This window comes from Pistacia vera, unplaced genomic scaffold (assembly GCF_008641045.1).
Source record: "Pistacia vera cultivar Batoury unplaced genomic scaffold, PisVer_v2 Contig34, whole genome shotgun sequence".
Lineage (NCBI taxonomy): Eukaryota > Viridiplantae > Streptophyta > Magnoliopsida > Sapindales > Anacardiaceae > Pistacia > Pistacia vera.
Genome location: NW_022196157.1, coordinates 52,343 through 278,660, shown reverse-complemented (window position 1 = coordinate 278,660; position 226,318 = coordinate 52,343). Strand labels below are relative to the sequence as shown.

The 226,318-nt window shown below is 35.1% G+C and overlaps 18 protein-coding genes and 6 pseudogenes across 24 annotated transcripts; 9 read left to right on the top strand and 15 right to left on the bottom strand.

Annotated features, from left to right (window-relative positions):
• Window positions 1-3,145: 3,145 nt before the first annotated feature.
• LOC116138257 (mitogen-activated protein kinase kinase kinase 5-like) lies at window positions 3,146-4,761 on the bottom strand. The gene is given in 7 exon segments (XM_031423969.1): window positions 3,146-3,312; window positions 3,611-3,678; window positions 3,680-3,765; window positions 3,858-3,924; window positions 4,387-4,470; window positions 4,569-4,648; window positions 4,717-4,761. Coding segments are annotated over 7 exon segments (531 nt in total). The 3' UTR covers window positions 3,146-3,211.
• Window positions 4,762-19,242: 14,481 nt separating this feature from the next.
• LOC116138238 lies at window positions 19,243-27,758 on the top strand. Of its 2 annotated transcripts, none has more exons than XM_031423958.1 (4): window positions 19,243-19,545; window positions 19,987-20,844; window positions 21,486-22,664; window positions 24,537-27,758. In XM_031423958.1, the coding sequence occupies exons 2-4, from the start codon at window positions 20,043-20,045 to the stop codon at window positions 27,509-27,511; spliced, it is 4,956 nt and encodes a 1,651-aa protein (XP_031279818.1). In that variant the 5' UTR covers window positions 19,243-19,545; window positions 19,987-20,042; the 3' UTR covers window positions 27,512-27,758. The 2 variants fall into 2 exon arrangements, with proteins under 2 accessions (XP_031279818.1, XP_031279817.1); XM_031423957.1 differs by having other exon boundaries at window positions 24,531-27,758.
• Window positions 27,759-28,179: 421 nt separating this feature from the next.
• On the bottom strand, window positions 28,180-35,248 carry LOC116138313 (RNA pseudouridine synthase 5). The gene is given in 14 exon segments (XM_031424033.1): window positions 28,180-28,695; window positions 29,036-29,129; window positions 29,392-29,470; window positions 30,087-30,156; window positions 31,474-31,541; window positions 31,781-31,856; window positions 32,052-32,133; window positions 33,095-33,182; window positions 33,709-33,874; window positions 34,216-34,306; window positions 34,416-34,462; window positions 34,613-34,640; window positions 34,924-34,981; window positions 35,089-35,248. Coding segments are annotated over 14 exon segments (1,143 nt in total). The 5' UTR covers window positions 35,210-35,248; the 3' UTR covers window positions 28,180-28,620.
• A 19,436-nt stretch (window positions 35,249-54,684) lies between these two features.
• LOC116138256 lies at window positions 54,685-56,340 on the top strand (annotated as a pseudogene).
• A 1,449-nt stretch (window positions 56,341-57,789) lies between these two features.
• Window positions 57,790-58,407, bottom strand: LOC116138255 (oleosin 1-like). Its single transcript, XM_031423967.1, has one exon. The coding sequence runs from the start codon at window positions 58,273-58,275 to the stop codon at window positions 57,790-57,792; it is 486 nt and encodes a 161-aa protein (XP_031279827.1). The 5' UTR covers window positions 58,276-58,407.
• Window positions 58,408-68,334: 9,927 nt separating this feature from the next.
• On the bottom strand, window positions 68,335-70,642 carry LOC116138254. Its single transcript, XM_031423966.1, has 6 exons — window positions 70,463-70,642; window positions 69,944-70,073; window positions 69,018-69,145; window positions 68,848-68,916; window positions 68,568-68,714; window positions 68,335-68,391 (listed from the first exon to the last, which is right to left on the bottom strand). Exons 1-6 carry the CDS (start codon window positions 70,640-70,642, stop codon window positions 68,335-68,337), a joined length of 711 nt encoding a protein of 236 aa, XP_031279826.1.
• A 929-nt stretch (window positions 70,643-71,571) lies between these two features.
• LOC116138253 lies at window positions 71,572-84,229 on the bottom strand (annotated as a pseudogene).
• A 1,407-nt stretch (window positions 84,230-85,636) lies between these two features.
• Window positions 85,637-89,678, bottom strand: LOC116138292 (alpha-taxilin-like; the record flags this gene model as incomplete). Its single annotated transcript, XM_031424007.1, has 10 exons — window positions 85,637-86,097; window positions 86,604-86,699; window positions 86,807-86,863; window positions 87,395-87,577; window positions 87,675-87,741; window positions 87,852-87,916; window positions 88,404-88,481; window positions 88,661-88,728; window positions 89,243-89,351; window positions 89,574-89,678. Coding segments are annotated over 10 exons (963 nt in total), but the record flags the coding sequence as incomplete, so codon positions are not given.
• Window positions 89,679-90,115: 437 nt separating this feature from the next.
• On the bottom strand, window positions 90,116-91,538 carry LOC116138291. Its single transcript, XM_031424006.1, has 2 exons — window positions 91,514-91,538; window positions 90,116-90,812 (listed from the first exon to the last, which is right to left on the bottom strand). Exon 2 carries the CDS (start codon window positions 90,805-90,807, stop codon window positions 90,238-90,240), a length of 570 nt encoding a protein of 189 aa, XP_031279866.1. The 5' UTR covers window positions 90,808-90,812; window positions 91,514-91,538; the 3' UTR covers window positions 90,116-90,237.
• Window positions 91,539-102,921: 11,383 nt separating this feature from the next.
• On the bottom strand, window positions 102,922-113,687 carry LOC116138290 (E3 SUMO-protein ligase SIZ1-like). 2 transcript variants are annotated; one of them, XM_031424005.1, is made up of 17 exons: window positions 113,587-113,687; window positions 113,417-113,464; window positions 112,645-112,725; window positions 111,668-111,738; window positions 111,297-111,459; window positions 110,954-111,084; window positions 110,205-110,273; window positions 109,206-109,293; window positions 109,021-109,096; window positions 108,047-108,120; window positions 107,760-107,867; window positions 107,219-107,380; window positions 106,870-106,974; window positions 106,707-106,787; window positions 105,438-106,611; window positions 104,363-104,735; window positions 103,004-103,395 (listed from the first exon to the last, which is right to left on the bottom strand). In XM_031424005.1, the coding sequence occupies exons 2-16, from the start codon at window positions 113,435-113,437 to the stop codon at window positions 104,617-104,619; spliced, it is 2,523 nt and encodes an 840-aa protein (XP_031279865.1). In that variant the 5' UTR covers window positions 113,438-113,464; window positions 113,587-113,687; the 3' UTR covers window positions 103,004-103,395; window positions 104,363-104,616. The 2 variants fall into 2 exon arrangements, with proteins under 2 accessions (XP_031279864.1, XP_031279865.1); XM_031424004.1 differs by lacking the exons at window positions 111,297-111,459; window positions 111,668-111,738; window positions 112,645-112,725; window positions 113,417-113,464; window positions 113,587-113,687 and having other exon boundaries at window positions 102,922-103,395; window positions 107,760-107,787; window positions 108,012-108,120; window positions 110,954-111,121.
• A 1,506-nt stretch (window positions 113,688-115,193) lies between these two features.
• Window positions 115,194-118,900, bottom strand: LOC116138276 (transcription factor GTE1). Of its 2 annotated transcripts, XM_031423981.1 has the most exons (9): window positions 118,780-118,900; window positions 118,517-118,642; window positions 118,170-118,388; window positions 117,785-117,862; window positions 117,371-117,586; window positions 117,105-117,203; window positions 116,873-116,931; window positions 115,773-115,923; window positions 115,194-115,680 (listed from the first exon to the last, which is right to left on the bottom strand). In XM_031423981.1, the coding sequence occupies exons 2-9, from the start codon at window positions 118,640-118,642 to the stop codon at window positions 115,465-115,467; spliced, it is 1,164 nt and encodes a 387-aa protein (XP_031279841.1). In that variant the 5' UTR covers window positions 118,780-118,900; the 3' UTR covers window positions 115,194-115,464. The 2 variants fall into 2 exon arrangements, with proteins under 2 accessions (XP_031279841.1, XP_031279840.1); XM_031423980.1 differs by having other exon boundaries at window positions 118,517-118,878.
• A 7,676-nt stretch (window positions 118,901-126,576) lies between these two features.
• On the bottom strand, window positions 126,577-127,954 carry LOC116138228 (annotated as a pseudogene).
• Window positions 127,955-133,819: 5,865 nt separating this feature from the next.
• LOC116138251 lies at window positions 133,820-134,415 on the top strand (annotated as a pseudogene).
• A 962-nt stretch (window positions 134,416-135,377) lies between these two features.
• LOC116138229 lies at window positions 135,378-136,751 on the bottom strand (annotated as a pseudogene).
• Window positions 136,752-142,353: 5,602 nt separating this feature from the next.
• Window positions 142,354-143,461, top strand: LOC116138250. Its single transcript, XM_031423965.1, has 2 exons — window positions 142,354-142,408; window positions 142,605-143,461. Exons 1-2 carry the CDS (start codon window positions 142,354-142,356, stop codon window positions 143,255-143,257), a joined length of 708 nt encoding a protein of 235 aa, XP_031279825.1. The 3' UTR covers window positions 143,258-143,461.
• A 520-nt stretch (window positions 143,462-143,981) lies between these two features.
• On the bottom strand, window positions 143,982-146,668 carry LOC116138226 (elongation factor 1-alpha-like). The gene is made up of 3 exons (XM_031423947.1): window positions 146,547-146,668; window positions 145,338-145,819; window positions 143,982-145,241 (listed from the first exon to the last, which is right to left on the bottom strand). The coding sequence occupies exons 2-3, from the start codon at window positions 145,797-145,799 to the stop codon at window positions 144,360-144,362; spliced, it is 1,344 nt and encodes a 447-aa protein (XP_031279807.1). The 5' UTR covers window positions 145,800-145,819; window positions 146,547-146,668; the 3' UTR covers window positions 143,982-144,359.
• A 5,472-nt stretch (window positions 146,669-152,140) lies between these two features.
• Window positions 152,141-157,407, bottom strand: LOC116138224 (nucleolar complex protein 2 homolog). 3 transcript variants are annotated; one of them, XM_031423941.1, is made up of 14 exons: window positions 157,272-157,407; window positions 157,045-157,171; window positions 156,746-156,806; window positions 156,423-156,531; window positions 156,302-156,341; window positions 156,091-156,185; window positions 155,803-155,871; window positions 154,936-155,466; window positions 154,330-154,632; window positions 153,839-154,162; window positions 153,410-153,616; window positions 152,871-152,960; window positions 152,693-152,790; window positions 152,141-152,611 (listed from the first exon to the last, which is right to left on the bottom strand). In XM_031423941.1, exons 2-14 carry the CDS (start codon window positions 157,151-157,153, stop codon window positions 152,524-152,526), a joined length of 2,124 nt encoding a protein of 707 aa, XP_031279801.1. In that variant the 5' UTR covers window positions 157,154-157,171; window positions 157,272-157,407; the 3' UTR covers window positions 152,141-152,523. The 3 variants fall into 3 exon arrangements, with proteins under 3 accessions (XP_031279801.1, XP_031279804.1, XP_031279802.1); XM_031423944.1 differs by having other exon boundaries at window positions 152,141-152,582; XM_031423942.1 differs by having other exon boundaries at window positions 156,746-156,803.
• A 14,216-nt stretch (window positions 157,408-171,623) lies between these two features.
• Window positions 171,624-175,990, top strand: LOC116138227 (cyclin-L1-1). The gene is made up of 9 exons (XM_031423948.1): window positions 171,624-171,734; window positions 171,901-172,066; window positions 172,187-172,268; window positions 172,557-172,697; window positions 172,908-173,077; window positions 174,331-174,604; window positions 174,707-175,127; window positions 175,399-175,437; window positions 175,551-175,990. Exons 2-9 carry the CDS (start codon window positions 171,915-171,917, stop codon window positions 175,610-175,612), a joined length of 1,341 nt encoding a protein of 446 aa, XP_031279808.1. The 5' UTR covers window positions 171,624-171,734; window positions 171,901-171,914; the 3' UTR covers window positions 175,613-175,990.
• Window positions 175,991-179,951: 3,961 nt separating this feature from the next.
• LOC116138249 (protein IQ-DOMAIN 14-like) lies at window positions 179,952-181,476 on the top strand. Its single transcript, XM_031423964.1, has 3 exons — window positions 179,952-180,328; window positions 180,970-181,059; window positions 181,156-181,476. Exons 2-3 carry the CDS (start codon window positions 180,985-180,987, stop codon window positions 181,474-181,476), a joined length of 396 nt encoding a protein of 131 aa, XP_031279824.1. The 5' UTR covers window positions 179,952-180,328; window positions 180,970-180,984.
• Window positions 181,477-182,076: 600 nt separating this feature from the next.
• On the top strand, window positions 182,077-186,106 carry LOC116138225 (protein IQ-DOMAIN 1-like). Of its 2 annotated transcripts, none has more exons than XM_031423945.1 (6): window positions 182,077-182,409; window positions 183,051-183,140; window positions 183,237-183,590; window positions 184,053-184,280; window positions 184,425-184,547; window positions 185,010-186,106. In XM_031423945.1, the coding sequence occupies exons 2-6, from the start codon at window positions 183,066-183,068 to the stop codon at window positions 185,718-185,720; spliced, it is 1,491 nt and encodes a 496-aa protein (XP_031279805.1). In that variant the 5' UTR covers window positions 182,077-182,409; window positions 183,051-183,065; the 3' UTR covers window positions 185,721-186,106. The 2 variants fall into 2 exon arrangements, with proteins under 2 accessions (XP_031279805.1, XP_031279806.1); XM_031423946.1 differs by lacking the exon at window positions 182,077-182,409 and adding an exon at window positions 182,762-182,879.
• A 1,164-nt stretch (window positions 186,107-187,270) lies between these two features.
• LOC116138231 (mitochondrial import inner membrane translocase subunit TIM14-1) lies at window positions 187,271-189,107 on the top strand. The gene is made up of 3 exons (XM_031423949.1): window positions 187,271-187,389; window positions 188,295-188,473; window positions 188,691-189,107. The coding sequence occupies exons 1-3, from the start codon at window positions 187,387-187,389 to the stop codon at window positions 188,845-188,847; spliced, it is 339 nt and encodes a 112-aa protein (XP_031279809.1). The 5' UTR covers window positions 187,271-187,386; the 3' UTR covers window positions 188,848-189,107.
• Window positions 189,108-194,723: 5,616 nt separating this feature from the next.
• LOC116138223 (mitochondrial substrate carrier family protein C-like) lies at window positions 194,724-200,553 on the top strand. The gene is made up of 7 exons (XM_031423940.1): window positions 194,724-196,423; window positions 196,752-197,169; window positions 197,540-197,684; window positions 198,374-198,489; window positions 198,585-198,663; window positions 199,144-199,377; window positions 199,850-200,553. Exons 1-7 carry the CDS (start codon window positions 195,220-195,222, stop codon window positions 200,198-200,200), a joined length of 2,547 nt encoding a protein of 848 aa, XP_031279800.1. The 5' UTR covers window positions 194,724-195,219; the 3' UTR covers window positions 200,201-200,553.
• A 7,889-nt stretch (window positions 200,554-208,442) lies between these two features.
• On the bottom strand, window positions 208,443-210,653 carry LOC116138236 (ATP synthase subunit d, mitochondrial). Its single transcript, XM_031423955.1, has 5 exons — window positions 210,416-210,653; window positions 209,575-209,656; window positions 209,043-209,107; window positions 208,860-208,946; window positions 208,443-208,778 (listed from the first exon to the last, which is right to left on the bottom strand). Exons 1-5 carry the CDS (start codon window positions 210,584-210,586, stop codon window positions 208,677-208,679), a joined length of 507 nt encoding a protein of 168 aa, XP_031279815.1. The 5' UTR covers window positions 210,587-210,653; the 3' UTR covers window positions 208,443-208,676.
• A 10,141-nt stretch (window positions 210,654-220,794) lies between these two features.
• On the bottom strand, window positions 220,795-222,004 carry LOC116138248 (annotated as a pseudogene).
• Window positions 222,005-226,318: the final 4,314 nt, after the last annotated feature.

Here is a 226,318-nt window from a genome sequence, read left to right as displayed (position 1 = left end):
GCTGAAGGCTGCTCTAACAATTTGACTTTGTAATATATGATGATTTTAGTTAAATTTCTGTATGTTGATTCCCTATTTGATTTGTTCATATTTTTGCTGCTTGGTTAAATTTGTGCCTTCTAATAGGAGTTATAGCTCCGGAGGAAAAATATCTCCACGTCGCTGCCCTGAAATGTATTTGGAGTAATGTAATGTCTTGTTTTTGAGTGTTTACTCCTTAATCAGGCTGTAGTTAGTATCTGAACAACATTGTAGTAGTCTGTAGATTTTCTTAAATTGCCTTTTTTTGAGAAAAAAAAAAAATTGATGTTGATGTTTTGAGAGAAATGGGAAGAGGTGATGTGAAGTGAAGTGAAGTGAGGTGGGAGAAGTTTTAGATTCTATTTGGATAGTTAAATGAGCAGAGAAGAGGAGAGTAAAAGAAGATAAATAAATATTGGTAATTGAGACACAAATTCGTAACCTTTGATGTACATATTACACACATCTGTGCTGATTGTTTTCTCTTCTTTAGAGGACAAGCATTGTGTACCATTGCTGCTGTCCTTGGAGGAAAGAGTTTGGCATCTCAGATATCAGAGAAAATAGTAATCTTGGACAATTTTTGCTGCTTGGTTATTGCTATTATGGTTTATCCATGCTATCTATTTTATTGAGCAATTGTAACGGTTTAACTATCTTGGTGCAGGTTGCACCCTCAGGTGGAGTCCTTTATTGTTTCCGGACTCCAATCATTCCTTTCATCAGTGGAGTCATAAAATCACATTATTAATGGTTACTCTACATATATAGCATGTCCTAGAATTGAAGTTTTTGTTTTTGGCCTATCTGGGTTTTATATATATATAAATAGTAATATGTCCTAGAGCATGTTATTTTCTCGAAAAAGTAAGTCAGTGGATTAGAGGAAAATATCTCGACTCAAATTTCAAACAAAATATTTCCGAATTGATTGACTGATCTTGCAGGCACTAAATATGTGCCACATGCACCATTCTATAATGAATATTTCAACATTTTTGTTTCATACAATATGTCAATAATTAATGATTGTCATCCAACTCCGATGGATTACAATAAATCAAAGGCTAAGAATTTGTCTCAAATTTGTGTTAAAAATGAAAGAGTTGGGCAGTGGATTATTTTTGTTCTAAAATGGGATTTTGTGCTGTAGAGGGAAAAAAATGGTGAATATCTACATACATGTGCGGTTTGTCTTGCTGCTATCTATAGGCCTAGTGAAGAGAGGCAGTTTCCAAGGATAGTGTCAGTAGTGAAGTTACTTTTAGTGCCTATCAGAATTGATGAAGCGAATGTGAAACAAGACTGGATTTATGTGGATAACCTCGTACTCGCACTGGTATTGGCGAGGATGGCACTTTTGGATGACATTCCTGGGAAAACTTTCCTTTTACTAAATATATCTACAAGTATAGAACAGCCACTTGCATGTGTGTTATTAATAATTTTCAAAATATATTTCTCTAGCAAGATACTAACATTATGAGAAGGAAAAAGCATTCGGCTTTCATCGCCTCCATATTCTGGTATATGCAAAAGTGTAAGGTGTAGGGCAGACTGTATAGTAGTAGCTTGTAATTTGGAAGCATTCAAATTTAATACTGAGCTTATAGTATTGACTATGTATTTGTATTTTAAGTTTATATGAAGATGAAAGATTTTTTTGACTTCCATTTGCTATTGAAATGGTGGAATCGTATCCCAATTTGTATGTTATTGATACATTGCAAATCTTACTTTTTATGCTATTGAATTTTTGGAATCTTCTCCCAGTCTGTATTCTTGTTTTCAATACCATTTTCATCCAAACATAATTGCCTTTCTGGGTTTAAATTATAGTATCTTGAATCCTACATATGATCCTGGTTTAAATTATGCAATTGAATCAAAATAATCCTTTTATAACCCTAATTTCAAAATCTACTTGTGTAAACTTGATTTGGAAAGTTGGGGCAAGACATACCTTGTTATCACCTATATAAAGACTTAAGTTGTGTATTCAATTATTCAACTTGTTAAAAGTATAATCAGGATTATGGGTATTGATTTTTGTATTACTTAAAGTACAAACCTCATCAATCAACCTATAAAAAACTGTTTTAATGCTTATTTTATCTCCCATTTTTTTATTTAATTATACAACAATGACATTATTTGACATAGATATCCAACAAATCAAGTAGTTCTCAAGAATGAATTTCGTTTGGACATAATAATGCGTAAATATCTACAAGTCCTTCCTTTGACACCAAATTTTTCTTCCTGGTTACATTGTACAACAAACACTTAATACAAAACCTACTAAAAGCTGCGTTGGACTTTTTTTATCATTTGAGTTACGGACAAAAGGATGCTCAAGTAGCATCATAGCTGATGGCCGCTCTGCAGGATTTCTTCGAAAGTAGCGTTGGAGAAAATCCTTTCCCTCTGAAGATAACGTTTCTGGTATAGGCATGGGTTTTATGCAAGACCTTGAACATAGCTTGAGGCTGACAAGACAAATAGAAGATGAGACAATTAAAGTGATTGGCAGAGAAAAGATCATATGCAAACCCTTAAAGAAAATATAAGGACAAGAAATAAGCATTCTTTCTCTTTGATTTTGTAAGTAAATCACCATACTAGAAATCAAGCTATAAGCCCATTAAGTAACATGCAAAAGAAAATCATTAACAAGCAGAATATGCTATCAGGAAAGCAAGATACGGAAAAATGTTTAAAATCCTTAAAGCAGAATCTCCCATGTCATTTAAAAGTTTGTAACTAATTAAATATGGGTTCATTTTGAGCAATTAACTATAGAACTCAGTACTTAGAGTGAAAAATTGTAAAAGAGTTGATGACATGAAAAAATGAGTCTAAATTCTTCGATGAAAAGAGAATCCGGATTGCAGAAAGAAAGGAGAAGCAATCAACAGCAGTTGCACCTGCTTATTCACAGGTATTCAGAGATCCAGTGACCTTATGCATGCTAATGAATTTATGTTACAATGCATAATTCAATCTTTCTAGAAAAGATCTCGAAATAATAGTGCAGAGAATCAAATATACATAAATAAACATTAACTACAATTAATTTACTAATACAAACATTAGCCTTTGAATACGATCTATGAAAAGATAATGTTAGAGAAGCATACTCTCAAATTACAATAGATCAAACAAAACTAATATTCATTACTACATAGTGTTAAAGAATCTCAAACCTCACATGTTTTGCCATCCCAAAGTCTGCAAGCTTTACAACGCCAGATGCATCAACAAGCAAATTTGTGCCTTTAATATCCCGATAAATCATAATAATGTAGATAAGTATACTCATAGACCAAAGCAATAAGTTTATAACAAACAAATGTGCCACTTCTCCAACAAAATCCAAATTCAACAAGCAAGTATGTAAAAACAGTAAAGACAGTAAAGTAAGCAGTCATATAATTCTTCCAAAACATCATTGATAATTTTACTGTCGCCTTTTTACAAGATTAAGAATATATATGGACTTTAGCAATCTGCAAAGTGCAGTCATAAACTATTAACAAAGAAGTTAACTCTAATGCTCTGCTCCCGGTCGAGCACAATTGTTACCTGTGGATTGTCTTTGTGCCATGCAGGTAAGCCAGCCCAGAGAGAATATGTCGGGTGAAATTGTGAACTATCTATTATAGCTCCAAAATGGTCACAATAATATTTATTAATATATCTGGGATGAACATACTCCAGATATATGTGAAAATGATCATAAACCTACAGTGGCAACAATGTTTTCTGAACGAATTATATCTGCACTAATACAAACACAGTCAAATCTAGCGTATTCTATAGGAAGAACCACACACCACTTCACTTCCATAATACTGTACTATATTTGGATGCTTTAAGTGTTGGAGAATTCTAATTTCCTGCAACAATTACCACAAATAGGAATGGTTAGTTTCCAAGCAAAATGGACAAAAAAAAAAAAAAAAATACGTCCAACTAATCTGACTGAAGTATAGTGCCTTATGTATCCACAATGGACACAGTTGAAGTGGTGATGAACAAGAATTGGAACTTCTAAACAGCAATTCAGATTGGTATCATCTCTAGGGATTTATCAAACGGAGTGGTAGATTTGTACTGGTCTTAGGTGTTGAGCCAAAATGAGGAAAAGGGTGACTGAGTTTATGCATGCCGCTTATTTTACTGTGAACACCATGTTCAGGCTTGATTTCAATTGACAATCAACTATTGTGGCCAGAATTCATGTAAGACAAATACAAATTCCAATACCATGTTCTTGGAATAGAATACTATTGGCAACAAATATTCTAGGATACGACAAATAATTCAAATCTGCATATTCCTCAGTAAGTGATTTAAAGAGCCTCCAACTGCTTTATACATTCAGCAGACTTAGGGTCATCAGGGATGATATCAACCTCCTTCATTGTACAAAAAGCTCCAGTTTCCCTGGCAGCCCATAAAATAGAAAGAAAGATAAAGATTAGTGTTCACTTAAAGAAAGTCAAGAACCAACTAGAAGAATAAACTTCTGCATACTTGCACACCTGTTGGTTGCAATATAAACACTTCTAAAAGTACCACGTCCAATAAGTTTTCCTTTTTGCCTGCCTCTAACACTCTTCGTCTATAAGGGAGTGATGCAAGGTAATCTCTGGTTCTCCAAGTTTGATGACTTGGAGCGGGTCGACTGACACTCGTCGTGGTGGTGGTGCGGAGGAACAGCCGATGCACGGCCATTTAAGGTCGAGATCGATAGGGGCACGGCTGAGATTGGCAGTGGTGGTGGAAGGCTTAAGTGAAACCTGTTTGGGATGGTGGACGGCGGGGACTTGGACGGACTATGATTGAGCCATTGAGGGATGTGGTGGCTAGGGTTTACAATATTGAAAGGAAATTCGGGGAGAATTTTTGGGTCTGTATTTTTTGGATTTTGAAATTGATGGTGGGTTTGTTTTAGGGAAGTTTTGTTTCAAATTTTAGAATTTGCAAAAAAAATTAAAAGAAAAATTGGGGGGAAATGACTTGGCAGATCGATGATGTGGCAGTAAGGTGTCACTGCATGTGGGCTGCCATGGTGTGAGAAAATGGTGAAAAGCTAATATTACTTAATATTAATAAAGATAACCATTACAACTTTTATTCAATCGGTAGTTTTAAAATCAATCTCGAAAGATGATTAATTGAAATGGGTATAAACTGGTTTAAACACTCCTAATCATAAAAAAAAAAAAAATTAAATAATGACACGTAAAAAATAATTATTAATATTAGTAATTGGCTGTGAAAGATTAATAACATTATATTTTTTATTTAAAATAATTTAGTAAATATTACCATTTAAATTTTAAAACAATTCAACGACTTCATATAAAAGTGGGATTAATAACATATAAATACATTATTAATACGTTGTGTTAAAGCAAATCACGTGAAACTCAATAGCAGATTTAATATCTTAAAGACGTACAGTACCAACAATACTTATTTTGAGAAATGTTTAAGGCCATGTTTGACTTATTATTTTTATCCCTATTTCCAATCCTATTCTATTATTTGGCACATTATTCCAGAAATATTACCCTATTTTTTTTAATTACTTTTAGACCCCCACGTCCAATAAGTTTTCCTTTTTGCCTGCCTCTAACACTCTTCGTCTATAAGGGAGTGATGAAAGGTAATCTCTGGTTCTCCAAGTTCGATGACTTGGAGCGGGTCGACTGACACTCGTTGTGGTGGTGGTGCAGAGGAATAGCCGATGCACGGCCATTTAAGGTCGAGATTGATAGGGGCACGACTGAGATTGGCAGTGGTGGTGGAAGGCTTAAGTGAAACCTGTTTGGGATGGTGGACGGCGAGGACTTGGACGGACTATGATTGAGCCATTGAGGGATGTGGTGGCTAGGGTTTACAATATTGAAAGGAAATTCGGGGAGAATCTTTGGGTCTGTATTTTTTGGATTTTGAAATTGATGGTGGGTTTGTTTTAGGGAAGTTTTGTTTCAAATTTTAGAATTTGCAAAAAAAATTAAAAGAAAAATTGGGGGGAAATGACTTGGCAGATCGATGATGTGGCAGTAAGGTGTCACTGCATGTGGGCTGCCATGGTGTGAGAAAATGGTGAAAAGCTAATATTACTTAATATTAATAAAGATAACCATTACAACTTTTATTCAATCGGTAGTTTTAAAATCAATCTCGAAAGATGATTAATTGAAATGGGTATAAACTGGTTTAAACACTTCTAATCATAAAAAAAAAAAAAAATTAAATAATAATAATACGTACAAAATAATTATTAATATTAGTAATTGCTTGTGAATGATTAATAACATTATATTTTTTATTTAAAATAATTTAGTAAATATTACCATTTAAATTTTAAAACAATTCAACGACTTCATATAAAAGTGAGATTAATAACATATAAATACATTATTAATACATTATGTTAAAGCAAATCACGTGAAACTCAGTAGCAGATTTGATATCTTAAAGACGTACAGTACCAACAATACTTATTTTGAGAAATGTTTAAGGCCATGTTTGGCTTATTATTTTTATCCCTATTTCCAATCATATTCTCCAAATAATGTTTGGCACATTATTCCAGAAATATTACCTTTTTTTTTTAATTACTTTTAGACCCCATAAGGTTATTAATTTCATCAAATACACTCTGAAAAAAAAGTTTAAAAATTATCAAAAACACCCCCGCGACCCATACTTGCCAGATTTCGGCAACCACCGTCGGTGGTAGCCGAAATCTGTACAGCGGCCTACCTGCCGACCATAAATGGCCGAAAGTTCACCGATCTGGCCGGAAAAGGCCAGATCTGGCCGTGAACGACGGCCAAAGAAATGGTCATCGTTGACCGAAAACGACGGCCATATCTTTGGCCGTCGTTTTGGCCTTTTTCGACAGTTGATGGCCACAGCAGGTCGTAGATCTGGCCTTTTCCAGTCAGATCTGTGGTGGATCTGGTCGGAAAAGGCCATAACGACGCGTTACGACATAGATCGCGATTTTCCGGCCAGATTCTGGCAGTGGTGGCCGGAATCTGTCACTGCAGGTGGTGGGGGTATTTTTGTCATTTTACATATTGGGGTATTTATTAAATTAGCAAACTTAGGAGTTTTTTTATAAATTTTTAAATTTTACCTCGTAATACTCCCATATTCAATTATCCAATACTATCCCCAAAATTCTATCCAAAATAATAAACCAAACGCACCCTAAATATTTCAATAGAGTAATACTACACTTACAAATAAATTTTATAAATATCTCCATACAAAGTGATGTAGTAAAAAATGAATGGAAAAATGAATTTAATGAGTTTGACTTTTTATTTTATTTTTTATTCATTTTTTATTACCTCACTCTGTATGAAAATCTTTGTAAGTATAGTATTATTGATTTCAATATCACCATGGTTGCTCCCTTTTTGTCTTCATGAGAGGAGAGCTGTTTCACTATTTTGACGGTGATTAATCAATACTTAGCCAGAATGGCCCACATTAATAGTTGAGTCCAGTTCACATTTCACAAATGACTCTCTATTTCTTTAGAGTGACTTGTTGGGCCATCAACAAGGCCCACATTAAAGTAAGACAAAGACTCATAATTTTTTAACCTCACTCTTTTTTTTTTCTTTCAAAATAAAGGTTTAAACAGTAATGAAGAAAAGGTCACTGATAATATTTTTATGAGTAATATTACACTAACTGAATGAATCTCATAAATTTTATCTCATAAATCTAATGTAATAATTGATAATTGGTTTTTGATGAATCGATTTAGACGAATTTTTTTATCAAAAACTAATTATTAACTATCATGTTAGATTTGTAAGAGAAATTTTGTAAAATCCGTCAATTATATCCTTATTGTATTTTTATTCAAGCATAGTTTTATAGATTAATCTTCTATTTAATAATATGTAGTGTCTATTACTCCCTTCGTTTCGAAATAAAAGTCGTTTTAAGTTATTATACGTTTTTTAATAAATTAATTTTTTCATGTAAATTTTTTTTCTCTTTACTCCTCCCTCTGAAAGTGCGTGGGAAATAAAACGAAGAAAGAGAAAGAGAAAGAGAGAGAGAGAGAGAGAGAGAGAGAGAGGAGATGAGGGGTGAGGGAAATGGGAAAGAGAGAGAGGAGACAGGGGCATACTTCGAGAAAGAGAGAGAATGTTGCATTTGGCCAGACGACATTTATTTTGGAAAAAATTTATAAAGCTAAAACAACTTTTAATTCCAAACAGAGGGAGTATTATTCTTCTCTTGACTATAATAAATTTACAAATTTTCTCCACAAGTATTTGAAATAACAATTTATCGTTTATAATTATTGTTCCATTAATGTTTCCATCATCTAACAAGTACAAAGGAAACGAAGGTTCAATGCCGAGGCTGGGGGCCTTGAGAAGTGGGACAAATTGAGGGTTACCCTCAGCAACTAGCAGGCAAAAATACAACCATAACTAAGGCCCTACCATGTTGTGATTTCAGAAAGTTAAAGCATGAAAATGATAGCCTTTGTCCATCTATTCCATCACCATCAATCTTGCCAGATGTTTTTTTAAGAGAGTTTTTAATTAATTTAAAAAATATATACAACATTTTTCAATAATAGCATATACGATTTGATAATAAAATATCTCACCAAAATAAATAAAATAAAGATAAAAATTGACTCACAACCAAATCTTACAAACTTTCTCTTACAATCCGATATAGCAACTCGTAATTGGTCAATTCACAAATAAGCATGAGAGACCCATAACAAGGAGATGAGACCCATTTACGAGTTGACCAATTACGAGTTATCACGTCGGAGTTATGAGATTGGGTTGTAAGTGTAGTATAAAATAATACTGAAAAGAGTGATTCAAAAGAAATAAGAACTGTACATCTCCCAAATTCTTTAACCGAACCATTCAAGACTTTTGACTTAGGAAAATGATAGAGTTACCGAAAGTTATATACTGAATTTGTGCACCGAATGACGTGATAAAATCCTGACCATTGATTAATATTAACTTATAATGAATCAATAATCAGGATTTTATTACGTTATTCGATGTATAAATTCGGTATACACCCTTCAATAACGCTAGCATTACTCTTTGACTTAAAAGAACTGCAGAAATTTTAGATATTGGTGGTTGGATTGTGACGCCAAGACCCAATAAATAATGCTGAGAAAAAAGTATAGTTGACTCAGTATCAGAATCACAGATGTAAAATAGCCTACCACTTATGCCACTTTGGGCTACAATGATTCGACTACTGGGCTTGTTTCGTGTATTGGGCTTCACACGTGCAATTAAATTCACCTAGCCCATATTATCGTTGAAAGTTTGTTGAGACTCTCTGAAAGAGGGAGAATAGTTTTTAATTTATTCTAAAAAGGCTCATTTGCTGTTAGGGTTCCAGCCGAATGCTGATATGACACGGAAAAGTGATTTCAAGGATTTGATTTTTTTATTTTTATTTTTTTGTATATTAATGTTGGATGGATCATCTTTTCCAACGGTCAGCATAATAAATACGTGTATATATATATTTTTAGTTGGTATTCCTACCATGATCATAATTATAAGCTACAAAACAATTATGCATCAAGAGAAATAAACATGCAAAAGCTTGAAGTAAAAAATTAAAGTCATATAATACAACTGAAAATTAACTATTTCTGAATGGTCGAGTGGTTTGATAGGGTATATTGCTTAAAAGGTTTTGAGTTCGAATCCTTCTTTGGCTGCTAATAGGAGTAGTCTAAGGTGCATTTGGTTTATTATTTTGGATAGGATTTTGAGAATAATATTGGTTAGTTGGATAGGGAGTATTACAAGGTAAAATTTAAAAATTTATGAAAAAGCCCCTAGGTTTGCTAATTTAATTAAACACCCTAATGTATAAAATGACAAAAACACCTCCACCACCTGCAGTGCCAGATTCCGGCCACCACCGCTGGAATCTAGCCGAAAAATCGCGTTACGACACAGACCGGTTGGATCTGTGTCGTAACGCGCCATTATGGCCTTTTTCGGCCAGATCCACCACTGATCTGGCCGAAAAAAGCCAGATCCACGGCCTGCCGTGGCCACGACGGCCGAAAAAGGCCAAAACGACGGCCATCTTTGGCCATCGTTAAGGCCAGATCGGTGAACTTCTGGCCATTTATGGTTGGTAGATAGGCCGTTGTACAAATTCCGGCTACCACCGATGGTGGTTGTTGGAATCTGGCAAGCATGGGTCGCGGGGGTGTTTTTGCAAATTTTTAAACTTTTTTTCAGGGGGTATTTAATGAAATTAATAACCTTATGGGGTCTAAAAGTAATTAAAAAAATAGGATAATATTTCTGGAATAATATGTCAAACATTATTTGGAGTATAGGATTGAGAATATGGGTAAAAATAATAAGCCAAACATGCCCCTAGCCACTGAACCTCTTACCCAACCGATCAAGGGCGAATCCAGCCAACCTCAAATTTTCTTTTTTAAATATTAATATGTATAATTTATATATTTTGGCCCACTCTAACAAAAATATTAATGGACAAAAATATTAATTTATAATTAATTTTTATTTTGATCCACCTTAATAGACATTTTTAGATCTGCTACTGCAACCGATAGTACAATTTTTCTTTGTTTAATGAAACCATGATAAGAATTTTGTAGACATAGAAAATGTGGTTGAAATTGACTATTTTGTTAATAGAAGAATTTAGGTAAACGGGCATGATCACGCACTCGAATCAATTGAATACCAACCCACCAACGAGACAAATTACATGATGGTGAAGCAAGTCATAAGTTCCAACACTATATCATTTTGCAAGTCCTTTATACTAAAATTCTTCCACGTTTGACATCTGTTTCTTTCATCATATTTCATGTTATTTTTTTTTTTTTTCCAATTTCATACCCTAAAAAACCCTAAAACTTACGTTAAATACAGTTTATTTCATTTATCTTTTATAAGATCATTTAATTTGAAACGTATCTATTATTATGAAAAATACAAATACTCTCAATGGTTTAAAAAAAAAAAAAACTCTTATTAAAGTATAAAAACTCCTTTTTAAAGTGAGGTGATACAAATTTCAAGAACAAATATTATAAAGGAGATTTGGTGATATGGGTATGAATAGATTCAATTTGTATTGAAATTAATATTATAAAAATTAAAAATTAATTTGTATTTTCAATCAAACAAACTAATAATTTAGTGACCCTATCAAATCATCATGGCTAAATTGGATTTAAAAATACGTAGTTGACTGTAGGTAGTAGTTATCGATCGACGGCTGAAAGCATGGAACCATATATATTATAATGGTGTGCCGCTTCATTAAGCAACAAATCAATTCACATATGTAATAATAATAATAATAATATATTATCTTATTATCGAACTTCTCTTTATATAAAGTTAAAGTAATTAACTTTGATTTCTTCATCATCGATAGCAGAGAAAACCACAATTGTGTTATTTTTACTTTTTACGTTTTCATTCATAAAAAAATCAAATAACCCTTTTATTTTGTCAAAAATTAAGGAAATTATAAAAGATAACAAAGTAGTTGTGGCAAACCATCATTGAATGACATGATGGTAAAAGAGCAAATGAGAATCTCGAATTCTCTCGAAGGTAAAAGAGCAGGAGACCACTAGATTCTTATCTGATCAATAATTTCAGGGCCTTAAGAGACTAGTTGAGGTGTGCCGTATGCGTGAGGTTGGCCCGGACACTATTGATCATAAAAAAATAAAAAGTACAGCAAAACCTATCTATAGTCATAATAATGGGACTAACTAATTTTATTACTATGAGGAGGTTATAACTTAATAGAGGTATAGTTAAAAAAAATTATTATTTCATGATTCATGTTTTAGTAGTACAATATTATGATTTCAATTCATATTTTAATAATATTAAAGTTTCAATTCAGCGTTTCAATTGCTTACTTTTGAAATGGATAGAAGATCGTGTTTTAAAACCAACAAAGATAACTGTCCTTAATAGAATTGTAAATCCAATTGCTGCATGACAATTGATGTAAAACCACAAACAATTGTCAATTGTTTAAAGCATTATAAAACTAGGACCCTCGATGTCGATGAATTACAAGTTACAAATGAAGTGAATGAAGAGAATCGAAGAGTCATTGTAGAATTAAGTAATCAAATTCGACAACTTCATTACACTAATCAAATGAATATTAATATTTTCCTTAATTATCCAAATAAGTAACAAGTCATGTATGTTTTAACAAAAGAAGAAACTATTTCTACAATTAAACAATAAGAAAAGAAAATAATTATGAGAATGATAGTACGAAAATACAAAAAAATTTATGTCAAGAAGCAGAAGCTATAAATGTTTTGGTTTTAACAATAAAATGTTCATGCTAGCGAATAATGTACCCGCAAGTTAAAAGATGTGATAACAACTCTAAAGCATAAATTATTGTCCCAAACAACTTCAGATAAATATTTTATTTTATCTTAAACCTTTAATGTAATATACCATATATTTTTTTTGTAATATACAGATAATTATTACTATTTGGAGACAACTTTCCTTAAGACAATAATTAGAAAAATTATAATTTATTACAATGTGAAATTTATTCTTATTTATAACTATCCCAAATTGAGAATATAATTTTTTATGACTATATAGAGTTTATTTTTATATAGAGGATTACTATATAAAGGTTTTACTGTAGTTATAGTTTTATTCAATTTGGAAGCTATTTTTATCTTTATTTTTTGCCAAATTTATAGAAGGCTTGAACAACTTTAAAAGGGGATTCACCAATGCTCTTTTTTTTTTTTTTATATATATATATATAGAATTTAGGAGTGTTTTGACAGATTTAGAAGGAGATCTATTAATAATCTAAACCTCTCTAATAAATTTTAAAATACACCCAAATACAACGTATTTTTCATATAAAAAAACTTTAAAATTTGCTTTTACATAATAAATTTTTGGAAGAATTTTCTGGAAACAAAATTTGTTTCTACCATTGGGAATATTTTCATTAAATTTGTTTTTTCGCTTATTTAACACGGTTCTTCTAGGTTTCCATAAGGAATCATTTAATTGTCATGATTATCATCTTTAATCATTCCCAAGAATGTTAATTTCAAATCAATTACTCTAATTCCAAAATAATTCTCCACATTAACGGATTAACCAAATATTTAATGCTTTCACTATTGCTGATATTATTTGTGGGAGTATCTCTAATAGTATTCTTTATTTTGAAGAGCATTTTTTATATAAATAAAAAGTATCTTTATTAATTTTTAAATATAATGAACATAATTATTATTTAAATCCAATAGACTCTTTAAATTTAATGAAGATGCTATTTATTTTTAAAAAAGAGACTTAATGGGAAAGAGAATTAATAAATAAAATACATAGAAACTTGTAGTTTATTAATTGAAATTAGGATATAGAGTGAAATTTGACTCTCTAAATATAGAGAGCCAAATTCACTCTCTAATTTATATTTTAAAGATAAAAAATATGTTAGACTCTTGTTTTTATGGATAAACTCTTTATAATAAAGAGTTTGGATCATATAAAGAGTCATTTAGAGATGCTCTAATGATGTTTTTTTTATTAATTTTTAAATATAAAGAATAAAGTTTTAATTCAAATCTCATGCATTCTTTAAATTTAATAAAAATACTCCTTATTTTCAAAAAAGATATTTAATAAGAAAGAAAATTAATAAATAAAATATATATAAACTTATAATTTATTAATTAAAATTAGAATTAATAATGAAATTTGACTCTCTAGTCTCTAGATGCGGAGAGTCAAACTCTTTAATTTATATTTAAAAAATAAAGAGTCAGTTAGAGTCTTGTTTTTATGGATTAATTCTTTATAATAAAGAATTTGAATTATATAAAGAGTCAGGAGATGTTGTTACTACTTACAACTTGTTTTATGTTCCATTAAATAAAAAAGAGTAAACCACTTTTTCCTACCAAAATAATGGTTTAATAAACTTTCTCACTCACAGACTTTTAAAATATGATTTTATTACCCAAATTTATATTATATTTTTGATTTTAACATAGTTGTGACCCCTTACCATAATCATTCTCTTCTCCCATCATCACTCACCAAAACCCTTTAAGCCTTACTCCTGTTGACTCCGTCAATTGCCGATAATCTAACGATTAGAGTTTGTATAATTGTCCCTCTCAAGTCAAATTTCTATTAATCCCAACTACTAAAATTTAACCTTTCACCACCTAGAGACTCATCGGCCTCTTCTTTACATAAGCTCTAACAGTCTTGACTGACTTTGCTATCTGCTATCTTTGGGTGGAAAAATTTCATTAAACCATTATTTGGGTGGGAAAAATTCATAATTGTCTTTGGGCCAACATCACAAATATAGAAAAAAATATGGCCCAAAACAGGAATATTTAAATAATTAGGAGGATAAGGTTAAAATAAGAATAGAAAATAAATAAAATCAGGATGGAAAGGAAACTCCTAGAAGGAATCGCAGCTGCCGACGGATAGAGAAGATGCCGCGATAGATTCGCCACGTAAGCCCTAAATTGTATATCACGCGTTGGTTGATGCGTGACCTGAGTTATTGCCAAATTAAGTGACTGAACTAAAGTAAGTGCTCTGGCACGTGTGATTACGGTTACGCCTCAAACCAACAAGTACGCCAAGGCCCAAGCGAGAGATTGTTCATGTGCGCGGCACGTGCCGTAGCTTACGTGGACCACCTTGTCGTTTTCTGGTTTGACTCCATCTCGGAGCGGGCTGAACTGAACAAAAAAAATATCGAAAGGCGGGCAAATATTTTCCCCTAAAAACCATCATTATTGCTCTAATTTACAAACAAGTCCTTCGTATTAATTTAAAAAATAATCTTTTTATTTTTCAATTTTCTCTATTTTTAAGCCTAAGTATCTTATTCTTTACTTGTGACAAAAATCTCTCTTCATATATTTGAAAAGTTTGATTCCATTTTTTTTTTTTGGAAAAGAAATATGAAGTTAACCTAAGTTTTGGATTCCTTTATGTCTTTCTAGTGCTTGATTTACTTCTAATTAATTTTTACTAAAATTGTTAAAATTATAAATTCCACGAAATTGCCAACTTTTGTTTTATTTATAAATAGGAAATTTTGCTTTAAACCTTTTAATTACTATATTTAGATCTGCTGAGATTTTGCTTGCCTCACATGAATCAATTTTTAAGTAAAAGTCTAATTGTGGTCCTCAGTCCCCTTTTTTTTTATTTTTTTATTTTTTTAATAATCGGTAGTGTCCAAGTCAGTTTACGCATATCTCAATTAATTCTTTGGACTCTGAAACTATTGACCGGATAAAAGCTCCATTGGTTATCCTTATTAGTAATCGAAGAGGGATTTGAATTCAAGACCTCTTGAGTAATACACCCAAGAGTCTTTATTGAATCACTCGGCTATTCATAGATAATTGGTCTTTAGTCCTCATAATTGCTTATCGTAATTATTATAAATAACATAAATAAAATATAGTTAATTTTTAAGAATTTTGATATTAGAAAATGTTCTTATAAAATTGAATTTGCAATTTGTTAATTCAAATGGCATGATGTATAAAATAGGTTTTCTAAATGTCAGAATTCAATAATAGGGAAACTGGGCAACCGGGCATTAAAAAAATGTGCATAAGCATGATATAGAAAAGAAAAATCGCATCCTTACAAAGACCTATACAAAGAGAACTACAAAGTGACATCATTCAGAAAAAAAAACAAAGAAAAAACGAAAAAAGAAAAAAAGAAAAAGAAAAAAATCATGAAAACCAAGGATAAGGATTATCTTTATATATCCTTTTTATATGTATCTTTATAAAACTAGTATTACTCTATGGAAAATGTCATTGGTGGATAAACTACAAACGATACTCTCGCTTAGAAAAAACAATGAAGTTACGCAATCTTCTAGATTTCCTGTGTGCACATGGGACAATGGTTTTTCTGTTATTATTAATATATGCAAAGTTGCGTTTTAATCATATTAATCCCATTGACCATATTCTTTATAATAATGTTTCATATATTTAACCACCCCTGAACGATAGAGCGATTGAACTAAAAACTTTCTGTATATTATTTAACAAGTTTAGAGTTTGAGTCATCTATAACCATTGGAGGATTTACCCAACCCTTAAATTTAAGACTTATCTCAGTTTTTAATAAGGATAACCATTGGAGAATTTATCCAACTGTTAACTTTAGTTATAATGTAATAGTGTTTATTTTGACATTTATTTTAAAAATGATCGAGATCTTGTAATAAGCTCTTTTTTATAAACACTTCTGAAATTTAAGTTTATTGGGTTTATAGCGTTGAAATTTTAAAATACTCGCATATTGTATTTATAAATTTGATTTTTTTTTTTTTTATAGTGTCTTAATTTATCTTTTTACTATATATAAATATATATATATTTTAATTTATTAGTGACTAAACAACTAACAAGATTTTCGTAAAACCTTCACTTCCATAATTTTTACGTGTATCTTTATACTTTCTCAAAACGTTTATAAATACGGTTTATTAGTCTTTTTTTCTTTTTATAAAAATTCATATTATATGTATAATAAAATAAATTCCTTGTTATGACATTTAAATTCCAAGCTCGTTATTTAAAAGCATGTAGTTTTATAAAGACTAGACCTAGTAATAAATGGTCCATGTTGATGCAAGGTGTTATGCTTGAAAAACCAAGGGCGATGTGGACTCTCGTCAGCAAGAGCCAATTAGGATTCAGGAAAGTTTTATGCCATCCAGACGTTGCCAGGTCATACAATGATGGAAGAGATATGGTTCTTGTCAGTGCAGCAGGTGAATGCTAGGCTTACGAATGGCTAGGGATCGCTCACCTGCCCCAACCCTACGCAATTTGAATATATTTCTCGTTCAGATAACTAATGGGATGCAAGGAAGGACTTGCATGACACCTACCCACTTGTAGACGTGTAATCATTACCTCGAATTTTTCCACTATAAATAAAGGACTCTTCTATAATTTACGAGATTGACTTATCTTAGTCTAAAAAAAGCATACACATTCTTTCTCTGTATTCTCTCTATGTTATAACTTAGCTCGCCACACACGACTTGACTGTATCCATCTATTAATGCAACCACAGTAGGCATAAGATTCGCTTTTGAGCATCCGAACCACTTTAAAAACTGTTTCTCATTTATTCTCTCATTGCATATTTTCATATTATGTGTACTCTCTAAGTCCGTTTAGCACTTTGCACGTGTGAGTCGTTGGTGTCAAAATTAAGCAGTAACACAAGGCTTCACAATCTCAAATGGATAAGGTTGGATTGTTCAAATTTATTTTTTCTTTCCCTATAAATGGAAAGCCTAGATAATATTACAAGATGTAAACTCAAAATTAAATAATCCTAAATTATCAACTTAATTCACATAAAAAATTTGCATTTATAAAATTTATCTTAATTTTTAGAGTTAACGACTTTTTCCTACCTAAATAATGACTTAATGGTCATTTCTCACCAACAAACTTTTAAAATATCATTTTATTACCTAAATAATGGCAGAACCACGCTCATTGATCGATTCCGGCAACATTGCTGTCCCATACCACCACCATTATCTTCCTTGATTCTCATTCACCAAAACTCCTTTAACGTTGCTCCTACCGACCCCACCAATTGTAAAAAATCGAGTGATTAGAGTTTGTATAACCGTCTCTCCAAAGTCAAATTTTAACCAATCACGACTACCAAAATCCAATTTGCCACCACAAAAAAGTCACTGACCTCTTCTCTTTAAAAGCCCTAACGGCTTGGATTGAGCTTGCTCTCCTTTCGCTGTTGAATTTTTGAATAGTAAACAGAATATAAATTTGTATAGTAAGATGACAGTTTAAAATTTGTGGGTAAAAAAATATTATTAAATCATTATTTGGGTGGAAAAAAAAAGTCAGCTAACTCTAATTTTTACCCTAAATACATATGGTAGGTCAGTTACTTGCTCACAAAGAAAAAATATATTTAAAGTTTGAATTTAAATGGTTGATTGCCATTTGCATTAACTGTAATTTTAAAAATTAAATTAAAATATTTAACTACTGTCAATTTTTAACGTCTCTTAATTCAAGTCTGAGATTGCGGCTTTGAAACCATTTTTATTGTTATCAATTTCTTGTTACAAAATCTCATTAATTATTTGGTAATAATTAATAAATTTTTAAAATTCATATGCAAAACAGGCAGTGCCATCTCAGACTAACACGTAATAAGGGTCATTCTATAATTTCAAGGCTAAACCCGTCAGAAAAAAAGCGGATGTGACTAGCCTGTAATTAATCACTTAATCCAAGGGCATTCTCGAAATAACAATAACAAGGACACGATGGGGGCCAAAATTTAAAAAAATAATAAAAAAAGTTAAATAAAAAAGGAGACAAATAAATAAAAAATCAAGTATTTTAATCGCGGACGCGAGATAACATTCAAATATGGTTTTATAGCTTCCTCTCTCAATCTCTCCCTCTTTTCTTTTTCTTCTCTCTCTGTGAAGGCGCTCTTTGTCCCCTATCGGCTAACGTTTTCACTTTCTTTTCTTCCAAACAACAGAAGGCAGAGAAAATTCGCGAGAAAATCCGCCTCTCCATAACTACAAGACACAGAGGTGTGCGTTAAAACCCTAGAAAACTATCTTCATCCGACGTGGCGGATCCGATTCTCAAACCCTAGACATCAGCCGCTTTATCACGGCTTCGTTTGAAATCAGGTTCTTGCTATCACTTTTCGCCGGTTCTCAGTCTCTCGGAACCGTAGGTATTCCCCGGTTCAGGGCTTACATTTCGTGAGCTGTTTCTATCGGTTCTCTTTCGATCTTGAGAATATCAGGTTTGTTCTATCTGTTTTGACAATTCTTTTTCGTGTTCTTTTCAATTATGCTGCACAAAACCTAGAGTATGTGTGGTTCGGTTCGGTGCCCACAGTTCGTTCTTGGCTGCTGCCCTATCAAGTTTTTGGTCGATCTGGCCATTAATCAGCTTTTGAAAACCCTAGATTAGTAGGTGCGGTCGTTTATGATACGGTGCTTTTTGGCTGGAATATAGTTGTGGAGGGTTTTTATTGGTGTGTTTGGACTTGCATAGCGTGATTTAGACGCTTTTTATTGTTGTTATTGTAGCGTTTGGTTACGCGAGTAGCGGGGAATTGGTGTTTCCTGCCGATGCGATTGGGTGGAATTGTAATTTCATGCCGCCAGAACCACTGCCTTAGGATCGGAAAGACTTCTTCAAGGAGAGGAAGCACCATAACAATAATAACCACCACGACAGGACGGCGTCTGACTCTTTGCTAGGAGGTGGCGGCGGCGGCCCCCTGACCAGATGGAGAGATTACTCCTCGCCCTCTTCTCACAGCCGCGAGCTCCCCCGGTGGGGATCTGTCGACTATCGCAGACCTCCAGGTAACGTCAGTTCTTAATAGCTTTTTTTCGTCAATTATGAGTGTTAATTTGCTCTGGAGTAGCCGTAGATCATTCACTTTTCATTCATATTTTATTTTATAGAGAGACATCGAAACTAGACTTTGCTTGAAACTAAGTAGTCATGATTTGTTTGACATGTGGCTTCGGATCTGATTCGTTGTGTTTTAAGATGTGCTTATTTTGGATTCTCGTTAGATCTGGGTTTTCTTTTCTGTCTTTTTTTTCCCCCTTTTTCTTTTTGTCTTTTGGGTTGTTGGGGAATTTTTATCTTGGTCAGAGATCTCTTTGGGGTAGATTTATTGTTTCTTAACTTGTTTTTCTTTTTTTCTTTCTTCTTTTTTTCCCTGGTTTGGGTGAATATATACTTTGCTTGTCTAAATTTGTTGTGGTTTTCCCTTTTTGTTTAAATATTTTATGAAGGTCATGGTAAGCAGGGAGGTTGGTACTCGTTTGCTGAAGAATCTTGTCATGGTTATATGCCGTCTCGAACTGGTGACAAGATGCTGGAAGATGAGAGCACCCGCTTGTCTGTTTCGCGTGGTGATGGGAAATATGTCCGGAATAGTAGGGAAAATAAAGTTTCTTTTAATCAGAAAGACTGGAAAGGGCATTCATGGGAAACGAGCAATGGGTCATCCAACATTCCTGGGAGGCTACAAGACCTGAGTAATGATCAGAGGTCAATCGATGATATGCTAACGTATCCATCTCATCCTCAATCTGACTTTGTAAACACATGGGATCACCTTCAGTTGAAAGATCAACATGATAATAAAATGGGTGGTGTCAATGGGTTGGGCACAGGCCAAAGATGTGAGAGACAGAATTCACTGGATTGGAAAACACTTAAGTGGACTCGTTCTGGAAGTTTGTCTTCCCGGGGTTCAGGGTTCAGCCATTCAAGCAGTTCAAAGAGCCTGGGTGGCGTAGATTCCAATGAAGGGAAGGCAGATTTACAGCCAAAAAATGCAACTCCAGTCCAGTCTCCATCAGGGGATGCAGCAACCTATGTGACTTCTGCTATGCCATCTGAGGAGACTACTTCTAGGAAGAAGCCTCGTCTCGGATGGGGTGAGGGATTGGCAAAGTATGAGAAAAAAAAAGTTGAAGGTCCTGATGTGAGTGAGAACAAAGATGGAGCTGTTGTTTTGACTAGTAATGTAGAACCTGCTCATTCTCTCTCTTCAAACTTGGCCGAAAAAAGCCCCAGAGTTATGGGTTTGTCAGATTGTGCATCACCTGCAACTCCATCCTCTGTTGCTTGCAGTTCTTCGTCAGGTTTGTTGTTTCTTACATTGCTTTTCATTAAAATTAAGTTGGTTCAATATTAGGTTTTGACCAAACCAAAACTTGAATATGCTGTTTGTTTTATTCTCATATTTTGGTTTGTGAATGTAATTTGTACAACAAACCTAAATCAATCTCTAATATGTCCTTTCACTCCAAGCTGATGGTAGAGGGCTCGGTAAGGATGTTGATACGTAAGTTATAAGGATTATATAAAAAATGATCGATCCCCTTAATTGACCTGTGTTACTTATTTCATGGTAAGTGTCAAGTACTTGGATATGATGGCTAAAAACATGTAAATTTTTTGCCTCCCCCATTCTTTTCCATGCAATGTGAGCATATGATTTGTGATTTGTTTGCTTTACATTTTCCATTCCCATCACTCGTGTTGGCTATCTTTTAGCCCTCCACTTGTTTGGATTGAATGAAGCCATCTTCTTAAATTTTGGCATATCTTTAGTTTTTAATTAGTTTTCATTTAGTACGTGTCTTGAAGATTTTTATCCCATTGTTACGTAGACACAACAGACTCAACCACCAACCCTGCTCCCCCTGTTTATCATTTTCCAATGTTTACGATTGCATGTCTGAACAAACGATTTTGAATTCTATGTGGGCAATCGTTGCAGGTGTAGAGGAGAAAGCATTTAGCAAGGCAGCGAATGTTGATAATGATAACAGTAATTTATGTGGCTCACCTAGTATTGGGTCTCAGAATCATCTTGAGGGATTTTTATTTAATTTAGAGAAGTTGGATAGCAGTTCAATATCTAATTTAGGCTCTTCTCTTATGGAATTTCTCCATCCTGATGATCCAAGTACTTTAGATTCTAGTTTTGTTCGATCTACTGCAATGAATAAGTTGCTTATATTGAAAGGCGATATTTTGAAGACCCTGGAGGTGACCGAATCCGAAATTGATTCACTGGAAACTGAACTTAAGTCATTGAAATCTGAATTGGGAAGTAGTTGTCCTTGTCCTGCAACATCCAGTTCTTTGTCAGTAGAGGGCAACACAGATAATTTAAAGGAACAGGGGACTGCCTCCAATTTAATTGCCCGACCTGCTCCTTTGCAAATTGATTCTTGTGGTGAAGGTTTGTTGGATAAGATGCCTGATTGTAGTCATGTCTTGGAAGAAGCTCATGCTAATGTTAAAGATGAGGATGTAGATAGTCCTGGAACTGCTACTTCTAAATTTGTTGAACCGTTGACTGAGGTGAAGGAAGAGTCTCCATCCGACATGGTTAAAAATGGTGAATGTCCTGGAAATTTGGATGCTATTCAGTCAGAAAACGTTGAACCTAAATGCACACCGCCTGGCTCCTGTAAGGAAGAGGTGACTGGTGCCTCTGCTGGCAGGAATGACATTGCGGTTGCAGAGAGTGATTGTGGTGCACTTGTTTCTGGTGATTGGAGTCTATATGCTGATGGAGAAAATTTGTGTGATATAATTTTGGGTTGCAATAAAGAATATGCTAATAGGGCTTCTGAAGTATTTAATAAGCTATTGCCAAGAGATCACTGTAATGTTCATGTTTGGGGTGTTGCCAATGTCTTGCGTTGTCAGGACAACTCCTCAGTCAAAGAAAAGTTTGTAAAGAGGAAGCAATTTTTAAGATTTAAGGAGAGAGTATTGACTCTTAAGTTTAAAGCCTTTCAACATCTTTGGAAGGAAGATATGCGCTTACTTTCAATAAGGAAATATCGTGTGAAGTCTCAGAAGAAATGTGAATTAAGCTTGAGGACAATACATAGTGGATATCAGAAGCACCGGTCTTCTATTCGCTCTCGATTTTCTTCTCCTGGTAAGAAAACTCTCAATTTCTTTATATGCTTCGATTGTTTTTGCTGTTTAGTCTTATAAATATTGAATATAATTAAGTGTCAATTTTTATTAGATGATAATGACTTTATGTAGGACAGTGGAATAGTTCTGATAAGATTTATCTAGTTGATGAATTACTGTTGTAAACTTCTTACATTTGGGAAATGTTATGGTTTATGTTGGTGTTACTGCAAATTGGAAAGAATATGAGATATATTTTATGCATTACATCTGTAATTTCTCTCTCTCTCCCTCTCTATTTATTTATTTATTTTTACATTTGAACATTGATAGTTATTTTTTATCATTAACTCTAGATTATAATTGAAAGAGAGATATATAAGGTGATCAAGTGGTGATTTTGCTTTGTTGTTAGTTCTATATTCCTTTTGTTGTTTCCATGGTAGCTAAATAGTAAATAACTAAATATGATTAGTCTAATAATTATGCACTAGACTCTAGTTTTGATGGTTTAGGATTTTGGTTTTATGTTAATAGCGGTTTACATTTAAGGGTTTCCATGTAAGCTTGTGTTTTTATTTTTATTTTATGTCTCTGTGATCTGTTGGTGTAAAATTTTTATTGGTGAATGCCTGACGACAAGCATGATAAAGTGAAAGAAGGGTATAAGCAAATTTGTTTCCTAATCTGATGCATTTATAGAATTCCTCTTGCTTGTTTTACTATCTGTTTATATTAGTTGCAAGACCTGGCATCTGAATGTCCTATTGACCTGTATTCTGACAGTGTGAGGACTTGAAGTGGATGGAATATAGGGGAAAGTATGGAAGGCTACAATATTGTTGCCATAGAGTTATGCTTACTGAATAGCATATAGAGCATTTTTATTTTTCTTTCCTTGTATTGATGATTTTGTCTGTCTGTCTGTCTCTCCCTGTTTTTATTTTTTTTTTATTTTTTTTAATTTAAAGTTTGGATGATTCATGACTCTGCAATGTGTTTAGTAAAGTAGCTGAAAAGTTTGCTGTATTACATGTGAAGCAAGCATCTGTGGGTGCAAATGTTAATAAAAATAGTGTCACGAGAATGGTCTGTAAGGTCCTGTAGTCAACCTCCAGGACAGTTGGTGGACTGGCTTTTCTGTGCTGTTTTATTTGAGTTGCTATGTGCTTCTATAGGAATGGTCTTTTTGGTGTTTAATTAGTGAAGTGGTTCTATTCAGTAGCAGGATGTAAAATAATTTGAATGAACTGCTGCTGCACAGTCTTAATAAAGGAGGATTAGCAGCATTTGCTAGGAGTCATGGTAGTGTAATACATGAAGAGCAAGATGGAAGTGTCCCAAGATTTCATGACAGGGTGTCAATTCTTTTTTTTTTTCCTCAGATGCATTTATGTTTAATGCATATCATGTTACACAATTCTGTTTACAATTTCTAAGGTGACGGTGATTCATTTGTTGCTGTTTGGTTATTTTGACATCCATATCAAGTGGGGCAAGCTTCTGTTTATTAATGTGGTCGTGCTTTGGGTGTTCATATTAAGTTATCAGATTGTTTGCAATAGGAAATGATGATAAAACATGGAAATGGTCCATGTGATACATTCTCTGCTTAAGTACTTTATTCACTGGTATTTGTTGTATGTTCTATATTTTTTTCAGTGTTTCTTTTTCCTTTTGGGTTGTTTTTATTATTATTATTATTATTATTATTATAGTTTCACGGATATTTTTTTTCTAATTAATTTTTGATGGTAGATGAATTCTTTTTAAATGCTAATTTTGGTGTCGACCATGACTTTCATTTTTTCTTTTCCTTAGCAATCATTCATAAAAATTACTAGTACTGACCAAATTTTACTGTTCATTGTTTTTACTGTCTTAGCAACAGGAAATCTAAGCCTTGTTCCGACCACAGAGATAATTAATTTCACTAGCAAACTGCTTTCAGATTCCCAGATCAAGGTTTATAGGGATTCTTTGAAGATGCCAACATTGATATTGGACAAGAAGGAGAAGATGGTGTCAAGGTTTATCTCTAGTAATGGATTGGTTGAAGATCCGTGTGCTGTGGAGAAGGAAAGAGCTATGATCAATCCCTGGACTGTGGAAGAGAGGGAGATTTTCATGGATAAGTTAGCCACTGTCGGGAAAGATTTCAGGAAAATTGCTACATTTCTTGATTATAAGACGACTGCTGATTGTGTTGAGTTCTACTATAAAAACCACAAGTCTGATTGTTTTGAGAAAATAAAGAAAACGTCTGAACAAGTGAAGCCATGTGCTAATACTTACTTAATTCCATCAGGCAAAAAATGGGATCGACAGATGAATGCAGCATCCCTTGATATATTGGGTGAAGCTTCTGAGATGGCAGCTGCATTCCAAGCTGACAATGTTCGGCGGCTGTGTTCTGGTAGAATCTCTTTGGGAGGGTGCAGTGATTCAAAAATATCTTTGGGTGATGATGGCATGACAGAAAGGTCAAGCAGTTTTGATGTATATGGGAATGAGAGAGAAACAGCTGCTGCAGATGTTTTAGCAGGAATATGTGGTTCGCTGTCGTCTGAGGCAATGAGTTCTTGCATCACAAGTTCTGTTGATCCTGGGGAGGGCCAACGGGAGTGGAAGCACCAGAAAATGGATTGTGTTAGGAGATGGCATTCAACATCTGATGTTACTCAGAATGTTGATGATGACACTTGCTCAGATGAGAGTTGTGGGGAGATGGATCCTGCTGATTGGACAGATGAGGAGAAATCCATCTTTATACAGGCAGTGTCATCCTATGGTAAGGATTTTGTCATGATCTCACGATGCGTTAGAACGAGGTCCAGGGATCAATGCAAGGTGTTTTTTAGCAAGGCGCGTAAGTGCCTTGGACTGGATTTGATTCATACTGGACGTGGAACTGCGGGAACGTCTGTAAGTGATGATGCCAATGGTGGAGGGAGTGACACAGAAGATGCATGTGTCTTGGAGACTAGCTCGGTTATTTGCAGTGATAAGGTGGACTCTAAAATGGATGACTTGCCATCCTCTGGGGTCTACAAAAATCAGGACAAATCTGATATGGAAACCATGAACATGCAAACTGACCTGAATAAATCAGAGGATGACAATGGGGCGAGACTCCTTGATGATCAAGGTTCCAAGGATGTAGGTCCTTTGGTTTCTGATGAATCTAAGATAGTGCGTAATCTTGAGGTAGTTTCTGAATTGGAAAGAAAGAGAATAGATGATGTTGATAGCCAGTCCGAGTCACTGCAGGCCCATAAAATTCCAGTTGTATTGGTTAAGAAGGAAGGTGGGAAAGATAATATGACAGAACAAGCTGTTGGTGTGCCGGTGCCGGCTACGAGTAGAGAAGCCATGAATTCATGCCCGTCAGGTTTAAATATTTTAGTTGAGACTACTGAGGCTCCTGTTAAGGGATTTGAAAATGGTTTGGAGGGTCAAATTGAGCATTATAAAGTATGCAAAGCCGATAGAAATGGTGACACAGATACGATGCAAGGTTCAAATGCATTTGGGAATATTTTCGATCTGGCTGTAGATACAAGTTCTTGTTCTGTTCCTCGGAAGTCAGATAGTGGGGATAAGCTTCATGTAATGTCATTGCCACCAGAGAATTCTTTTGCTCCTGTAGCTTCTGTGTCACAAGATTCTGCTGCCAGTCAATGTGAAAAAACAGTCAAACAAAATAGGTTGTCTACCACACTTGACTTTCAGGGGAATAAAGATAAGAATGCTCATATTTCTGTTAGCAGTGAAGACTATCACCATAACCTGTTGGGGCATTCTGTACTGAACCATGTTGAACACCCCCAGATTCTCAAGGGGTATCCGTTGCAAATTCCTGCAAAGAAAGAGATGAATGGCGATATAAGTTGCAGACAACTTTCTGAAGCTCAAGGCAGTTCTAAGTCAGACAGGAGTAATGGGGTGCACTATATGGCTCAGGATTGTTACATTCAGAAGTGTAATAGTTCAATGTCTCATGCTTCAGTTCCCGAGCTTCCACTTCTGTCACCAAACTTAGACCAAAAGAATGATCCTCGAAGAACCCATTCACGTAGTTTGTCAGATACAGATAAACCATGCAAGAATGGTGATGTTAAGTTGTTTGGTAAGATACTTAGTCATCCCTCATCTTCCCAGAAGCCAAATTCTGGTAGTCATGAGACTGAAGAAAATGGGGTTCATCATCAGAAACAAAGCTGCAAGGTATCAAATTTGAAATTCACTGCTCCTCTCCCTGCAGAGATGTTGAAGTTTGATCGTAATAACTATCTAGGCCTTGAGAATGTTCCTGTGAGGAGTTATGGTTTTTGGGATGGGAACAGAATACAAACTGGTTTTCCATCTTTGCCTGATTCGGCCATCTTGCTGGCCAAGTATCCTGCAGCCTTTGGCAATTATCCTGCGTCCTCATCCAAAATGGAGCAGCAGGCTTTGCAGGTCAAGAGTAGTGAGCGCAATTTTAATGGTGTCGCAGTTCTTCCGCAAAGGGAAATTAATAGCAGTAATGGAGTGGACTATCAGGTGTATAGGAGTCGTGATAGTACTAAAGTACAGCCATTTACCGTAGATGTAAAGCAGAGGCAGGACTTGTTATTCTCCGAGATGCAAAGACGAAATGGGTTTGAAGCGTTGTCGAGTCTTCCACAGCCGGGGAGAGGGATGGTCGGAGTGAATGTTGTAGGAAGAGGAGGGATACTTGTAGGTGGACCATGCACTGGTGTTTCAGATCCAGTGGCAGCAATTAAAATGCACTATGCTAAAGCTGACCAGTATGGTGGGCAGAGTGGGAGCATTATTCGGGAAGAAGAATCTTGGAGAAGTAATGGGGACATAGGCAGGTAGTAGTTGTTCTTTGAGGGCTTGGGAAAGAAGCCCTTCGCAGCAAACGTCTTATCTTTGCTGCGCCCTGTATAATAGTTTTTGTATTGTTCAATGAAAAATGATAGGGCAGTTGACAGTTTCTCAGATCTCTTTCTTTTTTTGGGTAAAATATTTTAGGTGCTTGTAATATTGCAGCAGCTTTGTATTTGTTGTATTTGATGGAAATACAGAAATAATCTGTGAAAGTTGGAAGGAGGGGTTCTTAAAACACCTACCAGTTAGAAGACCATTAAACATCTATACCCGGTTTCTGTTCAGCACATTTTGCTAAACCTTAAAAGTTGCTACACCTTAAAAGCTAAAAGTTGCTCTCATAGTCCCTATAAATTTCAATTCCTTTAATCTCGATCTCAGTTTCTTTTTGTTTACCTTTCAATTTTTGAAATAATATCCGACAGGGAGATGTGGTTACGCAGGATTCAGTTGGGGCTTCTATTAACCACGGCCAATAATTGGGTCTTGATTGCTTTTGCTTGTAGAATAAAAAAATCATTTGTCTTTGTCGTTTATTGGCTTTTAGTCAAAGGCAGATACATTTAGAATCCCCAAAGACGTATTTTAAAATTCCGAATCTGCCTAACAATTTTGACAAAGTTTGGAAGTCGACCGAGCTGTCTACCACTAAAGCAGAAGTAAAATTTATCAGCCTACCTTATCTGGCATTTCACCAAATCTTCCTCAAAATTAGTCAAAACAACATACCATACAAAGTGGCTCATCATGCAGAGTACCTGTCCGGGTCTTTAAAATTAGTTGTATTGACACCTAAAAAATGTGGACTAACTGGGTTGTCCAACACTCCGACCAAAAACTGTAGTGGGGCCCAAAAATATATTGTTTTGTCATTTTAAAATTTATGTAGAAAATATGGGACCATGGGGATTACCATAAATATGGGATTCTTTTGGCACATGAATGGCTTGAACCTGTGTCTGCTTTTGAATGTGATCTGTGAGGAAGAACTATCTTCCCATCATTAAGAGAGACCGATCAAATTTGACCTCAATCCATCACTTCTGGCCTTATCCTTTAAAAGATAAGGGGTTGTGGTGACATCCCTAACTGATCTTCTAATGAATGGTAATTTTCTTTGCCTCTTCCTGTGTTTGGAGGATGGATGGAAGAGGTGCCATAACTTCTATTACCTGCATTTGGGAATCAAAGATAGTAAATTTGTTGCAATAGAAAATAAATAAAACTATAATCTCACGGCTTAGCAATTTTTATTTACATGGCAAATGTTACTCAACTTTGCAAATCATGAAATAATATACCAACAGAAGGTGATAGAACACGTTTTTTTGGATTTCGATGAACCATAATATCGATATTTCTCAGCATCATTGGGCATAAATAATTTTGTTCATACAAAGGCATATGCATTCATATATCAGAATGCTCCTAAGTAACAATTTGTAATTTCCACATGTTGAGTCTGATTGGTCAACTGGAACAAGTATTTTTGGATGGTTGTTATGCATTTACCTCATTTGTGGTCGGATGTGAGAGTGTGAGTTGATGTGCATGCAAATAGTAACCACAGTCTCCTGGAACAGGTGTTAGAGGCCTTGGATACCCTCTGCATGAAGAGCGAAAAAAATGCATCTTATAAAAGGAACTTGACTACTTAAATAAAAATTATGAGATCAACTGTTTTATCCCCCAATGAATCTTAGATTTTTGCTTTCAAAAACAGATGGGTCAAAAAGGTCCAAGAACCAACTCTATATATGCAGTGAATATACATCAAAATAATTGAAATTTGCTAGTAGTTCACGAATAACAATAAGATAAGAAAGTTTGGGAAGAAGAAATCATCCATGTAAGGAGTATTTATGTACCCATCTTGTGCAAAAGTTTCGTTAGCAAATTCAGAGTCAAAGGACTTTGGTTGGCCTCCAGCAACATAGAGAGGATCACCTGCTTAGAAGTAAAAATAACTTTCAGAGTCTGACATAAGACAAAACATAACATGAACACAGGATATAAAATTTTAACCTCCCAAGTGAGAAACTTTATGCATGGTTGAAGGAGATACCTAATCCTCAACTGTGATTACAACAAAAAGGAAAATCGACAGGAAAAAATAACTTGCAATATTATGATGATATGGCAGAAATTTGAAGCGATCCAGACAACTTTTAACCACTATAGTTGAACTTCTCAACATTTAAGAGTCTCCTCTATATAATTAATCTTGAAAATGGCATAAAAAAAATACATGTTTTACCTTTACCATATATGTGAGCTCCCTGTTATCACAAATTTTAACCTTTGGCTTTGCCCTGTTTACCTCTTTATCTCATTACAGTTCACCATCACCTTGTGCCTAGAATCATTTTAAATCTTTAATTCCATTTTCGTCCTTTTTCTTTAATGTCATCCAGGTGCATAAATCCTATAAAGTTTTTGAGTCTTCATTTAATGCTAAAATTGACATGAGAGTGTTATTGGAAGTGATGACATGATTCAAATACAAAATTGGAATGTCATCCAATAACCAGTACCATACAGATATCAAGACTTCAAATTTTACCCACTAAAGGATGCCCTACAAAAGCAAGATGAATGCGTATTTGGTGTGGCCGGCCAGACTGAATTGCAACCTGTTAAACACATTTACAGATCAGGACACTTGTATTTAGTTACAGGAAAATGCAAAGGACATCCTAAATTTCTTGATGAACAATTGAATGAGGACATTCTATTCATGACAAATATTAGGGGTGAAAAAAAAAGTCCGAAAACTGAACCGAACCGAGAAACCGGACCCAAAACGAACCAAAAATTAGGTTTTTCTAAAAGCCGGTTCGGTTTGGAAAAATTCATAAACCAATTATCTGGTTCAGTTTTCAGTTTATGGGTTTCTCCAAACTGGTTAACCAAAACCGGATTTTAAAACCAGTTTCCAATAAAAAAAACCCTAGGTATATGTAACACTTAACTTCTAACTCACCGCCACCCTCAACCTTTCTCAACTTTTAGTTAACACTCTCACATCCTAAACCTTTCTTTCTCATCAGCGAACGGCAAACAGTGACAACCACAGCATTAGTAACCACCACGAACGATGAACAGCGTTAGACCAAAAATCATGCTTTAAAAAATTTTAGATCCAAATGAATCTTCAATCTTTCATTCCCTCTCCTTACATTCTCTCTTGAAGCAATGAATTCATCAAACTCTTATGAATCACGCAGCTCTTCTCTCACTAAATTTCACAAAAACCAACCAAACCCACATCAAATTTCCAACAATATCACCCATCTCAAAGATCAGAACCAAAACTTTCACAATACACTGAAATTCTAGATCAGCAACCCCAACCAAAGAGATCTACCATACCCACCAAAACCAATCCCCAAATTCAAACAAAACCCGCAACAACAAATCAAAACACCAATAAAACAAAACACCCAAAAACCATTTCCAAGATCTGCAGCTAATCCCCAAATGGGCACTCAAATCTGACGCAAAAAAACGAAATTTACTTCTCTCCCTCTTTCTGTTTGTTTGTATTTGAAGTGGGTTTTGATTGTTTTTGGTTTTGTTTGAGTTATAGTGGGTTGGATTTGATTGATTAATTTGGTGGTTGAGTTGTTGCTGATTAAATTTATGCTTTGAAGGTTTTACTTTGTTAAATTGCCAGATGCTTTTTGTAAGGCTTGTCAGCTAAGAGGTGATTTACAAAACTGGTTTAAATCCGATTAACCGGTGAACCGAACCGAATATTAGGTTCGGTTCAAAACCGGTTTACTAATATAACCGGTTCGGTTTTGGTTCAGGTTTTGCCTAAACCGAAAAACCGGGTCGGTTAACCGGATTTTCCCACCCCTAACAAATATCATATAGCCTCCATAATATCTCCTAATACTTAGTAACATGAAGGTTGATGATATAACAAAATGAAGCAGAAGGGGTACCTGGACCAATGTTCGGTTTCCTTGCACATCTCTCTCAAGAACTTTAACTTTGCTCAGAGCTGGTTTCCCTGCTTAAGCGGAAAACAATAAGGGACAGAAAAAAAATGTAAATGATAAAGGAAGTCAAAAACAAAGCACAACTGTGAGGGTGAATGACACAGTAATACTTGGATGAATATGGTGACTAGTACAATATAACTCATGCTCAAAAACAGAAAAAAATGACTATGTTTATATTTCTAAATCTGCAGTCCAGCAACTAGATAGAAGTTATATTCATTGAACAAAATTCAATAAATTGATAAACCTGAAGGAGTAGCGACATACAGCCCTTTGGCCACACCAGGATATTGCATAATTCCGATTGGCTGCTTGATGATTATCTGTGATGCAGAAACAAGTTCTAATTTACATAAAAATATGTTCAAGTAACAATGTTATAGATACACAAAAAGAGTGGATATAGATGGTTTTCTAATTTAGTAGCCTGTACAAGGACAACTCTTAGCTAAGATACAAAATGTATTGGCAAAACATTATTGAGAAATTCCAAAAAAGATGTTGTGCCGTGTTGTTACCTCATCCTCCTCAACCATCCCACTTACTAGTGCCCGGTATATCTTTGAAATTTTCCTTGTACAGAGCTCCATGTTCATATCACTGCACACCAGAGGATTGTAGGTTTAATCAATGAATGATATAATGATTTAAAACAAAATGCATCCAGAGTTGTACTTATTCATGGCTACAATAGATTGAATCAGTATAGAACTTAAAAAAAATGCAACACAAATAATAATTCTCATGTCTAAATGAAAAGGAAGGCCCCAAAGACATAAAGGTTTTAGTTTTACTGGGGATTGTAAGGGCAGCATGTCATTCTGCTATTCTTTGTTTAGAATCTGTCAGTTAAGTGACCGTTGTTCTAAATGTGGTCCATATCAGGTTTATCGCCGTAGATGTTCTCCTCATTTTCCAACATTACTAGATAAGAACATGTGAATACGAAGCATTTTACTTAGGTTTTAAAAAAGAGAAAAAATGGTAATTGAGGGGTTCTTTGCGTAATGTAATATGTGCGACAGCTATTACTATTTACTACTGGTGAGCTCATCATGTTTTCAAAAAGAAAGAATAAACAAATAACGCTTGTAAAGGTAGTAAAGGCCTTTTGTCCAGGCAGTAGTCTGCATCTGTTTAATTGATTCCCAGGTCCAGCAATTCAGAAGCATGGAACAGGATAATAAGTTCCTCTAACTGAAAATCATTTTGAAAATGTAATTATGCACCAAATGATAGTACACTTCTGCTTCTCTTTTCAGGAGATATTAGCAGATTCAATTCTCACTTCTTTTCAATGATCTCTATTTCTAATTGACATGTTATGCATTGGGGACTAATTAAATATTTTTCTAAAAATTACTCTACTTGTAAGCCAAAAATATGAATTAGTTTTTGATGCTTAAATCACAACCATCAATTCTACAAAGTTATAGACAGATCGCCAGGTAGCTTTTTCACAGGCTCAAACACCGAGGATAAATGAAAAGTTCCAATTTTTCATGGTTTTTAGACATTCGATAAAAAATAAACTGCAAGTAGATGCAAGCTTTCCTGCTACCTGTTAGCACCAATAACAGATGTCCCATCGGCAAAATAAGCTGCAAGGCAAGTTTTTGCGAGCTTTGTTTTTGCACAAAGTAATATTCCTAAAACCAATAAGCAAACTAATCAGATCACTGAAAATACGGCAAGAATAATAATATTTGCCTAATTGCTGTACATAACCAACATAAAAATTAAAAAAGTAAAGTTGGGATGTTAGATGTCTAGGAATATCAAGTTTGATTTGTCAGATAGGGCAGAAATAAACTACCAACCATCATTAGTTATGGCAGTACACTGTTTACACTATAAATTTTGTTTACCAACACCAGATGACTATGCAATACCACCATGTCAAGAGACATATCTAAATTCAACTATGGGCATCTTCGAATAACAAATAAAAGCAACTTTTTTCGAATTTAAGTTCTTAGCTTCATCATTGTTCTCTTATCTTTCCCATATCAGTGTCAACCGGTGATAAGTACATGCACCTTGATCAATAATGTTCCTTCTGAGCTCTAGATTTGTTAATTGAAAAAAAAAAAAAAAGAAAAGAAAAACAGAGCATACAGAACCACCTTTATAGGGAAACATTATCTTGGTCATTTTGTTAGTCATTAAGCTAACCTGATGTGCCCCTTCCCAAACGATGTACGGGAACAAGGTGTGATTCTTGGTTTGACAGTGAAGACTTCTGTTTGCTTGCCTGCCATTGTAGCTGCTTTAAAACAGTTCTCTGTTGGAAAAGTCCTCCCGGCAGAACTTGCAGACCAGAAGGCTTATTTAAGGCAATCTGAAAACAAAATCATTCCGTCAGAACACATTAACCAGAAAATTATGAAGACAGAAATATATAAAAAGCATAATCTCCTAAAAGCCAAAAGGAAGACAGTCTGAAATACAGGATTAATAAAAGACAACTTAGACACATTGACCATAACAAAAGAAAAATTGACACCAATATATTCATACAATACAAAACTTCATTGGGGTACAAACAATGACACAGAGACATCAAATGAAGCAATTTAAACAAAGTATACACCAATTTGAGCATCTAATAGTCAAAACTCATGAAAACAAGTGATTGAATATACAGGCACATATAAAAAGAAATGTGCAATAGCAATTCACCATATCATTGTCTTCATATGAAACCTCCAGCAAGTATGGTGCATCAGGCTCTTTCCAAGGAAGCCTATGATATACTAGTTCTGAACCAGCACTGAAATTTTTGATTGATAAACAAACAACTTAAGAACTTCTCGTCTTTCATACTTAGTATACCAGACATTAAAATAACAAAATCTAAAAATAATCATCAAGCACGAAACCTGAGAATCATGTCAGGATCTTAAACAGCTTTACCATCAATTGTTATCTGGAGACCACCAAGCAAAACAATATAGTAAATCAATTCAACCACTACTAAAAGTTGATGAAAGGATATATTTGGGAGTGCTTCTGTAGAAAGCACTTAAAACACTCTCTAATATATATATATATATATATAATTGAAATTAAATTTTACCTGTTCATTTTGAATTCTCTGCAACCAACTGCTCGATTATTAGTAAAGCTTGTAATAAGTAAATAAATAAATTTGAAAAAAATAATCCAAGTAATGGCCTGCTTGGTTGCGAAGAAAACAGAACAAACACAGTTCGACTTCAAGTTAATGCCATATAGATGTCTGTGAATGCCAAAAGCTCATATCAACCAAAGTCATTTAAATAAACATCAATTTGTTACATTTTTTTTTTCTTTCAATAAATTTTCTTCAGTTTTCTCAGCAACCAAACAGAGGATAAATAATAAAACAATAACAATGAAGTGAATTACCCTTGCAAGGGAGCTGAGTTCTTGTGTTTGGTAGAGTAGAACTCGATCAGTGTCAATTCTGTGATTATAAACAAAAACCAAAAGCCGGAGTCAAATTTCAAAACAAGCAGAATTTTGAAAATAAAAAATAGGGAAAAAAATAATCAAAGGAAGTAAAGAAGAGACTGGAATCGGAGGGAGAAATGACGTCGCTGTAGAATAAACCGTCGTTGAGATCAGGCCACGGCAGGCCGAACGCCTTCTCGCGAGATTGAGTTGCTTCTTCTGTCTCTGAAGCGCGAGACATTGCTCGATAAACCGCGGAAAGTGGAAAAGCTGCTTTAAGTTTTGCTTAAAAAGAGAGCTGAGTTTTGATTGACGCGGTTTATTAAAAAGACATTTAGAGTTAAAATTTAATTAAAAGGCTATCTAGTTTGTAAATGTTAACTAAATAACCTTATTTTTTATTAAGTTTAATTAAATATAATTAGGGGATATAACAAATATTATATGTTGGGTGTAAATGGTATCAGAGCTTTGGAAGACGGGGGGTATGTGTTTATACCTGTTAACCTGTTGAAAGTTCTTGGTAGCATGAATAATGATTTGAATGATGAAGTCTGTATGAATAAGACTTGTTTTCATTTGGATCATGGACTCAAGGTAAAACCGGAAATCGGTTTGTTAAATACTGTCATAGATAAGTTAGAGCTTTTGACCCAGAAGCTTGAAAACTTAGATAGGAGAGTGAATTATACGGTGTATCGTATATTTACTCTAAACGAAGAATTAACCCATATCGAAAATCAGATTGAAAAGGTTAATTCTGTACTTCAAAAGGTTAAAACACTGGAACGTGTTCTAACTATTTTACTAAGCTGGTAAGATAGGAGATGTCTCTGGTTTTAAGTGACATCGAACAAGTGTGGCCTATTGAAGGATATACTGAACAAGAGGTTAAACAGGTTGTGCTAGACCTCTGTAACGGCAACCCAGATATTCGAGAAGAGTATTTGACTTGGCTAGGTGTTAAGCGGCTTTTGGATGTTATTCAAAAGGCTTTTAGTCAAGGGTGCACAAAGATTTTGTGTTTTATTTGCCGGATTTCCACCATTGAAGTCTCTGAGCTAGAACTTCGGAATAAGTGGTTAGAAAAAGCTGAGGCGGTAATTCCTTATTGGTACGGCGAATCTCAGTTGGATCCAGATCCCAAACCTTATAAAGAGTCGGACTTTGCAACTGAGTTGAGACCTGATTCAGATTGACCATGGGTGGTCAAGATGTTTTGGATCAGTTCGCGGCTAGTTTGCAGGAAAAATATCCCAGATTGCCTCCAGGATATGCACAGTTTGTAGCCAAGGAAACCCAAGGTGATTGGGAAAAGGCGGAAAAACTCTTTATGAAAGGTGTTAAGGAAGAAGACTTTGTTTCTAAGGTGGATGGAAAACGAAAGATTGATATTCCAGAAATTTCTACCTCAGATGCTGAGCGAATCAGCAGGTATTATGAGGAAGAAATGAAGAAACAAAGGAAAGGAGAAGAAACTGAAGGATCAAAACCAACTCCAGGTCCAGGTTCTAAAAAGGCGAAGCTTGATGAGCTAATCTCGAGACTCAGGGAATCTGAGTTTAAAGATGATCCCCTTGAAGGAATTCGTAATCCTTTAAATTCTTTCGAAGGATTCCTTAAGGAAATCTCCAAACCCGAATATAAACAAACTTATGCCACAAAGATAAGGTCAGAGTTTATACCTAGGGGAATACCTAGAATGGTGGAGATACCGTCTAGCGGAAGTTTCCTAAATATGGATTGTGTTACGAATGTAACGGATGCAATCGAAGCATGGGAAACTGTTAACTGGGTTCATATCCTAAACAAGAATTTTGGACTCAGTGATACTTACAAGTTTCTAAGATCTACACTGCAGGAAGCTTTTGGAGAAGTTTAGAAGCTGGTACGGGTCTATTAGATACTGTAAGGGACTTGAAGAATACAAAGTCTATTTTTGCACTCTTCAAGGATATGCTCTGTAGAGAATTTACTGGGATAACTATTACCAGTAGGAATCTCGCGGAGGTAGTTGCCTTAGAAGCTTTGACAAAGCTTAGGCTTTGTGACATGTGTCTGTTTGAAAATTTCGTTTGTGAATATAGACGTTATTTTTATCAGTTGCCTGGTGGAACACAGGAAGTCATGAAGAATACTTTCTTTGCTAAGCTTCCCCAAGGATGGGATAAGGCAGCAAACAAGGTGTTTAAGCTTCTACTTGAAAAGAATCAGGTTGTTGATTCTTTGGGAGGAAGAATAGAAGCTGTTAGACAACTTGTGAGGACAAGATGTTTGAACGCCAAGCTGAATAAGGAAGCTAAGAGGCTTGAGTTCAACGAATCTTGTTGTCAAAACTTTGATGGAGTGCCAGGGCAATATGGTTGTGAGTTGAGGAGTTCGACTAAACATTAAGGTTGGAAAAACCATATGAAACGAAAAGGATCACTCGGTAAAAGGCACTTTAAGCCAAAACGTTTTCGTAATATGGTAAAACGACCTGTTACTAATAAACAGAATCTTCCAGATCACGAAAGGTTTATTAGGCGCACAGGGAAAGGTAGACTTAACGCTAAGGAACACGGAGTGCGTAAGTTTTGTGCTATCTGCCCATCTGGCAAGAACGCAAAAGATTGTAATTGTTGCTGGATTTGTGGTGACAAAAATCATTTTGCAGACAAATGCCCTCATAAGGGTAAGAAAAAAGCAGCGTTAAGATTTTTGAAAATCAATGCGGATAGCCAAACTTCTGAATTTGAGCCAGTTTGGGGATACGAAATTAATTCAGATGATGAAGTTTATGAATTAGTTTCGGATTACTCTGACGATTTGGATGATTCTTCAGAGGATGACTCAACGGATATTTCTTTTGAGGAACAATCTTCAAATCTTCAACGCATAGGTATATTCATGCAAAAGTCTAGAAGTCTTAATGAATATCATAGGAACAGCGGAATTGGTAATGAGGATGATCTCATTCTAATTAGAAATGAAGATGCAAACCCTAACTCGGTAATTAGTTCATCATCTAATTACGAGGATCACTCGGGTAGCCCAGAGACGTAGGTAATTCCGCGGTTAACACCTAGAGAAGTTTTTGAAAAACGCTCTAAGTGGTTCTTCAAAACTGAAGGCTTGGAAGATGTTCACGAAAAGCCTGTTCGTGTAGCATTATCTCAGTCTCGAGAGGGTGAATTAATACTCTCAGATGATGAGTGGCTACAGAAGGTTAGAAACCTTGCCAAATGGGCAAATAGCAAGTATAACTATGTACAACTTGGTGCTGTACAAATTCATGTGCAGGGACTATTCCGTGGAGGACTGAATGTACCTGTTCAGGTTGCTTTATTGGACAGACGATAGCTTACATTTAGCAAAGCTTTAGTTGGCGGTTTTCACGCTAATTTAGCTTTAGGAGATGCCTATGGGACTGTTAAACCAGGATATATGGTTAGTCTTACGGATCCAAATCTTAAATGGATTATGGTTCTTCGAATTCATACTTCGGGATTAGAAGACTTGATGGCTTCTAGTGACAGAATAGCTATTCAGTATAGGTTGATTTATCGTTTGATAAATTCTGTTAATCCTATATGAATGAACTCTGGTGCAGATATAGAGGTTCATGGCCCGGGACAGGATTCTGTAATTCCAATTCGCCCTACGGTTGTCAACGCGAAGGCTCTTATGTGGCCGAAACGATGGGTTTTAGACTATTCACTGCAGCCCAGCATGGTGGAATTAAACCCAAATCGGGGAATTCAAATCCAAGAACTTGATAATGAGGTTGAGGTTACTCTCCCTGCGGCTAGAAACTCAGAGTCTCTAGAGCAGAATAAAGAGGTTCAACCCATTATATCAAGGAAAAATATACTGGAAACATATGATACTGCTAGTGATGCCGGAAGTAGCGGTAGCAGGAAAATAGTTGGGTATAAATCTGTGCAAATTCCCGTATATGAAGACGAAACTCCAAGCACAAAAATGATGATGAGTCATGAAATGCATTGTCATGCGATAGTTCAGGGAACTATTGATACATACATACGTGCAAAACTATGTTTTCTAGAATATGAAGAATATACTCTGGATGTTCTTGTAGACACAAGAGCAACCAAATGTATTGCAAGGAAGTAGTGCTTTCCACAGGAGCTTTGGAAATCATTGGAGAAACCAATCCTAAATACGGTTGCGGATGAAGGCCAAAGTATGATCACGGATGTGGTAAAGAACGTGGTTGTACTGTTAAACGAGAAAGAATTCGCTCTAAGGGAAGTTTTAATAGTGGATTACTTAGAGGTAGATTTTATTCTCGGAAATAGCTTTCTGCGAGGACAAGCAGAAGTTAGACCTTTTACTCAGGATAACGACCACATTATCCTCGGAGGACATAAAATCCTTATTCTTGTTAAGCCTGAAGTTTCAAAAATCAGAAACGGTTTTAGACCGGTGAGACTGAGGCAAGAAGTAGATCACATTGTTTTCCAGATTTTGGAAAAGGAAAGATGGTGGTTGAAAACTTCTAATGCAGAAAAAGTGGATGAGGCTTGTAATGTTTTCTTTCAAAGACTGTATCCTAGTCATCATATAAACCGGATCGCATGGGATATATCGCAGGAGGTTGACCCCTCTGGTGCATGTCCTGAGAGCATGGATAAATTCAAACATAAGGAGAACATCTTGAAAATTGAAAACAAGAGCCAAGAAAACTCTTTAAGGATTGAAGAACTTGTCAACTCTTTTAAAGAGGAACTTTTTCCATGCTTTGATGATCAACCATTAAATTTATGGGAAAGGAACGGTGTTTATGCTTCACTTGAATTAAAAAGGAAAGATGATAAGATTGTGACCAAACCTTTTCCTTATACTCCCGATACAGAGGAGGAATTCAGTAAGCAAATACTGGAATTGCTGGAAAAGCAATTGATACGCGCCAGTAAAAGTCCACACTCTTCGCCAGCATTCATGGTCATGAATAGAGCTGAGCAATTAAGAGGAAAAGCGCGGATGGTTATCAACTATAGGCAATTGAATGAGAAAACCATTGACGATGCCTATAAGATACCAAACAAATCGGCTTGTTTGAATAAAGCTAGATTTGGAAAAATCTTCTCCAAATTTGATCTAAAGTCAGGATTTCGGTAGATCAAGATGGCGAAGTCAAGTATTCATTTGACGACTTTCACCTGTTCGAAAGGATTGTTTGAATGGATGGTTTTACCTTTTGGACTTAAGCAAGCACCATCAATATTCTAGAGGAAAATGGATCAAGTTTTTGGAGACTTATCCAACTTTTGTATAGTCTATGTTGATGATGTTCTGGTTTTTAGTAAAACCAAGGAAGAACATGTAAATCATCTTAGACTGGTAAGCAAAAGGTTCCTTGATAATGGAATGATTCGATCTGAAAGAAAGATAGAATGGTTTAAGAACAAGGTGAAATTCTTAGGCGTAGAGATAGGTTAAGGAGGTATTCAACTCTAAAAACATATCTCAAAGAAGTTGCTGGATTTTCCAGACATGATGGAAGATAAGCATATGTTACAGCAATTTCTTGGATTACCCAATTACATGCGTGAGTATGTGCCCAATCTCGTTAATGTAATTAATGGCTTAACGCTTAAAGTTAGTGACAAAGTGCCTTGGATTTGGACACTTGAAGACACTAATTGTATTAAGCGGACAAAAGTCTTGACAAAGCAGTTAAAACCATTAAAACTCCCAGATGATGAGGATAAGCTTATTATTGAAAGTGATGCATCTCACTTGTATTGGGGAGGAGTGCTTAAGGCTAAAGGGACTGATAATATTGAACGGATTATTCGATATGCGTCAGGAAAATTCTCTCCTGCTGAAATAAACTATCCAGTTCATGAAAAGGAAGTTTTAGCAGCGATAGAATGTATGGACCGATTTCGATTATTTGTAATCAGTCAGGAATTTACTTTAAGGACAAATTCTAAATATTTAAAAACTTTTATAAAATTGTCTTTAAAGGATGACAAATCTAGATTAACCAGATGGCAAATTTGGTTTGCAGATTATAAAATCAAGTTTGAATATATTTCTGGTAAATCTAACTTTGTTGCGGACTTTTTGTCTAGACATTTCTTTGAAGATTTGCAGGAAAATGACAGACAAGAAGGAAACTGGAAGTCACTTCTCATGCTCCAAGTGTAAACAACGAGGACACTTGAGAAGGAATTGTCCTTTGAAGATCACTTCGACTTCGAAGGTTACTGTAAAAAGGAGAAAACTGCGGATAAGCAAGCGGCTTCTTCTTCTAAGCAGGTTACTGCGGTACAACAGGTTAAAGAAGGAAAGAGTCGAGATTATGACTCTGATACTTTAGAAAGAAGGAATCCACAATTTCAACGATTGAAGGTTGAAACTTCTACGAAGGAAAATACTTATGAAAAGGAAATTATTCCTAAGAAGGAAAAAACTCAGAAGAAAGCAATAGTTTGCTGGTCTTGTAAACAGGAAGGACATGAACGGGCTAATTGTCCACTGTCAAAGACAAAACATTCTGAGGCATCATCGTCAGGTGCTGTAAGTGTGGTGACTCCACACACTCCACAAAAAAAGTGGTTAATTGATGCAGATATTTGTGAGAGGTTTAGTTTTCCAGAAGGCTTAAGACTAACTTCAGCTAGTCAAACACTCTGGGAGAATCTAGAAACCCAAATTAGGATCGCAATGGCGATAGGACAAGGGGAAGTATAGCTGCAGAGGTGTTTAGAGAAGCTAGCAAGAAGGTTAGCATGGCTAGAAACTGATAAACTGTTCTATGAGGATGAAGAGTTCAAAGGAACTGACATACTCTATGCAGTAGGAATTCAAAAGCTTGAGGTAATGAGAAAATGTCATTTGTTTGACATGTTAAAGCTCAAACTCGAGAATTTGAATGATTTAGTAGTGAAATTGGGAAAAACCGACTTGACTAATTTAGTTCAAGGATTATCAGTTTATCCTAATGGCGCTATGGAATTGTTCGTTCCATGGAAAATCTTTAGAAAAGGTTTCTGTAGAGATCTTTTAACTAAAGGATGGATCGATACAATACAAATTGACGTACAGGAAGCAATGGTGGACCCGAATATGCCAGACGTGGTCAAGCAAACGCTCTGTGTATTAAATCGGAAGGTGGACACATTCACTTGCATGATTACTTCCTCATTGCAAGAGAACTATGATGTTCAGCCTGTACAGATATGAGAATTTCTTGTAGGAGAACCATGGTACCGAATTATGTTAAATAGTGAGGTAAAAATGGGTTCTTATACACTAGAAGAAATTCAGAAAAAAGAAGAGGAAGATTGGATCAGATAACACATTGCCAAAATGTTACTGGTGAAATCAAAACTGGAAGAACTCGTGAGAGTAAATGCTACTGTCCATATTCAGAATGGGATCATGGTGGTTATACCAGACAAGTATGTATTAATCCAGGACACTCTGTTTCAACACAATCAGACCCAGTTGAAAACATTATTAGAAGGGTTCGAATTAGCCCATCTACCAAATCAGGCCTTAATGGAAGGTACAATTGATCTTCTAAGGTTGGTCTTAGCCCATGACCAGGAAGCCCAAGAGGATGAATCTCTGAAAGAATTTCTTGATCTGATTGAAACAGATAATTTCAAAGATCAATAAATTCTAGGAGGATGGAAATTTGGACAACCGTAAACGTCCAACACGTATACGCATCGTGTATCAAATAGTGGAACAATACGTGGACATCCAGGATGTTGCTAGCCGAATTCAACGATCCATATTTAAAGAGGCATTAGATGTTGACTTTATAATAAATGTAAAATTTTAGTCGACTGTAATAAAATGTTTGTAAGGCACATGGGAGACATGTGCACCCCAGTGTCATTTTTATTAAAGTTTTATTAAGATTTTAGCTAAAGGTTGTATTTATTTTCTTTTACTTCTTCTTTTGCTAAGTCAAAGTCTTATTTAAGACTTGTTGTACAATTGTTTAAAGCTTTGTACGTTAGCTTAGACTTTTGTAACTTTTGTTTTGTTTCTTTTTTCCGGATTCAATTCTAATTGAAGTCCGGAGCTTCTCTATAAGAAGGAAGCATGTGTATATTTCGAAAAGAGGGAAAATTAATAATATTTTTAGTTTGTGAAAAATTCTCTCAATCTCTTGTCTACTTTTAATTTGTACACTCGAGACAAAGAAAAAGGTTTATTCAAGACGATTAATATCCAGGTATGAATTATTCTGTTAACTGAATTTATGTAATTTTCCTTCCAATTAAATAACTAGGTTGTTTAGTTATTAATTGTAATAATATTTGTTCGACTGGATTCTGGATATAACAAATATTATGTGTTGGGTGTAAATGGTATAATCTTTTAAAAATTATAATTTGTTCCTAAAGAGTCGAAATTCTTGCAAATAAACCCAAACACCTTCTTCTTCTTCCTCCTGCCACGTTAACGCATTCCTCCGCCATTAACATCTTCTCCAACACAGATCTTTCTCCTCCTCATCCTCCCGACATTTCGTCCAGGTATGTGTATCTCCCTTTCGATTTCATATTTCAATTTACAAAGATCTGGGTTATGATTTTGATTTAGCATGGATTGGGTTTGGGTTATGATTTTGATTTAGTTGTTTAGGTTGTTGGGCTATGTTTGATGTAATAGAAGTTGAAAGAAGTGAAATATGTTGAAAATTTGTTTTGGGTATGTGTTCTGGGTATGATGGATCGATTGTAGGTGGAGATGATTGAAAATGTGTTCTAGGTATGATGGATCACTTAAGTGATCTGGTGTATCGCTTAAGCGATCTGGTACGTCTGGTAATGCAGCAGATAATCGCTTAAGCTATCAGGTATGTGGCATAAGATCGCTTAAGCGATCTGCTAATTTGGTGCAGATCGCTGAAGCGATCAGTAAATGACATAAGATCGCTTAAGCAATACACCAGACCATATAAGCGACTATGCAGATTCTTTTTAAAATATTTGAACCCTTAGTACAACATTTAAGAATTTTTTTTTTCTTGCATTACAGGTAGTTGGCTATTATTACACATGGGACAAGTTGTTTGGGTGTTGAATATTTTGGTGAGTGGGTGGAGGAAGAAAGTAGTTGGAAGTGGATTGGGAAGAGCAAAGAAGTTATACCAATTGCTGTGAGCACAGAGGTTAGTTTTGATGAGTTGATTGATGAAATAATTAGAAGAGGTAATTTGAGTTGCTCGCGTAGTGATATAGTTGTGAAGTATGTTTTAAGCAGAGTTCCTGAACATTATAAGGTACCTCCTGCTATATTAAAGTCGGATGAAAGTGTGAAGTTATATATGATTGATGTGGCCGATAATGGTTCGAGGACGATTTTAAGGGTTTCTTTTGTAGAAAAACCGTTGGAAGTTGGTTCAAAGAGGAAGTAGGCGGAGATTTACTTGGTTTTAATTTGAACTACGAGGCCATTGATTTGTTAGTTGAAAAATCAAGAGTAGACGGTGAATTGGGTGGTGAGGAGGACACTGTGGAAGAGGTTGGTGATGGGGGGCAGAATGCAAATGTTGAGGAGGAGGACCTTGTAGATGTTCCCACAGATGTAGAGATTCCTTTAAATACAGATTATGCAGAAAGCGTAGATTGTGAGGAAGAGAACACTATGGTTGTTTATGCAAGTTTAGAGAGGGCAATTGGATGTAGTAGTGAATCAGCTCATGTTTTTATGGATGGATCAGAGTTGCACATAGGGTATTTATTTGACAACAAAAAGGAAGTGGTAAGGAAGCTAAAACTTGTTGCTGTGAGAGGTAATTTTGAGTTCATCACCAAAAAGTCAAATTCATTGGCTGTGACGGTTGCATGTCGTGACCGAAAGTGCAAGTGGCAGGTTTATTGTAGAAGGTTGGCAGAGTCGGAAAAATTTATTCTTAGCACATATACCGTGAGCACACATGTGATTTGGGACATATTTCAGGTGAGCATTGACAAACGTCCGCTGATGTTATTGGACAATTTGTCAAAAGTCGGTTCATTGAAGGGAAATGTCCATCTCCTAAAGACATTTAAAGACTTGTGCGCACAGAGTTGGGATGTGCTGTTAGTTACTGGAAATGCTGGAAAGGGAGACAACATGTACAAGATTTTGTGAGGGGCACGCCGAAGCACGAGTACGCAGTATTAGAAGCGTACCGTTATATGCTTGAGTTGACAAACCAAGGTAGCAAGAAAAATTTGAAGTGGGACAGGAATATGATGTTTAAATATTTTTTTGTTGCTTACGGTTCTGCTATAAGGGGTTTTGTAAACATGAGAAAGGTGTTGGCTGTTGATGGTTGCTTTCTGACGGGAAAGTATGGAGGTACATTGTTGGTGGCCACTGCACAGGACAACGAGAATCTCACATATTCTATTGCATGGTGTGTGGTTGACTCTGAGAATGACAAGTCGTAGACTTAGTTTTTCAGCAATTATGTATGATAATGCCTGACAGTGACGAGTTGTGCATAATATCCAATAAGCACAACTCTATAAAGAAAGGGATTGCCACTATTTACCGTCAAGCACATCACGGATTCTGTATGAGGCACCTTGGTAAGAATATAAAACAAAAGTTTAAGTGTGCTGGCCTCCTTCAGACATACTATATGGCAGCAAAAGCTTATCGGGTTGATGAGTTCGAGGAGCACTTGCAGCAAATCCGAATCAAGGATGATAGAGTTGCTAAGTATCTTGAGCATGATATTGGTTTCAAGCGATAAAGTAGAGCTTACTTTCCTGGAAGAAGGTTTGATGTCATGACCACGAATATAGCGGAGTCTATAAATTCGAAGTTGTTAATAGAAAGAGAGTTTCCAATAGTTGCACTTTTTGATGCAATCCAGAGGACATTGTCACGGTGGTTCCATGAGCGTCGTACGGAGTCAGATAATTTTACTACAACCCTTGTTCCTTCAGCTGAAAAATTATTGCAAGAACATATGGAACTGTCAAATGCACTATTTGCCTATCCTTTTAATGCTCAAGAGTTCACTGTGCACGGCTATGGTCTGGATGCCCTAGTTAACCTTGTTAGTAAAACTTGCAGCTGTAAAGTGCTTGACATTCAACGTTTACCTTGTCCTCATGCACTAGCAACACTGAAACACCAACAGAAGCTGGATTTTGGGTCAAGAATTTACATAAAACTTTGCTCCCCTCTCTATATGGCAGATCACTACATGTTAGCTTATTCAGAAACAATATATCCAGTGCCTTCAGAAGAGCAGTGGGTAGTGCCGCCAGAGTTGGCTGACATTATCATCCATCCGCCATTCAAGAAGACAGTAAAGGGGAGAAAAAGAGTTAAGCGTATTCTATCAGCCTTTGAGGTTCTCCGGAAGATGAATAAGTGCTCAATTTGCAAGCAACCTGGCCACAAGAAAAACAGTTGCCAGAAGTAATCACATGCAGATCCAGAAAATTAGGTTCGAAGAAGGATGAAATTTAGGGAGTTGCGAAGGCCAGGCATTGATGAGTTATTGTTTTCAATTATTGATGTTTTAAATTTTATTGTTACCTTTAATAAATCATTCTTTATATTTCTTGTTACAAGGCCTAAATATTTGTTGGTGATTTTAGTTTTATAATTAAGGTTGTCAAATGAGAAGAAAGTATGGAATAATATGTGTTGGTAATTTTAGTTTGCAAATTCAGGAGAAAAGCTGGAAAAGTTATACTGCCCATGATCGTCTAAGCGACTAAGTATATCGCTTAAGCGACAAAGGGTTTTTCAAACAGGATCGCTTAAACGATATCACGGATCGCTTAAGTGATCATGCACCTGGCAAATATTGATTCTGCCAATCACATGATCGTTAACGATCCACGATCGCTTAATCGACCAAGACAAAAAGACAAGAATCGCTTAAGCGATATCACGGATCGCTTAAGCGATTATGCACCTGGGCAGATTTGATTCTGCCAATCACATGATCGCTTAACGATCCACGATCGCTTAATCACCAAGTGAAAAAGAAAAGAATCGCTTAAGCGATATCTACGATCGTTTAAGCGACCCTGTTTAAACGAAGTCTTTTAGTACGATCGTTAATCGACCAACGAAAAATTTTAAATTTAACAAATACACCCCCACCTACCCACGGTCCAGACTTCGGCCACCACCACCAAATCCTACCGAGAAAGGGCGTTATGATGCACCGCGTCAATCAGGTGGTAGGGCGTCGATATGGCCTTTTTCGACCGGATCACGGCTAGATCTGGCCGTCCACAGACAGAAAAGTCCACATCTGCAAACGGCCAAATATATGGCCATCATTTTCGGTCAACGATGCCCAAGATTTGGCCGTCGTTGACCGTTAATGTCGGCCATTTCTTTGAAAGTCAATGACGACTAGATGTGCCTTTCTGGCCGATCCACAGTGGATCTGGTCGAAAATGTCACATCGATTACCGCATTTCTAGTCTTTATAGCCGTTAGTGGTAGCCGGAATCTAGGAAGTTGGGTGGGTGGGGATGTTTTTGTTAATTTTTAAACTTTTTTAGGTGGTATTAAATAATTAATTCACTTAATGGTCTAAATTAATTAAAAAAATACTAATATTCATAAATAATTAACAAAGAAATATTTTGGGAATAGGATTTGTAATATTTATAGATTCACCAAACGCACCATTTATGTTTTGAACAAAGAAGAACACATTTCTAAGATTCCATGGTTACCTTTGAAATATATAAGACTCATGGTCCACTGAACGAATCGTAAACCTCATATTTTAGCATGACGTAAACATTCTACACCTTATATGTTTCATACTGACATAAAAGACATATTTTAATATAAATAAATACGGTCATAGTCCACTGAACGAATCGTAAACCTTATATGTTTAGTATAGACATAAACATTTTACATCTTATATGTTTCATACTGACATAAAAAACTATATGTTTATATAAATAATAACGGCATAGTCCACTGAACGAATCGTAAACCCCATATGTTTAGCATAGACGTAAACATTCTATACCTTATATGTTTCATACTAACGTAAAAAATTATAGTTTAATATAATATAATACGGTCGTAGTCCACTGAACGAATCGTAAACCCTATATGTTTACATAGACGTAAACATTCTACCCTTATATATTTCATATTGACGTAAAAGAACTATATGTTTAATATAATATAATAACGGTCATAGTCTACTGAACGAATCGTAAACCCTATATGTTTAGCATAGCGTTAATCGCTTAATCGATGCTCTGAAATACAATAAATAATATCTAAATACATAGGATCACTTAAGCGATCTTCTGTTTACGCAGTCGGTTAAGAGATCTGTCTGTACGCTTAAGCGATTCTTTGCTTTTACTCTGGTCGATTATGTCCTCTGTATCGCTTAACGATTCTTTCCTTTACCCTGGTCGCTTAAGCGATCGGTAATCTCTTAAGCAATCTAGTCTGCGACAGATGCCCAGATCGAAAATCACTTAAGCATCCATTTGTATCGCTTAAGCGATTTTCGTAAAAGACTCTTGATCGCTTACGATTTGATCGCTTAAGTGATCTTGGCCAAGGCAGAATGAATTCTGCCCAAATCTATGATCGCTTAAGCGATTTTTGTAAAAGACTTTTGGTCGCTTAAGAGATCTTGTCCGAGGCACATGAATATCTGCCCAGATCTATGATCGCTTAAGCGATTCTTCCAAAAGAGTCTTTGTCGCTTAGCGATTCTTCCAAAAGAGTCTTTGTCGCTTAAGCGATTTGGGATCACTTAAGCGATATTTTCCGGGGCAGAATAACATTTGCCCAGATGGGTATCGCTTGCGATCTTATGTATCGCTTAAGTGATGCTTCGTAATAGACTCTTGGTCACTTAAGCGATTTGAGATCGCTTAAGTGATCATATCTAGAAAAGTCTGGGTCGTTTAAGAGATATATGTGATCAGTCAATCGTAATTGTTTGGTACCATGACATTCTTTAGTTAATTAATTTCAAATGACTGTGATTGGGAAACATTTGTACATCACTCTTTCCCTCCCAAATCCGAAAAGAATTTGTATTGCAAAATTAAGTAATTTATATCAATCTAATCTCACAAATCAAATATAAGAGACTCAATGTAACCTGTTTATCGAAACACAAAATAAAAAATGGCATGGGATGCGGCAAATATCGAAATATTTGGACAAGCTAACCTAGCCCCAACTGTGGTGAATCAATATCACACCAGTACATCACACATTGTGTATACACAAATGAAACAAAACGCTAAAAAACCTTATACCACTGGGTGAACAAATGATCACACCATACATATTAATTCAAACTACTAATGAGATATCTTATATGGACAAAAAACAACATCTCCTAAATGTCAGATCCAATTCTTTACAATGATTCTGCAGGCACAAGGCTTTTGGCTGCCGCAAGAAGAGTCACAACACAACGATCTGGACTTGAGAATTTCCTATACACTGCCTTTAATTTACTTTTTGATGCCAAAGAGTTTAATGTCACTAACACCTTTGCACAATCCCTTTATTGCAGATGCCTCCTCCTGCCAACCAGCCTTTGAGAAGTTTTCGAATTCTGTTTGCTAGCAACCTGTCTGAGATCATTGTTTGGTACCATGCTTTCCCAGCAGCCTTTATTGCAGATGCTTCATCTTGCCAACCAACCTTTGAGAAGTTTCCTCTCATTGTTTGCCAGGAACCTGCAACATTATCCGGCACACACCTGCAAACACGTCAAATTTTGTAAAAAAAAAAAAAAAAAAACACGTAAAAAAGTTACTGAGTGGGTAGGTGAGAAGTTCACTTAGTCCGTCTCTTTCGGTAAAGCTCCATATAAGTATGACACCTGCAGCATCAGCACCATAACCCAAGTATCAACATCAACATCGCATAAACTACAAAATTCAAAGTCCAACTTTCATACCTTTTGATTAGGTTCTGCTCACTCAAAATAGATCCATCTGCCCATGGAAGCAGTCGACAGCCCAGCCTTCCCGACAGTCTCTCATTGTTTCGTCATTCAAGCCGTCTATCGGCGTATTGGTCATGTCAAACTCAATAAATTTCAGGGCATATGCCCCACATTCAGCACTACAATAGGAAGAAGACATTAACATTAGAATAAACTTATAGAACAATTGTATTATGTAAGTTAGTTTTATACAAAATTTACCTTAACTCATTTATTGGGCCGATTGAGCGCTTAATTGGCCACTTTTCGGTTAGTACTTGATCACCCAAGCGCCCAAACATCCCGTTGTCACACAATAGCCGCGGGAACAACCTGGACAATGGCTCCAACTCGACCTCCAACTGCTTGTCTCAACAAATAGTTGGGTTGCAGTCAAAGATCTTCAATAACCCCTCCTCTAGATGCGCAACGACAGCTATCCAGTACATTAGTTTGACGAGGATGATGCAGTACACTCTTTTAACAAAGGCCCAACCGTGGCCATATTTGGGCCGATCTCCCTGTATATATTGCATAATCCTGTCATCAAAATGAAAATCATTAGGGATACAGTCCAACTGTTGTGGGGCCAATCTTTTTTGCTTCGGTCCTTTTGCTGCACCACTAGCAACGACATTTTTAATTAAAGTGCGATATACCAAAACAAGCATTTGGCCAAACGTCACATTGGTGATGGCACAGTCGGGATACAATGGATCACCATCAGTAGTCTGTTGTAGCCTCATCAGTGCCAATATCTCATCGATGTGCTGCATCAAATAAAAACAACAAGATAAGTATGGAAAACATAGGCAAAAATAAGGAAAATTAAGCGAAAATAACTCACCGAGTCCTCAAGCCACGTGCCCATCATCAACAACTTCTCAAACTATTTTCGGGGATAATCCCCTGTCTTATACTTTATATGGACATTACTTCCTGATCCATTGTAATAGGCATAGAAGAGTTTTTTCTTTTCCTCTATTGGCCTATACAAATTGACATTTGAGTCCATTTTCGCTTGCCCACTTCCTCCCCCTTCCTCCATTTTTACATCCTCGCTTCCTTCGCCTCCCACCTTGCCCTCCTCCATTATCACTGACCCACTTCCTCCACCAACCTCCTCAACCTCTTCCATTTCTGGTTCTTCCTCCATTTGTTTCTTAATTTTCTTCTTCTTTATCTGTGTCACTACCATGTAAGGCGATTTCACAAACTTGCTCTTTCGGCTCTCTCTTTTCAACCCAGTTTGCACTTCAACCGCCTTTAATTCTCCACCAACTTCCTCCTCCATTGTACCAATTTCCTCCTCCACTGTACCAACTTTCTCTGCTAGCTTATCCACGTTCTCCTCCACCCTTTTCATGCGCTCTTCCATCTTGTCAAACTTGTCATAAATGGCTGTTGTAAAACTCTCAAACATGCCGTTTATGAGGTCAACCACCTCATTCTCCCGACGTCGATGTCTTGACAAAGCGGTACTTGTTGTACCGGTTTGCTAAGGCATACGAACCTCTTCCTTCCTCTTCTCCTCTTCATCCTCGGGCCTCCCACCGATTGGAGCTTCATCATCCTCGGCATCAACCATGTTGTCAAGCAGTGGCCTGCAACTGCTGTCACATACGTGACCTTTTTTAGGTCCCGTATCAGGCGGTCTATCTGTTCATTCCTTTCATCCTCTAGTGCTTTGAAAGATGTGACATAGTCCCCTTCCGCTTCATCCCCAGTAGCGGTGAGAAAGGGACGGACGACTCCCTGCAATAAGAAACAAAATCAATCAGATTGAAGCGACATTTTAAAGCAACTGCATATTCAAAAGCTTAATCCTTTAATCTTACCCTAGCCGTTTCAATCTTAATGTCTATTTGGTCGTAGTCTCAATGGGTACACCTCTTGACATGCCACCGCAACATCCTAGGAAATTGCTATTGCACATCCAAACTATTGCTCCTCCCCCCAGCCTAAGCGAAGACAGGAATGGCCTCATACATTCAAGCCTACATTGTAAAAACACAGTCCATATCATAATTCAAACACATATATTATAAAAAATATAACAAAAAGCTATTAATATTTACCTGCATTGCCCATGGGAAGCCAAACAAATTGTACGTGTTTGGTTTATCCTTCCTGACCCATTGGGTCTGCTTTAATGCAATGTCTAGTTTTTTCAGGCTATTGATGGTTCGCTCAAATGATATCCGTCCCCACGGATAAGAATTAAAGAACTCCAAGTCACTTGCAAACAACAACCAATCATTCTCAACAGCTTTTGTTGAGTCACCAGCCAATAAGATCGAATGTAAAAACAATAGCAAGTACACTTTTATCTTCTCTCCATCATTAAACCGAACTATTTCTAGCTTCTCCTCTAAAACGTGTCCTGTAATAGACTTTGCCCCCTGCAAAACCTTCTTACGAAACCTTTTGGCTCCCGGACTCATCCATATTGCGTCTGCCTTATCTAGCACTTCCCTACATCCTAAGCCCGTCACCAAGGCATACTCCATCATCCCAAACCGTAGTGGCTTTCCGTCCACCATGAACCACATTTCTTTTTTTTTTTTATTGCATTTTATTGAGTGCAGCAACATGTAATGCACTCCCTACCCCCAAAATGCCTTTTTTCCAATTTGTTCCGATTCTTAAAAACTGACCGAAACAAGTGTGACAGAAATCTCTTGCACCATGCCTCATTCCAGCTAAAATGTCCCTTATTCTGTCAAAAACATCCCAACTCGACCTCACCATCACCCTTGTAGGGAAGTAGGGTACCTTCTCATTTATAAGCTCCAACTTGTAGTCTCGACAGTTTACGGTCTGCACAATCTGCACAATCGATATAAGCAAAATGTCAGCAACAAAAATGAACCAAAACAACTAATAAACAAAATATCAGCAACAAAAAATTACCACTGTAGTCGTTTAAGCGATTTCGGATCGCTTAAGAGATCTTGACTCTGCCTCGTGCAAGATCACTTAAGCGATCTGAAATCACTTAAGCGACCAAGAGTAAACTGAAAGAATCTCTTAAGCAATACAAAAGATCGCTTAAGCGATCTTATATCTGTGATTCTGCCTCGACAAGATCGCTTAAGCGATCTAAAATCACTTAAGCGACCAAGAGTAAACTGAATCAATCGCATCATCTGCCCAGATCTAAGATCGCTTAAGCGATCCTTTGTATCGCTTAAGCGATCATGAGTAAAAGAGATTAATCGCTTAAGCGATACAAATGATCGCTTAAGCAACGTTACAAGCAATATTCCTAAAACAAATACGTACCCTTTCTTCGCCGGCCTCCTCCTTGTCGCCTGAATCCTCGGACGACTCCTCCTGGCCTGAATTCTCGCTTGACTCTTCGTCTTCAGAACTGTTTGCCGATTCTTCTCTCTGTTGTTGTGCTGCCGTCGTCTCCTCTGCCTGTGGACCACCTTCACTGATCGGATGATCCACCGGAGCAGCCATTGAACTGCTTGCGCCATCGGAATCTAGGATTCGAAGTGGCATTGGGTTTTCCTCCTGATTGTGAGTGTCAGCCATGGTTTTGGATTGAATTTGGTGTCAAAGTTTGCAGTTTCGATCGAAAATATGGACTGTATCACCAGAAATCGCACATATTCCATTTAGGGTTCAAGAAATCGATCGAAAATCGCGACTGTATTCTATTTAGGGTTCAAGAAATTGATTTTAGGGTGCAAATTTGTAGGTTCGATCGGAAAAAATCGCAATGTCTCCCTTTGTTTCAAGAAATCGCTTTTTGCCCTAATGAATTTCGATTAAGCGAGGTGAATAGGTGGGGCTTGCTTTGATAAATTTCAAATTTTAAAAACTTTCATTATTTATGATTCAGCCCACATATGTTTTAATCTTTTAATTTTAACCCATTTTACGTGTTTAATTAATCCTAACTATGCCACGTCATCTTCTCTAAATTAAAAAAAAAATGAAAAATATTTTCAAGGCCATTTTCTTAAATCGAAACTTGGGATGGCCGGGCAGCTAAATTTTCTTGTTTTGATTTGGTCGAAGTTATAATTGGACTAGGATAGTATATATGTGAATTCAAATATACATAGGAGTGTGTAAATCTTATATCAAGGGAGGCTTAGAAGCATGGTTATACACCAAAGGGTTTGAGAAACATTTATAGAGGGAGTTGAGTGAAACTAGAGAAAATAGACTTTACAGAAATGTATTGTAGAACTGAGTTGAGAGAGTAAGACCAAAGGGTTTAGAATTTTGGTTACTGGGTTAGAATAAAAGCAACAGAACTTAGTATTTTTTCTTAGCGATTTATTGTGGTGGAGAATCTGGAGATAGAACTTTCACGTAGATTTAGTATGTATTTGTGTTCTTATTTTCTTTCTTTTATTGTCTCAATATCTACTTCTAGAGGTAACTACTGGACGTCCTGGTATTAGACATTTATACGCAAGGTGAAGCAGGAATCTATACATATCACCATATATAAGATTTCCTTTGTCTTAACGCGTGTTCATTCCAACTGAAGACAAACATATACGTGCCCACAAAGAAAAAGGTAATTCCACCAAATAAGAATTAGATCTGAACTCTAATTATGCTATTAAAATGATAAGTTTACTATTAGATGGATGATTTTAAAAATTAAATCTCATGGTTTAGATTAAACAGTCAGTAAAATTTATGGGGAAATCCTTCAAATGATTTTATTTAGTAAAACAAGACGTTATATATATATTGTGATCCTAATTAGAGAAAAGCTCATTGAAGACTCACAAGTCCGAGTGACTGTCTATATATATATATGGCATGTGATTTCGGCTTATCATATTATACTCCTCAACACCTCCGTTCATCTTTCTTTGGTAGCCTCGTCTTGGTCTTTCCAGAGAAGTTTGCTTGTCTGACCATTCATGGCTCTAAAGGAAGACAAACAAGTCATTCATCATCATGTGCTAATGGTGGCATTCGCAGCTCAAGGTCACATTAATCCATTGCTTAGATTTGGCAAACGCCTTGTCTCCAAAGGCCTCCATGTCACACTTGCCTGCACCGAAACCACCAAACAACGCATGCTAAAACAATTCACCACCACCACTGACGAGAACAACAACAACAACATCAGCAAAGGCACCGCAAGCCATTCTATTTCTGATATCCAACTTCTGTTTTTCTCTGATGGGTTCGACTTAGACTATGACCGCAAAGCCAATTTAGACCACTACTTTGAAACTCTAGAAAAAGTCGGACCCGTTAACCTCTCAAACCTTATCAAAGAACACTACTATAATAACCATAAGAAACTCTCTTGCATCATCATCAATCCGTTTGTTCCATGGGCGGCTGATGTTGCTGTTAAGCATAAAGTCCCTTGTGCCTTGCTCTGGATCCAACCATGTTCACTCTTTGCTATTTATTATCGTTTTTTAAATAAACTAAACTCTTTTCCCACCTTAGAGAACCCTGACTTAAGTGTTGAGTTACCCGGATTACCACTGTTGTCCACAGAAGATCTGCCTTCATTTGTTCTTCCTTCAAATCCGTTCGGTAGCCTCCTTAAAATATTCTCTGACTTGTTCCAAAACATGAAGAAGCACAACTGGGTATTAGCCAATTCATTCTTTGAGTTAGAGAAAGAAGTCATTGACTCCATGTCTGAGCTTTGTCCAATCCGACCCGTTGGTCCTCTGGTCCCCACTTCGCTACTCGGTGAAGATGAAAAATTCGATGTCGGTGTTGAACTCTGGACACCGGAAAATGCTTGCTTAGAATGGCTAAACAAACAGGCAGTTTCTTCAGTTATTTACGTATCATTCGGTAGCATCATCGTCTTTTCAGCAAAACAAATGGAGGTCATAGCAACAGCTCTAAAGAATAGTAACCATCCGTTCTTATGGGTTGCCAAGCAACCAGAAGTTCCAACAAACCTGACGGTGCAGGAGAATTACCAGATGGGTTCGTCGAAGAAACGAAAGACCAAGGCTTTATAGCATCTGTGGTGTCCCCAAACCAAAGTTTGTGGCCCATCCGGCTATTGCATGTTTCATAACTCATTGCGGGTGGAATTCTATGTCAGAGACAATAGTGCAGGCGTGCCAGTGATCGCATATCCTCAATGGACCGACCAGCCAACGAATGCAAAGCTTGCAACTGATGTTTTTAAGATTGGTCTAAGGATGAGGCCTAACAGTGACGGTATTGTTAGTACAGAGGAAGTGGGAAAATGTATTAAGGAAATCATTAGTGGACCCAAATCAGAAGAGTACAAGAAGAACTTAACGGAATTGAAGGTTGCAGCAAGGAAGGCAGTGGCCGTCGGGGGCTCGTCGGACATGAATATTCAGTGGTTGGTTGATGAGATTAGTAATGGAAATTCTTGTGAAAGTGAAGGTTTACTCAATGACAGACAGCGAGAGGAGAAAATAAGGTTAGGACTTAAGGGTCTATTAGTTTAGTTGTTTTGGTTCACGTAATGGGAAGAGCCCCATCATTGTGAAAATTCAACGCATGTATTATTGAAAAGTTAGAATAATTAAGAGAATGCAGCTATTATCTGAATTGTCTCTTGCTGTAGAATATTAAGAGAAGCAGCTATTCTCTGAATTGTCTCTTGCTGAGAAAATTGTGATCACAAATGAATGACAAGATGTCCATCTCTTATGGTGTAGACATATTGAATCGCCTAAAATAAAAATACAATAAAAGAAAAATGACTGTTGTAACTTGCAAGACCACACTTTGTAAGATTAATACGCGAAATGCCCATGTGTGGATAAAGAAAAGTCAGATTCATGTGAAGAGTTATGAATTATGCAAATGATGACATGACTGCACGCATAAAGCCATTGCGAGTTGTGACAGACCTGCAAATGTGGTAATAATTTACCAGGAGCTGCTCTTTTGCTTTTGTATCCCATCTGCATTGACTTCGTATCTAACCCACCAAGAAGCAAAATTCTCTGGTTTTTCTCAATCCAAGTAAGAAATCTCAGGCATAATCAGCTAGCCTTACGCTCTCATAAACGATTACATATTGCATTCGTTCAATTTCCATCTCTCTCAAATATTCAAGCTTATTATTTATTTCCATGTTCGGTTCAATTTTCATCTCTTCAAAATAATTTCAACCATGACAACTAACCCAAACACACTTCGAAGCAAAAAAAAAAAAAAAAAAAAAAAAAGAAATTATTTGAAGAGTTTAGGGAATTGAGAAAAATAGTTTTGTGATATATGGGGTGTAACAAATGAATAAATGTCCTATTTGGTAATTATTAGTTTGAAAATATATATTTTATAAAAAAATTATTTCTAGGGCTTAGAAAGAAAGTTGATGGGGCTTAAATAACCCCACTCCTTGATTAACTTTATTTAAGCTCAATCTCTGTAAATCCATTTATCTAATTTTTTTTTTTTTTTAAATTATAAATAGAACTCGGATTAAATTTACCGATAACTTCTAACCTTTAAAGTTGAATATCAATGATATTTTAGATTTTAATTTAATCAAATCTTAATTCTCATTATTACAAACCAGATTAATCTTAACTTTATTTTCATATTTGGGTTAAGGACGGACGTCCATCCTTAACCCAAATATGAAAATAAAATTAAAAAAACTTTGGGGACGGCCATCCACTTATATTTGGATGGTCCATCCTTAACCCAAATATGAAAATAAAATTAAAAAACTTTGGGACGGCCATCCACTTATATTTGGATGGGCGTCCGTACCCGTCCTTTATTTTTCATTTTAAGTAGTATTTACTTATCTTCAACATTTTGTTGTAGGAAAAGAAGCTCTCAGAAGACAACGTGAAGGACTTGTCAAGCGATTTGCAGGTAAGTTAGTGCTTGCTTTTGTGTACCATGTTGTTTAGGGCGCTTTGGACTTGGACTGAAGTCTAGGGCACTGCCCAAATGAAGTCTGAGCTAAGCACATAAAAAAATTCATTGACCTTGCATAATTTCTCTTTTATCAGATAACACCGTCCATACTCCTTGGCCCTTTCCTTCATATCCCTATCCTTGTCAGCTATCTTCATCCTAGCATAATCTAGCTGGTCAGCTCCCGGCGGGTGCTTTCCCATCACGTAACCGTATACCCACGATAACAACGTTATCGCAGTCACGCCACACCCGTCGGAGAACAAGAACCTAGCAGCAGCCAAGAAAGTCACTATCCCAGCAGGGACCAGAATTGGACTGAACAGGACTAGTACTGGAGTAGCCAAAATCAGAGTTATCACTGTCCCGGTTATGGTTAAACCTGCTAAGAATAACAGTGATGCACCTATTGTGGCTGCCGTCAAAAACTTCACCATCAGGTATAAGGTTGGTGCTCTGTCGTAGAACTCCTGGGTGCTCATGGACCTTGGACGATCAGACATGATGGACGATTGTAACTGTTGATGATCACGAAATGGGAAAGAAATATGAAAAAGATTGTGAGAGATGGAGCAAAGAGTAATGGTGATATAAGGAGGTGAGTGAGAGGAACGTGGCGGAAGAAGGAAATGTAATATTTTATCGTGATGTGCATTGTTAATGGACGGGGGTCCATTCATTATGGACGACCGTCCAAATGTAAGGGACGATTCATGGACGGGCATCTCCAAAGTTTTTTTTTTTNCCCCCCCCCCCCCCCCCCCCCCCCCCCCCCCCCAAAAAAAAAAAAATCAAAACTCCCAACATCGTTGACCGCAATTGCAGACCGATCGTCGCAGCCTTTCCCTTATGTTTTTGTGTTTTGTTGCACCTTTCCAACTAAATTCCGACACCTTGTCGAGGTGCAATCGAGTTGAAAAGTAAGGGGTTTTGGTGAAGAGAATAAGAGGATGCTAATGGTGGTGTTGGGGAGGTCCAATGGTGCAAGAATCAAGCCAGATTTTTGGCTTGGCCGGGATCTCCTCTGGGGTTTATTTAAGAGAAATTTGAGATTTAGGAGTTATTTTGAGAGAAAAGTAACGGTGTTAATTTAAGGGTGAGAATCTACAATTTATGAAATCATGGGTGTGGACTTGCAGATTTGCCAAACCTTGGGTGGGAAAATGTCGTTTACTCTTATTTTATTATTAAATTTAGAAAGAATGTAAAAAATGGGGGTTTACCTGTAATAATGAGACTAGCGGGTGCTCAGCCAAGCCTATGGGGCTGTAGGATAAATAACCCTATTATTACTTAATAAATATAGTAAAAAAGGAGAGATGAAAGAAATTGAATAGTTGGTTACATAAACGTCATGGATGATGTTCTAGAACTAGAATCATACCATTGTTTTTATCGTGAGATGATATTGACATTGATTTTTATTACTATCTTATCATATTTTCTTTTTTTGGGTATAAAAATGGAACCATCACAGGTCACATCGACTTGGGTGGGTCAGGACTCAGGGTGGAGGAGCCAAACATGACCATTAATGTCTCTCTCTGCGCGTGGCGTGGGCAGCCTGAGCCACAATTTTACTTGAAACAAAACAAAAAAGGTAGTACATAATTGATTCTAGAACCACATCCAAAAAATCTAACCAATAGAATATACTTGGCATATTAATTTTTATTATTATGAAATTTAAGAGATTGGATTAATTCTGCGATTTTTGAAGTATTTTTTTTTTTTCATATACTATGTTGTCATATATAATCTTAAATGTGTCATAGAGTTTGGGTTAGGTTATCCCTGAACCTAATCTTTACTCTTTAGAATGAGTGGGGTAATGTTATTGATAAGATTCTGTTCTCTATTACCTAATATGCCCTATAATTCATAATTGATGTGAGATTTTTAATTTTTAAGTTAAATCTCAACAATCTCCACTAAAATAATTAAAAGTGCTGCATATATTTATAAAAACAAGCATGGTGTTAAAACCATCATTGGATGGTCGAATAATCAACTAAGACTCTTGAGTATATTACTCAAGAAATTATGAATTTGATTCATCTCGACCCCTAATAATGGTGGCCATTAGAGATTTACCCGATCGTTAATTTTAGAGTTTGGTCAAGTTGACTCGGACACCCTCGACCAAAAAATAAGATAAAATAAAATAAAAAATAATGGTGCTGAACTAGGATTCATGATATAAAAGAAATTCCAAATGTCAACAGTTTTGCTTCAACCATATAGAGTAATACTACATTTACATCACCTACTACATCATTTTCATTACATCATCACCATTTTACTAATAATTATTTTATTATAATATTAAAAATTCAAAATAATTAAAAATAATTAAAAATTTGTGTGGATGTGGGATATGTCATATCATGGTGTAATGAAAATGGTGTAATGAATGGTGTAAATGTAGCATTACTCAACCATATATTGGAAAATTTGGACACAAAGATCTTGAACAAGAATATCCTCCATCCACGAGGGTTTGAAAATTAAAGCTAAGAAAATAGAAAGACTCATTAATTGTATCTCAAAATTTCTCTTTTGCATTTAAAAATATACCTGAATACTGTTTACAGAAAAATACATAAAAGAACATATTTTATGGACAAGAAAGTAGCTTGAGTCGATAACTTAACGAAGTAATTAAGCAAAGGCATACTAAGAACCTATTTAGGAGTTGATTCATCGCCGTGTTTCTTGTATTCGTCACAGTTGAGGCTTAATCCCCCTTGTTGTTGTAAACACAAAGTTCTTTGAGAATGTCTTTCAGAAATTGCTGCAAAGATAAAAGGTCAGAACAAAATCCTGAAAAAACAAAAATAAAGATTCATTTTAAATGGCTGGCATACCGCAAAGTTATTTGTTTATTTTTAGTTAAAATGACAGTAAATGGCATAAAAAACTCAAGCCAGCATCTAAAAGTTATGTATAATCAAACGATCAAAATACATACTTCAGGTTGATCTGTCTCTTGAATTAGTTGTCGTAAAGTCCAATTGGATTGCCTTTCAAAGAGCTTAAACATAATATCTTCCATCTCTCCACGGTCCCTTCTTGTTCTTTTCACTGCGGATGCTTTAGCCGGGGCTTTCTTTGAGAAATAATAAATATTTCTATAAAATTATCAAAAACCTTTAAAGGAACCTCTTAATAGAAAGATTTTTTAGGGGTGTTCGGTTCTGGGTATCCTACATTTTTTGAAAGAACTGGAACCGACGGTTCCTTGAAATTTGGAACCAAAACTAGAACCGATGGTTCCAGTTCCTAGGTACCCAGAACCGGAACCTATAACAACGGTTCCGGTTCTGGTTTTGGGTACCTTATAAAATTACATGACCCCCCCAAAATTTTTAAAATGGTAAAAAAACCTTTAAAAACTTACAAATACCCCCCCACCTGACACTTGTTAATAAAAATAAAATTACAAATTATAAATTTAAAATTACAAACTCTATTACTTTGTAAAGGTAGATTCTCAAAAGTCAAACTAACTTACTTTAAATGTTATGAAATACATATATAAATGCATTCACATTAGTTTTTTTACGAAAGTTTTTATTAACCCCCCTACTCTTTAATTTTATTTTATATTAATCTCAGTTTTCGGTTCCGGTTCTGGTTCTTAACTATAGGAGCTGAAACCGAAACTGCACAGTAACGGTTCCAAAAATTTGGAACCAAAACCGCACAGTAACGGTTTCAAAAATTTGGAACCGGAACCTATCCGTTGACAGGCGATTCCGGGTAGAAACCGAAACTAAACCCTGGGTACCCGTCGATTCCAGTTCCAACCATTTCTTTTGAACACCCCTAAGATTTTTATAGTTCCTAAAAGTCATTAAGGCGTTTGAGATGCAAATGAAATTTACCCATTATATTATTACCGGTAATTCACAACAAACCCCCATAGGTTTGATCTAATTTTTGAGCACCTGCTAATTTCATTATTTTATAGGGAGTAAACGATATTTTCCCACCCAAGGTTTGGCAAATCTCCAAGTTCCCACCCATAGTTTCATCAATTGTTGATTCTCACCCTTTAAATTAACAAAAAACTGTTAAATCCAATAGTTAAAAGGATAAAATGGTCATTTCAAAATAACCCTTGACTTCTCACATTCACCACACCAATTTTTTTTGAAATAACCCTTGAGTTCTCAAATTCACCCCACCGGCGATTTCAGGTCATTCTGGTTTGTTGCCGACACAGTCAACCCCTCCTGATACCACCATTACAATCCCCTCAACCCTCACATTAAAACCCCCTAACCTCTTCGCCTGATTGAACCCCCCAATCGCCAGCCACCGCTCTTAGTTTTAGTCGGCATTTCATCCAAATTTTGGCAGGTCTCGATATAAAAAACCACCCCCAACACCACCAATAGCAACACCTGCTTACCCCCCCCCCCCCCCCCCCCCCCCAAAAAAAAAAAAAAAAATCAAAACCTCAACATCGCAGACCGATCGCCGCAGCCTCTCCCTTAGGTTTTTGTGTTTTGTCGTGCCTTTCCAACTAAATTCCGACACCTTGTGAGGTGCAATCGATGGAAAAGTTCGGGTTTTTGGTGAAGAGGATAGGGGATGCTGATGGTGATGGTGATGGTGATGTTTAGGGGTCCAATAGTACCGAAATCAAGCCAGATTTTTGGCTTGGCCAGGATCTCCTTTGGGGGTTATTTGAGAGAAATTTGAGATATAGGGGTTATTTTGAGAGAAAAGTAATGGTGTTAATTTAAGGGTGAGAATCTACAATTTATGAAACCATGGGTGGGAACTTGCAGATATGCCAAACCTTGGGTGGGAAAATGTCGTTTACTCTTATTTTATTATTAAATTTAGAAGGAATGTAAAAAATGGGGGTTTACGTGTAATGGTGAAATAGCGGGTATGAAGCCCATGGGGCTGTAGGTAAATAACCCTACTATTACTTAATAAATATAGCAAAAGGAGAGATGAAAAGAAATTGAATAGTTGGTTACATAAACGTCATGGATGATGTTCTAGAACTAGAATCATACCATTGTTTTTATCGTGAGATGATATTGACATTGATTTTTATTACTATTTTACATATTTTCTTTTTTTGGGTATAAAAATGGAACCATCACAGGTCACATCCAGGAGTCAGGGTGGAGGAGCCAAACATGACCATTAATGTCTCTCTCTGTGCGTGGCGTGGGCAGCCTGAGCCACAATTTTACTTGAAACAAAACGAAAAAGGTCGTAAATAATATTGATTCTAGAACCACATCCAAATAAAATCTAACCAATAGAATATAGTTGGCATATTAATTTTTATTATTATGAAATTGAAAAACTTAAAAGATTGGATTAATTCTGAGATTTTTAAAAGTTTTTTTTTTTTTTTTTCATATACTATGTTGTCATGTATAATCTTAAATGTGTCTTAGAGTTTGAGTTAGGTTATCCCTGAGCCTAATCTTTATTCTTTAGACTGAGTGGGGTAATGTTATTAATACAATAAAGCTAAGGACACCGAAAAACCTGCACCAAAATTTTGTACCGGCTTACGTGTAACACACCTCTAATTTTTTAATAATTTTTTTTCTAGTGAACAGCCGTCCATCAAATTTGGACAACCGTTCACTCACATGGACGGGCGTCCATAAATAAAATATAATAAACATTTTTTATAAACATTTGGGACGACTGTCCATCTGTTATGGACGGGCGTCCATTACGTTTGGACGGGCGTCCATTATGAATGGACGCCCGTCCCTTATGTTTGGACGGGCGTCCATTACGCTTCTCTTCTTCTTCTTCTTCTTCTTCTCTGATCATCTAATAACTGCCCACGACTTTTAACTAATCAGACTTTTAAGTAAATGCATGCAGATATGCATATGGACCTGTACATCTCCATACTCAATACTGATTAAGGCAAGAATACATTATTATTATTATTATTATTATTATTATTATCATCATTAGAATTGGAAGCGCTATCTTCCTTGGCCTTCACTTGCGCCTCAGAAACAGAAGCTCCTAAAGCTCTCTCCTTTGTGTTGTTTTTTGAAAGAAGGAGACTTCTATGGCGAGGAGCTTTTGACCTGGGCACTGGAACCCAAATCTAGCATTAACCTCCCATCCTCTACCTGGACGATGAAGGCTATGAGAGAGGTTCAGGCTTTTGTTCTGTCGCTGAAGAGTTAAAATTTGCGGCCACTCGATTCAGGCGCCTTCACAGTAGACAGGTTCAGCACACCTTCAAGTTCTACTCATAACAGTGGAGGACATGGGTCGCATGCTTCATCCAAGCTGCATGGCGCCGTTATTCCAAGAGAAAGAAAATGGAACATTTCCGAAAGGAAGAAGAAGAAGCAGTATCATGTTTAGAATTTTTTATTTTTTATTTTTTATTTTTTTTATTTTTTTATTTTTTTATTTTTTTATTTTTTTATTTTTTTTAAGTATGGACGGCCGTCCATAACAGATGGATAGTTGTCCCAAATGTTTATAATTTTTTTTTTTTAATATTTGGGTGAAGGACAGGCGTCCATTATTTGTGGGCGTCCGTCCAAAATTAATGGACGATCGTCCATAATGGATGGACGGCCGTCCCTAATGTTTTACAAATTTTTTAATCGTATTTTAATCAGGGACGGACGTCCTTTAAATGGGGATGTCTGTCCCTTGTATATGGATGCCCGTCTATATAATATGAATGAGCGTCCATGTGAGTGAACGGCCGTCCAAATGTGATAGACGGCCGTTCACTAGAAAAAAATTGTAAAAAAATTCAGACGCGCGTTACACGTTGGCCAGTACAGAAATTCGGTACAACTTTTTCAGTATCCGTAGTGTTATTATTATTGATAAGATTTTGTTCTCCATTACCTAATATGCCCTATAATTCATAATTGATGTGAGATTTTTAATTTTGAAGTTAAATCTCAACAATCCCCACTAAAATAATTAAAAGTGTCCTAAACAAACATAGTAGTGTTGAAACCACCATTGGGTGACCGAGTGGTCAATTAAGACTCTTGGGTATATTACTCAAGAAATTATGAGTTCGATTCACCTCGGTCCCTAATAATGGTGGTCATTAGAGACTTACCCGATTGTTACTTCGGAGCTTAGTCAAGTTGACCCATACAACCCCGGCCAAAAAAAAAAACATAATAGTGCTGAACTAGGATTCATGATATAAAACAAATTGCAAATGTCAACAGTTTTGCTTCAACCATATATTGCAAAATTTGGACACAAAGATCTTGAACAAGAATATCCTCCATCCACGAGGGTTTGAAAATTAAAGCTAAGAAAATAGAAAGACTCATTGTTTGTATCTCAAAATTTCTCTTTTGCATTTGAAAATGTCTTTGAGAAATAATAAATATTTCTATAAAATTATCAAAACCTTTAAGGAACCTCTAATAGAAAGATTTTTTAGGGGTGTTCGGTTCTGGGTATCCTACATTTTTTGAAAGAACTGGAACCGACGGTTCCTTGAAATTGGAACCAAAACTAGAACCGATGGTTCCAGTTCCTAGGTACCCAGAACCGAACCTATAACAACGGTTCCGGTTCGGTTTGGGTACCTTAAAATTACATGACCCCCCCAAAATTTTTAAAATGGTAAAAAACCTTTAAAAACTTACAAATACCCCCCCCCTGACACTTGTTAATAAAAATAAAATTACAATTAAAATTTAAATTACAACTCTATTACTTTGTAAAGGTAGATTCTCAAGTCAAACTAACTTACTTTAAATGTTATGAAACATATATAAATGCATTCACATTAGTTTTTTTACGAAAGTTTTTATTAACCCCCCCTACTCTTTAATTTTATTTTATATTTAATCAGTTTTCGTGTTCCGGTTCTGGTTCTTAACTTAGGACTGAAACCGACACTGCACAGTAACGGTTCCAAAAATTTGGAACCAAACCGCACAGTACCGGTTTCAAAAATTTGGAACCGAACCTATCCGTTGACAGGCGTTCCGGTAGAAACCGAAACTAAACCCTGGGTACCCTCGATTCCAGTTCCAACCATTTCTTTGAACACCCCTAAGATTTTTATAGTTTCCTAAAAGTCATTAAGGCGTTTGAAGCAAATGAAATTTACCCATTATATTATTACCGGTAATTCACAACAAACCCCCATAGTTTGATCTAATTTTTGAGCACCTGCTAATTTCATTATTTTATAGGGAGTAAACGATATTTTCCCACCCAAGGTTTGGCAATCTCCAAGTTCCCACCCATAGTTTCATCAATTGTTGATTCTCACCCTTTAAATTAACAAAAAAACTGTTAAATCCAATAGTTAAAGGATAAAATGGTCATTTCAAAATAACCCTTGACTTCTCACATTCACCACACCATTTTTTTGAAATAACCCTTGAGTTCTCAAATTCACCCCACCGGCGATTTCAGGTCATTCGGTTTGTTGCCGACACAGTCAACCCCTCCTGATACCACCATTACAATCCCCTCAACCCTCACATTAAAACCCCCTAACCTCTTCGCCTGATTGAACCCCCCAATCGCCAGCCACCGCTCTTAGTTTTAGTCGGCATTTCATCCAAATTTTGGCAGGTCTCGATATAAAAAACCACCCCCAACACCACCAATAGCAACACTGCTTCCCCCCCCCCCCCCCCCCCCCCCCCAAAAAAAAAAAAAAAATCAAAAACCCTCAACATCGCAGACCGATCGCCGCAGCCTCTCCCTTAGGTTTTTGTGTTTTGTCGTGCCTTTCCAACTAAATTCCGACACCTTGTGAGGTGCAATCGAGTGGAAAAGTTCGGGTTTTTGGTGAAGAGGATAGGGGATGCTGATGGTGATGGTGATGGTGATGTTTAGGAGGTCCAATAGTACCGAAATCACCCAATTTTGGCTTGGCCAGGATCTCCTTTGGGGTTATTTGAGAGAAATTTGAGATATAGGGGTTATTTTGAGAGAAAAGTAATGGTGTTAATTTAAGGGTAGACTACAATTTATGAAACCATGGTGGGAACTTGCAGATATGCCAAACCTTGGGTGGGAAAATGTCGTTTACTCTATTTATTATTAAATTTAGAAGGAATGTAAAAAGATGGGGCTGTAGGATAAATAACCCTATTATTACTTAATAAATATAGTAAAAAAGGAGAGATGAAAGAAATTGAATAGTTGGTTACATAAACGTCATGGATGATGTTCTAGAACTAGAATCATACCATTGTTTTTATCGTGAGATGATATTGACATTGATTTTTATTACTATATTATCATATTTTCTTTTTTTGGGTATAAAAATGGAACCATCACAGGTCACATCGACTTGGGTGGGTCAGGACTCAGGGTGGAGGAGCCAAACATGACCATTAATGTCTCTCTCTGCGCGTGGCGTGGGCAGCCTGAGCCACAATTTTACTTGAAACAAAACAAAAAAGGTAGTACATAATTGATTCTAGAACCACATCCAAAAAATCTAACCAATAGAATATACTTGGCATATTAATTTTTATTATTATGAAATTTAAGAGATTGGATTAATTCTGCGATTTTTGAAGTATTTTTTTTTTTTCATATACTATGTTGTCATATATAATCTTAAATGTGTCATAGAGTTTGGGTTAGGTTATCCCTGAACCTAATCTTTACTCTTTAGAATGAGTGGGGTAATGTTATTGATAAGATTCTGTTCTCTATTACCTAATATGCCCTATAATTCATAATTGATGTGAGATTTTTAATTTTTAAGTTAAATCTCAACAATCTCCACTAAAATAATTAAAAGTGCTGCATATATTTATAAAAACAAGCATGGTGTTAAAACCATCATTGGATGGTCGAATAATCAACTAAGACTCTTGAGTATATTACTCAAGAAATTATGAATTTGATTCATCTCGACCCCTAATAATGGTGGCCATTAGAGATTTACCCGATCGTTAATTTTAGAGTTTGGTCAAGTTGACTCGGACACCCTCGACCAAAAAATAAGATAAAATAAAATAAAAAATAATGGTGCTGAACTAGGATTCATGATATAAAAGAAATTCCAAATGTCAACAGTTTTGCTTCAACCATATAGAGTAATACTACATTTACATCACCTACTACATCATTTTCATTACATCATCACCATTTTACTAATAATTATTTTATTATAATATTAAAAATTCAAAATAATTAAAAATAATTAAAAATTTGTGTGGATGTGGGATATGTCATATCATGGTGTAATGAAAATGGTGTAATGAATGGTGTAAATGTAGCATTACTCAACCATATATTGGAAAATTTGGACACAAAGATCTTGAACAAGAATATCCTCCATCCACGAGGGTTTGAAAATTAAAGCTAAGAAAATAGAAAGACTCATTAATTGTATCTCAAAATTTCTCTTTTGCATTTAAAAATATACCTGAATACTGTTTACAGAAAAATACATAAAAGAACATATTTTATGGACAAGAAAGTAGCTTGAGTCGATAACTTAACGAAGTAATTAAGCAAAGGCATACTAAGAACCTATTTAGGAGTTGATTCATCGCCGTGTTTCTTGTATTCGTCACAGTTGAGGCTTAATCCCCCTTGTTGTTGTAAACACAAAGTTCTTTGAGAATGTCTTTCAGAAATTGCTGCAAAGATAAAAGTCAGAACAAAATCCTGAAAAAACAAAAATAAAAGTTCATTTTAAACGGCTGGCATACCGCAAAGTTATTTATTTATTTTTAGTTAAAATGACAGTAAATGGCATAAAAAACTCAAGCCAGCATCTAAAAGTTATGCATAATCAAACGATCAAAATACATACTTCAGGTTGATCTGTCTCTTGAATTAGTTGTCGTAAAGTCCAATTGGATTGCCTTTCAAAGAGCTTAAACATAATATCTTCCATCTCTCCACGGTCCCTTCTTGTTCTTTTCACTTCAGACGCTTTAGCCGGGGCTTTCTTCTTTTCCTATTGCAAACAAAGCAGCTCCCTTTAGATATATTCTGTGTCGCAAATGTATTCAGAAGAAGAAAAAAAAGCTGAGAAAAGGAAAAACAGAAAAACACAATTCTGTTGAACATTAAAAGTTAGCCAAAATTACAGTAAATCCAAGAGGAATCATCATCCCTGGCATAGGTCGCATATGACTTCCAGTGTCATTATCAATGACCTGAAAAAAAACAAGGAGAAGATCAAAGAAACAAGGGAAACTTTTGAGTACATTACCAATGAGAAGTTCCAGTACAAATACAAAGAAATGAATAAGAGAACCTGTATCTGTCTACTTTTGGTCGTATACTTTTTTGTTCGTTCACGGCAGAGTTTTCCATAGTTTTCCATGTTTTCATGAAGAGGTCTCATGTCCAACTTCAATATGTTTCCCTCATAAGAAATCTTCCCTGAAATGCAAAAGGATTTTACACCTAGTACATTCTTGAGCTTAACTTCTAATATCTTTTAAAGAAACATCAAAAACAGAAAATGTTAATCAAAGCAATGCGAGTTAGTAATTAAATACATTGACCAAATGCACATGAAAAAAAGAAAATGCACAACCCCAAAAGGGAAACTGAATTTTGGTCTTGATATTTATCTTAATGGGGCACTCAAAAACTGTATAGAGTGTAAATTCCTAATACAAACAATATAAGAAAAAAGAGTTTTATGTTGCAGAATCGATAATTATAATTAGATAGACAATCATAAACTTTGAATGAACCAATAGAATGATGTGTGTGCTCGAAAGGAGGAGGTATAAAATTGGCATTCATGTACAGTCTGTCAAGAGACATTGTGATTATAGATAATGGTAACTGAATTTTGTAGCTTAGCAAGAAGATGCAGCTAGGATTATTGAAGGTTATTAAAATACTGAAACCGAGGAAATGAGAGAAAAAGTTGGTATCACATTATCTGGTTGAGTAGTTGTATAACAATTCTTGTTAATGTCAGTGTTGTTTACAGGAATTCAGTCTAAAAGTTATCATAGCTTCCAAAGAAATTGAAAAGTTTAGAGAGGTCTTCGCCCACAAAGTGATACTATTAAAGAGGTCGTGGCTGTGAACTACTGATAGTTAAACTAAAGAAAATTAAACTTCACAAAAATACTGAAACTGGGTAAAAAAAAGATTGTGGTAAGCGAAGCGTATTAATGAACTGCTATAGAAGTAATACCAGAACAAAAGCACCATGGTTACCTTGTGTGGACTCGGAAAATGCACACATTGGAACAACTTCAGACTTGTCCATTCCATAATGTTTGGGTGCAAATCCAGATTCAGGGCCAATCAATTCCATAGAGAACTCATTATCTTTCAAATTATTCGCCTAAGACGGTTGAGAATAAAAGGATATAAATATTACTGCTATAGCTTATAACATATATCTAAAATCAATGAGACAAACATTTCAACAATTCTTTGAACTGAATGATTCAAGCTCTAAAATGGCCACACCTTTTTGTTCTCTTTTTACTACTGTTTTGTTTTATGAGCCTCTTATACTTGCAACTGTTACACTGAGAGAGCATAAATGCACAGCGCCATGAAAGTAAAAAAATTAACCCAAATCCAGTAAATCTAGAGACCAATAAAACGCGCCCCCCCACCCCCCCCCCCCCCCCCCCCCCACCACCCCCAAAAAAAAAAACAAGAAACTCAGTGTAAAGTTCACTTCCGAATGCTGTTATTTGTCCCACCTAGAGAAAGAAACCACACCTCCGGAACACAGCCTGCAACAAAAAAAAAGTCTTCAAAATCACCATGCAACTGTCTCTTAATAACCCTGAGAGCGGTTTTGTCATCCGGGCCGGGGGGTCGATGGAGATGAAAGTTTGGCAACATGGCGAGAAGAGCCATCGGAAAAGGCTGAAAGAGCGAGAGACCAATGCAGGACATTTCATTAGAGCATTGTTCGTTCTGCCGCCTTGTATCAACAACTCCACCATAACGGTATTGCGATGATTGGCGGGTTCGTCCTATAGAGATGAGGGTGAAATGCAAAAAATGAAAAGTAATAAGACGGTTCTTGGAGTGTTTTTTCTGTTTAGGGTGTGTTGTGCTGGTATCTCATGGATCAAATGGAATCTATTAGTTGTTCTGTTGTGTGTTTTATTGATATACAAGTACTTTAAATCCTCTCAAACTGTTTTCAGAGACACCTCGTTTTCAAGAGTTTGGGGATCCGTATTTTTTTTTTTTTTTCTTTTCTTTGATCCTTTTTTACTTTTAGAGGTTAATTTATTTTTGGGCCAACTTACTTAATTTAGTCATTTTTCAAACTACAGCCCTACGAAGTTATTAAAATCGATGCTCGATGTTTGGCACCTGATCGACCGTTTCACCTACGTTCATGACGATGGTAAAATTCTGGCAAGTGATTCGATAAGAACTCTTGTATGTTACTCAAGGTCTTATTTCAAGTCTTTTTCTCGATTGTAATAGGGATAATCACTGAATTTCAAACTGGTTATTTCAGAATCCTGAAAGATTGTTGAGATGCGTAAACTGATCTGGATATTCTCTCCTAAAATAAAAATAAAATTACAGTTGAACACTGTCTTTATAAACTATCACCTTCACAAAGTTGCCCGTTTACTTTTTTGTTACCATACAGTGTTTTATTGAATTATCACCACTGGATACGATGATAAAAGAGCAAGATTCTGAGCTCTCCCGTTTGAGTCCCTACGGGCTTTAATAGGGGTGACCACGGGGCTTACTTGGTTGTCAACTTCAAAGTTTCGAGGATGTTGAGATACACACAATTGACCCCACATCCTCGTAAAAAAAAAAAAAAAGTTTTACTTTATTGTAATAATGGCTTCTCAGGGGAATGAATTCACCCAAGGTTTGAAATCTGATTTCGAAAGCTCAGTACCGATTCCCAGGATTGTAAAAATTTCACATGATTCAGTTCTATATATTCCAATTGTCACAATGTGTATGCCTAATGGGTTGCCTATATCAAGCATTAGACGTGAAGCAGTGACATGCCCCCACTCTTTGATCTGATATTTCATATAACCTGAGACAAACAAGCAAGATGTTCAAAACCTCATACTTATATTGCTGCTGACTTCTTCTATGTCCAGTTTGAACCTTGAATTTAATTAATATAAACATTTTAAGGAAATTTAAAAATCAATCTCATAGGTCAGTTCAGCATAAAGCAAGTCATGGGAATCGGGCACTAATATTTTTGAAAATTAACCTTTCAACTGCGCTCATCGGCTAGCCTGGCATGGCTGGCTTTGTTATTACACATCAATTCATGCCTAAAGTCGATTTAACCTAACTCGTTCAAGGAAAGCACGGTGAAGAAGCAAACTTAAAAATGCTGAATATACAATGATTGCTGAAGATGACTTATATTCAAACAAGTTACAGATCTCCAATGCTTCATCTCAAGCAGAAGTCATAGATAGTCGACAAATATGGTAGAATTCATACATGGTAGTTACAAAATTCATTGTAAGACGGTCAATCCGTTGGGATTTATACTGGAACGATCAGAGCGTTGCTTCGACAGTATTTGCTTCTCTCTTTCCGCCTGAAGTGATCGGCACAATGATTCAGTTTTTCTTTCTGATTTTGGATTTTTCAATTGTTTCTTCATTCTCTCACGCTGGTTGGACAAAGAAGAGTTTTAAGTACTATAATTTAACAATAAGATATATAAGCATAACTCAACCCAGGGGGGAAAGTAGGAAAAAGATGTGATAGTGTATGTCAGCGAACCAATTAGAAACAATAGTCCATGATTGCCCTGTTCATGCAGAAAGACCAACGATGGTGGCAAGAAGAACCACCTCAGACAAGACTTGTCGTCGTTAAAAGGAATTAATAGCATAAAATCAGTGCAACAAACTTCAATGGCAACGATAACAGAAGTTTTCTCCAACAATTTCTGCACTCATTACATGAAGCTTAAGCACGAGGGATAGTGTTATATGGCATAGATATTCTAAAAGGGAAAAAATTACTTTTTAAAAATCCAAGCCCAATGGTCCTAGCATATAGAGGGCAGATGGTCTTGGGTGGGAGGGGTGTTCAGGGTTCAGTCTTTACAGTAAAGGGAAAAAGAGAAAGATAAGATCAAGAAAAGCAAAAAACACTACCTCCTCAACAAGTTCTATAAGTGTAACATTGATTTCTCACATTTGCTCTTCAAGAATACATTTTCCTTCTTCAGTTCCTTGATGATTTTGCCATCTAGTGTTTCCGTACAAAGAAATAAAAATGGTACATAGCATCATGCAATCATGAAAACCAAGCTTAAATCTATATCTAATCTTTAAAAAAGTAAAATTTTACCTTTTCAATCTCTTGCTTAATGTTTCGAAGACCTCATTGCTCTTAACAATGCATCCTGCAGAGTCAAGCTATTTACTTCGGGCACAAGTAACCCAATAATTCTTTGATAACTTTACTATATCTACTAATTAAGAGACTGCTTACACATGCACAGTAGATACTAATGAGACCAGAGACCATGCCTAAATTGAATTAATGTGAAATGTGGTACAATATCCCATGACTACCTGAACAAGCACTTGGATTAAATCCATCTCTAACTCAAAAGAAAAAATGATTCTGCACCATGCTAAGAAGTCAGAAACCAACCCTGCATTATACAGTCATGTGGACAAATTTCAAAAAGGTTACACATCCAACCACCCAAATACAATTAAATTTAATTGTAACCAACATCCAAATCACATCCTTTAGCTCTTATTACATATTATTATTTTATAGAGTATTTAGAATGCTAGGTGAGAGAGACAAAAGAATGTCTCCTATGCAACTATCATCAAAATGTTGGTCAGTAAGGTTTTTATGCATTATTTTAAGGCAATGAACTCAATGAGGTAGACGGAATTGCTGGAATTTTTCTCGTCAGCAGTCAACTGCAAGCGCAAATTCTTTTCGGTAGCCAGTAATTGGGATACTGCTCAGCATATAATTCATTTGGGACTGCTCCTGAACTAGTTTCTCTTCATGCTGCTTAATTTTTAATTCAGCAAGCTGAAGTTCCAGGGTTTTCTGCTTTAACTCTGATCCAAGTCCACAGCAATATAACATCAATCAATAATCAGAAGCCTACGTCAAAAACATCAGATAAACAAGTAAAGTTAATCTAACAACTTCTGTCATATTGTTGTTCGTAGGGCATACTGATCAGCTAGCTGCTTCAGATATTTCTCAACCTAGACATAAAAATAAGAGTAAATAAGAGTCAGACAAATATAGGGGTGAGATAAATTCAAAAACAAAATAAAATTGAAAACTTCGCCTGAATTCTCTGTTTCTTAATCTCATTCTCCTTTAGCTGAGTAAGACACTCATCCTTTTGCTCATTCTCGTTAACGCTAACATCCTACAACAAAAAGAAACAAACATTACAGAATGGCATATTGGAAAAGAAAATGTAAATGGAAAGAGAAAAACAGCATGAAGAGAACCATAAGCCCCGTGAGAGTGAAAAAATATAAAAAACATCATAGGAAAAACCAATTAAAATAAAAAATTCAAGAACCAAGGTACGGCACTCTCCAATTCATGTTAGCATCAAGACATTGGAGTTCTCACCTTATTACTCTAGACCTGCGAGACAGATAAAAAATTAACTAATCAATTAATTTTAGAGGTAAGAGTTAATAAACTGAGCATTGAACACATGCCACATGAATGCTCAAATAAACATGAACAACAAAATTGAGAAGAACATGCAGTCATATGCTTATCAGCTATATGCACTAGTTAAAGCAGGACAGAAAGCAAGACGTGAAGAATAATTCACCAATTCTCAACTAGGGAAGACCATTAATTAACCTTGATGCATCTTGAAACTTGGCTGAAATCTAGTCTAGTTCTGTCCTCTGTCGATACGCGCTTGCACTCATCCTGCGCAATAGTGAGCAAGCATCAATTTCCATGAACCGATAAATAGCTAGAAGGATGATTATGGGACCTGTACAACTTCCCATACCAATTGGTAAGGGAAATTAACTTAAGTGAGAATTTCATGAATTTAAATTACTCCATGGGAAGAAAAGTGATCGTGAAAAGTATACATTAGCATCTTGTTCTGACGTTGTAATTCTCTACAAAGAGACTCTAGCTTATCTCAACAGCAATGCTACAAATAGAAATAAAGGGTGAATCAGTGAACAGATATCTCTACTCAACGTCAGTATATAATGTATTAGGTACAAGTCAATAAAGTATACATGCTTCTGACCAAGCAAATTTTTCAACAAGTAAATAACAAGTTAGATTACAATCTCTCTGCACAGTTTATATAAGGTTAAAAGGAAATCTATTTTATACAACAAAAGAATATTCCATAATATCACATAAATGGTATCTCTAATTCCAGACTCTTTGCAATACATCATCTCATTTGACGGATTTTACAAGTCTTCTTCTCAGCACGCCCAATGGAATTACATCCTCTTTAACAGCAATTTATTGATAGAAACCTTACTTTATAACAAAGGCGAAAATAATAAACGTGTCCTTTCCCATATGACCAGATATAATATGATTAAACCTCTGAACAGCACCGTAGCAATCAGGATTCATCTCAACTATCACAAAAGTTGTAAAAGAAAGCCAAAGATAACTTACCTGCATCTCTTTCCGCAGAACTTGTTGATATCTCAGAGTGAATTCAGAAACTCAGTTTCGGATTAAAAGTGCGCTTTGCCTCTTACGTGGTCAGTTTTTCCTGACAACCAAGAAGTAAACTATAAGCTAGTGAACTACATTTTGAAATTTGAAAACAACAAAAATGAAGAGTAAATTCATACACCCACAATACTCAAAATGGGAAAATATGACAGGTTCAAAGTGAATGCTTAAAACCAAAAAAATAAAAACTCTGTAGATCATCATACAGATCTTAGAAAAATAACATCAAAGTACGAAAATATTATTAACGGTTTTCTGCTTTTCAAAGAATCATCACTTTCTGATGCAGATAACTCCTTTGTACGGTTCCCTGCGCATCTGATCTTCCTTCAATTGCTACCAAAGATGAAATAGGGTACATTTTGAAAAGTCAAAAATCAGAATCAAAAGACATATGATAGAGATGCATATGTTATGACAATTCTCTGGATGCATGGCCTACATTAAAATACTTTACTTCTAAGATCCTTCCGAGTTGGCGCCTTCAGAAATCCAACATATTCAACTCAATTCCTTTTGTCATCTACTACAAAGACCAATCACCTAAAGCATCATCTTGGAAGTATATCAAGCTTTTCAGATGTGTCTACAAAATCGTGTCAAGGGTTGAATAACTGTCAGTATAATTAATTGTTGACATAACACACATTCTTGGTCATTCCTGCTGTTCAACTATAATATAAAATAATTTATTTAAAAAGAAAAGTCAGGATAAATGATCGGAGAATGAATGTTAGTAGTCTCTGTCTACACCTCTATCTCAATGTCAATATCCCCTACCTCCCAGGGTGGGGGAAAAACCACCTCATCTTACTTTTTTGGAGTTTCCCGTACATTCTTTCTGCAAAATTACCATAATGTTCATAAAGCATCTGATCTAATATGCTGTATCAGTCAGTGGCTGTACATTCTCCCGATAAAAAAGTAAACGGGCAGCCACAAACACTTATGATGTGTATTATTTGAGGAAATAGGAAATTGCATTCAAGTTGAATATATTACATCTCTTGTATTTTGACATTCCCCTTGAACTTGGCCTTTTACTCGCTGATCCAGATATCCCAGCTGAAGCCTCCGAAACTGAAGCAACTGCTGTAGGCATGGCCGCGATACCGTCTGTTTCCTCCACTGACCCTTATTAGGCATTTTGATTAAGTCCCTGAAGCATCGAAATTATCCATTTCAGATAATGGAACAGGAAAGTTCTCAGTTTCTGAGTTCTCTGTCCTACCCTTGTTGTTTGAAACTCTTCTGATGCAACTCATGTGTCGATTCATTGAATGATCTAATTCCACAAAACCCATCCTTGTAATCCCCAAGCGAGTTTTCTTGTTCTAAAGTTGGTGTTGCAGGAGCTAGAGCTTTGTGGGCATCAACAAACCCATTGGCAATGAATCTACTCAGGAGCTGATTTGCATCTGCGCCCTCCATTATACCATACTTCCACCACAAACAGAATCATCAATATAAACAGCCACTACACAAACTAATGCAAAAATACAGGAAAAACAGTTATACGATGCCCATCTTTTTTGAAGATTTCCTAAATAGTTTCATTTCCGAAAAGAGAAAGAAATAATATAAAACTGATGCAGAAAAACTCATGACATTTCCTTTTTAAGGACTGCAACTTCAGTAAACGGCTATCTGTATCCCCAGCATCAAAATCACAGTTGAGAAAACCAAACCAACACAAATTGTTACTTGTACAGTAAATTTAGCTAGTTTCAACATCAGACTTCAGAGAAACAAATTGAAGATTTATATCTTTTCATGACAGTAAACTTAAGTCTCAGTTCTTCAAATTAGAACCACAATCTCTTGCACTACTTTTCCCTATAATTATCAAAAACTCCAAAAAAAAAGCAATTATGCTTATTTTTTCAACGTTTTTTGTTATCCCATTATGGAAAGAAACAGGGAAAATAAAAAGAGAAGCTTTAAGAACTAAATACACTAAAATCGTTGATAGTTTCAATTTCAAAAAGCTCTTAATCACAGGTAAAACATCAACCAAATGACATAAAAACAGAAACCTATCTCTTAAAATACGAGTGCACGACAAAGAGACAGCTAAAAAAAAAAAAAGATACTAATTCTGCAACTGGGTTTTCACCATTTCACCAAGAGCTTAAATCTACACTAAACCCTTAAATAAAAATGACTAACGATTCGTTAATTAAAATGTAGAAAACCGATCAAACAGGAGCTGAAGCGATCTACGGTAAGCAGAAAGCAAGAAAATCAGAAAGAGAAAGAGAGAATACCAGCACGTGGTGAGTGAGAGAAACGTCCTCGCTTTCGTTGAACAGAAAGAAACACAAACAAAACAATGCGTCTTCTCCAGTGGGGTTTTAGTTTTATAATTTTATTACGAAAAGAAAAGAAAAAAGTTTATAAAATATGTTTAGTAAAATTAATTTTTTTGAAACGACGCCTTGGTTTTTTTTCCGTAGTATATTGAGAATATCATAAGATGTAAAATAAACCTCAATTATTATTAATGTGAGTTGAAAGATGAGGAGATATTTTGATCCTTTGCTATCATATCATTATCCATTTATATTTAATTAAAGAATTAAGGAGATTATGTTTACGTTGTTAAATTAATTTTCTCCAAGAGTTAATTTGGTAATTATTTTCCTTTCAATTATAAGAATTTGTAGTACATGAGCATAACAACCGTTCTATCATTAATTAGCATTAATTGAAATTAATGCTGGCTAATTTGGCCCATTTAGAAGGCTTTTTTTTTTCTTTTTTCTGTAATCGGAGTATTCGAACAAGTTTATACGTACTCTAACTAACTCTCGAACTCTACTTAACACTCTACAAACTCAAAGTATCATGTAAGTTACAATGTGACAGATGACCCAAAGATTCTAACCCAAAAAATCAATAAAGAAATCAAATCTCCATACGCCCACCTTGGGATTATTTAGAAGCAAATTTTGTTAGATAAGAAACAAAATTATATTTATGAATCTTGACATAAATTGTGGGATTTTGTTACTCTTCTTTATATCCTAAAAATGAACTGTGATTATTTGAGATATAATTGGAACCATTTAGAGCGTATAATTTTGTTAGCTTCTTTACTGCAAATCTAAAGTTGAAATAAGTGACATAGTTATCAAATCGCGTGTCATATCTCGTATCGAAAACCTAATTTTTCAAATCATGTATTGTGTATCGTATTGTATCATAAGATACTATTTTTTCAAAATAATAATAATAATAATGAAAAGAAAGATGATATCCTTACAAAGACTCATACAAAGAGGGCTACAAAATGACATCATCCAGAAAAAAAAAAAAAAAAAAACGGAAAGAGAGAGAGAGAAAAATCATGAAAATCAAGTGCAGAGATTGTCTTTGTATGCCCCCTTTGTATGTGTCTTTGTAAAACTAGCATTGCTCTAATGAAAATAATGGACATTTTCTTAAAATTAATATTATCCCCAATATTAATTAACGAATTTTATGATATTATTAGTTTTAAATTATGGTATTATATAATAAAAATTAATCACAAAATTAAGAATCTATATCATTTTCTCTTAACCATACATATCATTTCCAAGATCAATGTCAATATCTATATCTTCACTTGTGTTATTATTATTATGCAAAATAAGCAACACATCTTCCTCTTCACTTTTTCTATGTTAAATGGGTAAATTTGAACGGGTTTTAGTGAACTGGATTGGGTGACTCGAATCCGACCCGATCTATTTCAATTCAACCTAAAAAATTTATTGGCCCAAATTAATAAAGTAATATCGATATTTTTAAATATATTAACTAATACGTATTGTAGGATACATATCAACGTATCGAAAGGTTTAAGATACACTTTTTGATACGTATCGTTGGTAACCTATATCGTAAGATTCTAATAACCATGATCAACGGGCTCTTGGATCATACTATCTCCAACAAGTTATGAATGAAGATGAAAGAAATCATCATCCAATAGTCCTAACTTCATAATTTGATTCATTCTTATTATAAAATTTTCTATAAAGAGAAAGATAAGATCAAGAAAATGCAAAAAAAAAAAACACTACCTCCAACAAGTTCTATAAGTGTAACATCTGATTTCTCACATTTGCTCTTCAAGATACATTTTCCTTCTTCAGTTCCTGATTGATTTTGCCCCTAGTGTTCCGTACAAAGAAATAAAAATGGGCATTAGCATCATGCAATCATGAAAACCAAGCCTTAAAACATAATCTAACTTTTAAAAAAAGTAAAATTTACCTTTTCAATCTCTTGCTTAAATGTTTCGAAGACCTCCTTGCTCTTCAACAATGCATCCTGCAGAGTCAATAGCTATTACTTCGGGCACAAGATAACCCAATAAATATCTTTGAAAACTTTACTAGTATCTACTAATTAAGAGACTGCTTTACACCTGCACAGTAGATACATTAATGAGCCATGAGGCATAGCCTTAAAATGAATTAATGTGAAATGTGGTAACAAATATCCCATGACTACTGACAAGCACTTGGATTAAATCCATCTCTAACTCAAAGAAAAAATGATTTGACACATGCTAAGAAGTCAGAACAACCAACCCTTGCATTATACATGCATGAGGACAAAATTTCAAAAGGTTACACATCAACCACCAAATACAATTAAATTTAATTGATTAACACAACATCCCAAATACATCCTTTAGCTCTTATTATCATATTATTATTTTATAGAGATATTTAAGAATGCTAGGTGAGAGAGACAAAAGAATGCTCCTATGCAACTATCATCAAAATGTGGTCAGTAAGGTTTTAGCATTATTTAAGGCAATGAAATCAAATGAGGTAGACCTGGAATTGCTGGAATTTTTCTCCGTCAGCAGTCAACTGCAAGCGCAAATTCTTTTCGGTAGCCAGTAATTGGGATACCGCCAGCATATAATTTCATTTGGGACTGTCCTGAACTAGTTTCTTTGCTGCTTAATTTTTAATTCAGCAAGCTGAAGTTCCAGGGTTTTCTGCTTTAACTATGCATCAAAGTCCACAGCAAATAACATCAATCAATAAGTCAAGAAGCCTACGTCAAAAAACATCAGTAAAACAAGTAAAAGTTAATCTAAACCTTCTGTCCATATTGTTGTTCAGTAAGGGCATATGATCAGCTCTGCTTCAGATTATTCTCAACCAGACATAAAAAATAAGAGTAAATAAGAGCTAGACAAAATATAGGGGTGAGATAAAATTCAAAAACAAAAAAAAATTGAAAACTTGCCTGAATTCTCTTGTTCTTACATTCATTCTCCTTTAGTGAGTAAGACACTATCCTTTTGTCATTAGCTTAACGCTAACATCCTACAACAAAAGAAACAAACATTACAGAAAAGAGCATAAATTGGAAAAGAAATGTAAATGGAAAGAGAGAAAAACGCATGAAGAGAACCATAACCCCAGTAAGAGAGTGAAAAAAATAATAAAATAACATCATAGGAAAACCAATTTAAAATAAAAAAAATTCAAGAAACCAAGGTAACAGGCACTCTCCAATTCATGTTAGCATCAAGCAATTGGAGTTCTACTATTACTTTTAGCCTGCGCAGACAGATATAACAAATTAACTAATCAATTAATTTTAGAGGAAGAGTTAACTTAAACTGAGCATTTAGAACACATGCCACATAGAATGCTCAAATAAACATGAACAACAAAATTGGAAGAATCATGCAGTCATATGCTTATAGCCTATATGCTACACTAGGTAAAGCAGGACAGAAAAGCAAGACGTGAAGAATAAATTCAAACATTCTCAACTAGGGAAGACCATTAATTAACCTTGATTGCATCTTGAAACTTGGTGATAAATAGTCTCAAGTTCTGTCCCTCTGTCGATACGCGCTGCACTATCCTGCGCAATAGGAGCAGCATCAATTCTCCATGAAACCGATAAATAGCTAGAAGGATGATTATGGGTCACTGTACAACTTCCCATACCAAATTGGTAAGGGAAATTAACTTAAGTAGAGAATATTTCATGAATTTAAATTACTCCATGGGAAGAAAAGTGATCGTGAAAAAGTATACATTAGCATCTTGTTCTGACGTTGTAATTCTCTACAAAGAGACTTCGTTATCTCTAACAGCAATAGCTACAAATAGAAAAAAACAGGGTGAAATCAGGGACACGATATCATTACCTTCAACGTCAATATAAGTATTAGGATACAAGTCAATAAAGTATACATGCTTTGACCAAGCAAATTTTTCAACAAGTAAATACAAAGTTAGTATTACAATCTCTCTGCACAGTTTATATAAGGTTAAAAGGAAATCTATTTTTATACAACAAAAGAATATTCCATAATACACATAATGGTATCTCTAATTCCGACTCTTTGCAATACATCAATCTCATTTGACGGATTTTTAAGTCTTCTCTTCAGCACGCCAAATGGAAACATCATCTTAACAGCAATTTATTGATAGAAAACCTTACTTTATAACAAAGGCGATAAAATAATAAACGATGTCCCTTTTACCCATATGCACCAGATAATCATATGATTAAACCTCTGAACAAGCACCGTAGCAATCAGGATTCATCTCAACTATCACAAAAGTTGTAAAAGCAAAGCCAAAGATAACTTACCTGCATCTCTTTCGCCAAGAACTTGTTGATATCTCAGAGTGAATTCAAGAAACTCAGGTTCGGATTTAAAAGTGCGCTTTGCACTCTTACGTTTGGTTTCAGTGTTTTCCTGCACAACCAAGAAGTAAACTATTTAAGCTAGTGAACTACATTTTGAATTTGAAAACAATCAAAAAATGAAGAGTAAATTCATACACCCCACAATACTCAAAATGGGAAAATATGACAGGTCCAAAGTGAATGCTTAAAAATAACCAAAAAATAAAAACTCTGTAGATCATCAAACAGATCTATAGAAAAATAACATCAAAGTACGAAAATTATTAACCGGTTTTCTGTTTTCAAAGAATCATCACTTTCTGATGCAGATAACTCCTTTGTACGGGTTCCCTGCGCATCTGATCTTCCTCAATTGCTACAAAATGAATGAAATAGGGTACATTTTGAAAATGTCAAAAATCAGAAATACAAAGACATATTGATAGAGATGCATATGTATGAACCATTCTGGATGCATGGCCTACATTAAAATACTTTACTTCTAAGATCCTTCAAGAGTTGGCGCCTTCAGGAATCCAACTATATTCAACTCAATTCCTTGTCATTCTAATACAAAAGCCAATCACCCTAAAGCATCAATTCTTGGAAGGATATCAAGCTTTTCAGATGTGTCTAACAAATCGTTTCAAGGGTTGAATAACGTCAGTATATAATTAATTGTTTGACATAACACACATTCATTTGGTCCTTCTGCTTCAACTATAATATAAAATAATTTATTAAAAAGAAAAAGTCAGGATAATGATCGGAGAGATGAATGTTAGTAGTACTCTGTCTACACTCTATCAATGTCAAATATCCCCTACCTCCCAGGGTGGAGGAAAAAAAAACACTCATCTTACTTTTGGAGTTTCCCGTACATTCTTTCTGCAAAATTACCATAAGCTTCATAAAGATCTGATTAATATGCTGTACAAGTCAGTGTGCTGTACATTCTCCGATAAAAAAGTAAAAAGGGCAGCCACAAAACTTATTGCAGTGTATTATTTAGAAGGAAAAGTAGGAAATTGCTTCAAGTTGAATATAATTACATCTCTTGTATTTTGACATTCCCCTTGAACTTGGCTTTTACCTCGCTGCATCCAGATTCCCAGCGAAGCCTCCGAAACTGAAGAACTGCTGTAGGCATGGCCGGCATACCGTCTGTTTTCCTCCACTGAACCCTTATTAGGCATTTTGATTAAGTCCACTGAAGCATCGAAATATCCATTCAGATAATGGAACAGGAAAAGTTCTCAGTTTCTGAGTCTTCTCTGTCTACCCTTGCTTGTTTGAAACTCTCTGATGCCAACTCATGTGTCGATTCTTGAATGATCTAATTCCACAAAACCCTATCCTTGTAATACCAAGCGAGGTTCTGTTCTAAAGTTGGTGTTGCAGGAGCTAGAGCTTTGTGGGGCTATCAACAAAACCCATCTGGCAATGAATCTACTTCAGGAAGCTGATTTGCATCTGCGCCCTCATTAACCTATACTTCCACCACAAAAACAGAATCATCAATATAAACAGCCCTACACAAACTAATGCAACAATACAGGGGGAAAAACAGTTATACTATGCCATCTTTTTTGAAGATTTCCTAAATAGTTTCTTTTCCGAAAAGAGAAGAAATAAATATAAAAAATGCAGAAACTCATGACATTTCCTTTTTAAGGACTGCAACTTCAGTAAAAACTGGCTATTCTGTATCCCAGCATCAAAATCACAGTTGGAAGAAAACCAAACCAACACACAAATTGAGTACTTGTACAGTAACATTTACTAGTTTCAACATCAGACTCAGTGAGAAACAAATTGAAGATTTTATATATTTCATGACAGTAAACTTAAGTCTCAGTTCTTCAAATTAGAACCACAATCTCTTGCACTACTTTTTCCCTATAATTTATCAAAAACTCCAAACAAAAAGCAATTACTGCTTATTTCAACGTTTATGATTATCCCATTAGGAGAGAACACATGGCGAGAAGGGCCATTGGAAGGAGGCTGAAAAGAGCGAGAGACCAATGCAGGACATTTCATTAGAAGCATTGTTCGTTCTGCCTGCCTTGTATCAACAACTCCACCATAACCGGTATTGCGATGATTGGCGGGTTCGTCCATAATAGAGATGAGGGTGAAAATGCAAAAAATGAAAAGTAATAAGACGGTTTCTTGGAGTTTGTTTATTTATCTATGTTTAGGGGTGTTGTTAGATGCTTTATCATATCATGGATCAAATGGAATCTATTAGTTTGTTCTTGTTGTGTGTTTTTATTGCTATTACAAGTACTTTAAATCCTCTCAAAACTGTTTTCAGAAGACCAAATCTGTTTTCAAGAGTTTGGTGGATAACCGTAATTTTTTTTTTTTTTTTTCTTTTCTTATAGGAATCCTTTTTATTACAATTTAAATAGAGGTTAATTTTATTTTTGGCACAAATATTAACTTAATTTAGTCATTGATTTCAAAAACTAACAAGACAACCACTAAACGAAGTTATTAAAAATAATCGATGCTCAGATGTTATTTGGACACCTGATCGACCAAGTTTCAACCTAAAAGTATCATTGACTGATGGATAAAATTCTTGACAGTCAAGTGATTCGATAAGAACTCTTGTATGTATTACTCAAAAGGTCTTAATTTCAAGTCTTTTCTCGATTGTTAATAGGGATAATCACTGAAATTTTTATCAAACTGGTTATTTCAGAATCCTGAAAGATTAGTTGAGATACGAGTAAACTGATCTGGATATCTCCTATCATAAAAATAAAAAATAAAAAAAATTACAGTTGAAACTACTGTCTTTATAAACTATCACCTTCAAACAAAGTTGCCAAGTTTAACTTATTTTTGTTACCATTACAGTGTAATTGAAATTTTATAAATCACCACTGGATAACCTGATGATAAAAGAGCAAAAAAAGATTCTATGAGCTCTCCCGAATTTGAGTCCCTACGGGCTTTAATAGGGGTGACCACAGAAGGGCTTACTTGGTTGTCAACTTCAAAGTTTCGAGAGATTTGTTGAGATACACACAAATTGACCCAAACATCCTCGTAAAAAAAAAAAAAAAAAGTTTATACTTTATATGTAATAAATGGCCTTTCAGGGGAATGAAAATTCACCCAAGGTTTGAAATCTGATTGTCGAAAGCTCAGTACCGATTCCCAGGATTGTAAAAATTTCACATGATTCAGTTCTATATATTCCAATTGTACAAATGTGTATGCCTAATGGGTTGCCTATAATCAAGAAAAACATTAGAAACAGTGAAAGAACAAGAATGGACAATGCCCCACTCTTTGAATCTGATATTATTTCATATAAACCTGAGACAAACAAAAAGCAAGATGTTCAAAACCTCGTATCTTATATGCTGCTGACTTCTTCTATGTCACAAGATTAGAAACTAACATTGAATTAAAAAATAATAATAATAATAATAATAAAAACATTTAAATGGAAAATTTAAAAATCAATCTCATAGAGTCAGATCAGCATAAAGCAAGTCATGGAAGAAATCAGGCACTAATATTTTTGAAAATTAAACAAGCTTTCAACCGCGCTCTTCAGGCTAGCCTGGCATGGCCGGCTTTGTTATTTAACACATAAATTCATGCCTAAAGTCCTGATTTAACCTTAACTCGTTCAAGGAAAGCACAGGTGAAGAAGCAACATATATAAAATGCTGAATAATACAATGATTGCTGAAGAATGCATTATATTCAAACAAGTTACAGATCTCCAATGCTTCATCTCAAAGCAGAAGTCATAGATACGACAAAATATGGCATGTAATTCATCATGGTAGTTACAAAATTCATTGTAAGACGGTACAATCCGTTGGGATTTATACTGGAACTGAATCAGAGCTGTTGCTTCTGACAGTATTTTGCTTCCTTTCTGCCTGAAGTGATCGGCACAATGATTCAAGTTTTTCTTTCTGATTCTTGGATTTTTCCAATTGTTTCTTCATTCTCTCACGCTGGTTGGACAAAGAAAGAGTTTTAAGTACTATATAATTTAACAATAAGATATAAAAAGCATATCTCAATCCAAAGGGGGGAACGTAGGAAAAAGATGTGATAGTGTATGTCAGCGAAACCAATTAGAACAATAGTCCATGATTGCCCTGTTTCATGCAGAAAGACCAACGATGGTGGCAAGAAGAACCACCTCAGACAAGACTTGTCGTCGTTAAAAGGAATTAACTAGCAATAAAATCAGCGCAACAAACTTCAATGGCAACAATAACAGAAGTTTTCTCCAACAATTTCTGCACTCATTACATGAAGCTTAAGCACGAGGGATAGTGTTATATGGCATAGATATTCTAAAAGGGAAAAAATTACTTTTTAAAAATCCAAGCCACAATGGTCCTAGCATATAGAGGGCAGATGGTCTTTGGGTGGGAGGGTGTTCAGGGTTCAGTCTTTACAGTAAAAGGGAAAAAGAGAAAGATAAGATCAAGAAAATGCAAAAACAACTAACCTCCTCAACAAGTTCTATAAGTGTAACATCTGATTTCTCACATTTGCTCTTCAAGAATACATTTTCCTTCTTCAGTTCCTTGATTGATTTTGCCATCTAGTGTTTACGTACAAAGAAATAAAAATGGTACATTAGCATCATGCAATCATGAAAACCAAGCCTTAAATCCATATATCTAATCTTTAAAAAAAGTAAAATTTTACCTTTTCAATCTCTTGCTTAAATGTTTCGAAGACCTCATTGCTCTTCAACAATGCATCCTGCAGAGTCAAATAGCTATTTACTTCGGGCACAAGATAACCCAATAAAATATTCTTTGATAACTTTACTATGTATCTACTAATTAAGAGACTGCTTTACACATGCACAGTAGATACTTAATGAGACCATGAGACCATGCCTTAAATTGAATTAATGTGAAATGTGGTACAAATATCCCATGACTACCTGAACAAGCACTTGGATTAAATCCATCTCTAACTCAAAGAAAAAATGATTCTGACACCATGCTAAGAAGTCAGAACAACCAACCCTTGCATTATACATGTCATGAGGACAAAATTTCAAAAAGGTTACACATCCAACCACCCAAATACAATTAAATTTAATTGATTAACCAACATCCCAAAATACATCCTTTAGCTCTTATTATCATATTATTATTTTATAGAGATATTTAAGAATGCTAGGTGAGAGAGACAAAAGAATGTCTCCTATGCAACTATCATCAAAATGTGGTCAGTAAGGTTTTTATGCATTATTTTAAGGCAATGAACTCAAATGAGGTAGACCTGGAATTGCTGGAATTTTTCTCCGTCAGCAGTCAACTGCAAGCGCAAATTCTTTTCGGTAGCCAGTAATTGGGATACCTGCTCAGCATATAATTTCATTTGGGACTGCTCCTGAACTAGTTTCTCTTCATGCTGCTTAATTTTTAATTCAGCAAGCTGAAGTTCCAGGGTTTTCTGCTTTAACTATGCATCCAAAGTCCACAGCAATATAACATCAATCAATAAGTCAAGAAGCCTAAGTCAAAAAACATCAGATAAACAAGTAAAAGTTAATCTAAACCTTCTGTCCATATTGTTGTTCAGTAAGGGCATACTGATCAGCTAGCTGCTTCAGATTATTTCTCAACCTAGACATAAAAAATAAGAGTAAATAACAGCTAGACAAAATATAGGGGTGAGATAAAATTCAAAAAACAAAATAAAATTGAAAACTTCGCCTGAATTCTCTTGTTCTTACATCTCATTCTCCTTTAGCTGAGTAAGACACTCATCCTTTTGCTCATCTAGCTTAACGCTAACATCCTACAACAAAAAGAAACAAACATTACAGAAATGAGCATAAATTGGAAAAAGAAAATGTAAATGGAAAGAGAAAAACGCATGAAGAGAACCATAAGCCCCAGTAAGAGAGTGAAAAAATATAATAAAATAACATCATAGGAAAACCAATTTAAAAATAAAAAATTCAAGAAACCAAGGTAACAGGCACTCTCCAATTCATGTTAGCATCAAGCAATTGGAGTTCTCACCTTATTACTTTATAGCCTGCGCAGACAGATATAACAAATTAACTAATCAATTAATTTTAGAGGTAAGAGTTAACTTAAACTGAGCATTTAGAACACATGCCACATAGAATGCTCAAATAAACATGAACAACAAAATTTGAGAACAATCATGCATTCATATGCTTATAGCTTATATGCTACACTAGGTTAAAGCAGGACAGAAAAGCAAGACGTAAAGAATAATTCACACATTCTCAACTAGTGAAGACCATAAATTAAACCTTGATTGCATCTTGAAACTTGGCTGATAAATCTAGTCTCAAGTTCTGTCCCTCTGTTGATACCCGCTTGCACTCATCCTGTGCAATAGTGAGCAAGCATCAATTCTCCATGAAACCGACAAATAGCTAGAAGGATGATTATGGGTCACTGTACAACTTCCCATACCAAATTGGTAAGGGAAATTAACTTAAGTAGAGAATATTTCATAGAATTTAAATTACTCCATGGGAAGAAAAGTGATCGTGAAAAAGTATACCATTAGCATCTTGTTCTGACGTTGTAATTCTCTACAAAGAGACTCTAGCTTATCTCTAACAGCAATAGCTACAAATAGAAAATAAAAAGGGTGAAATCAGTGAAATGATATCGTCTACCTTCAACGTCAATAATAATGTATTAGGATACAAGTCAATAAAGTATACATGCTTCTGACCAAGCAAATTTTTCAACAAGTAAATAACAAGTTAGTATTACAATCTCTCTGCACAGTTTATATAAGGTTAAAAGGAAATCTATTTTATACAACAAAAGAATATTCCATAATATCACATAATGGTATCTCTAATTTCCAGACTCTTTGCAATACATCAATCTCATTTGACGGATTTTTACAAGTCTTCTTCTCAGCACGCCCAAATGGAATTACATCATCTTAACAGCAATTCATTGATAGAAAACCTTACTTTATAACAAAGACTATAAAATAATAAACGATGTCCCTTTTACCCATATGCACCAGATATATCATATGATTAAACCTCTGAACAAGCACCGTAGCAATCAGGGTTCATCTCAACTATCACAAAAGTTGTAAAAGCAAAGCCAAAGGATAACTTACCTGCATCTCTTTCGGCAAGAACTTGTTGATATCTCAGAGTGAATTCAAGAAACTCAGTTTCGGATTTAAAAGTGCGCTTTGTACTCTTACGTTTGGTTTCGGTGTTTTCCTGCACAACCACAAAGTAAACTATTTAAGCTAGTGAACTACATTTTGAAATTTGAAAACAATCAAAAAATGAAGAGTAAATTCATACACCCACAATACTCAAAATGGGAAAATATGACAGGTTCAAAAGTGAATGCTTAAAACTAACCAAAAAATAAAAACTCTGTAGATCATCATACAGATCTATAGAAAAATAACATCAAAGTACGAAAATATTATTAACCGGTTTTCTGCTTTTCAAAGAATCATCACTTTCTGATGCAGATAACTCCTTTGTACGGGTTCCCTGCGCATCTGATCTTCCTTCAATTGCTACAAAATGAATGAAATAGGGTACATTTTGAAAATGTCAAAAAACAGAAATACAAAGACATATTGATAGAGATGCATATGTATGAACAATTCTCTGGATGCATGGCCTAAATTAAAATACTTTACTTCTAAGATCCTTCAAGAAGTTGGTGCCTTCAGAAATCCAACTATATTCAACTCAATTCCTTTTGTCATTCTAATACAAAAGCCAATCACCTAAAGCATCAATTCTTTGGAAGTATATCAAGCTTTTCAGATGTGTCTACCAAAATCGTTTCAAGGGTTTAATAACTGTCAGTATATATTCTAATCGTTTGACATAACACACATTCATTTGGTCATTCCTGCTTTCAACTATAATATAAAATAATTTATTTAAAAAGAAAAGTCAGGATAAATGATCGGAGAGATGAATGTTAGTAGTACTCTGTCTACACCTTCTATCAATGTCAAATATCCCCTACCTCCCAGGGTGGAGGGAAAAACCACCTCATCTTACTTTTTGGAGTTTCCCGTACATTCTTTCTGCAAAATTACCATAATGCTTCATAAAGCATCTGATCTAATATGCTGTATCAAGTCAGTGTGCTGTACATTCTCCCGATAAAAAGGTAAAACGGGCAGCCACAAACACTTATATGCAGTGTATTATTTAGAAGGAAAAGTAGGAAATTGCATTCAAGTTGAATATAATTACATCTCTTTGTATTTTGACATTCCCCTTGAACTTGGCCTTTTACCTCGCTGCATCCAGATATCCCAGCTGAAGCCTCCGAAACTGAAGCAACTGCTGTAGGCATGGCCGGCATACCGTCTGTTTCCTCCACTGAACCCTTATTAGGCATTTTGATTAAGTCCACTGAAGCATCGAAATTATCCATTTCAGATAATGGAACAGGAAAAGTTCTCAGTTTCTGAGTCTTCTCTGTCCTACCCTTGCTTGTTTGAAACTCTTCTGATGCCAACTCATGTGTCGATTCATTTGAATGATCTAATTCCACAAAACCCTCATCCTTGTAATCACCAAGCGAGTTTTCTTGTTCTAAAGTTGGTGTTGCAGGAGCTAGAGCTTCTGTGGGGCTATCAACAAACCCATCTGGCAATGAATCTACTTCAGGAAGCTGATTTGCAGCTGCGCCCTCCATTATACCTACACTTCCACCACAAAAACAGAATCATCAATATAAACAGCCACTACCACAAACTAATGCAACAAATACAGGGAAAAACAGTTATACTATGCCCATCTTTTTTTGAAGATTTCCTAAATAGTTTCATATTTTCGAAAAGAGAAAGAAATAAATATAAAACTGATGCAGAAAACTCATGACATTTCCTTTTTAAGGACTGCAACTTCAGTAAAAACTGGCTATTCTGTATCCCCAGCATCAAAATCACAGTTGAGAAAACCAAACCAACACACAAATTGATTACTTGTACAGTAACAATTTAGCTAGTTTCAACATCAGACTTCAGTGAGAAACAAATTGAAGATTTTATATCATTTTCATGACAGTAAACTTAAGTCTCAGTTCTTCAAATTAGAACCACAATCTCTTGCACTACTTTTTCCCTATAATTTATCAAAAACTCCAAACAAAAAAAGCAATTACTGCTTATTTTTTCAACGTTTATGATTATCCCATTTAGGAGAAGAAAGGAAAAAAAGAGAAGCTTTAAGAACTAAATACGCTGAAATCGTTGGTAGTTTCAATTTCAAAAAGCTCTTAATCACAGGTAAAACATCAACCAAATGACATAAATACAGAAACCCATCTCTTAAAATACGAGTGCCCGACAAAGAGACAGCTTAAAAAAAAAAAGATGCTAATTCTGCAACTGGGTTTTCACCATTTCACCAAGAGCTTAAATCTACACTAAACCCATAAATAAAAATGACTAACGATTGGTAAATTAAAATGTAGAAAACCGATCAAACAGGAGCTGTAGCGATCTACGGTAAGCAGAAAGCAAGAAAATCAGAGAGAGAAAGAGAGAATACCAGCACGTTGTGAGTGAGAGAAACGTCCTCGCTTTCGTTGAACAGAAAGAAACACAAACAAAACAATGCGTCTTCTCCAGTGGGGTTTTAGTTTTATAATTTTATTACGAAAAGAAAAGAAAAAAGTTTATAAAATATGTTTAGTAAAATTAATTTTTTTGAAACGACGCCTTGGTTTTTTTTCCGTAGTATATTGAGAATATCATAAGATGTAAAATAAACCTCAATTATTATTAATGTGAGTTGAAAGATGAGGAGATATTTTGATCCTTTGCTATCATATCATTATCCATTTATATTTAATTAAAGAATTAAGGAGATTATGTTTACGTTGTTAAATTAATTTTCTCCAAGAGTTAATTTGGTAATTATTTTCCTTTCAATTATAAGAATTTGTAGTACATGAGCATAACAACCGTTCTATCATTAATTAGCATTAATTGAAATTAATGCTGGCTAATTTGGCCCATTTAGAAGGCTTTTTTTTTTCTTTTTTCTGTAATCGGAGTATTCGAACAAGTTTATACGTACTCTAACTAACTCTCGAACTCTACTTAACACTCTACAAACTCAAAGTATCATGTAAGTTACAATGTGACAGATGACCCAAAGATTCTAACCCAAAAAATCAATAAAGAAATCAAATCTCCATACGCCCACCTTGGGATTATTTAGAAGCAAATTTTGTTAGATAAGAAACAAAATTATATTTATGAATCTTGACATAAATTGTGGGATTTTGTTACTCTTCTTTATATCCTAAAAATGAACTGTGATTATTTGAGATATAATTGGAACCATTTAGAGCGTATAATTTTGTTAGCTTCTTTACTGCAAATCTAAAGTTGAAATAAGTGACATAGTTATCAAATCGCGTGTCATATCTCGTATCGAAAACCTAATTTTTCAAATCATGTATTGTGTATCGTATTGTATCATAAGATACTATTTTTTCAAAATAATAATAATAATAATGAAAAGAAAGATGATATCCTTACAAAGACTCATACAAAGAGGGCTACAAAATGACATCATCCAGAAAAAAAAAAAAAAAAAAACGGAAAGAGAGAGAGAGAAAAATCATGAAAATCAAGTGCAGAGATTGTCTTTGTATGCCCCCTTTGTATGTGTCTTTGTAAAACTAGCATTGCTCTAATGAAAATAATGGACATTTTCTTAAAATTAATATTATCCCCAATATTAATTAACGAATTTTATGATATTATTAGTTTTAAATTATGGTATTATATAATAAAAATTAATCACAAAATTAAGAATCTATATCATTTTCTCTTAACCATACATATCATTTCCAAGATCAATGTCAATATCTATATCTTCACTTGTGTTATTATTATTATGCAAAATAAGCAACACATCTTCCTCTTCACTTTTTCTATGTTAAATGGGTAAATTTGAACGGGTTTTAGTGAACTGGATTGGGTGACTCGAATCCGACCCGATCTATTTCAATTCAACCTAAAAAATTTATTGGCCCAAATTAATAAAGTAATATCGATATTTTTAAATATATTAACTAATACGTATTGTAGGATACATATCAACGTATCGAAAGGTTTAAGATACACTTTTTGATACGTATCGTTGGTAACCTATATCGTAAGATTCTAATAACCATGATCAACGGGCTCTTGGATCATACTATCTCCAACAAGTTATGAATGAAGATGAAAGAAATCATCATCCAATAGTCCTAACTTCATAATTTGATTCATTCTTATTATAAAATTTTCTATAAAATTACATGAATCAATTAAATCAAGATCTTTTTATGATTTCGTGGTCGTCCGATTAGTTGGAAATAGAAATTGAAGGCTGGTTTTCTATGTATTACCAGTCGTGTATTGCATTATATTTATAGAGGTAATACATGTATTTGAATTTACAAAGTGGTTACTGAGAAGATAAGAACATAGCCATAATATATTTAAATAATAGCTTGTTATGATGCGGCATTATCAACTTCCGAGATCTTCTCATGTTTAGAATTCAAATACTGTTGATCAGTTATAACTACAGAATCCTTTATAGCTGATATATCTCTAACATCCCCCTTCAAACTGATGGGAAGATCACGAATCATCAGTTTGTCTCGAAGTAATCTGAACCGTGAGGAAGTAAGTCCTTTAGTGAATATGTCTGATGGTTGTTCAGCTGTTGAGATGTATTTGGCTTGAATGTCTCGATTGAAAATCTTCTCATGGATGAAGTGGTAGTCCACTTCAATATGCTTTGTTCGGGCATGAAAAACAGGATTGGATGATAGAGCTAAAGCACTGATGTTATCAATCCAAATGCAAGGGGCAGTGTGCAGAGGTATGTGGAGTTCCTTAAGTAGCATCCTTAGCTAATAGAGCTCAGCCACTGTGTGTGCCATTGACCAATACTCAGCCTCTGTGCTGGATCTGGAAACAACGGATTGCTTCTTGGCTGTCCAAGAAATTAGGCAAGGACCAAGGTAAATGCAATAACCCGAGGTGGACTTTTTGTCGTCAGGACTACCGGCCCAGTCTGAATCACAGAAAGCATTAAGGTTTAAAGAGCCTTTGCTGAATTGAAGACCAAAATGAAGTGTCCCTTTGAGATATCTTAGGACTCGCTTGACAACGGTGAGATGTGTAGTTCTTGGACAATGAAGGAACTGGCATAGCTGGTTGACACTATAGGAGAGGTCTGGCCTTGTAAGTGTCAAGTATTGGAGAGCTCCCACCATTGTTCTATATTCGGTAGGATCAGGGAGAGGGTCACCGGAGAGCTTTGAAAGCTTGCTACCTGAGGTACAAGGTGTAGAGGCTGGTTTAGCACCTTCCATCTTCAGTTTGCATAGTAAATCAGTTGCATACTTCCTTTGATTTAAATGAAGACCTGTAGATGTAGGAGTGATCTGTATGCCTAAAAAATATGATAAGGGACCAAGATCTTTAACAGCAAATTCGGTTTTGAGGTTAAGAATAAGATGCTCAATGGTATATGATGCATTGCTAGTGACAATGATGCCATCAACATAAATGAGCACAAAAACACAGATGCTGTTTTGATGAAAAGTGAAAAGGAACGTGTCAACTGTAGAGGTAGTAAAACCGAGCTCCAATAAAACCTGAGAGAGCCTCAAGAACCAAGCTCTAGGAGCTTGTTTGAGGTCATATATGGATTTGTGAAGAAGGCAGACATGATCAGGCAGCTCAGGGTCTTCAAAGCCTCTAGGTTGCTCTATATAGACCTCTTCCTCAAGAAAACCATGGAGAAAAGCATTAGAAATATCAAGTTGTCTAATGCACCAGTTGTAATGAACAGCCAAAGCTAAAACCATTCTAATTGTAGCAGGTTTAATAACAGGGCTAAACGTTTCATTGAAGTCCAGACCATCAACTTGATCAAACCCTTTGGTAACTAACCTTGCCTTGTACCTGTCAAGAGTGCCATCAGATTTCTGTTTAACTTTGAATACCTATTTATTCCGCACAACCTTTTGATGAGTGGGTCGGGGACAAAGGGTCCAAGTATTGTTTGCTAAAAGTGCACTATACTCAGCTTGCATAGCACTTAGCCAATTAGGATCCCTCACTGCTTGCTAATAAGTCCGGGGTTCAGTAGGTAAGGAGGAGGTAAAGAAGGCTTTGAGAAGGTGTTTGGTGGAATGATAGAGGTGATATTCTGGGAATTGCTTAGGTTTCAAGGAATTGGTTTGAGATCTGGTTATAATTCTAGATGAAGTTGGATCTGTGGATGGAGGGATGGGTTGTGTATATGTGTTAAAGGAAGAGGGTGGGGGAGAGGTTGGTGGTGAAGAGGTAGGAGTGGGTAAGTGACTGCTGGCAGGAAAGGAATTGGCTGAAGTGAAAGTGTTATCTGATGGAGAGACAAGAGTAGGGAGGGGACTGTTATCAAGTCGTGGAGTTGAATCTGGAATAGGCAAATTGACTGAGGTTGAAGTGTTTTCTGGAGGAGAGGTAACAGGTAAGGTGATAGGAGCAGGTTATGAGATGTGTTCAGTTATAACTGAAGGAAAAAAAAAATAGGATTAATGGAAAGATTACTTGATGATGAAGAAGATGTGAGCACAGGAGAGCACTCCTGCAAGGTTGGAGATCCAGCAGCTTTATCCTTTGTGATCTGAGCAAGAAAACTCATTTCATCGAAAACCACATGTCTGGAGATGTATGCACGTTTAGTTTGAATATCCATACATCTACACCCCTTTTGATTTGTACTATAACCAAGGAACACACATCTTTTGCTTCTAAAGGCTAACTTGTGGGAATTGTAAAATCTGAGTAATGGAAAACACAGGCAGCCAAAGGTCTTGAGGAGTGAATAATTTGGTTCCTTGTTAAGAAAGGTAAAGTAGGGAGATTTGTTGGCCAGAACAGGAGTAGGAAGTCTGTTGATGAGATAGGTAGCAGTGAGAAAGGCATCGACCCAATAGGTTGAGGAAAGATGAGATTAAGCTAGGACAGTTAAGCCAGTTTCTGTGATATGTCTGTGTTTCCTTTCTGAAATTCCATTTTGTTCTGAGGTGTAGGGGCATGTAAGTTTATGCAAAATCCCATTGGTTGAGAGATAAGATTGGAAGGCAATTGACAAGTATTCACCTCCATTATCAGTGTGGAGTTGTTTAATAGGCGTAGAGAATTACTTTTCAGCTAGGCATTTAAATCGAATGAAACAACTAAACACTTCAGATTTCTGCCTTAATGGAAACAACCAAGTGAATCTTGAAAAATCATCAATAAATATAATGTAAAACTTACAACCACCAACAGAAATGATAGGAGAAGTCCAGACATCCGAATGGATTAACTCAAGAGGAGTAATAAACCTATTATTGGACTCAGAGAAGGGAAGCTTATGACTCTTAGCAACTTGACATGACTCACATAAATGCCTAGATTTTATTGGACCAGAAACAGATAAAACAGAACTCTTGATTAATTTGGAAACGACAGACTCTGATGGATGACCCAATCTTGAATGTCAGACTTGAAGAGGAGCTATGACACCTAATAGAGCTGTGAATGATGAAAGTAGAGTAGCTTTAGGAGTTGACTTATTGAGTTTTAACTGCTGCAAGTACATGGGATAAAGACCACCTTTACTCGGTCCTTGGAGGAGTGTTTCCCTGGTCTGCATGTCCTTCACCAAAAAATGAGTGGAAGTGAGAATGAAGTAGCAGTTATTATCATGACAAAATTTCTGAATTGATAAAAGATTAGATGAGGCATTAGGACAATGAAGTATATCTGATAGAAAAAATCTTGTGTTGGAGTTGGAAAAAAAGGAAGAACCAGTGGTAGTGATGGTTAAACCTCCTCCATTGCCTACTGTGACTATATCATTCCCATGATATGGTTGTTGATTCAGTGTCAGGTTCTCGAGCTCTGAAGTAATGTGATTGTTAGCACCGCTGTCAAGGTACCATGGCTGTTCTGGCTCCTGGACAGTATAAGTGTGAGCTGCCATAGCAGCCAGTTGTGCTGGAGGATGCCTGCCTTGGTAGTTGAAGTCCATTCGGTGGTAACAATCAAGTGCCTGATGATTGGATTTACCACATATTTGACAGGGAGGGAATTTGCTTGAAAAAGTAGATGTGTTTAAGGTGTTTAAGGGTGATGTTTTATGTGTATGAGAGGAAGGATTTGGAGGGGTGTTTGGAGTGATATTTGATCGAGTGAACTGCTGGTTTTTCTGAGGTAGGAATTTTGGTTTCCTGCCATAATGTGGTTTATGTTTATTGGTGAAGAAGGCCATTTGAGTACCTTCAGATGGTAAATTCTTATTTTGTGCCTCGAGAAGTTGCTCAAAGTTGAGTAACTCAGTTTGGAAATCATCAAAGGAGATGGAATGATCACGGGTTACAAAATTGAGAGTAGTGATGAAAGGGGTAAATATGGGGTTAAGTCTTCCAACAACATATGAAATCAGATCATCATTCTCAACAGACTTACCAGCGGTAGATAGTTGATCAGCCCAACTTTTTGCTGTAAGCAAGTAATCAGAACAGGTCTTAGTACCTTGTTGAAGAGTTTGGAGTTGTCTTTTGAGGTGAGAAATTCTGGAGCGAGACTGAGAAGCAAATCTAGTTGACAGTGTATTCCAAACTTGTTTGGAAGTAGTGAGACCATAAACGGTGGACAAAACCTTCTCACTAAAGGTAGCATTTAACCATGTCAGGATGAATTGATCCTTCTTCTGCCACACCAGGTAGGCAGGGTTGATATCAGAGGTGACTTTGTCATCTGAATCAATGAGGTACTGAGCAAGACACACCTCTGAGCCATCAACAATGCTGAGGAGGTCATGACTTCTCAGAACTGGAATAAACTGAGTAGTCCAGTTCAGATATTTTGGTCTCTCAAGTTCAACAGAGACCAAAGATGTGATATTAGAAATGATAAAAGAGGGATTATTGGAAGCTGAGGCCATAATGGATTGAAGGGAGAAAAGCGTGAGCTAATGAGAGCTCTGATACCAAGTTGGAAATAGAAATTGAAGGCTGGTTTTCTATGCATTACTAGTCGTGTATTGCATTATATTTATAAAGGTAATACATGTATTTGAATTTACAAAGTGATTACTGAGAAGATAAGAACATAGCTATAATATATTTAAATAATAGCTTGTTATGATGCGGCATTATCAACTTCTGAGATCTTCTCATGTTTAGAATTCAAATACTGTTGATCAGTTATAACTGCAGAATCCTCTATAGCTGATATATTTCTAACACGATCAACTTCATTTGCAAGATGCAAACTCATGAAAACCAACTACACTTCTCATCTAACGTATTTATCTGCAGGATCCATCCTGGTGATGCATTTTTAATAGTTCATGTTATAACTTGTTTTCAAAATGTTTAAATGAAATTATTCACGTTATTTTTATACAAAAGTTTTTTTAACCCCCCTACTCTTTAATTTTATATTATATTAGTTTCGGTTCTCGGTTCCGATTCCTAGCTATAGAAACCGGAACCGGAACCGGAATCGCACAGTAATGGGTTCCAAAAATTTGGAACTGGAACCTATCCATTGACGACCGTTTCCGGGTAGGAACCGAAACCGGAACCAAACCCCGTACCGCTGATTCCGGTTTCATTGGTTCTTTTGAACACCTTATTATTACATGCAAAATAAGCAACATATCTTCCTCTTCACTTTTTCTATGTAAAATGGGGTAATGTACGAGTTTAGTGAACTGGATTGGGTGACTCGAATCCGACCCGATCTATTTCAATCCGACCTGAAAAATTTATTAGGCCTTAGGCCCAAATTAATAAAGTAGTATTATATTTTAAGGATACGAACTAATATGTATTGTCGGATACATATCAACGTATTGAAAGGTTTAAGATACACTCTTTGATACGTATTGTTGACAACCTATATCATAAGATACGTATCAAATATCATAAGATATTAATAACCATGATCAACGGGCTCTTGGATCATACTATCTCCAACAAGTTATGAATGAAGATGAAATCATCATCATCCAATAGTCCTAACTTCATAATTGATTCATCTTATTATAAAATTTTCTACAAAATTACATGAATCAATTAAATCAAGATCCTTTTATGATTTCGTGGTCGTCCGATCACCCACCTTGGGATTATTTAGAAGCAAATTTTGTTAGATAAGAAACAAAATTATATTTATGAATCTTGACATAAATTGTGGGATTTTGTCACTCTTCTTTATATCCTAAAAATGAACTGTGATTATTTGAGATATAATTGGAACCATTTAGAGTGTATAATTTCGTTAGCTTGTTTACTGCAAATCTAAAGTTGAAATAAGTGACATAGTTATCAAATCGCGTGTCATATCGTGTATCGAAAACCTAATTTTTCAAATCATGTATTGTGTATCGTATCGTATCATAAGATACGTCTTTTTCAAAATAATAATAATAATAATGAAAATAATGGACATTTTCTTAAAATTAATATTATCCCCAAAGTTAATTAACAAATTTTATAATATTATTAGTTTTAAATTATGGTATTACATAATAAAAATTAATCACAAAATTAAGAATCTATGGCTCCGTTTGGTTCACTTTTTTGTATTTTTTAGAAAAAAAATTTGAAAAAAGTTGAGAAAAGTTGAGAAAAGTTGAATTGGGCGGATATTACGATGTAGGATTTAGAAATTAATGAAAATACCCCTTATGTTTGTTTATTTATTAAACACCCCTATAATAAAAGTTTGAAAGTTAACAAAAACACCCCCAATCCACCCATTGAATAATCACAGCCGGCCACCACCGCCGGAGGGTGGCCGGAGTCACCGTATCGGCGCATGACCGGCTGGATCTTGCTGGTTGTGCGCCGATGTGGCCTTTGCTGGCCAGATCTACGGCTAGATCTGGCCATTGACGGCCAGATCTGGCCACATTTGCTTGTCAACGATGGCCAAAGATACGGACGTCGTTGATGGTCAACGACGACCATATGTTCGCCATCGTTGATGTCTGGTTACGGCCAAAGATCTGGCCATCAACGACCAGATCTTTGGCCTTAGATCTGGCATTTTCCGGCTAGATCCACCGTGGATCTGGCTGGAAAAGGCTAGATTGGCGCACTACCAGCTGAATTATATCAGATTCTGGCCAACTTCCGGTAGTGATGGCCGAAATCTGGTATAATGTGGGTTTATGGGTGTTTTTGCAATTTTGAAAAAAAAAATTTAGGGGTATTTAATTAAATTAACAAATTTAGGGGGTTTAAAAAAAGTTAAATAATATTGGATAATATTGTGAGTTGTTGGGCATTTTACTGTTTAACTTTTTTGGGAATCCTAATAATAGTATTCCCAAAAACCAACCAAACGGAGCCTATATCATTTCCTCTTAACCATACATATAATTTCCAAAATCAATGTCAATATTTATGACTTCGTTTGGTTGGTTTTTGGGAATACTACTTTTAGTATTCACAAAAAAGTTAAACAGTAAAATACCCAAAAACTCACAATATTATTCAACTTTATTCAACTTTTTTTAAACCCCCTAAATTTGTTAATTTAATTAAATACCCCTAAATATTTTTTTTTAAATTGCAAAAACACCCCAACAATCCACATTTACCAGATTCCGGCCACCACTGCCGAAAAATGGCCGGAATCTGGTAGGATGGCGCATTACCTGCTGAATCTGGCCGGTAGTGTGCCGATCTAGCCTTTTCCGGCCAGATCTACGGTGCATCTGGCCGAAAAAGGCCAGATCTAAGGCCAAAGATCTGGCCGTTGACGGCCAGATCTTTGGTCGTAACCAGTCGGTAACGACGGCCAACAAACGGTCGTCGTTGATGGTCAACGATGACCGTTTGTTGGCCGTCGTTGACGAGCAAATACGGCCAGATCTAGCTGTCAATGGCCAGATCTAGCCGCCATTGACAGCTAGATCTGGCCGAAAAAGGCCATATCGACGCAAGACCGGTAAGATCCAGCAGGTCATGAGCCAATACGACGACTCCAGCCACCCTCCGACGGTGGTGGCCGGCTGTCCGTATTTGAGGGTGAGTTGGGGGTGTTTTTGTTAATTTTTAATGTTTTATTATAGGGGGTGTTTTGTAAAAAAACAAACATAGGGGGTATTTATGAATTTGTAAATCCTACATTGTAATACCCACCCAATTCAACTTTTTTTTTAACTTTTTTCTAAAAACTTTTCCCAAAAACACAAAATTGTGAACCCAACGGAGCCTATATCTTCACTTGTGTTATTATTATTAGGGGTGTTCGGTTTTGGGTACCCTGCATTTTTTAAGGAACCGAAACCGGAACTTGAACCGATGATTTCTTGAAATTTGGAACCAGAACGGTTTCGGTTCCTAGGTACTCAAAACCAGAACATGTAACAACGATTCCGGTTTCTGTTCTGGGTACCCTATAAAATTACAGTGACCCCCCAAAAGTTTTTAAAATTGCAAAAAAACCCTTAAAAACTTACAAATACCCCCCCATCTAGCACTTGTTAACAAAAATAAAATTACAATTTATAAATTCAAAATTACAAACTCCATTACTTTGCAAAGATAGATTCTCAAAAGTCAAACCAACTTACTTTAAATGTTATGAAATATAAATATAAATGTATTCACGTTATTTTTTATACAAAAGTTTTTATTAACCCCCCTACTCTTTAATTTTATATTATATTAGTTTCGGTTCTCGGTTCCGATTCCTAGCTATAGAAACCGGAACCGGAACCGGAATCGCACAGTAATGGGTTCCAAAAATTTGGAACTGGAACCTATCCATTGACGACCGTTTCCGGGTAGGAACCGAAACCGGAACCAAACCCCGAGTACCCGCTGATTCCGGTTCCAATTGGTTCTTTTGAACACCCTTAATTATTATCATGCAAAATAAGCAACATATCTTCCTCTTCACTTTTTCTATGTAAAATGGGTAAATTTGTACGAGTTTAGTGAACTGGATTGGGTGACTCGAATCCGACCCGATCTATTTCAATCCGACCTGAAAAATTTATTAGGCCTTAGGCCCAAATTAATAAAGTAGTATTTATATTTTTAAGGATACGAACTAATATGTATTGTCGGATACATATCAACGTATTGAAAGGTTTAAGATACACTCTTTGATACGTATTGTTGACAACCTATATCATAAGATACGTATCAAATATCATAAGATATTAATAACCATGATCAACGGGCTCTTGGATCATACTATCTCCAACAAGTTATGAATGAAGATGAAATCATCATCATCCAATAGTCCTAACTTCATAATTTGATTCATTCTTATTATAAAATTTTCTACAAAATTACATGAATCAATTAAATCAAGATCCTTTTATGATTTCGTGGTCGTCCGATCAACTTCATTTGCAAGATGTAAACTCATGAAAACCAACTACACTTCTCATCTAACGTATTTATCTGCAGGATCCATCCTGGTGATGCATTTTTAATAGTTCATGTTATAACTTGTTTTTCTGCACCTTTTAAAATCACTGCAGAACATAATATGTATACTGGGAATACTGCTTTTCCAACTATGCTTTAACGTCCAATTATCGAATGGATATCTAAAACCACAATGCATTACTTTAGATACCAATCGAATGACTGGCGTGGAATGATATTACCAAGCTGGTAACACATCAATTCTGTCTCATAATTACTACAGATTTGCTAGGAAATTTACCATATAGGCAAAAATACAGCAAGAAGCAATGCTAGTAATTCCTGTCAAAATGAGGCTAAAACTAAAACAATTTTTCTACCATTTCTATATGAAGGTCATGCAAATGCAATCAATCATCTTTCTAATTCTTGAACATACCAGTCAAGCGGTTGCCATGGCAGTGCATGCACATATAATCCTACCTGCATCACCTGTGTTAGTTGCCTGGTTCTTCTCTCTAGCTACACATCGGATTTGGCGTAAATATAGACTTGGAAAAGCAGAATAATTTTATTTACAGCTTCTCATAATATTTACACATGTTTATCCTTGCAAGACTAGGCCACAAGATAATTAAAGCTGTTTTCCAGAATAGATAAGTAAGGCTTTCCATGATCTCGAAAGGTTAAGAAGCAGAAGAAGTTCAAAAGTTTCTTAATTTTCTTTCTTCAACCTAAGATATTGCTTCAGTTGTAGAATATACAAGTATGTCAAGAGTTGAAAGTCAGACTTGCATTCTTCATCACAGAGGGCGAGAAACTATTGTATACCTGATTGGAAGAAACCAAAAAATGACGTTAGAGTCCCTGTTATTCGAAATCATATAACTATGTTAATATAACTATCCATAAATACTGTACTTGAGCAGACTGACAGAAATTTTAACAAACTTTTAAATGCCAAAACATATGACTGATCCCATAGCCAGTCGTTCATGAATACTGAATAAACTTTCAAACTGCCAGATTTTACTTGCAGCAGTTTGATTAACCTTAAAATCAACACCCATTTACTCAAAAGATTGATCAGTAAAAGGCTAACATTGACAACTCATAACAATGATCAACTCTTAATATCAAAATACAGCTACATAAAAATAGGTCATAGACTTGTAACCTCAGACATGATAACCTCATAAATATGTTCAAGTACAAGGCTTTACCTCAGATTTATGTAATGTTAACATTTAAAGCAAAAATTTCAAAATAAGCATAGCATGGTGTTTAGAACAATTCTAAATACATGTTCTTGCTTCATTCTTCAGTGATGGATGGAAGTTTGATGCAGTAAAATTACTAATCGATTAAATTTTATTTATCAGAAAATAATTATAGAGTCAAAATCTATTTAAGACATACTTTCCAGCTATCATGATCATTAAACCTAAGAAAGCTTCATGAAAAAACACAAAACTTATGAAAATATTTATCCTATATTAAATATATAACGTTGCATAGATGTAAATATAATTAAAATATTGAGTAAGAAAATGAAGTATGGTACACATTCATGTTCTATTTCTTTTGTTCTGAGCAGGTGGGCAGAGATTAAAAATTGATGATTGTTAATTCACAGATTTGTTTAGTAATACGCCATTTATTATTTATATTTCCACATCTTTAACACCTGAAGTAATTCAACACAATATTCAGAATTCAGCATAAGTGCATCTAAATAGGCATGTCAACAGTGAGAGGAATTAGCATTTTATAACATGAATGTTAGATTAGGGCTCACCATCAAGTGAAGAGGTTCTGAAGCTGCCAATAAATTTATGAAGCAGATGAGATGTCATAACAACATGAAATCACGAGCAGTAGGAAATGCATCATCAACCCCAAGTAATATTTACCTAAACAAGAACGCTTGACTTTGCTCTTTCAATAAAGAAAAAAAGCCATCATCAACCCAAAGTAGATACTGAAACTAGAGTTCGAAACTTCAAAAAGGTATCTTCAACAAGGTCCGATTCCATCTAGTCAGATCTGCATCTAAGAGGGATGCACTCTTTGTCTCACAGACCGTGGTTGGCGTGGAAATGAGAAAGGGCCAGCTGATATTTTTTTATTATTTGTTCTGTTAGACTTAGTTTCACCACTCAAAGAAGCGGCTGCACACAGAAACATGAGTTAATAAATCACATTCAATCTTTTCCAATAAGTATACGAATGACAATAACATTAGAAACACATCCAAAGCATACTATATGAATAGATAATTCCATCGATATAAGGAATTAACACAAACAATGTCCTATTGCTGACTTAAATCAAAGAAATAATAACAACACACATTTGATATCCGAATGGAAATTGCATCATCCATAAATGAGGCAATGCACTGTTAATAACAAGAGTTAAAGACGATAAAACCTATGGGAAGACTAGAAATATGCTCTCTAGTTCATCGCAAATCAAAAATTGACCTCGTATGGCACTGGTGCATAGTGTTAAAATAATTTCTACACTATCTCCTGGGCCAAGAAATCTAAATTAAGTTACATGAATCTCTATGTCCACCCAATCTGCTTCATGAGTACTCTACCAGACCATTTCATGGCTAATATTACACTGCATGCATGTTGTTCAGACATTATTGCATCCCTACTAAAGAAGGTAAATATAATTTATGTTACACAAAATTAGCATCATTTTGCAATTAAGAAACCAGTGACAATAGATCAAGAGAAATAGTATTGGGAAATTCATGACAGTTAATACAAATTTCTAAAAAGGAAAATACAGATTTTAGTATTCCTGAGGATGTAAAGTTTGCTTTAAGCAACAATACAGCATTACTTAGACAATTCTACCTCCATTCGGTCCACAAATGTGTCTCAATTCCAGCCCATTTGTGGCAGCAGATCGAGAATTAGACCCAAGATCACCACGAACATGCTCACCATCACTACCTAGCCTAAGAGAAATCCAATCATCAGTACGGATACCATTCAGAGTAGGAGGCTGCTGTCCCAAATCAGACTCTGACAACACTACAGGTGGCTGAGATGGAAGGAAATTTTGTAGAGAGGGATCATCACCGACAAATGGCAAGGTATTATCAATTAAATGCTCATCTATGTCAATATTGTTATGGCAAACAGGAGAATCTAGGATCTCCCTGCCAGATGTTAAAGTTGGTCTAGCAACTGTTGTGAAACCATTCATCGGAGGAGGACACATTACTGGAGAATGATCCAAGTCAACAAAAGCATCTGCAACAATTGAATCGGTACCAAACAGTTGGAATCCAGAACCTCCACGAGTACCAGAAGTATATGGCCAGTTAGACATCCCAATATCGCTAATAATGCCACTGAAAAGACCCAAACAAGAATTTGCACCAGCATCAAGCATTGGGTCTACCAGATATGAGTCTGAAAACCCGGGAGGTCCACTATCAATTGCAGAAAAGGTTTTGTAGACTGATTCAGGGGGGTCCAAATGTTCATTCCCTTCTTCTGAATCACTGAGAATAATGATGTCTGCACCCCTTGTCAGTGCAGATGTTTGATTTTCAATCGCCAAAGTTGAATCAAAACTATGAGGAATAAAATTTATCTCATTGCCATTATTGGCAGAGGTATCAATATGCCCATTGCAATCCTGATTAATGCTTGGGTCTTCATCATCTCCGCCACTTCCAGAGGCACTGCTGCTCATTGTAATTAAATTTTCATCATAACTTTGAATATAATCCTCCATTTGATGTATTGGGGAGAGGGTGATAAATTGATTTTCGCTGACTTCTGCAGTCCCACAGAGATTCTGTTTCATCCCAATCAGAGAAGTACGAACTGAACTACCTTCCTTGATGATCTGCCTTGGTGTTTCTAAGTTGGAGATGACTTCATCTCTGGCATCACAAAGTGAACCATTGGGTAAATGCCATTTCGCAAGATCACTAGGCTCACCTTTGGTTTTCACAGCCCAAGAACCATCAGGCTTCACCTCAATATCAGTTATGTCTTCACCACAATTTTGCATCTGTCCCACAAAATGACAATGAAAAAGATCCTTTATATATATTCACTGAATTATATAAGCTCTGGTAATTATAGGAGATGCAGCAAATATATTACCATTGTTGTAATGCAATTGAAATATGGGTCAATGATGATGTCCTCCAAAGAGTAATTCTTGAGGCAAATGGGACATTGCCACTGCAATAATCACAAATCTTTCTCACATCTCTATGCTCAAAAATCAAATAGACACAAATCATGAGATAAAATGATCACTTGCCTTCCTAGACCGCTGATTTAGCTCAACAAAAGTTTCAAGATCAAAACAGCCCATGTGAACACAAGGTTTAAATCTGCCAGCAACCCTCATTCTAGAACCACTCATCTGCCAGTTACACGTAAATATGTAAACATCAACCAATGAAATACGATCAATGAGGACACCAAATAACATCTCCTCATCATCATCATTATTATTTTTCTTTACCGGGAGGACAAAGTTATATCATATTATTAAAAGCCAAAAGTGGATTAGTTGAATCCACCCTGGCAAATGGAATAGAAAAATCGTGGAACAGAAAATAATGGCAAAGCAACTACAGTTCCATAAAAATTATATTATTACTCACAGGACAACGTAAGTTAACTGTAATGGACTCTGCAATGACTTCCAAATCACTATCGCTGTCTTCATTTCCAGTAGCCATCCCACCACCGATGCACCGGCGAACACGGGCCAGTGCGTCTTCAAAAAGCTCACCATCTGTTTCTTTGGGAATTAAGTTGCGGACCTTAACATTGAATTAGACGGAAAAGTGGTTGCATTATGGGAAACGAAAATAAAACAAAACTTTAAAACGAAGAGAAGTGAGTAGAACATAATAACTTATCCAATAACTTCAAAAGCATGTAAAGACAGAGATCTAGACAGTTTTTGCATGCACAGGTGCGAATTATTTTTGAGACATATAATACAATCCACTAAATAGTCAAGAGTTTAGAAGAGTCTAGTAGACAGTATGGAAGAATAATACTTCTTATATGATGACTAAACAAAGATGTAAGAGTTTACACAGAAAATCATTTTCAACAACAAAAAGAAGGTGAAAAGAAAATGTCATGTTCTGTCCTGGTCCTGTCCAACAGAATACATAAATGTAATAGGAATACCTGTTCAACTGTCCGTCGCTTTACAAGTCTGACACCAAAACAGAAATCGCGAGCATCGCATGCCGATAAAGAAATCTTATTAGCCCCATCAATGATGTATAATGTAATCTGATAAAATTAAAGAAAATAATCATAAAATAAATAATTGAAGAATGCACCTATCAAATTATAACTTATTATTCCTTTCAGACCACATTATACAGATGGGAACAAAGCAATCATATAATGCCTTGATTATAGATATTAAATCACCTTATAGAATAAAGTAGAAGGTGATAGAGACTCACTAGTGGACCATCATCACGACCATTAGCACCCAGCAATTGCGATCCATGTCTATTAACTGCTCTTACTTGAAGTCCTACAAAAAATCATCTACGATGAAAACAATCAAGAAAAAGTAACCCTATATTGGAAACTTAGAATCAAAACATTTTCTTGAACTGTACGGCCAATATAGTCAAACAAGCAAATCTAAAACTGCAGATGGGCTATTCCACAAGGTTTGCCCCAATGCCTCATTTACATTTTTGAGGTGTCGCATGAACAACATCAGGCCTATATATTCTTCAGGAGTAAGGGCTCATTCAGCCATAGTGGCTCCTAGTATAGGACTAGGCGTGCAGTATAGAGCTAGTGATAATGTTGCAGAAAGAGTTCTGAAACAATTTATTATAGGGCATTTTATGACCATATTGTTGAAGAAACTTTGTACAAGGAAAGCGCTACAAAGGATTAGGATTTTTTTGTTTCAGAGAAAACAAATATATCAAGGGCACACTTGTCTACACCAAAAGAAACTTGATTCATGCTTCTTTTGGTAAGGTTACTTACACCTAGGATCATTATGCAATTTGCCCACTACTTAGTAAGAAACAGAACTAGCTATTGCTACCAATGATGTTAGAAGAAAAGGTGGAAAAATGCTGCTACCCTGCATTAAAGGATGAATTCCTATCCACCAAAAACAGGCAAAGAAATACAGATGTCTAAAGTTAAGCCTGTAAAAGAATAATCAGATATGCAATTGTCCACTTCCTGAACAAGCCATGCCAGGAGACTATGCACTGTAAGACATCAGATGCTTTAGCTAAGGAACACCCTTATTACTACACAAGCACCACAGGTAACACAAATAGTGAAACAGTTAAGGGAACTTCTCAGAGACCATGATATTCCTCAATAACACAGGAAAAGGCAGGTGGAGCAGCAGCTGTGCGTGAAAATTTTACAAGTGGAAAAAGATTACCAAAGTCCATACCATTAACCTGCAAATCTGCAAATTGTGGCCATTGCATCCTGAATGAAACTTTGTCATTTAAGAGAATACACCAAGCCTGCATAGCAAGTACATGACCACATATTAATAACCAAAATATATAGAACCCTCCATATAACTTACTAACAAGCATAATTTGCCATTTACAAAACTAACTTGCTACCAACCTGAATATCATATCCATCTTTCTGTAGTAAATCTTTATGAGCTTGTGTCAGCAGAAATGTTGTTTCTGCAATCTGCAGGGGGTTTGTCCTGAAGATCAGAGTACATGATCTAAATTAAATAGAATGAAACAGGAGAAGAATAAACAAAATAAAGTAAAAAATTCCTTCAATTGCCTGAGTTATGCTTGGTGCAAGGTTTTGAGTATACTCCTAACCATGGTGAAGCTTGGATTCAAATTTGCTTCTTTAAAACTAGATAGGAGATCCAAGTAATATCTTCACACTACAAGCTTTCTGAAATTTTTAACAATTTAATTCTAAAAGCATATGGATAAGAATGGTTATCTATTAAATTTATTTTATTATTGACTAAGAAATTACAAACTTTGTGTCACAAAAATGGGATTAAGTTACAAAATCATTAAAAGAATTACATAATTTAAGCAGTCATGGACTAGCATGTTAAAAAAATGTTTTATTTGCTTGCTCAAATCCAGCGCTTTTACTAGCAGTGCGAAGAAAAGGCTGGAGAACATTACTAATTCCAAAAAATATTAACTCAAAGAAAAAGGATGCGATAATAGAATTTAAACTACAAACATGTCCTATTATTTGTGTGGCTAAATTAATCAACAGATCTGTCATGTCTATCCAAGCACAAATCATGTTTCGCTATCTTGTAATTCAACTAAAAGAATGGATTTTTTTTCCAGAATTCAAATGCAAGACCCTCAGTTAAATATAACCATTAATCTCAAAAGCTTAAGTTGTAAGAAAGCACAAAATAGTAATATTTAAACTATCACAGGATGTAATGATCAAACTCCTCTGATGCAGAGATTAGAAGCCCCTAGACAAGAAATGATAATTTGAGGAAAAAAACTAATAATGGATTTAATGAATAAAACCATTATTTTTCCAATAAGATTAACAATGTTTGGAACTTTTTAGGGGGAACAGAGCAAGAGCAGAAGTGAGAGTGAGAGAGAATGAACTCACCCATCAGGTGGAATATTTGAAACGACCAACTTCATAGGGGACACTAAGCATGCCACAGTCAACCAAAATCTGAGCATTGAAAAATATGTTAATGAACCAAAAAATTCTTCACTTCCTAGATAAGAAGGAAATTGACAAAATTAGTTAAATAACATGAAACACTAACATTAGTTTTAAACAGCATCTAAATGCCAACGAACAGGTTATTATTCATGGACAAGGTCGATTCTTGATGCATACAATAAATAATCATATCCATTACCAAGTCGTACCTAGTAAAGAGTGTAATTCTATATGCCGTATATATACTGAAATGAGAAACTAAAACTGCAATATACTTGCAAATCTGTCTGTTTGATTAGAATTAGGCGGAATATCCACAAAAAATTGCAATTATTAGACAAATCCCACCTAAAAGAGTAGGCTTTCAGGTGGAGGGCCTGACCATACATGAGTAACCAGAGTTGACACTAAACTTAACCAATGTAGGATCTGATAGCATTCTCTCCACATTGCAAGCCAACATAATACTTAGCAAATGGGCTTACACACTAAATAAAAAATAGTACAGAAACCAATTTGAATCAGCTACCATGAGCTTAAAAACAATGCAATTGAAAGGTTTAAGCTATTAGTGGAGGGCCCACCATGATATACAGTCATAGCAGAAATTAAACTTAAATGATGTATAATGCACCACCAGGAACCATACATAGTGAAATAGAATATGGAAAATGCAAGATACATACGGATCTGCCCTTTTGATTCGACACATTTCGCAATAATATGGAGGAGGGATAGATGGAGTCTCCTCCATAGGCTTCTCTGGAATAATAACACAACCAGCATGTTGCTGCACGAGGCATCCTCGATCTGCACACTGCACATAGCAGAAAATTTTCATTAAAGCAGATTTATAGGATGTATATTAACCGAGCAAGACATACAAACTACAGAATGCCCTCCAGCTTTCTAGAACAAAGTTCTTCAGTAATTCATCTAACATAACCCTTGAATAGAAATTAAACCACTGATACATGCTAAACTCAAAATGATAAATGCAAACCTAATCTAGAGCAAATTTATCATTACCTGTACCATTAACTCGTTAGGAAATGATTTTCTACATGGGCAGCAAATCTTCACACCTGAATTTATTGAATCTTCAACTTCTGTTTCAAGCTTCACATTGCACAAACCCAAATCAGTCTGTCCCGAAGTTGCCAACTCAGTAGCCTCTGAAATCTGCATTTTTCTGGAAGCAACATTTCATTCAATGCATAATGATGAACCATAAATGCAGAAAAGTTCCCCAATATCCTAATGCATGGAGAAAGTGGCAGACAAAGAAAATTTAAGATTCAAAAAACAACTGTGCAGCATAAATGTTAAAATATGCCAAAAAGAAAGTATTTATCATGAATATCCATGACGATTTATATACAAATAAAAGAAAGTAGCACCTGTAAGTATCATCAATTATTTTGGCTAGTCCTTCGTCTGGCAAAATGCGAGATATTCTGTCCACCAAATCCTGCAATGGATATGTATCATAGTGAAACACCTCTAATATCAGGGGAAAAACATCATCCTTGAAGATAATTAAAAAGAAAAAAAAAGAATCATCAGTTATAAAGAATACTACAAACTGCAAGACACTAGATAAAATCACATAAATATGGAAGTTCTAGATGATCAATGTTTAGAAAAAGGTGAAATCTTAATTTGATGGCCAAATAGCCAATATACTGCTTAAACATATTGAAGAAATGAACAAATGAGTGGCAGATAAATGCAGGCAAAAGAATACCAGAGGAGCAAAAGTTTGATCCACACAGAGACTTGCAAAATTGTGGCACAAACCTCAAGACTTTTCAAAGAACAATCATTTCTATGCAAGTTGATAATAAACATTTTTACCCCACCCTGAAGGTCATTTTGAATGCAAACTAATGAAAGCCCGAGGTGTAGCAATTATCTTCCACGAGCAAAGCACCAAAGAGCAGAGATAGATTAAAGAAGCAGTAACTGCATGTTCCGATAGCTCTTATAATTCATAGGCAAGAAACACTATAAATTTTGGTTCGAATGGTGCAGACACAAGCAACTAAATAACAACCGAAATAACTATCGCATCTGCTACCTTCAGGATGCTTCACTTCACCAAACTAAATGCCAAATCCACCAGCCAGGAAGTTGTAGGTACATCAGAGGGCATAGATAATCTTTAATATACATCGAAACGATCATGCAGCTGATTAAAGTCATATGTGACAATAATTGAAATTAAAACTTGAAGATGATGATGGGAAGTCTATAGCAGAATTGCTTACTTTAGTAAATACCACTTAGAATTTTTCCAAGAAATTTACCTACTTAAAAAATGCATACAGGGAACTGCTACATAAACACACAACTAACCATAATCAGACAGACTTACCTGCTTCTTTCCTTGCTTTGGAAGACCTAGCTTGCTTAGAACATCCTTGAGCTCTTTAATTCGAAAATAGGCCAACTTTCCCTACAAGTATAGGAAAAAAAATCTCAAATGGTTCCCAATCATAAAGTTTGGCATAAAATTCCTTGAAGTTGTAACTCAAACAAAGTAATAGAAAAATTAACATGATTGATAGGCAACAAAAACACAAATTTATGTTTACATAGCCACCTTACTCTGCAAAATATTAGAATAGATATCTTTTGTCCTCAGTTAATGCAAGATTGACCAAAGGCCCCACATTACACATGACATTTAAACAATGTTCTTTTTCGCAACTGGAAAGGATGCAATCAGAATTCAAGAGGAACATTGGGTAGTTTACTTGAGGAAGTTATATTCTCAAACATTAGGATGCAAAGACACTGAGAGATTCAGCACCCTTCAATAAGGTTGAAGACTTCAGACAAACACGAAGAAACCTCATCCGAAGGTCCATAACAGACTAGTATCAACACATCCCAGTATTATCTATGAATAACCCATGAACAAATTACACAACAAAATTGCAGGTAAAATGGCTCTTGTTAGTACACTTATCATATCTTTGCAGAAAAGGTATCAAATTTTGCGTGATTCTCCCACAAATAATAATAATAATAATAATAAAAACCAAACCAAACTTAATTTACATTAATCAACATCTTGTCATTACAAAAGCACCAAAACAACAAACGAGCAAACCAAACACACTCAAAATCACCCACACTATTACCTGCGGAGACATTATATCCATTTCTCTTCCACGACAAATCCCAAACCTCTGCAAAACATCACAAAGTTAAGCTCAAAATTAACAAAATGTTAGACATCCAAGATCAAAATCACACAAAAACATTTGAATTCAATAATCAAAAGAGGTAATTTATAAATTTCTTTACTCACAAAGTTAGGGTTTTAGGTTGTTCAGCACCTCAGTCCTCCTCCTCCGATAGTGTCATCTGACTTGGGTCGGTTTCACTTTATAGAGAGAGAGAGAGAGAGAGAGAAAGAGTGAGCGAGTGTAACTCGTGTCGACTGGAAATTGCTGAATCTTGACTTGTTGGCGGACGTCAAACTGGTTTACTAAATTAGGTTTTCTGTTTTCTGTTTACGTCCGGGGATTGTTCCTGTGTTTCGAGGAGTTTCAGTTTCGTGTGTTTCGGCATGTTGAGAGTCTCTGTTTGGCTTATCAGAAAATTCGTTTACTAAGACAAGAACCAATGAACTTCCGACAAGTAGATTGGCGCAAAAAGACATGTCGTACGCTAATGTTTGGTTCCCAAGGAAAGAGTTTTTCACGCCATTAACGTTTCGATTTTTGTCAGTGACCGTACCAGCCGTAAAAAATCAATACTCACCTCAAAAGGCTGGTTCATTTGTCCCTAATTTTTTTTGTAATTTATTATTAACCAATGAAATTATTTAATTAATCCCTCCTTTACCAAAACGTTTCACTTGTGAAGTTGTGATTAAAGTGTATTAAAATAGGTTTTTAATAAAATAATAATAATAATGGTAAGCCCGCATCAACTTTTTGATATCAAATAAATCTATTAATATAAAAAAATTTCTTAAATTATAAGTAATAAATGATAACTTTAGTTATATGTGACTCACATTTAAGAATACCACTAAATGGGTAAGTTGATTTTTATTACAATAAAAATTGATTTAAAATTCAATCTTACAAAATTTCTCTTATAATTTTGACATGACAATTCGTAATTGATAGGTGTGATTTATTATTGAACAGACAAAACTCATTATAAGTTAAACCAATTACAAATCGGTATCAAAATTACGAGAAAAAGTTTGTGAGATTAAATTATAATATTATTTTTTTCTTATCCAAAATAATAAGTTGTTTAAATTTATTATTGGTTGATTGTTAACATTGTACTATCATAAGATACTGTACTATCATAAGGGGAATGTGTCTGGTGATACTAGTTATCCACGATAGATAGAGAGAGAAAAAGGTGGATAACCGATAACAGACTGAAAAGTTTCTGACCTCGTGCAGTAGAGAAGTTATACTTAATTTGAGGAAAAGTTTGACTTTGCAAAGATGGGAAATGTATAATTAATAAAAGGAAATATTTGCACATGGAAAACAAGATTCGAGTGGCGCAAGTAAAGATCCAATTGCTCAAATCCATATCTTTTTACCATTTTTCACCCATATGGTTCCTCAATTCATTTTGGCCCTTGAAAGTTTTGCACTAAAATAAAGATTTATATCTTTTTAATTTGTAGCATGAAAAATGCAGTTCCATGGTATGAAAATAAAATCAACATCCAAACAGTATTATCTCCTTATCCATCTACTAAATTATGAATGAAAGCCGAAAAGAAATAAGGGAGGAAGGTACCGGTGTGAGATTGCCGCCAGTATTTGGAAGTCCAAAATATCGATATTTCCTTCAGCTTACAAAAAGAATGTATAACACAGGATGTGAAGAATTATCCCATTAACAGTCAACTTTGCACAGGGCAAAATAGATGTTAAATTAGAAGAGAAAATCAAAGTAGTCATTTTCTGTTTATATTACATGTTGGCGGAGCAAAGGCGATTAGATGATTTACAAAGTGTCACAACAAGTCTAGGACATGAGAGTGTGGTTGCAGTTCTTCGAATAAAGTTGTAAAGATAAGTATCGACGAAACCTACAACAAAATGATGCTCTTGCTTTCCTCCCACATACCTGTTAGACTTGATTCTGATTAACACCAAGGAGGCTTGTTCCGAAGAAATGCAACTTTTGGCATGCTCTGGAATGATCAAGAAGAAGGCTTTTTACTCTTTTTCTTGGCAGTTTTGGCAATTGCGTCGCAAATCTCTTTTTTTCTTTTGTTGTTGCTATTGTTATTGTTGCTATTATTATTGTTGTTGTTTTTGTTGCTGTCGTTGTTGCCACCTGTGCTTGCCGCACTCTTGTTCTGAATTTCCAGAGCATCTTTCACGAAGAACTTTAATCTCCATAAGGTGGATTCACTCTGCACAAGGAACATAGTACTACGTAACTTATAAAAACCATCAGATTCTAAAAGGAAATAACACAGCTGTTATAGTGATCCATAACCACAACCTGAGCATCAATATCAAGGTCAACTTCTTCAGCTTTTGCTTGAAAACCGACGTTACTTTGAGCAACAATCTCCAATGCTTTGCTGAGATCCTCAGGAGACAACCTGGTCAGCGCTGCACCAAGCTTCCTTTTCTCTTCAATTGAAGTTTTTCTGAAACAGTGGTTTCAAAATTATCTTAAGTTGCAAAAGTACAGGCTGAGATACTTCAATAAAAAATTAAAATTAAGAACAAAAATCTGCGTACATTTAAAAACCATATACACATCAAGTAAAACCAATGAATAAACAAAACATTAAGTTTAAAGCTATCTTGAAAGTGAGATTCTTTTCTTCTCTGGTGTGATTGCTTAAGAAACCCAGATATGATTGCCTAGGCTTACCTTCTTCATTATCTGTTTTTTATTTCCTATCATTTCCACAAACAGCTATCAGCCTCCGTTTTGATATTGTAACTCAATACATTTTATCCACAAAATCCTTTTATCCTAAAACCTTACCAACCCTAATACTAGTCCAACTAAACATGGCCCAACTTAACACCTATAGTGCTGAAAAAGATCTTGCATTAAGTGTCTTCTTAAATAGAAATTTGATCAAAGAAATAATATAAAATTTGCCCACACAAGGTAAAGATATGTTCTCAGTATAGTAACAACCACTTGGTTGAGATGATCAAAATCAGGATATCTTGTTTCATACACATCAACAAATGCCACCCTTCAAGAATCTAATACCATTCATTAAAGTAGGTTCTCAGTACTGATGCATAGGGAATATTAGAAAAGACCAAGCAATCTTACTTTAGACGCAAAAAGAAAATTTAAACGAGTCCTCATCACGCAACATACATACAGATAACTCCATTTTCCATTCAGTAACAATATTTAGTAATGTCATCTTCAATTTTGTTGAAGAATTGATATGGAGGGTGGGGGAATGTAACAAACAATCAAGAGAGTTACCCAATAGCACTTCAGTAACAGGTAAATTTAATAATATGTTTGACAAAGACAAATTAGCAATGAAATTTGCAGTATTATAAATGCAAATTGACTTTTCATTACAAATTTCACCATTTTACACAAAGTTATAATCAAACCTGCATTTTTGGACAACCATTTCTCTGAGTTCTTCCAAATGTATATCGACCTCGTAAAGCTGAAAAGAACATAGAATTTTCAGAAATTCCTCTTATATTCCATTATGACAGATGGATTGTATAAGATAATGCAAATAGGAAGAGCTTAAACTTGCAAGAAGGAATCTATCCTAACCCCCCTCGCCCTCTAAATATATCCTTGGAAATGATGGCTATAAAGTGTGTATCATACCTCATTACTTATATCTCTAGCCATTTTGGCATTCGCAGCCTCCTGTGCAAGTTGCATATCCAACTGTGCCTGTGCTTCCTCTTCTTCTCGTCTTTTTTCCTACAGGTACATGCCTTGAAAGTGAAGAAATGATCCAGGATTCACAAAGAAGGTAATTTGACATTTCTCTTCCACAAAAGCAACCATACTGAACCCCCAATTGAAGCCATGAAAAAAAAAGCTATTAAGTCCTAGCAAGGAAAAAAGCTAGATGGACAATAAATTACCTCTTCAGTAACTTTAGGCAAGAGTTGCAGCCACTTCTCCTCAAATTTTGACAGCAAAGTTTTTGCCATAACGTGAACATCACTTTTGTCATCATTATATTGCATTGCATTCTTAAAAATCAACCTCACATCAGTGCATATCTCCCGAACATTCTTATAATCCTTGGCCTCCATTTGTTTTTTTATTGTACTAAAGTCCATGGGCTTGTCAATAACCTAGTACAAACCATACACAGCAGATTAAACAACGCCACATACTCAAAGAATTTTGCAACCAAAATGGCCATGCATTTTGAAAACAGGCAATGAGAGTTTGTAATACAAATCAATAAAAAATCCTCTAAGAACCCATTTTTGCGGGAAGGAAACAACATTTTTACAAATATACAACTGAAAAAGCTACAGTTACTTCACCTCATAGTAGTCATCCAAGCCAAGACCTTTGACATCAACAGGCTGCATAAATGGCCAGGCCCATTTGTGCTGCGTGATCTGAGAGCAAGCCAAGATACATTAGGAAATTAATTTGTAAGGTTCCAATGACATACAGTATATATTTCTGTTTCTCAAAGTACCCAAGTTAACAACTCTCTGTAAGATTCATAAACCAAACCTATAAACAAGTCTCTTCGGATTTAAAATAAGACTTACAAACAATTATTGCACTTGTGATTTGAAATCAAGCATTATACATTCTTCTACCAGTTACAGTTCCGGGTTCAAATTAGGATTTCAAGTTTCAAAATTAAGCAAGGCAATTCAATTGCTAAGCAGTTACTTGGAAAGAATTATTGCTTACATTACGCAATATTGTGCCAAATTGACGCATAAGCTCCTCCATTCGCTTCTCGGCAGCCTTCTCTCTGCGCGAGGCTTCTTGCTGCTGCTTCCTAATGCTAGGAACGTGCCTTTCCTTCTCTTTATCCTTCACAACTGAGCTGCCTTTAGAACTGCTCCCCTGCTTTTTACTCGAACTATTTAGGTAAAACTGTTCAACCTCATTCACTCTTTGCTCCAGCTACAAATCCAAAAGCACAACAATAATCAATCAACACTCACCATACTCTAAATCAACTGACGAGATCTTAGTTTCTACTTTCACAAACACAGATACACACAATACACATAATATTAATTAATCTTTACCTTATCAACTTTCTGAAAAATTTCATCGACACGGCGCCTGAAACTCTCCTCCTCGGTAGCATTAGGTTTGGGATTTGAAGGCTTAACGGTCGAAAAAATTGAAATCGACGCGTCCATGGCTTCCATCTTAGATACAATTAAAAACCCAGCGAATGAATTGATGTTAACTGTGACTGTAATTTTTGTGCTAAAGCTGACCTAGACAGTTGTAGTTTACGTATACGTATAAAAATACGTATATACACACACGAAAGAGAAAATACCAGAGCTGGCTCGTGGCGAGTTTACGGAGACGGACTGTGGCGGTAGGAAGACGGCGTAAACGAGAGTGAGAACTTGAAGCTGATTCTGTGGGAAAACGCTGTCGTTTTTTTTGTCTTTCCAATTTTTCCCCTGGTAAATTCTTTGGTTATTCAGGAGTCAGGACAAATATGTTAATGTTGCGGAAAATTTCTTAAAATTTTGTTACTTTTGTCTTTCCTTCTCTTTTTCCTGTTAAACTCTCCTGTCCTTTGGAAATTGCTACGAGATTTATTATGGGGGATTTGTCAAAAATCTTTTAGGTCTATTTGGTTGTATGATACTTTTTAGAATAATATTTTGAAAAAAGTTAAATTAGGTAGGTATTACGATGTAGAATTTGAAATTAACAAAAATATATCTTATGTTTGTTTATTTATTAAACACCTCTATAATAAAATATTAAAAGTTAACAAAAACGCCCCCAACTCATCCATCAAATACGGACAGCCGGCCACCACCGTTGGAGGGTGGCCAAAGTCATCGTATCGACGTATAACCGACTGGATTTTGTCGGTTGTGCGCCGATATGGCCTTTTTCGATCAAATCCACAATGGATATGGCCGGAAAATGTCAGATCTTGTTGCATTTGGTCGTTTAAGACGGCCAAAGATACGACCGTTGTTGATGATCAACGACGACCATATCTTAGCCGTTATTGACGACTAGTTATGGCCAAAGATATTGTCGTAGATCTGACCGGAAAAAGTTAGATCGAAGCACTACCAGCTCCGGCTAGATTCAGCCGGTAGTGCGCAATTATACCAAATTCCGGTCAGTTTCCGACAGTGGTTGCCGGAATATGATAAATGTGGGTTGCTAGGGTGTTTTTGCAATTTCTTAAAAAAAATTGGGGGTGTTTAGTTAAAATAATAAATTTATGGGGGTTTAAAAGAAATTAAATAATATTTTGAGAATAAGCCAATTTTACTGTTTAACTTTATTAGAAAAAATCAGAATAATATTCGAAAGAGAAACAAATGGAGCTATATTTTTTGAAGTTTCTTAGTAGACAAATTTTAGAATGTATGAACAAAAGTATATATATTCCTCAAAATTTATAGTGTTATAAATTTAAGTTTAAAATGTTAAATTATGTGACGGTATACATATTTTAAAGGTATACATTTTGGATTATATACACTTAGAATAATGGTATTACACAGTACGTACGATATAAAACTTATAACATAAATTTTTGATGGATAATATACGGGAAACAAATTCTACGAGTCACATTACCACAAATCCTACTCGGCCAAACCATCACCATGGAAAACCTCTCTTCACCGGCGCTAAGCTTAACATTAGGGCACGGTTCCAGTGCTCTCACCATAGATCAATGTTATAACGTATTGACGTTGATATATAAACTATGTAACACTCAATGTCGCGCGTGTTGTAGGTAATGGTATTCCTCTAATATTGATAAAATGCATTGAAAATTATTTAACTTTCTTTTTATAATTGAAAGTGTTTGAGACAGTTTACACGCACCTCCTTAAAATTATTTAATTTGTCGTTTTCCAAACCATTAACTTACACGAAAGTATGTGTTGATATGAACTAAATTACAGGCATCGGTTCCGCGTCAATTACTAAAATGGAATTTAAATATTATGTGGATTGGTGCTCTAATTTGTTCATTTTCCCTACAAGTGAGTGAAAGCTTCAAGTCAACATGTGATTCCAAAATGTTAACCGTGTGGCTAGCCGGCTGAATACGAGTCCAATTAGTAATGCCCACATTGAATGGAATAAATTATTTTGGAGAAAAGAAACTCAATTATTTTCAAAACGGCCAAATTTATTGATATTAATTTGTGATATTGTCCATCCAAATAATATTAATCATAAATAAAAGAATGAAGAGAACTAACTGTAAATTATATTAAATGACATTCTAAATGTGACTCTTATATAGAATGCAAATATAGAGTCCAAAATTATACAATATTTAATAAAAACCTATTTAGAATAAAATTAGTTTGAATGAATCACAAACTCAACACTAAAATTTAACAGCAATAAACACTAACTATAATTTGATGATTAAAATTAAAACTTTTTTTTCGTAATTTATTAAAATTATAAAGCTCTTTTATGTTTTCTTACAAATAATAACAATTTTTTTTTTATTCTCTATACTCGAATCAACTTTTATTCTTATAACTACTGGCCGAGAGTTTAATAATGACTCTGAGTGTATTATTCAAGAGGTTATGAGTTCGAGTCCCTCCTTGATTACTAAAAAGGGTGCCAAGGAACTCTACTCGACCGGTAGTTCCAAGGGCTCGGAAGATTAGGGAGTGGATAAGTTAGTTTGGACATGTCAGTCTTAAAAAAAAAAAAAAAAAAAAAAAAAAAAAAAAACTTTCTTCTTAGACATACCGAATTAGAATTGAGTTAATCATTAGCGCAATCTTATAATATGAACTAATTGAAAATATATTATTGTGGTAAGTAGTTCTAAAAACAATAATCCAATAAATAATGCAAAAACATTTTATTTATTTAATAATCAGAGTAACATAAAGAGACACATGATGGATCAAGAACTTTGAAAGAACAATTAAAAATTAGTTTTTTAATATCCATTGGATTGATATCACAAAAATTAACCAGTCAACGCCATCATCAACCAAGCCAGCATGCATGCAAGCTAGCTCACAAAGGGCGGCAAAACACAAGTGAACGCCGTCGCCTTAGCCAACAAGTTGGCAATGAGAACCCGATGATGTTTCCTTCCAGTGCCGCCGGTTCTCCTACATTAACACACGTGAGCAGTCCCAGCCGGGAACATGGGAGGGGGTTTCTCCTACTATTTTGCCTCTTCTTTATATCACTCAGCTCCATTTAGTTGGAATTTGGCCAATCCATATCCAATAAAAACCATATGCTTTCGAGATGAACTACTCGAATGATTCAACCGGTAACTCCCAGTTTCCGGTTCCCGAGAAGACTTCGATTTCACCGAATGAAGTTGTAACTTGTTGATCTTGTCACGGTTGACGTCGTAGAGATCATCAAGGATTAAGAGGTCCGATCATACCAATAATAGAGGAGTTGTGTTAACGTTGTCGTTGAAGCGACGTCGGTTTGGTTAGTGTGTTGATAGGATAGGAGTATTAAAGGTGAAAGAGAAGTCGAAGGAGTCACGGGGAGCAGTGGGTGATGATTGATCTGTTCATTGTGAGGGTGATCAATTGGAGATCACAGAGAGAAACGGCGTCGTCCTGATCTGAGTCGTTAATTCTTGAAGGTGTGGAGATTGTTGTGTTGTTGATGATCCATTGAAGAGGAGAAGAAGATAGAAATAAAGTGCTTGGTGAGGAGAAATAATGTAACGTAGAGTTATTAATATTATAACAAGTTAAAAAAATATGAGGAAGGGAGACGGGTTCTTCCTTGTACAACATTTTGCTTTGACCATTCACCTATAAAGACAAACTGGTTTTTTTTTTTTTTTTTTTTCTTTCTAGAAGGTATAGGGCCTACTCGCTTAATCACAAAAAAATAATTAAAATAAAATAAGAAACAGTGGTATTCCGAGAACTAAACCCAAGACCTCTCGCACCATCAGCAAGAATTTTACCACCAGACCAAAATGCCCTTGTTACTGAGAGGGCAATACAGATAACTGAGCTTGAAGGAGAGATAGTAAAAAACACAAAAAGAACCCACATTTTTGAAAAGTATCATGTACCACCTTAACATTATCATTCACCTATATTATAAAAGTGAGTAAATGACTTTTTTCCACTCAATAATGGCTTAATGACATTTTTTTACCTTTAGACTTTTAAAATACCACTTTACTATCAAGATTTATGTTTCTGTTTCGATTTTTGCATTGTCATACACCACCACATTCTCTTCCCCAATCATCACTCATCAAAACCCTTCAAACCTTACTTAGTCGATCCTGTCAATCGTGATAATGAGCGAAAGGTTTGCGCAGTGCCACTCCAAGTCAAATTTCGATCAATTTCAACCACCAAAATCCAACATTTAACCGAAAGACTCATCAGTCCCATCTTCAAAAGCCCCAACAGCAGCACCTGTTTGCTCTCTATGTCGTTAAAATTAAATGGATAGTAAAATGACATTTTAAAAATCGGTCGGTGAAATGGGTCATTAAGCCATATTTAGGTGGGAAAAAGTCGCTAAGTCTTGTAAAAGTATCAAAATAACCCCTTAAAATCATGGGTGATTTTTATTTGAGTATTTTTCAGGGGCCGAATAATAACCGATAAATGCAAACACCTGGCAATTTCGAGTGTACGCAAGTTCTGTGATGGAGTGAGAGAAATGGCAAGAGCAGCTTTCTTCACTTGCTACGATCAGAATGCCAACGTCTCTCATCAAGGAGCTTCCATTCAGGTTCTATTCATCTCTCTACTTCGATTTAAACTCTCATTTTCAGTTAAGTCTCTGTTTCATTATTTGTTATTTTGCGGTATGTAAAGGGAATAAGAAAAAGATCTGATAGTTATATTAAAGATTTCACAGCGTATACTTTACAAATTCATGATTTTTTTTCCCGGAAAGGTAATAAGAAGATTTATTGTTGATGAACTTGCGTTCTGTGTATTGTGTTTAAATAAAAATAAAATTAGCCATGCCGGGGTTCACAATATAAGGTTTCTTTACTGTTCTGTTGTCTTATATTTATGGCGTCAGGAGTTTTTTGCACCTTGTTTGTCATCTTGTATTGCTGGTTTTTTCTTAAACTCCATTTGCTAAGTAAAAAAATTTGGCTTTATTGTAATCATCCCGACCTCATGGCCGTATCTGCAAAATATCACGAATGACCTGGTTCTCGGAAATTGTAGGGTGAGACTCAATTTAAAGGTGTGGGGAATCTTGTTTTTAACTTCCTAAATAATAATAATGATATAGCATATACTAATATCCTTCTACTTTAGACTGTGTCTGATCTGTTTCCTATCCTGTTAAATATTGTTCAATCTTTTGGTATGGTTTTAGAATAGGATCTGCATACCATTGCTGTGCTTGTAGAAATCACATTTCAAAGCATCCCATTCATATGAGTTCATAATTGTGGGATCACAAATGGCTTTGCGTGATCTATTTCTCATTATGATGGATGTTTTAGAAGAAGCAATTTCAAGGACAAAAGAGTTGAGAATCAATCGTTTACACAAGTTATAAGCTTGTGAGCATATTTTTGGTGGTTCTGGGCATTCAGTTTTTGTTATAAAAGTCGTCTTCATGTCAGCAACTTGGAGTTCACTTCTCAACAGCCTTAGCCTCTAGAGGGGGAAAACGGAAAATTCATGTTGTGTTGGCTACTTTTTTCTTTCAACTATATCTGATAAAAGTTGGATGAATAAATGAGTAATACTTTGTCTAGTGGAATTTCTTAAATTGCCTTCATAGTATTTCATTTTGTCAAAGTAAATTGATGATCTTTGTTTGTATCTTCTAATGAAAGACCTAGGCATTTATTCTTTATGTTCATCTAGAGTTACTGATTTACTGATTTTTTCAGTTTTTCTGTGATAAAATTTTCTAGTTTGTGCCCTTACTGATAAGAAGATCCTGTATGATTGTGCAGTTTAATGTTATGGTCATAAGATGCGCGTGAGATGCATACTTCCTAGCCTTAATTCTGTGATTGCATTTGCTGTTGTAGTTTAGAGGATCTTCAATGAGTGGCCACACACAATTCCTTCTTATGTCTTTGAGTAGAAATTTTAGCTCTGTGATTGCGTTTGTGTTGTAGTTTTGGAGGATCTTCAGTGAGTGGCCAAACACAAATGAATACTTTTCTTGTTGTTCTCTTGCAATAAAAACTGATCCTAAATTCGTGGTAGTAACTACTGCAATGGGTGTCATCCTTGACAACCATATTCCCCTATAAAACGATCCTAAATCAGACCTCTGGAGTACACCTCTAATTTAATCATGATTTTTTAGTCTTTGACCCGAGGTGTGATGTAAGATGCAAACACTTGTTGGCCTATTTGTTGTTCTTAATAATTTTTCATGTTTAGGTTATCATCTTAGTACACTTGTAACAAGGTCACATCCCAGAAGGCCACATCCAGTTTTACTCCTCCCATCCACCTTGCAGCTGCTCAGAGAAGATGGCTTCTCAAAATTCAGCTGCAACTGACGACAAGCAGGATCAGCATTGGACCACGTCGAGGGGCAGAGGGTGTGGAGGATGAAAAGGACTCGGTGTTGTTTATTATGGTCCAATTCATCAACATCAAGAAAGTGAAGCTTCTCTCTCTTTCAACCTGCTGTCTCTCGTATCTCTAGGCCCAGTCATAACCTTCATGACATCTCCAGGTATGAACGTAATCTTGAAGGGTGCGTGGCGTCATCCGTGATATTTCTCAGTGCTACTACCACTGCTGCCTTCACTGGTTTGTGAGCCCCTACATTCACAAACTGAAGTGGCAGCCAGGTTCAGATAGTTTGAGGTGGAGATGTTGACATGGTTGGCAACATATACGACACAGACTATAAGTTTGCTGATATTCGACCACCAGAGACCAAAGGCCTTTTGTGACATTTAAAGCCAATGGGAAGTTCTACTTTGTTGATGCAGAGCACTGTCAGAACAAGGCCTTGTTGGCGAGACTGACCCCTCAAAAATAACTCAAGAATCAGCTTTAAAAATCTGTAAGGTATTTACAAAGCTCGGGTCAGCTTGAGCCTTTGGGGGTGTTAAACAATTGCCTTTTGATAGAGATACACCAACTTATTGGTTTTGATTCAAAAGTTCATTTATTATATGAAGGCTAGAAGGCTAGAATTTCCTGGAAATTTTGGTCAAATGAGTTTTGCTAGTTGTAATAATATTTGGCTACAATTTCATGGATTTTTTGCTGGCTATGTTTTGAAGTCCATATGTCATTAGAAATAGGATTTAGAAAATGTTAAGCCTAATTTATTTAATATTTTAAAAAATATATTAGAATATGCATTTTTTGTTTTAGAAAAGCAGGTCTTTATTTCTGGGAGATTGTGTTTTCATGGAATATGAGACATTCCAGAATCATAATCATAAAAATAAAACTTTTTGTTTTATTTTATAAAAACTTCTTAAAAAATAATAATAATGCTGTAGTAATAACGAAGTATGTAGTTAAATCTTATAACTCCTTGAGTTTACACTTTACATACATCATTACATTGTTGAGAATTCTTGAATTCATTAATATATCTCGAGTGAGTTATTTGCACACGAAAGAAAAGAAAAAATACCTCGAACTATTAAAGAACTTAAATCACAAGCAGAATAGCAATTGAATTCCGTTCAGGATATCAGTTATAAATTGCAATATTTAGTAAAAAGATGATTACTAACAATTGCACCATCAGAAAAAGATATTATAATTATACGGCTCATAAATTTAAGAACGCAAACTAGACATTAATAATGGAAAGTTGATAAAAACATCTGAGGAGCTCAGGCAAAACCTAAAACTCCTGAGCTGCTTTGAAATAGAAAATATCGAGTTCAACAAGACAAACAGACCAAAATTAAAAACAGACTCAAAATGACTCCAGACAAGAATCTCCCACCGTCGGTCAAGAACCCAGTTCTGCGAACAGCATCCCCGCCGCCAAGGTGATGACTTAAAACTATAACCATCAAAATAACACCTAAACATACCACTTCTGGTCCTAACAAGAACCCAGTCTTTATTATACAAACGTGATGCCCTCTCCTGCAGACACTGCAACCTGCACGGTTCACTTCTTCTTTGCAGCAGATTGGTCACTTAGCTCCACTGGGATCTTCTTATCCACACTCTAATGACTCCAACAGCAACAGTCTGGCGCATGTCCCTCACAGCGAAACGACCAAGTGGGGGGTATAGAGAAAGTTTCAACCACCATGGGCTTGGTAGGAACCATCTTAACCATACCGGAATCACCATTCTTCAAGAATTTGGGCTCCTTCTCTAGCTCCTTACCAGACGTCTGTCAATCTTGGTCAAGATCTCAGAGAACTTCACAGCAATGTGGGAGGTGTGGCAATCAAGAACGGGGCATATCCATTTCAATCTGCCCAGGGTGGTTCATGATGATAACTTGGGATGTGAAGTTGGCTGCCCCCTTTGCGGGATCATCCTTGGAGTTTGATGCAACATAACCACGCTTGAGATCCTTAACAGCAACATTCTTAACATTGAATCCAACATTATCACTGGAAGAGCCTCTTGGAGGGCCTATGGTGCATCTCAACTGACTTAACTTCAGTGGTCAATCCAGTTGGACCGAATGTGACAACCATACCAGGCTTGAGGAGACCAGTTTCAACAAGACCCACGGTACGGTTCCAATACACAATTTGTAGACGTCTGAAGTGGAGCCGAAGGGGCTTGTCCGATGGCCTCTTGGGCTCATTAATCTGGTCAAGGGCCTCAAGAAGCGTTGGACCCTTGTACCAGTCAAGGTTGGTGGACTTTCAATCATGTTGTCACCCTCAAATCCAGAGATGGGGACAAAAGGTCTTGTCAGGGTTGTAACCAACCTTCTTCAAGTAGGATGAAACTCCTTCACAATTCATCATACTTGCCTTTGAGTACTTGGGAGTGGTGGCATCCATCTGTTTGGATAAACAACAGCACATACCAATTATAGAAAAAGCAACAATAATACATAAGAAAATCTGGAGAAGAATGGTGTAAAATTTCGACTATACCTTGTTACAGCAGCAAATCATTTGCCTCACACCAAGAGTGAAGGCAAGAAGAGCATGCTCGAGTTGCCCATCCTTAGAGATACCAGCCTCAAAACCACAGTGGTAGAGTCAATAATAAGGACAGCACAGTCAGCTGGGAAGTACCAGTAATCTGTTCTTAATAAAGTCACGATGTCCAGGGGCATCAATGACAGTGCAGTAGTACTTTGTGGTTCAAACTTCCACAAGGCAATATCAATAGTAATACCACGCTCACGCTCAGCCTTAAGCTTGTCAAGCACCCAGGCGTACTTGAATGTCTCTTGTTCATCTCAGCAGCTTCCTCTCAAACCTCTCAATCACACGCTTGTCAATACCACCAACGTGTAGATCAAGTGACAGTGGTTGTTGACCCCAGAGTCGACATGGCCGATGACCCAATGTTGATGTGAACCTTCTCCTTACCCATGATGAAGAATTGGCTTAAATCTGCGCACAAGTAAGAGATCCAAGTTAGAAAAATTAACAAACACATCTAGAACCATTGGAAAACAAAAATATATATACTAAAATTCACCTGTATTTTAAGGAAAAACCAAAACATCTAATTAAATACATATACAAGCATTATAAAGAAACATCTCTAGCCTAAAAGCACATAATTACATACGAAACAGGAATACAGAAATCACAATAAATTACCAGATAATCCGATCTGTTCGGAAATATATTTATAAATTCTAAAAGTAAAAGAGCACAAAATTCATAGCGAAAACCAATCAGAATAAAGTACAACTAAAAACACAAATCTATGTTTGTTCAAAATCTCAAGCAAAGAAGATATTAGCCAACAAGAATTAAATCAACAATTAGAAATCAAATCGACTAAACACAAAAAGTAAACTTTCAATTTCGAACCGCAACACAAAAATCTTTACAGATCTCAAATTCGGAGAATTCACACCATCAGTACACTAATCTAACACAAAACCAACCGGATTAAAAACAAAAACAAAACTAGAATTCAATTCTAATGGATCTCATATCGATATAAATCATCCGATCAAAATAACAGAAAAAAACAAATCATTTCGCAGATACAGAAACTTAAAAAATAATAAATGAAACTCGTTAATAAAATTAAACGCTAATTAAACTTATCAACAAATAATTAACAATCATAGAAAAATAAGATTAAAATTAGACCTGAAGAGAGAGCGCTACTAAAACCCTAGCCGCAAGTGAGAGAAAGAGACTGGAGAAGCAGAAAGGTGAAAGTATGAGAAATGATAGGGTTTGTGAACTTTTATATGGGTATTTAATTTTTAATTTCTAGATCTGCCCTTGCTTTTTGTTCTAATGACATACGTGTCCTTCTGTTGCTACAAACTACAAAGATGGTGATTTAGGAAATTTCTTTCTCCACTCGCATTGATGCACGTTTCAAAAACAGTCCGTTCGATGTATGAGAATAGCACAACGCGCTGTGGAGAAGCGTGGAAAATGGAGAACTAGTAAAAGCATCGTATAACGACGTCGTATGTTTTGATTTTCGAGTGGCTTCTGATGTGGCGGAGTCAGCTGGGCTAGCTGCCTAGCAATAACAAAAACACTTTTAGTAATTCAAAAGTGTTTTAATTAGTAATAAGAGGGTTTTATATTTAATTAAAGATAGTTTAATTAAACAAAAGAAACTATTTTTCAAAAAATATATAAACTATTTTTTAATAAAATGTTTCTAAACAGTGGTTTTGCAATATATTTTTATAAAGGAAAAAATATATATTTAATAAAATTTCCTAAACAATAGTTACAAGGCTTTTTTTCATTTAAACAAAAAATGGGAGTTTTAATGTTTATTATTTAAATAAAATAAACTATTTTCAAAAGATAATAGAAACTTCTACTAAAAAATAATTTTAGGTCTCTTTCTAGAAAGTGTATTTAAATTGTACCTTTTAAGAGACAATTTATTTGGAACAATATTCATATAAACACATTAAATAATTACCTCTAAAAGGTTCTATGTCAAAAACAATTGAGTATACTACTTTTCTCATCAAAATAATAGTTTAATGATATTTTCTCATCCACATGATATAAAAATACCACTTTATTACTCAAAATTGATATTTTGTTTTGATTCGGGCATAATTGCGATGCTACACCACCATTATTATCTTCTTCAATTATCATTCATTACTCAACAAAATCTCTCAAACCTGCTCCTATTGACCACGTCTATCACCGATAATCGAGCTATTAGGGTTTACATAATTGTCCATCCTAAGTCAAATTTTGATTAATTTTAACCATTAAAATCCAATATTCCACCATAAAAAAACTCATCAACCTCTCTTCTTCAAAAGTTATAACAGTTTTGATCAAATTTACTATTTGTTTATTGTCGGAATATAAATTTAGATAATAAAATAATATTTTAAAAGTAAACGAGTGAAAAGATGTCATCGAACAATTGTTTGGGTCGGAAATAGTATTTAAGAATGAATAAAATATTGCATTAACGTTATCCAAATTGATTGTGTCTTTTTTTTTAATGTAATTGCTTTTTGTATAATTCATTTCAATAACTTGAATTTGAGATCTGAGACAGGTTATGTATTAGTCTGATGCAATGCAATAATTATTCATTATTAAATTAATTAACTATTAAGATAAAGAAATACAATTTCGGGTTCATTGTCATTAATTACTAATTAGTACATGTTATGTTATTATTCTGATAATTATAGCATATTTATTTTAAAATAATATTCAATCGGAGATTCATCAAGTGAAACATAATACTTGGACAACACGGATACTTGGACAGCACGAATACTTGGACAACACGTTAATATTAAGCTATAATGTATTTATTGCAATTTATTTATTCCGAGTGCAAGACAATCTTTTTTAATATTTCTAATAAAAACCTCTTTTAATATATTATAGTTAATTTTTTTTTTAATCATACGAATAAATCTTTGTACATATAATATTACTCTATAAAAATCTGTAGGACATAAGTTTTTTATTAATTATAATTTTAACCGCCACTAGGTGATTGAGTTGTTAATTAAAGTTATTTAATGTATTAACTCAAGGGGTCTTGAGTTTGATTTATCTCAACTCCTAATAAAGGTGACCACTGAAAGTTTATCCGATATTAATATAAAATAGCTTTTCTGGCAAACATTTGACCGTAACTGTAGTAATGATATTGAAATAATATGGTACAAAAATAAAAATTAATGGCCGCCCATAAACGAAATCCTCAAGGTGTTTTATCTAGGGGTGTTCGGTTCCGGGTACCCTACACTTTTTGAAAGAACCGGAACCGGAATCGGAACCGACGATTCCTTGAAATTTGGAACCAGAACCGGAACCGACGGTTCTGGTTCCTAGATACCCAGAACCAGAACCTGTAACAACGGTTTCGGTTCCAGTTCTGGGTATCCTGTAAAATTACATGACCCCTCAAAAGTTTTTAAAATGGCAAAAAAACCCTTAAAAACTTATAAATACCCCCCCACCTGGCACTTATTAACAAAAATAAAATTACAAATTATAAATTCAAAATTACAAACTCCATTACTTTGTAAAGGTAGATTCTCAAAAAATGGTTTTTTTTTTTTTTTTTTTTTTTTTTCTAGAGGTATATGGGCCTACTCGGTTAATCACAAAAAAATAATTAAAATAAAATAAGAAACAGTGGTATCCGAGAACTAAACCCAAGACCTCTCCACCATCAAGAATTTTACCACCAGACAAAATGCCCTTTGTTACTTGAAGGGCAATACAGATAACTGAGCTGAAGGAGAGATAGTAAAAAAAACAAAAAGAACCCACATTTTTGAAAGTATCATGTACCACCTTAACATTATCATTTACCTATATTATAAAAGTGAGTAAATGATTTTTTCCACTCAAATAATGGCTTAATGACATTTTTTTACCTTTAGACTTTTAAATACCACTTACTATCAAGATTATGTTCTGTTTCGATTTTTGCATTGTCAGTACAACACAACATCTTCCCCAATCATCATCATCAAAACCCTCAAACCTCTACTTATCGATCTGTCAATCGTTGATAATGAGCGATTAAGGTTTGGCAGTGACCACTCCAAGTCAAATTTCGATCAATTCAACCACCCAAATCAACATTTAACCCGAAAGACTCATCAGTCTCCATCTTCAAAAGCCCCACAGCCTGAACGTGTTTGCTCTCTATTTGTCTTAAAATATAAATTTGGATAGTAAAATGACATTTTAAAAATCGTCGGGTGAAATGGTCATTAAGCCATTATTAGGTGGGAAAAAGTCGCTAATCTTGTAAAAGTATCAAAATAACCCTTAAAAATCATGGGTGATTTTTATTGAGTATTTTTCAGGGCCGAATAAATAACCGATAATAAGCAAAACCCTGGCAATTTCGAGGGTAGCACAGTTCTGTGACTGGAGTTGAGAGAAATGGCAAGAGAAGCTTCTTATTGCTACGATCAGAATGCAAACTCTTCATCAAGGAGCTTCCATTCAGGTTCTATTCATCTCTCTACTTCGATTTAAACTCCTCATTTTCAGTTAAGTCTCTGTTTCATTATTGTTATTTTGCGTATGTAAAGGGAATAAGAAAAAGATCTGATAGTTATATTAAAGATTCACAGCGTAACTTTACAATCATGATTTTTTTTCCCGGATTAGGTAATAAGAAGATTTGTTGATGAACTTGCGTTCTGTGTATTGTGTTAAATAAAAATAAAATTACGCCATGCCGGGGTTCACAATATAAGGTTTTATCTGTTCTGTTGTCTATATTTATGGCTGTCAGGAGATTTTTTGGCACCTTGTTTGTCGATCTTGTATTGCTGGTTTTTCTTAAACCCATTTGCTAAGTAAAAAAATTTGGCTTTATTGTAAATCATCCCGACCTCATGGCCGATATCTGCCAAAATATCACGAATGACACTGGTTCTCGGAAATTGTGGGTGAGACTCAATTTAAGGGTTTGGGAATTCTTGTTTTAACTTCCAAATAATAATAATGAATATAGCATATATCTAATAGTCCTTCTACTTTAGACTTGGTCTGATCTGGTTCCTATCCTGTTAAATATTGTTCAATCTTTCTGGTATGGTTTTAGAATATGGATTGCATACCTTGCTGTGTGTAGAAATCACATTTCAAAGATCCCATTATTGAGTTCATAATTGTGGGATTACAAATGGCTTTGCGTGATCTATTTCTCATTATGATGGATGTTTTATGAAGAATGCAATTTCAAGGACAAAAGAGTTGAGAATCATCGTTTTAACAATGTTATAAGCTTGAGCATATTTTTGGTGGTTTTGGTCATTCGTTTTTTGTTATACTAAGTCGTCTTCATGTCAGCAACTTGGAGTTCACTTCTCAACAGCCTTAGCTCTTTCTTGATGGAAAAAATTCATGTTGGTTGGCTACTTTTTTCTTTCAACTATATCTGATAAAAGTTGGATTGAAAAATGAGTAATACTTTGTCTAGTGGAATTTCTTAAATTGCCTTCATAGTATCTATTTTGTCAAAGTAAATTAGATGATCTTTTGTTTGTATCTTCTAATGAACGACCTAGGCCTTATTCTTTATTTGTTCATCTAGAGTTACTGATTTTCATGATTTTTCAGTTTTTTCTGTGATAAAAATTTTCTAGTTTGTGCCTTTTACTTGATAAGAAGATCCTGATGACATTGTGCAGTTATAGTTTGGTCATAAGATGCCGAGTGAGATGCATATCCTTCCTAGCCTTAATTCTGTGTGATTGCATTTGCTGTTGTAGTTTAGAGGATCTTCAATGAGTGGCCAACACAATTCATTCTTATGTCTTGAGTAGAAATTTTAGCTCTGTGATGCGTTGTGTTGTAGTTTTGAGGATCTTCAGTGAGTGGCCAAACACAAATGAATACTTTTTTGCTTCTTTGCAATAAAACTGATCCTAAATTCCGTGGTAGTAACTACTGCAATGGTGTGCATCCTTGACAACCATATTTCCCCTATAAAAACTGATCCTAATTCAGACTCTGGAGTACACCTCTAATTTAACATGACTTTTTAGTTCTTTGACCGAGGTGATGATGTAAGATGCAACACTGTGGCCTATTTTGTTCTTAATTTTTCATGGTTCAGGTTATCATCTTAGTACACTTGTAACAAGGTCACACTCCCAAGGCCACATCCAGTTTCTAATCCCCATCCCCTTGCAGCTGCTCAGAGAAGATGGGCTTCTCAAAAATCAGCTGCAACTGACGACAGCAGGATCAGCATTGGACCACGTCGAGGGGCAGAGGGTGGTGGAGGATGAAAAGGACTCTGGTGTGTTATTATGGTCCAATTTCATCAACCATCAAGAAAGTGAAGCTTCTCTCTCTTTCAACCTGCTGTCTCTCCGTATCTCTGGCCAGTCATAACCTTCATGAAATCTCCAGGTATGAACGTAATCTTGAAGGGTGCAGTGGCGTCATCGTGATATTTCTCAGTGCTACTACCACTGCTGCCTTCACTGGTTTGTGAGCCCCTACATTCACAAACTGAAGTGGCAGCCAGGTTCAGATAGCTTTGAGGTGGAGATGTTGACATGGTTGGCAACATATACGACACAGACTATTAAGGTTGCTGATTTCGACACCAGAGAACCAAAGGCCTTTGTGACATTTAAAGCAATGGGAAGTTCTACTTTGTTGATGCAGAGCACTGTCAGAACAAGGCCTTGTTGGCGAGACTGACCCCTCAAAAATCAACTCAAGAATCAGCTTTTAAAATTGTAAGGTATTTACACAAGCCTCGGGTCAGCTTGAGCCTTTGGGGGTGTTTAAACAATTGCCTTTTGATAAGAGATACACCAACTTTATGGTTTTGATTCAAAGTTCATTATTATATGAAGGCTAGAAGGCTAGAATTTCCTGGAAATTTTGGTAAATGAGGTTTTGCTAGATTGTAATAATATTTGGCTCACATTTCATGGATTCTTTTGCTGGTATGTTGAAGTCCATATGTCATTAGAAATAGGATTTAGAAAATGTTAAGCCTAATTTTATTTAATTTTAAAAAATATATAGAATATGCATTTTTTGTTTTAGAAAAGCAGGTCTTTATTTCTGGGAGATTTGGTTTTCATGGAATATGAGACATTCCAGAATCATAATCATAAAAAAAAACTTTTGTTTATTTTATAAAACATTCTTTAAAAAATAATAATAATGCTGTAGTAATAACGAAGTATGTAGTTAAATTCTTATAACTCCTTGAGTTACACTTACATACATCATTACATTGTTGAGATATTCTTGAATTCATTAATATATTCTCGAGTGAGTTATTTGCACACGAAAAAAAAAAAAAAAATACCTCGAACTATTAAAAGAATTAAATCAACAAGCAGAATAGCAATTGATATTCGTTCCGGATATAGTATAAATTGACAATATTTAGTAAAAAGATGATTACTAACAATTGCACCATCAGAAACAGAATATAAATTATACGGCTCATAATTTAAGAACGCAAACTAGACATAATAATGAAAGTTGATAAAAACATCTGAGGAGTCAGGCAAAACCAAAACTCCTGAGCTGCTTATGAAATAGAAAAATCGAGTTCAACAAGACAAACAGACCAAAATTAAAAACAGACTCAAAATGACTCCAGACAAGAATCTCGCCACGTCGGTCAAGAACCCAGTTCTGCGAAAGCATCCCCGCCGCCAAGGTGTGGACTTAAAATAACCATCAAATAACACCTAAAACATCCACTTCTGGACTCCTAACAAGACCCAGTCTTTATTATAAAAACGTGATAGCCCTCTCCTGCAGACACTGCAACTGCACGGTTCACTTCTTCTTTGCAAGATTTGGTCACCTTATCCACTGGGATCCTTCTTATCCACACTCTTAATGACTCCAACAGCAACAGTCTGGCGCATGTCCTCACAGCGAAACGACCAAGTGGGGGGTACTCAGAGAAAGTTTCAACCCACATGGGCTTGGTAGGAACCATCTAACCATACCGGAATCACCATTCTTCAAGAATTTGGGTCCTTCTCTGATCCTTACCAGAACGTCTGTCAATCTGGTCAAGATCTCAGAGAACTTCACAGCAATGGGGGAGGTGTGGCAATCAAGAACTGGGGCATATCCATTTCCAATCTGCCCAGGGTGGTTCATGTGATAACTTGGGATGTGAAGTTGGCTGCCCCCTTTGCGGATCATCCTTGGAGTTTGATGCAACATAACCACGCTTGAGATCCTTAACAGCAACATTCTTAACATTGAATCCAACAATATCACCTGGAAGAGCCTCTTGGAGGGCCTCATGGTGCATCTCAACTGACTTAACTTCAGTGTCACCAGTTGGACCGAATGTGACAACCATACCAGGCTTGAGGAGACCAGTTTCAACACGACCACAGGTACGGTTCCAATACCACCCATCTTGTAGACGTCCTGAAGTGGAAGCCGAAGGGGCTTGTCCGATGGCCTCTGGGCTCATTAATCTGGTCAAGGGCTCAAGAAGCGTTGGACCCTTGTAACAGTCAGGTTGGTGGACCTTTCAATCATGTTGTCACCCCAAATCCAGAGATGGGGACAAAAGGAATCTTGTCAGGGTTGTAACCAACCTTCTTCAAGTAGGATGAACTTCCTTCACAATTTCATCATACCTTGCCTTTGAGTACTTGGAGTGGTGGCATCCATCTGTTTGGATAAACAACAGCACATACCAATTTATGAAAAAGCAACAATAATACATAAGAAAATCTGGAAAGAATGGTGTAAAATTTCGACTATACCTTGTGTACAGCAGCAAATCATTGCCTCACACCAAAGGAAGGCAAGAAGAGCATGCTCGCGAGTCTGCCCATCCTTAGAGATACCAGCCTCAAAACCACCAGTGGTAGAGTCAATAATAAGGACAGCACAGTCAGCTGGGAAGTACCAGTAATCATGTCTTAATAAAGTCACGATGTCCAGGGGCATCAATGACAGTCAGTAGTACTTTGTGTCTAAACTTCCACAAGGCAATATCAATAGTAATACCACGCTCACGCTCAGCCTTAAGCTTGTCAAGCACCAGGCGTACTTGAATGATCTTTGTTCATCTCAGCAGCTCCTTCTCAAACCTCTCAATCACACGCTGTCAATACCACCAAGCTTGTAGATCAAGTGACCAGTGGTTGTTGACTTCCAGAGTCGACATGGCGATGACCAATGTTGATGTGAACCTTCTCCTTAACCATGATGAAGAATTGGCTTAAATCTGCGCACAAGTAAGAGATCCAAGTTAGAAAAATAACAAACAATCTAGAACCATTGGAAAACAATAATATTACTAAAATCACCTGTATTTTAAGGACAAACCAAACATCTAATTAAATCAATATACAAGCATTATAAGAAACATCTCTAGCCTAAAATGCACATAATTCATACGAAACCAGGAATACAGAAATCACAATAATTACCAGATAATCCGATCTGTTCGGAAATTAATTTATAATTCTAAAAGTAAAAGAGCACAAAATTCATAGCGAAAACCAATCAGAATAAAGTACAACTAAAAACACAAATCTATGTTTGTTCAAAATCTCAAGCAAAGAAGATATAAGCCAAACAAGAATTATAAATCAACAATTAGAAATCAAATCGACTAAACACAAAAGTAAACTTTCAATTTCGAACCGCACACAAAACATCTTTACAGATCTCAAATTCGGAGAATTCACCCATCAGTACACTTAATCTAACACAAAACCAAACCGGATTAAAAAAAAAACAATAACTAGAATTCAATTCTAATGGATCTCTCATCGAATAATCATCCGATCAAATAACAGAAAAAAAAACAATCATTCGCAGATACAGAAAAAATAAAAACTAATAAAGAAACTCGTTAATAAATTAACAGATATAACACTTATCAACAAATAATTAACCAAATTTATAGTGTTATATAATTTAAGTTTAAAATGTTAAATTATGTGACGATATACATATTTTAAAGGTATACATTTTGGATTATATACATCTTAGAATAATGGTATATTACACAGTACGTACGATATAAAACTTATAACATAAATTTTTGATGGATAATATTACACGGGAAACAAATTCTACGAGTCACATCTACCACAAATCCTACTCGGCCAAACCATCACCATTGGAAAACCTCTCTTCACCGGCGCTAAGCTTAACATTAGGGCACGGTTCCAGTGCTCTCACCATAGATCAATGTTATATACGTATTGACGTTGATATATAAACTATTGTAACACTTCAATGTCGCGCGTGTTGTAGGTAATGGTATTCCTCTAATATTGATAAAATGCATTGAAAAATTATTTAACTTTCTTTTTTATAATTGAAATTGTTTAGACCAGTTTACACGCACCTCCTTAAAATTATTTAAATTTGTCATTTTCCAAACACATTAACTTACACTGAAAGTATTGTGTTGATATATGAACTAAATATACAGGCATCGGTTCCGCGTCAATTACTAAAATGGAATTTAAATATTATGTGGATTGGTGCTCCTAATTTGTTCATTTTCCCTATAAGTGAGTGAAAGCTTCAAGTCAACATGTGATTCCAAAATTGTTAATCGTGTGGCTAGCCGGCTGAATACGAGTTCAATTAGCTAATGCCCACATGGAATGGAATAAATTATTTTGGAGAAAAGAAAAGAAAAATTATTTTCAAAACGGCCAAATTTATTGATATTAATTTGTGATATTGTCCATCCAAATAATATTAATCATAAATAAAAGAATGAAGAGAACTTAACTGTAAATTATATTAAATGACATTCTAAATGTGACTCTTATATAGAATGCAAATATAAGAGTCCAAAATTATACAATATTTAATAAAAACCTATTTAGAATAAAATATTAGTTTGAATGAATCACAACCTCAACACCTTATAAATTTAACAGCAATAAACACTAACTATAATTTGATGATTAAAATTAAAACCTTTTTTTTTTGCGTAATTTATTAAAATTATAAAGCTCTTTTATGTTTTTCTTACCAAATAATTAATTTTTTTTTTTAATTCTCTATACTCGAATCAACTTTTATTCTTAGAACTACCTCTGGATGGCCGAGAGTTTAATAAGGACTCTTGAGTGTATTATTCAAGCGGTTATGAGTTCGAGTCATTTCTCAGTTGCTATAGGGATAACCACTGGAGCTCTTATCCGATCGGTAGTTCTAAGGTCCTAAGAGATTAGTTAAGGTGCGTGTAAGCTAGTTTGGACACCCCAGTCTTAAAAATTAAAAAAAAAAAAATTCTTCTTAGACATACAGAATTAGAATTGAGTTAATCATTAGCGCAATCTTATTAATATGAACTAATTGAAAATATATTATTGTGGTAAGTAGTTAAAAACACAATAATCCAATAAATAATGCAAAAACATTTTATTTATTTAATAATCAGCGTAACATAAAGAGACACATGATGGATCAAGAACTTTGAAAGAACAATTAAAAATTAGTTTTTAATAATCCATTGGATTGATATTCACAAAAATTAACCAGTCAACGCCCATCATCAACCAAGCCATGCATGCATGCAACCTAGCTCACAAAGGGCGGCAAAACACAAGTGAACGCCGTCGCCTTAGCCAACAAGTTGGCAATGAGAACCCGATGATGTTTCCTTCCAGCTGCCGCCGGTTCTCCTACATTAACACCACCGTGAGCAGTCACAGCCGGGAACATGGGAGACGGGTTTCTCCTACTATTTTGCCTCTTCTTTATATCACTCAGCTCCATTTTAGTTGGAATTTTGGCCAATCCATATCCAATAAAAACCATATGCTTTCGAGATGAACTACTCGAATGATTCAACCGGTAACTCCCAGTTTCCGGTTCCCGAGAAGACTTCGATTTCACCGAATGAAGTTGTAACTTGTTGATCTTGTCACGGTTGACGTCGTAGAGATCATCAAATGGATTAAGAGGTCCGATCATACCAATAATAGAGGAGTTGTTGTTAACGTTGTCGTTTGAAGCGACGTCGGTTTGGTTAGTGTTGTTGATAGGACTAGGAGTATTAAAGGTGAAAGAGAAGTCGAAGGAGTCACGGGGAGCAGTGGGTGATGATTGATCTTGTTCATTGTGAGGGTGATCAATTTGGAGATCACAGAGAGAAACGGCGTCGTCCTGATCTGAGTCGTCTAATTCTTGAAGGTGTTGAAGATTGTTGTTGTGTTGTTGATGATCCATTGAAGAGGAGAAGAAGATAGAAATTAAAGTGCTTGGTGAGGAGAAATACTGTAACGTAGAGTTATATAATATTATAACAAGTTAAAAAAATATGAGGAAGGGAGACTGGTTCTTCCCTTGTACAACATTTTGCTTTGACCGTTCAGCTATAAAGACAAACTGGTTTTTTTTTTTTTTTTTTTTCAAGGTATATGGGCCTACTTGGCTTAATCACAAAAAAATTATTAAAATAAAATAAGAAACAGTGGTATTCCGAGAACTAAACCCAAGACCTCTCGCACCATCAGCAAGAATTTTACCACCAGACCAAAATGCCCTTTGTTACTTGAAGGGCAATACAGATAACTGAGCTTGAAGGAGAGATAGTAAAAAACACAAAAAGAACCCACATTTTTGAAAAGTATCATGTACCACCTTAACATTATCATTCACCTATATTATAAAAGTGAGTAAATGACTTTTTTCCACTCAAATAATGGCTTAATGACATTTTTTTACCTTTAGACTTTTAAAATACCACTTTACTATCAAGATTTATGTTCTGTTTTCGATTTTTGCATTGTCATACACCACCACCATTCTCTTCCCCAATCATCACTCATCAAAACCCTTCAAACCTTACTTATGTCGATCCTGTCAATCGTTGATAATTGAGCGATTAAGGTTTGCGCAGTTGCCACTCCAAGTCAAATTTCGATCAATTTCAACCACCAAAATCCAACATTCTACCCCCGAAAGACTCATCAGTCTCCCATCTTCAAAAGCCCCAACAGCCTGAACCGTGTTTGCTCTCTATTTGTCGTTAAAATATAAATTTGGATAGTAAAATGACATTTTAAAAATCGGTCGGTGAAATGGGGTCATTAAGCCATTATTTAGGTGGGAAAAAGTCGCTAAGTCTTGTAAAAGTATCAAAATAACCCCTTAAAAATCATGGGTGATTTTTTATTTGAGTATTTTTCAGGGGCCGAATAAATAACCGATAAATGCAAAACCCTGGCAATTTCGAGTGTACGCAAGTTCTGTGACTGGAGTTGAGAGAAATGGCAAGAGCAGCTCTTCTTCACTTGCTACGATCAGAATGCAAACGTCTCTCATCAAGGAGCTTCCATTCAGGTTCTATTCATCTCTCTACTTCGATTTAAACTCCTCATTTTCAGTTAAGTCTCTGTTTCATTATTTGTTATTTTGCGTTATGTAAAGGGAATAAGAAAAAGATCTGATAGTTATATTTAAAGATTTCACAGCGTATACTTTACAAATTCATGATTTTTTTTCCCGGAATTAGGTAATTAAGAAGATTTATTGTTGATGAACTTGCGTTCTGTGTATTGTGTTTAAATAAAAATAAAATTACGCCATGCCGGGGTTCACAATATAACAGTGGTAGGGTTTCTTTATCTGTTCTGTTGTCTTATATTTATGGCTGTCAGGAGATTTTTTGGCACCTTGTTTGTCGATCTTGTATTGCTGGTTTTTTCTTAAACTCCATTTGCTAAGTAAAAAAATTTGGCTTTATTGTAAATCATCCCGACCTCATGGCCATCTATCTGCCAAAATATCACGAATGACCTGGTTCTCGGAAATTGTAGGGTGAGACTCAATTTAAAGGGTTGGGGAATTTCTTGTTTTTAACTTCCTAAATAATAATAATGAATATAGCATATATCTAATAGTCCTTCTACTTTAGACTTGGTCTTGATCTTGTTTCCTATCCCTGTTAAATATTGTTCAATCTTTCTGGTATGGTTTTAGAATATGGATCTGCATACCATTGCTGTGCTTGTAGAAATCACATTTCAAAGCATCCCATTCATATGAGTTCATAATTGTGGGATCTACAAATGGCTTTGCGTGATCTATTTCTCATTATGATGGATGTTTTATGAAGAATGCAATTTCAAGGACAAAAGAGTTGAGAATCAATCGTTTTACACAATGTTATAAGCTTGTGAGCATATTTTTGGTGGTTCTGGTCGATTCTGTTTTTTGTCATACTCAAGTCGTCTTCATGTCAGCAACTTGGAGTTCACTTCTCAACAGCCTTAGCCTCTTAGATGGGGAAAACGGAAAATTCATGTTGTGTTGGCTACTTTTTTTCTTTCAACTATATCTGAAAAAGTTGGATTGAACAAATGAGTAATACTTTGTCTAGTGGAATTTCTTAAATTGCCTTCATAGTATTCTATTTTGTCAAAGTAAATTAGATGATCTTTTGTTTTGTATCTTCTAATGAACGACCTAGGCATTTATTCTTTATTTGTTCATCTAGAGTTACTGATTTTCATGATTTTTCAGTTTTTTCTGTGATAAAAATTTTCTAGTTTGTGCCTTTTACTTGATAAGAAGATCCTGTATGACATTGTGCAGTTTAATGTTATGGTCATAAGATGCCGAGTGAGATGCATATCCTTCCTAGCCTTAATTCTTATGTCTTTCAGTAGAAATTTGAGCTCTGTGATTGCATTTGCTGTTGTAGTTTAGAGGATCTTCAATGAGTGGCCAAACACAATTCATTCTTATGTCTTTGAGTAGAAATTTTAGCTCTGTGATTGCGTTTGCTGTTGTAGTTTTGGAGGATCTTCAGTGAGTGGCCAAACACAAATGAATACTTTTCTTGTTGCTTCTCTTGCAAATAAAACTGATCCTAAATTCCGTGGTAGTAACTACTGCAATGGGTGTCATCCTTGACAACCATATTTCTCCTATATAAAACTGATCCTAAATTCAGACCTCTGGAGTACACCTCTAATTTAATCATGACTTTTTTAGTTCTTTGACCCGAGGTGATGATTGTAAGATGCAAACACTTGTTGGCCTATTTTGTTGTTCTTAATAATTTTTCATGGTTTCAGGTTATCATCTTAGTACACTTGTAACAAGGTCACACTCCCCGAAGGCCACATCCAGTTTCTACTCTCCCATCCACCTTGCAGCTGCTCAGAGAAGATGGGCTTCTCAAAATTCAGCTGCAACTGACGACAGCAGGATCAGCATTGGACCACGTCGAGGGGCAGAGGGTGTGGAGGATGAAAAGGACTCTGGTGTTGTTTATTATGGTCCAATTTCATCAACCATCAAGAAAGTGAAGCTTCTCTCTCTTTCAACCTGCTGTCTCTCCGTATCTCTAGGCCCAGTCATAACCTTCATGACATCTCCAGGTATGAACGTAATCTTGAAGGGTGCAGTGGCGTCATCCGTGATATTTCTCAGTGCTACTACCACTGCTGCCCTTCACTGGTTTGTGAGCCCCTACATTCACAAACTGAAGTGGCAGCCAGGTTCAGATAGCTTTGAGGTGGAGATGTTGACATGGTTGGCAACATATACGCCACAGACTATTAAGTTTGCTGATATTCGACCACCAGAGACCCAAAGGCCTTTCGTGACATTTAAAGCCAATGGGAAGTTCTACTTTGTTGATGCAGAGCACTGTCAGAACAAGGCCTTGTTGGCGAGACTGACCCCTCAAAAATCAACTCAAGAATCGGCTTTTAAAAATCTGTAAGGTATTTACACAAGCCTCGGGTCAGCTTGAGCCTTTGGGGGTGTTTAAACAATTGCCTTTTGATAAGAGATACACCAACTTTAGTGGTTTTGATTCAAAAGTTCATTTATTATATGAAGGCTAGAAGGCCAGAATTTCCTGGAAATTTTGGTCAAATGAGGTTTTGCTAGTTGTAATAATATTTGGCTACAATTTCATGGATTATTTTGCTGGCTATGTTTTGAAGTCCATATGTAATTAGAAAATAGGATTTAGAAAATGTTAAGCCTAATTTTATTTTAAAATTTTAAAAAATATATTAGAATATGCATTTTTTGCTTTAGAAAAGCAGGTCTTTATTTCTGGGAAATTTGTGTTTTCATGGAATATGCGACATTCCAGAATCATAATCATAAAAATAAAACTTTTTGTTTTTATTTTATAAAACATTCTTTAAAAAATAATAATAATGCTGTAGTAATAACGAAGTATGTAGTTAAATTCTTATAACTCCTTGAGTTTACACTTTACATACATCATTACATTGTTGAGATATTCTTGAATTCATTAATATATTCTCGAGTGAGTTATTTGCACACGAAAGAAAAAGAAAAATACCTCGAACTATTAAAAGAACTTAAATCAACAAGCAGAATAGTAATTGATATTCCGTTCCAGGATAGCAGTTATAAATTGACAATATTTAGTAAAAAGATGATTACTAATAATTGCACCATCAGAAACAGAAACTATAAATTATACGGCTCATAAATTTAAGAACGCAAACTAGACATTAATAATGGAAAGTTGATAACAACATCTGAGGAGCTCAGGCAAAACCTAAAACTCCTGAGCTGCTTATGAAATAGAAAATATCGTGTTCAACAAGACAAACAGACCAAAATTAAAAACAGACTCAAAATGACTCCAGACAAGAATCTCGCCACCGTCGGTCAAGAACCCAGTTCTGCGAACAGCATCCCCGCCGCCAAGGTGATGACTTAAAACTATAACCATCAAAATTAACACCTAAACATACCACTTCTGGACTCCTAACAAGAACCCAGTCTTTATTATAACAACGCTGATAGCCCTCTCCTGCAGACACTGCAACCTGCACGGTTCACTTCTTCTTTGCAGCAGATTTGGTCACCTTAGCTCCACTGGGATCCTTCTTATCCACACTCTTAATGACTCCAACAGCAACAGTCTGGCGCATGTCCCTCACAGCGAAACGACCAAGTGGGGGGTACTCAGAGAAAGTTTCAACCACCATGGGCTTGGTAGGAACCATCTTAACCATACCGGAATCACCATTCTTCAAGAATTTGGGCTCCTTCTCTAGCTCCTTACCAGAACGTCTGTCAATCTTGGTCAAGATCTCAGAGAACTTCACAGCAATGTGGGAGGTGTGGCAATCAAGAACTGGGGCATATCCATTTCCAATCTGCCCAGGGTGGTTCATGATGATAACTTGGGATGTGAAGTTGGCTGCCCCCTTTGCGGGATCATCCTTGGAGTTTGATGCAACATAACCACGCTTGAGATCCTTAACAGCAACATTCTTAACATTGAATCCAACATTATCACCTGGAAGAGCCTCTTGGAGGGCCTCATGGTGCATCTCAACTGACTTAACTTCAGTGGTCAATCCAGTTGGACCGAATGTGACAACCATACCAGGCTTGAGGAGACCAGTTTCAACACGACCCACAGGTACGGTTCCAATACCACCAATCTTGTAGACGTCCTGAAGTGGAAGCCGAAGGGGCTTGTCCGATGGCCTCTTGGGCTCATTAATCTGGTCAAGGGCCTCAAGAAGCGTTGGACCCTTGTACCAGTCAAGGTTGGTGGACCTTTCAATCATGTTGTCACCCTCAAATCCAGAGATGGGGACAAAAGGAATCTTGTCAGGGTTGTAACCAACCTTCTTCAAGTAGGATGAAACTTCCTTCACAATTTCATCATACCTTGCCTTTGAGTACTTGGGAGTGGTGGCATCCATCTGTTTGGATAAACAACAGCACATACCAATTTATAGAAAAAGCAACAATAATACATAAGAAAATCTGGAAAGAATGGTGTAAAATTTCGACTATACCTTGTTACAGCAGCAAATCATTTGCCTCACACCAAGAGTGAAGGCAAGAAGAGCATGCTCGCGAGTCTGCCCATCCTTAGAGATACCAGCCTCAAAACCACCAGTGGTAGAGTCAATAATAAGGACAGCACAGTCAGCCTGGGAAGTACCAGTAATCATGTTCTTAATAAAATCACGATGTCCAGGGGCATCAATGACAGTGCAGTAATACTTTGTGGTCTCAAACTTCCACAAGGCAATATCAATAGTAATACCACGCTCACGCTCAGCCTTAAGCTTGTCAAGCACCCAGGCGTACTTGAATGATCTCTTGTTCATCTCAGCAGCTTCCTTCTCAAACCTCTCAATCACACGCTTGTCAATACCACCAAGCTTGTAGATCAAGTGACCAGTGGTTGTTGACTTCCCAGAGTCGACATGGCCGATGACCACAATGTTGATGTGAACCTTCTCCTTACCCATGATGAAGAATTGGCTTCAATCTGCGCACAAGTAAGAGATCCAAGTTAGAAAAATTAACAAACACATCTAGAACCATTGGAAAACAATAAATATAACTAAAAATTCACCTTTATTTTAAGGACAAGCCATAACATCTAATTAAATACATATACAAGCATTATAAAGAAACATCTCTAGCCTAAGATGCACATAATTACATACGAACCCAGGAATAAAGAAATCACCATAAATTACCAGATAATCCGATCTGTTCGGAAATTATATTTATAAATTCTAAAAGTAAAAGAGCACAAAATTCATAGCGAAAACCAATCAGAATAAAGTACAACTAAAAACACAAATCTATGTTTGTTCAAAATCTCAAGCAAAGAAGATATATTAGCCAAACAAGAATTATAAATCAACAATTAGAAATCAAATCGACTAAACACAAAAAGTAAACTTTCAATTTCGAACCGCAACACAAAACATCTTTACAGATCTCAAATTCGGAGAATTCACACCATCAGTACACTTAATCTAACACAAAACCAACCGGATTAAAACAAAAACAATAACTAGAATTCAATTCTTAATGGATCTCATATCGATATAAATCATCCGATCAAAATAACAGAAAAAAACAAATCATTTCGCAGATACAGAAACTTAAAAACTAATAAATGAAACTCGATTCATAAATTAATAGATATGAACACTAATCAACAAATAATTAACAATCATAGAAAAATAAGATTAAAATTAGACCTGAAGAGAGAGCGCTACTAAAACCCTAGCCGCAAGTGAGAGAAAGAGACTGGAGAAGCAGAAAGGTGAAAGTATGAGAAATGATAGGGTTTGTGAACTTTTATATGGGTATTTAATTTTTAATTTCTAGATCTGCCCTTGCTTTTTGTTCTAATGACATACGTGTCCTTCTGTTGCTACAAACTACAAAGATGGTGATTTAGGAAATTTCTTTCTCCACTCGCATTGATGCACGTTTCAAAAACAGTCCGTTCGATGTATGAGAATAGCACAACGCGCTGTGGAGAAGCGTGGAAAATGGAGAACTAGTAAAAGCATCGTATAACGACGTCGTATGTTTTGATTTTCGAGTGGCTTCTGATGTGGCGGAGTCAGCTGGGCTAGCTGCCTAGCAATAACAAAAACACTTTTAGTAATTCAAAAGTGTTTTAATTAGTAATAAGAGGGTTTTATATTTAATTAAAGATAGTTTAATTAAACAAAAGAAACTATTTTTCAAAAAATATATAAACTATTTTTTAATAAAATGTTTCTAAACAGTGGTTTTGCAATATATTTTTATAAAGGAAAAAATATATATTTAATAAAATTTCCTAAACAATAGTTACAAGGCTTTTTTTCATTTAAACAAAAAATGGGAGTTTTAATGTTTATTATTTAAATAAAATAAACTATTTTCAAAAGATAATAGAAACTTCTACTAAAAAATAATTTTAGGTCTCTTTCTAGAAAGTGTATTTAAATTGTACCTTTTAAGAGACAATTTATTTGGAACAATATTCATATAAACACATTAAATAATTACCTCTAAAAGGTTCTATGTCAAAAACAATTGAGTATACTACTTTTCTCATCAAAATAATAGTTTAATGATATTTTCTCATCCACATGATATAAAAATACCACTTTATTACTCAAAATTGATATTTTGTTTTGATTCGGGCATAATTGCGATGCTACACCACCATTATTATCTTCTTCAATTATCATTCATTACTCAACAAAATCTCTCAAACCTGCTCCTATTGACCACGTCTATCACCGATAATCGAGCTATTAGGGTTTACATAATTGTCCATCCTAAGTCAAATTTTGATTAATTTTAACCATTAAAATCCAATATTCCACCATAAAAAAACTCATCAACCTCTCTTCTTCAAAAGTTATAACAGTTTTGATCAAATTTACTATTTGTTTATTGTCGGAATATAAATTTAGATAATAAAATAATATTTTAAAAGTAAACGAGTGAAAAGATGTCATCGAACAATTGTTTGGGTCGGAAATAGTATTTAAGAATGAATAAAATATTGCATTAACGTTATCCAAATTGATTGTGTCTTTTTTTTTAATGTAATTGCTTTTTGTATAATTCATTTCAATAACTTGAATTTGAGATCTGAGACAGGTTATGTATTAGTCTGATGCAATGCAATAATTATTCATTATTAAATTAATTAACTATTAAGATAAAGAAATACAATTTCGGGTTCATTGTCATAATTACTAATTAGTACATGTTATGTTATTATTCTGATAATTATAGCATATTTATTTAAAAATAATATTCAATCGGAGATTCATCAAGTGAAACATAATACTTGGACAACACGGATACTTGGACAGCACGAATACTTGGACAACACGTTAATATTAAGCTATAATGTTTATTGCAATTTATTTATTCCGAGTGCAAGACAATCTTTTTAATATTTCTAATAAAAACCTCTTTTAATATATTATAGTTAATTTTTTTTTTAATCATACGAATAATCTTTGTACATAATATTACTCATAAAAATCTGTAGGACATAAGTTTTTATTAATTATAATTTTAACCGCCACTAGGTTTGAGTGTTGTAATTAAAGTTATTTAATGTATTAACTCAAGGGGTCTTGATTTTGATTTATCTCAACTCCTAATAAAGTGACCACTGAAAGTTTATCCGATATTAATATAAAATCTTTTTCTGGCAAACATTTGACCGTAACTGTAGTAATGAAATTGAAATATAGGTACAAAAAAATAAAATTAATGGCCGCCCATAAACGAAATCCTCAAGGTGTTTATCTAGGGGTGTTCGGTTCCGGGTACCCTACACTTTTGAAAGAACGGAACCAATCGGAACCGACGATTCCTTGAAATTTGGAACCAGAACCGAACCGACGGTTCTGGTTCCTAGATACCCAAACCAGAACCTGTAAAACGGTTTCGTTCCAGTTCTGGGTATCCTGTAAAATTCATGACCCCTCAAAAGTTTTTAAAATGGCAAAAAAACCCTTAAAAACTTATAAATACCCCCCCCCTGGCACTTATTAACAAAATAAAATACACAATTATAAATTCAAAATTACAAACTCCATTACTTTGTAAAGGTAGATTCTCAAAAGTCAAATTAACTTACTTTAAATGTTATGAAATTAATATAAATGTATTCAAAATTACAAACTCCATTACTTTGTAAAGGTAGATTCTCAAAAGTCAAATTAACTTACTTTAAATTTATGAAATATAATATAAATGTATTCACATGACTTTTTCTACAAAAGTTTTTATAACCCCCCTAATCTTTAATTTTATTTTATATTAGTCTCGGTTCCTGGTTCTTGATTCGGTTTCGGTTCCTAACTAGAACCGGAACCGGAACCGCATAGTACGGTTCCAAAAATTTGGACCGAAACCACCCATGGATGATGGCGGGGTAGAAACTGGAACCAAACCTAGGTAACTGTAGTAATGAATGAAATAATATGGTACAAATAAAAATTAATGGCCGCCCATAAACGAAATCCTCAAGGTGTCTTATCTAGGGGTGTTCGGTTCCGGGTACCCTACACTTTTTGAAAGACCCGGAATCGGAACCGACGATTCCTTGAAATTTGGAACCAGAACCGAACCGACAGTTCTGGTTCCTAATACCCAGAACCAGAACTTGTAACAACGGTTTTCGGTTCCAGTTCTGGGTATCCTGTAAAATTATATGACCCCTCAAAAGTTTTTAAAATGGCAAAAAAAAAAACTTAAAACTTATAATACCCCCTACCTGGCACTTATTAACAAAAATAAAATTACAAATTATAAATTCAAAATTACAAACTCCATTACTTTGTAAAGGTAGATTCTCAAAAGTCAAATTACCTTACTTTAAATGTTATTAAATATAAATATAAATGTATTCACATGACTTTTTCTACAAAAGTTTTTATTAACCCCCATAATCTTTAATTTTATTTTATATTAGTCTCGGTTCCTGGTTCCTGATTCCGGTTTCGATTCCTAACTATAAGAACCGGAACCGGAACCGCATAGTAACGGTTCCAAAAATTTGGAACCGAAACCTACCCATTGATGATTGGTTCTGGGTAGAAACTGGAACCAAACCTAGGGTACCCACTAATTCTGATTCCAACCGGTTCTTTTGAACACCCCTAGTCTTATCTACACATGGATTGAAGAAACAAGTTGCCTTTTTGATCTCGTTATAATGGAAGAAGAACATGTGGGTTGTTTCTTTTGTGGACACCCCCAGGCCCCCCCTCCCAGACAATTTCCCTTTCTCCATATGGGATTGGAATACATGCAAATGTACTTAGAAAAAAATATTAAATTAAAAGGGCAATTTGGTTCACTATATTACTGAAAAGATAAGATTACCGTTGAGATAGATTAACTTGAAAATTAAATAAGGAATGTTTTATAATACAGTACATGTTTAGTTAGATTGGTAGTTATAAATAATTAATATGTTTGGCTGTGAGGAATAAACTAATTATGAGAGACCCTTTTACTAAATTGTCTTTTTTTTTTTGAAATATTATTTTATTTTAGATTGTTCCTTTTTGAGAATTTGGTTGTTTTTTTTTTTTTTAAATATTATTTTATTTTAGATTGTTACTTTTTGAGAATTTGGTTGACACATCACAGCTACAATAAAAGTTTAAAATTTAACAAAATACCTTCAGTCACCCAAACGATTATCGACCGTCGGTTGTAGTCGGAAGTGGTCTGAAAGGCGCAAGACCAGTCGGATATGGCCAACTGTGCGTCGATTTGATCGTTTCTAACCAGATCGCCATGGATCTGGCTAGAAGCGATCTGGTCGAAAACAGCCATAACAGAAAAAAATATTAAATGAAGGTTTATTATCGTATTAGCATTTGTAATAGGCCTTATAAATATTTTTAGGATTTATTTTATACACCTCTTATCGGATATCATAAAAAATCTCGTGTCCTAAGAGTTTATTTTATAATAATTATAAGGTTTTTTTTCTTATAGTTTCCGAAAGCTTTGAGTGCACTTAAGATTAAACGACCCCATAAGAAATATATGAAATAAACCCAAAATTTGTATTTGTTATTATTATGGGTTTCCATATTTCAATATCAGCTTCTTTATAGAAAATTAGAAATTTTCTATATAGATGGTAATTGTTGATGTTTGATTTTAATACCAACGACTTGCACGTACAAAGTGTTAAGAGAGTCTTAGAAATTACACTAATAGATTCATGAGATTTGGAAATGGTGCTGAGATTATATATGATTGCACATAATTAATAGATAGACACGAGGGATTTTTATAGCGGTTCGGATGCTTAAAGTGAATCCTACATCCACTATTATTTTATTATTCTCTGACTATTTCCATAATATTGCATGTAAGACGTACAAAGATGAAGAAATACTTTGTTTACAGAGAAAAATAAGCTCTCATGTGCCTAACTCTCATATGTCTCAGCCTCCCTTTTTACGAAGAGATGTGACCATTTATACACTTTTAAGGTCAATGTAATAAGTACTTTTATAAGTTGTCTTGGCACATAAAGAGCACATCCTCATCTTAAAATGAGATAAGGTTGGTATAAAATATCTTTAAGGTGGTATGAGCTTGATAGCTAGTACACTTTATCTTTCAGGCACTTGTTAAACTGACATCAGTGTATTTTTTTAGGCATAATAGTAATCTTTGATTCTTTATTAATGGAATTTAATGTTCATAATCTTTCAAAAATGCTAAGGTAATATGCATCTTCAGCAACATTAGATTCATTATTTTTTTCCCCCTTATAAAAGTGTAGCTAAATTACACATTACATATCCAACTTCAATTAAAACTTGGAAAAATCTCTTGGTTTTGGTTTTCAAATATGAATCAGAAGGCTTATACTTCTCTCTCAGCATCTTTCTTAATCATCCTTTCAACAATGTTTCTGGTAAGTTTTTTCTCTATCTCAAAAAATAAAAGTTTATTATTGGATTAAAGATTTGAATTAAATTTTTTGTGTGTATTTGGCAGGTGAATCATTGGTTGGCAGGACTTGGAGTTGAAGCCGGTAGCTGCCATCGTGACGAAGACTGTAAATCTGAATGTCCAGAAAGCGGATATTGCAGCGATTTTCGCCTGTGTAATTGCATACAATCTACTCTAAAGCGACCTGAATTTGAAATATCTGAATATGGAACTGAATCTGACGACGATAAGAAGAAATATACGCCACAATGTACTGGTCCACGATGTGCTCGTGATCCCGACTGCTTGGATTGTCCAAACGGTAAGGGAGGCTTATGCGACCTGATACATCGCANAAAAATAAAATAAAATTCATCCACCTCTACTCAGAGATCAACAATACATAAGTTGACAATATGGTGTTCCAAAATTTAATTTCCCTTTTCTAATATCGTAAACAAAATTTTTCCCTTTTGCATATGTATTTCATAATCAGAATAACTTCCACAAGCCTAAATGAGCATTACATCATGCAATACAGTTGCTTTAAGAAATTGCCACCAAAGAAACATCTCAACCTTCTTACTTTCACATCACATGGCATCAAAATTTGATGGTAGGAAGGCATTAACCTTCAAGCTTTTCAATTCTGCCTCGATTTCTATCTCTTCTTTTGTCATTGAACGAGGGGTCTACCTTATTTTTTTTCTCCGGCTGCTCTTCACCATTGGCACTAGCTAGCATCTATGGTGACAGTTGATTGTTGTCCTCTTTTCCTTTTTGATTTCTTCTGCTCAAGGAAACTGCGGCAAAATTGTTACAACTGTAATTACTGCAAAATGCAGCGAAGAGAGAATATCAAAGGTTTCTACTAGGAATAATCAAAGTACAAAATAGGTAAGGTGGGTTGTACCTTATCTTTCCATTCAAAATAAGACTCCCAGAAGCAGCCCTTTCCATGACACTTTTGTAATATTGTGTAAATGGGGCATTGCCACTTTGCTTCTCAAGCTGGCATGGAAAATTCATCAATGTCAGATAAGCCTGTTAGATTTATCGAATCCCAAAATATATTGTTAACACAAACAAACCTGAAGAAATGTTTCAACGGACTGCTGATCTTTCGGTGAAAATGCCACCTCCTCTCTCTTCTTTCGCACAAATTCAATGTTCTGCTCCACCTAACATTGCCAGAAAAAATTTCACAAAAAAATGTTCCCATAATCAGTAGTAAGCTCGTCATGTAATGAAATATCAATTTTCTATTCAATAAGCAATATGATCATAAGATTTAGAACAACCAGCAAAACATGCTATAGAGGAAACTAAAAACTCAAGCTTTTCTACACTTGTCAAGATAGTTTACACAGCTTGGGTTCACCATCAAAATCATTTCGGGAAAGCCTAGATATTTGGAGCTCAACAGTCCATGCCACGGGGCTTTCAGCTCAACATGATATTTCATTCCTTTCCTTTCTTAAGTACCTCACATTGCATTTCTAGAATTATCAATTGGGAGCAAGACAGTAGCAAACAGGTAGGCTGTTTTTGTAACTAGATGTTCTTCTAATGAATTCTTGCCAGGGTAGTGGTATAAGAAAACACTAAATTCATTCATAAGAATTCATACCATATCAACAAAGCGTTTCACAACTCGCCGGAAACTCTCAATAGCAGTTTTTTCGTGAAACTTCCTTAGACGAATGAGTGGAATAGTTGCCAGCTCAGGAAAAGAAATGTTGTAACTCCACTGAGCAAAGTGCACTGAAAGCAGTTCAATGGCAGTAAAAACACACTCTTCTTGGAAGTTTCGGGATTTCAGCAAATGTTTTGGCAACTGCACCATAAATATCAAACATTAGTTTTACCCAAAATACAGGAGATATTTTGCTAGACAGTGTATAGGTTTCAAGGAACAATAGATGATCAATGAAACACATAATCAGAACAGAAAGAGAATAATAACACAATGGTTTCAATTAGATGTGCATGAACCACATAAAGAAATTGGGCAGTAAAATAGAACTTAAATTTCAACATAACATTACTATTTCCTGACCTTCACTGCAGATGAAAAGTTGAAGTCCTTCCCAGGCTTCCCACCCTCCTTTCCTATTTTATATCCCAAAAGATCCAACACCAATGAAGTGACAGGGATGAAAATTCCACTAGCACTAGAGAGATGATTTAACCACTCAACACATTTGCGTCTTAAAGGCAGATATCTTGGTCCTGGAAAAAGTACAGCCACTCCATTTATAATCTGAATGATAATATAAATCAACGGCTGAAGATCATAATCGTGCACATTATGTGATATATAGGTAACCCAGAGATCAATGCAGTTAGTAAACTGCCAACTGCATATCTTCTTCACTGCTTCCTGTTTATAAGCAATAAAAACAAAAAATGATGAAAGCATTCCTCTCCATTATCAAAATTCAAAATAAACTAATTTCTATCAACACCAAATCTAATCAGCAACTGAATAAACTCTGAATTCGACAAAACAGGGAAATTATGTAAAACATGCACAGTGCATCTGCACACCTTCTTCTTTGTTTGTAGACCTAACTGCAGTATCCTAGACATTTTCTGGATGGAAATCATTGCCTTGCTTGATGATTTCTGCAGATCTTGAGAGCACAGCTCAACAAAAGAGTTCCTTAGAAATTGTATGTGTTTGAATAGAGCTGGCTCCACAAATTTGCAGTGACCAATGAAGGCTTTGAACATTTTAATTAAGCAAATATCGAAGAAATCTGAACTAAACACAGAAGACACATCTTGTAAGAGAAGAAAGGAGTGAGATGATAAAATCCCTTCACCAGTTGCCCACAGATGAACCCCAATCTGCATTCAATTCAAAAAGCAAGAAATGAGCTCAAATAGCATAAAATTTAATTGTGATAAAATATATCAATATAAATTCTGGATATAACTATTTCATAAAACTGCAAAACAATCAAGTTCCAAGATATTGCTATTTTCTGTACTGTGCCAATGTGAAAGCCCCATAATATAAAAAGTAAAACTGGTTATAATAACAGTGTAAATACAAAATAACTCATACAAACATCTTGGTTACATATTGATAAGATGTCTAAACTTGATCAAAAATACAATATAAATATACATAATTTCAAATAAAAATACCTTGATGAGTCTGTGCAGTAAAGGAGGAAAAGCAGCAAAAAATACTACAGAAGCTCTAAGCCTGCTTAAGGATAAAGCTAATATCTCAGAGTCTGTAGCCTGATTCAGCATGAACATGGTACTTCTCAAATAAGACTTGATAAGTGGCCTCAGAGTTTTCCATTTTGGAGTATTCTTCAGTTCCAAAATGGTCCCCCTCTTGCTAGATGAGGATGAAATTCCCAGCATCCCACGAAATACATTATCAGCCTCATGAAGCACAAATGTCAATATCTTGCAAAAGGTTTCACTCTCTTGAATTCTACAGCTGGAGCCGGCATCAAGGGCACCAGTTGATTCAGCTCCATAGTGGCATGCAGCTCGATACCCATTTAGTAGACTAATAAGGGCAGGCACACTCTGCTGCTCTTTAATTAGGTTACACCAAGAATTAACAACAGAGTTGGTCAAGAGCTTGTTCTTATGTGAATTTGGGCCATCATCATCCACTGAATTTATGTCATCATTACTTGTCTCATCATCATCTGAATACTGTTATACAGGAAATACGATGAAAATAAACTAATGGAAAAACCAGCAAATTCAGATAAACAAGACTAAATCTGAGGATTTAAATACCAAATTCTTAGTATTAAAAAAAAAAAAAAAAAAAAATCAATCTTCACAATTGCAAAAATGTGGTTAAATCCATTGCAAGGATAATATACTTTTCAAAGATGCGGAAAATCTGAAGATAAAGCTACCTAGTACATATATACCACAAAGTTATAAAAACAGTCACATTTGAACACAAGTAATACACAGTCCAGACAGTTATTTCATTGAGATATCATTCTCAAGACAGAAAAAACATCTTGAGTAACTTACAGCATCTTCATTTCTGGATGATTTGAGACCCCTATCATGACTTTCCAAAAACCTTGAAAATTCTGGATCCTGAAATTTTCCAAGTAAAATTGCTTCATCAAATAAATGAAAATATCTGCAAGCGGACACTCAGATTAAAAGGAGAAACACCTTATCAAGATCAATCACCTAATTCACAAAACCTTGAGGCAAACTCTAAATACAATAAGGCTCCTGGTTTTAATTCATAAACAATCATATATCTGAGGTCCATCCCCAGAAAATTGACATTTTGATTGATCCTCTTACCTTTTTTTTCAGTCTTTCCAATTTTTTCATTTTACTCTCCAGTTCTGAAAGAATTTCTTGGTTCTGCACAGATGACTCCATACCAGCTCCGTTCTCTGTATATGAATTAATTTACAAATTTTAACAAAAAGATGATCAAAGGAAAAGAAGAAATAGATGATGCCTGAAAACTTTAAAACACAAGTTGCACAAGCAGTAATAGTGTATTCACCTTCCAGATGACTTTCAGCTACATATGTATCACTTGAGTCCTGGTCATAAAGTATTAAGATTAATACCAGAGGAATCAAAGAAAACATTAACAACAAGTTCATGTATGATAGGTTTCAAACCTCTAAAAGATATCCATCACTGCCTGAATCATCTCCGTCGACGTCACTATCGTCTTCACTAAATATTTCATCAAGGGATGTGTCCTCAATATCCATACCTTCATGGTTTCTGAAAAGAAAATTGAGATTTTTCAAATAAATGGTTCAAGGCCAATACATACAACTCTGAAATAAATTCTTCTAAGAAATCATACCACATGCCATGGTACATACATATTTCCAATGACAACAACATACAATAATCAAAGAAAAATAAAAACAAAACAAAAGGAGAGACAAATTGAAAGTCAAATAATTGAGTAGTTGCAATTTCAAAATTTTACCTTCTATTAGATAATTCTCGCGCCTCTTCTTCTTTGTTTTCAGCTGCATCCCTCTCATCTTCTACACAAATCGAATTACAAGCAACATTACCAATAAATTACTTTAATCAAGCTCAAATTTAACCAGAGCTTGTATTTTTTTATAATAAATACTCATGAACTAATCCACTACTTCAAACGAGCTAGAATGAACTTTAACAATAAATTGCACTATAAGTTCACGTTAGCATTTAATTAGACGTTCCAAAACTTAGAACTAATTAAAAATGAATATAACAAAGAAAAAAAAAAAACCTTACTTTTAGAAGCTTTCTTCTTGAACATAGACTTATTCTTTCGCTTTCTTTTTAACACAGACTGCAGATTCTTCTTGGCGAACTTCCTTGCTTTCTTCCCGAGTTTTCCCATTTTTTTTATCGAAAAACCCTAAAAAAAATAATTAAGTACTAAAATTGAATCGAAATCATTCGATTATCAAGCAAGAAAATAATCACCAGCAGTGAAGAGAGAGATAGAGTTTGCTTACCGGCTAGAGTAGCTGGCAACTGCTCGTTGTGAAAACGGGAAGTGGTTAAAGTGAAATATCCAAAAGTACGGGGGACTTACACGTAATTAACAAAAGGAAGTTGAGGTTCGGCGATTAGTTCACTTCATGGAAAGTTCAAAACCCCAGGGTTTTGGTTTAGAGAGAGAAGACTGCCAAGGCATTCAGAAAAGTCATAGGGCTATTTCAGTAATTTCTTCAGCGGGTCGGACTACTGGTTGGGCTGGGGAAAGATTTGATTTTGGGCTTGTCATTTGTCAATGGCTTCACATGTGTAATTAAATTGGTAATATTTTTTACTGTAATTATTAATTAAATCAATAAAACGAGAATAAAAAAATAAATGAGTGGAGCAATCTTCTTCCCCACAGAGCTTTAAGGAGCCTTTTATTAAAAGGCCAATCAAATTCAAATTTAATTAAAAAGTCATGTAGTTTGAAAGTGTTAAGTAAATAACTTTATTATTGATTAAGGTTAATTAAACATGATTAGTGGTTAATTAAGATTAATGAAGTATTGTGTAATCTTTTAAAAATTACAATATGTCCCCAAAGAGCTGAAATTCTTGTAAACAAACCCAAATACCTTCTTCTTCTTCCTCCTGCCGTTAACGCATCCCTCCCCTAATTGTTGTTTCTTCTAAGCTTCGTCTACATCTTCTTCTTTTTGTACATCTTCTTCTTCCTCCTTCATGTACGTTTTCTTCTTCCTGCCATTAACATCTTCTCCATCACAGATTCTCCTCCTCCTCTTGACATTTCGTTCAGGTATGTGTATCTTCCCTTTCCATTTTATATTTTGATTTACAAAGATTTAATAATGGATTAGGTTTGGGTTACAATTTTGATTTAGTTGTTTTGGTTGTTGGGTTGTGTTTGATGTAATGCAAGTTAAAATGAGTGAAATTTGTTGAATATTTTATTGCATTGTGGGTAGCTGGGAGTGGTAACACCGATTGTAGATGGAGATGACTGAAAATGTGTTATGGAAATGATAGATCGCTTAAGCGATCTGGTGTATCACTTAAGCGATCTGGTATATTTGATATAATGCAGCAGATCGTAGATCGCTTAAGCGATTAGGTATATGGCAGAAGATCGTTTAAGTGATATGCTATAAGTCTGGTATATGACAGCAGATCGCTTAAGCGATCTGCTATAAGTCTGGTGTATGGCAATAGATCGCTTAAGCGATCAGGTAAATGACAGAAGATCACTTAAGCGATCAGGCTCGTTTAAGCGATCTAGTAAACAATATACTAGATTGCTTAAGCGATACACTAAATCGCTCAAACGATTCTGCAGATGCTTTTTAAAATCTTTCAACCCTTAATACATTAGTTAATACTATTTTTTTTTCTTGCATTATAGGTACTTGGCTATTATTAGACATGAGACAAGTTGTTTTGGGTGTTGAATATTTTGGTGAGTGGGCGGAGGAAGAAAGTTGCTGGAAGTGGATTGGGAAGAGCAAAGAAGTTATACCAATTGCTGTGAGCACAGAGGTTAGTTTTGATGAGTTGATTGATGAAATAATTAGAATAGGTGATTTAAGTTGCTCACATAGTGATATAGTTGTGAAGTATGTTTTAAGCAGAGTTCCTAAACATTATAAGGTACCTCCTATTATATTAAAGTTGGATGAATGTGTGAAGTTATATATGTTTGATATGGGTGATAATGGTTCGAGGCTGATTTTAAGGGTTTCTTTTGTAGATAAACCGTTGGAAGTTGGTTCAAAGGAAGGGGATAACGAGGAAGTTGGGGGAGAGAATGCTTGTTTTAATTTGAACTACGAGGGCATTGATTTCTTAGTTGAAAAATCAAGAGTAAGTGGTGATTTGGGTGGTAAGGAGGACACTATAGAAGAGGTTGGTCATGTGCGGCAGAATGAAAATGTTGAGGAGGAGGACCCCATACATGTTCCCATAGATATAGAGATTCCTTTAAATACATATTATGCAGAAGGTGTAGTTTGTGAGGAAGAGAACACTATGATCCTTTATACAAGTTCAGAGGGGGCAATTGCAGGTAGTAGTGAATCAGCTCATGTTTTTACGGATAGATCAGAGTTACGCATAAGGTATTTATTTGACAACAAAGAGGAAGTAGTGAGGAAGCTAAAACTTATTGACGTGAAAGGTAATTTTGAGTTCATCACCAAAAAGTCTAATTCATCAGTTGTGACGGTTGCATGTCGTGACTGAAAGTGCAAGTGGCGGGTTTATTGTAGAAGGTTGGCGGAGTTTGGAAAATTTATTGTTAGCACATATACCTGTGAGTACACATGTGGTTTAAGACATATTTCAGGTGAGCATCAACAAGCCTCCGCTGATGTTATTGGACTATTTGTCAAAAGTCAGTTCATTGAAGAGAAAGATCTATCTCCTAAAGACATTTAGAGACTTGTGCGCACAGAGTTAGGATGTGCTGTTAGTTATTGGAAATGCTGGAAAGGGAGACAACATGCACAAGATTTTGTGAGGGGCACGCTGTAGCATGGGTATGCAGTATTAGAAGCGTACCATTATATGCTCGAGTTGACAAACCAAGATAGCAAGACGGCTTTGAAGTGGGACAAGAATATGAAGTTTAAATATTTTTTTGTTGCTTACGGTTCTGCTATAAGGGGTTTTGTAAACATGAGAAAGGTGTTGACTGTTGATAGTTGCTTTTTTACGGGAAAGTATGGAGGTACATTGTTGGTGGCCACTGCACAGGACAACGAGAATCACACATATCCCGTTGCATAGTGTGTGGTTGACTTTGAGAACGACAAGTTGTGGACTTGATTTTTTTAGCAATTACGTACGATAATGCCTGACATTGACGAGTTGTGTATAACATCCGATAGACACAACTCTATAAAGAAAGGGATTGCCACTATTTACCCTCAAGCACATCACCGATTCTGTATAAGGCACCTTCGTGAGGACATAAAACAAAAGTTTAAGTGTGCTGGCCTCCTTCAGACATACTATATGGCAGCAAAAACTTATCAAGTTGATGAGTTCGAGGAGCACTTCCGGCAAATCCAAATCAAGGATGATAGAATTGCTAAGTATCTTAAGCATGATGTTCGTTTCGAGTAATGGAGTAGAGCTTACTTTCCTAGAAGAAGTTTTGATGTCATGACCACGAATATAGCCGAGTCCATAAATTCGAAGTTGTCAATAGAAAGAGAGTTTCCAATAGTTGCCCTTTTTTATGTAATCCAGAGGACATTGTCACGGTGGTTCCATGAGCGTCATATGGAGTCGGATAATTTTACCACAACTCTTGTTTCGTCAGTTGAAAAATTATTGCGAGAACGTATGGAACTGTCAAATGTATTGTTTGCCTATCCTCTTAATGCTCAAGAGTTCACCGTGCGTAGCTATGGTTCGGATGCCCTGGTTAACCTTTTTAGTAAAACTTGCAGTTGTAAAGTGCTTGACATTCAACGTTTACTTTGTCCTCATACACTAGCAACATTGAAACACCAACGGAAACCGGATTTTACATGGAACTTTGCTACCCTCTCTATATGACAAATCACTACATGCTGACTTATTTGGAAACGATATATCCAGTTCCTCTAAAAGAGCAGTAGGTGGTGCCGCTAGAGTTGGTTCACATTATCATCCATTCGCCATTCAAGAAAATAGAAAAGCAAAGAAAAAGAGTTAAGCGATCAGCCTTTGAGGTTCCCCAGAGAATGAATAGGTGCTCAATTTGCAAGCAAAATGGCCACAAAAGAAGTAGTTGCCAGAATCGATCACATGCAGATCCAAAAGATTAAGTTCGAATTGATCAGTAGCAAGAAAGCAAGCAATCTGCAAATAAGATCAGATCGTTAAAGTGACATAAGATCGCTATCTGTAGATTGTTTAAGCGATTTGCTGCTCAGGTCCACTAGATCGCTTCAGCGACGTAAGGTCACTTAAGTGATCTTTTCTTATATGCATATCTGACAAGCAGATTGCTTAAGCAACGAAAGATCGCTTAAGCGATCTGATGAAGTTTTTATATTTCTCTTTTGTGGTGCATTAAACTGATTTTCTATTCTTGTATTTCCAGCTATGTCATCAAGAAGAATGATGAAATCGAGAGAGTTGCCAAAGCCAACCGTTGAAGAGTTGTTGTTTTCAATTTTTTATGTTTTAAATTTTATTGTTACCTTGAATAAATCATCCTTTATAATGTATTACATCAAATTAATTATTTTTCATTTTCATCAATTTTAAAAAGGGGTTTAAGTTAGTAAAATTTGCATATTACCTTTAAACAGCACTGATAGCTGCCCAAAGAAGCAAGACAAGCAAAATTAATATTATTAACATCATTGTCGTATCAAGACAATTAATCAATCAATCAATTTACTGAATTAGTCACGAGTTAGGCAATACATATTTTTTCCAGTTTTTCTCTTGAATTTTAACAAACTAAAATCACTAACACATATTAATTCCTTATTTTCTCCTAAATTTGACAACCTAATTGCATCAACACATTAATGCCATGTAACAAGAATACTAAATAAACTCAAACTCAAACCCAAAAAAGGGAGAGAAATGCTGAATTGCTTTTGTAATAATCTGAAATGTGTCAATTACAACATTATATACAACAAATAAATCTCCTATATACACCTAAAACAAAAGTAGGGCCGGTAGCCTCCATCCCTCCTCTTAATCATTCTCTTCAACCACTTCCCTATCCTCTAAAATTATCCAGCACACCTTTAGCATCAGCATCAGCACCACAACCCAAGTAACAACAGCCTGACGCCTAATAACACTAGCTGATCCAATTCAAGACAATCCAATTATTCAAGACAACCCAATTATTTAAGATAACCCAATAAGACAACATCACATAAACTACAAAATTCTAAGTCCAACTTCTATACCTTTTGATGTCAGCATCAACAATGACTTGGATTGGTTTCTGGTCAGTCAAAAGGGATCCATAAGCCCATGGAAGCACTGAACAGCCCAGCGTTCCTGACAGTTGTTCATTATTTCGTCATTCAAGTCGTCCATCGAGGTGTTGGTCATGTCAAATTCGATAAATTTCAGTGCATATGCCCCCCAATCAGCACTAGTACTAGGGGTGAGCGGTTTCAGGTACCCTATATTTTTTGGGGGAACCAGAACCGGAACCGCACAGTGCAGGTTCTTCAATTTAAGGAACCGAAACCTAAAATGCAGGTTCCGGTTCCTTTCCGGGGTACCCTATAAAAAATCAATTACCCCCCTAACAAATTTTTATTATTCATTCATTTGTGTCTAATGTAACTCATAACCTGTAATCTCTAAACAACACTTGAATTCAATCAATTCATCACAATTCACATACAATTCGTCAATCAAAACCAAAACACAAACAATTATTCATCACAAGTCACAATTCACATAAAATAACTTCACCAAAATCATTTAAACAAACAACAACATAGAAAGTTAGAAACTATCACCAAGTTTTTTTATCTCCCACTAATTTCAATCACTACAATTATAAAACTACAAAACAACCCAAAAAGCATAACATGAGTACATGACCCATGTCTAATGCTCCAAATGGATGGATGTTCCTCGTCAAGTGATTGAAGTCCAATCATTTCTACAAATAAACACAAGAAAATCAATTACAATTTTACTGAAGTGAACATCAAATACAAATATATTAATTCTTCTCCATTGTATCCTGCCCAAAACATAGACAAGTAATATTAATCTTTATTTTTATGCATATACATGCACACAGCAGTATCAGGTCAGATAGGTCAAGTATTACAAAAGATTAAGCTTCGCCTAATTAACGCCCATTTAGAGAAATGGAAGTGCATATTGTAAAACAAATTAATCCCTAATGTTCTTAAAAAACAGTTCAACTACAAACTCTTATTTTCAGAAACAACAATTGTATCAACATATTGTAAATAAACACCCTTAGTTTCTATAAGGAATTCCCTTTTCCAAAACAAAGACAAATTTAAGGAACTTATGATTTGTACATGCTTAAAATATAAGTCCAACGGCACCTTAGAAATTGACTTGTCTGCATAAAAATATTAATAAAATTAAGCATGAGAAAAAGAAAGCACCATAATAATGAAGTTATTTAAACCATTTAGTTAAGTATTGAGATTATTAAAAACAAAAATTAAGCACATACTGTAAAGGAATTTTATAAATGACAGAGACTTGCAATCTATAGACTATAGGCATGAATAACCAACTCTCACTCTTCAGCCACTCACTCGCCATCTCTCCCTCTTTCTTCAAAATGAAGACCCGGTAACTCAACTCTACTAATGTTATTATTAAATTAACTCTCACCCAATTGGAACTGCTACAATTTGCAACTGTTGTGCGCAAATCAATTGTACTCTGCTGCAATTTGCAACAGCAGCTTGCAACTACTGTAAATTGCAGCAGACATGCACCTTCAATCTAAGTAATAAAATTCAATCATACATAGCAATCAATCATAATTCATACATAGCATTGTGCTTCGTTTCATATCACGCAGATACGCACCTTCAATCTAAGTAAATGCCGCGAAGAATCAACACTTGAAGTTCCAGAAAAGTAGAAAACACAAGAGAAGAAGACGGCATAAAGAATGGAGAAGAACCAGAAAAGTAGACAAACAGAGAAGAAGACGGCAGAGTTGCAGAGGCCAGAGAGAATGGAGAAGAGGAGAATTTGTCAATTTGAGACCTATCGAATTGGGCATTTTGCTTTGTTTTTGAAATGTAAAATACAAAGATACCCCATTCTTTATACTAATTTCTAACATTGCCAGTGGTCTATTATGAAGTTAAATAAATTACTAAAAGGGTAAATTTGAGTGATAAAAGGAGCACTAATATAACATCTTGATCTAAATCTTTTGCTATAATAAAAGTGTTTTTAATGCAAAAATTTTGTGTACAAACATGAGCATTAGATAATTTATAATTAATGTTAATTGTGACCATTGCTCCACAATATAATTAATTAATTGTTAATCATTTAATAAGTATTGTATATTGTTTAATAGAATGTATAATTAATTAATAATCATACCATAATTTATAATATAATGTTATAATTAATAATTTATAATCATTTGATTAAGTATTGTGTAAATTAGTAAATTAATAATGTTATAAATAATGTCATAATCAATAAGTAATCATTTAATTATGTAATGTTATATTTATTATATGATCATACTTTAATAGTATAATGTAATGTATAAGAATTAAGTAACCATAATCTAAATCTATAATTAATATTATAATTAATTAAATTTCAAATCATTGATTAATATACTAATGTTTATATGGAATGTATATGATTAAGTAATCATATCATAAATATATAAGGTAATATTATAATTAATTAAAATTTTAATCGTTAATTAGTAATGAATAATATAGTAAATTACTATGTTTTAATGTAATGTTTAATATTCATAACTTAAGTAATTATGTAATCATTTAACTATGTAATGTATAATTAAAATGTGATCATAATATAATGTATATAATTATTATTTAATTTAATTAAGTAATTATTTAACTATTGTTATGTTTAATTAATGTTTATAATGAAATGTTTATAAGGTAATGTTATAATTAATTAAATTTCTTATCATTTAATTAAGTATTGTGCAATGTATGTAGTAATACTAATTACTAATGTTTAAAACATAATATCATAACTCATAATCAATTAAGTAATCATTTAATTATATAATGTTATATAATTATAGATCATATTATAATAGTATGATTAATGTTTAATAAATTAAGTAATCATACTATAAACTCTATAATTTAATATTATAATTAATTAAATTTCAAATCATTTGATTATATACTAATGTTTATAATGGAATTATAATGATTAAGTAATCATATTAAAAATAAAGGTAATGGTATAATAATTAAATTTTTAATGTTTAATTAAATAATGCAATAATATAGTAATTACTAAGTTATAATGTAATGTTATAAATTCATAACTAATTAAGTAATATAATCATTAACTATGTAATGCTATAATTAAGTAAGTGATCATAATTAAGTAATTAATAAATTATATTCAATTGAGTAATTATTTAATTATAAGTAATGCTTAATTAATGTTATAATGAAATGTTTATAAGATAATGTTATAATTAATTAAATTTCTTATCATTTAATTAGTATTGTACTAATGTTAGTAGTAAATTACTAATTACTAAGTTTAAAACATAATATCATAACTCATAATCAATTAAGAATCATTTAATTATAAATAATTAATTATATGATCATACTATAATAGTATAATGTAATGTTATAATGAATTAAGTAAAATACTATAAATCTAATTTAATTATAATTAATTAAATTTCAAATCATTTGATAATATACTAATGTTTATAATGGATATTATAATTGATTAAGTAATATATCATAAATATATAAGGTAATGTTATATTAATTAAATTTTAATCGTTTAATTTAAGTAATAACATATAGTAAATTAAAAGTTTATAGTGTAATGTATAAATTCATAACTAATTATAGTATAGTAATCGTTTAATAGTAATGTTATAATTAGTAATGACAAATATTAATGAAATAATAATATATAATTTAATTGGTAATTATTTAACTATAATGTAATGTTTAATTAATGTTTATATGAAATGTTTATAAGGTAATGTTATAATAATTAAATTTCTTATCATTTAATTATATTGTGCTAATGTTTAGTAGTAAATACTAATTACAATGTTTAAAACATAATATCATAACTCCTAATTAATTAAGTAATCATTTATTATGTAATGTTTTATTAATTATATGATCTATATAATAGTAATAAGAATTAAGTAATCATACATTAAATCTATAATTTAATATTATAATTATTAAATTTTAAATCATAATTAATAACTAATGTTATAATGAAAGTTATAATTGATAGGTAATCATATCATAAATATATAAAGTAATGTTATAATTAATTAAATTTTTATAGTTTGTTTAAGTATATAATAATAAGTAAATTACTAATGTTTAATATAATGTTATAAATTCATAACTAATTATGTAATAATTTAACTATCTAATGCATAATTAAGTAAGTGATCATAAATAATATAATAATATTATAATTCAATGAGTAATTATTTAATTATATGTAATGTTTAATTAAGTTTATAATGAAATGTTTATAAGGTAATGTTATAATAATTAAATTTCTTATCATTTAATTAAGATTATGGTAATGGTTATTAGTAAATTAGTTAATACTAATTTATAATATAATGACCTAATCAATTAAGTAATATTTAATTATATAATGTTATAATATATATAATCATACTTAATGTAATGTTATGTAGTGAAAACTATAAGTAATCATACTATAAATTTTTAATGTAATATTATAATTAATTAAATTTTTAATCATTTAATTAAGTTTGTACAAGTTTCTAATAAAATGTTATAATTGACTAAGTAATTATACTATAAATCTATAACGTAATGTATAATTAATTAAATTTCTAATTATAAGTCAATTAATTAACTATTTAATTATGTTATAACTATAAGTCAATTAATTAAGTAGTAATCAATTAATGTAATGTTATAATTAATTATACTAAATCATTAAGTAATGTTATAAAATTAAATTAATTAAGTAATCATTTAACTATAATGTAATGTTATAATTGATTAAGTATGATATTTACTAATAATTAAATTTATTAATGTTTATCAATTTATCATATATAATTAATTATTACTAATTATTATAATACACTTAGAACTGTAATTGAAGTAAATAACTAAATATATTATTACTCAATCAAATATACTATTTTATTCAAAAATAATTCTTTAATAACATTAAAAATGTAAAACATTTTTAATTGGATCATAATTCCAATTATTCACTTAATTGATCACAAACTTTAATATTAATGTATTATAAATATTAAAACTTTAGTATGGTGTAATTATATGTATATAAGTATATTGTATTGTATATTTATTTAATTAGGTTATTCTAAAATTAACTTTTTCTATTTTAAATTTTTTTATATGTAAAATAATAGAAACTCCCCCATTATTTACATTTCACAAATATTTCATTATAGTCTAGGTTCTAAAATAGGTTCTAAACAGGTCCCCAAAACAGGTTCCAAATAGGTTCCAAAAGTCGGTTCCAAACCGGATACCCCCTACAGGTTCTAAACAGGGTACCCTTTTTACAGGTTCTGGTTCTGGTTCCGATTCCTCCACATGCAAGAACCGGAACCGAAACCGCACAGTAGTGGTTCCAAAAATTGGAATCGGAACCTACCCGTACAGTGCCGGTTTTGGGTAGGTTCCGGTTCTGGTTCTTACCCCCAGTTCCGGTTCTACCCGCTACCCGTGCTCACCCCTAAGCACTACAATAGGAGAAAGACATTAGCATTAGAATCGGCTTATAGAACAATAGTATTATATAAGTTTTATACAAAATTTACCTTGAGTCATTTATCGGGACGGGAAGGCGCTTGAGTGGCCACTTTCCCATCTGTACTTCATCACCGAAGTACTGAAACATTTCGCTGTCGAGCAACAGCCACGGGAACAATACGCACAGTGGCTCCAACTTCATCTCCAACTGCCTCTCTCGACAAATACTTGAGTTGCAGTCAAGGATCTACAGCAAGCCTTCCTCTAGAAGCACAGCGACGGTTATCCAAGGCATATCTTTGATGTTGATAATGTAGTATACTCTTTTAACCTTTACCCAACTGTGGCCATGTTTGGGCATTTCCTCCCGTACATACTGCATCATCTTGTCATCAAACTGAAAATCATCAGGGATACCGTCGAAGTCATATGTGGCCAATATTTTTCACTTGCCTCCTCTTGCTGCACCTCTACCAATGACCTTTTTCATTAGAGTGTCATATGTCGTTACTAGCGTTTGGCCAAATGTTACATCAGTGATGGCACAATCAGGATACAATATATCACTATTACTGCTTTGTTGTAGCCTCATGAGTGCCAATACCTCATTGATGTGCTGCATCAAATAAAAACAATATGATAAGTATACAATATCTCATGGAAAACATAAGCAAAAATAAGGAAAATTAAGGGAAAATAGCTCATCGAGTCATCAAGCCACCTGCTCATCATCAACATCTTTTCAAACCACTCCTGGGGATAATCCCTGATCTTGCATTTCACATGGGCATCACTTCCAGATTCATTGTAATAGGCGTAGAAGAGTTTTTTCTTTTCCTCCTTTATTGGCCTATACAAATTGACATTAAACTCCTCCGTTTTCGCTTGCCCACTTTCTCCCCTTTCTTCCATTTGCACATCCTCACTTCCTTTGCGTCCCACCTCATCCTCCTCCATTATCACTTCTCCACTTCCTCCTTAACCTCCTCCCTTTTTGCTTCTCCACTTTCGTAGACTTCCTCAATTTTTTTTCTTCATTTTCCTTTTCTTTCCATACGTTACTATGTTGTAAGGAGATTTGACAAACTTACTCTTTGGACTCTCTCTTTTCAGCTTAGGTTGCACTTCAACCGCTTTCAATACTCCACCAACTTCCTCCTCCACCCTACCAACTTTCTCTGCCACCTTATCAACTTTCTCCTCCACCATTTTCATCCGCTCTTCCATCTTGTCAAACCTCTCATAAACGGCTGTTGTAAAACTCTGAAATAGACCGTTTATGAGGTCAACAACCTCATTCTCCCGATCTCGATGCCTTGGCAAAGTAGTACTTGTTGTACCAGTTTGCCAATTGGGTGGAGGCGTCCGAACCACTTTATCCTCCTCCTCCTTCCCGTCGACTGGAGCTTCGTCATCCTTGGCGTCAACAACATTCTCAAGCAGTGGCCTTGCAACTATCTTCACATGCGTGACCGTTTCTAGGTCTCGCATTAGCTGTTCTATCCCTTTATCTGTTGCACCATCTAGTGCATCGAACGATATAACATACTCCTCTCCCGCTTCACTCCTAGTAGGGGTGAGGAAGGGACGGACGACTCCCTGCAATAAGAAAAAAATCAATCAAATTTAAGCCACATTTAAAAGCAACTACATATTCAAAAGATTAATCGTTTAATCTTACCCGAACCGCTTAAATTTCTACGTCTATTTTGTCGTAATCCCAATGGGGTACACTTCTCGATGTGCCACCGTATCATCCTAGGAAATTGCGGTCGCTCATTGGAAGTCTTCATCCCCCCCCAGCCAGGACAGAGACGACCTTATACATCCAAGTATATATAGTCCATATCATAATTAAAACACATATAATACAAAAAATATAACAAAAAACTATTAATATTTACCTGTATGACCCATGGGAAGCCAAATAAATTGTATGTGCTCGGTCTATTCTTCTCAACAGATTGGCGATGCTTTAACGCCATGTCTTTTCCTTGCAAGGAGTCCATGGTTAGCTGAAATGATACTCGTCCCCACGGATAAACATTAAAGAAGTCCATGTTGCTTGCAAACTTCACTCAATCCATATTAACGGCTTTTGTTAAGTCTGAAGCCATTAGGATCGAATGAACAAACCATACCAGACACATCTTGAACCTCTCTGAAGAGGTAAACCCAACTTCTCCTAGCCTCTCCTCTAAATCGCATCCCGTAATAGACGCCTTCCCCCCCCCCCCCAAAACCTTTTTAGCCAACTTATCGGCTGCCCTACTCTTTTTTATTCTCTCTTGCTCTTCCGCATTTGGAAATGCCCTGTATCTTAAGCCTATCACCATGGCATATTCCATCATCCTAAATCATAGTGGCTTCCCATCCATTACGAACCATATTTCGTTTTTTTTGTTTTTTTTTTTGCTTTTTACTGAGTGCAGCAACATATAATGCCCTCCTTGCCCCTAGAAAGCCATTTTCCAATTTTCTCCGATGTTCACAAAATGACCAAAACAACTATCTTTAAATCGGTCCATACACTTCTTCTGTTCCTTTAAAATCTTAATTATTCTCGTAAAAACTTGCCAACCTTACGAGGAAGTACGGTACCTTATTGTTTACAATCTCCAACCTATAGTCTTTATTATTTACGTTTCGCAAAATCTGCACAAACGATATAAACTAAATATCAGCAAAAAAAAAAAAAAAAAAAAGACCAAAACAACCAATAGGCTAACAATTTGGGGGATATGGCCTTTGAAGGCATTGGGGAGTGGGTGTTTTTAGCCTCGACAAGACCGGGGAAGCCAATGCAAGCCCTATAGAGCCTGTTGTGGCAGGTTCCATGAGGTTGGAGGGCTAAGGATGGCAGGAGGGGCCATAATAGGGGGGCTGGTGCGCGCAGCTATGCATGGCCAGCCCTGCAATATGCAAGGCAGCCCTCCAACCCCCCTATTCCGCCACCTCCTGCCATCCCCAGCCCTCCAACCTCCCACAAACAACCTCCCTACGGCCTCCTTTGCCTTCCCCCATCCTTTGGAACCCAAACAAAGCTACTCCCCCCATGCCCGACAACTGCTCGACAAAACGCAACAACCATCATAACAATAAAACCAACTACATATTCCCCAAATTCGCACAAATCAATCAAATTTATCATCAAATTCAAAACAAAAAAGTAAAAAACGTACCCTTTCTTCACCATCGTCCTCCTCCTCGCTTGAAATCTCGTCGGCGTCCTCCTTTTCATAACCATTTCCCGATTCTTCTCTCTTTTCTTGTGCCACCGTTGCCTCCTGTGCCTATGGACCACCTTGACTCATCGGATGATCCACCGGAGCGTCTTCTTTGACAACCTTTGAACTGTTGGTGCCGCCAGAGTCTAGGATTCGGAGTGGGGTTGAGTTTTCCTCCTCTTTGTGAATGTCAGCCATGGTTTTGTGTAAGGAAGTTTTATGATCGAATATTTGCCGGAATTAAGGCATTGTCGTCATCAAAAATCGTAGAAAAACGAAATGTGTTCGTGGGTCGTTTTTTAGGTAGATGGCTCGATTAAGCGATTTTGAAGGGTGGGGATTTCAAAATTTAAACAAACTTTTGTTAATTATAATTTTACTTACATATGTTTAAATCTTTTTAGTTTAACCCGTTTGACATGTTCAATGAATCTTAAGTGTGCCATATCAGTTTTTCTAAATTAAAAAAAAATTAAAAAATATTTCTAGGATCATTTTTTTAAATGTAAACTTTAGAGGGCTGGCTGGTTAAATTTTCTCGAGCTTTAAGCTTTGTATTCTCGAAGACTCGCAAGGAAATCAACAGTAGCCTGGTATTTTTCTCTCTTTATATTTGAATTAATTTCTCTGAATACTGGAATTCTTTAATTTTGTTGAGAAAAATTAAGCGAAATTGATAAAGAAAGAGAAATTAATGTGCCTATTTTTTCGTTTCTTTCCGTGATAGTTGAACGAGCTCAACTTAAGTAAACTAGAATGATTATTAAGCTCAGGTCACTTTAATGTATGTTTTCATTTTCCTTTGATTATTCTTATAACTTCATGTTTTTTGTTTTCCTTCGATTTTCTCAGCAACCAAACAGGACCCTAGGGTTTATTATTTTTAGTCGACTTTCCGTTTATATCGTATTAGTGTGAAATAGTTAATCAATTATTCTGTTGGTCTATAGGTTTTTGAGTGAGGATGATTTATACAGCAATCGACAATTTTTACTTAACCGATGAGCAGCTGCAGAATTCACCTTCGAGAAAAGATGGTATCGATGAAGCAACAGAAACTACTCTAAGAATCTATGGCTGTGATCTCATTCAAGAAAGTGGCATTTTGCTTAAACTGTATCCTGCTTTTCTGTTATTTAAAGTATTAGTAAATTAGTTGCTATATGGGAGTATTTATTTACTTTTGTATCATGTACATTGTTCTGGTAGCATTGTTTCCACTGATCATGATTATAGACCTCAAGCTGTAATGGCCACTGCTCAGGTTGTATTTCATCGATTCTATTGCAAGAAATCATTTGCTCGTTTCGATGTGAAGGTTAGTCTTGTTTGCTGAATGACTGAAAACAAAAGGAGGTTTTTTGAAATATGTATATGGTATTGCTTCTGGGTGTTTTAGGTGGATTACGGATCTCATATTGTGTTTTTTGTTCACTAAAGTTAAGTTTTTTTTTTTTTTTTTTTTAAAAAATTTTTAAAGGTTAATTCTAATTTTCATTTCTTGTGTGTTATTGGAAATGAAATGTAAAAGTTATTGTTTTTATTTGACTGGATTTATTGATGTTCCACATGTAATAGTTTTATGAGCTGTGATGATATCTTGCAGATAGTGGCTGCTAGTTCTGTGTGGCTTGCATCAAAGCTGGAGGAGAGCCCTAGGAAAGCAAGGCAAGTCATCATTGTTTTCCACAGAATGGAATGTAGAAGGGAGGGCTTACCAATAGAGCATTTGGATATCTTTTCAAAGGTTAGAACCGATATTTTGTACGTATTTATTAAACAATGTTGCTGTGTATAGGTTTCTTTTGGCTGAAAGCTTTATGACAGTAATTGAGCTGACTATATTAGAAGTTAGGTTATCCTTTTAAGTGTCATTGCACTTCTAAAAGCCCTTGTTTGCTTTGTTTTATTGATTCATGGATTAATTTGTTAACACATAATTACTGATGTTATGTAGAAATTTTCAGAATTGAAAGTGGAATTGAGCAGAACAGAAAGACATATATTGAAAGAGATGGGTTTTGTTTGTCATGTTGAACATCCTCATAAGTTCATATCAAACTACCTTGCCACCCTTGAGACACCTCCAGATTTGAGGCAAGATGCTTGGAATCTAGCAAATGATAGGTATGTATTGCATCAAACTTACTTTCGAGAACATTTACATCACAATTTACACAAAATTCATCCATTAATGTGATAATCTTTGGATGACACTTGGTGTTTATTGATTTAAGAATCATGTGCTTGAACTTTCTCGACTGTCCATTCTGATGAATGTATGCTCATGGTGTATTTGTGAAGCCTCAAGATGAAGAATAGTACACTTTTCAAAAAATTTGAGGCCAAACCATGGTCATTTCTGCAAGCATATTATAATTTTTAAGTTTGATAAATTGGGTAAAAAGGAGAAAGTACTTTAGGATGTTTAAGTGGTTTCATTCTAATTGGATTAGCTGTCAAATTTATTTGAAGGAAGACTGATTTAAGAATCATTGGAAGTCCTGGTTTTTCTTGTGAAAAAATTGTCTGTGATAGGTTCTAGGAAACAGAATGTTGCGAGTTGTAGAAATGGAAGAGGTATAAATACATATGATTAAAATGCATATATTGGTGTTACAAGTGCATAGTAATAAAAGAAGCATACTGGGAATAGCATTGTAATTGTTTAATTTATAAGATTTGTGTTAAACTCTTAGATGCTGCTCATATTGAGTGATAAGGATCTTGTGAAGGTGTTAGAGACAACTAGGCAAGGGAAAGAGTTGAAAAGATGTGGGTTCACCTTTTGAGGTCTCATATGCCAACACTACAATCACGTACAGAAAAAATGATCTTCATATATGAATTAACATATTTTTTATTACTATAAATAGTTTTAATTTACATCACATGTAAAGCTACAATCTTTTTCTTTTTGATCATGCTAGACTTTAAGACTTTCTTTCACTCAACTGGTTTAGAGTTAAAGTTGAATGAGCTGCTTCTGTCACCCATTTGTTGTGAACTAATATAGTAATATTGGTGTCCTTATCTAAAAGGTGTTAGGTGTTTTTTTCATTTTAAGTTTCATACGATGTTGTAGTTTCGTATGAGGTACAGTGCTATAAAACCTTTTTCAAAGTTGATTATCTAATCTGGTTTCCTTATTGAAGGCATCTTTTTTTTTAATCTAATCTTCTTCCGATCCACATGCACCCAAAAGAAAAAAAGGATGGTTAGAAGAGGAGGAACTTCTGTGCATATCATTCGATTTTTCTGTAGTAGGTCATGGTGTTCCAGTATTAGTAGCCATTATATCACATCTTCTGCTAAAATTACTATCTCTATATAATTTTTTCTAATGGTTGAATTTTTTATTTACTCTCTTTTTGGAATAGTCTGCGTACAACATTGTGTGTTCGATTCAAGAGTGAGGTTGTGGCTTGCGGGGTTGTGTATGCTGCTGCTCGAAGGTTTCATGTACCCCTTCCAGAGAATCCACCATGGTGGAAAGCATTTGATGCAGAGAAATCTGGGATTGATGAAGTTTGTAAGGTTCTGGCTCATTTGTACAGCCTTCCAAAGGCACAATATATACCAGTCTCTAAGGATGGAACTGTATTTACGTTTTCTAGCAAGTCTGTGGACTCACAACCTCATTCAACTCCAAAGGTAATATTATTGTCGACCTCTTATTTCTTCTGTATCTTCTAGGTTCACACTGGTAGCACCTGTAATCAAATTAATGTGGTGCTGCTTTTTCTCCGTTTACAGGAAGTTCCACAAAGTCCATCTGCTAATAATGACGCCACTGTTAACAAGATGGCTTCAGCACCTGTTATTCCCGAATCTAGTGGATCCAAGGGTGCAATGGTAAAAGCAGGCGCTGATAAGCTGAAGGAGTCTAAGAAGAGTGATGCTGAATCGAAGAACATACCCACTGAGGGAGAGGCAAGAGAAGAGCCTTTACAGAAATCCAAGTTGGAGCACCGGATAGAGGTGAGTGGGGAAAGGAGCAAGGACAGAGACAGGGAAAGGGAGAGAGAGAGAGATAGGGAGAGAGACAGAACAAAGAGCCGAGATCGTGATAGGGGCAGAGATTCTGATCGTGAACGAGAGAGAGACGAGACTGAAAGGGATAGAGATAAAGCTAGGGGTCGAGGTCATCGTTCTAAGGATAGATCAAAGGATTCAGGTGAATTATCAGTATCTTCATCATCATGGACCCAGGCCCATATTTTATTCTTTGTAATTAGATTTGGAGTAATACTACACATACAACATTATGTGACAAAATATGATTGACTGATTTTAAATTTAAATTAAACTTTCATCAAATCATTTTTGTCACATAATGTTGTATGAGACTGTTGTATGTGTAGTATTTTTCTTAGATTTGCAGATATTTCTGGTTCTAATTATCCTGTCTGACATCTTCAAAATATGATCTCTTATTTTGAAAATAGGAGGACATTCTGAGAAATCAAGACACCACTCGTCACGAGGTAGGCATCCTATTTCCTTTCTTTACCACTAATATGTATTTTCTTTTTCTTTGTAATTTGTAAAAGTTGAACTTCTAAAATCTGAATTTTTTTTTTTTTTTAATCATTTTCAGACCGTGACTACTACAGCTCTGGTTATTCATCAAGGGAAAAGGATCGTCATAGACATTATTGATATGCATAAATCACCACAACTAATAACCTTAAATGAGTCGCAAAGGTGTGCCGCAGCCTCTCCCTATATTTCAGAATCCAGAAAAACAGTAGCTCTACACTAGTTGGTTTATGCAAGATGATTAATATTCAAAAACAGAAAATATTACATGTTGTTGTACTTTAATTTTGTTTACAATCAAGATCATCTTCTCATTTCCAGACATACAAACTTGATTTGGTGGTTAATCTATGTACAATATTTCTTGACAACTAAGCTTTTTCTGGACCACTCAATTGTGAGGGCAAAATGCACATTCTCAGTACCATTAGCAGCTTGTCATTTTATGGTACAACCCTCGAATATAATTATAGAAATATGTGAAGTTGCCATTAATATGCTATTATTTATCTTCTGAGTAAGTGAATTGATTTGGATTTATAATAAAATAACAGTAAAGTAGTAATTTACTAGAAGTGGTGCAGCCTTATCTGTTATATGCCAAGCTGGAAATGTTAGGTGCTTTCACTACTTCAGTCTTCAGTGTCAGATCTTAAGAAGAATAATGTTGCATTAGTAGTAACGAGTATGATCATACTTTTTGCCTTTAATTGTTCTGACCAAATTTTTGTGTATTACAAAGAGTAATGTTAAGTTCATAATCTAATCTTACAACTTTCTCTTATAATTTCTGATGTGGTAGTTTGTTATTGGTCAGTTCGTAAAATAGGTCCGTTGTTTTTATGGGTTTTGTTTGCTCATTTGTTATTTAATAAATAACGAACTGTCATATCGGTCACATCGAAAGTTGTGAGAGAGAGGGTTGTATACCTTGCATTATTGATTACAAAATTTGGAGTGGCTCATTAAAGAAGCAAGCTAAGTTGTTGTGTCACTTTGTTGTCATAAATTTCTCAATTAAATGATAGAATTTAGAGCTATTAGCAAGTCTTCGACTTCTTATCATTAATTATGGGGAGAATATCATAGACTACCCCTAAGTTTTTCGGATTTATTTTGGATGACAATATTTTTGCATTTTGATTAAGTGAACCTTTAAAGTTTGAAAAATATATCACTTATACCCCTTTGTGTTATTAATTGGACCCTCAAAGTTTAAAAACTTTATCACGGACAGGGGCGGATTTAATGAATGACGAGTGGGGACCATGCCCCCACTCAATTTTTAAAAAAAATCAGATTTTATATTTATATTTATTTTTAATTTTGTTCTTATAAAACTTTGAGATTTTGAGAGTCAACTGCTTGGCCCCCACAATAAGTTTAGATTTTGTTTTTGTAAAACTCCGTTGTTTTTAATCCTAATATATTTATTACATATTCCTTGTGATTTTTATTTTTATGCAAGGGAATCTGTTAGTTTTTTTAAGTTTTATTAGGAGTAAAAATGAAAGGAATAAAAGCTGTTGGGTTTGCACGTGATTGAGGGGAGAAATCTATACATTTTTATAATAGAAAGCTGATCAACTTAATCATTTTTTTCTCCTTTGTGGGTGATGTGCTTGAGGTTATTAAAGAAGATGGTTTAAATCCTGAACAAAAGAGTGAAGCATGTAATCTATTAGATTTAATCTATTACTTTGATTTTGCATTTAGCTTACATATGATGAAAAATATATTGGCAATACTAATGAGTTCTTACAAACATTGCAGAATAAAGATCAAGACATTGTAAATGTTATGACCTTAGTTAAAGTCTCCAAACAACGGTTACAATTGTTGAGAGATGAAGGATGAGAATCTTTGTTAAGTAAAGTTTCTTCATTTTGCCAAAAGTATGATATTGCTATTTTGAATATGGATGATATGTTTGCAATTTAAAAGTAGCGACAACGGAAAGTTGAGCACATGACAAATTTGCATCATTATTGAGTTGAATTGTTTTATACAGTGATATATATGCAACTGTAAGAACTTAACACTCGTTTCATTGAAGTTAGTATTGAGCTACTTCTTTGTATGACATGTTTAGATTCAAGTAATTCATTCTCTGCTTTTGACCAGCATACGTTGATCTGTTTTGCCCAATTTTATCCATTTGATTTTTCAGCACTTGAGTTGATGGTGCTTGAGAACCAAGCTAAGATTTATGTTATTGACATGTGTTCTTGTGATGAATTTGCTGAGTCACAAGAAATTGGTTATTTGGCTAAGAGCTTAGTTTGGTTTAAAAAAAATATTTTGCATCCGTTGGTGTATAAGCTTGTGAAACTTGCATTGGTTTTACTAGTTACGACCGCGACCGTTGAAAGTGTTTTTTCAACAATGAATCTTGTGAAAAGTTGATTACGCAATCGAATGGGAGATCAATAAATGAATGATTGCTTGGTCATCTATACCGAGAAAAATTTATTTGATACAATTAACAATGAGATGATTATCCAACGTTTTCAGAATATGAAAACTCGTCGAGGACAATTGTAGAAAAATTATATTTTTTGAAGATATTTATTTCTATTTTGTAACTTTTTATTGAAGCTCATCGTAATGAAAAAAAAATATAAATATGATTGGTTTTAATTTTTTTTTTTTTTTTTTTGGTTTATTTTTGCCCCCATCGAGTGAAATTCCTGGATTTGCCATTGATCACGGATACTCCTTTACCCTCACTTTGTTACATTGCCAATAGATTTACAAAACAGTTTTTTTTTTTAATAAAAATAAAGTTGATTTTTTACCCGATCACTTTTTTATAAGGCCAAAGTTAACATGAGTATCTATTCGAATGATAAAACTTGGAATTACTAAAAATGGCTATGCATACTTATCTTAATTATCACGATTTAATATTTACCGCATGATATTTCTTCAAATAACAATTTCCCCGCTTAGATATCAATTTACCCATTTCATCACTGACACGTACTTCATTTAATCCGTTAAATTAAGTAACTGAAACGGCGAAACCCTAAAGAAATACTAATGGCAGGGGTGAATTGTTATTTATCATATCTGAGGGGGGATATCGTTATTTGGGGAAACCTTAGGGGGAAATGAAACTCTAATTATCATAAAAGATGGCGTAATTGTTAAGATCAACAACCTTTAAATACACTTTCAAACACATCAATCCAAACATAACCTTGATCACATTTTTTAATTTTCTGACATCAATAAATAAAAAATTAAAAAACTTATAACCAAAGGAAACACGTGATGTCATTAATGCCACCACCAAAAAAACATGTTTTTTTATTAAATAAATAGTATAAAGATAACGGTTATTGTTTGGACCACATTCTCCACGCGCGTTTAGTGATCGTGTAATAAAAGACAGTTGTCTGTTTCAAGACATGTTTGTACGCGCGCCTTTTGCGGCTATAACGAAGAAAATTACTTTGTGGATTACCTGGCAACTGGCAAGTAGTTAGTAACTGTGTCAATGATGCTGATCTGTCTCAACAGAATTTATCTTTCTTTCACTTACTCTCTGAATTAAAATATTTTTTTAATTTAATAAATATTATGCTAAATATCCATTAAACCCTATCAAGGCTTTAATAAATAACCATATCTCTTCATCAAACGACCATTAATTCATATAGTTGTCTAAATTACTAAGAGTTTTGTACATTAATTATTTTTCAGTTGTTAACTAATTTACTTTGTAAAATAAATTACATTTAATTTGTTTTTCTTGGATGAATAATAACATTTTGACCCCCAATCTATTGTGAAAAAAACATTTTTCCCCTTGGTTTCATAAACACCCAATGTTACTCCTATTTTTCGAATTCATCCGTTAAAATAGAAAAGTGAAAGGTAAATCTTGTCAATTCATGATGTGAGATTATGTTTTCTATCTCTGTACTATTATATATGTGAGGTGAATTGATAAGATTGTGGTGAAACAAGAGAAGTAAATCCAACACAAACAACTAAGCAAGATCCTTGATTTCACAAAAAAAAAAAAAAAACAATAGGAGGAGAGTCTAATAAATGGAGTCCTAGAGAAAGGCAGTGGCCAAGGTTGGCTAATTGGTCAACCACCAAATTCCTTTTTCTATCGACAGGTTTGATTAAGACCAGACTAAGTTTTTTAATAAGTTCCTAACATTTAGAATCTTGGAGAAAAAGAGTGATTGCTATTGATACCCTTAAAGATCATGTCAAAGTTCAATTTAATGCAAGATTGTCCTTAAGTTTTAGCATCCAAAAAAATAAGGGTTATATTAAGTGTTTACGAAACCAAGGGGAGAAAAGTCCTTCATGATATGTTAGGGATCAAAATGTATTTGACCAATAAAGATAGGTAGTTCAGTTAGATGGATGAATCTAAGGTGAAGGAAGGAATGAAATCTTGGAAGACAAAAACAGAGACAAAACAAAAACGGAAAGATAGTGAAAGGTTGTTAATGTAAGATAAGGTTGTTGCAGTTATACTTTAAAAAAAACTGTTGAGTTTTCAGTGTGTACAAAAATTTCATAAATTCTTGAGAACAAAAACTGAACCAAGTGAAGCCCCATTTTGCTCCCAACAAAAGGAGTGGGTCCGAACGCAACCAGGCTGTTTATTGTTCCATTCTGTCTTTGAAGCTTTTTCTTTTTCTTTGCCAAGATCTCTCTCACAATCGACACCCCCTTAACCTTTTTCTTTTCTTTTCTCTTGTTTCTTCATCACTAATGGTTTTTGTTGTACAAATGAAAGTAGAAATAGAAAAAAAACTTTCATTCTGAGAGATCTCAGAGGTTTTTTTTCACTTAATATTATAACAGGTATTTGGAAATTTTGTCCATTTCTGTCTCATTTATTGTGGGTTTCTGTTAAATGTACTTTAAATTGGAAAACTTGATCTGGGTTTCATGTTTCCTTATCAAAAAGTTTTGTTTTGTTGTTCAAAATTTGATACATTTGTACACTTTTTGTCTTACTATGTGAATCTCTTTATCATTCTCTTTAAATGGGTTTGATCTGGTTTTTATTTTTATGATACATTTTGTACATTTTTGTATCATTTATGTCACTCTCTGTTGTTCTTTCCTTTTTACTGTTTATTATCACGTTTAAATCCTTTTAATAAACATTTTCATGATAGTGTTCATTGTTGATCTGTTCCTCTACATTTAATATTTTTGAAAAGTTTGACTTTTTTATTTTCTCCCTTCTTGAGGGTAATGGGGATGATTTGAGATTTCTTCTAACGACGGTGTGATTAGTTTTTTGGTGGTTCACTTTTTACAATTTGGTATTTAACTTGCTTGTTTCAACCCTCGGAAATTGAGGCTTTAGAAATTTGAGTTTAATAACAGATTACATTATGCTAGATTTGCATTCTTTCTGAAACTTATGGTAATTTTTCTTTTCATCTGATTCATTTTGCCTGAAATTTACTTGTTTGCCTTTTTTGCTTCATAAGATGAGTTGTTAGGAAATGGGGAGGAAAGGGAATTGGTTTTCTGCTGTGAAGAGAGCTCTTAGCCCTGAATCAAAGGAAAAGAAAGATAAGGTTTTGGATTTTTTTTTTCAATAAATTGATAATGTGAATTAATTTTGCTTTTCTTAATATGTTTATAATGGAAACTTGTTGGTTTTGCTCTATTAGAAAAACGATAAATCGAAGAAAAATTGGTTCGGAAAACGGAAGAAGTCGGATCTGGTTTCTGTGTCCAAAGAAACCACCAAATTAGCTGTTCCTGCCTCTACTCCTCCTCCAACACGTCCTCCTCCTCCTCCTCCTGCTCTTTTCGAAGATGTAAAATTAACTGAAGCCGAGAATGAGCAGAGCAAGCATGCTTACTCCGTGGCTATGGCCACAGCTGCTGCTGCAGAGGCAGCTGTTGCAGCTGCTCAGGCTGCTGCAGAGGTTGTTCGTCTCACGGCTGTGTCACGTTACCCTGGAAAATCAAAGGAGGAAATTNCATGATGTGAGATTATGTTTTCTATCTCTGTACTATTATATATGTGAGGTGAATTGATAAGATTGTGGTGAAACAAGAGACGTAAATCCAACACAAACAAATAAGCAAGATCCTTGATTTCACAAAAAAAAAAAAAAAACAATAGGAGGAGAGTCTAATAAATGGAGTCCTAGAGAAAGGCAGTGGCCAAGGTTGGCTAATTGGTCAACCACCAAATTCCTTTTTCTATCGACAGGTTTGATTAAGACCAGACTAAGTTTTTTAATAAGTTCCTAACATTTAGAATCTTGGAGAAAAAGAGTGATTGCTATTGATACCCTTAAAGATCATGTCAAAGTTCAATTTAATGCAAGATTGTCCTTAAGTTTTAGCATCCAAAAAAATAAGGGTTATATTAAGTGTTTACGAAACCAAGGGGAGAAAAGTCCTTCATGATATGTTAGGGATCAAAATGTATTTGACCAATAAAGATAGGTAGTTCAGTTAGATGGATGAATCTAAGGTGAAGGAAGGAATGAAATCTTGGAAGACAAAAACAGAGACAAAACAAAAACGGAAAGATAGTGAAAGGTTGTTAATGTAAGATAAGGTTGTTGCAGTTATACTTTAAAAAAAACTGTTGAGTTTTCAGTGTGTACAAAAATTTCATAAATTCTTGAGAACAAAAACTGAACCAAGTGAAGCCCCATTTTGCTCCCAACAAAAGGAGTGGGTCCGAACGCAACCAGGCTGTTTATTGTTCCATTCTGTCTTTGAAGCTTTTTCTTTTTCTTTGCCAAGATCTCTCTCACAATCGACACCCCCTTAACCTTTTTCTTTTCTTTTCTCTTGTTTCTTCATCACTAATGGTTTTTGTTGTACAAATGAAAGTAGAAATAGAAAAAAAACTTTCATTCTGAGAGATCTCAGAGGTTTTTTTTCACTTAATATTATAACAGGTATTTGGAAATTTTGTCCATTTCTGTCTCATTTATTGTGGGTTTCTGTTAAATGTACTTTAAATTGGAAAACTTGATCTGGGTTTCATGTTTCCTTATCAAAAAGTTTTGTTTTGTTGTTCAAAATTTGATACATTTGTACACTTTTTGTCTTACTATGTGAATCTCTTTATCATTCTCTTTAAATGGGTTTGATCTGGTTTTTATTTTTATGATACATTTTGTACATTTTTGTATCATTTATGTCACTCTCTGTTGTTCTTTCCTTTTTACTGTTTATTATCACGTTTAAATCCTTTTAATAAACATTTTCATGATAGTGTTCATTGTTGATCTGTTCCTCTACATTTAATATTTTTGAAAAGTTTGACTTTTTTATTTTCTCCCTTCTTGAGGGTAATGGGGATGATTTGAGATTTCTTCTAACGACGGTGTGATTAGTTTTTTGGTGGTTCACTTTTTACAATTTGGTATTTAACTTGCTTGTTTCAACCCTCGGAAATTGAGGCTTTAGAAATTTGAGTTTAATAACAGATTACATTATGCTAGATTTGCATTCTTTCTGAAACTTATGGTAATTTTTCTTTTCATCTGATTCATTTTGCCTGAAATTTACTTGTTTGCCTTTTTTGCTTCATAAGATGAGTTGTTAGGAAATGGGGAGGAAAGGGAATTGGTTTTCTGCTGTGAAGAGAGCTCTTAGCCCTGAATCAAAGGAAAAGAAAGATAAGGTTTTGGATTTTTTTTTTCAATAAATTGATAATGTGAATTAATTTTGCTTTTCTTAATGTGTTTATAATGGAAACTTGTTGGTTTTGCTCTATTAGAAAAACGATAAATCGAAGAAAAATTGGTTCGGAAAACGGAAGAAGTCGGATCTGGTTTCTGTGTCTAAAGAAACCACCAAATTAGCTGTTCCTGCCTCTACTCCTCCTCCAACACGTCCTCCTCCTCCTCCTCCTGCTCTTTTCGAAGATGTAAAATTAACTGAAGCCGAGAATGAGCAGAGCAAGCATGCTTACTCCGTGGCTATGGCCACAGCTGCTGCTGCAGAGGCAGCTGTTGCTGCTGCTCAGGCTGCTGCAGAGGTTGTTCGCCTCACGGCTGTGTCACGTTACCCTGGAAAATCAAAGGAGGAAATTGCAGCTATCAAGATTCAAACGGCATTCAGAGGATACTTGGTATGATAATTACTCATTTGCTCCAACTATATATATATATATATATTTTTTTTAAATTCAAAGCTTTAAGTGAAGAACTTGGACATTTAAATTGAGTGTTACATGTAGCCAGACTGGCTTCGCTATCTTGTGCCCTGGAATTTTTAATGCACATTAGCTCATTGGCTGGAATTTGGAGGCCTTAAGAATTTATTGAATTAATTTGTTTATCTAACTTGAAAACATTTTATCTAATTGCATTATTAGTAAAGTAATTTTCTTGAACAGAGGATTCATGTGCCTTGCATTATTTGCCTGCTCACTTACCTGCATCTATAAGTGAGCTTTTACTAGGTTATAAAAGGTATTATGCTCAATTTAGAAAACCAGAGTAATGATTGATAATTGTCATATTCCTTTAACTGTAATGCCCCATTAACAAAGCTGTATATGTGACTTGGGTTCTTGCTTTGAGCATTTCAGGCAAGGAGGGCCTTGCGGGCTTTGAGAGGATTGGTGAGGCTGAAATCAATGATACAAGGACAATCTGTTAAGCGGCAAGCAACCACCACATTAAAATGCATGCAGACTCTTGCTCGTGTTCAGGCTCAGGTTCGAGAAAGGAGGATTAGGATGTCAGAGGAGAACCATGCTCTCCAACGACAACTCCAACAAAAGCATGAGAAAGAGCTTGAGAAGTTTAGAGCTTTTGTAAGTGCTATCATTCTATACTCTTTTACATTTGGCGTGTAAGTGTTAAAATATGTGGTGAATGGTATCCCTACTTTTGTTTTCTTAAAAGGTTTTAAAATATGTGGTGTTAATGCATAAATTTTAATTTCACACACTTTACAGCAAATTGGGGAAGAATGGAATGATAGCTTACAGTCTAAGGAGGAAATTGAAGCAAAACTACAACACAAGCAGGAAGCTGCTATGAGAAGAGAGAGGGCATTGGCTTATGCATTTTCTCATCAGGTATCAGAATATCCTCTTTCTTACCATCTCTGGAATTTTAATTTGTGGCTCATTTTTTTCACTTTTGAAAGCAAAAAAATTTAAATCTGGGATTTGACTGGTGAGGAGGTGCATGTGATATACCAGTTCCTTCAACTAAAGAGGGCAGACTAATTTGAGAAATGCTACTAATATGCATTGTTGTTTATATTTTCTCTCTCTCTCTCTCTCTTATTATTTCCCTTGTATTTATTGGTATTATATTTAGTTTTAAGGTTTTCTGAAATCCGTCTTTCAAATATAAATTTTTCTTCAGAACCAAAAATTATGATGCTTTTCATTGAATGGGGCCTATGATTGATGGTGGTATTTGAGCATTGATTTGAGGATTTATATTTTTTTTAATTGCTAAAAATTCTCTAATCTGCACTCTTTAGTTGAATTACATGGTAGAGTTAATCTGGATGATAATTTGTTTAACAGCATGTGTTGAAGAACTCTTCAAAGTCTGGAAATCAAACATTTATGGATCCAAACAATCCCCACTGGGGTTGGAGTTGGTTAGAGCGATGGATGGCAGCCCGACCATGGGAGAGCCGAAGCACTGTCGATAACTTTGACCATGGTTCTATTAAGAGTGCAGCGAGCCGCGCCATGTCTATTGGGGAAATAAGCAGAGCATTTTCACTTCGTGATCATAATAAACCTTCCCCAACTGCACATAAATCAAACCGACTTCCCAGTCATAAATCACCTTCAACTCCTCCATCCAAAGCACCATCTTCATCATCAGTAACCGGGAAAATAAGGCCACCAAGTCCACGAGGGAGTCAATGGGGTGGGGATGATGACTCTAGAAGCATGTTTAGTGCACAATCTGAACAATACAGGAGGTACAGCATTGCAGGCTCATCAGTTGGTGACGACGAGAGTTTTGCAAGCTCCCCTTCAGTTCCAAGTTACATGGCACCAACAAAGTCAACAAAGGCTAGATCGCGCCCAAGCCCGTTGGGAGTAGACAAAAATGGGACACCAGAGAAGGGATCAATGGGTTCTGCAAAGAAGCGGCTCTCATTCCATGCTTCCCCAGCCGGGCCAAGGAGGCATTCGGGTCCTCCAAGGATGGAATGTACCTCCATAAAGGATATTGAAGCGCACACAGAAGAGAAAGTTACCAATGGAATCGTCAGGTAGTGCAAGAAACACAACCAAAAAAAAAAAAGAAAAAAAAAAATTACAAATTTAGATAAAAGTGCAGATGAAGAAGAATGAATAAAAGATGGGTTAAAACTTTGTTTTTATCTTCATTATCTTCTCTATCAACTGCACTAGAAAAAAGGTGCAAGGGAAGAAAGAGTGAATAAAAATGGATTATTGTTATATATATATATCTATTAGTTATATTTGTCGTGGAATATCAACATCTTTTCTCTTCTTCTTGAACAGCTGCTCTAGTTAGAAATATTACTTATAATTTAGTAGGATTGGTTTGGTTCGGTGACATTAGTTTAATGATTTTTTGTTAAATATTTGTTATGATTGTAGTCTTTTTTTCTTTTCCTCCTTTTTGGTCAGTTTTAGTGTGAATTTTCTTTGGGATTGTGAGTTAAATTTGGTGTAGCTTTTACCCTTTATGATGCTTTATTTGCTTGCTTAGAACATAAGCAAAGAATACTTTCAGGCACACTTTGTAAATAATTATTGACCTAAATGCACTACTTGTTTCAATTGAAAATTATTAAGTCTTGCGTTATAAGTTTGCTTAACATTTCCACTGCAAAGGAATTGTCATTTCTGCCCTCAATACAAAGATTTTCTCAGTCACACTATATATAATTTTCTCGAGGAAATTAGTTAAAATGTTCAACGAGGCTCAGGGTTAGTTGAGGTGTGTGCAAATTAGTATAGACACCCGCCTAGTCATAAAAAAAAAAAAGAAAATAAAAAAATATGATGCTTAACGTATTTCAATGCCAAAAAAGAGTAAAATAAAATGGGAAGTGATCACCTTTTTCCCTTAATCTCAAACTTACTAGATTTTTTGTTTACATTCCCTTTTGTTAATTTTCTAATTTCAAATATGAAACTTACTTTTTATTCTTCAGTTTCAGATTTATTCCGTGATTGTTTTTTCCATAATTTTATTATCATTTTTTTCATCAAACAAACAAATCTTTGAAATTAGAAAGGTTTCCATAATTATAAAATTTATGGTTAGGGTATAAAAATTTAGGATTAGGGTTTATGTAAGATTAAACGTTAAAAATTATGACAAAATTTATAAAATATAATGAGTGTATTTAAAAATTATAATATCAAAGTAAGGTTAAACTCATCAAAATAAAAGAATATATTTAAAAATAAATGACATCGATCAATTAGATAAGATTAAAAAACTATCTTTGAGTAGTCGAGTGGTTCGATAGAGACATTTGGATGTATTATTCAAGAGGTTTTGAGTTCGAGTCTCTCATTAGTTGCTAATAAAAATAGGTATTAAAACTCTTACTCGATCGATAGTTTCAATGTCCTTAACAAAAAAAAAAAAAGGGCTAAAAATCATTGATCAATCAAATTGATGATGGAAAAAGAGGGGTTACTCGGCCTTTGCACGATTTCGGGTCACTGGGACCCGTACAAAACGCCCAATTAGACCAGCCCAATACTACCACAACATGTCCTTTAAAATGCTGACGCGGCCCATTATGATTGGCGACTACACTCAACTGGAGAGAAACTTTTACCATCTAAGGAAAGCTCAGTGATTAACAAACAGAAGAAAGAAACAGAACAGCTTCAAAAACAACATTAATGGAATGAAACTCCAAGTCTTGTCTTCGAAGCTCCAAACCCCACATAAATGGTAATAAAAATTAACATTTATCTGTTTAGTATTGATCATTTGACTAGATTTTGAAGTAAAATTCTAATATTTCTCTAGTTATCTGATTTCACGATTCATTTTGCTGCTGAATTTCATATGTTCTTCTGTTTTGTTCATGTGGATTGTCTCTTTGGTGTGCGTTAAGTTTGTATTTGCTTGATCTTCGAAATATTATGTAATTATTTACTGTGATTTTTTTTAGGTGATTGCTGGAATTTTATTTTTTTAATTTCTAATTTTTGTAGGAGGCTATGAGCTCAGTTTGGAATTTGGATAAATTATATATATGTTAGGGTTTTGGCCCTTTTGGAGGGTTTTTTTATTTTTTCATTAGAAAATATTATGTGAAATAATCTTTTGTTATTAAATGCCTTTTTCTTGTGTTATTTTAATCAATAGTATTGGTACTATGATGAAGAGACCCCATTCAGAATTTCATTCTTATTTTGATTTCTATAAAATCAGATGAAAAAATATGGATATTGTTCTAGAGCTTTTGTTAGTTGAGTTTCATGCGAATTAAATCCTCCAGGCGAATGCCTTGTACGCCTCATGAAATTTTGGTTGCCATCAAATGGAAATAAATTTTCAATTTTTCAGAATCTGTTTTCTTAGTGGAGTGGGAATTAAAGCTTATTTTGCTTTTTTTGGGTTTTTGAAACGTTTGGTCGTGCTGGTTGATGAGATAATCAAAGCTGTTTTTCTATAATTCGTGGTTTGCTTGAGGTCAAACGAACTCAGGATGGACCTGAGTTTGAGTTTTGCTCTTGAACTATTAACTTGATGATATGGTACTGTGATTAGCCCATTCTCATCTTTCTATGATGAACCTTAGTCTTCATTTACAATAATCTCAGAATAATATAATTTTCTATGCCCATCAGGCTACACCATTTTTGGCTGGACTTGCAGTTGCTGCGGCTGCGCTTGCTGGCAGATATGGACTCCAGGCTTGGCAAGCATTCAAGGCCCGGCCACCAAAACCTAAAATACGCAAGTTCTACGAGGGTGGTTTCCAGCCTACGATGACAAAGAGGGAAGCTGCTCTTATCCTTGGTCTTAGGTAACCATGACGCTTTCGTTGAAATGTTCAACATAGATTTAAATTAAACAATGATATGAACACATCACTTTAGTTTGCATAAATTAAAGCGACTTTTGGTGAAGCACAGATTTCTGGGGCATGCATGAATCATGATCATCATCGATTTACTTATAGATTACTTTCTGTTCTTCATGCATCCAAAGTTTATTGTTTCTCCGGTCACATGATTTGACAGGGAGAATGCAACTCCGGACAAAGTCAGGGAAGCGCATAGGAAAGTAATGGTTGCAAACCATCCTGATGCAGGGGGCAGTCATTATCTTGCCTCTAAAGTTAATGAAGCTAAAGATGTAATGCTCGGCAAGACAAAGGGCGGCGGGTCTCCATTCTGATAACATTTCATTTGCATAAGTTTAGGCAAACTGTGTACAGAAGTAACAATGAGTGTCCGATCCTTTTAAGGTATTTCATTTATATTATGCGATGTTTGCCAATGTGTTGAAGTTTCTTTATCAAATTGGGCAAAGAATTTGAGTTGCCAACGGTTGTTTGGACCTTGCAAAGTTGGCCTATTGACAACTGACCGAACAACCCCTGCCGCCGCAGATAAATGTGAGATAATTGTTTTAGCAAATTTACGAGTTATGGTTGTGTGGGGATGATAAGAGGGAGTCCTTGGAACCTATTTACCCAAGCCATAGCTTTATTTTATTATTTACAATACCCAGCATTTGGTTCAGAAAATATTGTATTACAAAAAAGATAGGATTATCAGTGAGATAAATTACTTTGGAGATTAAGGGAAATATTATATCATTAATTAATATATTTGGTTGGAAAAAATAAAAGAATTGTGGGAGACCTTTTACTAAATTGCCCCTTTTTAATAATATTATTACTTCTAACTCCCTAATGTTTGAGAATTTAGCTAAAACACTTTGTCATAATGAAAGTTTAAAATTTAACAAAATATTCACAGTCACTCAAGACAACAGGCAGCCATGATTGCAGGTCGCTATCAAAAGTGGCTTGAAGCCTTGAACAGTGCATGATCGGTCGGATATGATCGACAATGCATCGATCTGGCCGTTTCTGGTTAGAGTGTTAAATTTTTAACTTTTATTATGGTTTAAGTGTTTTAGCAGATTCTCAAATATAGGAGGTTACAAAAGTCATTTTGCAAAGTTGAGCGAATTGTTATTTGATAGACATACAAGGACATTTTTGTTCAGAATGTTAATTAATTAAGGATAAAATGAGAACACAAATTGAATTATCCGAGTAATCTTAAAATAACACTTTTTTTAGGTAATTAGATTACCTTCAATATCATTTTCAGCCATCAATTATCGAAATATTTTATTACTAATAACTAAATATGGTATATCTATATTTTATGATAAATTACTAGAATAATCTTTTATTACCGTTAACCAAATAACCCTTACATTTTTTTTTTGAAAACAATATGACTCATAAATGCCTCATTAATGCATGAAGATAATTTGTGAGTTCAGTATGTGTTTTGGATATAAAACCATATGCCATCAATTATATTACATTAGGAAAAATTAAATAAATAAATAGTTTTGGTAATTAAATTAATTATTTTATAAGAATAAATAATATAGAAATCGAAATTTCCATTTTCGTTATACTTGATTTAAAAACCGAATCAAAAGATCATATGAAGCCAAAGCGTTAGCATTCACCAACAATTAAGCAAATCATATAATGCCACGAAGTATCATAAAGATTGTGCGTTGCTGGATAAAGCTACTGGGGCCTTTAACACGTGTCAAAAAATTACTAGTCCATAATACACATGTCAACCTCATGGTTGCCGCCAAGCAAAACTCGTGGATCCATTATTTTTCAAATTTTTATTCCGTCGGTTTTGTTCCGACCAATTATTTTTTGGATATTTTTTTATTAATAACCTAATTATTTTGATTTATTTTCTCCCATATTTTATTGTGGAGGAAAAAAAAAATCCTTTTAATTTATGTAAATGTATGACAATTCTCCCAAAGACATTTCAATAATAATTTGAAACTAATTATATGATTATGAACAAATTGAATTATTCATATACAAAGTCAACTGATAAAAATATATATTAAAGTTCAATTATTTTCTTTTATATTCAATGGAAGAATAATTTTAATTTTTTTTTTTTTTTTTTGTTTGGTTGACATTAGAAAAAGATAAACAAAAAGAGTACGACTTTTGATTTTATTAAACATGGAAGACAAGATGAATTGGAGAAGGTTCAATATGATTTCTTTGCCTCTTAAATCAATATATTATCCTTTAATCAAAATATGGATATACTTTTTGATGACTTAGGATATCAAAGTCAGTTTACGTGTATCTCAGTTGATATCCTAAGATGTTGGAAATACCAGTTAGATAAGAACTCCAGTGACTGTTTCTATTAGCAACTAAGAAGCGACTAGAATTCAACTAATTCATTTGGGATCCTGAAACTATTTATCGGTAAGAGTTTTAATGGCTACACCTATTAACAACTAAAGAGGGACTTAACCTCAGCTAATCTCCTGAAATCCTGAAACTACCAGTCGGTAAGAGTTTCAGTAGCTATCCCTATTAATAATCGATGAAAGATTCAAACTTAAAATCTTTTAAATAATATATCAAAGAGTTTTTATCGAATCACTCAACCACCTGGAGGCTGTTAATTTTTTATTTTTTCTATCTTAATTATTTTTAAAACCATGAGATTTACCCATATTTTTGAATAATGTAATCTTTTATTTTCATTCTAATATTATTTAGCCTACGATGACAAAGAGGGAAGCTGCTCTTATCCTTGGTCTTAGGTAACCATGACGCTTTCGTTGAAATGTTCAACATAGATTTAAATTAAACAATGATATGAACACATCACTTTAGTTTGCATAAATTAAAGCGACTTTTGGTGAAGCACAGATTTCTGGGGCATGCATGAATCATGATCATCATCGATTTACTTATAGATTACTTTCTGTTCTTCATGCATCCAAAGTTTATTGTTTCTCCGGTCACATGATTTGACAGGGAGAATGCAACTCCGGACAAAGTCAGGGAAGCGCATAGGAAAGTAATGGTTGCAAACCATCCTGATGCAGGGGGCAGTCATTATCTTGCCTCTAAAGTTAATGAAGCTAAAGATGTAATGCTCGGCAAGACAAAGGGCGGCGGGTCTCCATTCTGATAACATTTCATTTGCATAAGTTTAGGCAAACTGTGTACAGAAGTAACAATGAGTGTCCGATCCTTTTAAGGTATTTCATTTATATTATGCGATGTTTGCCAATGTGTTGAAGTTTCTTTATCAAATTGGGCAAAGAATTTGAGTTGCCAACGGTTGTTTGGACCTTGCAAAGTTGGCCTATTGACAACTGACCGAACAACCCCTGCCGCCGCAGATAAATGTGAGATAATTGTTTTAGCAAATTTACGAGTTATGGTTGTGTGGGGATGATAAGAGGGAGTCCTTGGAACCTATTTACCCAAGCCATAGCTTTATTTTATTATTTACAATACCCAGCATTTGGTTCAGAAAATATTGTATTACAAAAAAGATAGGATTATCAGTGAGATAAATTACTTTGGAGATTAAGGGGAATGTTATATTATTAATTAATATGCTTGATTGGAAAAAATAAAAGAATTGTGGGAGACCTTTTACTAAATTGCATTTTTTTTAATATTATTATTATTATTTAGATTATTACTTCTAACCCCTTAGTGTTTGAGAATTTAGCTAAAACACCTTGTCACAATAAAAGTTTAAAATTCTATAAAATACTCACAATCACCCAAGACAACAGGTGGCCACGACTGCGGGTCGCTATCAGAAGTGGCCTGAACGGTGCATGATCGGTTGGATATGATCGACCATGCACTGATCTGGTCGTTTCCGGCTAGAGTGTTAAATTTTAAACTTTTATTGTGCTTTAAGTGTTTTAGCAGATTCTCAAATATAGGAGGTCATAGAAGCCATCTTGTAAAGTTAGGCTAATTGTTATTTGACAGACATACGAGGGCATTTGTGTTTGGAATGTTAATTAATTAAGGGTAAAATGGGAACACAAATTGGATTACTCAAATAATCTTAAAATAACATTTTTTTTAGGTAATTAGATTACCTCTAATATCACATTCAGTAATCACTATTGGTATGAAAAGATTATCAGAATGTTTTATTACAAACAACCAAACATGGTATATTTATATTTTATGATAGGTTACCGAAATAATCTTTTATTATCGCTAACCAAACAACCCTTACATGTTTTTTTTTTTTTTTTTTTTTTTTTTGGAAATAATAATACGCATAAATGCCTCATTAATGCATGAAGATAATTTGTGAGTTCAGTATGTGTTTTGGATATAAAACCATATGCCATCAATTATATAACATTAAGAAAAAGAAAAATGCTAGAGGTACAAAGACTCTTACAAAGTGATGTGGCAGTTGCTACACCACTAGTTTGATATCAATCTTCTCTTTCTTTTTATAAACTAGTGGTATGACAACTGTCACGTCACTTTGTACAAAGACTCTTTATCTTATACATATAGCATTTCTCTTATGAAAAATTAAGATTTTGTGAATTGGTAAAACAAACTCTCATTGTGATCCAAGTTGGTGAATTGGGAGCCAGAGAGAAGAACATGCTGACTCCATGAAAGTATGTAGTTACCAAAATAAATAAATAGTTTTGGTAATTAAATTAATTATTTTATAAAAATAAATAATATAAGAAATTTCCATTTCCATTTTCGATATACTTGATTTAAAAACCGAATAAAAAAATCATATGAAGCCAAAGCGTTAGCATTCACCAACAATTAAGCAAATCATATAATGCCACGAAGTATCATAAAGATTGTGCGTTGCTGGATAAAGCTAATGGGGCCTTTAACACGTGTCAAAAAATTACTAGTCCATAATACACATGTCAACCTCATGGTTGCCGCCAAGCAAAACTCGTGGATCCATTATTTTTCAAATTTTTATTCCGTCGGTTTTGTTCCGACCAATTATTTTTTGGATATTTTTTTATTAATAACCTAATTATTTTGATTTATTTTCTCCCATATTTTATTGTGGAGGAAAAAAAAAATCCTTTTAATTTATGTAAATGTATGACAATTCTCCCAAAGACATTTCAATAATAATTTGAAACTAATTATATGATTATGAACAAATTGAATTATTCATATACAAAGTCAACTGTTAAAAATATATATTAAAGTTCAATTATTTTCTTTTATATTCAATGGAAGAATAATTTTAATTTTTTTTTCCGTTGACATTAGAAAAAGAAAAAAAAAAGTACCACTCTTGATTTTATTAAACATCGAAGATAAGATCAGAATTAGAGAAGGTTCACTATGATTTCTTTGCCTCTTAAATCAATATATTATCCTTCTTATATATTTAATCAAAATATGGATATATTTTTTTATGATCTAGGTATCCAAATCACTTTATGCGTATCTCAGTTAATCTCTCAAGACGTTAAAAAATACCAGTCAGGTAAGAGCTCTAATGACTGTTTCTATTAGTAATCAAGAAGAGACTAAAACTCAAATAATCCATTGGGATCCCGAAACTATTTATCGGTAAGAGTTCTAATGGTTACACCTATTAACAACTAAAATGGGACTCAAACTCAACTAATCTTTCGAAACCTTGGAACTACCAGCAGGTAAGAGTTTCAATGGCTATCTCTATTAGCAATCAAGGAAGGATTCAAACTTAAAATCTCTTAAGTAATTTATCAAAGGATTTTTATCGAATCATTCAACTACCTAGAGACAATTAATTTTTTATTTTTTCTATCTTAATTATTTTTAAAACCATGAGATTTACCCATATTTTTGAATAATGTAATCTTTTATTTTCATTCTAATATTATTAAGATTCAGTAACCATACAAAGTTGAGATCTTAACTATACAATCAATAATGTATTAATAAAATAAACTTTACACGCTTAACATTATCGTCTAAATAGGTATTTAAATATCTTAAACATAAGATTTTCCTTACACTAACAAGGTAGTGACACGTAACCGCCGTTTAGACTCTTAAAAACGCCGAAGAGGTGCACCCTCCTACTAGACCTTACGTCAGCTTCTACTTCTATCCGTCCACCATCCTCCATTATCCAAACATTTATTTATTTATTTATTTTATTTTACTTCAAAAACTATTTATTTCTTATAATTATTCCATTTATAATTTGAAAAAAAAAAAAAAAACAACACTAAGGGCTCATTCTTATTCTGTTATTCATCTTCTTCCCTCACCATATATTTCACACTCAAACCATAAACTGTCCAATTTTATTTTATTTTTCATTTTTCCGCAAATTTCAGGATCATGCTAAGCTTCACAGCTTCTCATTCTCAATAACACGGGAGTTAAAGAGAGAAAATGGATTGATTTGTTTTTGATTGAGCCAAAAACGAAATGAGATGAACATGAACTCGATGCTATTGACTTCCTGTTCCTACGGTTAGGGTTTTATCATTCAGATTCGGATTCAATTGCGGCACCGCTTTCTCGTCGGCTTCTACTTATCGCAGTCACTTGTAATTTTGTTCTTTTAACTGGCTTACTAGCTTTTTGATGATTTGTATGGACATGTTTAGTACGTTTTGTGAATCTGTGCAGAAATCTTGTTGAATTGTTTGTGAGGTTTTTGAGATACTGAGGAGTTATTGTTGTGGTTGTTGATTGTAGTAATGTTGAGTGCGAATGATCCAGTTGAGTCGTTTTTTAATTCGATTCAACATTTGAAAGATGCAATTTCGCCGCTCGAATTAGGTATTAGAAAAGCGGCCAAAGATCTTGAGAGTTGTATGGCAGTTCATAAGAGGAATGGAAACAATCTTGAATTGAATGGAATTGGAAAGAGCAGTAGCAAAATACAGATCTCTTCTGTGAAGAAGAAAAGTAATGGTATTAATAATAATAGTATTAATAATAGAGATGCTAATAGCGGTGGGCAGTGTGTGGTTAGTGAAGAGAAGAAGAAAGGATTGTTGTCAATTAAGTCGCCAATGAAGACATTTTTAGGACTGTTTTCACCAAATTTAGGGAATGGGAAAGTTGGGGTGGTTTCAAAGAAAGGAGTGAAAGAGAGGGATTTGGATAAGGGTGATGGGTCTTGTATGAACTGCTTGCAGTTTGCGGTTACTTGGTCTTTGTTGGTTAATGGTTTTGTTCAGGCTTTGCCGAGTCCGTTTAAAGGGGGCAAGAAACGGATTCAGAAAGTTGGGGATGAAGATAAAGGGCATTTGAGTTCACGTGCATATGGTCTGAAATCTAAGGTTTTTTGTGAGTTTAAGCAAAGGGAAGCCAAGAGTCAGTCTGTAAATGTGTATAAGAATGAGAGCGTAGCACATGAGGGGAAACATGTATCGCTTGAGTGCTTTATTGGGTTTATATTTGATAGTTTGATTCAAAACCTACAAAAATTTGATCAGCTTATGCAGGAAAGTGATCAAAAGGGTTGTGATTATTTGGAACCAGCCTCGACCTTGCCTCCGTCTTCTTCTCAGTTTGATCATTGGAAGGCAGTTATAAGTATTTGGGAATGTAGAAAATCTGATGTTAATGGATTTTTGGGGAACTTGAAGTTCGCGAGAGTGGGAGGTCTGCCTTCTAGTATAGTTGGGGTAACTTCTTCGGTCAATGAAGAGGGTGAAGATGGTGTTAGTACAGCCAGTGGGGAAGAAACAGGGGGTAATTCACCGCAGAAGCTGGCCGGTGGGATACTTAGTATTCCTCTATCAAACGTGGAGCGTTTGAGATCCACATTATCTACTGTTTCATTGACAGAACTGATTGAGCTTTTACCACAATTGGGGCGATCTTCTAAAGACCATCCAGACAAGAGGAAGCTATTCTCTGTCCAGGATTTCTTCAGATACACAGAGACTGAAGGTATGGTTTCTCATGCAGCTTGGTAGTTTATTCAATGTTGCTTTATGTTTTGTTTCTAATGTTTTACTGGGAACATACTAAACATCGAAACCTGTGAAGAAGTCGTGAAACTATACCATGGTAGAGTTTCATTGCTTGAACTGAAGGGTGCTGGGTGTTTAATACATAGCATAGGCTTATTTTTCTTAGGATTTAATAACTTTGTTTCATTTATAGAACCTATAGTATTTCTGGTTGTTTGTTCTTTGATTGAGATGAAAATTTAAGTCTTTGTCTATACAATCATCTACAGTGATAACTTATTTTTTAACCCTTATATTTCCAACAGGAAGGAGGTTCTTTGAGGAACTGGATAGAGATGGTGATGGCCAAGTGACATTAGAAGATCTTGAAATTGCAATGAGAAAGAGAAAATTGCCACGAAGATATGCTCGGGAATTCATGCGCCGTACCAAAAGACATCTATTTTCAAAATCATTTGGTTGGAAACAATTTTTGTCGTTGATGGAACAGAAAGAACCAACCATCCTCCGTGCATACACTTCTCTATGTTTAAGCAAGTCTGGTACACTGCAAAAGAGTGAAATATTGGCATCACTAAAAAATGCAGGACTTCCAGCAAATGAAGACAATGCTGTTGCTATGATGCGATTTCTGAATGCGGATACAGAAGAATCTATCTCATATGGACATTTTCGGAATTTTATGCTTTTGCTGCCTTCTGAACGGCTGCGAGATGATCCTCGGTAAGATGTTTTGCCTCTCTGAAAGAGCTATTCACTAAATTTCAGCTTGTGCTTGAAACATGATTTCTCTCTGACTTCTGATTTTGTTGCTTGAAGTATGTTTTCATATTGAAATCTGTAGTTTGGCTATGGATCTGAGTATAGTTTGTTTGATTTATGGTTTTCATTTATGGATCTTCAATGCTTGTTTGAATAGGATGGCGACAGTTTCCCTGTTTCTTGGAATCTATGTACAGGTTGAAAAGAACAAGCTTTTTGCTATGAAATAAGGGACAATGAAGAATCTTTTGTACTCTTAGGAGACATGATGGTTGTACAAATTACTAGGTTACTCCTATCTGCTTATAACATCTGTTTGTTATACATACAGGAGTATCTGGTTTGAAGCTGCGACTGTTGTTGCTGTTCCTCCACCTGTGGAAATACCTGCTGGAAGTGTTCTAAAAGCTGCATTGGCAGGCGGCCTTTCATGTGCACTTTCCACAGCATTAATGCACCCTGTTGATTCTATAAAGGCAATTATTTCAGCATAACCTTATGTACTTTTGTACTGGCATTTGGCTAATATTAGTGAAACCTTTTCAATAATTGCTCTATTTGATATTAAAATCTATGAAATTTTTGAATTACTGGCATACCATTTCTAATTGTAATCCTAGGAGGCTGCTCTGCTAGCCTTATGTGTTAGTCATGTGTTAATTATTTTCGAAATGAGTGTTCTGAAAGAATCAGGAACATCTTACTTATGAGGTCGGAGTCTTGCTTTTCTTTGTTATTTAAGTGCAATAAGGATCTTTGTACTGATTGGCTTGGTTTTTTCTCTCTTTTGCCACATGGTGGAGTGCCATAATCTTAACTGTATGAGGAATTTTGGCTAGCATAGGCATCTTCTTATGGCTGTTTTTTAACCTTCCCTATGGGCTAGGCAATTCATCAAAACAAGGGAAACAAAAAAAATCCTTGAATCGACTTTAGAAAAATGTAATGTTTCTGGCTTGATGCATCCTCCACAAGAATGTACATCTTTAAGTACACAAGTTTCAGTGAAAAGAGAAGTGTATTCATCTTTATGATTGTTACATAAAGACAGCATATAACTGTTCTGGATGGTTGACATTGTTTGTACTGTTTTGTGATTTACTGTTTGTACTTTGTAGTGCTTTGTTGTGATCAAGGTTTCTTGATTTTTCTTTGTTTTAATCAGACTCGAGTGCAAGCTTCAACTCTTACCTTTCCAGAAATCATCTCAAATCTTCCACAAATTGGAGTACAGGCATTATATAGGGGTTCAATCCCTGCAATTCTTGGACAGTTTTCAAGGTTTTTATTGTTACTGTTGTTGCCCTTGATCCCTTTTTTGATTTTGCTTAATAACATTGACTGGTCTTCTGTCTGTTTTTCTCTTGACTTCACAGCCATGGCCTGCGAACTGGAATATTTGAAGCAAGTAAGCTCCTGCTACTAAATGTTGCTCCAACACTGCCTGAACTCCAGGTAGTTTTTCCACCTATAGCATTTGATTGGTTGTCAAACAGTTTGACTTGATGCTGTTTGATAAAGTAAATATCTTTTAGAAACAGATTTCAGTGGTATGTTTTTATTGCTGGGGATTAGCAACATGCTGCCTGCCCGGAACCATTCTGTCATGATAACGACAATAATATCTATCTTATGATTGGACATAAAACTTTAGCTGTAACTTTTTTTCCTGATGTCTCAATTTAGAGTCATAGATTCCATCAATACCTTGTCATTTACCTGTTATTACCTGCCCAGGGACATAAAAAGAGTTATTGTCATTCTTTTAATGTCTTGAGCATGTTTATTTATCTTGTGTTTACTCTTAATTCATGTTAACATGCTTGTCTTGGTTGAGCTGTCTTTTATGAGCTTCCTATTTTGCCCTATAATTATGGTGTTTGTAGCTTAGCTGGTGATCTCTTGTGAGTTTAGTTTTGTTGCCATGATATGCAGGTTCAATCTATTTCATCATTGTGTAGCACATTTTTGGGGACAGCAGTGCGGATCCCATGTGAAGTATTAAAGCAGCGGTTACAGGCTGGTATTTTCAACAATGTGGGAGAGGCCATTGTTGGAACTTGGCATCAAGATGGTCTCAAGGGGTTTTTTCGTGGGACTGGTGCCACTCTTTTCCGAGAGGTTCCATTCTATGTTATTGGCACAGGACTTTATTCTGAATCAAAGAAGGTAGAGATTTTACTGTCTATAAACATTAAATCCATTTTCTTATCCCACATGGTGTTTGCTTGTAACTCATTTTTTACTTGTGCAAACCTAAAGCGCACTCCTATGAGAATCGCACACTTGTTTCCTAATTTTTCCTTTACAATAAAATTGATAGATTTAATTTTCAAGGTAAAGTGATAGTGTTGGGATTGTGGTGGCTGAGTGTTGAAAAATGAAATAAAGGGAATTCAGTTTTGTTTCATTTATTTCCACACATGATAAAGTAGAATTAGGTAAAAAGAAATTTGCTTTCGAAGTTGTCTTCTTAAGTTCTTTTTGGGTTCCAGAAACTTTTATATCCTAACAATGTCTTGATTATATTGGACTGTTTTGTGTGTACCTTTTTATGTTAAAATGTCAATTGTTTAGCAGAATATATCTTCTGCCAATTTTTTGAATTATAATAATCTGGGTTTTTGCATGATACTTGAAGATTTTCCAGCAAATTCTTGGCCGGGAGCTGGAGCCCTTTGAAACAATTGTTGTTGGAGCTTTATCTGGAGGGCTAACTGCTGTCCTCACTACACCTTTTGATGTTATGAAAACAAGAATGATGACTGCTCCACCAGGTCGATCTGTAACAATGTCAATGGTAGCTTTCTCTATACTCCGTCATGAAGGACCCCTTGGGCTATTTAAGGGAGCTGTACCTCGATTTTTCTGGATTGCTCCTTTGGGTGCTATGAACTTTGCAGGTTATGAGCTAGCGAGGAAGGCCATGGTAAAAAATGAGGAATCAGCAGGAGACCAGTTATCCCAGAAGAAGTTTGCTAGTTCGGGATAGATACAAGGTTTTTTAAAGTAAGAACATAACTTTCAACAGACTCCTGGGATTTTGTTTTGCCATAATTGCAAATAATTGTTGCTGGAAAGTTTTGATCCTTTTCTGAAACAACTAGCAGCATGTTCTTCAAATTTTCTATCTGTCGACAACTCGGCCTTTCTTGTTTAGACATTGTAGTTCTTGTCTTAGTTTTTCCTTTTTTTCCCCCTTGTTTTAAACTTTTTGGTCCACCAGGAACGGCAGTTCAAATACGTTCTCAGTTAAATTTTGTATTTTGCGTTCACAATTTACATTTATGTACATTATGTGCAGTTAATGCCTTCTGCTTTTAATGTTAATTCATTTTTGAAGAATTCATCTCTCACTGGGAGTTGCTTTTGATGCTTAGTTGTGTTGTGCATCAGCCAGATGATTTAGAAGTATAATTGTTTTTTTAAAAAAAAAAAAAATCGATTGTAACAGTTAAAAGTGATACTATTGAACTATTTCTTTATTGACACATTAAATATTTATATGCTAGTAAAAATAGGTTGATAAACATTCTCACTCATTTTCGCTCGTGAGAATTCGTAATTGTCCGGGTGAAACCCATTGTTGGACACACAGAACTTATTGCAAGCTGTCAATTGTGAACTGTCACATTATGTTTGTGAAAAAAGTTAATGAAAAGAGTTTATGAGTGTAGTATTATCAATTATATATTACTCATTATATGCCCATTCAATTTTACAAAAAAAATATTAAAAAAAAAAAGCTACACTCATGACCTTTTCTCGCAAACTTTCTCTTATAACCCTAACGTGATAGTTCGCAATTGATTAACTCGTAATGAGTCTCATCTAGGTCTCACCTAATAAATTACAGTTTATCAATTACGAGCTGTCATGTCAAAGTAGTGAGAAAAAGTTATAGATGTAACATTATTAAAAAACAAATGTTTGGTTAGGAGGACACTAAGGAACACTTTTAGTTTCATTGGATATAAGGGGTTGAAAAAGAGAAAAGACCACTATAGATAAAAATACTGAGCTTTCCACAAAAATTAGGGCTCCAATTAATAACCATTTTTTTTTGGAATGGTAAGAATTTTATAAAAGAGGCAAAAAATGAACAAAAACGTGGGGCATACCCCAAGAGAAAGATTGATAAAATTCAGTCAGGAAAACACATGGAAGAAAACCACAAAGCCATAAATTGGCATAAAAGAGCATGCAGGCTCCACACCAAACAAATCAGGAAGATGCCATAAACCACAAAGTCACAAACCGTCATAAAGAGCACGCAGGCTCCCCATAAAGCTAATCAGGAAGATGCCAAATCACACGGAGCTAGGCCGAGATTTCATACTTGGGTGCTAAACCCAATATCTTGGCCTGGACTAAATCACAAATAGCTAAGACCGTATCTCTGCGAGAGCTACAATGTTGACGAAACACATAGTTATTTCGTTCAAGCCATAGAAAATAAACCGTAGCTGAAAGGACTAACTGGGAAAGAAGGTGCCTGAAGTCCCATTTACGTCTAAGATGCAAGCTAGCCCACTAGAGCAAAGGGAGCCAAGAGAGAGTAGGCCATGTAGAGAGTGTCCTGGTAGTAACCTCCCGCTAGACATAACTAGAGAAGTCACAGCTGAAAAACAAATGGTCATGGGTCTCTGTAGCCGACCTGCACAAAACACACAGGGAGGATATAATGACACCATGAGAGCTGAGTCGATCCATGGTGCGAAGCTGACCCACTGAAGCAAGCCACATAATGAAAGAGTAGTGTGGAATATGCCCTGGAAACCACAAGAGATGATGAATCGAGTTCATAACCTGTTTGTCTCGTAACACATTCCAGGATGAATCAATAGAAAATCGTCCAGACGAGTGACCCTTCCACACAAGATGATCAGGACAACCCATTGAAGGCTGCACTGTAATATAGTCCCAGATATACTGAAGATCTGCACTACTCAAAGGAAAATCGCACGAACCATCTCGAATAATATCTGAAACCCAAGCATCCCATGGCAAACCAGTAGAAGTCAAAATCCTAAGAGGGAGCAAGTCACACAAAGGTCCCTACGGTAGCCAGTGATCTCGCCATAATAAGGTGTCCCTACCATCACTGATACAAGTCATAATAAGACCCCGACACCAATCCCTGCTGAGTAAGATCTTCCTCTAAGCCCATGAAGCCCCAGATGTAACTCGAATATGCCAAAAAGACCGGCCACGGAGGAGAACTAAATGGGCCCAAGATGACCATATAGAAGACCTATCATCAAGCAGTCTCCAAACGTGCTTAAGAATAACTGCTCTATTCCAATCTTGGATCCTCTTATCCCCAGACCACCATCTCTCAATGGATAGAAAATAGAAGACCATGCAACCTTGGCACTCGAAGGGGACAGAGAAGTATCCTTCCAGAGAAATGAGGCCAAAATACTCTCAATCCGTCTAGCTGTAACTGTCGACAAAAGAAACATGGATGACCAATAGACTTGTATGGAGAAAAGCACCGACTTGATCAGCTGAAGTCGGCTTGCATAGGTCAAAAATGTCGATGTCTATAGCCTGATCTGAGACAGAATTCGCTCTAACAGAGGCCTACAATCAGAATGCCGAAGTTGGGTAGAGATCAGAGGAACCCTTAGATATCTGACCGGTAGCACCCCCAACTGGAAACCCAAAATAGACTGCAAACGAACTTGCTCCTCATCTGTAACTTCAGAAAGAAACAACTGGCTCTTATCTGCGTTAGTCACCAACCCAGAAACCTTGGCAAAAGAATCTAAGGCCGATTTTATCAGGCTAACAGAGGAAGCATCTGCCCGACAAAACACCATCAGATCATCCGCAAAACACAAATGAGTAATAACTGCCTGCCTACACCTCCAATGATAATGAAACCCAAGGCTTTGAGAGGTTTCCCGAAGGATACTAGCTAACCCCTCCATAGCCAACATGAATAAGTAAGGAGAAAGAGGGTCCTCCTGCCGAACACCCCGGGAGGACCTAAAAGAAATCCTTCGACCTGGGGCAAAAGCCGACTGAGAACTCCCAATAACATCCGGAAGCATTACTTTAAACTGATTCACTATCACCTTAGTAATGCATTTGTATAGTACATTACAACAAGATATCGGTCTAAAGTCAGTCATATGACTCAGGTTTTCCACCTTAGGGACCAAAGCAATCATGGTAGCATTAACACATCTTGGCATTTCATTAGTAATAAAGAAATATCTCACCGCGTCTCTGAGATCTATACTAATAATCTCCCATGAGCGTTTAAAAAACAAAGAAGTGTATCCATCCGGACCAGGGGCTTTATCATCCGGGATAGAGAATAAAGCAGTCCTAATCTCATCATCAATGATAGGAGCAGTCAAGGGAAAAATCATATCAGAAGGAATGTGCCCATAAAAATACCTGGAAGCCTCCGCGATCCAAGGTTGAGTAGGGGCAACAAGAAGATCCTGAAAAAAACCCACTGCCAAGCACCCTAAACTGTGACTGTCAGTAATATGAGTATCATTCCCATCAGTCAAACTGTGGATGGGGTTCCAAACCTGTCTGTGGATCAACGAAAGAACTTAGTATTCTGATCCCCTAAATTCAGACATTGAACACGAGATCGCTGCTTAAAAAAAACCTCCTCATCTCGACAAAGACTAAAATACCGATTGGCAAGGTTCCTCTCCTGAGAGATACACTCAATAGAAAAGGGGTCCTGATCCAAATTTGCTTGGGTTGTCGCCCACTAAGCACGAGCCTCAATCACCCTGCTGAAGATATGGTTGGAATCCCTAACATTTAGAGATTTGAGCTTCCTTTTCAATAGCCCCAATTTTTGCGTAAGACAGAACATAGGATTGCCTACAATAGGCTCGTCCCAAACTGTCTGAACAATATCCACAAAATCTACACGATCAGCCCAAAAATTCAAAAATTTAAAAGGGGATGGTACCTTGCCACGACGAGAGCCAAATCGGACAACCATAGAGCTATGATCTGAGACATCCCGATGTCGAAACTCTGAAACTGTGGTCGACCGATCAATGAATCAAGAAAGCGATGCAAAGACCCAATCGAGCTTTCGTAGAATAATCCCATCGTCTTGCTGACTGTTATGCCAAGTATACCAAAGCCCAGTAAAAGGAACTCCAATCAACTCAGTATCATGAATACAGTGGCCAAAATCATCAATATAACCATACCACGCAGGATCACCACCCACTCTATCAGAGGCTCCCAAAATGGCATTAAAATCACCCAACACAAGCCATGGTAACCCCTCCGAATCAAACTTCGCCGCCTGATCCCTAAGGAAATGCCATAGGTTATGGCGATTCTCAAGGTCATTAGAACCATACACAAAGGTAATCTCAAAGGAGAACCCCTCTGAAACATGAGTAACCCTGCAAGTGACCTCCTGAAGAGAGGAATAAAGGCTATCTACAAAGTAAAGAGAATGATCCCAACATACCAGAATTTGGCAGGCAATAGAGTCCGTCACATTTGATAAAAACTTCCACGAAGGACAAGCTGTCGAGACTACCGACTGTAGATGAGACTGTTGAACCTTAGTTTCCAACAATTCAATCAAACCCAAAGGCGAATCAGAAATCCAATTCATCACTGCGCATTGTGTCAAGAAGCCGTTAAGGCCTCTAATATTCCAACTCCCTATCATTGGAACTGGGATAGAAACAAGCTATACAATCACTTGGGCCTAGGCCCCCGTTTTCCCCAGCCCTTCCCCTTTTTCAAGGCTGGTAAGGAAACTAATCTAGATAAGGTGACATATGGCGTCTGGAGATCATCACTATGTAGAACAAGTGAGACAAACCTATTGGAGGAAGTAGATTGCCTGCTCCTAGAACTCATAAGGGAAGCCTGAGTGTTTCCCATGTAGTTTGTGAAGCCCATAATGCGGTCCTGCTCAACTTCGATAGGAAAAGGCGTATCAAGATTCGACCAGAATCAAAGTTGGAGAATTCACCTCTACTGGCAAAAACAGTTTGCTGATATGGCATCAAATCCAAAGAAATATCCCCAACTGTAGCTACACTATAATGCATGGTAGTAGCCCCATCTGGAACTGAAATCCCAACTGGTGCTGAAACATCCCTCTACCGCTCCCCCTCCCTAATGGGATCAGTAGTAGTTGACTGTCTCAAAGGCTTGTGGTCCTCAGATTGCACTACAATACCACTCCTTGATGCCTTTTGGAAGCTAATAATTGTCTTACTCTTATCTTGAGCCATAGGTGTAGTAGGTACCTCTGGTTGGTGACAAACATGGCAAAAAACACAGCATTTGGGGCATCTCTTAGGGGTCCACTCATATTCCACTGTAATCTGAATGAGTTCAGTAGATAACCGGCATTGAAATTCAAATTGGCGCTTGAGAGGCTTGGTTGCATCTATCTCAACACATACCCGTGCATAATCTAAACGGGTCCGTTCAGAAGTAGTCTTATCACTCGACAACGGCAGACCCAACATAGAAGAAATCATGCAAAGTCCTTTGTGAGACCATAAAGGATAAGGCAACCCATGCAAATGAGCCCATACCGAAACCTTGGAGATGCGGCTTTTATCAAAGGAAAACTGTGCATGCCATTGTTGCAGAACAATCGACTTGCCTCCAAACATCCACGACCCTCTCTCTAGGATTGAATGCACCGCATCTTCGTCCCTAAATATGAAGATAAGGAAACCAGTACCAGTGGACATAAAATCCTCCAAACCCGCAGCTTCCCATGCACGGAAAGCAATTGAGCGGGCAACATGAAATGGCATAGAATCCCCCAAGAAATAACTCACAATACAGCGAAGCCACTCAACATCATTGTCATCAATAACATCATCCGAGATATGTAAGATGTCATCCTTAATATCAGGGTCCACGACTTCAAGGGTGAAATGGGACCAGACCTCTGTCACTCTAACCTTATCCGCCCAAGAGGAGGACACTTCTGATGTGCTCTTACCCGCACTTTTCTTTTCTAAAACTGGCTAAGAAACTGAACTTTTTTCCTGGGGCTCTAAAGACACCCAATTGAGCTTGAAAAGCTTCTTAGACTTCGGCATTTTTAAGCCATTAAAAGATAGTAATGATGAACCTACATTATCATTAGATTCAAACTCAAGAAAACCAAAGGAAGAGTTTTTGTGATGAAAAACCTTGGCTCCTTGAGTCGCCACATTTAAGAAAGCGGATAGCAAATACTTGTCATCCATCCATGGCTCCAAATCTCCAATCCATAAGGATTTCCCCAAATTTCCGGTATTTTGCGGCTGCTGGGAGGTGGTGGAGGTAGTATTTAAAGTGTTGGCTTGGGTTGGATGTGGTATGGTGTTATTTGGGAGTGAGGGATTTGGTTCGGGCATTTTGTCGAACACTTGGTGACAGGAAAAAAATGTGTGATTTAAGTGAGTTGAAAGGTTCAGAACAGTAGGGATTTGTGAAAAAATTCCAGGGTTGAAAGGGTTTTGGTGTTGGAAAGGGAATGGTGGTCGGGAGGGCCAACAAGTGGCGAGGCAACAGAAGGCGCTGGGTAGGGGTGGAAAAAACCGATTAACTGAAAACTTGAACCGAACCAGTTTTCGGTTCAAAAAAATAATTGAACCGAAACCGGTCCAATTTCGGTTAAAAACCGGTTATGAACCAAACTAAAAATTCAGTTCGGTTAACGGGTTTTAAACCGGTTAAATATTGGGCTGCATTTTTTAGCCCAATTATGAATAATTGGGCTGCTTTTTTCGGCCCAATTCGGTCACATGGCCCATTTTTTTTTTTTTTTTTACTTGAATTAAGATTATGCTTTATCAAATGATGAAGAAGAAGAAGGCTGAAGTGGTGTTCTCTTCTCGCTTCTTATCCAAATCTAAACAAAAAAGCAGTGAAAGAGAAGAAATGGAGAAGACGAAAAAGAAAAGAAAAAGTGGAGAAGGAGACGAAGAGAAGAAGACGAAAAAGAAAGAGAAATTGGTGAAGGAGAGAAAGAGAAGACGACGAAAATGTGAAGAAAAACTGAAAAAAGAAAGAGAAACCAGTGAAAGGAGAAAAAAGACGAAGAAAGAGAAAATAGTGAAAGATAAAAAAGTTGGTAAAGGAGAGGAAGAGAAGAAGACAAAAATGTGAAGAAAAACTAAAAAAAGAAAGAGAAAGCAGTGAAAGGATAAAGAAGAAGAAGAAAGAAAAAATAGTGAAAGAAAAAAAGTATTTGCGTGGAGAACCAAACCCAAGAAAATGCGTATAGAAGCAGAGTAGCAAATTGCAGGTCTACGTAGTCAATACCAAGAAAACAAGGGGGTGGGGGGGGGGGGGGGGGGGGGGGGGGGGGGGTGTTGAATAAGGGATATTTTATTTTTTATTTTTTTCAAAACCGGTTTTGGCTAACCGGTTTAATATTATCCTTAAACAGTTAACCGAACCAAAAATTTGGTTTAATTATTTTTAAAAGCCGAACCGGTTAATTTGAAAAACAGGTTTTTCGGTCTGGTTCGATTTACGATTTTTTTTTTCCAGCCCTAGTGCTGGGCTCGCGCAAGCAGCAGGCTTGCGCGCAGAGCCTGCGAGACAGGGAACTTTTATCGAGCAATTGGAGTGCACGATAAAAGCTTCCTCAAAACTCGACCAAATTAAAACCAGACCAAAGCTGACCAAATTAAAACCACTATCTCCAGAAATCTGCAGCAACAAAAAAACAACAACAAACCACAAAAAATGGCAAAAAAAACACCAAAAAAAAAGGTCCACGGAGTGGGCAAAAAACCCAACCAAAACACCAAGTTCCCGAAAAAAAACAGAGGGTTCTGCCGAAAACCAGGAATCAACAACATGCAAACAACTGAAGAGATTGAAGAGCAAGCCCAGAGGAGTCAGTCGTCACCATCCATTGCAATTCCCAACCAGAAAACCCACCGGAAAATCCAAACCAGTTCTACAATTTCCGTGAAGTTTCACGACGAAATCCCAACGAACGGAGCAGTAAACCGAGGCGGTGATGGAACGATGAGGCAGAGCATCTCAAGATCTTTCCAGTGGTGGGTGGATCGCTGATTTCCAATGCCGAACGTGCCCGGAGGAAGCCAACGAAGTTCCAGGAGTGGGAGAAATTTGAGAGAAAAACGCTAAAGCGCGTGGCTACACTCGCGCGTACTTGCGTGATTTCTGTACCAGGATCCCAATTAATAACCCTTTATTACTACTTTCTTTTTGTTCCAATTGCAACAATCTTTCAATTAAATAGAAGAAGAAAATAGGTGCTATGCCATAACTGAAAGGTATGCATTGCTCCCCATGGAAAAATCCAATTCTTATCAAGAGTGTAATCAAAGCTCAATTTCCTCAAATCCAGAGCAACCGACTTTTACATAAAAAAACAATTCGGTAATTATTATCACGAAACAAACAGCGAAAACACGGAATGTTCAGACATCTTGGCTAAGCTGTGATTAAGCTTAAAGCAAATGTGATCAGTAGCCCCAATAGTCATTCCTGATCTCATCATCGAACTTCTTCTTCAGCTCAGGATGCTTTGCAAAGTACTCATCTGCTGTCATGGTGCTGATCTTTTCCTGTTCAGACAATTGACAACCCATGAGAAATCATACACGAGACATGAATGAAAATTGAAATGTGCATCCATTTCCATTTACCTTCAATTCTTTAACCTCCACTATTTCATTGTCTAACCGTTGAGACTCTTTCAGGGACTTCTCCTCTGCTTCTTTTAATTCCACAATCTAAATGCCATACGAGCAAATGGCACATCAGACGCAACAATTAGAAGAGAGAGTAAAAAAAGCCATAAAAAATAAAATTATCATTTCAATTCTCACCAGTGAATCAAATTTAGGTTTGTACTGAGGGGTGACTGTATCCACATACTTAGGGATCTCAATGCCTGCCAAGGAAACAGGTAAATGTGTAAACAAGAACAAAGGAAGAAGAAAGAAAAAAAGTCGGAAACCAAAATGGTTTCAATACAAAAAAATTGGTAAGAAAGATCCAGTTGGCAAGGAGAGCAGTTTCAAACACCTTGATATTTGTAGACAAAACTAAGAATTAAACTGGATTTTAAGTTGTAGTTGTATCAAACAACCCAAAATTGCGCATCAATGTGAATAACTTGATTAATGATAGATATAAAATGCTAGGAAAGAAAAAATGACATATAAAATGGTGCCCTACACAGTAAAAAGCACATTATTGTGTTGCAAATCTCAGTTTGGTATAGCATCTACAAGTCTATTGTTAAATTTGAAGACAAAGTTCCAATAAATGGAATTCAAATGAATGAAAGAAAGAGACTCTACAGAACTGCGACCAATGTAAGGCAATTCCACACATCATATATAATAGACATCTTACTTTCATAAGCCTCTTTGTACACGTCCACCAAGCGAGACCCAATTCCCTTTCTATAATATTCCCAATCAATAGGTTCAGGTTCCTGCATAAAGTAAATACCTAATCACACCCGAAACCAAAAGGAGTTCAAACGAAAATGAAGTCAAAGAGCAATTCAACCACAAAGACTAGAGCAACTTCCATAACATAAATCAATTGGAAAACAAAAGATCATACTTTGGGTGTCAAGATCACAAACATGGTGCCCATTTAAGACTTCATGCATTAATAACCTTTGCAGCTCATAGAATAATTTCAAGGATCATTATGGCCCCCTCATCTTCAAACGACAAGTGCACTTAAACCTCTATCCCCATTAATACAATCCAACAAATAGCACCCAATTATCTACAGTATAATGAAATCTATACTTGAAAAGTGTATCAGATTTTTATTAATTATGCATCAAACCACTTAACCAACTAGCAGTAAAATTACATTTCGATCATTTAACATATGGGTGCCAGATCATGTAAATATTTGCATAAACCCAAGTATTACTTTATGGACAACAAAAAGTATCCCCAAAACTCGAATTTCTATTTCTTATATTCCAGATTTCGGCTACATTGCCCATGTATAAATAGCAAAATTTAAGTGGAAAAAAAAAAAAAAAAGCAAAACAAACAAAACAAAGTCTAATAATTTGACTTAATTTATCACAGCAAACAAAAAATAAATCAAGCTCTTATCGTTTCAATAGCATAATAAGAACATCACAACTTAGAAACCCTAGCAACAAAACGACAAAGATCTATCATAAAAACGACATAAAAAAAAAACAGATCAAGAGAGGGGGGACCTGGCTGAACTTGGTCTGGAGAGCGGAGTTAACTTCATCGAAAGCGCGACGAAGCGTGGCGAACTCTTTGCGAGCCTCATCGGTGACCAGCATCTTCGCCATCCCATCCCAATCTATAGTTCTCCCTGCTTTAAATGCGACATCGACAATTTTCTTTCCTGCGCCGCTCATTTTCTCTCAGATTTTCTGGCTCACTTTCTCGGCTGCCAAACTAGATTTTGAGGCTGTTAAAGAAGAAGTGACGGAAGGAGGGTAGCCGTCTACTTTAGTTTTTGGCTGGCTACCTGGATTCTTGGGCTAACTGGCCCAAACTATCTGTTTCACCAGACCCAATACTCAGTTTGGGCTTTTTCGGTTAGCCCGCATATTTAATTTTGGGCCAATAACATTAGAGTTGGGCTGAGTCACAGAATTCTTGGGCTCAAATGGGCGTCTCTTTTTGTTAATCTAGTCAGGCCCATAATTCCATTTGGGCTATTTGGGTTTGCTTCTATATTCTTTTGGTCCAAGATCGTTACAGTTGGGCTCTTAGTTACCATGACTCTTGAGGGCTCTATCCACAAGCCTTCAACATGCAACGGACAGCGAAGGCGTCACATCATGCACAAGCACAACGATCCTCTCCCTCCTCCCCCCCAATCCAACCGAACCGTTTGTAAAGACGTTTGGGACATCAAACCATGCTCGGGGATGCCTCAACTTAGCCTCAAATCTCAAAAAAGAATTATAAATTGATTACGAGATTAACAGTAAACTTTAAAAAATTATTTATAAAATTAGCTTTATATATATGTATCTATAACTTTGTCAAACATGAAAGTAAAGATGTCTTGTTCATAATTTTAATACTTGTTGAACACTATCTTTGAACTATAATTTAATACTAATTAAAAATGTACACAGTCCACCCTTCTAGATAATTACTATGATTGGCACAATTAAATAAGTATTTATTAAATATACAGTATTTGGTGTATTTTATTTGATTCAAATCTTTTGAATTAATTTCAAACAAACGCTCCTACAGCGTACAAAAATACATTAAAATATAATATAGTAGTCTTGTTCATACAAAAAAAAACTGTTGAGGTGGCAGTTTAACTGGGCTTAGTTGACTGCTCGGAAGATTTTCTCTGAGTGTCACAGATTTAGCAGCCGAAAAATGCACATTAAAAAAGAAAAAAAAAAAAAAAGAGAAAATTACAATAATGTCAGCTCAGCAGTAGACTTTGTTGACCTTAATTAGTCTCGATTAGGTACATAATTTTATGACTGACTAGTATTCATTGAATATTTATAGATTCAAACAAAGAAGTATGACTAATTAATTTTTTATTAATGAATTTATAAATTGAACTTTAAAAATGTTTAAATAAAGATTCTTTGTTTATTTTTCATATAAAAAAAAAAGCAAATGGTTTTTTCAGCAAAATGATTTATATTTGATTAAAAAAAAAAAAGATTAAATTAGTAACTTTTTGGACGTATTTAAAGTTTGAATTGGGTAAATCAAGTTGTTATTATAATAATAATAATTATTATTATTATTATTCGTTTTGTATGTGTAGATTAATAATAAGCACCATTGAATTAGTATTAGTGTTGACTGTTGACCATTGACCAAATCCAACGGTGAACAGCCAAACTCAACAAAAAAAAAATATCTTAATTATGGGTTGGCTTATTATTTTTATCCAGATTCTGGATCCTATTCTCTAAATAATGTTTGGCACATTATTCCAAGAATATTACCCTATTTTTTTAATTACTTTTAAACCCCATAAGGTTATTAATTTCATCAAATACACCCTAAAAAAAGTTTAAAAATTATCAAAAACACCCCCGCAACCCATATTCGCCAGTTCCGGCAACCACCGTCGGTGGTAGCTGAAATCTATACAACGGCCAACCTGCCGACCATAAATGGCCGGAAGTTCACCGATCTGGCCTTTTTCGGCCAGATCCACCACAGATTTGGCCAGAAAAGGCCAGATCTGGCTGTGAACGACGGCCAAAGATGGTCGTCGTTTTGGCCTTTTTCGGCCGTCGACGGCCACGGCAGGCCGTAGATTTGGCCTTTTCCGACCAGATCTGTAGTGGATCTGGCCGGAAAAGGCCATAACGACTCGTTACGACACAGATCCGACCGGTCTGTGTCATAACACGATTTTCCGGCCAGATTCCGACGGTGGTGGCCAGAATCTGGCACTGCAGGTGGTGGGAGTATTTTTGTCAATTTACATGTTGGGGGTATTTATGAAATTAGCAAACTTAGGGGGTTTTTCTATAAATTTTTAAATTTTACCTCGTAATACTCCCATATTCAATTATCTAATACTATCTCCAAAATCCTACCCAAAATAATAAACTAAACGCACCCAATATTTTTTTTTTTTTTTTTTTTGTAATTGGAGTGTTCGGGTTGATTTGTACGCATTTCAATTAATTCTCAAGGTTTATTGAACACTCTACAAGCCCAATGGACAAAACAATCTAGAATGTTATTGACATATTGTGGTATGTGATCCTAAGGTTTAAACCTAATAACTTAAGGAATAAAGCAAACTTCTTTGACCGTCGGATCAACCCCTTCGGGTTATCTTAATAAAACTCTCTCTACGTTAACATAGGTCTACTCATTTATAGAGAGTAAACACTGAAAAGGAGAGGCAATTAATCCAGAAAATGAAGTGAGAAGAGATATATGAACTTGAGAAATGGTATGGAATTGAGTTCCATTCCACATATGGAAGCTGGTTCATTGTGTTTTATTAGTGTGAATAAACAAAGAAGAAACCCGTCATGCGAAGCAGGCTCATTTTTTTACTTTCTTTTAATTATTCTAAATCTAAGTCAGTCTTCGTTTAGTTCACATGAACATCCTTTTCTTACTCAAATTTGATTAATAATGATGTTAGCGAGTCATGACGTGAACTAAATTTAATTGACTTACTCAAAGTAAAATAACTGACACTCGTCAATTAAAATGATATTTTTCCAATGGAACAAACAAAGATAGAATTATCTCAGGTGTTTCAATATTTTAGCACTATCTTATTTAAAATACACATTTGTTTTCCTATTATGAAAATCATATTCTATTTTATTCAATTAATTTTAACCTCTTAGGTTAGTTAATTTAACTAAACATCCTTCCCCCCCGAAATTGACAAAAAACACTCTCACCCACTCACATTTGCCAAATTCCAGCTACTACGGTCAAAAGGTGGACAAAATCTGGTATAATGGCGCACTACCGATTGGATTTGGTCGATAATGCGTCGATATAGCATTTTTCAACTAGATCCACTGTGGATCTAGTCGAAAAAGTCCAGATCTACGACCATAGGTAGTCGTCAACGACGGCCAAGATATGGTTGTTGTTGACCATCAACGACAACCATATCTTGTTCATTGTTGACGACTAAATGCGGCCAAATTTGGCATTTTCCGGCCAAATCCATAGTGGATCTGTTTGAAAAATGTCATATCGACGCACGACCGGCCAGATCCCACTGGTCGTGCGTCGATACGGTGACTTCAACCACCCTCCAGCGGTGGTGGTCGATTGCCGGTATTTAATGGGTGGATGGGGTTGTTTTTGTTAATTTTCAATGTTTTATTATAGGAGTGTTTAGTAAATTAACAAACCTAGAAGATGTTTTTATAATTTTTAAATCCTACCTTGTAATAACCACTCAACTCTTACTTTTTCAAAAATCATATCTAAAATAATAAAATAAACACATCTGATTCATGATTTTTTAGTACGCGTCTTTTCTGACATTCCTCGTTATTCATACAACATAAAAAGTAAATGAATAAGCGAATGCTTGTGGAAAGAAAAACCAAGAATTTCATATTGAAATTCAATGGTGAATCGTGGTACATGTAAATCTAAAGAAAAAGAGAAAATCATAAAAGATTTTGTACTCTTTAAGTCTTAACAAACCTGGTTGTGAAGACAGCTATATTTCACTCTAGAGAAGACTAGAAATTTGCTGTGAGTCTATGACGAAGGTTGGTTGGAAGCCTCAATTTTCCAAATGAGTAACTTTTGGTTCCCAGGCAAACTGGTTTACTATTACAATTATTTTATTCTATTCTATAGTAGAGTCCAAGGACTATGGCCTCAGTACAAATCAATATCGGTTGTCTCTCTGTGTGTTTCCTCTGTATTCTTCTTCTTCTTCTTCTACACTAAAATTAGGTTAGGTAAACTTTAAAATAATACGCTCAANAATCCAGAATGTTATTGACATATTGTGGTAGGTGGTCCTAAGGTTTGAACCCAATAACTTAAGAAATAGCGCAAACTTTCTTGACCGCCAGACCAACCCTTTCAGGTTATCTTAATAAAACTCTCTCTACGTTAACATAGGTCTACTCATTTATAGAGAGTAAACGTGAAAAGGGGAGGCAATTAATCCAGAAAATGAAGTGAGAAGAGATATATGAACTTGAGAAATGGTATGGAATTGAGTTCCATTCCACATACGGAAGCTGGTTCCTTGTGTTTTATTAGTGTGAATAAACAAAGAAGAAACCAGTCAAGCGAAGCAGGCCCATTTTTTACCTTCTTGTAATTATTCTAAATCTATTTTCACATGACGTGAACTAAGTTTCATTGACTTACTCAAAGTAAAATAATTGATACTCGTCAATTAAAATGATATTTTTCAAATGGACCAAACAGAGATAGAATTATATTGGGTGTGTTTGTTTCAATATTTTTGCATTATCTTATCTCTATCCTACCCAAAATACACATTTGTTTCCCTATCCTGAAAATCATATTCTATTTTGTTCAATTATTTTTAAACCCCTTAGGTTAGTTAATTTAACTAAACACCCTCCTAAAAAAAAGTTTAGAAATTGACAAAAAAACAACCCCACCCACCTACATTTGTCAAATTCCAGCTACCACCATTAGAAGGTGGCCAAAATTTGGTATAATAGCGCACTATCGATTGGATTTGGTCGGTAGTACGCCGATATAGCTTTTTCCAACTAGATCCACTATGGATTTAGTCGGAAAAGTCCAGATCTAGCGGTGGATCTAACATTTTTCGGCCAAATCTATGGCGGCTCTGGCTAGAAAAGGCCATATCGGAGCATTATTGGTTGGATTTGCCGGTCTTGCGTCGATACGGCGACTTCGACCATCCTCCGACGGTGGTGGTTGACTACCAGTATTTAATGGGTGGGTAGAGATATTTTTGTTAATTTTCAATGTTTGATTACAGGGGTATTTAGTAAATTAACAAACCTAAGAGATGTTTTTATAATTTTTAAATCCCACCTCGTAATAACTACTCAACTCTTACTTTTTTAAAAATCATATCTGAAATAATAAAACAAATACATCTGATTCATGATTTTTTAAGTACGCGTCTTTTATGATATTCCTCGTTCTCGTTATTCATACAATGTAAAAAGTAAATGAATAAGCGAATGCTTGTGGAAATAAAAACCAAGAATTTCATATTGAAATAATTCAATCGTGGATCGTGGTACATGTAAATCTAAAGAAAAAGAGAAAATCATAAAAGGTATTGTACTCTTAACAAACCTAGTTGTGAAGACAGCTATGTTTCACTCTGGAGAAGACTAGAAATTTCCTGTGAGTCTATGACAAAGGTTGGTTGGAAGCCTCAATTTTCCAAATGAGTAGAGCAAACTGGTTTACTATTACTATTATTTTATTCTATTCTATAGTAGAGTCCAAGGACTATGGCCTCAGTACAAATCAATATCGGTTGTCTCTCTGTGTGTTTCCTCTGTATTCTTCTTCTTCTTCTTCTACACTAAAATTAGGTTAGGTAAACTTTAAAATAATACGCTCAAGCTACATATAATACAAACAGTAGCCAAATTGATTGTACTAAAATTTTCGGTGTCTCACGTTCATCTTGTCTGCATGTAAAGTTCCCAGGAGGAAGTAGTAACATGCAAAATAAAATTGATTCAGTACTTTTCTAATTTCGTTTTGATTAGAATGTTAATGGGCAATAGTCAAGGTCTAAAAAATTGACTGATTTAATTCCTCTTGTAGCACATGTGTGTCACAGTCGATCCCTTTGTACAACAATTTATTTCATAAAATTTATGTAGAAATGTTTGGTGTTTTTGTTCCTTGGCCACCAAGAACAAACTAAAATGATAAATCTCTACACCTAGAATATTAAGTTTGTCAATACGGTTGAACATGCTTCTTTAAAGGAGTAATTAATAAGTTAACCCTACGGGATTGGTCTGTTGCTTAAGGGAGGATTTGCTACGTCCCTTTGAGTTCCTGATTTTAAATCTAGGATCATCTACTACAATAATATTGTGGCTTATTTAGTCCTTTGGACTTGTAAAATATTCAATACATCACGGGTTAGTTGATGTGTTCCGCAAACTACCTGGATACCCCGATTATCAAAAACAACAAAATGTTTAACCCAGTGGCAGATCCAGAAATTTTTTTTAGGATGCCAAAATAAAAATAATTACATATTAATATTTTTGTTGTTAAGGTGGGCTAGAATCCAAAATTATAATATTATATTTAAAAAAATTTGAGAGTGGGCCATGGCCACCCCAAAAATGGGCTAGATCCGCCCCTGTTTAACCCTAAGGGGCTGGCCTGGCAGTCAGGAGGTTTGTTCCTTCTTTGAGTTCCTAAGTTCAAACCTTGGAACCATCTGCCACAATAATATTGTGACTTACCTAGCCCTTTGAACTTGTAAGTGTTTAATGGACCCTAAAGTTAATTGAGGTGCGTCAAGCTGACTTGAACACCTCAATTACCAAAAAAAAAAAAAAAAAAAAAAAGTTAATGACATCTAAATTAAATGTCAACACATTCCCCCGTCACATATATAGAGATATACAAATAATTATTACCTTAGAAGATATCTAAATTAATGGTTTTTGTTTACTTTGTTTAAATATTACAATATTAAAGACCCAAAAAATAGAGATTTTGATTGCTAATTTGAAAGCGTTTTTGATGTGTCAAGACTCAAAAGTTGGTTTTTCGGTGATAGCTGAAAGTAACTTCCACCATTGCCTGAGTAGAAAATGAAAGCAATTGGGTTTGACAATAAATACATATAGTATATTACTTCCAATTCCTTTCATTGTCAAGAAGGCATTGATAAAGAGTTATTGTCTATCAGAAACATGAGAGACCGGTGTCAAGAACGGTGCAAGTACAATGAAGAAATTGATATCCCTACCCCAGTTAATCAATTTTTTCATAAAAGCTATATTTCATAAGCACGGACCTAATTCTAACCAAGACCTAAACAAGACTCGGTCATATTGGATAAATTTAAAGAGTTGTGAAATGTGTCCAGAAGATTTTCAAGTTTGTGTACGAAAGGGGATGCATTAGAGAAAAGAAAATGTGTAATGATGAATCCAGAAGAAATACAAAAAAAAAAAAAAAAAAAAAAAATTGACTTTAGAAAAAATCTGTTCGGGATGATGAAGACACACCAGACCATAGGATACTCGAGAAGCGTCAATCATGTTAAAACGGTTTCCATTATCAATAAGAAGATATCATTCAAACTTCAAGACTTCAAGAGTTGGCCGTTTCTCATTAGAAGTTTACTCACTGAAACTAAAAAAATACTCACAAAAAAGATAAGTATTGACTTGAAACCTATCAACTCCCACAATTAAGAGAAAATAACAACAAAAGAAAAGAAAAGACTGACGTTCTGTATAAGGGTCATTACGTGATGAGTACGTAGCATTAGTTACGTCATTCAGTATCATATATAGACTCAACGAAACTTCGTTCTACCGGTAATTCCAGAGCAACGCGATGCCATGTGATGTCAACGTTCATCTTGAATGAATATTACACATAGATAGGTTTAATGTTTACGTAAGGAAATATGTCATCAGGAAGCGTAAGAATATTCATTATACTATTTGAGGGGGTCGAAATTGAATTGGTAAGTTTATTCATAAATGGAGTTGGTCAAATGTGAGATCTACTACGTCTTTGTCGATTCTTCTTATTCAACTGATAAAGATATGATTTTATTTGCTCATTAAGCTTTAGCAATGCACGTTCATCTGCTTATATATATAGAAGACTGAAGACTCCAAATATTCAAATTACAATTGCGGTTCCTACCGCAGCTGAGCTAGCACACAATTTCAAAAGCACGAATATGGATTATAGTGCCCTAATTAAAGTTGTCACATTGTAACGTTAATTGATTCTAGAGCTAGGAGCTTGGAGCCCGTTGGCCGTATTCACTAATGAAAGATATGGCTTAAACCGAGTATAATTACTGCAGGTTCATGTTCACACTAGGATTAATTAATTAACTTAATTTTCCCAAAAAGAAATATAAATCAAAACGTTAATATGCTATCATTTTCCATCACCACATATCGAAGGTACCCTTTACGGCCATGGTGTTGGTATAAGCGCGTCGGAGCAAACCCACTTTGTCGGAGAAATGAAATTACCCTAACATTGGTCGTATTATGATTGTGAATGATATAAACATACAAAGAATATTGTCATATCTTTTGTAAACAGACTTTATATAAACTCTTTGTATGTGTAATATTATCATATAAAACAACATCCTAACGTCTGAAAACCTCGGCATCCATTATTCCTTTCTAGACTCTTACTCGCACCAAGGAATATTAATTGGCACATGGGATTGGAATATTGTTTGCATGAATTGGCGTTGGTATTAACTATCTTTAAACGTTTGAATGGTTCAATATTGTTAGGCTACATAATTTATGGGCGACATACAATAGTTTGTAAATATAAAGCATTAGTTATTGAAGGACCAGTCATCTCCCATTTGGAACCATAGTTTAAATATATAGTATAACTATGATGCCCTTTTTCGGACGATATCGGTGCTTTCACTTTCAAAACGAAGGTATGAATAAGTTTAGAATTTGATGGAAATAATGTATGTGGAGCATACTGAATTGGGGTCCATCATCCATGGAACGTTCACATTAAGCATTTTGACTTGAAATTTCTTCGTATTACTTTTCTCTGATTCTGGATCTTTTTTTTTTTTTTTTTTTTTTTTTTTTTTTTTTTTATGGTGTAACCCAAAATGTACTGCATATGTTTGTGTGTCAAACAATTATTTGATTTTTAGCTTGAAATAGGAAAATTAGTGATAGAGGATGCCGACAGACAATGCTTAATAATTTCATTTATTATTAAAAAAATAACATATAAACAAACAAATAATATCAAGATCTATGACTCTGAGCGTGCAAATTGATGTGATGAAAGAGCTAACCTTTCGGTGATCAGTGATTCGATAAAGACTCTTGGGTAATCACTGGAGCTCTTATCTGTCGAAAATTTCAGGGTTCCACGATTAGTTGATTTGCATATAAGTTTGTCCGACACGCCCAAGCTAAAAAAAAAAAATAATAATAAGATGTTGTGAAGTGAAAAAGTCAATAAACATTTTTTAAATAATTTTTACATTTTAGTAATTATAAAAAAAATCCTATTAAATAATTAAAGCGTAAATATGGAATTTTCTATATAATGAAATCACGTTAATATAAGAAAATATACACACAAAACTAGCATGTTGCATATTTGAAGTAGTGCTTTAATTTTATTATATGTCCAAAAGTGAATATTTTTTTCTTAATAGATATAAGAGAGACTTTAGGGTACAGGATGTATTATTGACCTAGTCAAGATGCTAATGTATGTGATAATATTATTACATCATTATTTTTTAGATCTATATTTATGTATATGAATATAATGTATTAAAAATCACTAATGTGAGATGATAAATTCAGAATGTTAATTGGATTCAATGATTTATACTGAGATATACATGCTACTTAATGAATGGGCAATTATGTTGGAAATAAATATGCATCCTTTTAAGAAAATGATGTACAGTACAGTATAGGGCAAGTAAAAGTCAGGAGATTGTTTGACAAGGAATTAGAAAAAAAACCAGTTTAGAAGATAAAATTAGGTCACCCAATAGAGCTTTGATTCAATTGCATAGTACTTCTCTGGATAAAGACAACCAGAATCCTGTCTTCCTCGTTTCTCCTCTCCCTTTGTTTTTTTCTTCATTTCTGTTTTGCTAGTCTGTAAGCAAAATTACAAGAGAACAATGGGAAGAAATGAATTCTTTTAACGATTTCCCATGATTTAATTTTCCCTTGTCGACATGACTAATGGAAAGGCATGATCACTCAAATTCTACCTAACAAATCGCTCTTATTGTTGACACTTAGTTTTTTTTTTTTTTTAAAACTAAAAGTATATTTCTTGCTTATATAGGTAAATATTCCACACTCTGAGTTATTGGAATAAGTTAAACTTTAACACATTGACAATGGATCTCTCATTCGATCATGTCCAAAGAGGTTCCCAGGCGGAGCCAAAAACTGTTGTCGTCGAGAAAGCTCTCGTGTCGAGGATTGTTGTTGTGTTGTTGTTTGTTGTTGTTGTTGTGTTGTTGCTGTTGCTGCTGCTGCAATATCGGTTCTTGAGATTGCGCCATTTCCATGCAGATCAGCGCGATCAAATTGCGCTGCTGGCATTCATTGTGACGAGCTGCTCGCTGCCTTGGCAAGCTGCCCTTGCAGCTCGCCGATTTGTTTTTGAAGTTGACAAACCGCTCCTGCACGACCGTAACTGGGTCGCGAATCCTCGCATTGCTCGTACACCTGCTGCTTACTGCATCAGCTCTTTGAGACATCCGGAAGTCCTGATCAAATTTCAATTTTTCATTAGTTTGAAATCTATAAGATTAGTTCTTTAAGTGAACCCATCTGCAATAGATGGTAGTACATATTGACTTCAAAAATTGTACTATTTGGGGTACAATTTAGACCCTATTGGTCTTTGTTTGTAGTAATATTACAGTTCTCTGTGAGAAAAAGAAAATGCCATGTTGGTGTTAAGAAAAGTGAAGAATACCCAGTTGAACAACTTGGCTTTGATGAGAAAATATAATATATATAAAAAAAAAGGGTCATTGAGGTTTAAAGAGAAGTTAATTGAAAACTTTAAAGTGCCTTTTTGATCAGATAGAATGGTCTCAGCGAATTTTTCTTTTCTTTTTGAGGAGGACATTTTAACGTCCTCAAGTTTGCCAAAAAGAATAGAAAAAATCATAATTGTCTAAAGTCTAACAAACCAACTAATTGATGGGGAAAAAAAAAATTATTTTTTCTCAAGTGGGTAGTGGAGAAAACGCAAAAGTGAAAACTGTTGATTTCAAATAGTGAAAAAAGGAAAAAAAAAATGAATCAAAAGCTGTACACACCTGCAAGAACTTGATGATGTTGCTGGCTCCGAAGACTCTTGTAGCAATGGTGAACTTGTAAGGTCAGTTGGTGGAAAATATGGGGTCTAAAACACACTTCTCGACGCAGCGGCGGCGGAGGATTTTGCAGGCGCACAAGGTGAGAACGATGGGTGGAGGAGACGGTGGAGTATGTGAAGAAGAAGGGAAGCTGGGAGAAGATGAAAAGGGTTTTGTGAAGAATTGGAGAAGATGGAGAGGATGAGACCGGAGAAACTAGTGCAAGTTTGTCTTTACAGTCCATGCGGTCGATGGTGATCAGAACACAGAGTAGTTTTGTGTTAGTGAGAAAACAAAGGCTGAAAGGCAAAGAGAAAAGAGTAAAAAACAGCTGCTTTAGTTGAAATAACATAAACGCAAATGGGATATATATAGAGAGAGAAGGGGGGGGGAATGAGAAGTGCTTTAGTAAAAGCACATGTAACCAATCCCACTTCTGATGTCATAAGTTTGAACACATAATATAATTGTAAATCAAAATATATATTTTACCATCTTATCAAAAACCCTTTATTTATTTTAATAAAATAAATTATATGAGATACACTTTGATTATACCTCATGATCATTGAAATGAGGAAAAACACACCATGTTTGGCTAAAAGGATGCCAAGTCAATTCATAAAATGTTCCATGCGTTAGTAAACAGCCCATGAGTTTATGCCTCATTGGGTTGTGTTTGAATATGCAGTTTTTAGTTTGCTTATAACGTGGCTTTTCTTATTTTTCTCGAAAATTAACATGAAGAAATTAAAAACAGTGCCCTATTTTGAGTGGTTATGTCGGTTTTTACATGCCCCCTTAAAATCTCTCCATTATTGTCTTAAATAAGAAGTGCTCGTACTGTAGATGACATCAGAGTCCTCAAGCGGCTAACACCACCAACCAACAAGGAATTCTTGAGAAATTCGAAGCAGAAAATTGAAGTTCAAAGCTCAGATACTCTGTCTTCGGATCCCTTCTCATTGTTAAATTGGCAATCACCTAATGGAGTAATCTGATAAATTGGTTTTGTGCACATGCAGCTAGCTAGAAATAGTCAGCTCTCATGGTGGATAATGTATTCAATTTTTGTTGGTTTTTGTCGTCTCATTAGTCCATTAATACACAGAAAAAAACTTGTCCAAATACATATCCCAGAACCTACTTGGTCTCCAAGCTGATGCAATCACAGTGCCTGCCTTAATTGGGTTCGTCCATCACTTCAAATTTTTCCCTTTTTTTTCAAGTTTAATCCTCCTTTCTGTCATCATCATTTCCCAGAATTTATTCCCTTGTTTCTGTCATTAGATTACCATAAATTTACTCCTTCTAATCATTGAATTTACATTAATTAATGTCACAATTATAATTTATATTCAGACAAAAATTTCTGTTAAACTACTGTAAAATTTGACCCCTAATTATGCACTACTCAGAAAAAAAATTTCAAATCTTTCAAATATAAGTAGGTATTGATCATGACTTGCCCTACTGCAAGAACTGTTGAAGCACGTAATTCTGGAAGGCGTGAGGCGTCGTGGCCTCATCGCTGATGCAATCAAAATGTTTGGTTTCTTGAATTTGCTAAAATGGAGGACATTGTTCAAAGGTGAAACACAGTTTTGCCATGTTTATTAGCAGTTTAGCAGGAGAAAACCATTGAATTCTTGACAACTAATGCTCTGTTTCTCCACTCAAAGTTTACTGGTATAAACTAAAAACATTTTAAATACCAGAAGCCATTAATTTCAACTTAGAGGTAGGATTGTTGGTGAGTAGAAGAGTCTATGGATGGATGAGTACTTAATCATATAATAAGCCAAAAGTTTTACTAATCTTTATATAATTAGGTTTTGATTCTGTCATAATGTTGATTCTTTTATCTATCTGGAAAAAGTTTATGCATAATTGCATTTACATATATATTCAACATCTCGTTTTGTTTTAAAAACTCATTATTCGTTTACTAAATCTAGCTAACAATAACAAAGACAATTGCAATTATTATAAAAAAAAGTCTTAGATGAAACAAAAATAACGACGACATTTATACGTGTATCTAATAAATTGTTGACAAATGTATTTGTCGGTTAAATGTACGAAATAATACAGTTATACATGTATAATGACTTTATCATATTAACATGAAGTTCATATAATAAATATGTCCGGCCTAACTATGGGCGACAATGTATAGAAAGATTACCGACTTTTAGTTTTTATTATATTAAAGTAACACATGATAATGTGTCAAGACACATGGCATCGACAATGAACACTGACAAGTTGCCGGTGCAGGTTTTGGCTTCAAGTAATGGCAGCTTCGATACAAGAAATTTGTTTCCCAGTGTCGGGTATGCGTCGGGGCATTTTACGGCGGTGATATCGAACCCAGAATCTTAGTTAATCCTATCGTAGAAATTTAAGAAAAAAAGAATATGGAAAAGTGATGATGGAAGAGGAAGTGCAGGCAGAAGAGGGACAGCATATATTCTAGCAACCAACAAATACAATTAATTGAACTTGGCAAGTAATAAGTGATGATGACTTAAATTTGAAGCGATGAACAAAACTAACAATAAAACAAGTTAATTTGGGTCCATGGTGGGGCAATGGTTCGGTAAAATCGCCAGCCTCGTGGGGAGCAAGACAATGAGAGAAAGAACTAACTATAACTAGATAATATACATTATTAAAATAACGACTTTGTTGTATAATTTGTTAATTATTTCTACACTCATCAAATGCCCTTCTTTCCTCAACTTAGAAATTTTGCGTTCGCCGGCAGTCTTTAACAAGGTTTCTAGTGGAAGTAGTTGCACTTTTGTCGCTTTTCTTTTTTATTTTATTTAATAAAAAAAAATATTTATACAAACTTATTAGAACTAAAACCCATTTATTAATGTGATGTAAGAGTAAGATTTTATTTTATGATGATCGGGTGTTGGAATGTGAACATTTTTGAGTAATACTACGCATACATCATTTTCATACAACATTATGTGGCAATATATGATTGGCTAATTTAAAGTTAAAATTAAACTTTCACCCAATCACATCTTGCTACATAATGTTGTATGAAAAATATCGTATAGGAATGATGTATGCGTAGTATTATTCGAACATTTTTTAGTAATTGATGAAGAAATTGAGAATAATTGTTTTTCTTTTCTATTGTGAGATGTATTAGCAAAGAATAATTGGTTTATGACTTTATTTAAGTTAAAATAGGAAAATAATTTAAATTAGAGGAATTCTATTAGGAATAGGAATATGTATCTGTGGATGTAGATAAGTTATACCGAACCACGTAAAATATTATGTGCCTTTGTAGATTGTTATTGTATTGTTCTTTATTTCTTTTATGTTTTTTTTACTCCTCCGATTTTCAACACGGCGTGTCTGGACTAGTTTAGACGCACCTCAACTAATTACCCAGGATCCTGAAACTACCAGCTAAGTAAGAGCTCCAATGACTACCCTTATTAACAACCAAGGAAGGATTCGAACTCAAGACCTTTTAAATAATACACCAAAGAGTCTCTATCGAACCACTAAGTCACTCAGAGATAGTGAATTGGTTCAACTACTTGGCTTGTGGTCAAATGACAATACTTTGGTCATTTGGATGGATTACCCAGAAGTCTTATGTTCGAATCCCATAAAGTGGCCACTTACCACAATCACATTTGTGAAATTACCTAACTCATTGTGCTTGTAGGGTGCTGAATGGACCTCTAGAAGTGCAAGTTGATCCGGACACCCCAGTATTAAAAAAAAAAAAAAAAAATTAATATTCTTCTAAAATCCAAACTTTTTAACTCTCACTACATAAATTAACTCACGGAAAATGACAAAATTTTATATAGGAGAGTTAACTCATACTTTCTAACAGGAGTCGGAATTCAGATTTTAAGTCAGCAAACAAGAAACTGCAAAGTAGGTGCAATGCATGCCAGAGTGCAAGAGTTTACTGAGTCCATAGTCCAGACGTCCAGTTCACTGGGAGGTAGGAATTCTTCGACCCAGAAGAAGCGGCAGCCCCTTTGTCATGAGTCATGCGTTATATAGTCATTTGCGTGTGGACCAAAACAAGAGTATTCCAACACATGTATTAATTAATTAATATAATAAAGTGGGTTCTTAAATTCCAGTCCAAATTAANGAGAAAGCGTCAATCATGTTAAAACGGTTTCTCATTATCATTATAAGAAGATATCATTCAAAACTTCAAGACTTCAAGAGTTGGCCGTTTCTCATTAGAAGTTTTACATGCACTGAAACTAATAAAATACTCAAAAAAAAAAGATGAGTATTGACTTGAGCACTATCAACTCCCACAAATTAAGAGAAATAAACAACAAAAAAGAAAAGAAAAACTGACGTCTTGTATAAGGGTCATTACAGTAATGAGTTCGTAACATTAGGTTAGGTCATTCTAGTATCATATATATTATATAGACTAAACGAAACTTCGTTCTACCGGTAACATTACAATTCCAGTAGCAAAGCGATGCCATTGATGATGTCAACGTTCATGCTTGAATGAATATTACACATAGATAGGTTTAATGTT

What these genes read in the sequence shown, in the direction of transcription:
- LOC116138238 (XM_031423957.1), top strand. Translation starts at nt 20,043, where the DNA reads ATGCCGTCTCGAACTGGTGACAAGATGCTGGAAGATGAGAGCACCCGC. An exon ending in TGCTTGCAGTTCTTCGTCAG is followed by an intron (nt 20,845 to 21,485) that starts GTTTGTTGTTTC and finishes CAATCGTTGCAG; the next exon opens with GTGTAGAGGAGAAAGCATTT. An exon ending in CTCTCGATTTTCTTCTCCTG is followed by an intron (nt 22,665 to 24,530) that starts GTAAGAAAACTC and finishes TTACTGTCTTAG; the next exon opens with CAACAGGAAATCTAAGCCTT.
- LOC116138255 (XM_031423967.1), bottom strand. Translation starts at nt 58,275, where the DNA reads ATGTCTGATCGTCCAAGGTCCATGAGCACCCAGGAGTTCTACGACAGA.
- LOC116138254 (XM_031423966.1), bottom strand. Translation starts at nt 70,642, where the DNA reads ATGTCCTGCATTGGTCTCTCGCTCTTTCAGCCTTTTCCGATGGCTCTT. An exon ending in ATTTTCCGAGTCCACACAAG is followed by an intron (nt 69,146 to 69,943) that starts GTAACCATGGTG and finishes TTTGCATTTCAG; the next exon opens with GGAAGATTTCTTATGAGGGA. An exon ending in AAGAGACAGATCAACCTGAA is followed by an intron (nt 68,392 to 68,567) that starts GTATGTATTTTG and finishes TTATCTTTGCAG; the next exon opens with CAATTTCTGAAAGACATTCT.
- LOC116138291 (XM_031424006.1), bottom strand. Translation starts at nt 90,807, where the DNA reads ATGGAGGGCGCAGCTGCAAATCAGCTTCCTGAAGTAGATTCATTGCCA.
- LOC116138290 (XM_031424005.1), bottom strand. Translation starts at nt 113,437, where the DNA reads ATGGATATAATGTCTCCGCAG. An exon ending in CAGTTAACTTACGTTGTCCT is followed by an intron (nt 106,975 to 107,218) that starts GTGAGTAATAAT and finishes TGTAACTGGCAG; the next exon opens with ATGAGTGGTTCTAGAATGAG. An exon ending in TCAATTGCATTACAACAATG is followed by an intron (nt 106,612 to 106,706) that starts GTAATATATTTG and finishes TTTGTGGGACAG; the next exon opens with ATGCAAAATTGTGGTGAAGA.
- LOC116138276 (XM_031423981.1), bottom strand. Translation starts at nt 118,642, where the DNA reads ATGGAAGCCATGGACGCGTCGATTTCAATTTTTTCGACCGTTAAGCCT. An exon ending in TGCCTAAAGTTACTGAAGAG is followed by an intron (nt 117,204 to 117,370) that starts GTAATTTATTGT and finishes ATGTACCTGTAG; the next exon opens with GAAAAAAGACGAGAAGAAGA. An exon ending in CTAGAGATATAAGTAATGAG is followed by an intron (nt 116,932 to 117,104) that starts GTATGATACACA and finishes TGTTCTTTTCAG; the next exon opens with CTTTACGAGGTCGATATACA.
- LOC116138250 (XM_031423965.1), top strand. Translation starts at nt 142,354, where the DNA reads ATGAATACTTTTCTTGTTGCTTCTCTTGCAAATAAAACTGATCCTAAA. An exon ending in AACTGATCCTAAATTCCGTG is followed by an intron (nt 142,409 to 142,604) that starts GTAGTAACTACT and finishes TCATGGTTTCAG; the next exon opens with GTTATCATCTTAGTACACTT.
- LOC116138226 (XM_031423947.1), bottom strand. Translation starts at nt 145,799, where the DNA reads ATGGGTAAGGAGAAGGTTCACATCAACATTGTGGTCATCGGCCATGTC. An exon ending in TGATTTGCTGCTGTAACAAG is followed by an intron (nt 145,242 to 145,337) that starts GTATAGTCGAAA and finishes TTATCCAAACAG; the next exon opens with ATGGATGCCACCACTCCCAA.
- LOC116138224 (XM_031423941.1), bottom strand. Translation starts at nt 157,153, where the DNA reads ATGGGAAAACTCGGGAAGAAAGCAAGGAAGTTCGCCAAGAAGAATCTG. An exon ending in CGAGAATTATCTAATAGAAG is followed by an intron (nt 156,532 to 156,745) that starts GTAAAATTTTGA and finishes TTTTCTTTTCAG; the next exon opens with AAACCATGAAGGTATGGATA. An exon ending in CATCCAGAAATGAAGATGCT is followed by an intron (nt 155,467 to 155,802) that starts GTAAGTTACTCA and finishes CCTGTATAACAG; the next exon opens with TATTCAGATGATGATGAGAC.
- LOC116138227 (XM_031423948.1), top strand. Translation starts at nt 171,915, where the DNA reads ATGATTTATACAGCAATCGACAATTTTTACTTAACCGATGAGCAGCTG. An exon ending in ATTTGGATATCTTTTCAAAG is followed by an intron (nt 172,698 to 172,907) that starts GTTAGAACCGAT and finishes GATGTTATGTAG; the next exon opens with AAATTTTCAGAATTGAAAGT. An exon ending in TGGAATCTAGCAAATGATAG is followed by an intron (nt 173,078 to 174,330) that starts GTATGTATTGCA and finishes TTTTTGGAATAG; the next exon opens with TCTGCGTACAACATTGTGTG.
- LOC116138225 (XM_031423945.1), top strand. Translation starts at nt 183,066, where the DNA reads ATGGGGAGGAAAGGGAATTGGTTTTCTGCTGTGAAGAGAGCTCTTAGC. An exon ending in CAAAGGAAAAGAAAGATAAG is followed by an intron (nt 183,141 to 183,236) that starts GTTTTGGATTTT and finishes TTGCTCTATTAG; the next exon opens with AAAAACGATAAATCGAAGAA. An exon ending in CGGCATTCAGAGGATACTTG is followed by an intron (nt 183,591 to 184,052) that starts GTATGATAATTA and finishes TGAGCATTTCAG; the next exon opens with GCAAGGAGGGCCTTGCGGGC.
- LOC116138231 (XM_031423949.1), top strand. An exon ending in GCTCTTATCCTTGGTCTTAG is followed by an intron (nt 188,474 to 188,690) that starts GTAACCATGACG and finishes ATGATTTGACAG; the next exon opens with GGAGAATGCAACTCCGGACA.
- LOC116138223 (XM_031423940.1), top strand. Translation starts at nt 195,220, where the DNA reads ATGTTGAGTGCGAATGATCCAGTTGAGTCGTTTTTTAATTCGATTCAA. An exon ending in CGGCTGCGAGATGATCCTCG is followed by an intron (nt 197,170 to 197,539) that starts GTAAGATGTTTT and finishes TTATACATACAG; the next exon opens with GAGTATCTGGTTTGAAGCTG. An exon ending in ACCCTGTTGATTCTATAAAG is followed by an intron (nt 197,685 to 198,373) that starts GCAATTATTTCA and finishes TGTTTTAATCAG; the next exon opens with ACTCGAGTGCAAGCTTCAAC.
- LOC116138236 (XM_031423955.1), bottom strand. Translation starts at nt 210,586, where the DNA reads ATGAGCGGCGCAGGAAAGAAAATTGTCGATGTCGCATTTAAAGCAGGG. An exon ending in GTACAAAGAGGCTTATGAAA is followed by an intron (nt 209,108 to 209,574) that starts GTAAGATGTCTA and finishes TTTCCTTGGCAG; the next exon opens with GCATTGAGATCCCTAAGTAT. An exon ending in TGGAGGTTAAAGAATTGAAG is followed by an intron (nt 208,779 to 208,859) that starts GTAAATGGAAAT and finishes TTGTCTGAACAG; the next exon opens with GAAAAGATCAGCACCATGAC.